The sequence below is a fragment of the Schistocerca gregaria genome, chromosome X (assembly GCF_023897955.1).
Source record: "Schistocerca gregaria isolate iqSchGreg1 chromosome X, iqSchGreg1.2, whole genome shotgun sequence".
NCBI lineage: Eukaryota > Metazoa > Arthropoda > Insecta > Orthoptera > Acrididae > Schistocerca > Schistocerca gregaria.
The window spans coordinates 427926864-428215221 of record NC_064931.1 but is presented as its reverse complement, the minus strand read 5'-3'; the positions used below and the strand labels follow the sequence as shown (position 1 = coordinate 428215221).

At 41.3% G+C, this 288358-nt stretch overlaps 1 protein-coding gene and 1 pseudogene across 3 annotated transcripts; one reads left to right on the top strand and one right to left on the bottom strand.

The window, feature by feature from the left end:
- Window positions 1–70179: 70179 nt before the first annotated feature.
- On the bottom strand, window positions 70180–226252 carry LOC126298705 (histone-lysine N-methyltransferase 2D-like). Of its 3 annotated transcripts, XM_049990130.1 has the most exons (15): window positions 226176–226252; window positions 216208–216234; window positions 202088–202216; window positions 189575–189733; window positions 166554–166652; window positions 138263–138370; window positions 134616–134678; window positions 129092–129208; window positions 115347–115517; window positions 113710–113841; window positions 108415–108552; window positions 108068–108214; window positions 90487–90648; window positions 85559–85711; window positions 70180–71018 (listed from the first exon to the last, which is right to left on the bottom strand). In XM_049990130.1, the coding sequence occupies exons 2-14, from the start codon at window positions 216214–216216 to the stop codon at window positions 85592–85594; spliced, it is 1554 nt and encodes a 517-aa protein (XP_049846087.1). In that variant the 5' UTR covers window positions 216217–216234; window positions 226176–226252; the 3' UTR covers window positions 70180–71018; window positions 85559–85591. The 3 variants fall into 3 exon arrangements, with proteins under 3 accessions (XP_049846087.1, XP_049846088.1, XP_049846089.1); XM_049990131.1 differs by lacking the exon at window positions 115347–115517; XM_049990132.1 differs by lacking the exons at window positions 115347–115517; window positions 138263–138370 and having other exon boundaries at window positions 70182–71018; window positions 226176–226250.
- On the top strand, window positions 223393–223509 carry LOC126300046 (5S ribosomal RNA; annotated as a pseudogene).
- Window positions 226253–288358: the final 62106 nt, after the last annotated feature.

Genomic DNA, 288358 nt, shown 5'->3' with positions numbered 1-288358 from the left:
AGTACTAACAAAGAATACGTCGACCATAACATAATCGCTACTTCGATACATTCTCTGAAGAGATAAAAAGTACAACTCAACGTACTGCATTTTGACGAGCGTTAGATCTTCTACTACTCGTAGCAGCTTTATGCACCCTTAGATCTCTTTTTACAAGGATATAGGATATGTCAAAGTATTTACAAATTTAGATCTATTTAAAATAAGCTAATTCGTATACACATATAGTTACAGTCTTCTAGTTAGAGACAATCATTAGATTTACTCCAGGTATACAATATTTTCTTACAAATAACTTATTAAATAATGTAATGCCACAGTGTTCACTCATATCACACTATCAGTCACTGCGTCCGCCCGGTTGGCCGTGCGGTCTAACGCATGGCTTTCCGGGCGGGAAGGAACGCCTGGTCCCCAGCACGAATCTGCCCGGCGGGTTTGTGTCGAGGTCCGGTGAACCGGCCAGTCTGTGGATGGTTTTTAGGCGGTTTTCCATCTGCCTCGGTGAATGCGGGCTGGTTCCCCTTATTCCGCCTCAGTTACACTATGTCGGCGATTGTTGCGCAAACAAGTTCTCCACGTACGCATAAACCACAAATACTCCACCATGCAAACATCGGGGTTACACTCGTCTGGTGTGAGACGTTCCCTGGGGGGTCCACCGGGGGCCGAACCGCACAATAACCCTGGGTTCGGTGTGGGGATGCGGAGCCGTGAAGTGGACTGTGGTAGTCGTCGTGGGGTTGTGGACCACTGCAGCTGCGGCGGGGACGGAGCCTCTCCGTCGTTTCTAGGTCCCTAGTTAACATTCAATACAATACAATACAATACAATCAGTCACTGCGCTCAACATACACACATTGTTTCATAACACTTCACTGACTACACACACACACACACACACACACACACACACACACACACACACTGGTGATCTCTGGGACATTTTCTGTACTGCAACTTCCCATTTGCTATCCTGAAAAAACTGAGGCAGCATCCCTCCACAATGAGTGAGATCTTGAGCTCAGAAACAGGAAGAGGTGTTATTATTTTACTATGCATAGCTTGGTGGTAAGTATTTCTAGAAAGGAAAAAAACAAGGAAAAAAATACAGTGAAGGCGTTATGTGGAATGTTGGATATTTTATTATTATTATTATTATTATTATTATTTATTTGTATAGCATATTTTACCAAACCACTACTCTGTTCTAGCTAAGTAATCGTTCAATGTATAAAATGTATTGCATAACAGGTACTCTTTAGCTGCCTTTTTAAATAAGTGTATTTTTGCAGTTTCTTTAATCTCTTTTGGTAATTTATTGTACAGTTTTATTCCTTGGTAGAAAATGCTGTTTTGAATTTTATGCTTATTTTTTCTTGGTAAATGTTGAGTCTATCTCTTGTTGCATGATCATGGGCAGAGCTGTTTGTGCAGCAATTACAAAGGTTATCCTTGATATGTACGATTGACTGGTAAATGTATTCACATGGGGCAGTTAGAATCTCCAGTGTTCTGAACCGATCTTTACTATGAACTCGACTAGTATGTTTGGTTATTATTCTCATGGCTCTTTTCTGGAGTTCGAAAATTGTATTTTTGCTTTTGTTCCCCAAAAAAAATGCCATAGCTAAGAATTGAGTGTACATATGAATAATATGTAACTAAACGACACTGCATGTTACACACTGATGATAGGATTCTAAGGGCATAACATGCTGATGACATTCTGTTTGCAAGTACCTTTGTGTGTTCACACCACTTCCATTGAGAATCAATATTCATTCCTAGAAATTTTGCATGTGATACAGTCTATAGAGGTGCCATCTACATTTAATTTAACTTTGTCATAGTTCCCCTTCAAACTGAAATTCATGGCATTAGTTTTCTTTATGTTCAATGTCACTTTATTACTTATTGACTAATAATAAATTTCCTTGAGAGTTTCATTTGCTTTCTCGGCAAGAAGTTCTCTTGTTTCCTCAGTGACTATAATATTGCTGTCATCAGCGAAGAGGATTTTTTCACCATGGGCAAGTCATTGATGTATATCAGGTACAGTATTGGTCCTAATATGCTACCTTGTGGAACCCCTATATTAATGTAGTTTTGTTCTGATAAGTGTTTTACTAAATGTTTAGATCTATTTGAAGTATGAGTTATCTCTACTCTTTGAACCCTATCTGATAGGTATGATCGAAACCAGTGATTAGCTACCCCTCTTATTCCTAATGCTTGTAATTTATTTGATAGAATCTTGTGGTCGACTACATCAAGCGCCTTAGAAATATCCAAAAATATGTCTGTGACATATTCATCTTTATCAAGAGCATCAAGTACAACTTTTGTGAATTCTACTATGGCTGACTCCGTATTTTTGCCACTTCGGAAACCAAACTGTGATTCGCTTGAAAGATTGTATTTATTCAGGTTTGTCTTTATTCATTAATCTGTCTTTCATAATTGATTCTATAATTTTTGAGAATGCTGACAGCAGGGAAACGGGCCGGTAATTTTCTCTGTCTTGTGCATTACCTTTCTTAAGCAAAGGCACAACTCTTGCCTGTTTTAACTGCTCTGGAAATACTAATTTAAGATGTTTGTTGATCTTCGACTGAAGCGCGGAGTGGCCTCGCGGTTTGAGGCGCCATGTCACGGATTACGTGGCCACTCACGCCGGGGGTTCGAGTCCTCCCTTGCGCATGATTGTGTGTGTTGTTCTTAGTATAAGTTAGTTTAAGTAGTGTGTAAGTCTAGGGACCGATGACCTTAGCAGTTTGGTCCCTTAGAAATTCACAAACATTTGAACGTTTTTTGTTCTTCGACGTGTAGGTTAGCAAGCAGGCACATACCATACATGAATATAATCAAATTCATAGAAAGTTTTCATTATTCGATTGATTGTATATTCACAACATTGTATACTTGCATCATTGTATACTTACAACATTGTCTCATGGTCTGGACTGAGCGTCATGTATCTGTTGCACGTTATGTGCTGTAATACCTGTACACTGCTGCCCTTGTACGTGCGAACAGTTAATTTATAACGTGGTGTACTGTTAATCTCAAAAGTACCCGAAATATCTAAATAGGTTCCACCTGATTTTTATGCTTCAGGTAGTCTTTCTTTTTTCCCTTTTTCTCATTTTCCCAGGGGGAAGGGGGAGGGCATTCCGGCAAAAACGCTCGCTACTCGCTGGACCGCCCTGACGTCACGGAGAGGCCGCGTACCGTAGCAGTGTGATTATACGGCAAATGCTCCGCACCACAGAGGCTGTGGCGTGTTACTTCAATATTTTGCTTACTGTTTTGTTCAGTACACAGGTGGACAAACAAAATCAATTGACATGGCAGATGTATTACACGTTAAGACCAAATAAATGGTGATTAAGATGAAAATCAACTCTCTAGTTTGATGAAGAAGCATATTTTGATGTAGCCTGATACAGATTTCTGTTGCTGTTTACGAGAAGAAGATGCAGTTCATAGCTGCTTCCTCCTTATGGCACATTTCTCCGTGGCTTCCAACTTTGCTTCTTCATTCAGGTACCTAATCATTATAAATGTTCTCGTTCTCACATAAAGATTAATATTTGTGTCATGAACCTCACGAAACATTTGTTTCAAAATAGAGCACAGAGATATTACATTTTTTGTTTGCACTATCCAATTCCATGAAAAGCAACAAATTCTTCTTCAAATACTTCAATTTATGCTGCTGGAAAACCTAAAAATTTATTGTTTTGGCACTTAAATGCAATATAGCTTGCAACGCATTTCTCCGCATCTCGAAGGACATCCGAGATTACGATTAACCAACAATACAGAGCTGACTGGCGATGAAAGTTTCTGGCGCAGAATCTGAGTCGACGTCACACTAAATGTTTTCCGAGTTTAATTCTTCAATAACAAGAGTCCTTCCAGAGAAAGAAATATCACTTTCGTTACCCGTCCTCACTTCAAATGGCGTAGGATTATTATAAAATGTAACTAATCCTCGTGTACTAAAAAATATTCCAAGCAATCTTGATTTGGTCTAAAAGTTAATATCTAACTGACTCTCATCCGTTTTAGGCTTTCGAGAAGACAAAAGAGCGATTACATTCACTTAATGAAACGTTTTAGGAATGTCAAAGCCCAGTCTATCACCAACTCGCACCGCCAAACGAATGTCTAGGGGTCTCTTTATTGTATTCTCCCGAATTGTGAGATTCATTCCAAATCCACATCAACATTCATCTTTTGGAACTCTAGAATTCAACACATCAAAGACGTCGTTAACGAGTTCAACAAAATTATTTTCAGTGTCTTTGTGAAGAACATATCTCAAGGCCTAAGCTGTCAATCGTGAAAATATGCGTGCGCTCGTCCAGTTACCTCTAAGTGCGCCTTAGAGAGCACGCGAAAAGTGCAGTTATAGGAGTTCGGTCGCAAGTTGTACTGTAGTCTTATACTGAACTAGTTAACACATCTTGAGAAAATGAAAAAACTATCGGCTATTTCCACTAGAAATGAAGCTGTATTACCCAGGAGCAAAATCTGATACGAGTAAACCTGAGAAACATAAGGTATTTATTTCCTAAACAATATAGCGAGTCATTCACTTTCGTTGAACAATCCAGCACTGAGTGAAAAAAGTATCAAATTTCTGTGAATTAATTTATTTTAAAGTAACATTTGTGTACTAATTATTCTGAGTGTTATCTATGTACTGATTTCTTATTTTTACACTTGCATCCCTGCTTCCGGTTTGCAATGTTTTTGCTGGGAAAACCATAAATAAATATCGTTTGTTGTATTTCGAGCGATGTTAATGAATTGTACCACGGCGTAATGACAGTGATCCTTGCTCATGGTTGACACGAAACGAGTTATTTTCCTTGGATGAGCACAACGACTTCCATGTTCTGCGAAATGCACAGCCACGGAATCGTCAAAGTGAAGCCAAGGCGCGCAAGGGTGGCTGGGAATTTTTTGCTCGCCGGGAGCCAGACTGGAGTACCTCCTTTTTCCATATACCTTGATCTAATCTCTCTTCGGTACAGTCTTTTGACTATAGAAATTGGCTATCACAAGTGACTACTAGAGAACACTGTCCTCTATGGCTATCAGTCCAAATGCCAATTAGTACGACGTAAATGTCGTGTGACTATGGCTCCCGTTTGGCAGACAGTTCGCCGGGTGCAAGTCTTTCGATTTGACGCCACTTCGGCGACTTGCGCGTCGATGGGGATGAACTGATGATGATTAGGACAACACAACACCCAGTCCCTGAGCGGAGAAAATCTCTGACCCAGCCGGGAATCGAACCCAGGCCCTTAGGATTGACATTCTGTCGCGCTGACCACACAGCTACCTGGGGCGGACACATTATTGCAAATATCATTAAACATGTTATTTGAAATGACCATCTTTAACACTTGTAAACTCACATTTATGACAGTAAATGACATTTCAAAAAGTGAATTACAAATTGAAATTACAAAACGAAAATTCTTGTACTGGCTCATATGGCTCTGAGCACTATGGGATTTAACATCTGATGTCATCAGTCCCCTAGAACTTAGAACTACTTAAACCTAACTAACCTAAGGACATCACACACATCCATGCCCCAAGCAGGATTAGAACCTGTGACCATAGCGGTCGCGGGGTTCCAGACTGAAGCGCCTAGAACCGCTCGGCCACATCGGCCGGCTGGGACTACTATTCAGCAACTGTTGCTCCTATCACCTGATTACGAAATATCTTAAATCCTGTTTCAATCAAAAGTAACGAACTGTACGCACGTTAAATTTGAAATGACGTGGCGTAATATTTGAGATGGGCGGGAACTGAAACCCATCGCTTTATCTAATCGTTAACTAAGCACATTAGAAAGTTAGAGATCGATTTTTTACCAGCAATGAGATGACTAAATTTGAAATGACAAGATTGAAAAAGTCTCCTTCTTTACCCACATTTGTACACTTGACGTCAACGCAAATGGCGGTCTGAAAAGGGAACTTTGGGATGCTCTCTGTCTCACGAGGGGATGGTCTAATCTAACACGTCGAAACCTACACTGAAATTTTTTCTCATAGGAAGAATACAATGAAAGAAACGCACTCACAGACTTTTAGCTGGTAAGATTCATTGTAAGTATCTACAAAAAATAAAGTACTCAGTTTTGCCTCACAAAGAACCACTGATAACAGAAGTTTGCACAGCCCTTCCTGCCTAGCGTTCTATCCGGGAAATAAGCAAATACAGCCGTGACAAGGGAACGTAGCGCGACATTCGAAGTGTATTCGAAGTACATAAACCATACCAAAAAGTCTCACACCATTAATTTTTTGAATAATTTTCTGTTTATGTCGACAGCTGAATTGTTGTTATACAAGTGACTGGCAAGGGAAACAAAACAAAGGCAGTGTATCATGTAATATTACAAGTAGTTTCCATCAAACGGAACTTTAATTAGCTAGCATGGAATATTTAATAAAAATTTCTGTCGCACATTTCTAATGATAATTTTTGAGTAATGTATATTTTACTAACAATGTAACGGTTCCTTGTTTGTTTATTGCGGTCGTAACAAAAATACGAAGTGTGTATTGGACGACATAAACGTTTTGTTGTGGTTCCTGGCTGGATGAGGAGAGGATGGTATGGCAGGTGGGTGGCCGGTTTCCTCTTATTACAACACAAAATGCACACGTGGTTAAAATGCACTTTATTACTGGAACCAATTGAGTACTTAACATCAACAATGTCCAATCTAAAGTTATGTAAATAACAGCATTCAAATAACATGTACTAATTCTTGAATCTTGGCTGAGTACATATCACAACTATATCCAATGACCAACGTTCCCTCACAGCTAGCTAGGGTGTGAGACGACGACTATCACTCTGGAAGACCAGAGCACAGTGCGACGTACTGAGGTGCTAAGCGACATACTGAGGTACTGGGAATGAGAGATTGAGACAGCACGGTCGGCGACGGCGGCGGTGTATATCCATGACGCGCTATCGGTTCGTAGCCTGCTGGCGTGTCTCGGTCTTCTCTTGTCATAGGCGCGCTTAGTTCAGTGCCTGCTATACAAAGTTGCCTAGTGCTGGCCAGTGTGCCTTACACAAGGCACATCTATAAAAGAAAAAAAATTACGTGTTTTATTTAAACAGAATTGGGATTGAATAAAAAATGATTGTGGCCGTTATTCTGCGTATTGTGCTGCATACCAGGCATACTCGATCAAACATGATGAGGCAAGCTCACGATTCACAAATGGCTGAAGTCTGAAAAAAAATGTTACGCTGATAGACTTGAAACGACAAAGAGCTATCGGAAATTTTCTGTCCCTCTATTTTGTGAAAAATTCTTTAGATTGTCGAAAAATTTCTTTGAGACTCTGAATCACACTCTTAGTTCCGGGAGGAAACCGAATTATGTGAACAGTCTTTTCGTCCTCCGCCTAAGGACAGAGGTATCGTTACGTCCAGAACAAAAGTCCAACAAATTCAATGAATTATTTTCTGCAACTGATAAGAAGGCGTTTAGGATGTAGTAGTGAAAATTAATCACTCTAATTCTTCCAGATTTTGTCACGTCGATTACAAGATTTTCGCAAGTAAGCAGTCCTTTTTTAAAATTTTGGCCCTAATTTGTCCAGAGGTTCCTGAAGACAGATATAAGGATTCGGGAACGGCAAGCCACTGATACTTATCACTGGCATTGTTGTGAACGAATGTGTCATAGCAGTCATCAACTGCACAAACGATTCTGTCTTCTTTTCACCTGAATTGATAAAGTGCAATTTACATGCAGTTCTTGCACGAAACCTGACCTATGGGCTTTATACATAGCATTTTAGGGGGTAACGAGAAGCTACGAATTTTTCTACAGTACTACCTGTTAATGATATCTCCATTACACGTTTACTTGAAGTAAACTTCGTAATTTAGTGACTTTCTGTTCCATATAATTTTCTGAATGTGTTTAACGAGGTCAAAGTCGACCGAAAATCAGTAATGTTTCATCTCACTTGCAATTCAGAGCGCCTTATCTCGTAGATTTCCCTCGGTAACGGTGCACTCACTCTCACGAAAGTTCTGAATATTTCGAATTGTTTTTCTTTCACAGTTTTGCGAGTTTCATTGTAGTGCAAATTCTGTAGTGTGTGTAAACCTTTTTTTCCATTTATACAGTTCACGTTCAGATATTATTAAACCAAAGCAACATTTCAGACAGCATAACTCTAAGCGTTTTCTCCCTCTTTCGTTTAAGCAAAAAAATTTCTTTTGTCTCTGAAAGCTATTACACTCCATGCCTTCTTTGGTATGGGAAGGTACTATATTTTTGGTCTGGATTTTAATTATCTCAACAAACATTGTTCGAACCAAACCCTATGGAATTGTCAGAGTTATTTGCTATTTCTTCTATTGTCTCCACAATTTCTAACGAAATGTCGACATCATTCGTTCTCCTTATTTTATCTTTGCGAGGTTGAAATCATTATTGAGAAACACTGGAACCTGCGGACAGAAGATTTTAGTAAAAAATATGAAAAAACATAAAGAAGTTCTACCTACGTTGTTAATAACTACCAATAGAAACTGTAATTCTCTTTGCCAATTACGATAGCGACGCGCCGTGTTATTTGGAAATTTGGGAAATTTGTGTTAAGGTCTTATGGGACCAAACTGCTCAGGTCATCGGTCCCTAAGCTTACGCACTACTTAAACTAAGTTACGCTAAGGAGAACACACACACCCATGCCCGAGGGAGGACTCGAACCTCCAACGGGGGGAGTCACGCGGAGCGTCACAAGGTGCCTCAGACCGCGGTGCTACCCCGCGCGGCGTGTTATTAGTTTACCGATCTGCTGTCAGTCGCGGATGTAGGTCTACCGAGCAGTATAGATGTACATTTCTCCAGGTTTGGAAATTTTCAACATTTAAAAAAATTCTTGACGTGTGTCTCAGCAGCTGAACTTTTGGTAATATGTTTCTTCCTGTACCAAACATTTCAGGGCAGGTTTCGACACATCGGACTGGACCATTCCCTTGTTAGGTTCGACCACACATACATGTTCTATGTCCCTAAATTTAAAAAAGAATATCTGCAGGACCGAAATTGTATAAAGCACTTTGGTCCAAATAATATACTGTAATTAATATACAAAAAAATCTGTAGGCTTAAAACATTTCTTTGAATCTGGTAATAGTAACAAACAGCAGTGGCATGGAGCAGTCTGAATATAACTACTTGAGAATGTGAAAGGTGTCAGCCTGAGGCTGGGCTGCCTCGTCTCATTTTTAATTCATTTCTCCATGTCGATGTGCTAAATTAGAGCGCTAAATTAGACACTAAATGAACCATGCTTATGATATTAAACTGATTCGCGAGGGCAGGTTTCGACACATCGGACTGGACCATTCCCTTGTTAGGTTCGACCACACATACATGTTCTATGTCCCTAAATTTAAAAAAGAATATCTGCAGGACCGAAATTGTATAAAGCACTTTGGTCCAAATAATATACTGTAATTAATACACAAAAAAACTGTAGGCTTAAAACATTTCTTTGAATCTGGTAATAGTAACAAACAGCAGTGGCATGGAGCAGTCTGAATATAACTACTTGAGAATGTGAAAGGTGTCAGCCTGAGGCTGGGCTGCATCGTCTCATTTTTAATTCATTTCTCCATGTCGATGTGCTAAATTAGAGCGCTAAATTAGACACTAAATGAACCATGTTTATGATATTAAACTGATTCGCGAGGATCTACGAGTGGTTACGTGATCTATCCGCAGTTTCACTTCGTCTCTTCCTTCTAATTTGTTTTAGATTAAGGCACGTATAGTGCGTGTTTCTTACCAAGGGTAACTGCATGTTAATTTTGTGGTTTTGTATGAGCTGTGGGAACAAATGAAAAGGAGCCGTTGGTCGCTATTTACCTGGCGGCATTCCTGCAAGAGATAGTCCTAGCCCAGCAGGGGTTTGCCTACCTAGAGTGAACTCCTGCGGCCAACCGCTGCATTGGCGGGCTGGGACGACACTGTCAGTCGGGGTGCCCCGAGGGACAAGAGAACAGTGCTTATGGATATGGGGCTCCCTCAAGAAACACGGAGGCGAACAATGTCTGCATTTCGAACGGCCTATTTAATATTTCTTAGATGACGCCCTCTGGCCACAGAAACCACGAAAACAGTTGTTCGCTGGGTCACCTTCCTGGAGTTTTGTTTGAAAATGTTTTCACCAAGATAGCGTGTTTCTATGTTGCATGAAGAACAGAAGCAGCTTTGAGCTATTGTGTGTTTTCTGTTGTGTGGTGACAGAGGGCGCCATTGTGTTGCTGAGGCTGTGAAAAGATTCGAGCACACGGTTCTGTGTATGTGGGAACAGAGCTCATTGGTTCATTCCGAAAATATACTTAGGTGGGAGATGTAACTTTGTTATTAAACTTTCAATTTGACACAAGGTTTGCTGGAGGAAGGTGCACGAAATTGTAATATGAAAGTCTGGAGTGGAGAAGCTGATGAACCTGGAGCGATTACGTGGTAAGCGCCTTGGAGTGAAATTGTTTCGGGCCTTGGCTACCATTGTCCACTTTTTGCACTTACTACGAAATTAGAAAATTTGTTGCTGATAAGCAGCGGAGCTGGAAGGACATCAGAAACGAGGAGCATCTGGCCATCCTACAATTGATGTTATGGTTCATCTGGTTGCGCTGACGCACGTCTTGCAGCTGCAGTTTCCAGCACACAATCAGGAAGATTGTAAATGTTTCTCTGGCTCGTCAGTGATTTACTGCACGAAGTGTGGTCTCTGTGATACTATGTCTAACACTGCAATCAGATTCGTGTAATCACTCACGCAACTAGTTACTAATTTCTATTGTAGTCTTTCAAGCACAGCATGTGATTATCCAGTCGCTCAACCAGTACCAGTATGGCACTGCCAACTCTGTATTGTGTTAATTAACTTTCTGTGTGTGGTATGATCTCATCATTCCATCAGATATCGTTATATCAAATTACTGTAGCTTGTTGATCTCATATGAATACATACAAAGAAAATAAATAATGTCATTCCACTGGACCTTCAATTTAATTTAAGTATTTAGAAACTGCGTCCTATGTCATGTTAGGTATTGAAATGCAGAGTTACCAACACCATAAACTAGTTGCTTGGGCCTATTTTTACATCATTTAAATAATTAATTTTCGTTACAATGACTAGAGTTTCACCGCGTAGGAATTTTAATAAGAAGTAGACTTCATGGTAGTTGTCTTTTTCATGTAGGAATCGGGTGGAGTGGACACTTTCTATTGAACTGAGACTCAGTATACTGCATTAAAATGGTTTTCCCAGACCAAGATTTATGTAAAATCCTGTGTTCCTCTGCTACGCACTCACAATTCATGTTAATTAATTGTGAAAATTTTTGATCACTAAAGAAAATTTTATGGCAGGTCATGTCTTGGATTGTTTTATCACATCAACATTGACACAATTGCAACAGGGCTTCTTTGTCGAATTAAAATTTAAAATAATAAGGCTAAGTGGATTAAACTTCATTTTCTGGTGCAATCAGTAATGTATGTTTTCTTTCAACTTTTATGTTGTGTTTTTGTGGTTTCTGGTCCTCACTGTCATTACTTTCAGTGTTTTATGGTCAGATTCAGATACCCGAATAAATTTTCAGCGAGTGTTGTAATATGAGAAGTCCATATTGACGTGTACCTTCGCTTACATGATTGAGAATAAATTTTTCTGAGGCAGAAGTTTAAGTGAATGAATATTAGGCGTCAGAGTGTGGCTGGAAGAGACGTTTAGTTTCATGAGGAACATCGAAGTAGGAGATAGTGTTGTGGAATTTCGTCAGGAGAAGAGCTTGTTTTAGTCCTTGTGGGGTTAATGGAATGAGTGAATATGATGGGGTATTTAATGTGGGAGATCGAACCGCAGAAGCAGATAACGAACCCGCTGAAAGCACACTGTCAGCGCAGGACGCAGCAGAGACTGTAGTTTGGGGGATCGTTGACTGCAGAGGTGGGTATGAGGACAGATTTTGTTTCTCCCGGTAATGCTCAACTGAGTGAGTATCCCCTCAGCTGAGTGAGTATCCCCTGCTCGAAAAGGGAGTGAACTCGATGTGCTTCTCGACATCATGTTTCAGGTGTGTTAGGACCCGAAAGAAAGATACCGTATATAAACAAAGATAGGGAACTGAAGGAAAGGCTTGAGAAGCCCAGTGAAGAATCTAAAGAGGACAGAGTTTCAAGAAGCACTGCAAGGAAACGAAAAAGGTATTTGAAGGGCAAGAGGTGTGATTAGCAAGAATTGGGTTACAATTAGAACTGTTTCTAATCATACACCAGCAGATTATCAAGGTGGAACGTGTTCAAGACTTGTAAGAGAGTATTATGATGAGTGCAGAAGAAAGAGTTGATGGTACCTGTCCTACACCAGTATCCAAAACGCCTGAGGTACAGGAATTATCTGCCTTCAAGCTGCAGCAGGAAAATTTTAACAAATGACAGTGCCAGTGAGATGCCGTGATGGCTGGAGATTATCGACATTTTAAGGTGCGAGTTACACAGCTACTGGGCCTGAGTGAAGGTAAAAATGAATTACAATATGGTGCACACTCCCCAAATAACTATGTGTTACGAGTAGGGAAAACTAGTCCATTTGTGCAGTCGGGTATGGTAGCGCACTCCAAGGTCTTGGAGACTCGAAAAAGATCTTCACCCAGTAGTTAGTGGCCAAACCAAGTCATCAGAGGATGAACAATTAGACTGTAAGCACTTTCTCTTTGTCATAAATCTCAATTTCCTTAGAGGGAACAGTAGCTCACAATATCTTATAGTATGAGTGAAGAAATTTTATTATACATTGGCGCCTATATGACCATTTAGAGTTCGCATGCTGATACCTCTAGGACGAACCCACAACAGTAATGCACTTGATAGCTTCTCATTGCAATACTTATAAGGAGTTTAGAGACGTAGTCCTGGAAAATCACAGGTCATCAGAGGCGTAAGTAAGGTTAAAAGATGATATCATGATGGAGTGGAACCTAAAAAGTTGAAGCTTCGGTAACCCAAAAAAGACTTTGGAGCTATATTGCAAAAAAGTCTGTTTCTCGACACTCCATTTAACTCAGTCAAATTAACCTGGCTTTGCTACATGAAGCTGCTATCAAACTACCAACAGACACTTTTGAAGAAGTGCAAAGAGAATACTGAGGTCTCCAAATCATTGTTGCAAACATTACAATATATACACGGCATCAACAATACGGGAAATCGACATAGGGGGCCAGAATGGATTTCAATCGTACCTGTACGATTTTATAATGAGCAGTGGAACGAGCACTTCTAATGTCATGGCCTTGGGCACTATCAGCTGTACGAACAAGACCAGTGTTAACTGGAATAATTGTCGCGGCAACAACGGGTACAGTTTTGATCCAGGAGCTAACTGTCCTGTAGGCTCCAGGTCACGAGCTGTGGTTGTGGAGACTCTGTCTCCTGACCAGAGAAGGGATCAAGAGTCAAGTAATCCACCACTTCAATGAGGGGAGACCAACAATGCTGTAACTGGGACAGACGAACCCATGGATTGCCTTGAGACAAACGAAATGAATTTATTATGGTTTGGTGTTACGCGATAAGTACTACTGGAAGAAAAGGAGAGTGAGGTCACCCAGAATATTCATCCGGGGATTATTCTGTAGGAATCAGCCTAGAGGCGTTCTTGGATAACATTAGCCAGTTTTCAGCTATAGCTGATGCCGCATTTCAGAAGTGTTCCAAGAAGAACAAATGGCAAATGCTGAGATGGCAAAGGACAAAAATGAAACATGTGGTAGCGAGGAAAAGTGTCGATGTTAGTAAGAAGGTCCAACTAGAATTTATGTGCCAAGAATATAAATTTGATTAGAATTTTCTGGTGGCACCAAAGTTATCTATTAACTTCATATTCAATATGGATATTATGTGTGAGCATCTAGCGTTTATGGATCTATGGTGCGGTGAGATATTTATGAGGAGGGATGTACCAGTGCGCTTATGGTATGAGGAGCATGTAATTTGTGCACAAATCCTGACTAGTCATCTAAAACAGTGTGTCGAAATTTATGAGACTGATGTCATTGTGGGGAGTATTTTAGTGATTCAGCAGGAGTGCAATACATGACACGAGTTACCAATAGAAGGAGAGGTACGACTGAAAATTGGAGAAAAATCTCCTGGAATTCAGCATATCAGTCTATGGGGAAAAAGTGGGCTGTTAGGGATTTTGCGGAAGTATGTGACCTTATATTTACTCTCACTGGAGGTCCACATAGAATTTCCAATACTAATTCAATATTAAAGAAAACGGAACATTTGTCGTACGTCCGTATACGATAGCGCTGGCGTACAAGTAGAAGCTTCTCAAAGAGATCTGGGAAATGATTGATCAAGGGGTGATCGAACTGGTAATTTCATCGTATAACCGTCTGCTTGTAGTAGTACAATTCATCTAGTCCTGCAATCACACCAAACGAATACAGAGATCAAACCAGAGATGGATCGATCAGAAAACTTGGAGGTGCTACTCCAAGAATTCCAGTTTTCTCTTTGATCGATCTATATTCTAGCTACTGTCAAGTGAAGTTGAGCCCTTGTCGCCGCCATTACAGCATTCATAGTATTTGGTAGATGTTACTAGTTTAGATGCCTTCCTTTCAGACTTAATATCTCATCAGCAGCGTTCGTATGTGGACCTGATAATGTTCTCGAAGAGTCATAACATCACCATGCAACGAATGCTGATAACACCAGGCAAGCACACAAAGTACTGTGTAAATTGCTCTACGTACTGTGACATCACGGAGTTGCAACAAGTTTAAAAAAATCTAAGTGGGCTCCTCACAGCTTAAATTCCCGGGACATTTAATTATTTGGCAAGGCATTTTGCCTCACTCATCTAAGATCAGAGGGATCGAACAGTATCCGCCTCGAAAACGAAAATCTGTTGTGTGGGTACTTAAGTGATTCATAAGTGAGGAGACATCGTCCTCCCCAAGGTTGTGTGAGCTGATGGGTAATAATACATTGTGGTTATGTGATGGGGATGCAGAATGAGCATTTTAGTTATCGAAGAAAGCCCTTACAGCTGTAACCATATTAGCTCATCCCTACCTGACACGAGAGTTTAGCATGATCACGGATAGCGCTAAGTTATTTTTGGGTGTTGTCCTGTTCCAAGAAATCGAAGAAAGAGGAACATCAGTCAGCAAAGCATTCGCATTTGGTAGCAGAGTGCTGATCAAATACAAGAAGACATATTCTGTGACAGAATTGTAGAATTGGGATGTCAAAAAATTTGTATCTGTTGTTCGGTCGAAAGACCAAGATCTTCACCAGTAACAAAGCGCTGCAGTTTCTGGTGATGGCACAGCTTACATACAGACAACTTAGGCGTCGGGTACTGTTTCTTATAGGGTGAGTATTTACTATTACGCACGTACCTATCGCAACGAAATTTCTTGCAGATCTTTGTCCCACTCATTGGTTGTACCAGTCGGTGGAGCTAAGGGGAAGTTGGAGCAGAATCACTTCAGTTTACGCTTTGAGGCTTGTATTGTAACCCTCTTTTCCGAACTAACAGCAGCTAAAGCCAAAAACGCAGTGTTTTTGACATATTAAAGCCAAGTACGTAGATAAAAACTGCACTCAGGTCAGACAGTATTATGTGTTAAGGAAAGGTATGTTAATTCGTCAGTTAAACTTGGATGAATCTCACTCATTACTGTACAGTCCAATGATCTATTGAACAAACTGGTGAGATATACTCACTTCCTTGAGCCAAAGAAATATTTTATGAAGTAGTGGACCACCTGCTACTTTCACCGTCTAGAGTGTGGGATATGCAAGTTCTCATCAGTTTTCTAGGACTGCCAGAAGGTGAAACCCTCATCTACATCAAACTGGCCACTACTATTCCCATCAGTATCGTCAAAGTTATGGCATTTATCTGTGACAGATATTGTTGGACCTTTCCGTAGAATGTGCAGCGGTTTCTGTTATAGTCCAATTACTATTGAACTTATTTCAAAATTCACGATCCTTACGCTATTGTAAAAGAAGTTGGGCACATGTAGGAAGAAATAGCAAACAGAACTGCTCTCAAAATTTCAGCTGAAAACACAAAATTCATGGCAAATATAAAAATGGCCCAAAATTCATAGAAACACAAACCGTTAAAACAGAGCGAGTAAATAAATTTAAATATGTTGGAGAAACTAGGCAACAGAATGGACTAGAAAAACCTGCAGTAGGTATAAAAATTAACAAAATGAAAAGAACATACGGTTTGACAAAACACCACACCACAGTGGTATGACCAGAATGTTTATATGGTTCTGAATGCCTAACGATCAACTATAACATGGACAAAGTAGAGGTACAGGAAAGAAGGATTATTAGAAAAATAATGGGTGCAATAAAAACTGCAGATGGTTGGAAAATAAGAACTAATGAGGAGATCTACAAAAATATAGAGAAAATATCTGAAGTTATGGCCAAACTAAGATTAACATTTTTCGGACACCTCTACCGAATGGATGGAAATAGACTAACAAAACAAATACTCCTATATTTCTGGAAGAAGAAATTGACAATGGCATGGATTACAGAAGTAAGGAAAGTTATAGAAACAAAAAAACATCAAAGAATCAGTAACAGCAGAAAGAAACCGTTTTAAAAATAAAATACTAAATTTGGAAGTCTTTCAAAACAGAAGAAATAAAAAATTGGAAACAACATGGACAGAAGAAAGGAAGAGACTTCATGGAGAGAAAATGCGAAAACACTGGAAAAACAGGAAACAACAACAAAGTAAGAAGAGGAACGAAAGTTGTTAACGTGGTCCTAGTTGGTCAATACTATTGTAAAAAAGAAAAATCAATAAATGTTACATTTTAACCCATACTGTTTCTGTCTGCTGATTCCATTGGTGCAGTCAGTTTTTGGTGATATTGTACCATTTAAAATTATGGTAGTCATGTAAACAATAAAACAGAAACAACGTGAAATCGTCTTAAAAATATCTTATTCTAAAACTATCTTAATTCTATCTCATAATTTTAACCGCTTCTGTACCATTGAATAAATAGTAGGTTGAAACCGTTTATAAGAGTTAAGTCCAGTTTCATGCCCTGGAGGCCATATTTGGATATGCATAGTGTAGGTGCTAAAGTCATAAGAAAGCACTCATCGGTGCCTTACATTTATATTGTCACATGTGCCTGTGGCACAATTTCAGAAACTATTTTTAATTTATGAAGATTTCCAGTGTTCAGACAATGCAGAATAGTCTTTAAAAATCTTCAATGCAGTATACAAGAGTTGGAAATTTAATAGTGGCAACTATTTATTTACAGCTCGTACAAAATAGATACATGTTTCAAAGTTTTAATGACCTTCAAAGTAGTCACCAGCATTGCCAGTGATGTGGAAGTCGTAGGATACCCTTAGCAGTGCCAGTTGTGTTGATAGTTCTAACGGCGCGGTCTATTGCCCAACGAATTTGTAACAGTCGTGAAGCTAATGCTGTGAAGTGTTTACCTCAGTTTGGAAATCGAGTTGAACTCACGAGGGCTTAAGTCAGGAGAGTGCAGTAGGTGGTATAGCACTTGCCAGCCCCATCAGTCCGTCGGGTAGGCCCTAGTCACACGACATTTACATTTTTGGTGCAAGCTGTTACTGATTTGTTTGGCTGATGGGGCTGAAAAGTGCTATACCACCTACTGCACTCCCTTGACTTAAGCCCTCGTGAGTTCAACTCGATTTCTAAAACTGAAGGAAACACTGGCACTCCTAGGAGTATCCTACGACTTCCACATCGCTCACAACGGGTCATACAAAATGCTGGTGACTACTTCGAAGGTCAGTAAAACTTTGAACCACGTATCTATTTTGTACCAGCTGTAAATAAATAGTTGCCACAATTAAAGTTCCAACCCTCGTATATGCTTTCCTAACCAGTCCTTTTCGTCTTGCAAATACGTAGCTCTCGATGTACATATTATTTTAATAGTCTCAGTTCCTGTGGCCTGAAACACAATTTCCACTACGACCAACCTGCTTGCTCATTGAACGCTGGGATTTTTGCCTGCCTGGCCTACGACAGATATCTTGCCTGTAGGACCTCAGATTTTCCTCTGACAGCATACCACATCACTTTATCCACTCTCTATGATCTTGTCCTTCTCACGGGTAACGTCACAGTTTCATTATTTGCATGTTCCATGGACATTTGTACGATTCTTCTATTGTAATCACGTGAAATGAGTCTCCTTGCAGGATATGTATGGGTGATTACTGTAGACGTTAATGAAATTCGCTTAGGGACGAGGTTTTTTTATTTCTTTACAGGATCCATGGTATAAAGTTGTACCGGAGAAGTCGTTTTAGGTTAGGTGTAAAACTTGCTTTGTCACCTGCCAGACATTTTATGTTATTGGGCAAATAGTCAGACATTTTTGCTGATGCATATTGAACTTCCTTCTGAGCCACTGACAGATAATAAAGGTCTCATTTTCCTCTACTGTTGTGGGTATGCACATAACTATTATTATCAAATTGTAGTGGATTACTTATGACGAATATCATTAGCGAATATAAGTACGAGGTACAATTAAAATGGCCAGCTCTTTCAAGAGGTACCTAAACAACGATCATCACTGAAGACCACATAGTATCCTTTCTATTCCCTTTTATTCAATCTGTACTTTGTTTATATGTGATGAGTTACCCAGGAAATTATTCCATATGGCATTATTGAGTAGAAATGTGCTAAATATCCCAGAAGATCGAGTGGTCTTTTTCCTGGAGTAGCAAATATACGAAGAGCAAAACTAGCTGAAGTTAATTATCTCAGCAGCTCAGCAGCACGATTCTTCCAGTAAAAGTGTTCATCAGTGTCTACACTCAAAAATTTGGCGCATTCTAACCTGCTCACTGTCTCCCGTTTAGTCAGTGAATGTATAAATAGCATTCTAAGTTGAGCAGCCCTTTTGGATTCTATATTGTGATTTGCTATGTAAACTGTTTGTACTTAATTATGAGAGTTCTCTTGAGAATGCAACTTTTTCTAATATTTTGTAAAAATATGTGAGTAAGGAAACTTGACTATAATTATTTAAATCTTTCCTGTTACCTTTCTTATACAGATGCCTAACAATAACATATTTTAATCTATTTTGAAAAATTCCTTGTGTCAGTGACACATTACATATGTCACTGAAGACCTTACTTATGACGTTAGAAAAACTTCTCAGAAGTTTGTTTGAAATTCCACCAACGCCATCTGGGCTTTCTCTTTCAATAATTTCATATTTAAGAATTTTGTACAATTTATAATAACTCTTAATATATATATATATATATATATATATATATATATGTATATATATATATATATATATATACACTCCTGGAAATTGAAATAAGAACACCGTGAATTCATTGTCCCAGGAAGAGGAAACTTTATTGACACATTCCTGGGGTCAGATACATCACATGATCACACTGACAGAACCACAGGCACATAGATACAGGGAACAGAGCATGCACAATGTCGGCACTAGTACAGTGTATATCCACCTTTCGCAGCAACGTAGGCTGCTATTCTCCCATGGAGACGATCGTAGAGATGCTGGATGTAGTCCTGTGGAACGGCTTGCCATGCCATTTCCACCTGGCGCCTCAGTTGGACCAGCGTTCGTGCTGGACGTGCAGACCGTGTGAGACGACGCTTCATCCAGTCCCAAACATGCTCAATGGGGGGCAGATCCGGAGATCTTGCTGGCCAGGGTAGTTGACTTACACCTCTAGAGCACGTTGGGTGGCACGGGATACATGCGGACGTGCATTATCCTGTTGGAACAGCAAGTTCCCTTGCCGGTCTAGGAATGGTAGAACGATGGGTTCGATGACGGTTTGGATGTACCGTGCACTATTCAGTGTCCCCTCGACGATCACCAGAGGTGTACGGCCAGTGTAGGAGATCGCTCCCCACACCATGATGCCGGGTGTTGGCCCTGTGTGCCTCGGTCGTATGCAGTCCTGATTGTGGCGCTCACCTGCACGGCGCCAAACACGCATACGACCATCATTGGCACGAAGGCAGAAGCGACTCTCATCGCTGAAGACGACACGTCTCCATTCGTCCCTCCATTCACCACTGGAGGCGGGCTGCACGATGTTGGGGCGTGAGCGGAAGACGGCCTAACGGTGTGCGGGACCGTAGCCCAGCTTCATGGAGACGGTTGAGAATGGTCCTCGTCGATACCCCAGGAGCAACAGTTCCCTAATTTGCTGGGAAGTGGCGGTGCGGTCCCCTACGGCACTGCGTAGGATTCTACGGTCTTGGCGTGCATCCGTGCGTCGCTGCGGTGCGGTCCCAGGTCGACGGGCACGTGCACCTTCCGTCGACCACTGGCGACAACATCGATGTACTGTGGAGACCTCACGCCCCACGTGTTGAGCAATTCGGCGGTACGTCCACCCGGTCTCCCGCATGCCCACTATACGCCCTCGCTCAAAGTCCGTCAACTTCAAATACGGTTCACGTCCACGCTGTCGCGGCATGCTACCAGTGTTAAAGACTGCGATGGAGCTCCGTATGCCACGGCAAACTGGCTGACACTGACGGCGGCGGTGCATAAATGCTGCGCAGCTAGCGCCATTCGACGGCCAACACCGCGGTTCCTGGTGTGTCCGCTGTGCCGTGCGTGTGATCATTGCTTGTACAGCCCTCTCGCAGTGTCCGGAGCAAGTATTGTGGGCCTGACACACCGGTGTCAATGTGTTCTTTTTTCCATTTCCAGGAGTATATATATATATATATATATATATATATATATATATATATATATATATATGTTAAGAGTTATTATAAATTGTACAAAATTCTTAAATATGAAATGAACATATATATATATATATATATATATATATATATATATATATATATATAATTTACAATTTTTATATCTTTTATAAAAGTTTTATAATAATATTTAATTATTACCTTGTTTGCATGTGATCCCCTTACACTTTCTACATGATTATTAGCTAATCTCTCCTTCCCCCTTGCACGGGCTCCCAGGTTCGCTTCACGCCGGGTTCAGGGATTTTCACCTGCATCGAGATGACTGGGTGTTTGTGTTGTCCGCATCATGTCATCATAATTCATGAAAGTGGCAAAACTGGACTGAGCAAAGGTAGGGAATTTGTAGAGCGCTAATAATAGCGCAGTTGAGCGCCCCACAAACCAAACATCTTCATCATCGTCCTTCATACTTTCATTTAGGGGGAGGCACAACAGCAGCAACAGATATAGCATAGATATGGGATTTTCTTCTGGGCAAAAGCAATCTTTTAGCTCTTTGTTTACATGACGGAAAGCTGTGCTAACCCAGGGCTAGTCATGGTGTTGCAACACCTGCAAGGAACCCAAGGAGTGAGTGCTGTTGCTGCTCCTATTTCCTTCTGGTCAGCGTTAATACTATACTCTAATTTTTAGTGCGATAGGGTCTGCAACCACGATGAATATTTTGAACGATTTTATGATGCCTTCAGCTGCCATTCTCTTTATTTCAAGTGTGATTGTAGAATAGGCCATTGTCTAGTATCTAAAACGAAAACATTATGCAGTGAATACATTAGTGACATTTGTGATTTTGATGTAGAAACAAGTCATATCTGTAGATATACTAGGTGCATTAGAACTTACTTTATGTATGATTTTTTAGTAGTAAATTATACCATGTATATCGTTGCTCCTATGACTCCATGTTGTGCTCATGAGAAATAGCCGAGATGTTTTACGCTATTTTAGTTTTTTTTAGATCTTGCAAATGAAATCTATCACAGTATCCTAGTGAAAAAGTACTGATAACTATGAGAGTTGAGTAAAAACTGCTTTATCGTTGCATGATATTTCGCATTACAGTCATATTTATTAATGAGAGTACCGATAATTTTACATTCTGTCGTTCTGTTGTGCAACAACTGCTCTAAAGCAACGTGCTCCTAAAACAGCGTAAAACAACTCGGATTTATTTTATGAACATAACATGCAGTCATAGGAGCAACGACACACATGGTATAATATAGTAATAAAATCATCTATAAAGTAAATTATAATGCACCTAGTAAATCTATAGCTATGACTTGTTCAGACATCAAAATTACAATAGGCCGCAACTGTACAATGGTACTTGAAATAAAGAGATTGGCAGCTGAAGGCACCATGAAATCGTTCAAAAAACTCTAGTCTTAACTTGCCAGCCACTCTGCTTCTTACTTCTCTTACTATATGACCTTCTTCGTAAAAATCTCTGTACAAAGCCACTGTGTTCTCTGTCACCTGGCTCAGCTTGGAATCAAGTTCCATGGTTCTTTTGACCTGATGTTCTACTCTGAACGTTTCCTGTAGCATTTGACCTACATCACTTCTGTGGCTGCTGTGACTTCTACCTAACAGTAGAACTTTTTCCTTTCTATTTGACTTTTCTACTGATCTAGCTATAAGTTGTTCCTAAGAGTCTGCTGCGCTCCGCTGTGCTCGAAAATTGGTTCAATTTCTTCTCCTATTTCAGGTAACAAGTGAAGCTGATGTCTGCATGGGTGTAGCGTCGATTTTTCATATATATGATGTCTGTATTTTGTAAAAAAGCAAGTCCAGCTGCTAAAATAAGTTGCGTATCAACATATGAAATATACACTGTCAAGGAAAGAAATAGTCGATTTCAGATATCAGTGTCCCAGGAAGCACACGAGAAAAAGTACTTTCGTTAAGTCACCGTCAGCTCCTTCGATACGGAGTGCATAACCCACCGCAAAGGGCAAGTATTTGACAACCCTCTAATGTCATTATCGAACGAGTATCAAGTCATCATCAAAAGCCAAATAGTAATGCGCATTTGAATTTTATTTGTTAGTAAGGATGCGTTATTCAGTGTGGCACTTTGACGATTTTATAGACATATGAAAGATGAACGTTGGAACATTTAAAAGCCCGATCAGTGTATCCTATTTGATGGAGCATTAATTTCAGTATTTCTTAGATAAATGGGTCGTCAAGAATCCGAAACAGGCCATCCAAAATGTATCCTCTATGTACAAAAGTCTCACTAAATTTCGTTACGAAAAATGAAGCAAAAAAGCGGTTGATGACCATAGGCATATGAGGCAAAGTGAGTTAACCTGACCTAAATTTTAAAAGAAAATGACGTTTAAGTTCTTGGACGGATAAAAAATATAGAGAAGGTATAAGCAAAATACAGCAGAAAGTAATTCAAAGTCTGTGCGCAGAAATACAGAAAATATAAAAATTACTGCACGAAAACGAAAATACAACAGAGTGAAGCGACGCACTAGTTAATACGCATGGATAGTGTTTACGAGGAACAGGGTTCAAATCCTCTAGTGGAAACCGTTATTTAGGTTATTTTCTGTGATTTTCCTGAATTAAGACCTTACATGCGACACTGCCACTTTCTTCTAGAATTTATTTTTAAAATGTTAAAGCTTCCTCTTTAACGAGCACAATGTCGATGAAACGTAAAAAGTCTCACGATTCATGCTCCTTTCTTGTGGAATAAAATAGGATAAGTTCGTAATTGTCCTGTTGTTCTTCGGTGAGTATTTTCATACAGAAACGCTTATGTGGAAAGTAAATAAGTCATCGTTTCCCAAGAAACAAGTGAGAAATTTACTTACAAAAAATGTCTTTCGTAGGGACGCGTCGATGTGGTCATAGTGTATACTGTTCTTGTATCAGGCTAGACAGGACTTGGCACATTAAACAATAATTCATTAATCGTGTGTAAAGGTCACGATTAAAGGAGTTACAGTAATACCAGTCATGCGACATGATTACCAACAATAATATAAGTCAGGCATTATATTGTGACAAGTACAATCATTTCTCAATTCTACTGTTCAAAACGTCGGTAATTGTATTATTGTTGAATGCAGCTAAGTATCGACCTGCAGCAGTTTAATATTACGAGAAAAAAACATGATTTTGAACAATCCCCATACGTGAAACAGATATGAGATGCGTGTTCAGCGAACTCAGCAAACCTTGTCATGCAAGGCTGCCTCGCACTCATTTGCTTTCCTCCGCGCGAGCGGTATTGCTTAACTAGGCTGCGGGAGCTAGCAACACAGGCTGAGAAATGATGTAAGTTGTCTTTTTGGGTTCGATACGGACCATGTGCCCGAAACGTGACGACCAGTGGGTTCCGGTTACTTTTCCGCGGCATCTTAGACGTTGCTTAATTGGTGAGGTCATTAGGTTGTCCCGAACCTTGAACGTCTGACTTCTGTCTGTTACGGACCTTGGACTCTAAACTCTGTATGCAGGTTGAGTTAACAGCAGCAGCACGGAAGAGCATCTAATTTGTTTAACCATTCTATCTATTCAAGTAATTACTGGTGGCGAGCACTTCACACATTTCTTTACTTTCTTTGCATGGCAGAGATGCGACTCGCATCGAAATGTTGTCTCCGGTAACTAATTAACAGAACTTTAGATGTTACGAAGTAGATGATACATTGACGATGAGGCTTCTTGTATGGCACAACAAAAGAGAAAAGAAAATCTGTAAGGCTGGCGCCAGAAATTAAAATAATGTTATATTTGATACATGTTTATATCACGTCGTTATGACTGGTTAAAAATAGAAAGTTTCTTAACAGAAGGCTGCACTACATTTAAGGATATAATTTGAGAGCACATACCGTATTTTTTTCTGCTATGACAACATCGAGCAAAGAGACCACAAGGGATCAATGGTTAATACATTGAAATTTTGTTCGGGAGGAGTGGGGTTCAAATCTCGGTATGGCTATTATCATTTAGTGTCTCTGCAATTTTCTTAAGTCACTTTAGGTGAATTAAACTGAGACAGTTCCCTCTTACCATGTGTGTGTAACGCGCAAATCGATAGGGTGAATGTTATTTTGTCCTTGATAATGATGAGTGAACTCTGTGGCTGTACGCTAAATTATAGAGGAAAAACATTTTATTCATGTTAAGACACGAATTTGTTTGTCACTCATCTTCAGTTGGATTGACACGGTTACATATTCGTAGGCAGAACTAGTATATTGACTGAATTTTCAAAGCTGCGAATAGCTTTTTAAACCACCAAATTCGTTAATTAATACTTTTTGCGAGTAGCATATTATCAAAAATATCCTGTTAAAATACGTTTAATTACGTTCTGTATGTAGTACCTCCTTGATTCAATATAATTTAAATAAGCTTGTATAAAGCTGTAAGATCATGAGTTTCAGATCCAATAACCCAACCAACTGACTTCACAAATGGATTGTGGACATTCACAAAAACTGTTATTTGACTTCCGATGCAAACAACCTCCAAAGTCGGTGACATGGCAAATATAGTGCTGCTATTGTATAAGAGCATTATAAAGGTGTAGACGATATCTGGGCTGTACTGAGAAAAGCAGGGTTCGTGACACAGGGTGCGCTTTGCTTGTAAATTCGACATTAATATGGTAATCGGAAAAAGGTACCTGAAGTTATTTCTGTGTGACACTGGACAGCTGGAGCATTCAAAATGTAATTGACCTACTCTTACTGATGGTAAATATGTAACTAGAGGATGGCAACTGAAGATTGAAAATCAAAACGTGTCTTGGTATAAAATTATGTTATCATTGCGTTTACTGTAGTTCTTAAAACGATTTGATTTGAGAGACAATGAATATAGCTTCATACAACTTACAGTTAGTATCAGTAATAATAATTTTACAATATTTCACAATCTGTGAGCCTAAAGCAAGGAAAACGTAAGTGATATTTACAGGCACATAAATATATTTCCGTGTTTAATCGGGAAAAGATAGTTGATCGGCTGAAGCCTTGCTGACTGAACCATCCCGGCATGATCGTAAAATAGTATATGAAAAGCACACTGAAAACGTAAATCAGGTGGGCCGGACAGATGTCCACAACAAATAGACATGTGCAGCGAGGATATCCAATTTTTTAAACACAGTGCCAGAATTGGAAAGTGTTACACTGTGAAGCATCAGCTTCATATTTAACAAACTTTGTAGAGGTATTAAATGATTACACTTTCATTACGTTCAAATTGATGTTCTCCGTCAGCATCAACATGATGTGACCCTCGTTGGTACACATTCTGTTTGTGCGAGAAATTTGGGTTCTTGGCAGGCTAGTCGAGAATCAGCAAGTTTCTCAAGATGTTATGGAATGAACTGCAGTGTGGGGTCCTGCGTTATCCTCATGGAATATGAAAATTGACACACTAGACGTGAAGAGGGTGTACCATTCTTGTCATACACTGGAGAGCGTTCAGTCCTTTTAACAATTACCAAGTCAGTCCAGCTACTGTATTTAACACACAGACGGAAAAAAATTGCAGCACCAAGAAGGAGTTGTGTGATATAACTGGCAGTTGATAGGCGTGTTTCAACATCTGAAAGATGATATCTATTCAAAATTCGAGCTAGTAGAGTAAGAGTGGAGCTAGTAGAGGACGCAAATCAGGTTTCCTTGAAATACTCGCTGTAACGGTCGTGGGCGTTAGTTACATTTCAGATTGGACGTGGTGAGCTGATGTTAGTCAAGAATGCCTTTAAGGCAACAGAGACGCCATTATCAGCGCCTCACTGAGTTTGAACCAGGTCGTGTAATAGGACTACGAGAAGCTGGACGTTCCTTCTGCGATATTGTAGAAGTATTTGGCAGGAATGTAGCCACTGTATATGATAGCTGTTGTGTTTCCTGATGAAAAATGGTTCAAATGGCTCTGAGCACTATGGGACTTAACATCTGTGGTAATCACTCCCCTAGAACTTAGAACTACTTAAACCTAACTAACCTAAGGAGATCACACACATCCATGTCCGAGGGAGGATTCGAACCTGCGACCGTAACGATCACGCGGTTCCAGACTGAAGCGACTAGAACTGCACGGCCACATCGGCCAGCTCCTAATAAAAGCTGGCTCTGCCTCGATACCGGTGATGGATGGTCGTGTGTCGGTTAAAAGGAGGCCGGCTGAGGGTCTGCATCCAACCTGTCTGTGGCCTAGTCACATTGGATCTACATGTGAAGTTATGCCCTGAGGTGCGTATGACAGCAGAAGCACTCTCATGGTTATCCGACGCACCATGACTGCAAATTTTCTCGTCAGTCTGGTGATCAGACATGTTGTGCTGCCATTCATGAACACTATTCCAGGAGGTGTTTTCCAACACGATAATGCTCGCCTACATACCGCTGTTGTAATCCTACATACTTTACAGAGTGTGCTGCTCGATCACCAAATCTGCCTCCAATGGAGCACATATGGGACATAATCGGACGAAAACTCCAGCGTCATCCACGAAAAGCATCAACCGTCTCTGTATTGACAGATAAAGTGCAACATGCATGGAACTCCATCACACGAACTTACACCCGGCACCTGTACAACACAATGCATGCATGTTTGCATGGTTACGTTCAACAGTCTGGCGGTTGCACTGATTATTAATGAACCAGCATTTCCCACCTGCAATGGCTTCTCTCCCGCTTGTATTAACCTGTGATCTTGCAACATTAATCTCTCCTATATGTTACCTAGACAAAAGAACTGCAGAAATTTCATTACCCTGCATCAATTATTGCTTGGTGTTGCGATTTTTTACATCAGTGTTTTTCCTTGAGTTGGAGAGATATGTATCTCGAGGAACTTCTATCCTGTGATCCCTCACCAGGTCGTCTCAGGACACCTTAGCTACTGACCACCATAGACAGAAACCATTGCTGAACCCACAGCATGTCATTCGAGACTCCACTTGACTCTGGCTCGTAACATGCTCATACCAATCTCTGTTTTCTGTGATACGGTGTCAGCGGTAAACGACGCGAGACAATACTAGATCCCAACCCAACTTCCCGTAACTGTTCCCAGCGGTTTATGGTGACACTCTACCTGTAACATCTGCTTGGATTTCAGTTGTTGTTACCCGTCTATTTGTCACCGCCCACAGTCCTACTATATTCGCGTGGTGTAGTCTTTCCGGAAGTGCCAGTGCCTATAATTCTGCCCACACTGTTGTTCTCCGTTTATACCGCCATCACTCATTCTGAAATCATTGCACTACAGCCACCTGTCTGAGCGATCTATCGATATGACCCTCCGATCTCCCTAATGCTAAAGATTCAACCTTTCCTAAAATCCGAAAGACGACACCAAGTTCCAGATACAACTATACCGTAAATATTTTTGTACTGAAATATACTCTAATAAACGATTCTTTTTTTGGTGCGGTCTAAGTGTTCATGGTGCAAAACTTCCAGTTTTACTTAGTGTATTTCTTTACAATGAGCCAAACTACCACTTTCAGTTGTTATTCTTTCGATGGTTTTCCTCTGTTTAAAAGTCACATGTACCTTTGGGGCATTTGATCCACAGAAAAGAATCCCATATCCAGAAAAACTGTTAATATTTGCTGCTATCCCTTCTCAGACGTTGTTTCAGTTATACTTTATTATATAGATAACAAAAGTGTTCTGTCCTTCCCGAACTGAATGTTTTATTTGTGTGTACCAAATATGTTACGCCTATTCATTCTAGGGATCATTAGTGGTCTCTAATATACAAGAAAGTTGTTCCATTATACATATACTCCTGGAAATGGAAAAAAGAACACATTGACACCGGTGTGTCAGACCCACCATACTTGCTCCGGACACTGCGAGAGGGCTGTACAAGGAATGATCACACGCACGGCACAGCGGACACACCAGGAACCGCGGTATTGGCCGTCGAATGGCGCTAGCTGCGCAGCATTTGTGCACCGCCGCCGTCAGTGTCAGCCAGTTTGCCGTGGCTTACGGAGCTCCATCGCAGTCTTTAACACTGGTAGCATGCCGCAACAGCGTGGACGTGAACCGTATGTGCAGTTGACGGACTTTAAGCGAGGGCGTATAGTGGGCATGCGGGAGGCCGGGTGGACGTACCGCCGAATTGCTCAACACGTGGGGCGTGAGGTCTCCACAGTACATCGATGTTGTCGCCAGTGGTCGGCGGAAGGTGCACGTGCCCGTCGACCTGGGACCGGACCGCAACGACGCACGGATGCACGCCAAGGCTGTAGGATCCTACGCAGTGCTGTAGGGGACTGCACCGCCACTTCCCAGCAAATTAGGGACACTGTACACAAAGTACAAAAGGGTAGTGCATTGGCGGAGCTGTCATTTGAACTCAGGTGATCCATGTGAAAAGGTTTCTGACATGATTATTGCCGCTAGACGGGATTTAACAGACTCTAAACGTGGAATGGTAGTTGGAGATAGACCCATAGAATATTCCATTTCGGAGAACGTTAGGAAACTCGATATTCCTAGATCTACAGTGACAAGAACGTGCCGAGAACAGGCATTAACTCTCATCACGAATAATGCAGTGACCGATGGCCTTTACTTAACGACTGAGAGCAACAGCGTTTGCATAGAGTTGTCAGTGCTGTTAGACAAGCAACACTGCGTCAAATAACCGCAGAAATAAATGTGGGACGTACGGCGAACGTATCTGTTACGACAGTGCGCCGAAATTCGACTGTGGCGGCACACGACCGACACGAGTGCCTTGCTAACAGCACGACATCGCCAGCATATCATCTTCTGGGCTCGTGACCGTATCGGTTGGGATCTATACCGTTGGAAAACTGTGACCTGGGCAGATGAGTCACAATTTCAGTTGGCAAGAGCTGATGGTAGGATTCGAGTGTGGCACAAATCCCATGAAGCCATGGACCCAAATTGTCAAGAAGGCTCTACGGAAGCTGGTGGTGACTCCATGGTGGTGCGAGCTGTGTTTACATGGAGTGGACTTGGTCCTCTGGTCCAATTGAACCGATCATTGACTGGAAATGGTTATGTTCGGCTCATTTGCAGCCATTCGTGTACTTCACGTTCCTAAACAACAATGAAGGCCTCAGGATGACATGGCAGCATGTCACTGGACCACAATTGTTCGTGATTTATTTGAAGAACGTTCTGGACAGTTCGAGCGAATGATTTGGCCATCCTCATCACTCGATATGAATCCCATGGAACATGTATGAGACATAATCGAGAGGTCAGTTCGTGCACAAAATCCTGCACCGGCAGCACTTTCGCACTTATGGACAGCTATATAGGCAGTGTGGCTCAGTATTTCTGCAGGTTACTTCCAACGACTTTTTGAGTCCATGCCACGTAGAGGCACTGCACTACGCCCGACAAAAGGAGTTGTTGTTGTTGTGGTCTTCAGTCCTGAGACTGGTTTGATGCAGCTCTCCATGCTACTCTATCTTGTGCAAGGTTCTCCCAGTACCTACTGCAACCTACATCCTTCTGAATCTGCTTAGTGTAGTCATCTCTTGCTCTCCCTCTACGATTTTTACCCTCCACACTGCCCTCCAATACTAAATTGGTGATCCCTTGATGCCTCAAAACATGTCCTACCATCCGATCCCTTCTTCTGGTCAAGTTGTGCCACAATCTTCTCTTCTCCCCAATCCTGTTCAATACTTCCTCATTAGTTATGTGATCTACCCATCTAATCTTTAGCATTCTTCTGTAGCACCACATTTCGAAAGCTTCTATTCTCTTCTTGTCCAAACTAGTTATCGTCCATGTTTCACTTCCATACATGGCTACACTCCATACAAATTCTTTCAGAAATGACTTCCTGACACTTAAATCTATACTCGATGTTAACAAATTTCTCGTCTTCAGAAACGCTTTCCTTGCCATCGCCAGTCTACATTTTATATCCTCTCTACTTCGACCATCCTCAGTTATTTTGCTCCCCAAATAGCAAAACTCCTTTACTACTTTAAGTGTCTCATTTCATAATCTAATTCCCTCAGCATCACCCTACTTAATTCGACTACATTCCATTATCCTGGTTTTGCTTTTGTTAATGTTCATCTTATATCCTCCTTTAAAGACACTATCCATTCCGTTCAATTGCTCTTCTAACCCCTTTGCTGTCTCTGACAGAATTACAATGTCATCGGCAAACCTCAAAGTTTTTATTTCTTCTCCATGGATTTTAATACCTACTCCGAATTTTTCTTTTGTTTCCTTCACTGCTTGCTCAATATACAGATTGAATAACATCGGGGAGAGGCTACAACCCTGTCTCATTCCCTTCCCAACCACTGCTTCCCTTTCATATCCCTCGACTCTTATAAATGCCATCTGGTTTCTGTACAAATTGCAAATAGCCTTTCGCTCCCTGTATTTTACCCCTGCTACCATCAGAATTTGAAAGAGAGTATTCCAATCAACATTGTCAAAAGCTTTCTCAAAGTCTACAAATGCTAGAAACGTAGGTTTGCCCTTCCTTAATCTAGCTTCTAAGATAAGTCGTAGGGTCAGTATTGCCTCACGTGTTCCAACATTTCTACGGAATCCAAACTGATCTTCCCCGAGGTCGGCTTCTACTAGTTTTTCCATTCGTCTGTAAAGAATTCGCGTTAGTATTTTGCAGCTGTGACTTATTAAACTGATAGTTCGGTAATTTTCACATCTGTCAACACCTGCTTTCTTTGGGATTGGAATTATTATATTCTTCTTGAAGTCTGAGGGTATTTCGCCTGTCTCATACATCTTGCTCGCCATATGGTAGAGTTTCGTCAGGACTGGCTCTCCCAAGGCCGTCAGTAGTTCCAATGGAATGTTGTCTACTCCCGGGGCCTTGTTTCGACTCAGGTCTTTCACTGCTCTGTCAAACTCTTCACGCAGAATCGTATCTTCCATTTCATCTTCATCTTCATCCTCTTCCATTTCCATAATATTGTCCTCAAGTACATCGGCCTTGTATAGACCCTCTATATACTCCTTCCATCTTTCTGCTTTCCCTTCTTTGCTTAGAACTGGGTTTCCATCTGAGCCCTTGATGTTCATACAAGTGGTTCTCTTATCTCCAAAGGTCTCTTTAATTTTCCTGTAGGCAGTATCTACGTCACCCCTAGTGAGATAAGCCTCTACATCCTTACATTTGTCCTCTAGCCATCCCTGCTTAGTCATTTTGCACTTCCTGTCGATCTCATTTTTTAGACGTCTATATTCCTTTTTGCCTGCTTCATTTACTGCATTTTTATATTTTCTCCTTTCATCAATTAAATTCAATATTTCTTCTGTTACCCAAGGATTTCTACTAGCTCTCATCTTTTTACCAACTTGATCCTCTGCTGCCTTCACTACTTCATCCCTCAAAGCTACCCATTCTTTTTCCACCGTATTTCTTTCCCCCATTCCTCTCAATTGCTGCGTTATGCTCTCCCTGAAACTCTGTACAACCTTTGGTTCTTTTAGTTTATCCAGGTCCCATCTCCTTAAATTCCTACTATTTTGCAGTTTCTTTAGTTTTAATCTACAGGTCATAACCAACAGATTGTGGTCAGAGTCCACATCTGCCCCTGGAAATGTCTTACAATTTAAAACCTGGTTCCTAAATCTCTGTCTTACCATTATATAATCTATCTGAAACCTGTCAGTATCTCCAGGCTTCTTCCATGTATACAGCCTTCTTTTATGATTCTTGAACCAAGTGTTAGCTATGATTAAGTTGTGCTCTGTGCAAAATTCTACCAGGCGGCTTCCTCGTTCATTTCTTTGCCCCAGTCCATATTCACCTACTACGTTTCCTTCTCTCCCTTTTCCTACTACCGAATTCCAGTCACCCATTACTATTAAATTTTCGTCTCCCTTCACTATCTGAATAATTTCTTTTATTTCATCGTACATTTCTTCAATTTCTTCGTCATCTGCAGAGCTAGTTGGCATATAAACATGTACTACTGTAGTGGGTGTGGGCTTCGTATCTATATTGGCCACAATCATGCATTCACTATGCTGTTTGTAGTAGCTTACCCGTATTCCTATTTTCCTATTCATTATTAAACCTACTCCTGCATTACCCCTATTTGATTTTGTGTTTATAAGCCTGTATTCACCTGACCAAAAGTCTTGTTCCTCCTGCCACCGAACTTCACTAATTCCCACTATATCTAACTTTAACCTATCCATTTCCCTTTTTAAATTTTCTAACCTACCTGCCCGATTAAGGGATCTGACATTCCACGCTCCGATCCGTAGAACGCCAGTTTACTTTCTCCTGATAACGACGTCCTCCTGAGTAGTTCCCTCCCGGAGATCCGAATGGGGGACTATTTTACCTCCGGAATATTTTACCCAAGAGGACGCCATCATCATTTAATCATACAGTAAAGCTGCATGCCCTCGGGAAAAATTACGGTGGTAGTTTCCCCTTGCTTTCAGCCGTTCGCAGTACCAGCACAGCAAGGCCGTTTTGGTTATTGTTACAAGGCCAGATCAGTCAATCATACAGACTGTTGCCCTTGCAACTACTGAAAAGGCTGCTGCCCCTCTCCAGGAACCACACTTTTGTCTGGCCTCTCAACAGATACCCCTCCGTTGTGGTTGCACCTACGGTAAGGCTATCTGTATCGCTGAGGCACGCAAGCCTCCCCACCAACGGCAAGGTCCATGGTTCATGGGGGGAAGGAGAAAAGGAGATCCCACACGATATTAGGAGGTATTCCATGACTTTTGTCACCTCAGTGTATGTGCTTTTCATGTATCCATTCGATTTTCTGTATGTACATATCGTAAAGGTCTCTTTCAATCAATATGTCACATACCATTGCAAATAAACTATACTGCAGCATACACCATACGTTCTAGCTCATATGATTTAAAGCTAATCGTGGAAGATGTAGAATGGCAAAAATATAGTGGAATGCTGAGGTAAGGATGGAGAGAGGTTTGGCAGTGGGGTACTGTATGCATGTACCTGTGTGTGTGTGTGTGTGTGTGTGTGTGTGTGTGTGTGTGTGTGTGTGTGTGTGTGTGAAATTTTGGATTTTGAATTTACTGTAAAATGTAAATTAGTTTGAATATTGATCTCCTTTTATTGCTATTTTGCCATTGAGCGTATTTTCATCTTTATTTACGACCTTCTCCATGAATATCCCCCTTTTTTGTCGTTATGGCATAAGATTGCCACGTGTGTTTCATCGTAGCTAGGAACTGAGTGAACATAGGAATATTATGTCGCCAAAAAGCACTGATGATGGGACCATAAAGGCATAACATGCTGACGTTTATTTCTTTTCTAGTATCTTTGTATGTTCATTCAATATCAATTGGCAACAAGTATTGATCCCTAAAAAACATTTGTTGTTGTGATCGTTCGTTCTAATAATTTTCATGTCTTGTTCCATGTTGAATGGTTCATGCCCATGTTTTATGTGGTGTTCAGCAAAAATAGAATGGCTATTTTCATATGTCCAGCTTTTTACATATTACACTCCTGGAAATGGAAAAAAGAACACATTGACACCGGTGTGTCAGACCCACCATACTTCCTCCGGACACTGCGAGAGTGCTGTACAAGCAATTATCACACGCACGGGACAGCGGACACACCAGGAACCGCGGTGTTGGCCGTCGAATGGCGCTAGCTGCGCAGCATTTGTGCACCGCCGCCGTCAGTGTCAGCCAGTTTGCCGTGGCATACGGAGCTCCATCGCAGTCTTTAACACTGGTAGCATGCCGCAACAGCGTGAACGTGAACCGTATGTGCAGTTGACGGACTTTGAGCGAGGGCGTATAGTGGGCATGCGGGAGGCCGGGTGGACGTACCGCCGAATTGCTCAACACGTGGGGCGTGAGGTCTCCACAGTACATCGATGTTGTCGCCAGTGGTCGGCGGAAGGTGCACGTGCCCGTCGACCTGGGACCGGACCGCAGGGACGCACGGATGCACGCCAAGACCGTAGGATCCTACGCAGTGCCGTAGGGGACCGCATCGCCACTTCCCAGCAAATTAGGGACACTGTTGCTCCTGGGGTATCGGCGAGGACCATTCGCAACTGTCTCCATGAAGCTGGGCTACGGTCCCGCACACCGTTAGGCCGTCTTCCGCTCACGCCCCAACATCGTGCAGCCCGCCTCGAGTGGTGTCGCGACAGGCGTGAATGGAGGGACGAATGGAGACGTGTCGTCTTCAGCGATGAGAGTCGCTTCTGCCTTGGTGCCAATGATGGTCGTATGCGTGTTTGTCGCCGTGCAGGTGAGCGCCACAATCAGGACTGCATACCACCGAGGCACACAGGGCCAACACCCGGCATCATGGTGTGGAGAGCGATCTCCTACACTGGCCGTACACCTCTGGTGATCGTCGAGGGGACACTGAATAGTGCACGGTACATCCAAACCGTCATCGAACCCATCGTTCTACCATTCCTAGACCGGCAAGGGAACTTGCTGTTCCAACAGGACAATGCACGTCCGCATGTATCCCGTGCCACCCAACGTGCTCTAGAAGGTGTAAGTCAACTACCCTGGCCAGCAAGATCTCCGGATCTGTCCCCCATTGAGCATGTTTGGGACTGGATGAAGCGTCGTCTCACGCGGTCTGCACGTCCAGCACGAACGCTGGTCCAACTGAGGCGCCAGGTGGAAATGGCATGGCAAGCCGTTCCACAGGACTACATCCAGCATCTCTACGATCGTCTCCATGGGAGAATAACAGCCTGCATTGCTGCGAAAGGTGGATATACACTGTACTAGTGCCGACATTGTGCATGCTCTGTTGCCTGTGGCTATGTGCCTGTGGTTCTGTCAGTGTGATCATGTGATGTATCTGACCCCAGGAATGTGTCAATAAAGTTTCCCCTTCCTGGGACAATGAATTCACGGTGTTCTTATTTCAATTTCCAAGAGTGTATTTATACCTAGTTTTGAAATTGCTGTCTCTCATCTCCAGATATATTGATTGACATTCTTGGCATTCGAACTGGTATGTACCTCTTCCTTAGTATTTATATAGTTTATCTGTTATTGTTTGTAAACGCGACTTGAGAGATTTTCTTGTTCTGTAAGCAATGTGAAATACCTGTTTCTTTAATACACTACAGGTCATTAAAATTGCTACACCAAGAAGAAAGATGATAAACGGTTATTCATTGGACAAATATATTATACTAGAACTGACATGTGATTACATTTTCACGCACTTTGGATGCATAGATCCTGAGAAAGCAGTACCCCGAAAACAAGCACCTCTGGCCATAATAACGGCCTTGATACGCCTGGGCATTGAGTCAAACAGACCTTATGTGGCGTGTACAGGTACAGCTGCCCATGCAGCTTCAACACAGTTCATCAAGAGTAGTGACTGGCGTATTGTGACGAGCCAGTTGCTCGGTCACCGTTGACCAGACGTTTTCAATTCGAGAGAGATCTGGAGAATGTGCTGGCCAGGGCAGCAGTCCAACATTTTCTGTATCCAGAAAGGCCCGTACAGGACCTGCAACATGGGGTCGTGCATTATCCTTCTGAAATGTAGGATTTCGCAGGGATCGAATGAAGGGTAGAGCCATGGGTCGTAACACTTCTGAAATGTAACGTCCACTGTTCAAAGTGCCGTCAATGCGAACAAGAGGTGACCGAGACGTGTAACCAATAGCATCCCATACCATCACGCCGGGTGATTCGCCAGCATGGCGATGACGAATACGCGCATCCAATGTGCGTTCACCGCGATGTCGCCAAACACGGATGCGACCATCATGATGCTGTAAACAGAACTTGGATTCATCCGAAAAAATGACGTTTTGCCATTCGTGCACCTAGGTTCGTCGTTGAGTATACCATCGCAGGCGCTCCTGTCTGTGATGCAGTGTCACGGGTGTCCATAGCCATGATCTCCGAGCTGATAGTCCATGCTGCTGCAAACGTCGTCGAACTGTTCGTGCAGATGGTTATTCTCTTGCAAACGTCCCCGTCTGTTGACTCAGGGATCGAGACGTGGCTGCACGATCCGTTACAGCCATGCAGATGAGATGCCTGTCATCTCGATTGCTAGTGATACGAGGCCGTTGGGATCCAGCACGGCGTTCCGTATTACCCTCCTGAACCCACCGATTCCAATTTCTGCTAACAGTCATTGGATCTCGACCAACGCGAGTAGCAGTGTCACGATACGATAAACCGCAATCGCGATGGGCTACAATTCGACCTTTATCAAAGTCGGAAACGTGATGGTACTCATTTCTCTTCCTTACACGAGGCATCGCAACAACGTTTCACCAGGCAACGTCGGTCAACTGCTGTTTGTGTATGAGAAATCGGTTGGAAACTTTCCTCATGTCAGCACGTCGTAGGTATCGCCACGGCGCCAACCTTGTGTGAATGCTCTGAAAAGCTAGTCATTTACATATCACCGTATCTTCTTCCTGTCGGTTAAATTTCGCGTCTGTAGCATGTCATCTTCGTGGTGTAGCAATTTTAAAGGCCAGTAGTGTATATTTGCTATCCTGTGCGTTGATTTGTGTTTGTGTATTAAACAGTACCATTTCTTTCTGTTAGTCATTTTATGATTGTTACTGTTTTGTGTCTATGGGGTTCTTCGGTGTTTGTGCTCTCTGCTTGTTTTCATTTTTCTTTATCTGTGTTTTGGTTTTTTGGTTGAGTCCTTGAACTAAATAGGTGTTATAACCATTATTTGTGACTATGATTTCTGTTGTTTGTAATTCTTTTTCGTAGCTTTCTTTGTTGAGTAGTATATTATTCAGTCTGTGTAATATACGTTGTAGAGTCACAACTTTTGATTTTTTGGGCGGTTGTATGAAATATTTATAATTGTATCTGTTGCTGTTGGCTTTCTGAAGTTGTCAGATGTATGCTTATTGCTGTCTCTCTCTATTGTTAAATCCAAGAAATAGTATTTACTTTTGTATTTTTTTCCATGGCAAATTGAATATTTTTATGTATACTTTTTATACCTGTATGAAGTTTGTTTTCTCTGTTGTCCTATCTACCATACAGATTACCTCACCCACATATCTGTACCACTAAACAATTTTGTATCCTTTCTTTGTAATGACTATATCGAAGGTTGTGTTTTCTACGTGGTTGATGAATATGTTGTTTAAGGGTCGAAGGTTGTGTTTTCATGTGGCTGATGAATATGTTTGCCAATGTTTCTGATATTTGGGATCTCATTGGATTTTGTAAGTCAAATTTCTCTTCAAATTGGAAGTTATTTTGTGATGTGGTTGCTTTAAGGATTTTACTTATCTCATTAAAATTGCCTGCAGATAGTCTGTTGCATGTCAGCAGGTTTTCTTCAGTTAATTTTATTGCCCCTGCAGTGATTATCGAGGTGTACATGTTCCTATGCCGAAAGTGATGAGTGATGCTGGTTGTCGAGTGTTAAGTCTTTTATTTGTGTTATGAGTTCATCTGTGTTTTCCACTATTGTGCTATTCTTCATTTCATAGTGTTACATTATGATTTTGTCCATGTGTTTTTGCATATAGAAAACACAATCTTCGATACATTCATCACAAACAAAGGATATACAATTGACATAATCTGTGCGGCAGATGAACCAACAGAGAAAATAGATGTACTTCAGACAGAAATAAAAAGTATACATAAAAATATTCAATTCACTACGGAAAAAGAAACACAAAAGCAAGTACCATTCCCTGAATATAACAATAAAGAGAGACAGCAATAGGCACACATTTGACGTCTCCAGAACGGCAACAGTAACATATGCAATTATACATGTTTCATCCAACCACCTGCAAAATCAAAAATTGCTGATCCTATGACACATGTTACACAGAATAAATAATATCCCACTCAAAAAGGAACTCCATGAAAAAGAATTATATACAATACAACTCACAGTCACTCATCCAAAAAATCAAAAGAACACAACTAAAGAAAAATGAAAACAAGCAGAGAACACAAGTACCAAATAAACCCACAAACACTCCAGCACAAACAAAAGCATGAAACAGTAACATTCATGAAATGAGTTACATAAAGAAGTAGTACACCTTAAGATACAAACACAAATCAACACACAGGGAGCAGATCAAATAAAGAAACAGATATTACACATTACTTACAGAACAAGAAAGACACCCTGTCACATTTACAGACGACAGACGACAATGCAGATAAATAAAAGGCTTCCAGTCTTGCATGCGAGATAAAGCAGAGCGCACCATTTGCAGCATAGACGACAGGACCTATTGCGGACCTCTGGTACGAAGCCGAGTGCTGGGTCTGAATCAGAGGCTCAGATGATTCTACGACTGTGTAGGCTGCAGATTCCTCCACCATAGGGTAGTGGCGTTTCGGGTTTCGCTAAATACTTCAGGAGTCCATTACACGCAGGAGGTGGCTACATGGGTAGCAGTGGCTGTGTGGAGTGTACTGGGCAGTTTTTTAGATTAGAGGGTTTCGGGGAAACACAAAAGGTGCTTCTGTCTCAAAGAGTGCAGGTCGAACACAGGAAGAACGTAGATTTAGGAACCATCGGTATAACAGTTGTAAATTGTTATGTTGGGAAAGTACCAGAGCTCCAAACGCTAATAGAACGCACTGATGCTCAAATAGTTATAGTCACTGAAAGCTGGGTAAAGCCGGAGATTAGGTCAGTTGAAATTTTTGCGAAAGATTGGCTAGAGACAGTTGGCGGTGGCATGTTTCTTGCTGTTAGATGTAGTTTATCTTGTAGCGAAATTGAAGTAGGTAGTTCCTGTAAGTTAGAATTGGTAGAGGCCATTCTTGGGAACTGGATTGAAATACTGATTGGCTTCTTTTACCGACCTCCCAACTCAAATGGTACAATTCCTGAAAGTTTCAGAGAATACTTGAGTCTAATTTCAAACACGTACTCGACTCATTCAATTGCAGTTGGTGGTGACCTCAATTTACCCTCGATATTTTGGCGAAAATACATGTTTAAATCGGGAGGCAAGCGTAAAATACCATCCGAAACTGTGCTAACGCTTTCTCCGAAATTTATGTCGAGCAGTTAATTCATGAGCCCACTAGAATAGTAAACGGTTGTGAAAACACGCTTGACCACTTAGCAACAAATAAGCCAGAGCTAATAACTTGCACCCAAACGCATACAACAATTAGTGAACACAGGGCTGTCTTAGGAAGACTTAGTACTGTAAGATCTCAAATCCTCCAAAAATAAACGAAAAATACATTATTCAAAAAAGCAGAGAGGCAATCTCCATTTCTTCCGAATTAGCAATGTGAGTGTAGGTGTGGCTTGAATTCATAGAAATAGTGTCGACAGCAGTTGAGAGATTTACACCAAATAAACTAACAAACGACGGAGATGATCCCCGTTGGTAGCTCCTACAAACCCATCAACAATAAAAAAAATTTAATAATAAATTTTTCTACCAGTCAATAATAAATATAATTAATTCGTAGACATTTTATCAGGATGCTCAGGATGCTCCACCGCCTTGGTGGAAAAGACTCAGTACTCAGTAAATAGCAAACTAATATATAAGAAGAAAATTAAAATAAAGATGTACACTGACACTTATGCGCGAGGATTACAATTTACGTTAATAGAAAGTTGACCTTATGTGATGGACGAGTTTGAAACAGAAGGAATCGTTAAAGCAGGGGCTGGTCTGCAAGATGTTTCAACATCAATCAAGAAAGACAGCACAGCACTCGCGGACGAAGACTTTGTAGTGGTAATGGCCGGAACGAACGATTGCAGCATAAACGAGAGAAAGACAGCTACATCGACACTGAAGAAGACTCTCGAAGTGTTAACCCACACCAATGTGGTCGTCGTCAATATGCCTCATCGACATGATGTGACTCAGTGGTGTGTGAATAAGGAAGTGGAGCAAACCAACAAGGAGTAGAAAGCTATCTGTAAGCACTTTAAGAATCAAGAAATGGTTCAAATGGCTCTGAGCACTATGGGACTTAACATCTGAAGTCATCAGTCATCTAGAACGTAGAACTACTTATACCTAACTAACCTAAGGACATCACACACATCCATGCCCGAGTCAGGATTGCAACCTGCGATCGTAGCGGTCGCGCGGTTCCAGACAGATGCGCCCAGAACCGCTCGGCCACACCAGCCGGCCACTTTAAGAATGTTTCGTTAGTCAACACCATTAGTTATAGCAGAGATTGGAATACAAAGCATGGCCAACATCTCAGTAAACTAGGTATACATGTTTTAAGTGATACAATTCTCGGAATAGTATTGTATATGCTTAGGAAGGAAGAAATCAGTTCTCTGTTTGGATTATGTTTCAACTGAGATGACAAAAATGTTATTGAATTAGGCTGGATTAGATGTTTCTCAAGGACAAAAAAAAATGGTTCAAATGGCTCTGAGCACTATGGGACTTAACATCTGAGGTCATCAGTCCCCTAGAACTTAGAACTACTTAAACCTAACTAACCTAAGGACATCACACACATCCATGCCCGAGACAGGATTCGAAGCTGAGACCATAGTTTGTTCACAAGGATACAACCTGGTCAACTTTTACATGTTAACATTAGCCTATATCAACAAAGTAAAGACGCAAAAAAAGTAACGCCAAAGTAGTGTTTAAAATAGGCGTGGTTGCTTGATGATCTCTTAACGTCCATCTGTGCTATACCAAAATGGGAAATATGTAATATTATCATCGGTGGGAATGACAGTTCAAGTTTTTATGTATTAAAAGACAAAAAAATTCTGACAGCTCAATAGTGTGCTTCGACAATTAAATCTTTACTGTGATAACTATAAACCTACGAGAGTTCCTACCGGTCTTGATAATATATTTACAAATATTAAGAAAACTTATATGTCCTCCGATGTAATTAGTTTCGCTTTCTGAGAACATGATGCAGCTTTTATTGGCCGAACCAAAATCGAAAACTGTGATGAACAGACCGATTAGCAAAGAGAAGATGGATAGTTTTAAACGTGTCCTCACTTCTTACATCTGGGATTCCCTTTTCAGTGGCCCTCAACTTTGTTCCTCTGATATTGTTTTCACTGAGTTTTTCTCTGAATACTTAAATATCTTTGAAAGCAACATCCCCCCTAGTCTGTACAAAGAAAATAATTCTGAATTGAGTATAGAATTGTATGGGAAAGCGAAGTATAAGTATAGGCAGGCAATCAATGAAGCAAAGAAACTACACGAAAAGTTCAAAAACAAATTTAAAACTGCCTGGAGTGCATTCAACTCTGTTGCACACTCTGAAGAAAGAGATGATATTGCCAGAAACTCTGAACACTTTAATAATTCAAGCTACTGAAGAGATTAGCAGTACTACAACTAAACCTCCAGAAAATCTACTTAGCATTATGGATAACTGCTTTGCAAAGCCTTCCTTGGGCATTTTTACTTTCACAGAATTATGTCAAAAAACCATCCTGAAAATGGTGAAAGCTACAAAAGCTCAGATAGTGTTGATTATTGTGATCTGTCATGTAATTTGTTGAAAGATGTTATTGAGTGTGTAATTTATCTTTTAACTTATTGTGTGAATGAATGTCTAGTTGATGGTTCCCCGATATATTAAAAATTTCTAGAGTTGTGCCTGTATATAAAAAAAGATGGAATGAACAGTCTTGGAAGTTACGGGCCCATAACCATAACCCCTGAACTGTCTCACATGTTTGAAACAATTATTTATGATCAATTTAGCTTTTCCTTGGATACGTACAATATAATTAGTGATAAACAATTTGAATTTAGAAAAGATAAGTCCACAACTGATGCCATGGATGCCCTAGTAAAGTTTGTCCTAGATGTGTTAGAAGTTAGTGGCTATGCTCAAGCTACATTCTGTGACCTGAGCAGAGCTTTTTACTGCGTAGAGCACAATCATTTGTTGAATAAGTTAGACTGTTACGGTTTTGAATATTTATATGTTTCCTGGAGAACCGAATTGGTAGCAAGAAGTCAAATTTGGTTTGTGTTAGGTCTGGAGTGCTACAAAGCTCAGTGCTCGAACCTTTTTTGTTTTTATTAATTGTTAATGATCAGCCTTTATCCATAAATTCTAACACAATACTGTAAGCCGACTGTTACGGCGTTAAATCAAGTTCCGGCACGCCAGTCGGGAATGAGTGAGCAGAGAGGGCTGTGAAGAAGATGTCAGAGAACATAATCGCCGCGCCCGACTGGCGACGGCAGTTCAAGGGCAGCGTGAAGACTAGCAACTAGGACAGAAGCGTCAACACTCGTTACTTTGCTTGTACATTCTATGTAGCTGAAACCTGGACATGTTATATTAAAGAACCTTGCTTATTTGGTCTGTCGCCTGTTGCTTACGACACATCTTTGTATTTCTCAAAGTTAAATGTTGTCAATCACTTTTTGCAATAAAACTCATTAATACGATTTGTTTCAATTCTTTGTCTAGTGATCCGAGAATGCAGGTTTCCTAGACTCCCCATATTTGACGACTAGGCAGGACTCAACATTTGGCGACGAGTATTAAGATGAACCCAGTGCCTGACTGCCACGGATTTTCTTTTGTGTTTTGTTGGCGTCTTAATTCTACTTTGTCTTTTTGTTGCTTTAACAGTATTTCTTATAGGGTATTTGCTAACCAGTGTTTTCAGGTGGGCGTTGCAGAAATTTTCTTTGCCTGGTCAGTTTATTGCATTTCTCTCTTCCACAATCAACAACCCACTCCTCCAACCCCCTGCTCAGTTGCCAAAGCTGCAAGCGATAGATGCAACTTTAATAATTTGACAATTCAGAGGCTTCCTTTACCAGGATACAGATTAGCTGGCTGTTTTTCAAGGAGTTCCTTGAGGGATGGGGAGTGGCTATGTATGTAGAAAAATAGTATTCCGTTTGAGTCCATAGACCTATCACAGAACTGCACTGAACAGATATTTGAATGTTGTGCAGGGGCATTTGAATTTAATGAAACTTAACTTCTAATTGTGGTTGTTTATAGGTCCCCTTAGTCTGAATTCAGAGCATTTCTCCTCAGGCTAGAGGGGCCTCTTGATTCACTTTGTAGGAAGTACCAGAAATTTGTTATATGTGGTGACTTCAATATAAATTTTCTGTGTGATGGTGCAAGAAAGAGTATGTTGGTAGATCTCCTAAATTCATATGATCTGCTGCAGACTGTGTTTTTTCCAACTATGGTGCAGGGGAACAGTAGCACAGCCATAGATTATATTTTTATTCATTCTTCATTACCAGATGGGCATTCTGTTAGTAAAAGCGAGAATGGTCTTTCAAAACTGATGCACAAATTTTAATACTAAAAGGTTTTTGACTCAAACAAATGTCACATGTAATTGCCAACTAGGTAGGGAGGTTCATCCAACAGCAACAGAGAGTTTTTTAAACCTTGTCAATGAACAAGAGTGGCAGGATGTTGATACTGCCAATAACATAGATGATAAATATAATGCTTTCCTTAATACATTTCTCATGCTCTTTGAGAGTTTCTTTCCATTAGAACGTTCTAAACGGGGTACTAGCTGTAATAGGCAGACTGGGTGGCTGACTATGGGGGTGAGGATATCATGTAGAACAAAGCAGGAATTATATCAAGATGTTAGAAGTAGTCACAATCAAACTGCAGTAGCCCATTACAAACAGTATTGTAAGGTGCTTAAAAATATTATTTGGGATGCAAAGCGTATGTGGCAAGCAAGTAGAATAGATAATTCACAGGATAAAATTAGAACAACATAGTCAGTTGTGAAGGAAGTGTCTCTTCAGAAGCACAAAGTCGACGATGTAAAGTCAGTTCGCAGTAAAAATATTTCTGTTACTGATAAAGCAGATGCATCTACTGCATTTAACAATCATTTTCTGAGCATTGCTGGTGAATTAAATAAAAATTTGGCTTCTACAGGGAATTGTATAACTTTCTTGGCAAACACCTTTCCGAGGTTGATGTCTGAAATACTCATTTGTGAAGACTAAAGACTTTCATGGTTATGATGGAGTGCCTAGCAGAATATTAAAGTAATGTGCTGCATATGTTAGCTCTGCATTTAGCCATATTTGTGATTTTTCCTTTAGGAATGGTCAGTTTCCTGAAAGATTTAAGTACTCAGTAGTAAAGCTGCTTTATAAAAAGGGCAAAAGGTATAGTGTAGACAATTTTAGACCAATTTCTATGAAATCAGTTTTTTTCCTAAAGTTATTGAAAAGGCTGTATATATAATGATAATTGATCATTTTATATCACACATTTAGCTATCAAATGTACAGTTCGGATTTAGAAGTCGCTTAACAACTGAAAGTACTATATTCTCCTTTCTCTTTAAGGTACTGGATGGGAAAAACAAAAGATTTCGAACAGTAGGCATATATTTTTATTTAACTAAAGCATTTGATTGTGTTGATCACAAAATATTGCACCAGAAGTTGGACCATTATGGGATATGGGGAGTAGCTCACAATTGGTTCACCTCTTACTTTAGCATCAGATAGCAAAAGATCATTATTCACAATATTGAGAATGACTATGATGTGGGTTCAAATGGCTCTGAGCACTATGGGACTTAACATCTATGGTCATCAGTCCCCTAGAACTTAGAACTACTTAAACCTAACTAACCTAAGGACATCACACAACACCCAGTCATCACTGTGATGTGGCGTCTGAGTGGGGTATGGTCAAGTGGGGGGGGGGGGGGGGCGTCTCAGGGATCAGTATTGGGGCCATTCCTGTTCCTTATTGAGACAGTATTGGCTAAATATGCCCTCTAGTATTATAGAAAACTCTGAAATATTTCTGTTTGCTGATGACACTAGCTTGGTAGTAAGGGATGTTGCTTGCAACATTGGCTCGGTTTCAAATGGTGCAGTTCATGACCTAAGTTTATGGCTTGTAGAAAATAAACTAACGCTAAATCATAGCAAGTCTAAGTTTTTACAGTTTCCAACACACAATTCAAACAAACCTGACCTTTCAATTTCACAGAATGAGGATATGATTAGTGAAACTGAACAGTTCAAATTTCTAGGTGTTCAGATAGATGGTAAACTGTCGTGGAAAGTCCGCATTCAGGATCTTGTTCAGAGACTTAATGCTGCCATTTTTACTATTCGAACGGTATCTGAAGTGAGTGATCGTTCTACACGAAAATTAGTCTATTTTGCTCATTTTCATTCGCTCATGCCGTATGTTATTGTATTCTAGGTAACTCTTCTCATTCTAAAAGGATACTTTTGACTCCGAAATGGGCGGTTCGAGCAATAAGTGGTGTAAGTCCACGAACCTCTAGTCATCCCCTGTTAACGAGTCTGAGTATTTTCACATTGGCCTCTCAGTACTGTCATTTCTTGTTAACAATATTAGCTTATTCCCAAGAATAAGCAGCTTTCACTCAGTTAATACTCAGCAGAAATCAAACCTGCATTTGGATCAGACTTCCTTAACTCTTGTGGAGAAAGGTGTGCAGTACTGCTGTATCTATTTTCAAAAATCTTAGCAGTGATTCTCGCGCTTTCAAATCTAAACTGATGAGTTTCCTAATGGGTCACTCCTTCTATTGTGTCGAGATGTCCTTGAAAAAGTAAGCTAATTCTTGTTCTGTTGTTCACTGCGTTCACTTAAATTTATGGATTGACTTTTTTCTGGTTCATAAACATTTTATTTTTATCTGTTATTACTTTTATGTTGTAATTTCATGTACTGACACGTTCCATGACCTTAGAGATTTGCACCTCAATTTGATCCTACGGAACTTGACGTGTAAATAAAATAAGTAAAGAAGCTCTAGAGATGGGAAATGGGTCCTCAGATAACTGCAGTTTCCTGAAGTTTTTGCGATAATCTCTTGGCCCTCCCTTTGATACCATATGTGCTTTCCTCCTTTGAAGACAGTTGACCCTATTCCCCTGGAAATCCCTAGAGGCCTAGAGTATAATTTTGGATGATTAATGCACCTCCCTATATGCGGACATAAGAATGGACCGACACGTCACCGCTTGGCCACCACGAGAAAATTCGCCGCCTTTCCTTCCAAATCTTGTCTTGCTATCGACTAAGTCTAGCCCGCCACCGTATTCAGGCATGAAGAGCTCGACGAATGGATGGATCATGTCTAGCAGGCGATACTAACCACCTGGATGTTAAGATGCATTCTGGAAGCCAAAACTGGAAAATTTCTGCAGGGTCACCCTGTATTCATGTGAATAAAGCGAAATTCCCGCTGGTCATTGTGGCAACGGCTGGATGTGGTCCCCCTGTGTGTAGAGTTTTTCAAAAACCGGAAAATATGTTAGACGAGAATAATCTCTGATTGTGATTTACGAGATTTGTTTTCACTGAGATCATCTTATACGTACGAAAAGCAGGTTAAGGAGAGCAGAAATAAGACAGACAGCACAGGAATAATTCACTGTGTCATATTTTATGTCGATCGCAGACACGAACAGTGTGTGAACAGGTGACTTTAGCTGTCTGCAACCTGGAATTTTTCCTGCATATGGTCAAGGCTCAAGCCCATGAACACGGGCAAGAAACTGAAAAATACATTGTGTTAAACATAGCTTGCAGTTTTCTATAATTCTTTTTGCCATTTTCCAGACTCTTAGTTTTCATGTTACGTTATTCTTCAAAATTCAAATGAGAAATTTTGAAATTAAAATATTAAAAATTATAACATTATTACTTCAGTGATTATTTTGGGAGAAGCGGAACTCCCCCAACAACACTCGCTCTCTTCACCACACCCCATTCCCACCCCACCAACAGCACTCGCCTCCTTCACCCTCTCCCCCCCCCCCCCCTCCCCACCCTGCCTCACCCAGCGCCTGAAGGTCGTAGTATATCCAGGCTGACACATCTGAAGGGATACAATTTCAATTGCCTGGTAATTGCCTCTTCCCTACACGATGGAGGTTCAGGTCTCCATAGTCCAGAGTGCCTGGCGCAGATCCAACATGGTTGCTGTTGCTTTTCACTTTGTGTTTCTCTCACATATAACACGGTAATTCGGCGTATATGTCCTTTTGAAAGCTTCATCGGAAAGTGATCCCCTTTCTATGAGATTACATTGGTGCTAACGAGTGATTTTTGTGTGGTTTTGTGATAAGTAGTGCCAAAAACTCAAGATTGTCAGTGCCGCTTTGTTAATAAGAGAATAAAATGAGCACAATTTAATTTGGCAATGTTGTGAACTTCCCTTTCTTACGAAATATCGGTTTTAGTGCTAAAGGGTTGTTTGAGGTGACAAAAGCACCTTGCGTGTGCTATCTTTCCCGTGTGTTGTGCAAAAGCAGGTTAGTTCGATTTGTGTACCACGGAAATAATTCGATCTGTGTACCACTAACAAAGTTTGGTTTAAGTACCACGGGGATAGTTCGTTTTGTGTACCACGTTCCGAGTACTACGACTGATCAAGTCTGTCGCTATCCTTAGACATTACGAGAAGAGTGGTGGCGACAAGGAGAACTGGAGCGAAATGTAGCAGCCAAGATTCCTGACCCCTTGCAGTAATGGGGACGACGCCAAAGGTAGCAGGTAAGAGCACTCCAGCGCGCTCGCAAATTTTGGAAATGGAAGACGAACCACCAATATCTGTAACTGAGAAATTAGCCCTAATAGACTCAATAATTACGAAAATATCGAATGAATTGAAAGGGAAACATGTTGGTCAAGGAATTATACGAATTATGAGAAACGAGTTATTTCCACTTGCCTTCAATCAAGCCAATCTTGAGGGAGGGACAAATAATCGTGCTCGAAAGGGAAAACACGAGACTACAACAGCAGGTAGATACGTTAAACGGGCTACAAGTTACCAGCAATGTCGAATCACTTGAGGCCTTGAGACAAGCGTGACTGGAAGGACAAATCGACATCTCGAAGGAAGAAAATGACAGACTAAGACAAGAATTAGCAGTTGGAAATGCGACAGACACAAAGCAGCGTATCGAAGACCTGCAAAGGGAAGACGATAAACTTAAAACTGAAAATGACAAATTAAGGAATGCAGAACAAAGGCCAATCCTTCCTTTCTATGCAGCAGTATTCGGAGCCAAAAAGTAAGTCCACAAATAGAGACTGATCAAGTCAAAGAAAAGCAGGAGAGTACTTTGTTTATTAGGTCAACAACCAAACAAGACATAAAGGATGTGAGGAACATATAACAAGTAATATTAATCCCCAGAACCACTATCAGAACCACTCCTAATGTGGTCATTGTGGAAACTGAATCAAAGGAAATTTGTAAAAAAATAATTGAAAAAAAACATCACAGATAAAATATATTAAATGTGAAGGCCCAGAAAAGAGGAGACCATTGCTTGCGGTATATGCAGTAGCAACTACCGTTCCTGATGCGGACTTCTTAGACGAGCTGTATGCTCTGAATCCAAGTGACAACTTAACAGAGCAGGAATATGCAAATAAAGTGAAAATTCGCTTTAAAACTGGACCCAAGGAAAGAGGTAGAGTCAATAATATAATGAAGTCAGCCCCAGAGTGCGTAACTTATTACTGCGACAGGAAAGAATCTATATCAGCTTCCACGCCCTCAAAACGAAACACTACAATAATGTCAAATGTTTTAAGTGCTGTGATTTAGTGCACCCCACTAAATTTTGTACAGAAAGCCAACCTGTATGTATCAATTTTGGTGTGAAGGGGCACAGAAAAGCTGATTGACCTGAAATAGAGAGACAAGTACGTTGCATCACATGCAAACTGAGAAATCGTGTATGTGATAAAGCAAGAGGTCCTGACTGTCCTACGTACAAGCAGATGTATATGTGCCAGATAGAAAGAACTGATTATGGCACAAACGATAATTACTAAATTGGCCTACAGCAGTATCAGCTAGAACATCTATTCAATGAACGAACTGGACAAAATACATAAAAATTTGACTGAGAGTACAACTCAGGAATGTAAAAAGAAATATAAATCACCTTCTACGAGGACGCGTTCTTGGCGAAGAGCCACCGCATGGCAACAACAAAAGGGGCATAAACCATCACATGAGGTCTACACTACTGCACTTACATCTTTAAGAGACGAAATTCAGTCAAAATTTTTTGAAGTTACAGATTGTATAGGTGATATGACCATGCTGGGCGCCATTAATAATATTGTTGCACGTAATTCAAAACACAAGTTTTTCGAGTGGACATTGTCAGAGTTCAGGATTATAAATAAAGTTGAAACTATAGAGGAGAATCTATCTACCTATGAATGCATGGCTACAAGCAATCTTAAAAATAATACACTCCTGGAAATGGAAAAAAAGAACACATTGACACCGCCGTCAGTGTCAGCCAGTTTGCCGTGGCATACGGAGGTCCATCGCAGTCTTTAACACTGGTAGCATGCCGCAACAGCGTGAACGTGAACCGTATGTGCAGTTGACGGACTTTGAGCGAGGGCGTATAGTGGGCATGCGGGAGGCCGGGTGGACGTACCGCCGAATTGCTCAACACGTGGGGCGTGAGGTCTCCACAGTACATCGATGTTGTCGCCAGTGGTCGGCGGAAGGTGCCCGTCGACCTGGGACCGGACCGCAGGGACGCACGGATGCACGCCAAGACCGTAGGATCCTACGCAGTGCCGTAGGGGACCGCATCGCCACTTCCCAGCAAATTAGGGACACTGTTGCTCCTGGGGTATCGGCGAGGACCATTCGCAACTGTCTCCATGAAGCTGGGCTACGGTCCCGCACACCGTTAGGCCGTCTTCCGCTCACGCCCCAACATCGTGCAGCCCGCCTCGAGTGGTGTCGCGACAGGCGTGAATGGAGGGACGAATGGAGACGTGTCGTCTTCAGCGATGAGAGTCGCTTCTGCCTTGGTGCCAATGATGGTCGTATGCGTGTTTGGCGCCGTGCAGGTGAGCGCCACAATCAGGACTGCATACCACCGAGGCACACAGGGCCAACACCCGGCATCATGGTGTGGAGAGCGATCTCCTACACTGGCCGTACACCTCTGGTGATCGTCGAGGGGACACTGAATAGTGCACGGTACATCCAAACCGTCATCGAACCCATCGTTTTACCATTCATAGACCGGCAAGGGAACTTGCTGTTCCAACAGGACAATGCACGTCCGCATGTATCCCGTGCCACCCAACGTGCTCTAGAAGGTGTAAGTCAACTACCCTGGCCAGCAAGATCTCCGGATCTGTCCCCCATTGAGCATGTTTGGGACTGGATGAAGCGTCGTCTCACGCGGTCTGCACGTCCAGCACGAACGCTGGTCCAACTGAGGCGCCAGGTGGAAATGGCATGGCAAGCCGTTCCACAGGACTACATCCAGCATCTCTACAATCGTCTCCATGGGAGAATAGCAGCCTGCATTGCTGCGAAAGGTGGATATACACTGTACTAGTGCCGACATTGTGCATGCTCTGTTGCCTGTGTCTATGTGCCTGTGGTTCTGTCAGTGTGATCATGTGATATATCTGACCCCAGGAATGTGTCAATAAAGTTTCCCCTTCCTGGGACAATGAATTCACGGTGTTCTTATTTCAATTTCCAGGAGTGTATTATGGACAATCATGTTCATGATCATGACATTGCAAGTTCAGAACAGACTAATCAATCACAATGCACACCCAATAATTTTAGTGAACATTTAACACATAACCATCTGCAAATAAAAATTTATTTGTGGCAGACCCATCTAAAAACGAATTTAAACACAAATATGATACAATGAGGTGCAAGGGAAGTGTTAAGCCTGTCGAATTTGAATCAGGAGGTTACTTACAGACAGGTTCGGAGGAGGTGAGAGTACAAGATACAACTACGTGTACAGTGACTTCAACTACACCTGAGTTAGATCAATCCCAGTCTAAATTAAATGTAAGTAAAAGTACACAGCTTGAAATGCCGCCTTCTTAATCTATGATAGAGGGCAATAAATTAGAGGAAAATCTACAATTACCTAGGATGGAAAACAAGGAGAACCCGCAGACAGAACAGCCACTGCCTATTAGGCTAACGCATCCAAAGGGTGATAAAATATGTTACCAAACAACAGAACAGACGGATAGAATACTTTTGCGATCAGAAAATATACCTACTGATGCGAAGGCATTAGAAGAATTGTTAAAAAAGGTGTGTTTGTGTAGTTCTGAGAACTTAAATTTAGAGAAAATTTAGAAAGATTTCGTTCGTGCTCATTGTAGAATTTACTTTGACCAAAACAAATCCTCGCCCAACGATTACATCTTTGCTAGATGTCTACTATGAGAGTAATGCAGTTCAACGCCAGTAGGAGTATGTTAGTGAGTGCTGAACTGATAAAAGTAGCAGCTGAACATGATGTGGACGTCATCTGGCTCCAGGAACCATACTCTAGGGCCGGGCAGCTCATACACCTTCCCCCTGGAACAATTACAGTGACCGCCGACTTCACTCCAATGGTAGCTATAAATTGTGTTAAATAGAAATGTAATTGTAACCAAAGTAAGCCAATTTAGTAATAAGCACTTAGTCACAGTGGAACTTACATGGGGGCATACAAAATGGGTTATATCCTCACTTTATGCCCAATATTCAGACAACATTAATCCATACACGCAACTGATTGCTGATGTGGCACAATATTCGATTCACAACAACTTGCTCATTTGTGCATGCATAAACTCCCTGTCAGTGCTATGGCACTCAAACGAAACAAATGAAAGATGTAGGCTAGTAAATGATACAATATATGGGAACGACCTACATATACTGAACAGGGAAGGGCAACCACCGACCTGTTCCACACATACTGGACATCACAGTAACATAGACATTTCTGTAGTAAATAATAACACACTGAGGTTTGCGATTGATTGGACAGTCCACGAAGGTTACACTCAAAGTGATCACAATGTCATAACGATTAACAACCAAATTAGGAATGTTGAAGATACAATAATGTACAAGAGATTTCTCTTGAACAAAGCAGACTGGGATAGTCTGCGACAGATGATCTCGAACTACCCACTATCAGACATTATGGGCAGTGTGGATTACAAAATACATAAACTGACAGAGTTAATACAAGATGCACGATTAAGATCAATACCACATATAAACATAACATCAAAACCACGCATGAAAATGCAATGGACTCGTGAACTCGCGGAACTAAGGAACAGAACACGACAAACACATAAACATTATCAGCGAGCAAACAATGCTATAGAAAAATTGGCTAGACTGCAGATATACAGAGAGACTAAAGAACGATATAGCACTACCATATTTGAGACCATAAAACGGCAATGGGACACTTACGTACAGAAACAGTTATAAGGCAATATGTGGGGAACCCCATACAGAAGCTTGGCAGAATGGGTCAAAAACCCATTGGTTTCGGCTACTCTGGAACAAGACGATGGATCACTGACACAAGATTGGAGGAGTACTGCAGAAATTCTGCTGCAGAAACTCTTTTCTGATGATGACATAAATACCGACTCAGAGATACGCACTGATTTTAGAACTGAAATTGAACCAGATTATGCAATTGAAAGGGTAATCGATCCATTTACTAACGAGGGGGTGGCTAGACCAATCGCAAGACTAAAGAAAGGTAAGGTCGCTTGCCCTACTGGATTACTGTAGAGACAGGGTTGCTGAGTGGCGTTCAAACTGTAAAGTAATCAAGAAACTTACGGAAAGATATCCACACGGATCAATTTGTGGTCCCATTTCCTGGGACCTGACAAATGCACCCTTGTTACATTTAGTGGAATATTATGTGTGTGCTGATGGAATTGTCGCCTACGCTGATGATATTTTAGTAGTTGTGTCAGTAAATTCAAGAGCACAATTGGAAATGAGAGCATGAGGCATAATGGGTGACATGGCAAACTAGTGTACAAAGAACAAATTGACAATTGCTCTGCATAAAATATTATACATAATGCTAAAGGGAAGTCTTAGGAGAGATCCCTCTATTAAATTAGGAACTAATAATGTATTTAGGAAAAAGATTACACGGTGTTTGGGTGTTATGATCGGTGAAAGGCTTTCTTTTAGAGAACACATACAGATGACCTCCGATAAGGCAGAAAAATTATTACAGAAACTGGCTAGAATCAATACAATAGAATTTCGAATACCATTAAGATGCATGAGAGTTTACCACTGTGCGATTTTTGAATCCATCATTTGTTTTGCAGCCAGCACATGGGCTCATAAACTGAGCCTTGCGGTAAACAAGACTATTGTTCGCCGAAGGCAGAGAGGAGTACTGCTTAGATTGTCAGGCGCCTTCAAAACTACATCACTGGATGCCCTGTCTGGGTGTTTTTCCAATCGACATAACAATTAAATAACGTGCCGCAGCATACTGGTTAAAGAAGGGCAGTAGAGATCGGGTAAGAGCTATAACAGGAGAAGACATTCAAGACAAATTACATTTAAAAAGCCGGCCGGCGTGGCCGAGCGGTTCTAGGCGCTACAGTCGCAGGTTCGAATCCTGCCTCAGGCATGGGTGTGTGTGATGTCCTTAGGTTAGTTACGTTTAAGTAGTTCTAAGTTCTAGGGGACTGATGACCAAAGATGTTAACTCCCATAGTGCTCAGAGCCATTTGAACCATTTTTTGAGTTGTCGCCTGAGCAGAACTTCCACCCGCCTCCCTGCATTACACAGGGTTACAAATCGCTGTTATAGGTCGAATGGCCATTGTTTTTTTTTATTGCCGTTCATGTTTAATATTGTTATCAGCCCTGGTAGGGCGTATAAGGGGCGTGAACGGTGTCAGCTGTTGAGTGTCCACTGTGAAACACATGAAAATGCCGTGTACTAGTGTGCGACATCGTTATCTGCAGCTAACAGTTTGAAAAGGGCCTCATTGTGAGTCTGGTTGGTCTAATCATTCTATATCCTTATTTGTGGGGCGTTAGGGTGGTACAGGAGCCTGATGTTGGACTGCATGGGAAGGTGAGGGCAGACATACTCGTCATCAAGCTTCCATGTGCAATCATCACAAGGTAGGGTCATCATACTATGCACGAAGCACACCATAACCCTTTCGTGTCTGTGCCTGCCATCCAGGAACCAGGAATGGACTCCCTGTAACATTCTGTGACAACCTGCACTGCTGACTGGGGACTTTCAGCAGCCGTACTTGGAACTACCACACCATGCATAGGCTGGCATAAACACCACAATACAAACAGCTACCATTGGAATGCTGCCACGACCGGGAAGCATGGGATGCTAATTAATGGTGTCATATTGTCTTCCGCAATTACTCAGAGTCCTGAATTACCCAAGATGACCATCAGCGGCGAGTACTGCAGCGATATGGTCAATTGTCCCCTTCTGCCAATAATTTAGCAAGACACAGCAGTGTTACACTTGGTGTTGTGATGTGGGGAGCTGCTGGATATGAAGGCTGCTAGTGATTGAGAGGAATCTGGTGGGTTAGTGGTATATCATGGATATCCAGCATTCTCATGTGTTACCTCTCAGGCGATAGCGTACTGGTGTCTTTCTTCAACAAGGAAAAGCTCGTTCACAAATGACATGTGTCTCTATGAACTGTCTGTTGAGATACTCCCACAGCCAGCAAGAACCCCAGACCTGTCCCCAATAGAAAAAGTGTGAGGCCATTTTGATTCAGCTCCATCCCAGTGACAGTTTCCAGGACATCAAGAACCAGCTAAAACAGTTATGGACGAGCTTGCCTCAGAAGAGGATACAACGGCTTTACGATGCCTTTCTCACCCGAATAAGTACATGTGTCCAGGCCAGATGGGAGTGCAACGTTATATTAATATGTGGGTTCATATTGTCGATTTCTTTCCAAATTTGACTCGGTTTTGTAATCAATGAAATAATATCACATATCTCCTCAGCTGGTGAAATTACGTTTCCATTTATATTTACTCAGTAAAAACTGTGAGCCTTCCAGAACCTGCTGCGTGGGGTATCCACGCAGTCTGAGGTGCATTGCCACAGTCCATGCGGCTCCCCGTCAGAGGTTTGCGTCCTCCTTCAGGCATGGCTGTGTGATTGTCCATAACATAAGTTAGTTAAAGTTAGATTAAGTAGTGTGTGGGCTTAGGGACTAATAACCTAAGAAGTTTGGTCCCATAAGACCTTACCACAAATTTCCATTTTCCCTCCAGAACCAAAACCAGGATCCATGTCAGGCTACAAGAGAGGCATTGTGCATCACAGTGTAGTTTACAGTTAAGATTCCAAGAACGTAGATCGGTGTTCCTAAAATAGTCAACCAAGATACTATTCCATCCAACATTTATCTCTCTAAAAGGCATTGAAAGTAAAACCAGAGAGATCAGAGTTGATTCTGAGGCTCTCAACAGGATTCATGTAATGTAAAATATTGTACGATGTATTTCCCATGTTTCTGTGGCCTAGGATATGACTTGTGACTCATAATAGGTACCTAGGTAATAGGTATAATTCTGTTTCATTCCCAAATGACGATACTACATGAGGCCTGCATGTAGGGGCAGGGAGTTACAGGTGCACTGGGACAATAGGTCACTGTTTTAATATTATTGCCCATTCATATGTTCCTCCCAGCAGTTATTCACTTGTAAATTGGCAGGGGGCTACTCCCTTGCACATCAGTGATAACTTGCTGTCCTATCATTATTACCCATCCTTCCCATATGGGACTACTGGCTAGACTGGATGGAGCACCTCTCTAGTGCTAGACTAATAGCAAAAATATCCTCTCCACATCCAGCAATTATTGAAACTGGATTGAGTTAATGTCTAGTGAACGATTAATGACAACTACTACAGTCCTACACAAAATGTTTAAATAAATAATATTCTATATATGACGGTAGTATCTGTTCCCGAAAGAACAGTTACCGTGGACGACCATGCAGCTTTGCTAGAAATGAAATGATAATTAAATGGACACCCTAGCTGCACTACGAATGTAGTGGTGCGGACATGTTTGGAATGTGGATCTCAGAGGGAGCGTGCAAGGGATAAGTCCCTGCAGACACACTATCCTCTGTGTCCTTGGTGGCCCAGATGGATAGAGTGTCTGCCATGTAAGCAGGAGATCCTGGGTTCGAGTCCCAGTCGGGGCACGCATTTTCAACATGTCCCCAATGAAGTACATCAACGCCTGTTTGCAGCTAGGGTGCCCATTTAATTATCATTTCATAAATAATATTCCACCTGCCTTGGCTTCTATAAATTGTTTAAATAAATAATGAAACCCAACCCCAGAAATTGTTTGAACAATATTCCATACAGTGCAACTGATTTGACCAGATATTCTGGTCCATTGAGAATATCATCCTATCTGGCAACTAGGCACATACAGAAACTTGCGCACAAGTGGTGGAGGAGCCAGGGGAGAAGGAAGTGGGGGACCAACAGCGCCCTCTAGTATTGGTGTTGTGAACTAGGTGAGTTGAAATTTGATTTCCCCACCATTTCCAGAGGGGAGGGAAGGGGGAGAGGGAAAGGATCCACATGCTGGCCAGGGAAAACCGATGCTGTCGTCAGTGGGTAGTGTAATTAATTGATCAATTCATTAATTTGGATAATTAACTTTATATCAATTTGATATCAAAAGTGTGCCAGAACTACGTTTCCCCTACTACTCATTTCCTTCCATTAGAGTGCTCTTTGTATACCTTCATGCTGCACAATGTATGTGTAAGCACCAAACATTCAGTCATTGTTTTCCCCTCTCCACAAGTGTCCGGCCACTCTTACGACCAAGATGCATCACATGTCTTGGAATTGTGCCACAGAGCAAACCCCGACAACCTCGTGTCTGGTGAGAAGCATTCCCTCTGATCACAGTCATGCAAACAGTCCTTCTGAGCCACAATCACAGGAAGCCAGCTTTAATTAGTTCCTCAGGCAGTTAACCCAACTTCTGAGCACTGCTGTGCCCATTGCAAATGCCCCGGTGCTGAGCTGTCACCGCTCGCATCTCGTGGTCATGCAGTAGCATTCTCGCTTCCCGCGCCCGGGTTCCCGGGTTCGATTCCCGGCAGCGTCAGGGATTTTCTCTGTCTCGTGATGGCTGGGTGTTGTGTGTTATCCTTAGGTTAGTTAGGTTTAAGTAGTTCTAAGTTCTAGGGGACTGATGACCATAGATGTTAAGCCCCATAGTGCTCAGAGCCATTTGAACCATTTTTTGAGCTGTCACCTGAGCAGAACTTCCACCACCGCCCTGCACTAGACACCCATGGTTTGCCTCTGCTGAGGCAATCTTCGCCAGGTCTGGCATTATGAGTGGCACAACCTAACTAATTTAAGGACATCACACACATCCATGCCCGGGGCAGGATTCGAACCTGCAGTCGTGCAGTTCCAGACTGTAGCACTTAGAACCACTCGGCCACTCCAGCCGGCAAAGTTTGCCCTTATCGTAGTTCAGCTCAGATGCACGGTCATGGCAGATGACATTACCACCAACCCCCCACTGCTTTGCAGTTATGATAAACTGAAAAGTGTTTCATCACATGTTTAGTGTCATCAGAAATGCAGTGCACCTGGGCCTTGTTTTCACCATATGAATGTTCTGACGTGAGATCCACCCAGCCCCTACAACACTTCTACGCCTTAGCCAAGACTCATGTTTTGCTGTACAAACTCCTCTTCGACAAATGGAGTTCTCACTTGCCTGCAGCTATCCATACCATGTTTCCTACTAAGGAACTTACATACATTGCTGCAACTACTATGATCGCAGATCAGGTTTACAAATCCCTCAACATCCCACTGGTCGTAGCTGCCACCTGTTCTCCTTACTCGCTTCCCCTCACTCTGACTGTCCCCCCACCACAGAAGCAACAAGTCTCCCAACTGCTCTGATTCACAGCTGGAGAGGATTCCACAGCCTGTGTCTCAGGGCACACAGTCTGATTTAGCACACATCACGGTGTGCTTGAGCAGTGAGATGCCCAACTTAACTGCTGTGCTTGCACATGCCCTTCTGCATCCCTTATCCCTACTCCTACTCCTTACAGTCTAAGGCCACTACCCACATGAGTTGCACAAACGCCAGCATGTACAGCTGCAGAGGCACAACAACCCCCACCCCTTCTCCCACCCATCCAGCGAGCAGAAGGAGCCATTTGTCACAGACCCTATGGGCTTGTACCATGAGTGCTTTGGCAGTGACACAGCAAACTGCCATCCGCAATGCTTGTGGCATCAAAACATGGTCAGTGACCGGTGGTAGGCGCACCCAGTTGCTCTACAGTTACACAGTGCCTGTTCGCATCAGACCACCATTACTTCACCCTGCCAATATCTTACCTCATTGACACCAGTTTGGACCTGTCCATCTTCCCATGCAGACTCCTATCGTTGTTCAGCTGCAACCTCCCTCACCTTTCCTGCTCACTGTTGCAAACAGCTCCATCATCACCACCTACAGCCCCCCACTCCCATCCTATTGACCTTGGCCTTGGTGAGGAATTTCTCTGGACTTTCACTGGGGCCAACCTCACCGACCTGATCCTTGGCTTGAATTTTCTTTCCCCTTCAGTCTCCTTCCTGACCTAGCACATCATCACATGATCTACAAACGTAACATTGATCAGCATTCTGAACCGCCAGCCCTGCCTCCCGCTTTAGTGTTAAGCCACTGTCCTTCTTTGGTTCTTTTGCCGATCTCCTCTCGACATTTCCACTCATCTCCTGCTCTCCCCAGAAACCCCTGTAAAGTGCACCATGACAAAGTGCGCTATGTTATGACCACGCCAGGCCCACCGGTACACTGCCATGCCCGCACTCTCCCACCAGCCAAAAGCAAGCTTGTGTGGGCAGAAATTGAAGCTTCCATTGACATTACTGCACCTTTCAAAAATACTGTGGTTCTCCATAATCCATGTTGCCCCCAAGAAGGATGGCACCTGGTATCCTTGAGGTGATTATTGGCGTATGAATAAATGACCAGTACCTGATCATTGTCCCATCCTCCTTTAGTGCAGTTGTAGAAAGGACATTTCGACCTCTACCGTAGTCAGTAAGGTAAACTGTCGAAAGCTTTCCACAGTTCCTGAGCGCACCAGAGGACATCGAGAAAATGGCCACTAGTACCGCTTTACACCTTTCAGCTTCCTTAACACTTCACAAACATGGAAGAATTTTCTAGATGATGTCCTCTGAGGGGAATGATGATATTTTTGCTATCTGGATGACATCCTTATAAGTAAAGTCGAACACCATCAACACCTCAGGGGCAAATGCATGTTCGGGATACCCGAGATTGAGTTCCCTGGACATATCATTTCCACATCTGCCTCATGCCCCCTATGGGAGAAAGTGCGCGCAGTTGTTGAGTTTCTATGCCACACAATGTACAAGGAACTACACAGATCTTTGGGGATGCCAAATGTTTTTGCTGTTTCCTAAAAGACGAGGCATTCATTCAGGAACCTCTTGCTGCTGCATTTTGACACGGCTGAATGAAAGGTAGTAGACCCATACCATCGACTCCAAGTACAACTATCAGTTTCGAGCACAACAAACGTGACCCTGCAGAGGCTGTCCATTTGCTGCACCCACACCCCTCTGCTCCCCTCACTATCGTCACTGACATGAGTCAGTCCATAACGAGCATGGTCCTGCACCATTGTGTTGGGGACACTTGGCAGCTGCTGGATTTCTCTTTGGCCAAGCTGCGGGAACCACAATGCAAATGGGAAGCGTACAATTGGGGGCTGCTTGCAATGTGCGAGGCAGTGAAGTATTTCCAGTCCCCTGTTGTGGGGCGCCGTTTCACCATTTATACAATCTGCTGGCCACTCAAATGCATTTTTTTCAGAAAGACGGTGACATATTTTGCATCAGAAGTTCAACTAGCAGAAGTATGTAGCACAATTTACCATTGATATATGTCATATATCCAGCATCAACAACATCATCATTGATTGCCACAGCCCTCCACTAGATTGAGAGGCCTTAGCAAAAGCCCAGACCACTGATCCTGCACTAGCCCGCTTATGTCAGGATCCAAATTCAGACCTCATCCTCCAACTCCAACCAGTCCCTGGCACTGACCTTCATGTTTGGTGGGATCTCCTGTCCAAACCTATGCACACCACAGGCTCCAAGGACCATGTTCACTCCTGAACTTTCCCTGGCCTTCCACAAACCAGTTTTAGACAGCTTGCTTGTGGTAGCATATACTGGCATCTACTTGTTCACTGCCCTCATTCAGGAACTTTTTCTGTGCCAGCACACAATGGGACTGTCGTATATGGGCTCACGCCTGTACCCCATACCAGTGAGTTAAAGTGGGCCTTATATTCTATGTTGAACTCCGATTCTCCGATGTCCACGTTGGAATCATCAGCCCTTACCGCTTTCCTCTCACAATGCTAGACTAGTTCACATGCTGGCCCAAAGCAGTCGCATTTATCAACATGTGGGTTTCATGTTCTGGCTCCCCACCACATAACGTCTGACTGTGGATGCCAATTCACCTCCTGTTCGTTCAAAACTGAGACATGCAGTACCCTTGTCCATACTATCAGTAGCTATTATCCTGCAGCAAATGGCATGGTGGAACATTCTCACCACACATTGAAATCCGCCCTAACCTACCCCAGCGGAAAATGGTCTGCTGCTTTGGCACTGGTCTTGTTAGGTTTGCAGACGGCCCCCAAGGCTAACTTAGAGGCGTCCCCTGCCATCTTGGTATATGGACAGCTGTGGTCCTGCCAGGTGACTTTACTGAGCCGCAGCCTTTCCCTGCTACATACGTATTCCAGTGTACATTCAGCAGTTGCAAGACTACATAGCCTGGCTGTGGGAAACGCCCCTGTAAAGCCACAGAGAGCACAAAACGTTCAGGTCCCATAACCTTGCATTGCGCACTCATGTGATGCTAGACATCAACGCCTGTCAGCCCCTGTTCTACCGACAGTACTGAGGTCCTCTCCTTGTTTTGCAGCAGAGTGACAAAACATTCACTGTGTGCTACCATGGCACCCCATTGGTGTTGTCCATTGACAGAATAAAGCCAACTTGCGAATTCACCACTGAAAATGCTGACACTGATGCCTGCCTCGGCAGAAATATCTCCTAGAACCCAGACATAGCCACATCACTGTCAATGGCTACCCCTCCCACCACCATTTCTGAGCATGCAGAGCCCAATGTTAATGGCACAATGTGCTGACGCTTCATCACCACTGCCTGACAGAGCCCCTGGCGCCACTCCTCTGACAGCTGAGTGGCCCTGATCGGAGCTCAGAACTCTGGCTCCAACACCCAAGAAGCAAGGTCTTCCCACGCCACTGTGCTAGTATCCCATGAGGACATTTTGTATACTGCAGAGACAGTAGCAGCCCTCACCAAATCCCATGCTCTCTAATGTGCATGCATGGTCACTGATGCCCTCTCTGCCCTAGTTCCTCACTACCTCCCCATGTCTAACAAGACTGCACCTCAGCACAATTACTCATGCTGCCTGGTGTGCCTCCTGCATCCATTGCCACATCACACAATACTTTTTTCCCTGGTGTGCAAGACCAGCCATTTGTCTCGTGCTCCAGGCCACTGCCCACTGCCACATACAGCATGCATCCCAGACTGACTGATGACAACCCCCACCTGCCACAGGCATATGCCGCCATCCCCACCACCCATCCATCTGCCCTAGAAGACAACTCTCTCTGTGCAGCTGCACCTGGACTTTCTGCAAAGATCTCACACACTACAGGCAACTGCCAAAAGGAATGTCTTTTCCTCCACCACCACATGTGAAAACACACACTTGTGCCAGATTTTCCATAGGTGTAGATGACACCATTCTCATATGTGTACATGCGTGAAGTGGCAGTAACAGTGACTATGTGAGTGTGTCATTTGATATTTCAGTGAATGTGCAGTGTTCTCTAATGAAGACCCAGGCACTGTACAAAGACACATAATTGCTACAACTCAAGTGGCTTCCCAACGGCAGTACAAGGACATATTTTGGTGAGTCAGCCTTACATCACGCTTCACAAGTAACTTGCAGGTGCCTTGTTTACCAATCAGTGCCAGTGATGTACCTGCCTGCATGTCTCGAATGTACAGCTACCTATTTTAAGTCACACAGCTTGATGTTGTAGGTCCCTCACTCTGATACCTGTAACAGTAAATTCTGTGTGTGGTGATACAATTTCGATCCGCAAATTATTAGGGGTGATTCTTGTTTGCACCTAGCAACCATGTGCACTATTTTACAAGTAATTTTCACTAGCCTGTTGTTTGTGGATAAATAAATAATTGTGTGGCTGAAATTCTAACCTTGTGTACTTTTCTAAAATATATACTCCATTCCACTGCATTCCCACCTACTTTCCTTTTTAAATTTTGTGGCAATGCACACCATATGGTGAGCACTGACTGCACAGAACAAATAGACACATGTTCAATAGATGTGTGTGGATTCTATGTTCCCCATATGTGTGTATTGCTCTGGTTGACCATTTTTGAGAGATAAAAAGTAGCTTTATCAGTGAAGATTAAATTGCTTATAAAGTAATCATTTTCTAGATCATTCTACAACAGAGGTTCAAAAAGTTATTGGAACAGAATAGAAAAAAAATACTTACATCACTGAAACTTTTACTTTTTAATGTAGTATCCTTGTAGATTAATGCACTTGCCCCAGCAATGTTCCAGTAACTTGATCACATCTCGAAAACGTGTTTCCTCCAGGCCTGTAAAATAGATGTCAACTCTGGCTATCATTTGTTCATTTGATGTGAATAGTCATCCACCAAGAAACATTTTCAGTTTTGGGAAGATATGGAAGTCTGATGGAGCCATATCAGATGAATAAAGTGGTGTGTGGCAGCAATTCATACCTTAGTTCATCTAATTTTGCCATGACGATGGCACATGTATGCGGATGCTCATTGTTTTGATGGAAAATGACTCTCTTCCTTGCTAAAGCTGGCCTTTTTTCACGTATCTTTTGTTGCAATTTGTCCAGGAGGTTAGTATAAAATTCTCCAGTAACTGTTTGTCCAGTTGGGAGATATTCTACAAACAGAATCCCCTCCTCATCCCAGAACACTGATGTCATGACCTTTCCCACTGAAGGGATTGTCTTTGCTTTTTTTGATGGTGGAGAATCAGCATGTTTCCACTGCTGACTGTTGTTTTTTCTTTGGAGTATTGTAATGAACCCAATTATCATCTGTGGTCCCAAACCAGTGCAAAAAATCTTGTTCGTTTCTGTTAAAACATTATTCTGATATTTCCATTCTCATGCCTTTTTGATCCAGCATCAAGAGTCACAGCACCCATCTTGCAGATAATTTTTTCATTTCTAATTCTTCAGTTACAGTGTGATATACCCTTTCCAATGACATATGGCAAGCGTGAGTGATTTCACACACTTTCAGTTGGCGATCCTCCATGACCGTTTTGTGCACTTTTTGCTATGATTCCTGAAGTGGTAAACACATCTTTGCCAACCATGTCCAGCTCATCAACAAAGCTCTCCTGGCCAAATTTAAATTCATTTATCCACTTGTCAACAGTTGAACATGAAGGAGCAGTGTCCTTCAGTGTATTCTGGAAATCGGCATGAGTGTCCTTTGCTTTCTTACCTTTCTCTATGAAGTACTTAATCACTGCTCATATCACCATTTTCCCCCCTTTGCAAATCACTTCGCAAGAACGACATCTGAGCCACATCACTGCGACAGCTCTCTTCCAAGAACAGTGATGTGGCATATGTTTACAGGCAACAGCCCAATGAATATCACTTGAACAACTTGTTGCTCTAGCGCTGACCTCTCGTTGTGATTCTGAGAACCACCCTCATACATATCGATACAGAACTGTAGATGGCATAATTTGTCATCATGGCTTTTGGCTTGCCAGAGCTGCAGTTTGTATGGTTTCACTCTTAATCACTTACGAATGATTTTCCACACTGTTGGCTGAGGGACATTCAGTTCTGCACTAGTGTGATAGGTAGATTTCACGGATCTTCACAGCATCTTGTCCCCCTTTATGGTCCACTGTCTGTTCTGACATGTCTAGTCGGACCAGATGTTTTGTACTGCACAAGCAACACTCTTCCTCAAATTTCTTGTACCACTTCACTATGCTATCATAAAATGGTGGTGACTTGTGAAACTTGCCATACTCACTATCAGTATTTCCAACAGTGAAATGACATTTCCCAGTAAAGTACTACCAGAAATTGCTAGATTTTTTCCATGTATTTGACAAAACATTAAGCTGTTATTTTTTAAAGCACTCTGTATGTTGGGCAACTAAAAATATGAGACAATTCAATTTATCCCTTGTGTTTAAAGCTAAAACTGTGTTATGAAATGTGTCACAGCAAACTTACCCAAAGGAAATAAACAGGTTGGGATCATAAGTGTCACCCTCGACAGAAATTTTAACTTCAGAGGCAGAGGTAGTAGCAGATGAAGTACATTGAGATGCTTACATGCTGTAACAGTTCACATCTGCATCAGCACTTCTGTTGGTAGTTCATAATTGCACCAACATTTTTTTTTCCTTTGCATTCCTGCTCAAATCGGCAAAAGGAATTCATCATTTTGGACTTCATCCTGTTTCTCAGTTTAGTTTTAAAATTTTCATCTGGCTAAAAAGTCTTCCACTTCCACTTCGACCACGGTAACATTAGTCATGACAATGCATACATTACCAATTCGTGAAACGGGTTGATGTCAATTGCATGTCTATATTTACACACTTCACACAAGAAATTAACACTGTCTGTAATTTCGGACCGTTTGACAAGGGTTAAATTTTGCCACTGAAAATCTATTTCAGTTATTGTGTCAGGGTCACCATTTCATGATTCATGAAGAGAAATCGATGGCTCTTTAATGACCTGACAAGCTTTGGACATTGAAATAGGTGAAATTCTCCTCAAAATTTCAGTGTTGCCTGGAAATCTTTGCAATAACAGAGTTATTAATTCACAGACAAATTGGATGCATCACTTATGTAGGAAGTGTTCTTGCTCTAGGTGCCACTGAGATCTTCACAATTCAATAGTCTCTTTTTTGATTTAATATCCTAGATATGGTTTCAGATGTAAGTGCTTTCTAAAGTCTAAATTTAATTTTCTTTTCACAAGATATGTGGGGAGAACAACTCTTTTCCTTTAATGATGCTATCAGCACAATGAAGTCATTTGAAAGCTCGCACAGATCCCCTGCATTGGAGTCAAAATGCTTATTAGCCATCTCCAAATCTCAAAGAATTGCCTTTAAAATAATTAAATATGGCAAACTGCAATCACCAGACAACATTGCATAAAGCATTTATGCAGTGTAACACTTTAATTCACATTACCTGAAGGTGCATCCTAAGCTTTAAACACTGGTCTATAATTCTTGTTAGGACAGGCTCTACAGATACCTGTCACATTGGTTATCACATGTGCATAGTATTTTTAAGTGTTCTGCTCCTTCATTTAATGCCTGATAAATTCACAACTGTTGGCATTTTTAAGACTACCAATTATATGTTTCCCTATCTAAGAAATCAAGATTTATTGGCAATATTACACTTTCAGCAGAAGTAGTAAATTGAGCTGATGGCATATACATTTTATAAGCATGAAAAGCACAATGCCTTTTTTCATAATTTGATAGACACCATTGTTAATACCTACTATTACTTTCACATTGCCAGTGCCTACCCCTCCAACTTGTTAGATCTAATTTAAATTCTTGACACATGTCTTTAATTGCTGTTACAACAGACTGTGCATTGCAATGCTTGAAATTGGCTAATTTCAAAAAAGTTGAAATGATCACATTGGTTGCAGCATTGTAATGTATTACTGTCATGCTTACAAAATTTTGTCATGCTAATGTCTGTTGATTCATAAATTAGAATGCTATACATGCTGTCACCAATATCTTGTGTAAATTTTCCACAAAACATGGCCACATCACAAGTTTTATAACTGCACTAAACTTTTTGCTATGTATTTAAAGTTTTCAGGTAACATCACGCTTTGTGAATTTACTCTTACACAAATTACTTAAATGATCACATAACAGGATCACATAGTGTTGGAAACATATAATCCAAGGAACTCGCAGCTTGATTCACTTCTACAGACTTTTTGCAGCTGTGAGTGGTATTTTTGTTTGTGTTATGCTAGATAGTGTTGATGTCATGTGTTTCTTTGTATCACTTTGGCTTAATATGTGGGCATAATGCAGTAAAAAAGTGCTGTAACAGAATTTCCAGTATGCTCTTATGTCATCACCTTGAATTTTTTCTAGCCAGTCTGAAATTTACTATCATTTAGCCATTCAGCACAAAATTTCTAGCTTTATTCTGCCTATACTTTGCCGATGTTTACTACTAAAACGATATCCACTGACATAAAAAACACCACATTAACACTGGCACTACAGGTATGCATTATGCATGCAGTTGCAGATTTATTAATAACTTACTAGAGCACATAACAATACGGGTGCATAACAATATGGAGGTGAAGACAGAATACCATCTATTACAAGTTTTTAGATGATATGGATTTAAGAGCTACTAGATGTTAGCCAATTCAGTAGTGGTCTTTGACATTTGTTGAATGGATCAAGTAATTTTAAAGATAATTTTAGCAGTAGATCACCCAAATATTTTTAAAATACCACTAGCCATTAAATGTAATATCTGCCCAACAGACATGTACCCAAAACCAACAGATTTAGTGAGAAAACCATAAATGTGGCAACACTGCTCACTACTGTTTGACAACAGACAAATTCTAGCACACAAAATGCTTTCTGTATCCAATTTGCTGGCATTTTCAGCAACTATGACCAGTAGCATCTTTGTTGGTGGTTTTCCAAACTAACATGCTGGAACAACATTAGGAAAACATTTGACGATAATACCGAGCAGTCTAGAGAGAACTTCAGTAATGTTGCACAGTACTCTTGATCACACAGGAGGTGCTTTAGTGTCTCAAGTATTCTACAATTTGTTCCATTACGTTTAGTCATGTACTTATACCCGTTTTTAAAGAGTTTCATGGAATTTATAATTACTCTATATAATTTCCACACGGGGCAATAACACAACAGATATCATAAATTACAGAATAGTTTAGATATGAATTACTTTCACAGTCTGTTATTTATGTGTCATGTTGGCAAAATGACTGTGGAGGAAGACCACACTTTAGCAAGTTCAACACTAGGAGTGGAAGCAGATGTTCTGGCTGATACATGCTGGGCCACTGCTCCAATGCTCAGAATAGAAACTTCCTGCCTCCACTTAATTCTTCACCTCTTGCATAAGAACTCAGCAGATGATCTTTCTGGATGCAGAACTGGATTCTGCAGATGCGTTGAGCCCAACATGTAAGAACTGGTCATCAGTTTCAAACATGATTGTAGATGTTGGAGAGGTGGTTCATATATATTACTAATTAATTGTCTGAGATAGAGGCAGGACGGTGGATGAGTTAAGTCTTTATGCCTTGCAAATTTTTCTCGGGCACAAATACAGGGTGTAATAAAACGAATCATCCAATTTTAAAAAAAAAATAACTATTATGTTATTTGAGATATGTGCATGAACAGCATACTGTTGGAAAGTGCAAACTCTTGAGTTTTACATGGGGAGTTTTACATGGTTCCCCCTAGGTAGCAGCAAGGTGTGCCAATTTCAGTTCTAGTAAGAATGGTGTCGGGACAACAGAAAGCATTTTGTGTTCTACATTTTGTGCAGTGCGAGTCAGTAGTAACTGTTCAGCACAACTTTCTTATTAGGTATGGCGTGGATCCTTCTAGAGAACAGAGCATCAAATGATGGCATGAACAATTCTGAGAAACATGTTGTTTGTGTAAAGGCAAATTGCAGGGCTGTCCCAGAGTGTCTGACACAGACATCAAACACATCCACCATAGTTTCACAAGGAGTTCACAGCAATCCATTCACTGTGCAGCTCGATAGCTCAATATGCCCCCAATTTCCATCTGGTGTGTGTTGTGTCAACATTCACATATGAAACCATACAAAATCCAGCTACTGAAGGCGACAAACAACAATGTGTGGAGTTATGTAATTATGTAATTTTGTTCTTTTCAAGATAGAAGATGACAGTTTTCTTCCATGCGAGGCAATATTCCATTTAAATGGAAAGGTGAATCATCATAATGTGAGAATATGGGGTACATAACCAAAACATGAAATTGTACAGTATGAGAAGGATTCTCCAAAATTTAACATGTTTTGTGTGATTTCACAGGAAAAGGTGTATGGTCCATTTTTCTTTGCTGCGAGCACTGTTACAGGAAGCACATATCTTGATATACTTGAGAACTTTCTTTCTACACAGCTGGAGACTGATTCGAATACCTTCATTTGCCAACAGGATGATGCACCACCACACTAGCACCAGAAAGTGCACGAATTCTTAAATCAAAGGATTACTGAATGATGGATCAGTTGCACTGGACTAAAAATGATTCAGCTTTACATTACTGGCCTCCAAGGCCACTAGACCTGACTGAATGTGGGGGTTTACGAAAGACTCTTTTTGTATGCGTCGATTACCAACAACAATGAATGAACTCAGACATTGCATAATAGCAGCTGTGGAAGGTGTAACTCTAGACATTCTCACTGCAGTGTGGGAACAATTTTAATATGGCATTGACATATACTGTGCATCTCAAGGGGGTCATATTGAACACCTATGAAGAGCTATAAAAAACGAAAAAAACCCAAAATAAACTTTTTGAGTTTCCTGTCCATCAAAAACCAAAATTCATTGTATATGTTTATTAGTATCAAAAATATAGATGTGCCAATCTGGAAGATTCTTTTTGATACACACTGTATTTCTATAGGGATTCATTGCTCTGTTGCACCACAGAATCAGCCTTGACTTACAAAATCATATTTTTGCAATCACATAAGAGTATGAGCTGCCATATCTGGGTGACAGTCCTCATTACTCTGACCACTGCCAGCAACAATAGTTTGGAAATGCACCATGAGTCCTATTATTATTGCAAGTAATTACCAAACATAATGTGGTCATTTTATTTGACCTTGTACATACAGTGATACAGTGATTCTTCACAGCAAAACTGAACTCATGGAGTCAATTATTCCAAAAAAAACCAAAATTGTTATCTGTGATATGTTAAAATTATTTGCTTATCTCAGTGATATCTAGGGAAAAAAAGACATAACAATACGCAATTAACACCTTGGAAGGTATGAAACACATTTGTTAAAATTTGATTAATGTCTTTAATTGTACCAGGCAAAGGAAAAGGAAACCAAATGTATAATTAACTAGTTTTTATTTTTCTAAAAATTCAAGAAGTCACATTACATCAGATTATTATTTGGCAACGACAAAACTTTATTATCACATACAAAAATTATATGTTTCTTATTTCTATAGATATAACATCATTAATAAAATAATGTTTTTGCCATTGTATACAACATGTTTCCCTTGCGTAGTCAGTTGCATAAATTCATTTCACTATAACACAAGTGTATTTTCACAAGAATATACATGGATTATAATCACAAATCCACCATTTTTCTGTTTTTATCGAGCTACTGAAAGTCAGTTATAACAGATTTTTCTGGCAACTGGGTTATTTTCTCTTACAACCTTCTTCACCAATATTTATACAGTCAGACAAAAAATTATAGAACTGGTTGAGTTCCTGCTTGTTCATTCTAAGCCAGACATATTCTTGCATATTTGTTGAAAAAGAATACATGGATGGGATGTTTAGTTTGCATACAATGAATGTTGTTTAAACAAGAACAATGTTTTTAATATTTAAGATCAGCAAATAATTATAAGTTTGTTTCTTCTCAACAATCTGAACTTCACTACAAAACTGTTCAGATAACAATGTATCTGTAGTCAAGCCTACATTTTAAGTAGTTGTGTCATGTTTTTCTGAAGCTGTCTTCTTAGCTCCACTGAATATGCAGTTCTCAAACACCTCACACAGCTTACTGAAATTCTGCCACTTCCACATTCATCATAAAACTTTACTGTCAATATTTCAGAGAAAAATGCAACAACTATAAAATAATAAGTCCATGCTTATCCTGCAGGTATCTTTTATCTTGGTTCTCCCTCAAGCACTGGCTGGCACCTAAACAGAAAAGAAATTCTTATCACACAATCATCACACAATGCTAATGAGATAAATAATTACCACATTCATTTATTTCAAAACTAGATACAATCATCAATATGTTAGGCACAACAGTCAGAGATAAATGCATTTAAAAATGATTTATCCATTAGAATTGACATTACATGCATATTATGATGTAGTTTGTATTATGTAGCTTGTATTTCATAAATGAATAAATAGATATGAGTCTATAAACTATTCTCTTTGTGAGTCAACTGAGTTAATAATAAGAATGAATGTTGATAATAATAACAATACAACTGAAATATGTTTTAAGAGGTACTCAAAGGTACACCATAGTTTTTTAAAACATAGGTATGAGCAACAAAACATTTACCAGAAAACAAATGTCCTGCTTCCTACAAAAATGTCACACTAAGGACTCCATTAAGAATTTGGCTATTGTTAATTAAAATATCCTGCTAGTGCTACAAAAAGTTACTTTCATGATAAGTGTGTCTGTTACACTTACAGTACTCACATGTACTTATTATCCAGTGAAATCTTTTGTATAAATATTTACTCCTCATGTACACTGAATTAAGAGTCCCAAGTTTCCCTTCAATGCTTAGGAAAGGAAATATTAAGAAACTATGTGGGTGATCATTCTTTGTCTCTGATTTTCAAATGTATATGTACATCTGACAGTTAAATATGCCAACTTCTCCATGAGTCAGGATTCAGACACATTTCACATTACTACATTTAACTCATACTTAGTGGACATGGGTTTCAAAATCTGATAATACACTATGATTTTCAGTGGATTCCATAAATTACTAAAAATGAATATCAACATCCATCATCCTCTAAATTCTTGTGCACCTATACTAATAACAGCTATGGTGAAACTGTCGAAGTTTTAAGTCTCCATATTGATGAGAATATAAACTGGAAAAACATGTTTTCAGACTCCTAACACGATGTAGTTTAGCCGAATTAGCCCTCTGAATCACTGCACACCTTATGGAGAGACAAATCAGTGAGCTGACATACTCTGAATATATCATGGCACATGGAACAATGTACTGGGGTAACTTAACTTTATGAAACAAAGTGGTCATAGCTCAAAAATGTGCTGTAAGAATAATATGTGGTGCATACCCATGATCACCTTGTAGACATCTGTTTAATGAGTTAGGTATTCTGACTACTGCTTCACGGAATATTTATGCCCTCTTGGAGTTTATTTGTAAAATAAACAATCCATTGCAGTTCAAAAGGAACAATGATGTACATAATTACAACACCAGAAAAAAAGATATTCATTATGCAACATTAAGGTTGTTTTCAGAACAAAAAGGAATGCACAAGGCTGCCACAAAAATTTTTAATAACTTACTCTGTTATGTAAAATGTCTGACTGACAGCAGAGTTAGATTTTAAGGCAAACTGAAAAAGTTATTATTACTTCATGACAGTACTAAGAAAAAAATAGAAAAAATAGACATCAGCATGTAGCCAAATTCTTATCAATATGTAATGTGGAGGTGAAATGACTCACTCCACATCATTACCACAAATAATCAAATGATCCATGGAACATGAAACTAACTAACTCCATCTCTAACATTCAAACTGCCAGTGATATGATAAATTCTAAGTACTTCTCCTCCTTTTCATTAGTCATGCCAGTGCAACAAAAACACTCATTGTTCATGTAACGGAAAACAAAACATATGTTTATAATAATAGCTGCCCAGCACATACAGGAATGATTTCATGCTCAATAAATTGCCAAATAAACATTCTCTTGTAGCTGCATCAAGGAGCCTTCACTATTTGTACAGAAAGAGAGCAACAGTTGCAGTATAGCTATCATTCATTCCACAGGATGGCTTTGAGATTGTCGCTTAATGACCAACCACTGAAACTTTTTGGCCATTGTTTGTGGTTTCTTCTTTACCTCCTCCAAATTTACCAGCAGCCAGAAGAGTTGTGTTTTCAGCATACACTGTGTTTGTCATCTTCAATCTGAAGACATGTTTGATCCACCTCTCCATGCTAATTTATCTGTGACTCTTCATCTCTGAATAACTGCTAAAGTCTACACACATTTAAACCTGCTTACCGTATTTCCATCTACATGTCTTTTACAATTTTTACCATCCACATTTCCCTCCATTTCCAAATTGACTTTACTTAGGTGCCTTAGGACCTATTTTACCAACTAATCCCTTCGTTTACTCAAGTTGTGCCATGAATCTTCAACATTCTTCTGCAGCACAACATTTCAAAAGCTTCTATTCTCATCTTCTCTGAATGGCTTGATCGATGTTTCTCTTCCATACAAAAATACCTTGAGACAAGACTTCCAAACATTTAAATTTATATTTAATGTTCACAGATTTTTCTTTTTACAGGAACACTTTTCTTGCTATTGCCATTGTGCATTTTATATCCTCTCTACTTTGGCCATCATCAGTTATTCTGTGGTCCAAATAGGAAAACTCATCTACTGTTTTTAGTGTCACATTTTTAATTGAATTCCCATAGCATTGCCTGATTTAATTCAGCTACATTTCAGTACTCTTGTTTTATTATTGTTAATGTTCAACTTATAATCTCTTTCTCAGACGTTATACACACCATTCAGTTGCTCTTCCAGGTCCTTTGCTGTCTATGACAGAATTGCAATGCCACTGACAAACAAAGTTTTTATTTATTTCACCCCAAACTTTGATTACCCTGGGTTTCTTAATGTACTGATTGAATAACATCTGGGATAGGTTGCAACCCTGCCACACATCTTTCTCAACTACTACTTATCTTCACTGATTTCTTCATGTCCTTCAACTATTATCACTGCATCTGGTTTCTGTGCCAATAGAAAATAAGCATTCGCTGTCTGTATTTTATCCCAGGTACCTTCCAAATTTCAAAGGGTGTAGTCCAGTCAATATTGTCAAAACCTTTTTATAAAACTTCAGATTCTGTAAATACAGAGTTGCCTTTCTTCACTCTATCTTCTAAGATAAGTTGTAGCAGTATTGCTTTGACTGTTCCTACATTTCTACAACACAAAATGGTCTTCCCCTAGTTAGACTACTACCAGTATTTTGCAACCATGGCTTGTTAAATGGATAGTTCAGTTCTGCTCATACCTGTCAGCAACTGCCCTTTTGGGAAATGTAATTATTACATTCTTCTTGAAGGCTTAAGATATTTAATTTGTCTTATGAAGCTGGTACACAAGATGAAACAGTTTTGTGATGATTGGCTATCTTACAGATCTCAGTAATACTTTGGGGATGTTATCTACTTCAGGGTCATTCAGTGCTCTGTCACATTCTTCTTGCAGTATCATACCCCCAACCTGTTCTTCCTTCACTCCCTCCCTCTTTCTATAATACTGCCTTAAAGATAATTTCCACTGTATAGTCCTTCTACATATTCCTTCCAACTTTCAACTGTCCCCTCTTTGCTTAATCCTGATTTTCCATCATAGCTCTTCATATTTATGAAGCTGCTTGTCTTTCCTCCAAAGGCATCTTTAATTTTAGTGTATATGACGTCTAACTGTCCCCTAGTTATTTAACAGTTTTATAAACTTACATTTGTCCTCTAGCCACTCCTGCTTATTCATTTTGCACTTCCTGTCAATCTCACTTTTTAAACATTTGTATTGCCTTTCATCTGCTTCATTTGCTGAATTTTTGTATTTTCTCAATTCATTAATTACATTCAATATCCAAGAATTTATACTGGGTCTTGTCTTTTTTACCAATTTAATTGTCTGCTGCCTTCACTATTTAATCTCTCGAAGCTACCCATTAGTCTTCTACTGTATTCCTCTTTCCTTTTCATCTACATCTACATCTACATGCATACTCTGCAAGCCACCTGACGTTGTGTGGTGGAGGGTACCCTGAGTACCTATATCAGTTCTCCCCTCTATTCCAGTCTCATATTGCTCGTGGAAAGGAGGACTGTCGGTATGCTTCTGTGTGGGCTCTAATCTCTCTGATTTTATCCTCATGGTCTCTTTGCGAGATATACGTAGGAGGGAGCAATATACTGTTGGACTCTTCGGTGAAAGTATGTTCTTGAAACTTTAACAAAAGCCCGTACCAAGCTACTGAGTGTCTCTCCTGCAGAGTCTTCCACTGGAGTTTATCTATCATCTCCGTAACGCTTTTGCGATTACTAAATGATCCTGTAACGAAGTGCGCTGCTCTCCGTTGGATCTTCTCTATCTCTTCTATCAACCCTATCTCGTACGGATCCCACACTGCTGAGCAGTATTCGAGCAGTGGGCGAACAAGTGTACTGTAACCTACTTCCTTTGTTTTCGGATTGCATTTCCTTAGGATTCTTCCAATGAATCTCAGTCTGGCATCTGCTTTACCGACGATCAACTTTATATGATCATTCCATTTTAAATCACTCCTAATGCATACTCCCAGATAATTTATGGAATAAACTGCTTCCAGTTGCTGATCTGCTATTTTGTAGCTAAATGATAAGGAATCTATCTTTCTATGTATTTGCAGCACATTACAGTTGTCTACATTGAGATTCAATTGCCATTCCCTGCACCATGCGTCAATTCGCTGCAGATCCTCCTGCATTTCAGTACAATTTTCCATTGTTACAACCTCTCGATACACTACAGCATCATCTGCAAAAACCTCAGTGAACTGCCGATGTCATCCACAAGGTCATTTATGTATATTGTGAATAGCAACGGTCCTATGACACTCCCCTGTTGCGCACCTTAAATCACTCTTAGTTCGGAAAACTTCTCTCCATTGAGAATGACATGCTGCGTTCTGTTATCTAGGAACTCCTCAATCCAATCACGCAATTGGTCTGATAGTCCATATGCTCTGACTTTGTTCATTAAATGACTGTGGGGAACTGTATCGAACGCCTTGCGGAAGTCAAGAAACACGGCATCTACCTGTGAACCCATGTCTATGGCCCCGTGAGTCTCGTGGACGAATAGCGTGAGCTGGGTTTCATACGACCGTCTTTTTTGAAACCCATGCTGATTCCTACAGAGTAGATTTCTAGTCTCCAGAAAAGTCATTATACTCAAACATAATATGTGTTCCAAAATTCTACAACTGATCGACGTTAGAGATATAGGTCTATCGTTCTGCACATCTGTTCTACGTCCCTTCTTGAAAACGGGGATAACCTGTGCCCTTTTCCAATCCTTTGGAATGCTTCACTCTTCTAGAGACCTACGGTACACCGCTGCAAGAAGGGGGGCAAGTTCCTTCGTGTACTCTGTGTAAAATCGAACTGGTATTCCATCAGGTCCAGCGGCCTTTCCTCTTTCGAGCGATTTTAATTTTTTTTTCTATCCCTCTGTTGTCTATTTCGATATCTACCATTTTGTCATCTGTGTGACAATCTAGAGAAGGAACTACAGTGCAGTCTTCCTCTGTGAAACAGCTTTGGAAGAAGACATTTAGTATTTCGGCCTTTAGTCTGTCATTCTCTGTTTCAGTAACATTTTGGTCACAGAGTGTCTGGACATTTTCTTTTGATCCACCAACCGCTTTCTAAGGTCAAGTCTGTGTGGCTGGTCCCAGCAGAGGTTCGAGTCCTCCCTCGGGCGTGGGTGTGTATGTTTGTCCTTAGGTTAACTTAGGTTAAGTAGTGTATAAGCTTAGGGACTGATGACCTTAGCAGTTAAGTCCCATAAGATTTCACACGCATTTCAACATTTTTCTAAGGTCAAGTATTCATAATCTGAATTACTACACAGGAACACCTAGAAGCAACCAATATAAAACACAAACAAGAGTTACAAAAGTAAAATAGTATGGCTTTTTCTGTTTGTACAGCTATTTCTCTTCTATCTAAAGGTCTATAATTTTCAGTAGGTAGCACTCTACAGCCTTGCATTTCTCCTCTAACCATTCCTGCTTAGCCATTTTGTGTTTTTTTGGCAATTGTATTTTTAGATATATATTTTCCCTTTTACCTGCTTCATTTGCTGCATTTTTATATTTTCCTTTTGTCATCACACCATGGTTCTTTTACTCCTGTTGGATAGGTAAGTCCTGATTAGAGGGACAGTAATACCTTTCATACCATATCTTTCAGGTCTGGCAAATAAGAATTCATGAGAGATGGCATCATGTGTTCTCTTACATCTGCGAGCAGAGCACAAGCAGAGGAGTAGCTTCAAAATGTACAAAATTTCTCAGTAACTACTATCACTTAGGCAACAGTGCTTCCAGACTCATTACAAGTCAAAATGTAGTAAGCTCTATCACAGACCTCAGCCATACTCTTTTTCTGATTTCAGATCTCAGTCATAGAACATTTGCCTTTTTTACCACTGGACAGTGTTTATTATTTGATATAGTTATTGCAGTGTCTGCATTTTTACAGTGTCTGTATAGTCTGATGCAAATATTCTTCACATATACATGCATGTAAGAAGAAAGAGACACTGCTAACTATCTACAGCAATGTTAAAAACATGAAACTTATTCACAAAATGTGAATAAGGTTATGCATCAGCTACACCACTTGCCAGGAGCACATGGAAATGTGTGCTGAACTGGGACTCAAACCCAGATTTCCCACTTATCAGGAGCAGTTGCTTTAACTACTCTGACCATCCAAGCACGCCTGCAGGAATAGTCTAGACCTCGATATGTCCTAGTCTCTCATCCCATACTGGTCCTATACAGGCTGGAGAAAAATGGTGTCACAAAAGTTTAACCCTGGATAGCTGATGCTAGTAGGAACCAAAATTACTAATGTTATGTAGGTCGACAATGCACCATTTTTAAACTAAGGAAACTTGATGCCACATGCTCTGATTGGCTGTGGGGTTGCCCTTTTGCCATTTGTCAGTTGACAGGCTGTGGCATGGTTGTCAGTTAATGGACTGCATTCAACATGCCACCAATCACAACAGGGTAATGCCAGGAATCTTTGAAAGAGTTCAGCAAAACACTGCCTGACATTACCAAGCTTGTGCTGCATCAGAGGATCACCAGTTCAAGCACCTGCGTCAAGTAAACAATTTCCTAGCTATAAAAAAGCCCTTTTCAGAGCAGACACAATTTGTGAAAGTCTATCTATATGCAAACTAACAGCTGTTGATGGGTTTATTCCAGGTACACCGTATCATGAAACTACAATGGATGTGTCAGGACCCTGGCGGATTTGCCACCAGCGTGGAAGGCTGGCACACTACCACTGAGAATGAGGACTGCCTTGGATACATCATGATCTCCTGCAGGCAAAGCATTTGCTGTCATGCATTGTCCACAGCATCTGGCAACAGAGCAATCCTGAAAACCAATCGAAGCATGTGGCGCTAAGTTTCTATAATTTATTACTAATTTTGGTTCTTACTGGTGTCAGCTATCCAGAGTTAAAAATTCATGACACAATTTTTCTCCACCCTATATAATGAAATTCCACACAGGGAGAGGCAATGTTTTATTCATCAGTTTGTCTTTGTTTTGGCATGAAATAAAGTTATTGTTAGAGGTGTGGTTGGCTACCCAGTTGTGAAGGCAACTGATTATGAACTGCGTTCAAGTCCCAGTCCAACAGAAATTTTCATGTGTTTCTTGGAAATGGTACATCTGATGTACAATTGTATTCGTGCTTTGTGAATATATTTCATATACTATTTGATATTTTCATTTTTACTTTTTTTATCTTCTACTTTTGGCAGTCTCTGCCACAACAGAAGTTCAAAATATTACTGTGATGTCTCTGAAATGCTTTTCAAATGATTAAATTGTGTCTTCATGAAACACTGGGATTACAAAGAATGTAAAACTTTCATGTAAAATATATAAATGGTTTAACTTTAGCTGCAGATATAATGTACTGACACTGTTTGCACCAAAATATATAGAAAATATTTAATAGGTGCAGAAATGTCAATGAATTAGACATACATGCACACAAAGTTTTAAGATAAATGATACATGATAACCTCTCTGATTGAAGAAAGTAAATTAAAATGAAAAGCATGCAGAAAATTACCAATTTTCTATATCATTATAGGTTTAAAGGTTGATAAGAGGATAAAATAGCTTTCCACAGTGCTTAAGCTGTCAAGAACTGATACTGAACTTGCAATTCAGTCTCATTAAAGTATGATGTATTTATTTCTCTAACAACAGGAAACTTAATGAGACAGCAGTTCATTTATGTTCAGTACTTCACACAAGGAAATGATATGCTTTAGCTCCATTCCTTGAGGTCTGCGGAGACTAGAATTTTTATATTTCCCCTCATATCAAGAAAGGTATACTGAAGACAGTGATACCAGGAGTTACTCAATTACTATGATGTAAATGGAAATAGAAGAATGAAGTTATTGATCTGGAATTCTTACTAGTATTCATCTGCATCTACATGATTACTCTGCAATTCACAATTAAGTGCCTGGCAGATGATTAATCAAACTACTTTCAACCTATTTGTCTACTGTTCCACTCTTGAACAGTATGTGGGAAAAATAAATGCTTAAGTCTTTCCAATTGAGCTCTTATTTCTCTTATTTTAATATCATGATCATTTCTCCCTGTGAAGGTATTTTCAAACTCAGAAGAGAAAGCTGATGATTGAAATTAAGTGAGAAGATCCTGCTGCAACAAAATATGCCTATGTTTTAATTATTATCACCCTGGCACTCTCTCCCCTATTTCACTCTAATACAAAATGAGTCATCCTTCTTTGAACTTTTTTGATGTCCTCTGTCAATCCTATCTAATGCGGAGCCCACACCACACTGCAATAACCCAGAAGAGGATGGGCAAACATAATGTAGACATCCTCTATATTCGACTTGTTGTGTTTTGTAAGTGTTCTGCCAATAAATCACAGTCTTTTGCTTGCTTTTCCCACAACATTACCTATGTGATTGCCTCTGGGTATCTAGCTGAATTTACAGCCTTTAGATTTGTGTGATTTATTGTGTACCCAAAATTTAGCATATTCCTTTTAATAATCATGTGGATGACTTTACACTTTTCATTATTTAGAGTCAATTGCCACTTTTGCCTACATATCTCTTGTCTAAATCATTTTACAATTGTTTTTGATCATCTGATGACTTTAGAAAATGGCAGATGACATCAGCTGCTAACAATCTAAGAGGGCTGCTCAGATCACCTCCTAAATCATTTATGTAGGTCAGAAATAGTGTAGGGCCTACAGCACTTCATTGGGGATCACCAGGTATCACTTTTGCTACACACAATGATTTTCTATCAATTACTATGTACTGCAACCTTTCTGATAGGAAATCATCAATCCAGCCACACAACTGAAATGATACTACATAGACAGACAATTTCATAAGAAGTGTCTTGTGAGAAATGATGTCAAATACTATTCGAAAATCTAGAAATATGGAATCAATTTTTGATCCCCTGTCAATAGCTGCAGCAGCAAGTCGTATAACCCTAGCTTACTTATTTGTTAGATAGTTTAATTAATTTCTTTGCGTGTTTTTGGGTACTTGCATTGTTTAATTCATATATTTCGGGCGTATTATAGTATTTGAGGGTTGTAGCATCGCGCCTTAGTACCTGAATAGTGCAAATTCGCGTAGTCGTCTGTCTTCTGTTTTTGTTTTGAACAGCCAGTGTCGGTTGGTCACAGTCATTGTGCTCCCTGCCGCCGTTGGATAAGCAGCTGCAGCAGCAAGTCGTATAACCCTAGCTTACTTATTTGTTAGATAGTTTAATTAATTTCTTTGCGTGTTTTTGGGTACTTGCATTGTTTAATTCATATATTTCGGGCGTATTATAGTATTTGACAGTTGTAGCATCGCGCTTTAGTGTTTACTTCGTAGATTCTTATTTAACTTGCGTGTGAGTTTCGTATAGGAGGTGCAATTTCGAGTTTTAGTTACTGTAATCGTAAATTCAGCAGATTGTAGCGCAGTCGTTAGGCATTTGTACAAGTTAGTTGATACATTCTTTGCATGTTCCGCTTGCGTTATCTAGGCACGGACTCGTGTTTCGGTAACTGTTGTTAAACATCGATTAGAATGGACAGGGACTGCGATTGCTGTGTTCGGATGAGGGCTGACTTGGCATCCCTTAGCTCACAGCTGCAATCGGCGCTGACTTCGGTCGCGCAGCTTGAGGCTGTTGCCAATGGGCACCACTGTGGGGAGCCGGACTCGGGTATCACGGGGATGTCAACCTCGTCCCGTCTGTCCCCAGATCGGTCTGCCGCTGTGGTTGCCCCGGTTGCTGCCCGCAGTGGGGCTGAGCCCTCGCCTGTGGTTGATTGGGAGGTCGTTCCAAGGCGTGGCAGCGAAAGGCGTCCCCGGAGGCTGATCAGAAAGCCTCCCCGGTGCGTCTGACAAACAGGTTTCAGGCACTGTCTCTGGCTGAGCCAGATGCAGCTGCCTGCCCTGTTTCAGAGGATCATTCTCAGCCTTCAAGGTCCGGGCAATCGCAGAGGGTGGGCTTACTGGTAGTTGGGAGCTCCAATGTTAGGCGCGTAATGGGGCCCCTTAGGGATACGGCGGCTAAGGAGGGGAAGAAATCCAGTGTGCACTGCGTGTGCATTCCGGGAGGAGTCATTCCTGATGTGGAAAGGGTCCTTCCGGATGCCATGAAGAGCACAGGGTGCAGCCAGCTGCAGGTGGTGGCACATGTCAGCACTAATGACGTTTGTCGCTTTGGATCTGAGGAAATTCTCTCTGGATTCCAGCGGCTATCTGATTTGGTGAAGGCTGCCGGTCTTGCTTACGAGATGAAGGCAGAGCTCACCATCTGCAGCATCGTTGACAGAACCGACTGCGGACCTTTGGTGCAGAGCCGGTTGGAGGGTCTGAATCAGAGGCTCAGACGGTTTTGCGACCGTATTGGCTGCAGATTCCTTGACTTGCGCCATAGGGTGGTGGGGTTTCGGGTTCCGCTGAATAGGTCAGGAGTTCACTACACTCAGCTGGCGGCTACACGGGTAGCGGAGGCTGTGTGGCGTGGACTGGGCGGTTTTTTAGCTTAGAAGGCCTCGGGAAAGTGCGGGATGGGCTGCAATGTCAAAGGGTGCTTGGCAATTACAGGACGTGCTTGGATCAAGGAACAGTCGGAATTATAGTTGTAAATTTTTGTAGTTGCGCTGGAAAAGTCCCTGAGCTTCAAGCGCTAATAGAAAGCACAGAAGCTGATATCGTTATAGGTACAGAAAGCTGGCTAAAGCCTGAAATAAGTTCTGCAGAAATTTTTGCGAAGTCTCAGACGGTGTTCGGGAAAGATAGATTAGGCAGAATTGGTGGTGGAGTGTTTGTGTCTGTCAGTAGTGGTTTATCTTGTAGTGAAGTCGAAGTAGATACTCCGTGCGAATTGGTGTGGGTGGAGGTTATACTTAACAGCCGAATTAAGTTAATAATTGGCTCCTTCTATCGACCCCCAGACTCCGATGATACAGTTGCGGAACAGTTCAGAGAAAGTTTGAGTCTCGTAACAAATAAATACCCCACTCATACGGTTATAGTTGGTGGGGACTTCAACCTACCCTTGGTATGTTGGCAAAAATACTTGTTCAAAACCGGTGGTAGGCAGAAAACGTCTTCCGAGATTGTCCTAAATGCATTCTCCAAAAATTATTTCGAGCAGTTAGTCCACGAACCCACGCGAATTGTAAATGGTTGCGAAAACACACTTGACCTCTTGGCCACAAACAATCCAGAGCTGATAGAGAGGATCATGACTGATACAGGGATTAGAGATCACAAGTTCATTGTAGCTAGGCTCAATACCATTTCTCCCAAACCCATCAGAAACAAACGCAAAATAATTTTATTTAAAAAAGCGGATAAAGTGCCACTAGAAGCCTTCCTAAAAGACAATTTCCATTCCTTCCGAACTGCACTATGCGAATGTAGACGAGATGTGGCTCAAATTCAAAGATATAGTAGCAACAGCAATTGAGAGATTCATACCTCATAAATTGGTAAGAGATGAAACGGATCCCCCGTGGTACACAAAAAAGGTCCGAACGCTGTTGCAGAGGCAACGGAAAAAGCATGCGAAGTTCAGAAGAACGAAATCCTGAAGATGGGCTACAATTTACAGACGCGCGAAATTTGGCACGTACTTCGATGCGAGATGCCTTTAATAGGTTCCACAATGAAACATTGTCTCGAAATTTGGTAGAAAATCCGAAGAAATTCTGGTTGTATGTAAAGTACACAAGCGGCAAGACGCAGTCAATACCTTCGCTGCGCAGTGCCGATGGTACTGTTATCGACGACTGTGCCGCTAAAGCGGAGTTATTGAACGCAGTTTTCCGAAATTCCTTCACCAGGGAAGACGAATGGAATATTCCAGAATTTGAAACACGAACATCTGCTAGCATGAGTTTCTTAGAAGTAGATACCTTAGGGGTTGCGAAGCAACTCAAATCGCTTGACATGGGCAAATCTTCAGGTCCAGATTGTATACCGATTAGGTTCCTTTCAGATTACGCTGATACTATAGCTCCCTACTTAGCACTCATATACAACCGCTCGCTCACCGATAGATCTGTACCTACAGATTGGAAAATTGCGGAGGTCGCACCAGTGTTCAAGAAGGGTAGTAGGAGTAATCCATTTAACTACAGACCTATATCATTGACGTCGGTTTGCAGTAGGGTTTTGGAGCATATACTGTATTCAAACATTATGAACCACCTCGAAGGGAACGATCTATTGACACGTAATCAGCATGGCTTCAGAAAACATCGCTCTTGTGCTACGCAGCTAGCTCTTTATTCGCACGAAGTAATGGCTGCTATCGACAGGGGATCTCAAGTTGATTCCGTATTTCTAGATTTCCGGAAAGCTTTTGACACCGTTCCTCACAAGCGACTTCTAATCAAGTTGCGGAGCTATGGGGTATCGTCTCAGTTGTGCGACTGGATTCGTGATTTCCTGTCAGGAAGGTCGCAGTTCGTAGTAATAGACGGCAAATCATCGAGTAAAACTGAAGTGATATCAGGTGTTCCCCAGGGAAGCGTCCTGGGACCTCTACTGTTCCTGATCTATATAAATGACCTGGGTGACAATCTGAGCAGTTCTCTTAGACTGTTCGCAGATGATGCTGTAATTTACCGTCTAGTAAGGTCATCCGAAGACCAGTATCAGCTGCAAAGCGATTTAGAAAAGATTGCTGTATGGTGTGGCAGGTGGCAGTTGACGCTAAATAACGAAAAGTGTGAGGTGATCCACATGAGCTCCAAAAGAAACCCGTTGGAATTCGATTACTCGATAAATAGTACAATTCTCAAGGCTGTCAATTCAACTGAGTACCTGGGTGTTAAAAATACGAACAACTTCAGTTGGAAGGACCACATAGATCATATTGTCGGGAAGGCGAGCCAAAGGTTGCGTTTCATTGGCAGGACACTTAGCAGATGCAACAAGTCCACTAAAGAGACAGCTTACACTACACTCGTTTGTCCTCTGTTAGAATATTGCTGCACGGTGTGGGATCGTTACCAGGTGGGATTGACGGAGGACATCGAAAGGGTACAAAAAAGGGCAGCTCGTTTTGTATTATCGCATTATAGGGGAGAGAGTGTGGCAGATATGATACACGAGTTGGGATGGAAGTCATTACAGCATAGACGTTTTTCGTCGCGGCGAGACCTTTTTATGAAATTTCAGTCACCAACTTTCTCTTCCGAATGCGAAAATATTTTGTTGAGCCCAACCTACATAGGTAGGAATGATCATCAAAATAAAATAAGAGAAATCAGAGCTCGAACAGAAAGGTTTAGGTGTTCGTTTTTCCCGCTCGCTGTTCGGGAGTGGAATAGTAGAGAGATAGTATGATTGTGGTTCGATGAACCCTCTGCCAAGCACTTAAATGTGAATTGCAGAGTAGTCACGTAGATGTAGATGTAGATGAATAGCACTCATTACTTCATTTGAATTAAGAGCTACCTGTGTTTCACAAGAATGATACTTTTTGAATCCTTGCTATGTATCAATAAACTTAGCTTGAGGCTAATTCATAATGTTCAAACTCAGTACATGTCCTAAAGTCCTACTGGAAATCAATATCAGTGACATGTGTCTGTAATTCTTTGGTTACTCATATCTGTTTTCTTGAATATTGGTAGAATCTGTACAAAATTTCCATCTCATGGTACAGATATTTTATGAGTGTGCGGTTGCATATGACTGTTAAGTATGGAGCTATTGTATCAGGATACTCTGGAAAGAACCTGACTGGTATACAATCTGGACCAGAGGCTTAACTGATTTAAGCTGCTTCACTACACCAAGAGTATCTACTTTTAAGTTATGCATGTTGGCTGCTGTTCTTTATTCACATTCTGGAATATTTACTCTGTCTTCATTGGTGAAAGAATTTTGCACCATTGTTATCGCACAGTGAAGATACTGCCTTCATCTTGTTGCTGGTGTACATTTCGTATGACCAGAATCTCTTTGAGTTTACTTCCATATCTTTATTAATCAGTACTGATTCCCCCCAACATGACACTGTATAACATAACAGAAGTATAATCTTTTAAAATATTACACTTACCTGAAAATCTGTTTTACCAGGATAGAACCAAGTTTAATTGGAAGCACAAGTGCCTTGTATGGGCTTGCAGCAGCACACATAACGCCATACATAGTTCCCCAGCAAGCGTAAATGGCGACCCACTGCATTTGTACCATGCAGGAAGGACTCCACCTGAAATTTAAAAAAGCAGTTTTGAGTATTATGCTGTAAAGCTGCCATCAATCATCTCAAGCAATGACATCACACACATTTCTGTTAAGGAGGCTGAAACATAGGAAGGCAGAATAGCTTGATTTGCACTCATGCCCCTCATAATGTAAATACTTTTTTTCTAAATTTCTTTTACTTGTGTGTGTGTGTGTGTGTGTGTGTGTGTGTGTGTGTTCCTTTGTTTGATTTTACAGTAACAGCTTCAGGATGTACCTAAAATGGTATTAGAAATTTTTTGCCTGGGCCAAGTCTCTCAGAACACATAGTCTCAAGACAAATTTTGATGATGTAGGGACTGAAATAGAAGAAGGTGGCACAAATACTGCAATCTTGATTTTGGTTTCCAAGTATTGCTCCACATCTGTGGCTTTTACTATTTACCATAATGCCCAGATACGAGGACCATTTTACCCACAAGCATTCCACCTCTTCCAAAGTGGTGTTCTGCCATAAACACAGGGAACACAACATCCTAGTCCATCCTAATGTCCAACCCTGGTTGAAGACCCAGGTGCCCGATCTGCCTGATTCACTCACCCAACACATCCTACTACACTCAGTCTCATCCTGTCCCAGGGGCAGCTAATTCTTAAGGGCCAGAGGGGCCCTGTCTCACCAGAAAATTTGTGATATATTTTATTCTGTGTATTTTTCGACATTATATCAAACAGTTTGGGTACAACATGATTTTGGTGTAGTGCAAGTGATAGACAACAGGGGTTATCAGGTTCAGTTTCCACTGCCCCATTGCTGAAACACATTGTTGCTCTGAGCTGCTTGTAGCTTGGCCAGGCCATGTGGCTACCCTTCTCTCACTCCTCCTCTCAGCTCATCCTTCCTCAGTGATGAAACTGTTTTCCTTTCCTCATTCAGTGCTGAGGGCCAGCGTCATCTGGCCCGTACTCCCTCCACACCCCCAGATCCAAAAACTGCAGTCAAAGTAATGTGACCAAGCTGTTTCCATTTGTCCACCTCATTCCTTGCTATAGAATAACTTGAGGCCATGTCAAGCAGGCCTGCTGTACGAACTAGATCACACTTACCTCCCTTTCCCTGCACCCCAGTAAACACAGCTGTCTCTCTCCTCTCTTTGTCAACCTCTCTACATGGTTACATGATGTGGGGGGCCAAATGGCTTGGGTACATAGCTGGGACCATACTGAGGTGATCCTGTGCACATGGCAGAAGTGCCAAAGTGGCACCCACCCTTTATAAAAAACTACCTTTCTGCAATTTTTTCTACACAGACATGGAAATTTTGCAATTTCTGAGGTAGCCAAACATTGTGGAAAAAGATTAGTTAAATGAGCTGTGTAGATTGCACACAACCAATTAAATGTGTCATTGTAGTAAATAAATTACAATTTGTAAAAACTTTCTAAAAGAACTGAAAGTGAAACAAAATCTATATCTTATATTTTGAGGCAGCTACTGTACATTGATTGTATCACGATTCATAATAAAGAAAGATTTCATTTGCTCCTATTAAATTATTAACAATGCATGAATCACTAAGGAAAGTAAGAGAAAAAAGAGCTATAATTAAGTGTTGAGTACACATTCCTTTTCAAGACTTGTGTTGTTATTATAATTTCACTTTCCATTTCCTTGCCTTGAGAACAAAAAAAGCACTGATAATGCCATTGAAATCAAATTTAGCAGCTTTGTTATATTCTGTAGACAACATAGCTGAATTTGACAGTCTGCTTCACTTATACTCAACCTTAAATAGTATTTTTACCATCTTTAATTTGCAGAAACTATGTTGAGATTGTCATAAATATCCTGAAAGCTATTTTGATGTTTGAATAAGCATTTTGTAACCCATACTTAACTCTTACGTGGGCAGATTTTTTGTGGCAATTCAGTGAACATAATTTTATTGCTATTCTATTAGAATCATGATCAATTGACTCTTTTTTGACAATTTTATTTTTGTGATTTAGGACCAAAGACTATGGCGGTAAATTACCACCACAGCACCTTTGTGAGGTATTAAAACTGTGGTGGTAAATGAATTTCCCACTTCCCTTCTGCGAGCTGTTATGTGTTGCCATTACATGTAAAAAAATAATGAACACTCTTTTCTGTTTTTATTTTATGTTTTCTTTTACTTTATTTAAAAAATATTTGTTACTAATATTAAAGTATACTTACCAAAATGTGAATACAATACTTGAAATTTTATCACACAATAAAGGTATGAGTTGAGACAGGTCACAATAATGTGTATTGCAGATGGAAAGCATTGTGTGTTAACAACAGTAGTGATCCCACAACATACATAAACTGATTGTTGTAGTAGTTTTCATACACCTGATGCAGTGTTCAATCACAATATGGCAGGTATAGGCAGAAGCAGTAAGAATTATTTCCAAAATTGATAACACTAAGTTGATGGCAAGTAGGCTTCCCCAGGACCACAAATGATGGATTCATTTTGTGGTAATTATACTTCTCAAGCCCCAAGCATAAACTACTTTAGTGGTGACCATACTTCCCAATAATCATTAAAAAAACATTGTTGTTTGGTGAGGGTATATACTTCATACAGCCCTGAAGACTTTGTTTCACAACAAACAGAAACTACAGCTGGAGCAACAGACTGCCACTAGATGCCAGGAGCTTATAGAAGTGCTAACACATATTCCTTTAAGCACTGTACAAAAATTCATTTAGTGGGAAGTATCTCCCCCATGGCCCAAAAAAGGGTTAAAAAAATAAAAATATCAAAATGGGAAAATTTTCTTTAACATTTCTTCCTACTGGAATTTGAAAGCAGCTTTTTAGTTAACTAGCTCTCCTGTATCAATATTTCTGTTATATCTGGCATCAAAAGCTGCTCCATATTTTCCAACATGATACAGAGCTTTCATTTGATGCTTTCCTGACAGGAAATTAAAGTGAAATAAAATTGTGTGTTTTATATATCTGTTTCCCATTTCACTTAATATTCTGTAAAATATTTTGAGGTAGTCTAGCTTAAGTACTTTCACTCCAGTCCTCAGCTGGCATAAATCAGTGAAAAATTGGAAGCCTTCAGTTAAACAGCATATTATTTGCTTCAAGACCTGGTGGCTAAGCTTTGAACATGAGCTAGCCATGTAGGCACCAGCTGTGTGAACCAAGCACACTGTTGACACTTAATCTAAGTGATGCATGTTCAGCAGGAGTCACTTACAAAATAACATGGTGCAATTGCTGAGGGAATGACAGAAGATAGAAATATGTGGGGCAGGAGAACTTACATGCCTCTCCCAGTTAATTGTTAAATCTTCTTTCTTTAGTATGGCCATTCCTGTAGTCTGAATTGTCACCCACATCACTTTATGCACCTACCTGTAGGTCACTATCATTTGCCTAACTGCCTCCCCCACCCCGGCTACTGCCATTTGTGACCAGGAAATATCTCAAACAGTAAACAGGGCCATCTCCCAGTAGTGTTTCGTGTTCTGGAACCATGTGATTGAAACTTGACTACCCTTTCAGTGGTTATAAAATGAACAAAGTATACTGTTTGCTCAAAACACTGTTTAATTTATTAAGTATGGGAGAGAAGCTAAAAATCAAGCAATTAGGTACATATCAACCAACTAAAATATTATGCAAAAAAGACTGAGTTGTCGTCTGTGTTTACATTATTATTATTACTAGCTCCAGTGTTTTGTGGATTAGGTCTTTTTTTGCAAATGAATATTTACCATATTTGCTATTTTTCAGGTGTTTTTTAAGCAGTAGGACATAAATGGAGGTTATATCACAAACAATTCATAATGAAACTTCCTGACGTATTAAAACTCTGTGCCAGACTGAGACTTGAATTCAGGACCTTTGCCTTTTCTGGGCAAGTGCTGTACCATCTGAGCTACCCAAGCATGGCTCACGACCAGCCCTCACAGCCTTACTTCCGCCAGTACCTCATCTCTTACCTTCCAAACTTCACAGAAGCTTTCCTGTGAACCTTGCAGAACTAGCACTCCTTGAAGAGAGCAGCAGCCTAGGGGATGTTTCCAGAATGAAATTTTCACTTAGCAGCATAGTGTGCACTTACATGAAACTTCTGCACTGTTCAAAATTGTGTGCTAGACTAATACTTGAACTCAGGAAGGTAGGAGACAAGGTAATGGTGGAATTAAGGCTGTGAGGATGGGTCATGATTCATGCTTCTGTAGCTCAGTTGATACAGCACTTGCCTGTGAAAGGTAAAGGTCTCTAGTCTGAGTCTTGGTCTGGCACAAAGTTTTAATCCACCACGATGTTTCATGTCAGTGCACTCATTCTGGAATATAGAACACTGACTTTTTATCTGGGCCCCACCAGTTAAAACGAGCACCAGCCACCACTGTCCTAGCCTACCAGAGGCAGGGCCACCTGCGAAAGCTGTACATCCTACAACAGCTCTGCCGTAATTTCTACATAGAATTTTATTTGTGCACGGCCACCAAATTTCTATCCACCTGAATGATTGGACGCCATCAAATTGTAGCCAACAGCAGACTTTGATCACTGAGTGGTACAACATGCTGTTGAGCAGAACATGCTTGATATGAGTGGCTGCGTTACAACTATGACATATGGATGCAACCCCTGATGAGCAGTGTTTTATATTCAGCATATAGAATATTGATCCAATGCAAACAAAAATATAAACTAATAATTTACAACATAATAAGCAGTAAATATCCATGCACTTTATGAACAGAACATATACTGTAAACACTCTGAAATACACTCACGAAGCTTCCACAGCTGGCATTGGCCTGCTGTTCAGTGGTGGAGTCCTGTTGAGGCCCATCCGATGGTAAAGGGAGAATGTTTTCCCAGCCTTCATCAGTAGGGCTTGGAGGTGGGCATCGTACATTTCTAATCCTTGGAACCACTGAAGCAAATGGCTCCACCTGCAGAATGATTCATCATAGTATTGATAGTTCAAATGTCAGTACTATTGGTAAAATTGACAATAAGAGTGTAAATGTAGCATATGTTGATGGACGCACATATAAAACAATGGTAATTTCTCACATCTTTAAATTATGATTTACTGAACCTGTCAGTGAACATACAATTTTTTTAATTACTTTCTTGAACTTATTTTGAAGATTATCATAATAAATACAGTTGAAGTGCATATTTTGAGAAAACTAGTAGTCTGTTAGTAAAAAGCAACTACAATAGATTCACAAATATGTAATTTGGAGCATTTATTGGTACTAATATCTTACCACTCAAAGTTATCCCTTGATTTTATCTGACCTCTTTCTTTCAGTGAATGGTCAGCACCACTGGTGATAGTCAAAAAACATATTAGTAAATTGTGCCTCAGTGGTGATTTTAAAAATAAATTAATGCACTGTCTATCACCGATACCTACTCCTTGCTGTGCACTGATCAGACATTGGCTAAATTATTGGGAAGCCATTATTTTTCAAAGGTTGAGTTGGTAGTGGCATATTTACAGCTTCTGCTTGACAAGGAATGTAAGTACCTTCTAGTTATCAATACCTCATTTGGGCTCTTGAGGAACATATGCAGAACCTTTGTGCTCTGTTTTCTGTTTTCTAGTCTGCACTGGTAAAGCACAATTTGGACAAGACAGTTTTTTCAACTATCCATTATTTATTTGGGTTCTAATGTCTTGTGTGCTGGCTTTAAACCATTACACCAGCATATTGATGCTATTGCTGCATCGCCACAACCCATGTCAATCAAAGAATTACAGGCATTTTTAGGGAAAATTGCATAGTACCACAGATTCACACCAGCAGTTGCTGCTGTGGCACATCCACTCCATGCATTGTTACATAAAGATGTTCCTTTCCACTGGTCCCCAAATTGTGATCGGTCATTCAAGTTGTGGAAATCTAAGAAGAAGTTGGTCCCTAGTTTGGTCATTTTCCAACCAGGCTGGCACCTTGTGTTAGTGATGGACACAGCTCAGTTTAGTCTTGGTGCCATCCTAAATCCTTAATTTCTGCAGAAAAGTATTATTCTCAGATAGAGAAATAGACTTTGAGAATGGAGTATACTCTAAAAAAATCATGTTTTTCTATAATGGTCTAAATTTCACATGAGAACAGGCCTCAAGCAAGAAGGAAGATATATTCTCCTGTTTCCATGCAAAGAAGGAACTGCTCAATTGCAGCAGAGGAGTCAAGCATCAACAGTGCCAAAATACAACTGACTGATAAGGACCTTACTAATATTGGGTGCCTGCTATGCAACAGACTACCAAGCAGTTGAAAAAATGTAAAATAAATACAAATCTTCAAAATAAAACTAAGAGAGTACTTGAAAACACCATGCTTGAACAGTGTTAAGGAATATTTTGAGACTAGTCCAAAAGAATTTGAAATAAATTGTGGTAGTAAGGCAATATTCTGGAAAATGTGCTACATATGGTGGGTCAGTGAAAGTTGCACGTACCACTGTTTTATGTTTGATCAGCACTCTTGTAGCAGAAAGTGAAATTGGGTGCCTATATCTCTCTCTCTGTTTGAATAGGCCTCAGAAGGCCCAGTGGTACCAACTGACCACCACGTCATTCTCGGCTAATAGGCATGAATGGATGTGGATATGGAGGGGTTTGTTGTCAATACAACACTGCTCTTTGGACTGTTGTCAGTTTTTGTGTCAGGAGCTGCTAGTTCTCAGTCAACTAGCTCATCGATTGGCCTCACAAGGGCAGAGTGCATTCCTCTTGGCAGACCAAGACGATCACCCATCAAAGTATTAGCAGAGTTCAAAAGTGCCTAACTTCCATGAGCTATGGAATCTGGTGTTACCACTATGACAAGGCCATTGGCAGTGGCTACATTTAGTAAATTAAATCAATAATGACATTCAGTTTTGTCTATGTTTTCATTTCTTATTTATGTATGTTATATGTATGTATATGTGTATCTGTTGTAAATTAATGTAAGTGCTCAAATTGTAATTTACCTGCTATCTGTAAAATCTAAATATGTAGTAACACATCCAATATCACTGGAAGAGTGTTCAGACACTGAATGCAGGAGCACGTAAATAAAAAGTGGTGCAAAAATGTATGTATGTGCTGTTTTCAATAACAGCAGAAGTATTATGCCCTCTAAAGGATTAAATTTCAGCAACCACAGGTCACTCATTTTGTTCTACTTGTTTGGAATGAAAGTTGTTATGACAGACTGATCTGCAGTAGACCTACAGACCATGGTCTAGGACATGTTGGAAGGTGACAGTCTGGTTGGGAGATGGTAAAGCCAATGAATGTGACAATATTAGTGAATAGTTAATGATGTCATGAGGAAAATCACGACTACTGTTCAAGTAGAAATTTTGATGTGTATCATTTGGCAAAAAATTAATTTTATAGGTATGACATGAATTGCAGACTTTTAACATTAGTGAGCCTGGTTTTCAAAGTACATTGTCAATTATATGTTTTTATTCCTGTTAGGACTTGGCATAACTATTTCAACTTATTGGTATTAAACCCGTTGCCTGTCTCCTACTCCTTCATTGGGTACTTACAACCAGCCACTAACATGCCCCATTTTTTCCCTCGCACCTGACAGTGGACGCAGCTAACACTGCTCCACCGAAATGTTTGAGTAAAAGCTTTGCATCTGTGCCAGACTTTTGCTGAACTGATAGCTAGATGTGTAAGGGTTGTGAGCACAGAATGCAAATTGGAATCCTATTATTTGACCATAGCATACTGGCATGTTTCTGTTTCGATACTGAGAACATAATATTTGCCATACCATTATTTTTTCCTTCCCTACTTAGTTTATTTGCCATCAGCTATTGCAAATCTTGTCTCAAATGCCTAAGTGTTGTCACTGATCATACTAGTAAGCCACCACACTTATCACCTTATACTCAAAATTGTTCTCTGTCTTTCTGAAGAAATGTATTGACAGACAAAATCTGGCCAGCTGTACTGATAGCAAACAGTACACCTGTATCTACATAGATTATCTGCAAATCACATTTAAGTGCCTGGCAGAGGGTTCATCAAACCACCTTCACAATTCTCTGTAATGGCAATCTTGTGTAGTGTGTGGAAAAAATGAACACTTATATCTTTCCATGTGAGCTCTGATCTCCCCTATTTTATTATGGTGATCATTTCTCCCTATGTAGGTTGGCTTCAACAAAATATTTTTGCATTTGTAGGAGAAAGTTGGTGATTGAAATTTCTTGAGAAGATTCCGCCATAACAAAAAATGTCTTTGTTTTAATGATGTCCATCCCAAATCCTGTATCATTTCACTGAAACTCTCTTCCCTATTTTGTGGTAATACAAAACATGCTATGCTTCTCTGAACTTTTTTGATGTACTCTGTCAATCCTATCTTGTAAGGATACCACACCATGCAGCAGCAGTATTCTAAAAGAGGATGGACAAGCATAGTGTAGGCAGTCTCTTTAGTAGACCTGTTACATTTTCAAAGTGTCCTGCTTATAAAGTGCAGTCTTTAGTTAGCCTTCACCACGACTTTTTCAATGTGTTCTTTCCAATTTAAGTTGTTCATAATTGTAATTCCTAGGCATTTAGTTGAATTTACAGCCTTTAGATTTGACTGATTTATTGTGTAAGCAAAGTTCAAAGGATCCCTTTTAACATTCATGTGAATTACCTCGCACTGTTCATTATTTAGGGTCAATTGCCAATTTTTGCACCTGAGAGGGCTGCTCAGATTGTCTCCCAAATCATTTATATACATAAGGAACAGCAAAGGCCCTATAATGCAACCTTGGGGAATGCCAGAAAATACTTCATTTTTACTTGGTGACTTCCTATCAATTACTACAAACTGTGACCTCTCTGGCATGAAATCATGAATCCAGTCACATAACTGACATGATATCCCATAAGAATACACTTTCACTGCAAGCCGCTTGTGTAGTAAAATTTGAAATCCCTTGTCAATAGCACTGCCGAAGTGGATACACCGGTTCCTGTGAGACCACCGAAGTTGAGCGCTGTCGGACATGGTCAGCACTTGGATGGGTGACCATCCAGGCCGCCATGTGCTGTTGCCATTTTTTGGGGTGCACTCAGCCTCATGATGCCAATTGAGGAGCTACTCGAACGAATAGTAGCGGCTTCGGTCAAGCATACCATCATAATGACCAGGAGAGCGGTGTGCTGACCCCACGCCCCTCCTATCCGCATCCTCCACTGAGGATGGCACGGTGGTCGGATGGTCCCAGTAGGCCACTCGTGGCCTGAAGACAGAGTGCTTTGTCAATAGCGCTCAACTTTGTATGTTCTTGTAATGTATACTCTGCAATATCAAGTATGGTAAGAGGTGTGCATTGTATAATATGAATAATTCGAATATTGTTTTCAGGTACTAGCACAGAATTTCACAGAGAAGAACTTCATCTCCATGTGCTCTTGGTCTCATTCTGCCTTAGCTTAAGAGGAGTTAGAATGGAAAAGTATTTTTTTCACATTTTCGGATTTTTATCTCATAATAAAATTTGCAATTTTCTGAATAAAATGATATGTATATATCACTTATATACTCACATGGGAAGTACTTTATTTAATTTTTTAAATATAATCTACACCGGTTGAAAATGTTAAAAATTTTACGTGCGTTACTTCAAGACCTAATAAAATCGGTAACTTTTTTAAAATATAGACGGCTGTAGATCGCTGTGTTATAAAGGTTAAATTATGTGGGAACAGTCTTTTGGGACAGCACTTATATGTAAAACAGTCTCAGTTTTCTTGCCACGTCAATTCAGGATAAAATCTCAAGCTTTTGACGATATCCTCCATCGTCATCATCAGGATAACTGACTGTCTTTACTGCTGCTGTGGTTGCCTTTTTTTTGTAGCTCGTGGACGGCTTCTGATTGGTTGGCTTATGACTGGTTGGTGATTACATACTGCTGTCACAGACGGTGTCAATGAGTGCGCCGATGGCGCCACTGCATCCGTTACGTAAATCTTGGAAGAAACATCTCTGCTGCTTCTCTGCATCAAGCACTCATTTCCGTGCACAGGTCAGATGGTATCCACTATGGTGGTTTAAGTTCTTTTGGCTCATTATTATTTCAACAGCCTCCTTAGCAACAGCTTGAGACTTTATCCCAAATTGATGCGGCAAGAGAACCGAGAATGTTTTACACGGTTAAATTACGTGTTTGTATTGGTAGCACTGTTAAAAACAGTATCATATCATTTCATAGTATAAACACATACTCTATGTCAAAGTGCTAAGGTTTTTTCCTAGGAAAGGTGATGAATAGATTGGTAAATCTCTGAAAAAGTAAAGTATGATGCCAAAATGAAGTGTTTTTAAGAAATGCGAGTTTCTTGGTAACAGAGGTTCGAGTAAAGGGACACACTGTGTTCAACATGTGGCATGTGAGGTTACAGACAATGAAATACAGACAAACTCATCAGTATCTAGAGAAACACCCATTAGTGCTTCAAAGATTAAAATGAAATGTTGTGATACACAAGTTTTCTTAAAACGAAAGTGATGTAAGTGGTACAATAGGTTATATTCTAATAGGTGTTAGGTGAATATGTGTGTTGTAAAATATGTGGAGGGCCAGTTAGTTTACATGAGGACAATGAGGTATCAAATGGACTGGCCAGGAAACTTATCATTAATTGTGCCTGTTGTGAATATACTCATTCATTTCGGAATTCTGATAAGTGTAGAGATAATTATTTTGAAATAAATGTTAGATGATTTTATGGATTGAGAGCTACTGGCGAAGGATACACTGCAGCAGAAACAATGTGTGTTGTGATGAATATGCCATGCCCACCTTATATAACTGACAAGTATGCAGGATTTTTTGGAGCTGCTGTGGAGTCTTTTGATGTGAGTCAATTATGGGTGCTGTAAACAAAGCTGTTGAAATAAATGATGGTATGACTGACATACCAGTGGCTTTTGATGACACTTGGCAGAAGCGTGGCTACAGTTCTAAGAATTCTGTTGCTGTGGAGACCAGTGTGGATACTGGAACGGTAATAGATTTCCAGATTTTAACCAAACACTGTTATAAGTGTAAATCAGGGAATGAATAAGGGCATATCTGTGACAGAAATTATGAAGGAACAAGTGGTGGTATAGAGGCCTCTGCAGCTATTGAAATTTTTACTCAATCTGTGAATGAACGGGGAGTGTGTTACACTAAGTTCGCAGGTGATGGAGACTCAAAAGCATATAACAGTGTAGTATCCACTCAGCCTTATAGTGAGAAGATTATCATAAAACTGCAATGTGTTGGTCATGTCCAGAAGAGGACAGACACCAGGCTGAAGAAGGTGAAACGACGATTGAGAGACAAGAAACTTTCTGATGTTAAAACCATAAGAGGCAGGCTGACAGGCAAAATGATTGACGAACTACAGCAGTATTATGGGATGGCCATTAGAAAGAATACTGAGGAGTTGTTGAAAATTAAGCAGGCAGTATGGGCTACCTTCTTCCACAGACTGTCAACTGATGAAAAACCAGTACACCACCTTTGCCCTCCTAGACCTGATTCACGGTGCAATTACCGCAATGCCCAGTACTCAAACAGTTCATACAGCCCTAAACATTTCATTCCAGCAGCAGTCATGGATATCATAGAACCTTTTTACAGAGACCTGGCAAATCCTGAATTACTGAAGAAGTGTCTGCATGGTCAGGCTCAAAATCTAAATGAGTCATTCAATAATCTTATATGGACTCAGTTATCAAAAAATGTTTATTAATCCTGGAACAAACTGCATCAGAGAACTTGGATGGATGGACAAGGTTCGCATTGATAAAGCAGAGTACGTAGGACAGTTGGCCACTAAGGAGTCCAGAAAGAAGAAAAGAAGAAAAAACTAGGAAAAAGATGAAGAGGATGATAGACAGATTTATGAGTTGCATGAATTAATAAAAATCTTTTTAATGAAGGACAGTTTGGTTTCCAAAGTGGGAAAAGTACAATATTGGCAATTACTGAGCTTGTAGAAGTGGTACTTGAAGCACTTGGCAGGAATTGCTGAGTTATGGAAATATTCTTAGACTTGTCCAATGCTGTTCATAATGACAGGCTAGAAGCACTATGGTGTGAGAGGAAAATCAAATGACTCTTCCAGCCTTATCTAGAAAACAGTCTCAATAGTAGAGATAGTTCACACAACTGCTAATGGTAGATTTTTAGTAAAAATATTGCCAGACAGGAAACATACAAACATAGATGTGCCTCAGAATAGTGTACTGGGCCCCATTCTGTTCTTAATATATATATCAATGACTTCCCAGACAGTTAATACATGGAGGAAAAGTTCTCTTTGCTGATGACAGCAACATCATTGTCATTGATGAAACGCCAGAACTCATATTAAAGGAAACAAAAGAAACCCTGAACAATGTTTACAATCTGGCAGCATGTAATGAATTAAAATTGAACATAAAGAAAAGAAGCAGTGTAAAGATGGAAAATAGCTCTTGCATATGAAGCTTGGATGATCAGTCTAAGATTTTGTAACAAACACAAAATTTTTAGGGCTGAATATTGATTATGAGTTAACATGAAATGAACACTCAAAGATACTGACAAAAAGAATGTCATTACCATGTTATGCTCTAAGGGTTCTGACATCAGTTTGCAACAGCGATTGTCTTGTGCTGACATACTGTTCCTATGTACACTTATTTCTTAGCTATGGTATTCTTTTCTGGGGATCAAAACCGCAAAACATGGACACAGTTTTCAAACTGGGGAGAAAGTTTGTGAGAATAATAAGTAAAAGATGTAAAAATGTATTTAAAAACTATGTATCCTATGTCACCAAGTGATAACATCTATCAGTCTATTCCTTTTTACTGATATAGTCTTCCATTTGTAAGTTATGTGACCATCCAGACTTGGCATGTAATAATTCCAGGGATATGTCTTGATCACTAAAAACCTTATCTATGTTGCATTTTCAGTAATCACTAGCAGATAACTGTAACCAGATGTACAAAAAAAAAAAAAAAAAAAAAAAAAAAAAAAAAAAAAAAAAAAAAAAAAAAAAAAAATAGAAAAGATAATATATAATTATTACAAGGCCAATACAACATCAGGAATGGAAGTATATATTGAGTATAAGTACTTACAGCATGCTTAGGAAGGCTTACACAAGTGAACAATACAAGAAAAATATGCAACCTGATGTGCAAACTGCTGTTACGTGTATTTGCAAAAGGTGTTATTTGGAGACACTGCATGCCAGACTGAAGACAGAGGATCCAGGATCATATTATTTTAATGTAACACCAGATGGTGTTGATGTCAAAGACTGAGACAAACCAAGACATAGCTTTTATAATACACAAAAGAATGTAAATATTGCTACCATATTACATTTTTTTAATAAGCATCATAACATCAATGAAAAAATTAATCATAGAATACACTATGAACCAAAACTTGTCATGGGACATATAAAAAGGTCATACAGCAGACTAGGCAACTAGGCACAATGTCCAAATATTTCATCAGGACAGAAAGTTATGCAAAGGCCACCATTATGAAGGAAGACATAATAATTTATGAAGTATAATTTTCCAAAGAAAGCAAGCAAGCTTTGAACTTTTAAGTCTTCCATGATGGATCAAATAGAAAACTTGTTCGGACTCATGAACAAGTTTAAGTAATATGGACTTCAAGTCTCTGTCTTCAGTCTGGCATGTGATTTCTCCAAATAACATGTTCTGCAAGTGCACGTAATGGCAATTGTACATGAGACTGTACATTTTTCTTGTATTGCTCACTTGTATGAGGCTTCCTCAGCATATTGTAAGTACTTGTACTTAGTATTTACTTCCATTCCTGATGTTGTATTGGCCTTATAATAATTAAATGAGGGTTGGAACTTAAATAGTGGCAACTATTTATTCACAACTGATACAAAAGAGTTACTTGTTTGCACCTGTTACTGTTCGGAGTAGTCACCAGCATTGTGTAGAAACCATTGCCAGTGATGTGGACGGTCTAGTATACTGTTAGCAGAGCCTTTTTTGTTGAGAATGTGAATGGAGTGGTCTAAAGTTATGGTGATTCCCATTTACGACTGTGATGGTGTTATCCTAATACATTACATTCCTTCACGGCAGACGATGAATGCGCAGTATTACTGTTTGTGTTTGGAGCATCACCTGTGACCAGCTTTGTGAAAGAATCAGCAACACTTTCTGTGCAACCCACCCATCATTTTGCATGACAATGGGAGAGCGCATACAGAGCAACCTTTGGCTACTCTGTTTGGTCGATGGGACTGGGAAGTACTGTACCATCCACCATACTCCCTGGACTTTGTGACTTTCATTTGATTTTGAAGATGAAGGAACCACTTCACAGAATTTGCTTCAGAACTGTTTTGGAGATCTGACAGGCAGTAGACCGCTCCATTCTCACCTTCAACAGGACGGGCTCTGCTAACAGTATTCTATGCCTTCCACACTGACAACACATTCTACATGATGCTGGTGACTACTTTGAAGGACAGGAACAAGTGCAAACATGTAACTCTTTTGTATTGGCTATGAATAAATAGTTGCCACTATTTAAGTCCCAATCCTAGCTTTTCTAATTGATCTTTTGTCCATTTGAATACATACACCACATACTCCCACAACCATGCCCACTTCACCTTCACCTGCCTAGACACCCTCATTCAAGCCTCTCCCTTCCTCCCTTCCCCTCTCCCCTCCCCTGGCGCGCTAACAGTATCGTCTCCTATATCCAAATGTTCACTTCACTTCCTTCCTGCCAACAGATACCTCTTCATGCATACCCTGTCCTAGCACCAGGTCAACCCATTCATCCCTAATCAAACCTTCCTCCAATCTCACCATGTTGTCCACACCTCTCCCTATCTCCTTCACCACACTGACAACCCCTTGGCCTCTCATGAGGTGGCGTCACTATTGGCCACCTCAAGCATCTCCCTGTCTGGCCACAAACCCTACTCAATGACCTGACCGAACAGCTTTCCCTCAGCATCTTTTCTCCCTCACTCACTGTCACCTGTGCCACTATCTATATCTGTCCCACAGCTCCTCTCCCCTATGACTTCATTTTCCATGTTGACCATACCTTCTCCACCTATGTGATTGCCACCAACCTCAACATCCACAGCTGTGACCCTGCCACCATTTGGTGACCCATTAGATCCTTTCCACCCTCCATGGTGACCTTGTTGCTCTCCCTATCATCCCATCTGCCTCACCTCTGTGTTCAGTAAGGTCTTCGAGTCCATCCTCTACCCAGTGCGGCTTCTGGCCCTCCTTCTCAGCTGATGACCAACTCCTTAACCTTACCAATCTCCTGTTCCTCCAACTTCCATTGCTCTTCTATCTTTATTTCCCTTGACTTCCAGAATGCCTATGACCATGTATGGCATCCCAGGCTCCTGTCTGAGCTACAGACCTATGCTAACCCCATCAATTTCATCTGTATCGTTGCTTCCTTCCTCTCCCATCCTCTCTCCTATGTCACAATCCACAATACCAACTCCTGTACTCTCTATCCCACTGCCAGCGTGTCCCAAGGCCCCATTCTTTTCCCTCTCCTCTATGTCCTGTATACTGCCGATATGCCCAAACCTCCCCTGCCTGTTCATCTCCTCCAATTTGCTGATGACACCCAGGCAATCATAATAGGTCGTAGCACCCGCTCCTTTGGGCTCCATGATTTTTATCTCACTATTTATGGTCATCCTATCCACCTCACACTTAACCTGAAATACCTTGGCCTCACCATTGATTGTCACCTCAACTGGACCCCCTTTCTTTAAAATCCAACAGAAAGCCCACAATGGACTCCGTCTTGTGAAACTCCTGTCCGGCTCGACCTGGGGACTGCATCCTTCCACTGTCCTTCACACCTACAAATCCTTGATCCAACCCATCCTTTGTTATGCCAGCATCACTTTGATTTTCACCCCTCCCAGTTTCTTTAAAGCCCTGCAAATCCTAGAATGCCATGCACTTCGCCTCACCTTCTGTATGCGCATCCCAGCCCCATGTGCATCCTCTACAACCTCATCCCCTTCCCCCACCTTCTTCTTTTCCTCAAACACATCCCCACACATCCCTACCCTGTACATTGTCCACCGACTCCCCCTCCCCTTCCCCCTCCACCCCACGCAACCCCTGGCGTCCTCCTTCCTCTCTACCCCCAGTCCATTGCCGCACCTTTACCATTGCGTCCCATCTTCCCTCCATCTCCACACCATCCACCTCCTTTCCCCACACTACTTCCAGCACCTATCTCTCCTGGATTTTTTATTTTATTTATTTACACATCAAGTTCCATAGGACAAAACTGAAGAGCAAATCCCCAAGGTCATGGAATGTGTCTGTACATGAAATTACAACATAAAATTAACAACAGATAAAAATAAAATGTTTATGGACCCAAAAAAAGTCAGTCCATAAGTTTAAATAAGTGCAATAAACAATACAAGTATCAGCTTAATTTTTCAATGAACTCCTCGATGGAATAGACGGAGTGACCCATGAGAAACTCTTCAGTTTCGATTTGTAAGTGTGTGGATTACTGCTACAATTTTTGAATTTGAGTGGTATCTCATTGAAAATGGATGTAGCACTATATTGCACACCTTTCTGCACAAGAGGTAAGGACATCCAGTCCAAATACATGTTTGATTTCTGCTGAGTATTAACTGAGTGAAAGCTGCTTATTCTTGGGAATAATCTAATATTATTAACAGGAAATGACAGTAAGGATTATATGTATTGAGAGGCCAATATCAAAATATCCAGACTCATGAACAGGGGTCAGCTAGAGGTTCAGGAACTTACACCAATTATTGCCTGAACTGCCTGTTTCTGAGCAAAAAATATCCTTTTAGAATGGGAAGAGTTACCCCAAAATATAATACCATATGGCATAAGTGAATTGAAATAAGCAAAGAAGACTAATTTTCATATTGAATTATCACACACTTCAGATACTGTTCAAATAGTAAAAATGGCAGAATCTAGTATTTGAACAAGATCCTGAATGTGAGGTTTCCATGACAGTTTACTATCTATTTGAACACCTAGAAATTTGAACTGCTGAGTTTCACTAATCATATACCCATTCTGTGAAATTAAAACATTAGGTTTTGTTGAATTTGTGTTAGAAATTGTAAAAACTGTGTCTTACTGTGGTTTAGCATTAGTTTATTTTCTACAAACCATGAACTTCGGTCATGAACTGCATGATTTGAAACTGAGCCAATGTTGCACACAACATCCCTTACTACCAAGTAAACAGAAATATTTCAGAGTTACACGTAATACTAGAGGGCATATCATTTATATAAATAAGGAACAGGAGTGGCCCTAACACTGATCCCTGGGGCACCCCCCACTTCACCGTACCCCACTCAGACCCCACATCACACCCATTCTCAACATTGAAAATTATGACATTTTGCAGTCTGTTGCTAAAGTAAGAGGTGAACCAATTGTGAGCTACTCCACATATTCCACAACGGTCCAACTTCTGGAGCAATGAAACACCTTAGTTGAATCAAAAAATATGCCTACCATTCAAAACCTTTTGTTTTACACATCCAGTACCTCACAGAGAAAAGAGAATTTTTACTTGTTAAATGACTTCTGAAACCAAACTGTACATTTGACGGCAAATCATGTGATATAAAATGATCAATTATCCTTACGTACAGAGCCATTTCAATAACTTTAGGAAAAACTGATGGCCTGAAAATAGGACTAAAATTATCTGCATTATTCTTTCTCCCTTTTTATAATGCAACTTTACGACTGACTACTTTAATCGTTCAGGAAACTGACCAATCCTAAAGCAAAAATTACAAATATGGCCAAATACAGGGCTAACATGTGCATCACAGTACTTTAATATTCTCCTAGGCACTCCATCAAAACCACGAGAGTCTTTAGTCTTCAGTGATTTAATTATTGACTCAATCTCCCCCTTGTCTGAATCACAGAGGAGTATTTCAAAAATCAATCTCAGGGAGGCATTTGCCAAGAAAGTTAAATGATTCCCTGTAGAAGCTAAATTTTTATTTAATTAACCAGCAAAACTCAGAAAATGATTGTTAAATACTATGCATATATCTGATTTATCAGTAACAGAAATATTTTTACTAGGAACTAACTTTATATCATTGACCTTGTGCTGCTGATCAGACATTTCCTTCACAAGTGACCATATGGTTTTATCCTGTGAATTAGCTATTCTACTTGCATACCACATACTGTTTGTCTTCTTAATAATAATTTCAAGCACCTTGCAATACTGTTTGTAATGGGCTACTGTATCTTGATTTTGACTACTTCTAACATTTTGATATAATTCCTGCTTTGTTCTACATGGTATCCTTATCCCATTAGTTAATCACCCAGGCTGCCTATTACTGCTAGTACCCTGATTAGAATGTTGTAATGGAAAGCAACTCTCAAAGAGCATGAGAAATGTGTTAAGGAAAGCATTATATTTGTCATCTATGTTATCGACACTATAAAAACCTTACCACTCTTGTTCCTTGACAAGATTTAAAAAAAAACTCTCTATTGCTGTTGGATTAACTTTCCTATATAGTTTGTAATTATATGTGACATTTGTTCGAGTATTAAAATTAGGGCATCATTGTCTGAAAATCCATTCTCCTTTTTACTAACAGAAGATGACAAGCTTCGCCTGACATCTACCCCTCCTCCTCCTCCTCCTCCTCAAGGCTCCCTCTCCCTTCCTCTTCCCTTTCCTTGAGTAGGTTTCCTCCCTCCTATGCACCCCTCCCTTTGCTGTGGCCCCCTTCTGTGTCTCTGCGCTCCTTCCTGCCTTTCCTTTCCTTGTCATATCCCACCCCACCTGTCTCCTGCCTCTTGGTGCACCACCGTCATCATTTATTTGTTTTTCTCACTCCCCCTTCAGCCCCCCTCTGACTGCACCTTCCTTTCCCTCTTTTTGCCTTCTCTCAGGCCTTCCATCCCTTGACAGGTACCTATCAGCAGATTTTATTTATTTGTGTGTGCTCTATAACTTTTAGTGGTTTTTTTAAAGTATATCTCAATCTGTGTGTTTTTATACTGTGGCCAACTTTTAACTAGTGTGTGTGACTTCAGTGTCTTTTAAGTGCCTCACAAATCACTGACTATGTTATTTTAACTTTGAATCGACTTTTTTAACTGTCCCCCAATGATCGTCCCCATGTTAGTGTATATTTTAACTTCCATTATCTCCATTTAGTGTATTTTATATCCACATTTTCCCTCCCTTTTTTATGTATGGGTTTGCTCCTTTATTATTTGTATGCCACTTGGCTGAAGATTGGCACAGTGTGCCACTGTCAGCTCTTACCTGCCTGTGTGGGGAAGAGGAACGAAATTCCAACAAAGAAAAACAATTACCACAACCAGGTCCACTTCACCTTCACCCACCTAAACACCCTCATTTAAGCCTGTCTCCTCCTCCCTTTCCATGTCACTCTCCCTGGCATGCCAACAGTATCGTCTCCTATTTCCAAACATTCATTCCCTTCCTGCCAACAAATACTTCTTCAAGCATACCCTTTCCCAGCACCAGGTCAACTCCTTCAACCTTAATGAAGCTTTCCTCCAACCTCACCATATTATCTGCACCTCTCCCTACGTCCTTCACCACACTGACAACCTCGTTCCCCTACCATGAGGTGGAGTCACTATTGGCCACCTCAAACATACCCCGGTCCGGCCACAGCCCCTTCTCACTGACTCGACCAAACACCTCATCCTCAGTGTCTTTTTTCCCTCCCTCACCATCACCTGTGGCACTATCTATGTCCATTCTGCAGTTCCTCTCCCTTTCAGGGGATGTCCTGGATGGAGGGGTCATAGGACCACCGTTGTTCTTTATGTATATAAATGGTCTGAAGGATAGGTTAAGCAGCAGTCTGTGATTGTTTGCAGATGATGCAGTGTACAGAAGAGTGGCATCATTGAATGACTGCAGGAGGACACAATATGAGTTGGACACTGTTTCTGCTTAGTGTGATGAATGGAGGGTTGCTCAAAATGTAAGGACAAATGTACGTTAACAGAAATGAGTAGAAAAATAGTAATTTAATGTTTGAATGCAGTATACTGATCAGCCAGAACATTATGATGAGTGACCTACAATCGATATAAGCCCATTCAGGTGATAGCAGTGTCACTTTCCAAGGTATGATTGCTACTCAGACACTTGCACAGTTCATAGATGTACCATACTGCCTGTGTGTAGAATGGGGAAGGCGCGTGATTTATCTGAGATTGACTGAGGGCTGATTGTGATGGCCCAGAGGCTCAGCACAAACATTTTGGAAACTGCTTCACTTTTTGAATGTTTGAGGAGTGCTGTGGTGAATGTCTTCAATGTGTGGTGAAACCAAGGTGAAACCACATCCAGAAATCATGGGATTGGGCAGCCACCCCTCATTACAGATGTTGGATGTCGTAGGTTGGGCACACTAGTAAAACAGGACAGGCAGTGAACTATGATGGACTTTAATGCTGGGCAGAGTACAAGTGTGTCTGAACACACAGTGCACCCAAACACTCCTAATGATGGGCCTCCGCAGCCACCGATCTATGCATGTACCTATGTTAAATACCATGACATCGGCAACTACAACAGAAATGGGCATGTGACCATTGGCACTAGATGTTAGTGAAGTGGTAGAGCATTACATTGTCTGATGAATCCTGCTACTTTCTTCATCACACTGTGCTGAAGTGATGTGCTGGCCCCCCAACTCACCAGATCTGAACCCATATGTGGTGTCAGAGCTTATTGTCCCCCATTCCAGAATTTACGGGAGTTAGGTGAGTTGTGTGCGAAGATGTGGTGCCAGCTCACTCCAGTGACCTGCCAAGGCCTCATTGCTTCCATGATATGATGCATTGCTGCTATTACTCTTGCCAAAGGTGGACATATGTTCTGGTTGATCAGTGTATTAGTGGCGTGCTGCTTGATACAGTCATGTTGACTAAATACCTAGGTGTAGGAATGAAAAGTGGTATGAAACAGAAAGAGCATGTAAGTTCAGTTGTAGGAAGGTGAATGGTCAACTTTAGTTTATTGGGAGAATTCTAGTAGAGTGTTCCTCATCTATAAAAGCTACCGCAAACAGAACACTTGTGTATCACACTATTGAGTACTGCTCAAGTGGTTTGTTTCTGCACAGCTTGGATTAAATGTGAGCATCACAGGCATACTGCCAGAGTTATCACTGCTGCTGCCACCAATATACATGTTACGTAAAAACAGCAAAGAGAAGATAATAGAAATAAGAGCTTGTATGGAAGTATACAGACAGCCATTTATTACTCATTCCATGTGCTACTAGAACAGGAAAAAGAATGACTATCAGTGGTACAATATATGGTGGCTTGTGGACTATGTATTTAGATATGAATGTGACAGACATTAAAACATAGGAAAGGAGATGATGAAATGAAAATTTTGAGGGTGAAGACATAAGAACAGCAGGAAATATAATCAAATAAGGTAATGAAAAGACTATGTACACTACCAGTACCACACTCATACTGCCAATCATTAATACAAACAGCTAATCAAGGAAATAACACAAGGTTAGCAACTAACATACTTCATCAATCCATCAATTGTACCTGAAAGTGTTTGTGGACTTTTATATTGTTGTGACCACTATTGAGAGCATCTTAGATCATTATCAGGTGGCACAAGTGGACAGCAGTGGATTAAAAATGATCAACCATGACATCATAAAAGTAAAGAACAGTTTTAATAATTGCAGTGCCTGTAATTTTGTAACAATTATGGGAGAAAAGAACTGTTAAGCTATTCACCTGTAACAGCAAAACTTGGTTTCAAATTAAACATTAGGGAATTAACTACTTGTCTCATCATCATGTCATTTACCTTTGTTTTCTTCTCTCTACCCATACTTTTCTTAATACAAGAAACTGGAACTGCCTACAGCCTCTCACAATTCATTGCGCCTCATAATTTATGTTAACCTCTTCATACTTCTCCTCTCTGCTCATACTTTTATATTCCATTAGCAATTTGTACAATCACTCACTCTGTGCTTTTTTATTGGCATCTGGATTCATTTCCAATTATCTGTGTAGCCCTCTTTTCTCCATATTCTTATCATTACTTTCCTGCTTTATTGATTTGCTCCTTACACTGATACTATGTGAGTTCTTTTTAATATGTTCTAATTCTTGATGAGCGGGTTACCACAGTTTATTAATTGTGCCTTGCAATCTCAGTCTTTATTGCCAACTCTGAGATTTTATTATAATAGAAAATAATTCCAATACATACCAAGCCAGATGGTGCATTTACACCACGTACATAAAGGCGAGCTGGTTTAGGTGGGCTAGTGCAGACTGTTCCAGGTACATTATTGGTTACTTCTTCCCCCTTGGATGGCACCATCACTGTATCATCACTTCCAGCATACTGTCCACTCTGTAACAGCCAGTAAAGAAATGAATTCAGGAAATTTGTTGGACACCAACTGCTAGTGTGTATAAAAAGAACAAATAAACATGTACTCTGATCATATAATGGGACAGTGTGTTTCTTATTGTGATTCACAAACATTTGATAATGACAATTTTTTTTCTTTTTTTAATTTCCAGATTGGAGAGTATAATTTCCAAACTTACCATGCTAATGGGAGTATTTGCACTGAGATGTGTTGGCTGAGGTGTGGCTGTATGGCACATTCCTGACTGATAATTGTTTAGCTGTTTCTCGTGGCCTGCATGTATCATGGTTTGCTGCCCTCCAATAGACCTAGCATTCTGTAACAGTCAAACAATTTTTTGTGTACATTTGTGCTACACTCACTCGGTAGTCAAGGAGGAAGAACACACAAAATATATGTGAAGATCTTTTGCTATGATGACTTTTGTACTCTGTGTTATCCTGTATGTTTTATAACCTGTCATTTTGGATGCCCTAGAATTCACAATATCAGAAGATAAACGAGTATACCAGTAAGACATAACATAATAGTGGTAAAGATACTGTCATTTTTTATTTGACACAAGTGATAATAGACATTTTAACATTAAATGTAGATATATAATATTTGAATCTTTCACTGAAGTTTATAAATTAACATACATGTTATTATAAAGTGACCATACCAAGCTGAATTTCCTTCCCAAATTTTCTTTAATGATATCTCTGTCCACTACACCCAGTTTACATAATAATCAACTACAGATTACACACTTTAACTTGACTCCTGAGTGGCAGCTGCAGGGAATAGACACTTATAATCGGCTTTTAGTGCATTGGCTGTTGGCAGAATCCCCACCTCCTTCTCCCAGACCAGCTGTATTAAGCTTATAAAAAACGAATGTGTAAAGGGTTAATAGGTTACAGAGGCTCCACAGAAGTAACCATTATTTTAATATTTGAGTAAACAAGTCACTAGGAGGACCAAGTACAATCTCTTTGCTCATTTTTGTAAATAATACAAACAATCACTGTATGCACTCATCAACACTCTATTCTCAGTGGCTACTAATTGCTAAGGTGAACAGTAGTTATGGAACTAACGTTGACAACAAACATAAATATTCAAGAATGGCACAAAGTCAGCTAACTTTCACCAGTCAGAGAGGGGCCAAGTTAAAGTGTATGATGTGTAAAATACACAGAATTCCTGCTGCAGTGTCAACATAAGGCATTATGGGATTACAGTGTATTACTTTACAGGACTAACAGGAAAAATACCCAATCTGATTATAACATATCTAAACTGTGATCATGCTGATGTTAATGCACTCTTCTAAGGGGACCTGGACACCATGAGGACCCAAAAATGTACTTGATAAAACACTGTTATTTTTCCCAATTCTAAAAGTATATACATGATTTATAGTACCTCTTCATTTTCATATTTAAATGCCGTTTTGAACCAGATGTTGATTGTGAATGCCTAGCTGTCACACTGTTGTCAAACACAAAACCTTGGATACAGTCTCTCATCATTTTATTATGGCACCACTATTTCCATAGCAACTGATCTGAAGAACTATGAGCGTGATTTTATTGCAATCGATATTTCTGTTGATATAAGTAGATTATGAGACTTCAGGTTTTTCACGTGAGCTTGTGTTGTATTGTTGTTGTGACTACATATTTCAACCATCTTACATTGTAAAATGCCAAAAATGAAGAAGTTTAATTGCAATCATAAATTGTATGGTTATTGCCACAAGCACGTCAGAAACTAGAAACGAAGAAATTTATATGCTGCAGCAAAATGAGGTTAGGCCTAAAAGTTCACCAGGTGCTACTTCAAAGTGCAAGATGAAAAATCTTTCCAAAATGAACAAAATGTTGCTGCTGTAAATAGTGAAAATAATTGTCACATTTGAATTAGTAAGTGCAAGCTTTTACAACTATTTTGGTCTGTTGCTAAATATAATCACTGTACTAGTGAAAGATACGTTATGTTTAGCAAGGACATGAGTAAGGGAAGAGGCCTATTCAGCAGAATTGTAGTGGAATGTCAAGCATCTAAAGTAATGAAGTATACACTGGCATCTCCTGTAACATACACAAAACATAGCACAGTGAATATTCACCTTGCTTATGTCATGAGGTGTATGCGGATGGGAAGGAAAGCAGCCCAGACATTTTGTGCAGTGTTGGATCTCCTACTGCAATCTGTCAAAATTGAGAGGTATTATAAATGTTTTGCACAGTGCCCTAATACTCCTGGAAATTGAAATAAGAACATCGTGAATTCATTGTCCCAGGAAGGGGAAACTTTATTGACACATTCCTGGGGTCAGATACATCACATGATCACACTGACAGAACCACAGGCACATAGACACAGGCAACAGAGCATGCACAATGTCAAGCGTACATTAGTACAGTGTATATCCATCTTTCGCAGCAATGCAGGCTGCTATTCTCCCATGGAGACGATCGTAGAGATGCTGGATGTAGTCCTGTGGAACGGCTTGCCATGCCATTTCCACCTGGCGCCTCAGTTGGACCAGCGGTCGTGCTGGACGTGCAGACCGCGTGACACGACGCTTCATCCAGTCCCAAACATGCTCAATGGGGGACAGATCCGGAGATCTTGCTGGCCAGGGTAGTTGACTTACACCTTCTAGAGCACGTTGGGTGGCACGGGATACATGCTGACGTGCATTGTTCTGTTGGAACAGCAAGTTCCCTTGCCGGTCTAGGAATGCTAGAACGATGGGTTCGATGATGGTTTGGATGTACTGTGCACTATTCAGTGTCCCCTCGACGATCACCAGAGGTGTACGGCCAGTGTAGGAGATCGCTCCCCACACCATGATGCCGGGTGTTGGCCCTGTGTGCCTCGATCGTATGCAGTCCTGATTGTGGCGCTCACCTGCACGGCACCAAACACTCATACGACCATCATTGGCACCAAGGCAGAAGCGACTCACATCGCTGAAGACGACACGTCTCCATTCGTCCCTCCATTCATGCCTGTCGCAACACCACTGGAGGCGGGCTGCACGATGTTGGGGCGTGAGCAGAAGACGGCCTAACGGTGTGCGGGACCGTAGCCCAGCTTGATGGAGATGGTTGCGAATAGTGCTCGCCGATACCCCAGGAGCAACAGTGTCCCTAATTTGCTGGGAAGTGTCGGTGCGGTCCCCTACGGCACTGCATAGGATCCTACGGTCTTGGGGTGCATCCGTGCGTTGCTGCGGTCCGGTCCCAGGTCGACGGGCACGTGCACCTTCCGCCGACCACTGGTGACAACATCGATGTACTGTGGAGACCTCACGCACCACGTGTTGAGCAATTCGGCGGTACGTCCACTCGGCCTCCCGCATGCCCACTATACGCCCTCGCTCAAAGTCCGTCAACTGCACATACGGTTCAAGTCCACGCTGTCGCGGCATGCTACCAGTGTTAAAGACTGCGATGGAGCTCCATATGCCACGGCGAACTGGCTGACACTGACGGCGGCGGTGCACAAATGCTGCGCAGCTAGCGCTATTTGACGGCCAACACCGCAGTTCTTGGTGTGTCCGCTGTGCCGTGCGTGTGATCATTGCTTGTACAGGCCTCTCGCAGTGTCTGGAGCAAGTATGGTGGGTCTGACACACCGGTGTCAATGTGTTCTTTTTTCCATTTCCAGGAGTGTAGACATCAGTGATGCATTGATACAAAGGGCAGTGGAAGAAACTATAGATATTTGTCAGTCTACTGATATTGTTGTTGCACTGCACAGTTCCTGGCAGAAGAGAAGCTATACATCACTGGATGGAGTTGTCACAGCTACCTCTGTTGATGCAGCAAAGCACTGAACTATGAATGTCTGATGAAACACTGCCAAGGTTGTGCCAATAAGGAAAATGAACACAATGTGACAAAAGCTTTGGAGGCTTCAGTGGTAATATGGAAATCGAGGAGGCAGTCTCAATTTTTAGTATCAGCTGCTAGACGTGTTGTACTATACACTCACTGCCTTGGTGTTGGTGACTCTAAAAACTTCAGTAGTGTCATGGCTGCTAAACAATATGGTGAAACTGAAATGAAACAAAATCTAATGTAAAGTACATGTGTAGAAGATAATGAGAGCAAAGCTTAAGAAACTGTGCAAGGACGTGCCAGGTAGAAAACTGTCTAATGAAAAGAGCAACTGGTGGAGAAGGAAGGCTCACCAAATCAGAAATAGAAAATCTGACAGAATATTATAGTCTATTCATCAGTAGGAACAGTGATAATGTCAGTGAGATGCGAAAAGCAATTTAGCAACCTTGTTTCACCAAAGATTCACTGATGAGCATCCATAGCAGGGTCTCTGCCCAAAAGGAAACATTTCATGGTGGAAATATAATAGATGTGAAGCAAATGGACAAAAACAGACACACAGAAACTGTTATTGTAGGGTTAAAGCCAATATAGGGAGATATTTAATATTCTAAGCATCTGGAAAAATGTTTGCATGGCAAAACATAGAATTGGAATGAAAGCTTCAGCAGTTGCATTTGGGAATGCTTGCCAAGAACAGTTTTTGTTGGCATGTCAGCTTTTCAGATTGGTGTGATAGTCACCAAAATATGTTTTAATGATGGAGTAACTAGCAGATTAAAAACCATGACCAGACTAGGCATCAAAACTATGACCAACACAAAAAGTGGCCTGCCATAAGCAGGTAGGCAACTTGTCACTGTCGTTGAAGCTGAAAGCATGACAAAAGAGACCAGAATAACAAAGAAAACTAAAGAAAATGAAAATGACACTCAGAATCAACAAGATTATGGAGGTGGAATGTTTTGACATGTGATCACTGACAAGAGAATGATATGTAAATCTTTAGTTTCAGTTTCCCATAATCAACATTTTTGCATAATTAGGTATCATTATTTCATCCAATATTAATGCTATGAAAACAAAATTTTGCATGAGCAATAATATACTGGCAGTGCTTGCCCACACAGTGTACCTTATTAGTCAACAATGTATTAAATATTTTAAGCTGGAGCATATAATATGTTCTTAAATTGTTACGATAAATAATCAACTACTAAAAAAAATTTTTTTTAAACACACAAAACAAGAAACTGATAAATATTCCCAGTTTACTGTTTCACCAAGTTAATAATTAAAAGAATAAAATTTTTTGACCTTTTATTTTGAATAGTGTGTAAGTGCATTGTACCTAAAATAAACATTACACACAATTCAGCATGTAAGATAAAAATAAATATTTACTCCACTATGTATTCCAAAATTTTAAATTTTTTTCAAATAGTGGTCACAATATACTAATTATTTGCTGAAAGTTTCATTTCAGTATCTACTATTAAATTTTTTGAGTTATTAAACTTAGAAACACTAGTAAAAACTGCACGTCATGATGTCCAGGTCCCCTTAAGATTACAGTACATAAGTATCATTAAATAACCTCCTAAGCATCATCATTAAAAATTACTTCTTACAGATTCTGTGAATACTTCTTCCAGTAAACGTTGTATTGCTAGCTGTGTTTCTAATTCATCTCGTTCCTCATCAGAAAGCATGTATTTAAGCTCCTGTAGCTTATTGTCTTCAAATTCTTCTTCTTGATTGATCTAAAACAAAATGATATACTCCTGATTATTCTTTTTTGAGCATGGAAAAAGATAATATCTCTACTTTGGGTTGACTTTACACTGTTAATGCAAATCAACAGGTCTTTAATAAAGTGATGGAAACTAATATTAAAACTCAGAATAAACATTTAAATTGTGGAAGTGCTTTTTTCTGTGTGATATGGCTATTGATTTAACTACCATAGTAAGAATTTGTTGATCTCCAAAGTGATATGACTGCATGCATGACAAATATATGTCACCTAGATGAGCCATAGAAGCAAATATCAAATAACCAAAGCCAAATAATCATCTGTGAAAAAAGAAGTTGTGTTTTTATGATTTTTTACACATATTTGGACTCATGCACATAGAAAAATTGAATAAACTGATTAAATGAATATGTTAACTTCATAAGAAATATGTGCTTTAAAATTCATTCATCCTCTGATATGATTGCAATGCAGTAAACTTTAATGGAAGTACTGCTGTAGTTCTGTGCAGATGGAAAGCACCTGCAGAATTGTATGTTTGCCAAACTTCATATAGCTGTTTCCAGCACCTTCAAGAACAGTGGAACACTGTCAACAGAATTGTGCCAGAGCATTGTAGCCCAAGAATTAGATTTTGTTTTTGCTGTTTATTTTGTGGGTTTGTTTCATAGAAATACACCTAACAGGTAATCTTCTGTCACATTTATTTACCATAAATAACTGTCTTATATTTGGTTTAGGTTATACACGAAATTTCTCATTTTATTTTTTCTTAGACCAATCCCATGAATTCTCCACAGAAAGACATTTACTTTCCTGTAATAAATAGTTGAAACAAAAAATACAAGGCAGTTCAAAATAAATACTAGCAACTACAAAGGGCTAGAACCACTTAACGCATAACAAGGCATCAGTTAGAAGTACAGAGAATGTAAGAGACAGTGCAAAACTTTTTATGTATGTTACTTTATTAATGTTTGAGTTCCCTTTGTTACACAGACATCCAAGCAATAATCAGTTTCATGCCACATGCAACATATATTACAAATGCTAATTTTGAGTTCTGGAATTGTTCTTGGCAAAGGAGGTATATATACGAGGTCTTTCACATAGCCCCTTGAAAAGAAATCCATGTGTCAGACCTGGATTGGTAGATGATTGAGAGCAGAACATAGTGTAATCATGTCTAGTACAACTGATACTACAGTTTTGAAAATGATTTAAAAATGTTTGGTAACTTCCAGTTCACTGCACTTCCACAACAATCAAAATTTTCCACTTTTGTTTACATTTGCTGTAACTCTTATTGACATCATTTACAATGCAGTTTCAATAGTTTGCATGAATATACCAACAGCTCCTCTTTCACTGTTCTATAAAATGATATGTAAACAGGAAATTTTAACCCCACATTCCACTCAGCAATATGTCTCCATCTTTTTTAATTACAGCTATACACAATAGTGTATCATGATATAACACTCATACGAAATGAAGCAGAAAAATACATACATTTTGTTTAGAGTTTTCCTCTACATACTTCATTGCAAAAGGGACCCAGCTTTGTGGGCGGGGTGTTGGTGGGCGATCACTTGAAGAATCTGAAGATGATGTAGGAGATACACTTCTATCAATTTTTGTTGAACCCCCATTTTTATTCCTAAGAGGCACAGTGTAGAGTGACTGTAATAGAGAACAGAAGAGTTCAAAACCCATCCATTAAAAAAATGCCACATTTTACTAACTGTCCATCTTTTGCTTGTCAGAGCTGATAAATTTAATATAAGTAACCAAGTTGAATGTATTTAGTGAAAATAGCTCTGTTAGTTTTTATAATTTGTAAATCAGTTGTAGACTGATTAAGCCTATATATGAAGACAAATTAGAGTCATGCTCTTTTAGTTGCTGCTTTCCTATTAACTTTATTGAAATAAAATTACACTTAGATATGTGTTTTTTCACTTGTAAGGATTTTGTACTTGAAATGGTAGATTCATTACTATGAAATGAAACTACAACAAAACAGTTAAATAGAGGTTTCATGTTGTTTCATGAAGTTTAAATATCACGTTGTGGTGCTTATTATTAATAATAATTTAAATATAACTCATTAAGGTGGTGCAGTACTAAGGCACTAATCTCATGCTTGGCAGTACGGGTTCAGATCATGATCTATACATCCAGATTTTGGGTTTCCTTCAAAGAGTATGGCTCATTTGCTTTCAATTTTTATCTGTAATTACTTCACTGTTGACAAGTCATTAAACGCTAAGCTCCATTCCTTTTATGTTACTGAGAACCAATAAACATGTACTTGCAGTGATTTATCTTTACCTGTAGATTACTACAAAAAGAGGGACTCATTTGGGATATCTGTTATAAGATCGCTGCAAACTGTGGGTAACCAAAAACAGCTAACAATCAGGTACTGATTAAGAACTGGCTACTGAAAAAACTAGAAAGTTTGATGGAAACAGTTTTGTAAGACAAACCTAAGATACAATGCTGATGTCCTAGTGAATCACAAAAAGATGCACAGAGATGGAAATATAGTCAATAATTTCTCAGGATGGAAAAATAGTTAATATTAGCTGATCTTAGATGAACTTAACAGTCTAATATTTACTGCATTTCAGGATGTTGTGGTTTAGCAGCAAGATATACTTGCAGTTGTACTTCTCTTCAATAACGTTGGCTAAATGTGCAAGAACGAAGTCACAGAAGACTTATAAAGTTATTGCAAATAAAGACAACTGCAAACTGAGTGGAAAAGTGGTATGAAAACAGGGTATATGCTTAAAAGAAATAGTTTACAGTCAAAATCCCAATTATCCAATGTCATGGAAACAAGATCGCATTTAGAAATGATTGTCATATACAGTGACATGTCTTTTGAGTACTGAAATGTGATATTTGCTGGAAGAACTATAAGTGAGATGTTGAGTGTGTATGCTTCCATATACAAGTAGCAATTTTAAGAAAACTTCACCAGAGTACTAACACATTCCATAAAAAGTAACAAATGTATTTGGATAAAAACTTGATTAAAATGTCATCTGAATGCAAAAAAAAAAATCTTTATTTGATTATAAACAGAAAAACTATTCACATTTACTTCACTGTTATTAATGTTGCAGGAAAGTTATACAGAACACTATTATTTGCTGATAACAAATTGGATAATGACAGAGCTATTGAAAGCACTGAAAGTAAGTGAAAACCAAACTAGAACAAAATAAACTGTTGAGAACTATAGAATGAATTCACTACTGTCACTCTTGGTAAATACATGTGACATTGCTATGAAAGAAAGTCCTAATAATTAGCCTGTATATTTCAGTAAATTTAATCCATAATTAATTTCCTGATATACCTCCAAAGTTACAGGGTAAAGGGAATGAAGTAACTTTCAGATAAAGAATTATAATCAGTAAAGCATCCATGCAAATATATCCAGTAACAGAATCAGATGTATCAGGGCCTATGCACAGTATAAAGTTGATCAAAAGCTTGACAAGTAGAGATGAAGTCCATATTTGTGTACTGAAAGGAAGTGTGCATAGTACGAAAGCTGTTCTAGTTCACTTAATCGGTGAATTATTAACAACCACAATTTTTCCAGAATATTAAAAACAAGAAATGAGATCCAGAAAATATTGAGAACTATAGACCAATTTTTACTACAATCATCTTGCTGAAATACAACTGAAACTATTATGAAAGAAAGGTCAACAGAATTCTTAAAGATGTACAATGTTCTCAGTACACTCATTACGTCTTGAAAATTTCTCAAGTATTCATCGATTCATCCAGGTGACATCATCCAACAGGGATACTTCAGCAGGCCAACTTCTTGCCATCTTCAGGCATTCCTGGAGTCAGACTCCAGAAATGCCTAAGATGGCAAGAAGTCAGCTTGCCGAAATATCACACCTGTTGAATGACACCATCTGGCTGAATACCCAACAAATTTTCAAGATTTCTGTACGCCAGGAAAACCTCAGATCACACAAACCTCAGTATGGATTCAGAGCAGGCAGAAGTTCAGGAGTTGCAATTGTAGATGTTGCAAAGTACGTCTTTAGAAGCACTGGATGGGGTAGAGTAAGCAAACAGAATGGTTTTAGGTTTAGGAAAGACATTTGATACAGTTGATCATGGCATCTAACTTAAGAAAATGGATGAACTAGGAGTGAAAGGAGTAGTCACCAAATACGGTACAAATCATACTCAACCAACGAAGCACAAGAAGCTCAAATTTCTGAATTTTCAGAAGATCCAACATAGGGATATTGAATATTTATCAACACATAAAATAAGTGCCCTACAATGAAGTATTTTAGTGCCAGGTCTGTTTTTAATATACATCAGTGGTTTCCCATATACTTTCTGGTGTGGAGACAATATACTGTTTGGAGATGACAGAAATATCACAATCACACCCAAAATATGAGAAGAGCTACATATAAAAGCTAGATTAGTACTGGTTGATGCTCACAGGTGAACTAATTCTAATAAATTATCACTGAATACTAAAAAAGACAAATGTGGTGGTTTCCCATATACTTTCTGGTGTGGAGACAATATACTGTTTGGAGATGACAGAAATATCACAATCACACCCAAAATATGAGAAGAGCTACATATAAAAGCTAGATTAGTACTGGTTGATGCTCACAGGTGAACTAATTCTAATAAATTATCACTGAATACTAAAAAAGACAAATGTCATGAACTATAAGTTACAATATCTAAAACCCAGAATGATACTGTTTTGGAGAAGGAAGAAATTTAAGGTGTAGGAAAAGTTAAATTTGTAAGTATAACTACTGATTACACTGTTCTAGTAATTTTGAAAGTTCTTAATGAAATGTATGTAAATTAATTTTGAAATTTTGTTGTTATAGTGAAGAGATTACAGTTTCTTTATGTTTTTGTATTGTATAACCCAAAACAGGAGCTTAAATTTTTTGATTGTCTCTCATTTTTAGATAATGTTATTTACTGTATGTATCTTACACGAGGAGATGAAAAACATAAACAGCATCAAATATGCCTATGGACTATGCTGTAGGAGTGTCAAGTTTCACCACCCAGCAATAATTACTTAACACAGCAATAGTACATATCCCTTTGTATTTTTGCTTCGCCAGGAAAATATTCTGCTGAAGTGCTTGTCATGTGCAGCACTCAGAGTGCCACAATTTCTGTGGAAGAAATACAGGTGCGATTATAAACAGTGTATATATAGTGACACGATACTTTGCAGCTAGTAACATGAGTTCATCAGATCATCTACAAGTTCATTAAAATTTGCTTTTAAGTTTCCTAATAAACCATTTACAACATTCATAAATGGTCACCATGCTGTGTTCTCTTCACCCCTTATCACTAATTCAAAGTGTGAACTTTTTTAAAAAAGAGATCTGATCTGTGAATCAATAAACACATCTGTTCTCATGTTTTAGAAATTGAAACTGGTGAACATTTGATGTAAAAAGGGTAGTCAGAAAGTCTGAACTATAACATAAAAAAAAATGGAGCTCCATGCATAAAATTGATGATGGTGTTAGTTCATCTGCTCATATTCACCCTGCATTAGAACACATTTTTTTCAATGATGGATGACTTGGCGAAGACACTGGTACTAAAAAGCTGTATTGCAGCTATTAAGAAGACATTCCACTTCAAAAATTGGCTCATTATCATTTGCAAAATGTCTGCCATGCAATTATTTCTCCATTCGGGGAAAGAGGAAGAAGTCACTAGGTGCCATGTAAGGAATGTATGGTGAGCACTAGGTGCCATGTAAGGAATGTATGGTGATGACCCAAAATTAGATAGCATAAAGAAGAAGTATGTATGACAGTGTCCTGTGCAGAGTGAGATGGGGCAATGTTGTGAGAAAAACAACCCCCTGAACATCTTCTCATGACAGTTCATCTTGACAACCTCCCATAACTTCATCAGGGGATTTTGGTAGACTTATAAATACAGCTGAAGGTGTCAATCCAACTACATAAAGAAAAAGAAAAGATGAAGATGTACATGTAAAGGTGTTATACAATTATTCATAATGTTCAGTTTTATATGTTGGGTCAGAATCAAAACTTTGTTCGAGTCTATCAATGCAATATGGAAAAGATTGTAGAATCCATAAGAAAATGAATATTTCTTTGACTTTTCTGTGAATAGTGTTTGTCACTAGCATGATTATATAAACTACACAAGAAGCAACAAGTCTTATTGTAGCCAGTCTGTAACCAAAATAATATGGCGATAACTTTAAATTTTCACAGACTTCATCGTGGTATCAGGTACAGTGACCAGGACGTTTTTAATATTTTATTACATTTTTTCATATACAGTTAACATGAAAGTACTTCAAAAAATATCAACATACAAGCACATTTTATAATGGTTCTTAACAGAAGTGACCACAATGCTACAAAAAGAAAGTGTATTATCTTGTCTACAGCTTTATGTGGAAATGTATGAGTAGTATCCAGATATACTCAAGAGAATGATAAGAAGCCTCCACAGTAATCAGATAGTATTAATTTAGGATTAATTTAGTGCATCATAACCAGTGTGAATACACATTTCATACAGCAGTAAATAATTATCTCAGTGCACTGAGACAGATATGAGTGCAGGGAAACCTGAGTCATCGACTGAAAACTGGACTAACAAATATGTGCCAGTAAAGACAACATCAAATAAAAAGAATGTAAAGGAGACTGAAATACCTAAAGGTACTATAAATTATAGAAATAAACATGTCTAAATAAATACAACATTAAATTTGCAGATTTTTGGATCTATTGTGATTATACAGTCTGATAGCCATACATGTGGCCTTGCTGAAATATTACATGATGATTATTGAGTAACTGCCCCTGCCATAGTAAAACCAAGGGTATTCATGCAGAAATCACAATAAATGTAAAGGCGCATAATTCTCCAGTTCAGTTCAATATTCAGTAAAAACTGGGGGTGCTAACGATGTGTACAAGAATGAATTATCCAAAGCCACTAACAATTTGAAAGAAATTTTGAGCTCTACTAGTAAAGGACCAGTAATTGTTATTGTGAGTCCCCACAGACATGACCTTATAAGCACTTCTGTTGTGAGTGAAGAAATCAGTAAGGTCTATAGATAGTTCGAAAAGATTTGCAAGGCATTCTGGAAATCACATTTCTTGTGTGTAATTTCCCTGGAGAGAGAAATTCTACACATCATGGTTTAAATTTAAATGACAAGGGGAAGATGCTATTAGGCCATAAAAGCCAAGACTACTTTAGGTCATTAGATGCAAGAAGACTCAGCCTCTTATTCTCCTGCCTCTTGCAGCCCAGTCAACAGCATCTTCTGCAGCAAACAATCATCATCTCCGGTAGAAGTAGAACAACCTACATCACTGGTACCATCAACAACAGCATCAACTAAACCAACAAAAGTAGTAAACACCACCCACTCCCTATGCAATAGAAGACTGTCACTGCCAGGCCATCTCAAGAATTTGTAATTGGAGACAGACAACAATCAACCGATGCAGTGAGCAATGTGACAGATCCTAAGGACAACAAATCATTAACTGCTTTATATCAAAATTAATTAAGACATTTTACAGAAAGCATTATCATGCTTGGAGATTTCAGTGTCAACTTTAAAATAAACTTTGAAATTAATGATAAAAGTCCAAATTATTTTCAAAAATAATTAAAATCATCTGTCTAAAAGTGTCAAAACTGACCAATTTGTTATGTTCACATAATTTAACACCAACTGTCTATGAATACACGCGACATGGAAAAAAAACTCTGAAACCATAAAATATTTATTGACTTGCAAAAACCAGATCATATTGTCGACGTGACTGATTCTGGATTCTTAGATGACAAAATAATAAAACTAAATTTAAATGATGTACTCAGTACCAATTCTAGCATTAGTGAGAAATGCAAGTACAGGAGATGTATTGATGAGAAAAGCATTAAGATTTTTAATTCCTTCTTAAAAAATTTAAACTAGTTTCTGGATAATCATGACAGTTTAGATAAGAAGTTTGAGTCATTTTTAACCTGCTGCAAACATAACTATTAAATCATATTCCCCCTAAAAAAATTAAAGTGAAAAGCAGAACTAACACATGGATAACACAGAGGAAAAGAAAATCTGTAGACCAACTTAGAAAGTCAAGTAAAGCAGCAAGGCAAAATCCAGCTATGAAACAGTATGTTAACTGTTACAGAAAACTGTACAAGAAAGTCATTAGATAATGATTCATGCATCAGTAAAAAGAAGGGTAACAAAAAATGAGGTCAGTTTGTAAAGTGATCAGTACAAACTTAGGCAGAAGCAAAGAATGAAATAATACTGTTATTAAAACTGAGGATAAAACTATAATGATACTTCACAAGTTGCTTATATTCAGGTAGGAACCAAAATTACTAATGTTGTGTAGGTCGACAATGCACCATGTTTCAACTATGGAACCTGGCAACATACTCTCTAATTGGCTGCAGGATTGCCCTGTTGCTGGATGCTCTGGACAACACATGACTGTGAAGCCTTGCCTGTCAGAGATCATAATGTATCAAAGGCAGCCCACATGCTCGGTGGTAGTGCAACAGCCTTCCACTCTGTGGGCAGCGGGGTGAATCCGCCAGGGTCCCGACCGACACATCCGTTGTACTTTCATGGTAAGACGTACTGGGGACAAACCCATCAACAGCTGTTAGTTTGCATACAGAAAGTCTTTTACAAATTGTGTTGACCCAGAAAAGTGCCTTTTATGTAGCTAGGGCATTGTTTACTTAAAGCGGGTGCTTGAACGGGCAACCCTATGATGTGACACAAGCTTGGTAATGTCGAATGGTGTTTTGCCGAACTCTGCCAGATTTATGGAATTCCCCTGATGTGACTGGCAGCATGTTGAATGCAATCCATTAATTCCTCTTCATTTCTAGGCAACTCGCATCTTGGTGGGTGAACTAGAACCTTGAAAGATCCCCACAGGAAAAAGTCCAGTGGCGTGAGTTCTGGTGATCACCAATTACCTACCGAGCGAGGTGGCGCAGTGACTAGCACACTGGACTCACATTCGGGAGGATGACGGATCAATCCCATGTCCAGCTACCCTGATTTAGGTTTTCCGTGATTTCCCTAAATCCCTCGAGGCAAATGCCGGGATGGTTCCTTTGAAAGAGCACGGCCAACTTCCTTCCCCGTCCTTACCTAATCCGATGAGACCGATGACCTTGCTGTCTGGTCTCCTTCCCCAAACAACCCCCAACCAATTACTTGGCTGTCAAAGAGTTCATTTAAATATCTGGGCATAGCAAGATGGTTATGTGCGGGTGCCATATCATGCTGCAACCACTTTTGTAGCCATATATCCAGGGAAACACCTTCCAGCAGGCCGAGTAGAGTTTCTTGCAAAAAGTGAAGGTTATTTGCCCTGGTAAGTTGAGGACGTAGACAGACCGGTCGAATCAGATGGTCACTCACAATGCCTGCCCAAATGTTGAGTAAGAATCATTCCTGGAGTCCTGGAGTCCATACATGGTGTGAGGATTTTCCCTTACCCAGTAATTAATGTTTAGAGTGTTGTAAAGGTCATCCCAATGGTAGGTGCACTCGTTGGTAAACAACACAATGGTCAAGAATTTGGGATCTCATGCAACACAGTGCAGAAACTGCCAGCAAAACCCTAGGCTGTGTTCATCATCCACCACAAGAGTTACATCTTGCACAGGGTGGAAACTAAATGGATGCTGGTCATCATCCCTCTAAGCCTCCCAGACTAACTGATGAATGACCCCTATGTCATGTCCAACCACTCGAGTACTCGTCATAGGTGCTTCCACAAAGCACTTGAGAACAGTCTCTTCAAATGCAGCATCCCGTCATGTTCGATGTCTTCCAGCATCACCATGATATCCCACTAATGAGCCTCTTTTGCCAAGTCACTGGTGAATTGCTGTAAACATTTGGGAGTGTGGGTGGCGTCTTGCTGGGTACCGTTCCTCATACATCCATCGAGCTTCATGTGCATCAACATCAGCTTGCCCATGAACAATAACCACATTTTGTTGTTCTTCAAACGAATACTGTGCCACCATGCTTACTGTATGACTAAATCACAGTTGATGTATGTGTGCTCCAAAGTGAAGCTTACATGTGAATGACTCTGACGTGAGGTGGAGACAAACAGCAAAACATATTCGACACATGTGCATATCACGTTGGGGCAGTGATGAGTGAGGGATGTTTGTATGTGTGAACCAAGAACCATAGCACTGCCTGTCAACTGATGAGTGGCAACAGAACAATCCCATGGCCAATCACAGCACATGGTGCCAAGTTTCTGTAGTTTAAAAATGGTGCATTGTTGACCTAGACAACATTAGTAATTTTGGTTCCTACTGGCATCAGCTATCCAGGGTTAAATTTTCATGACATAATTTTTCTCTAGCCTGTATATTCAGCTGCCATTATACAAGTGAAGTACAAAACCTTGTAAAAACTCAAAATCATTCCAAGATTAACCATAACATTTCTACAAATCCTAAAACTGTGTGTTTGTATTCTGTAATAGTACAGGAGGTATAAAACACAATCAGCAAACTAAAAAATAAATTTTCCTGTGTCACTGATGGCATTCCACATAAAATAATTAAAAATCAACAAATATATTGCTTCTCTAGTTGTACATATAATTAATGCTTTTTTTAAACACAACTACTTCCCTTAGAGAACTTAAACTGTAAATTATATAACCATTATACAAAAATAGTGATCCTTATGATGTAAAAAACAGCAGGCCTTTTTTAATGTTATCTTGTTTCTCAAAAATTATAGAAAGATTAATGTACAAAAGACTCTCTGCTTGCCTGAAGAAAAGTGGAATATTTGTCAATTGGAAAAAATGGCTTTAGAAAAATAGATGAACTGAAACATATATAATTTTCTAAAAGTGCTTTAAATTCCATAGATTATAAAGGGATGTTTTTAGGTTTATCCAAATCATTTGACATTACTGATCATAAACTACTGCTCGAAAAAATGTACTGCTATGGAGCCCGTGGTACTGCTCACATGTGGTTTAAATCATACTTACCCGATAAATACTGGATAGTAGAAATAGTTCACAAAGTAAACTCATACTTTTATGGATAGTAAAGTTACTTATGGAGTGCTCTGGCACAGGTGCTGGTACCTCTGTTGTTCCTGATATTCATAAATGACTTGCCATCCCATGTAACATAAGCTGATGCTGTTCATGTTTTCTGATGATACGAGTCTCTTTATTAGAGCTCAGAATGAGCCTGAATTGCACAAAAAAATAGAAATAGCAACAGAAGAAGCAGGTAAATGGTTTAGGGATAGCTTCACATTTGTAAATGAGAGAAAAATCCTTTATGGATGAATTTCCACAACATGTTGAATCACATAAAACCTAGTATAATTATGAAGTTAGGTAAACAGAAGAAACTTTAAACTTCAACTACAACATTTTTGGGAATTTGGTTAGATGAGCATCTAAAGTGGGGTAAGCATATAGAAGTGTTGAATAGAAAGTTAAATAAATGCTGCTATGTATTTAGAATGCTAGAAAACTGCTGCAGTGAGCAAACAGTAATGTGTACCTATTATGTATTGTGTTTTACTTTCAGGAAATTCAAGTCTGGAAAAATGCTCATTTACTATTAAAAAATGAGCAATGAGAATAATAAAAGCAGTTGTACCTAGGGAGCCATGTAGGTAAACTTTTGAGGGGTTTAAAATGATGACTTTTCTATCTATTTATATCTGTGAAAATATCTGCCTATTTTTTAAATCTCACCTCTAGTCTTCTTCTCTGAACAGCGAGTTCCATAACTATCCAACAAAAGACGGAAATGACTTTCGTTGAGAAGTGCACAAGAAGGCCCAGTATTACAAGAGTTCAATATATCAGCCCAGAATCCTTTATACTGCTCTTCCTTTAATAATTAAAAGGATACTAAAGTCTTGCAGTTTTAAAAATGAGATTAAAAATGTTAATAAGTGAAAGTTTTTACACTGTTAGTGAATATATTGATTTTCAGAATGTCAGTAGGCCTATGCCTACCTTATCATTTAAGTTACATATAGCCATGTGTCACTGTTATGTCAGTGCTATCCCCTCACAATTATAACCCAAATCTGTTGTGAAACCTGCCTCATAACCTGTACCACACACATTAACTTGGTCATAACCTATAGTATTCTTTTTTCTTAACAAATCTTCAAAATCTTTTATGGTATTGAAGCTTTTTTCTTTCTTCTTAACAAATCTTCAAAATATTGTATGGTAGGCCTATTCAAGCATCAGAAACAAGCAGTAAGGATCACAACAAGCGGCAAAAGAAACAGACATTGCACTACCCTGTTTAAAAGCTTAGGATTGTAAAGCACCCTGTATACTGTAAATGTGTTACAGCTTATGCTACAGACAAATCTGCTCATAAATTAATACTTGAATTATGAAAGACATTTACACTCCAAGAAAAAACAGATGTAAAAGCTTGAAGAAACTTTCTTACCAAAGTATAAATGTAAGGGTCAAAATTTTTGTGCCTAGTTTATGTATCAATATGTATATTCATTTTGAAAAGAATTAATATGGACTCTGTAAAACCAATAACTATTTATTTATAAGTATTTATGCACTGAAAACATGGCACATGCTGAAATTGATTTACTTGTGTTTAACACTGTATAAGCAACTTGCTTGCGTCATCAGATGTATCCATACAACATAAATTTCTCACAAGATGAACAAATAATAAATTTTATAATGTCTATGGCATGTAAAAACATGCCTTGTATTACATTTGTCATCCCCAAGAAAAAGGAAGTTGAATAAGCAACTAACACTGAAATTATTCCACATTCATCTGTATTAGTAAGAGATAAAGAAACTGAGTATCTAAAGAAATGTCTAGTGATAATAAAGAGATAAATACACTCCTAGAGAGAATAAGGTGCCATGACACATTTTACAGAAACATATATACCCATTATCAAATGACACATATGTCTGTCAGTAGTGGCATGCAGGCAAACGTCTGAGTGTGTTTCACAACAGGACAGATTTGATACTTGTAAAGAAAGGTAAAGTGTTTGAGTCAAATACAACAGATAAGGAAAAGCCCCTCACATTATGAGCACTTTCTCCTAAATTATACTATCTTTCCATCTCGCATGGAGGGCATGAATCATAATGTGACAAAAAGACGCTAGAATATAAAGCTGCACAAGATACAGATGACATGTAACAATTTTTTCCCCAAAATCATGTAGTGAAACTGGACTAAAATTTGCTGTGGCAGAAGCTGCTCATTCATTTCACACCATTAAACACCAACAGATCCTGAACGCCATGTCTTGTGCCAGTAAACCTGTCAAAAATACTTCAGTGACTCCAATACTGCAGCAAATTTTGCATGTGGATCTCCTCTATCTGAAGGTGGTATGCAGACTAAAAGTACTGATTTGCATTGAAACAAATGACACTCTTCCACAGTACAGAGATTTCTTCAGAAGTGTAGTTGCCTTTGGGGGAGACAATATTAATACAAATTTTGATGTGTCTGGTTGGGCTAGATCAAGTTGGAACAGAAGACCAAAAAATGAATTGGATGATCATATTTTAGGAAGTGTGTGTTCTCGTCATATTCTTCATAACTCTGAGCAAGCTGCCTGTGGCATTCTAAGTTAGATCTAGGAGCATTCATATCTAATGTATTTTCACATTTTTTCCAAATTACACTTTAGGAGCTCACAAGTTAATGGAATTCTGTGAGCTTGTAGGGATAGAACACAAGGCAATTTTGCCTTACTGTGAAATCAGATGTTGTCACTTGCACTTCCAATTCAGAGGTTGGTGCAGATATATGAAGCTCTAAAATGTTATTTCTCATGAGTATAACTGTCCTGTAACTATTAGGCTCTTTCTATAAAATCCACTGGTCGAAGGCTAATTACAGTTTGTATAAAGTGTAATGAGTTTTTTGCAAAAATAAATTCTGTGCACTGAAGTTGAGAACAAAACTGTGGTAGACATCTACTCTGTTTTACACAGCACTGTCTTTAGTTCGAATGAAAGAGGAAAAACCAATTTGTCCTGTTAAGAGTAATGGATTTATTGCTAAATGTGATGACAGAAATTTAGTTAAATTCTTTGAAAGTGAAATGTGCACTTGTTTATATTGCTATTTACAGTTATATAAATCAGTGGATAAACAAATTCTGTGGTATGTGTGTTTTTCGATGGCTAACTCTGGAAAAAGAGCCAGAGTGGCAAGCAGTGGAAAAATGGTGTTATTTTTAAGAGGTTTTAATATTGTAACTGACTCAGTATGCATTGATGAAATAAGTGCTTTAAAAACATAGTACACAATGAACTCTGAAACTCAGGTAAGGAGATCTTTTGCTGAAAAATGGTACCAGTACATTAGAAGTAGTGTTAATAGCAGTGAATTGGTACAGTACTACTTTGCCATTCCTGTGCATGAAACTGTAGAGAGAATATTTTCTCTGATAAATGTTCAGTGGATGGATATGCAGAATAAGCTTACTGTTGAAATTGTAAAGCTGTTGTTGATTGTCCTGCACAATATGAAAAATGTAATGTGTTCAGTACGATGAGAGAATTATCTGATTTCCTAAAAAAAAGATTAAAGGAAAATTAGAAATATGACATAAATCATATTATCTAATTTACCCCAGGTTTTGCACATAGGGCTTGTATGCAGTTTGACATCCTGTGGCCAGCCCTGGCTCATATATAGTAATGATGAATCATTTTTCAATCTTTCTTGATGACCATTTGTCCAGCAGTATGCCAAAGATCATCTCTGGAGTTTGGAAGGTACAGAGGGAAACAAGTGACTTGTTTAAACCTTGAGTAAGTTCATGGCAGATAACACACCCAGCAGGCTACTGACTGTAATTGGCAGCAGGTTTTGCTGCAATTTATGACCCATCAACCAAGTTTAACTTGCCACAAATGTTTACAGATACCACCATTGTCAGAATTGTTTGCATTTCATAATGTGTGAAGTTTTGAAATGTGCCTTGTGTGCTTCAGGTATTACACTACTAAAATTTGTCGTCACTGATGCTGAAATATTTACTACAAGAAACCTATAAATACTCATTACACAACACTCTAGTTTGCAGGTTTTATGATAATAGACTAGTTGCAATGATACAGAATAGAAACCTCAGCTGGAAACTGCCTTGTTGTAGGCCCAAGATCCGGATGTTTGGGTGGTAACTGCCCACCAGTAACAAACTGTGTTGCTGTGATTCCTCCATGATGTACATCTGCTTTAACAGTCTGAAACAATGTGACATTCTTACTACGTCGTCTGAAAATGGAGTGTTACAGATTTTTTGTAACCATATTCAAAATAACACTTGAAACTGTGTGTGTTGCTGTTTTCTAATTTTATGTTTGTTGTATAACCTTATTAATTGGTAAGTATATTGCGAGACTACCAGCTACAACTAATCAGTCATGTATCCATAGGAATGGAAAATTAGCTTATCATTAGCAGTGCTTCCATTAGGGACAGAGTACAAGATATGATTGGAGAAGAACAGGGGAGAAAATTAGCCATGTCCTTTTCAGAGGAGTCACTCCAGCATTTGCCTCAAGTAATTGTACGAAACCTAAATGTCGATAGAATATCAGTGATCAGACCCTCTGTCCTCCCAAATCACGTCACTTGGTGCAGTCACATGAAATTTCAATTTTTTTTTCAATTCAATTTTTTTTACAAAAAATCATTGTCTGTTGACACCGCATAAATACAGAATTTATATGTATTTAAACTGCATGTGTATTTTATATTTGTGCATTTTAAAAGTATTTATATTTTCAATACATACAACAGTTGCACATACATAAATAAAATTTATTAGACCATTAACAATTGCACAGAGCGTGTACTACAGATGCATAGTATAAGGAGTTCTATATATATATATATATATATACTCCTGGAAATGGAAAAAAGAACACATTGACACCGGTGTGTCAGACCCACCATACTTGCTCCGGACACTGCGAGAGGGCTGTACAAGCAATGATCACACGCACGGCACAGCGGACACACCAGGAACCGCGGTGTTGGCAGTCGAATGGCGCTAGCTGCGCAGCATTTGTGCACCGCCGCCGTCAGTGTCAGCCAGTTTGCCGTGGCATACGGAACTCCATCGCAGTCTTTAACACTGGTAGCATGCCGCGACAGCGTGGACGTGAACCGTATGTGCAGTTGCGGACTTTGAGCGAGGGCGTATAGTGGGCATGCGGGAGGCCGGGTGGACGTACTGCCGAATTGCTCAACACGTGGGGCGTGAGGTCTCCACAGTACATCGATGTTGTCGCCAGTGGTCGGCGGAAGGTGCACGTGCCCGTCGACCTGGGACTGGACCGCAGCGACGCACGGATGCACGCCAAGACCGTAGGATCCTACACAGTGCCGTAGGGGACCGCACCGCCACTTCCCAGCAAATTAGGGACACTGTTGCTCCTGGGGTATCGGAGAGGACCATTCGCAACCGTCTCCATCAAGCTGGGCTACGGCCCGCACACCGTTAGGCCGTCTTCCGATCACGCCCCAACATCGTGCAGCCCGCCTCCAGTGGTGTCTCGACAGGCGTGAATGGAGGGACGAATGGAGACGTGTCGTCTTCAGCGATGAGAGTCGCTTCTGCCTTGGTGCCAATGATGGTCGTATGCGTGTTTGGCACCGTGCAGGTGAGCGCCACAATCAGGACTGCATACGACCGAGGCACACAGGGCCAACATCCGGCATCATGGTGTGGGGAGCGATCTCCTACACTGGCCGTACACCTCTGGTGATCGTCGAGGGGACACTGAATAGTGCACGGTACATCCAAACCGTCATCGAACCCATCGTTCTACCATTCCTTGACCGGCAAGGGAACTTGCTGTTCCAACAGGATAATGCACGTCCGCATGTATCCCGTGCCACCCAACGTGCTCTAGAAGGTGTCAGTCAACTACCCTGGCCAGCAAGATCTCCGGATCTGTCCCCCATTGAGCATGTTTGGGACTGGATGAAGCGTCGTCTCACGCGGTCTGCACGTTCAGCACGAACGCTGGTCCAACTAAGGCGCCAGGTGGAAATGGCATGGCACAGGACTACATCCAGCATCTCTACAATCGTCTCCATGGGAGAATAGCAGCCTGCATTGCTGCGAAAGGTGGATATTCACTGTACTAGTGCCGACATTGTGCATGCTCTGTTGCCTGTGTCTATGTGTCTGTGGTTCTGTCAGTGTGATCATGTGATGTATCTGACCCCAGGAATGTGTCAATAAAGTTTCCCCTTCCCGGGACAATGAATTCACGGTGTTCTTATTTCAATTTCCAGGAGTATATATATATATATATATATATATATATATATATATATATATATATATATATATATAATTTTAACGTTAAAATTATGAATCAATATCTGAGTCTTTCTCATTATGGTAGTCAGAAAGAGTGAGCAAGTAAGTAGAATGTGACCTACTATTTATTAAGGGAGCTCCAGGTGTCACATACTGAAGTAAACGTGATGAGAGGTGTGCAAGAAAATAATGGTGGAATAAATAACAGAAAAATTCTGTTTAGTTCACAGTGAACAAAGTCTTTATGGAGCCTGCTGGAAATAAGAATAAAGAAAAAGTAGGAGAAAAGAAATGAGAAAAACTTCCTTCTAGCAAATCAATGCTGATGAAAGTAGATGAAGGTAGTAAGTATATCATAATAAATATGTCAGATAACAGCTACATATTGGCCTAATGTTAAGAAAAGGGCGAATTTTTGTCCTTTTCAATGGGTAGAAGAAGGTATATTCTAAGATTATTTGCAAAATAAGTAAAAACAAGTGTTACTGAAATAGGGAAAGTGATTATATCAGAACTTGGACAAATAAAAAAAGAAATAATGAAAACACAATATCCAGTAAGACAATTGCAGTGACTACCATAACACACTAAAGTCATTGTCTTCAGGTCACATCCTTGCCATTCTGTTCCGTAAACTGATACCCATCTAAGACGATGTATTCACGATTGAGTATAGAAGTATAACATGAACAGCAGTAGATATGATTGTTTGAAATTAATTTCATGGTCACAGAGATAAATATACTGAAAATAAGTACTTAATTGGAGGCATAGAAAAGATATCTTATAATATTCCTTGGGATAAATGATAAATGCTACAGGATGTTTGAAGCATTTAACACAAACTACAAGGAATATGTTAAGCAACAATAGGATGATAATGAGACTCATTTAGTGTCTGTAAAAGGCAAATTAGTCCCACTGGTTAAAAAATTACTAGATGTACTAAAGGTAAAGTTATGTGTCATCAGAGTTACAATAGTCCATGTGGCAACTTCTTTGCCATGGGTTGGAACTTTGTCTCATAACATAAAAATGTAAAAGTATCCAAGATTATGAACTATTGACTCTTGAATTTACTAATTATGGCATGGGATCTGTACTGGTTTGCTTCAGGGTACAATGGATCGTCACGGGCAACCCGCGTCCTGATGTGTTACCTCTCATGCGACAGTACCATTGCGTCATTTTTTAACAGGACAATGCTCATCCACACATGGCACGTGTGTCTATGGACTGCCTGCTTGATGCTGTGGTTGTCTCGTGACAAGCAAGAGCTCCGGGTCAGTTCCCAACAGAACATGTATGGGACCAGCTCGGACTACAACTTCTTCCCAGTCCCAGTGTCGAGGATATCAAGGACCAGTTACAACAGTAGTGAACCAGCTTGCCTCAGGAGTTGATACAACGGATTCATGACAGTCTTCCCAAACGAATCAGTGCATGCAGCCAGGCCAGAGAGGATAGTGGTAAGAGGGCTCATATTGCCAAGATCTTCGTAAATTTGACTTGATTTTGTAACCACTGAAATATTATCACATATCAGTTTAGCCCGTTAAGTTTCCTCCTCTACTTCTGGGTGATATGTATTTGATACAGGTGAATCGACGGTAGGCTTCAGAAACAACTTTGGAAGATTTAGCTGTACGATTTTTGTGGTACATTAGAGTACCACTGAGTAGAATATTATCAGTTCTAGATGAGATCTCTGAAAATACACCGATGAGATAGGTTAGACCAGAATTATCTCTAGTGTCGAAAGCCTAATGTTTGTGTAGATAGGGACGGGAATGTATTCCCGCTGCCATTTAAACAGAGGTGATGTCGAACTCAACTCCTCTGATGTCGGCTGTGGAGATAGGCCTACGTTGATGGCGAGGGTCAGGTGATGCCTTAGGTGTGGGGGTACTTATAGGAATGACGGAAGTGTCATACAACCTCGTTTAGGCACACCAGAACACAAGTTTTAAAAAAATCAAATAAAGAAGATATATGTGAGTGGACTAAAGAAATTCCGGCTTTCACCCACTTGTGAATATTTGTTCTAGAAACAGTCTGAAATAGCTGTACAATACCATTGGTCATTTTCCAAATAAAGTTGGAAGAACAGAAAATCGTCATTTGGAGTTGAGTTTTCCAAGTATTGAAGTAATGACCACACTTAGTGACGAGACCGAGAATGTCTTGTCTGGTCAAACGAGTGAAGCTTTTATTTTTACGAGAAATATCTGTGACGTCTGGTTCACTGCGGCAACGGCCTTGCCGCAGTGGATGTACCGGTTCCCTTGACATCACTGAAGTTAAGCGCTGTCGGGCGTGGTCGGCACTTGGATGGGTGACCATCCAGGTCGCCAAGCGCTGTTGCCATTTTTCGGGGTGCATTCAGCCTCGTGATGCTAACTGAGGAGCTACTCGACCGAATAGTAGCGGCTTCGGCCAAGAATACCATCATAACGACCGGGAGAGCGGTGTGCTTACCCCACGCCCCTCCTATCCGCATCCTCCTCTGAGGATGACACGGCGGTCGGATGGTCCCGGTAGGCCACTCGTGGCTTGAAGACGGAGTGCTGGTTCACTGCGCAGAAAGTGTCCCGGAAGTACTTTGTGTAACGTGAATAAGTCTCCGTGAAGTTCTGGGGTTGTTTTAACTATTTAAAAATGGGTCACATGGTAAAACGCGAGAAATAGCTTGTATTAGATCAGTTACATTAAGAGTCCGAGCAAACTTTTATCTGGAGAAAACATGACACTATTTTTACAAGTATACCGTAACACTATTCTAGCGTCTCAGACGTATTTATCGCACATTAATCACAAAGATTCGATGAAAAGCCTTAGGGCGTATGAGACTTCTGACCGGCTGTTACTTCTATCCATCACTAATTTCGCGAGCGATTACGAAGCGCTCTCCATCATATAATATGCTGTGGGATGCGGATATGTATGTGGACGTAGAAATCAAGAAAAATCTTACGTCCAACACTACACCCAATAAAGTGTGATGTAGCGCTGATAACATGCGTCAACACAAAAGGAAACTAAAGTGGCATCCAAAAGATGGATCGCTATGAAGGTGAGCTAGATAAATTTACCAAACACTTGTAAGCGCGAAGGACATTCCTTCCTATATAGATACAAAAAGGAAAGCAATTGACAGTACATTCATATTCCGCGGACTAAAGTTAGGTGTTCAACAGTCGTAGTCTGAAAGTTCAGGCTTAATTTTTTTCACTTACGTAGAGACTGCTTTTCAGGTTTTGTGTTTGGAAAGAACTGAAGACTTTTTTACACCTGTAAACTAAGGGCTAACTTACCATCTCTCCATGTGGTATGTCCTCATCCTTCTCAGGCATCTGAACGTATGGAGATGGGTTGCCCTAGTGAACAAAAGATAGATAATGACTTATCTATTACTGTTATAAAGTTAAGATTATTACTATTATTAAGCGATTCATCCCAATAACGTTTGAAAAAAATCTCACTGGATCCTAGAGAAATGAATATAACGGAGTTCATGAATCTGTAAGAATGACATTTGGTGTTGATTGTGTAACAACTGAGTATGGCCATTCTTTTGCTTTCAGTTATTTTGTACCCTGAGTAGGTATACCGAGGTGTTTCGGAATTCAGGTACCTCATCACTTAATAATGTTCCACACAAGCGACGTTCCTTGTCAGGGCCGGTTCGAGAATCGAGAACAGCTTAAAAGAGACTTAACATTTGGCGCCCTCCCCCCCCCCCCCCCCCTCCACTTTCCCACATTTCTCTCGTCGTATACTTTCACCCCTTTCACCCGTTTCAGGTTTCGCCCCCCCCCCCCCCCCCCACCACTTTCCCACATTTCGCTCGTCGTATACTTTCGTCCGTTTCAGTTTTCGCCACAACTAATTCTGATATGCACTGCACACAAATCTTGCACTTGGGCGCCCTTTTCAGCTTGGCGCTCCAATCAGTCGCCACTCATTTGGATATGTCCATTACAGAAATCTTACAGTTTTGGCTTCACTGGCGTACATCTCAGTTGGCGCCCCAGGCGGCGACCTGTGTCGCTTGGGCCTTAAACCGACTCTGTTTCGTGCAATCGTAAGTGAGTAAGCTACCACCTCTCTCTGTTTGAAACTATCGTGTCCTTCCTTATTTCCCTTTGTAACTTTTTCTTTATGTATGAATAACATACGCAGTTCCTTTTTGCTAAGTATCCCTTTTCCTAATTTGCAAAACTTATTATGAAAATACTGGAGAACACATGTTCAGGGTAAGGCTTATTTTTAAATATCTTCGTAGAATTAGGGATTTGCATGTTATACTCACACTTGTCGTCTTTTCGTAGAACCGTAACAAAAATCAAAATCCGTAATGGGGACTACAGATGCACCACTCTAATTCCACACTAATTCTTCCACACTAACTACTTACACAGTAATTTACTTTTACTTTTTTCAAGCTACAGCAGTTACTAAAAGCTACAGTCGTTACTGATCACATTCTAAGTAACCGAATTACATTATTGTGATTACTTTCTACACTAGAGGTGTAGTGCACCTTGTATGTGAGCTGGTACAGTGTGTGTAAAAGGACCCCAAGCACAAAAGATGTGATCTTTCTAAAACATAATTACTAGCTTTTATGCAACGCTGGGAATAATGCTCAAACAGTGCAATTTTTATGCTGGTCGTGTGGTGATGATAAACTGCGCGTTAAGGATAACAGACACAGAAAATATGGTATGCTATGTATCAGTGACGTGAGAGGTGAACGTCGGTTACTAAGGCACACATAGCCTGCGGACAAGCAAGGTACGTTTAAGGAGAACAAGGGGCTTACTGTAACTATGTTCGAAACGAAAGTTCAGCCAACCAAATTGCATATGTGACTCTGTAGCTAAAGTACGGACACTGGATGCATCGGAAGTTTGCGCATATGTCCGGGTAGATTGGCGAGTTGTTGCAAGAATCATGTATAGATCGCTGAGAATCGCCACGCTACAGTTATGAAGAGCCACCAATACAGATTTGAAGTAAATTGTGAGTTTCCGTAATGCATTATTGGTTATTTGGCCTGCATCTGCTTCTTTCAATGTACTGCACCAGTGTACAGTGTTTCTGAGAAACGTACTCTCCACATTGTTGGAGGATACTCCACTTGATCTTCATACACGTATGTGATTCCAGTATCATGTAGCTCCAGTTCATTTCGTACAATTAATCATGAACAGATATATCAGTCGTTCTTCGATAGATTCATAGAAAGAGGAGGTCATATTTGGTAGCCATTTCGTTCATCTGTTGTGAAATTTTCCGTTTTGTCCTTATAAATTTTAACTCTGTCGTTTTCTGTCTGGTGTTCCCTATACCAAATCGATAAATTTTGTTCTTCTCCACTAACCCTAAAAATATTTTTCATCGTGATATAAACACCCTGTATACCTGTACACGCGTATTTACTTTCCTTGTGCGGATTGCATAATACAGGTGGGCAGTTTGATGTGTCGTGGAACCGGAAAAGGTGCCATTAACTGGAAAGGGAGCAAGGAAAATTATGAAGTACATCCTTGGTCTCTTGTTTCGCTGGGTATGAACACACATGAGAATCTATGGAATCATATCGATTATCGTTCTAACTCACATACTATTCAACAGCTGTCGAATATATTGCTCACAGTAAAGCTCCGCATGCCTACGACAATAACAATACATTCTTAAGTTATTTCCAATACTCGTAACCGCACATGACAAGTGTCATACCTCTGATGTGGTCATTAGAAACTACGTTGTAACTATGTAACCTTCTTGCTTAACTACTCTTAAATAAATTTTTACTCGACTATTTCGTGAACTACAGGATAACAGTCACAAAGTTGAGTATGTAATACTTTAGTGTCAGTGGAAATCATTCGGCAAAGCATAATTTGCGCTTTGGAAATGTAATGCAATACCATTCGGAATGTACTATGATAAAAAAATCTAAAGGTATGAATGAATTCACATTACTCTTGACAATCCACTGACGGGAAATAATTGTATTTCAATACAGAAAGTTTTCCTCAGCAGTACTGCAGACAGTTATGGTAGAGGATGAAATGTTGAAAAGTTATTCTTATCTTCTTTCGTATTAAAATCAGTTGTGTGTATTTTATCTTAAGACATAATGTTGTTCTCTTACCACCAACTGCTTTGACATCAAAAGAAATTTCTTTACATTTTTTCTCACTGTCTGGTGCGCGTTGCACGACTGTACTGCTACTTTATAATCATCTTGGAGCAGGGTTTCGATTTCTTCTCCTTGTCTACATTGTCAAAACATGGTTTCTAACCACGAATATTTACCAGTTTTCTGTGTCATTGGGTGTATTTACTAGGCCAGTGTTATAGGTAGTACATTTCTGAGGTTCAATTGAAATCAGTTCCATTCCATGCAAGAAATCGTTGTCAGTGTCTCTGGCGGAACTACTGGACCAAAAAATTGTGGATCACGTCTGACACAAGAAATTCTTGATTTATTTAATTCCACTAATATTTTCACCAACATGAATCCCCCAGTGTCACAATTTTAAGCGTAAGAAGAGATAATCAGACAAATAAAACAGAAACACACTTTGTCACAAATGGCATAACAAACTTAATGACTCAATCAACTCCCAATTTCAGCTGAGGGTCCACTGCATAATGCATGACGACCGGTATGCCGTGCTAAACTTCCGTACTATCGCTGATGTACTGACTGTGAACTCAGTTCGATTTCAGCCTACATGAATATTACATTCTTCTTCAAAAGTTCACGTAATGTGGTGAGGTACTACTGGTTTCTGATGGCTTGAGTGTGAAGTGACGGTGAATACAAAAATCACTATAGCTACTAATACTACTAAGAGGTAACCTTGGTATCAGCGTCATCCATTTCGGCTGCGAAGTAAATGTCCAGATTTTTATCAGCATTAGATACAAATGTTGTGTCGCTTACCAGAGGTGTGAAGTTTTCCTCAAGTGATCGTTCAATGGCCAACATCAAGTCTAGTTCGAACTGCTCGTCCGGGCTTAGCGGGCGAGGGACCTCCACGTTCTCGGCATCCTAGAACGAAAGCTATCGCTGTAAAAGGCACTAGGACACTGCAGCCTCAGATACTTGCCCGTCGCAGGAAAGGAGAATCGTATCTACTTTGTTAAGAACATGAAAACAATCACTTTCTTCCAACATCTGGCGATAATAATATTGAAAGCGCGCTAATAGGGTAGACTGAGTACGATAATAAAGATTGCCGTATCTTGTAATGCAGCGGACCTTTCCAGGGAGCACCTGGACGAGTAAGATAATAAGAATGAGAAGAATAAATAGAGTAACGTTAATAGAAAAGCCATTCACTGTAGGAGATTAATGAGATACGAGTGTAAAGATACGCAGCTGAGTACAAAGAAAAACGAAACTTAGAGCAGTATAACTTCAACAAGCAAGGGAAGTTTGTAAATGTTATTCGTATAGGGAACGAGTTTCTAAAGTAGCTCTGATCAGTTCTTTCTGACAACTAAACGCAGTTTCCATGTTCTTTCGGCGGCTTCCTATTTATGACCTCTGCTGCCATTTAAATGTGATGTAATTTCTCACTAATTCTGTAAAAATTCTCGTTCATAACGCCGCGAAGTACCACGTTGCACAGAAAATATGTTGAATGTATTTCTTCCGTTAGTGCTGAGATTCGTCGTAGATGTGGTTCCACAACTGGACGCCAGAAAAATCCATCAGATCAGTAGTTATAAGCTGGCACCATGAAGGCGAACTCGATTTAATGTGCCAAAATGTTTAAGGAAGGGGTTCCTTATGGTGCGAAGGGGATTCATCCATTGATGACCTTGAAAATGGTAAAAAGAAAACCTTCTGGATCAATAAATGAAAAAATACGGATGATTAGACCTGAATTTTAAAAAAAGAGAATCGCTCCCCATGAGAACAACGCACAGGTTCACAAAGTCGCTTTAGCAGTGATGATATTGAGGAATTAGAAGTACGAATAGTTGAAACATCCACCAGATGTAGTATCATTTGCCTTGTACCTACTCCCGTATCTAAAGAAATTTAAGTCTATAAATCGTTTTAAGTTCAGTGACGAGTTATAGCTGTCGGAGAAGTACATTTTGTAGGGAAAAACGCACTTTTCCTACTTGGTTAACTAATTATTTATTTTTGTGGCTTAAGTTTCTGATTATTAGCCCACTGTCAAGCTTTTTTGGCAAAGATATTATTGTGTATCATGGCACGAATATAAACAAAGCAAAAATTTACAATAATTAAAGAAATTGATTTATACTACTAAATATCAAAATAATATATTCACAACCATTGTACGCTGAAATAAATTCTGCTCAATTCATTTATAGGGCGCACAGCTTAACAAAAGTGAGTTGGGCAGTATCAACAATTGGATAGTATCCTCAGTGTGTTTGTTCACTCAGTAGCTGTTCAGGACAATTCGTGTGATGACTCTTTACCACCACTATTTGAAACAGAGACGGATACGTCTATTGTGTCCAGATTTCAGTATTTCGACATGTACTGTGTAGTTGTTACTGGTTTCAAGGCAATGGTGGACAATGGTTGAGCCTGTTGTCTGCGGCTCGCAGCTTCTCTGCCGTTCACTAAGTTTGGTGCACACCGACCTACCCATTCTCCTTATGTGGTGTGATCCATTCTCTCTGCAACTGGTTTTATGAACTCCTATGTTGTTGACTGTGGAGTTCATGTGTTTTTTAGTTACACAGATATTTTGCTGTTGTTTTCGTGTGGTGTAGAAGGACACTGAATATTTCTTATTATTCAAAATATTGCTTACTTTGGTATAACATCGATAAAAAATGGTAACACATGGCTTTTTCTGGCCGTCATTTTGTCCACTGTTGGTAGGTACACTAACGGTTTGGCTTGATTTTGTTTTTGTTTTTTGTTAAGAATACTGTCAACATTAGTCGGCTAGTAACCATTGTTTACAGCTCTTCTTTTGATGATGTGTGGTTCTTGTTCAAAATTAGTGATGGAGACTGAACCGGCCATCACGAAGACAGACCGTCTTCTGTGAACGAAAGGTGAATCTATAAGGTCAGTTGCGACAGCATGATTCATACCATATAGGAAAATCGGGTAGGTCAGTGTGCACCAGACCTACTAGGAGAGGTCGCCTACTCGTCATCTGCCAATTCGTCCAATTGAACGTGGAAAGACAAGGAAGTGCCCCAAGTGGAAACTCCAGATGGCCAAGCGTTTAGGAAATAAAAGGAATTTTGATACGAATCTATTATCACCTGTACGTTATCAATAATCCCTGTGAAACTGGGTGTAGGAAGCAGTGTCTGGCACGGTGGTAATAGATCGGACTCAGATTAAAAGGGTCGCAGGTTCGGCTCCGCCCAGTGGCAAAAATTTTTTGTGCTTCTTGGCAACGCGTACACTACTGACATCACAATTAACCGCAACATCCTACAGGTTATTTTATTAATTTATATAAGCACAAAAAGCGTAGACATAGGATGAAATGGGGGACTGCAAACATTCAAAAAGGGATTGTAGTTAACGCGTACACGGGAACGTCGTCTTTGTAAATCGATACTTCCATTCTTTTGCAATTGATCACTTACATGTACCGGGGTGATATTCATCAAAGAAACAGGGGATGCAATAATTTTGGCCGCATCTTGCGCACGACATGAACGCCGCCTTTTCGCAGTGACATGTTTTTTTAATGTCTCCATAGAAAGACAAACTTGATTGACATTCTGAAAATAGCTTCTGTCATCGCACAGTACAGCAGCGAACCACGCGTTACGCAGCATGTCGCTGAAAACGTGCGAGGATAGCTGGTGATGAATAATGGAATGTAGTTTGATACAAGCTTCTCGGGAAGTGATTTCTTCTTCTCGATGAGGTATATGCAGTCTTGACATTTTTTATTACGCTTTTTACCTGACGATAAAAATATACATCGCAGGGTTGCACTAGTACCGTACATTTGGGGGGAATTACTTTGATAATGTACGTTGGCAATCCGTCTTCATCTTGGAACAGTTCGTCGCGTATTTGCCAAGGAGCACAAAGGTATTTGTCACTGGGCGTAGTCGAAGCCGCGACCCTTTCAAATACGAATCCGATGTTTTACCGCTGAGCCAAACACCGCATCTTAAACACAGTGTCACTGCGACAATTGATAAGGTGCACATGCTGATAGATCCGTATCAAAATTCCTTTTCTTTTCTAAGCGCTTGGCCATCTGATGTTGCCACTTGGGGCATTTTCATGTCTTCCCACGCCCTACATGTACCAAGAATTTGGACGAATTCGTCGTCGACGAGTAGGTGTCCTCTCCTTGTTAGTAAGTAGCACGTAAAATGGAAGCTGCAGAAAGAAGACCACACCTTTACACAGCATTATCGTAAAACCATTCGCAGTAATGTAGTAGATTTCGAAATATAGCACAGATGGACGCTCCAACGACCATCCTGAACAGTTACTATATGAACAAACAGGCTTTAGTTACTCACCATTCTTGATACCGCTTAGTCAACTTTTGTTAAGTTGTGCCCCGTATAAATGACTTGGATAGTAATGTATTTCAGTGTTACCGGGTCATGCATAATTAAGTTGTATATTTAATACTAGCAATTAATTTCTTCGTAAATTCTTTGGTTTGTTTACTACGATGCACAACAGAACCTTTGTCAGTAGTGTTTGAGAGTTTGCTAATAATCCGAAACGTAATTAACTAGACTAGTAAAAAAGATGAAAAAACGGTACGTTTTTATGTAACAATGTTTTTATAAGTATCCACAGCGCAGTCAATAGTAATTATGGCCATATTTGTCATGCTACTGGCAACGATCATCACTAAGAAGATTATTTTTAACTGTTGTTGTTGTCTTCAGTCTAAAGACTGGTTTGATGCAGCTCTCCATGCTGTGCTATCTTGTGCAACCCTCTTCATCTCCGAATAACTACTGTAAACTACATCCTTCTGAATCTGCTTACTGTATTCATCTCTTGGTCTCCGTGTACGATGTTTACCCCCCACACTTTTCTCCAATATTAAACTGGTGATCGCTTGAAGTCTCAGAATGTGTCTCATCAACTCAACCTATCCCTTCTTTCAGTCAATTTGTGCCATAAATTTCTTTTTTTAAGTACCTCCTCATTAGTTACGCGATCTATCCATCTGATCTTCAGCATTCTTCTGCAGTATTTTTAGCTATAAAGTTTATTTGAGTCAATGTTCACACAAATTGTTTAATGAAAATATCGGTTTCAACTGACTAGTCATTGTGGGCTGTTGATAATGACTAGTCATCTGAAATTGATATAGGCGATAAACAACTTATGTTAGCATTGACCTAAATAAACTTTATATTTAGAAATTTGTATTTTACAGAAATTTTGAAGTTGCAGTTTAGGAATTTCCGCGTTTCAATACAACGGGTAAAGATTTTGAAATACTGTTCTCAAGGTTTCTTCGATGTGACAAATAGCATGCTTTCAAATCCGAATGCCTGATGGAAGAACCACTAGATTTTCTAAACCACTTGACATTCTTTGTATGTAAAGCCGTCCTCAACCCGAAGGGTGGTTTTAAAACTGCACTGCGTGACTAGGCATGGTATTATCGACCTTCGAGCTGATTTATCAAGCTTATTATAAGGAGCTATATCGCCTAATGGAAACTCCGAAACAAGTGAAACTTGGAACTTTTCAAATATACAAATCACTGTCAGAGAGAAAAGAAGAGATAAGCGATAGGACCGACTGAGGTCTGAATCCTGCTCGATACAGAAATTCCCATTGTGTTCCTAGGCTACTACAGAAATCTACAAATAAAGAGTACGTAATGAAACATTAACGAAATATTTCATGGTCGAAAAGCCGGATGTCTGGATCATCAGTGTACCAGACGATGGCAACGTGATGCCTGAAGGACATTTACATCCGTCCTTGAACTATTTCGTCATGGTGTACGTTTGGAGAAGCTAAACAATCACAATGAAAGAATTTCTTTCATTATTTATTCGTCATCTGTAGATTTCTGGAACAGCATACGAACAAGATAGGAAATTCTTTATCACAAAGGGTTCAACGACAGTATCCAGCGAGAAAGTTTGAAATTTACTGAGTAGACAGGATTTCGTGCAGACGCTAGTAGATCCTGAGTGTATCTATTTTATCTGCTCTGAATTTTGATACTGAACAATGCTCAAGTAGTATTCCGCAAAATTGCTTTTCAGCTGATGGACGATATAGGGTCGACTATCGAGTAATAAATATTCGTAAAATTTAAGTAGGCTATGATACAAAGCGCATCGGTGCAGGTTTTAAGAGAGAGTGAGAAAGAAACAAAGATATTGTACAGATAAAACAGTATGTAACGATGGATATCACTATTCTTCAGATAATTTATTGATAATGATCAGCATGTTGAGATATAGAAAATCGATTCACATGTAACTGTTCAAATACTACCATAAACATGAGCAAATAAACCACTTTAGCTTAGGTTAAAAGAGGAAAGTACACACAGGGACACACATTAAAATTTAACCAAATGTATGAAGTATGATAAAATACTGAAGTAAGGATTTGGGATGGTATAGGAACTAACTCCATATTCTCATAGATGAGTAAAGAAAAACCAGTAGCATGTCGGTATCAAGTTGACTACAGGCCAGCATTCAGAATGTCACACAGAAATAGGAGGCAACACACTTACGTACACCCACCCAGCGTGTATCCAAGCGTATATTCCATATACGTAGTTTGCGTGCAGAAATACACCGGGTTATTTCCATAGAATTCATAACGACACAAAAAAATATTACTTCAGATATTGCCTGAGATGTAAGTATACAGACAGATGATACATTTCGTTGTGAAATATTCAGTGTACATTCAATTCATGTTGCCATAAACTGCAAGATGTAGACTACTTACGATATCATTGCGTAGGATTTGTTTAGCTAAACCATTACTTATTTGTTCTCAAACTGTTTCGAAATACAGATTCACTATGAGACCGAATGTAGCTTGGCAGCACGTGAGAGGGAGGACAGAAGGTTAAAAATTCAACGTTGCGTGAGCATCTAGGTAATCACAAGCAGACTATTAGCTCAATGACTAATGATTGTGGAAGAGAGGAGGGAAGAGCTCGGCTACGCTTGTAAAAGGAGCCATCGGCCATTCATCTGAAGCCAGTAAGGAAAGCCACTAAGGACCTAAACTAGGACGACTGCACGGAAATTAGTGCTTCTCTAGAGTAAGAGTGTGGTGTGTTATTCCAGAGGCATCTCCCCCGATGTTACAGCTAGGTTGCTGTACGCAAAGGACGACATATGCTTCATGTATCATATGATCAGAGCGTGCAGTCGCAACAAAACAGCTCAGGGAATTAGAAATGTACATTATGAAGAAGTCGTAGAGCTTCAGTGTCATAAGATGATTGGTCACTCATTGACAGGGGATGTCTGAGTCATCAACAACATACCAGAGAGTTGTTTCTGATTTTCTGTTTAAGAAGAAACACGATGGAATGTTGATAGCACAGAAGTACCCAAGTCCAAACCAGAACAAAACGAACTTCTGGAAGATCGATAAAAATTTTTCAACGCACGAGACAGTGGCCCAAGGGAAATATTATATTTATAAATCTTAGGCATTGCAACATATGTTGCATGGAATGACGTTACATGGTTCAAGAACAGTGGACAGGCACCTTTTGCAGTGATGCGTTGCGGTAAATGGACCGTATTAATACACTCCTGGAAATGGAAAAAAGAACACATTGACACCGGTGTGTCAGACCCACCATACTTGCTCCGGACACTGCGAGAGGGCTGTACAAGCAATTATCACACGCACGGCACGGCGGACACACCAGGAACCGCGGTGTTGGCCGTCGAATGGCGCTAGCTGCGCAGCATTTGTGCACCGCCGCCGTCAGTGTCAGCCAGTTTGCCGTGGCATACGGAGCTCCATCGCAGTCTTTAACACTGGTAGCATGCCGCGACAGCGTGGACGTGAACCGTATGTGCAGTTGACGGGCTTTGAGCGAGGGTGTATAGTGGGCATGCGGGAGGCCGGGTGGACGTACCGCCGAATTGCTCAACACGTGGGGCGTGAGGTCTCCACAGTACATCGATATTCTCGCCAGTGGTCGGCGGAAGGTGCACGTGCCCGTCGACCTGGGACCGGACCGCAGCGACGCACGGATGCACGCCAAGACCGTAGGATCCTACGCAGTGCCGTAGGGGACCGCACCGCCACTTCCCAGCAAATTAGGGACACTGTTGCTCCTGGGGTATCGGCGAGGACCATTCGCGACCGTCTCCATGAACCTGGGCTACGGTCCCGCACACCGTTAGGCCGTCTTCCGCTCACGCCCCAACATCGTGCAGCCCGCCTCCAGTGGTGTCGCGACAGGCGTGAATGGAGGGACGAATGGAGACGTGTCGTCTTCAGCGACGAGAGTCGCTTCTGCCTTGGTGCCAATGATGTTCGTATGCGTGTTTGGCGCCGTGCAGGTGAGCGCCACAATCAGGACTGCATACGACCGAGGCACACAGGGCCAACACCCGGCATCATGGTGTGGGGAGCGATCTCCTACACTGGCCGTACACCTCTGGTGATCGTCGAGGGGACACTGAATAGTGCACGGTACATCCAAACCGTCATCGAACCCATCGTTCTATCATTCCTAGACCGGCAAGGGAACCTGCTGTTTTAACAGGACAATGCACGTCCGCATGTATCCCGTGCCACCCAACGTGCTCTAGAAGTTGTAAGTCAACTACCCTGGCCAGCAAGATCTCCGGATCTGTCTCCCATTGAGCATGTTTGGGACTGGATGAAGTGTCGTCTCACGCGGTCTGCACGTCCAGCACGAACGCTGGTCCAACTGAGGCGCCAGGTGGAAATGGCATGGCAAGCCGTTCCACAGGACTACATCCAGCATCTCTACGATCGTCTCCATGGGAGAATAGCAGCCTGCATTGCTGCGAAAGGTGGATATACACTGTACTAGTGCCGACATTGTGCATGCTCTGTTGCCTGTGTCTATGTGTCTGTGGTTCTGTCAGTGTGATCATGTGATGTATCTGACCCCAGGAATGTGTCAATAAAGTTTCCCCTTCCTGGGACAATGAATTCACGGTGTTCTTATTTCAATTTCCAGGAGTGTAGATGTTCACATGGAAGTGTGTTGTTAGGTGGACATCAGCATCTGTCAGCCTGCACAGTGTCTACAGTGAAATTTGGAAACTTAATTTACAACGTTGTCCCAGTTTTTGAGAAAGAGTTGAGGCTCTATTTTTTTACGTGTTAGTGGATTCAGAGAGTTGCAAGGGTGTTTCGTCTATTTGCAGCTGCATCTATTGTCCTATAAATCCACCATAAGAAGGATAGTTAATAAGCTCCCATCCCCTCCCTACCACTAACCTATTGTGCCAGTACGGCTGAGCATTAGACATACCCCTGTGGATATTAGAATGATCAGCATCTGATGGACTAGCCGGTAGTCCAGTGGTTCCCAACCTTTCTCATTCTATTACCACTAAGTGCAATCAGATATTGACTACTACCAATCCTGCTTCTCCCACCATCAACAACATTAGCGCCTAACTAAGCTTTAGAATGGAAAAGAATTTTCTTTGAACGCTTGTATTTTTTAAATGATGAAAGGTAGTTCTCTTAGGTGTCTTATTAAACCCCGTAATATTGAGTCAATTAGACAACTGGTACCGCTTAATTCTAACAACATTTTATTTATATTGATAGAAAAATGAAGTAATTCTCAGTGCATCGTGAGTGCTACCTACAACTTCTCCCCAGAAAAGAAACCCAATTATTCACAGTGTTAGTAGATACTTATTACAGAACATGGTTCCTCTGCACTACTTCTCAGCCTAGTGACATTTGCTTCACTCATACCCTGCAAACCGATTTCAAAATCAACGAAGCCAATGGGTATACACATTATACCTACTGCTTGTGTACCACTAGCTTCCTGGACTCATTACCCCTGAAACGGTAGAAATTGAAAGACTTTATGCTGACAATGCTTAGCGTCTGACCACTGCCGCACATCAACCGTTACATAATTACAGCTGTATTGTGATCTCAATTAGAACGATACTTTTAGCGAAATGAGTAATGAAGTAATTTCTGGTCCATTGTGAGAACTACACACAACTCGGAGAGGCATTTTCGTGAGCCGTTTAAGGATATACACTATGTGGTCAAAAGTACCCGGGCACACCCAAAAACATACTTTTTCATATTAGGTGCATTGTGATGCCACCTACTGCCAGGTACTCCATATCGGCGACCTCAGTAGTCATTAGACATAGTGAGAGAGCAGAATGGGGCGCTCTGCGGAACTCACGGACTTTGAACGTGGTCAGGTGATTGCGTGTTACTTCTGTCATACGTCTGTACGCGAGATTTCCACACTCCTAAATATACCTAGGTCCACTGCTTCCGATGAAATAGTGAAGTGGAAACGTGAAGGGAAACACTCACAGCACAAAAGCGTGCAGGCCAACGTCGTCTTTTGGCTGACAGAGACTGCCGACATTTGAAGAGGGTCGTAATGTGTAATAGGCAGAGTTCTATCCAGGCCATCACACAGGAATTCCAAACTGCATCAGGATCCACTGCAAGTACTATGACAGTTAGGCGGGAGGTGAGAAAACTTGGATTTCATGGTCGAGCAGCTGCTCATAAACCACACATCACACTGGTAAATGTCAACGACGCCTCGCTTGGTGTAAGGAGCGCAAACATTGGACGATTGAACAGTAGAAAAACGTTGTGTGGAGTGATGAATCACGGTACACAATCTGCCGATCCGTTGACAGGGTGTGGGATGGCGAATCCCCGGTGAACATCTGCCAGCATGTGTAGTGCCAACAGTAACATTCGGAGGCGGTGGTGTTATGGTGTAGTCGTGCTTTTCATGAAGGGGGCTTGCACCCCTTGTTGTTTTGCGTGACACTATCACAGCAAAGGCCTACATGGATGTTTTAAGCACGTTCTTACTTCCCACTGTTGAAGATCAATTCGGGGATGGCGATTGCATCTTTCAACACGATCGAGTACCTGTTCATAATGCAAGGCCTGTGGCGGTGTAGTTACACGAAAATAACATCCCTATAATGTACTGGCCTGCACAGAGTCCTGACCTGAATCCTACAGAACACCTTTGGGATGTTTTGGAACGCCGACATCGTGCCAGGCCTCACTGATCGACATCGATACGAGCACCTGTTCATAATGCACTGCCTGTGGCGGTGTAGTTACACGAAAATAACGTCCCTATAATGGACTGGCCTGCACAGAGTCCTGACCTGAATCCTACAGAACACCTTTGGGATGTTTTGGAACGCCGACATCGTGCCAGGCCTCACTGATCGACATCGATACCTCTCCTCAGTGCAGCTCTCCGTGAAGAACGGGCTGCCATTCCCCAAGAAACCTTCCAGCACCTGATTGAACGTATGCCTGCGGGAGTGGAAGCTGTCATCAAGGCTAAGGGTGGGCCAACACCATATTGAATTCCAGCATTACCGATGTAGGGTGCCACGAACTTGTAAGTCATTTTCAGCCAGATGTCTGGACACTTCTGATCACATAGTTTATGTATCAATTTTACTGCCGCATATGGTTGATGCAAAGTATATGTGAAGTAGGTAGACTATGTGAGGAACAAGGAATATGATGTTCATGCGTTCGCATCACGAACTGTAACCTCCACCAGATTTTCTCACGCGTTAATGCTAGTATTTGAAATAAAAAAAAATGTAATGACTGGTAACTTATGTGACCAGTATAACAGCTTTACCAAATAGTGATGATAATAATAATGATCTTTTGAAAATAGTTCGGTTTCGAGACCCAAATACTACAGAATCATTTTTGAACGCCCTAGTAAATTTAATTTTACCCCTCGGGGGATAATTACCCCCAGGTTGGGGAACACTGCGATAATCAGATCGCTCTCCATGGGCTCAAATGCATGTAATGAAAAAGGTGTCACGCAAAGGATAACTAACAGAGCGGAGGTAGACCTAGCAAATATGAAACTTGTGTGCTGTACCTCACAAAAGATGACAAACAGTGTGTTTATTTAAATAAGAAATGAGACAGTGGTCCACAGTGATCCTCGTTTATTATAACGTTACTTTTTGACGTACATTAATAATAATTCATTACAATATCAGTTCGATCACAATAAATGCCAAGAATAAATAAAATGTCGATTGCTATCGTGGGTCAATACAAATTTAACACTTGAGTACCTTGGCAAAGATTGGATAATTCAGATGAATGGGACAAGATTATGATCTATACACGATTTATGGAGAGGTGAATCAGCGGTGATGGTGTGGTGATTGCCAGTGTCCACCAGCAGAGTGAAAGAACTACACATGTAATTAACGTTTCCACTTGGTTCTTAATGTGCCAGCAAATACCCGTGAAAGTATTTGATTCCGAAATATGGTTAGTTCTAACAACATGCCCATTAACTCACTTGTATTCTTGCCAACGCCAAGATGTCTCAACTTGTTCTTCCTATCTAAGCAGAGCTTATTCCTTCCTCTACCAGTCCACTCAATTCTCGGCAGCCAGTGGAAACGATTCTGCGAAGTGCTGGCCAATGACATATATGTTGGCAAGTCAAAGTTTAGCAACATTAACCAGTTGTCACACACCCTAGCTTGTAGCTCTTAAACAATTCTTTCTCCCCCAATCTTCACCCAGTTCGATATTTTAGCCAATGCGATCAATTTCACTTACGTACTTCCTGAAAATTGGCTTCTCGACTTCCCCTACTCCACTATTTGTTTAGTTTAGCCAATGAGAAGGCCTCTTACAACTTTTTTAGGCCAGAGGTAACGTGGCAACAGAGAGGTGGCCCAGTGCCCTAGAAAGAGAAAATAATTTATTTTCACAAAGCAGGCCAGCTACTTCTCAAGAAACTCTAAGATGTTTATCTGTTACTGACTGCTCATAGCATACTGTTCCCGGAAGACGAGTTCTCGAAGCAAAAGAATGATCGTTTCTAGTTTGTTTTGTCCGGATACCTCCGCTTGTAGAAATGCAGCTCTCTCCCGAGTGCAGGAGTTCGTCACACTACGTTAACTATTTCTGTGAAAGGAAGCTTGGACCCACACCGCAGTGGCCACAAAGCATTATGCGAAAACGACAGGAAGGTGTCTGGCCGTTGCCACAGAGTAAGATATCTCTTTGTCTGTGCCGTCGCCAGCCCTGAGAATAGTGGGGTCGGCACTCCGCATCTGCTTCTGTTGTTCCTAACATTGGGTCACTGCCTGGCCTGTCCAGCTTGGCTCGTCACGCACTCAGCTGAGCTACAGAGAAAATTATATGCAAAACCCCCACCAGTACAGAAGGAATTAATACAGAGGTAGACAGCTTCTTCTGGCAATCACTGAAATTCGTCACTGTAGTCGTTAACTATTGTATTAAGTGATGGGAATAAAGTTCAGATAATAATGATTTAAGCTCCAATTACGATTAGTACATAAGATGCTATGGTCCAGCAATAGACTGCCACCTATCACTATTGCGTATGCTGTTGTTCCACGGCACTATTTACTGATGGAATGTCTCTGGGATTAGCCCACATTCCTCTAATATTACTTTGACACTCATTACAACGAAGTGTATACTGCAGAAAGTGACACGTTTGTTGACTTATCATGGAATATACAGTCTGGGGATTATAATAGAAAGCCTCCAGATGGAGTGGGAAGCTCAACCTATAATGCTAAAGAATCAGCAATGATCAGTGGCATGAGGATGTAAGGGGAATGGAAATCACTGCATTAAAGGAACACAATGTGTATCCAAAGGAAAGAAGCCTTGTAACTGGAAACGTATAATGATGGTCTTTCCATTGACAAAAGTTTCTGCATTAGTCCCCCATTCTGATCACCAGGGGAGGACTGCCAATGGGGACGTGATTGTGAGACTAAGATTGAAAAACCAGTGAAACAGTAAGATTCTTCGAGTTGGAGGGTGGAATGTCAGAGGTCTGAACGAGGTGTGAAAAGTAAAAACTTGAAAAGAGATTGAGAAGGCTCAATCTAGATATAAAAGGAGTCAGTGACGAGAAATGGAAATAAGATAAGGATTTCTGGCCAGAAATGAGCACAGATTGTGGATTGAGAGTAAACCAAACAAAGACAAAAATAAGTAGGAGTAGCAAAACTGAGATTAGCGATAACTATAACATAATAATTGGGGACCGCACATTGGATGAAGTGATGGAATTCTGCAGTCTCAGAAGCAAAATAACGCATGACAGACAAGGAAACGGGGACACAAGAAGCACACCAGAACAGAAGAAAGAAGTCTACTATTTTCACATAGGTCTTAATTTGAACAAAAAATTCTGAGAATGTACGTCTTGAGCATAGCATTGTGTGTAAATGAGCCATAGACTGTTGGGAAACGGGATAAGAAACGAATAGGAGCACTTAACATGTGATGTTACAGAAGGATACTGAAAATGAAGCAGGTTGATGAGGTAATAAACGTGGAGGTTCTCTGCAGAACCGGAGAGGAAAGTAATATGTGGAGAACACTGAGTATAAGAAAGGAGAGGACGATAGGACATGTGTTAAGACATTATGGAATGGATTCAGTGTTACAAAAGGCACAACAGAAGGCAAAAAATGCCGGGGGAAGACGGATTGGAATTTACACAACGAATAATGGAGGATACTGGGTACAGGTGCTGCTCTGATACGAAGAGGTTGGCGTGGCAGAGAAAGTCACGGAGGGCCGCATCAAACCAGTCAGAATACTGATGAATGTCAAAAAAAGTATGTATTGAAAACAGTTCCTCTCCACTCATCAAAAACGTCAATACATGCGTGTTTACAGCTGTGCATCCGTGATTGGATTTAAATAGCTATGGATGCTATGTTCAAGGCCATTTATATTCATTCACGAGCAAATTAATTTGTAGCAGGTGCTATTCTTGTAAGAGAATGCTTCTATCGCCACTGCAAACGATGTGATTTGACGTGGAAGGTCATTTTACTGGTTGTTGGCGTGGCAGTCGTGCGCAGAAGGGGCTAACTGTGCTGCATCCATAGAGCCTAGAAGTAAATAAAACGTCCTTCTGGCTGCACGAGGTGCAACAGTCTTCCCCCTTCATCTGGGTACCCATAACCACTGAGATGCTGGACGCTCCACGCAAAACATATCGCACGGTACATGGGGAGTGAAATTTCATGTAATCCGATTTGCCTTTAAAAATTGTTTTAGATCGTTGAAGTAATGCTACATCCGTTTCGGTAGTTAGTTTCTCAGTCAAATTTCTAGTTTTCTCTTAAAAAAATAAAAACCACTATTCTGGGATTGACGCGGGTTCGCTGCTACGAGGTCTTTCTCATTCGATTTTGAGGAAACTATTCGGTAAAAAGATATTATTTTTCCACATCTTATAGCCACACGTTGCAAAACGGTTCAGATGGCTCTGAGCACTATGGGACTTAACTTCTGAGGTCATCAGTCCACTAAAACTTAGAACTACTTAAACCTAACTAACCTAAGGATATCACGCACATCCATGCCCGAGGCAGGATTCGAACCTGCGACTGTAGCGGTCGCGCGGTTCCAGACTGTAGCGCCTAGAACCGCTCGGCCACCCCGGCCGGCTCACACGTTGCAGCTTGGTAATGAACTTCTTTTCTTTTTGGTACGGCCTGTAGTTATCGTGACACTTCCAAGTAAAGTACAACACCACCTGTATTTTGAAAAGTTATAAATGAAAAATGTAGCCACTGGTCAGTTTGCGGTCGGTGGGTTTTAGGACATAGGTTGCTGTGTACGAAATGTAGATAACACATCGAATTTGTTTTTAACAATGGAAGGAGGGTCACGTCTTTTTCCATTCTCTAGAAAATGTGTGAGATATATTAGAGATTCTCTGCGTCGAGTTTGGCAGCTAAGCTCCAGACGCCGACTACTGCCGCCTCCTATGACCTGCTATGGGGAGTGCGAAACTGCCTCGTGTTTTCTTCTGTGTATGCCGCCGATAGAAACCGAAGCTGGAAATTAAAGAAAACGTTAATGACACGAAAAGACAGCGGGAGTCATCAGCTCATGACGCTGACTGTATTTTCTTAAATCTGTGCTGCCTGGTTTCAGGAAACAAAGCTACCTCTATTACTGAATTTATTCGCTCAGTTATTGTAACCTGTTCACTGCCGTTTAATCTGAGGGCGTTGCAAACTGTTGACATGTTCTGCTACTGGCTGTTCGAATGACGCACGAGCGATATAACTGCGCACAGACGAAATGTTAACATGGTTCCTGAACTGTACTGTGTACAAGTGCAACAAATAAAACACACGTACATTCTGTTAACTTACATCTACAGGAAACCAATCGAAATGAACAACAGGAAAATAAAACTTATTTTACAAGCGCACAATGCAACTGTGTAGGAGATAATGGTAATTTCGGTTTTAATATATTCAAGAGGAATGCACAGGAAAGAATAAAATAAAATGAAATTTTATGTTACCGTCTAATAACTGAAACGAATGTGTAATGTAATATTAATACATTCTTCTAGAGAAAAGTGTCCGAAATTATGAAGAAATTATTGTTTTACGATCGAATAATTGTACTTGGTGTTCAGATGGAAGTTACAGGTTTCTTTGCACCTTTCTTGTTTTCTCTCATTGTTATTAGAAAGTGTGCACGCCATATTACAATGTCCCACCTTTGAAACAGAGATGTCCTATTTTTACGTTTTTTAAAACGAAATAGAACTTTTTGTTTTTCTTCTATACAGAAATGAACCACATTATTTAACAGCACTTTTCCATATGAGCATACTTTGTGGTAATGTATATTTGCTCGATGACTATCCATTTCAGCAGACACTAAGAATACGCAAAAGTAATAACCCACTACGACTATAGCATGACTGTATTGCCGAGTACTGTTGGACACCTTTGGCCCTATCTGTACAAAAACAAGGTCTAGTTTCGCATTGTGCCATCGGAAGTAACTTTAAAACTAACAAATCTGAAGCAAACCCGATGGAAAGGCAAGATGAGGTAGGAAGTGAACAAGCAGACACAGGGAAAACAGCAGTGCGACTGATGTTGCGATAGGTGCGGTAGAGACCCAAGGGGTGGGGGGACCAGTACATGCCCACGAGTTCTTCGCCACGGAAAAGGTCAAGCTACTTAATTCTATGCGCTGTGGCTGTATCGGCACAACCGATATCGAGTAGATCGGTAGCATACGACATATGGGACCCTTCACCTCCGAGCTTTGAGCAGAATGGATTCTGACATCGAGGTACTTCGGTTCGTAGAAATCCACTGCACCCACAGAGAACTGTCATGTGCAACGACATGTTGAGGAGAGAGGTCGCCATTGACTGTCGCTAGTTGTAAAACAGGATAGATGGACAATACTGCAAATGTAATGCCGGAGAACAGCAACCAGTGTGCTGCCATTATATTAAAGGAATAGTCAAAGGTTTTAATTACCATCTCAGCAAAGAAATTTTCGAAATTATTATCTTTTGCAGGTAAATGATCGTAGTCTTGGTACACAATGAAGCAAGGAGCTAGTAAGCCCATAGTGGAGCCAAAAACAAAATGGCGCAGTGTAATGGTAGAGTATCATGCCATAATTCGTTTCATGCGGTTGAATGGAACAATGCTGCAACAGTCTATGCTGAAAGTGTGTTAGAAAAACTTTTTATTTGCCAAAATCGGTTACTAGTTTAGACTTATTAAACGACTATCTTCAGATCACATAACAGAAGACTTTGTCTACATCTACTGCTGAAGCAAAACGCTTTGTCATAATCATATCTACAACACCAAACTCAAAAACTGTAGCTCCAATATATATTAGATATGCTACTCACCATATCATTGTGAAGTATAATAGATACATCATTGTGATATTATGAGACAACTTAAGGAACAATGTTGTCTGTTGACAGTATAGGATGAAGCTATTCAACTGACAGAAACAGGCATATGTCTACATCACAATTACGTATTTTTTATGATGCGCAGAGTTCCGTAACAAGTTTCAGCTAGTAATAGCGAATACCCTGTTCAAGAATCACAAGAGGAGGAGGTATACTTGGAACAGGCCGGGAGATACGGGAAGATTTCAATTAGACTACATCATGGTCAGACAGAGATTCCGAAATCAGATACTGGATTGTAAGGCGTACCCAGGAGCAGATATAGACTCAGATCACAATATAGTAGTGATGAAGAGTAGGCTGAAGTTCAAGACATTAGTCAGGAAGAATCAATACGCTAAGAAGTGGGATACGGAAGTTCTAAGGAATGACGAGATACGTTTGAAGTTCTCTAACGCTATAGATACAGCAATAAGGAATAGCGCAGTAGGCAACACAGTTGAAGAGGAATGGACGTCTCTAAAAAGTGCCATCGCAGAAGTTGGGAAGGAAAACACAGGTACAAAGAAGGTAGCTGCGAAGAAACAATGGGTAACAGAAGAAATACTTCAGTTGATTGATGAAAGGAGGAAGTACAAACATGTTCCGGGAAAATCAGGAATACAGAAATACAAGTCGCTGAGGAATGAAATAAATAGGAAGTGCAGGGAAGCTAAGACGAAATGGCTGCAGGAAAAATGTGAAGACATCGAAAAAGATATGATTGTCGGAAGGACAGACTCAGCATACAGGAAAGTCAAAACAACCTTTGGTGACATTAAAAGCAACGGTGGTAATATTAAGAATGGAAAGGGAATTCCACTGTTAAATGCAGAGGACAGAGCAGATAGGTGGAAAGAATACATTGAAAACCACTATGAGGGTGAAGATTTGTCTGATGTGATAGAAGAAGAAACAGGAGTCGATTTAGAAGAGATAGGGGATCCAGTATTAGAATCGGAATTTAAAAGAGCTTTGGAGGACTTACGGTCAAATAAGGCAGAAGGGATAGATAACATTCCATCAGAATTTCTAAAATCATTAGGGGAAGTGGCAACAAAACGACTATTCACGTTGGTGTGTAGAATATATGAGTCTGGCGACATACCATCTGACTTTCGGAAAAGCATCATCCACACAATTCCGAAGACGGCAAGAGCTGACAAGTGCGAGAATTATCGCACAATCAGCTTAACAGCTCATGCATCGAAGCTGCTTACAACAATAATATACAGAAGAGTGGAAAAGAAAATTGAGAATGCGCTAGGTGACGATCAGTTTGGCTTTAGGAAAAGTAAAGGCACGAGAGAGGCAATTCTGACGTTACGGCTAATAATGGAAGCAAGGCTAAAGAAAAATCAAGACACGTTCATAGGATCTGTCGACCTAGAAAAAGCGTTCGACAATATAAAATGGTGCAAGCTGTTCAAGATTCTGAAAAAAGTAGGGGTAAGCTGTAGAGAGAGACGGGTCATATACAATATATACAACAACCAAGAGGGAATAATAAGAGTGGACGATGAAGAACGAAGTGCTCGTATTAAGAAGGGTGTAAGACAAAGCTATAGCCTTTCGCCCCTAGTATTCAATCTGTACATCGAGGAAGCAATGATGGAAATAAAAGAAAGGTTCAGGAGTGGAATTAAAATACAAGGTGAAAGGATATCAGTGATACGATTCGCTGATGACATTGCTATCCTGAGTGAAAGTGAAGAAGAATTAAATGATCTGCTGAACGGAATGAACAGTCTAATGAGTACACAGTATGGTTTGAGAGTAAATCGGAGAAAGAAGAAGGTAATGAGAAGTAGTAGAAATGAGAACAGCGAGAAACTTAACATCAGGATTGATGGTCACGAAGTCAATGAAGTTAAGGAATTCTGCTACCTAGGCAGTAAAATAACCAATGACGGACGGAGCAAGGAGGACATCAAAAGCAGACTCGCTATGGCAAAAAAAGGCATTTCTGGTCAAGAGAAGTCTACTAATATCAAATACCGGCCTTAATTTAAGGAAGAAATTTCTGAGGATGTACGTCTGGAGTGCAGCATTGTATGGTAGTGAAACATGGACTGTGGGAAAACCGGAACAGAAGAGAATCGAAGCATTTGAGATGTGGTGCTATAGACGAATGTTGAATATTAGGTGGACTGATAAGGTAAGGAATGAGGAGGTTCTACGCAGAATCGGAGAGGAAAGGAATATGTGGAAAACACTGATAAGGAGAAGGGACAGGATGATGGGACATCTGCTAAGACATGAGGGAATGACTTCCATGGTACTAGAGGGAGCTGTAGAGGGCAAAAACTGTAGAGGAAGACAGAGATTGGAATACGTCAAGCAAATAATTGAGGACGTAGGTTGCAAGTGCTACTCTGAGATGAAGAGGTTTGCACAGGAAAGGAATTCGTGTCGGGCCACATCAAACCAGTCAGTAGACTGACGAGAAAAAAAAAAAAAGAAAAGATGCGCATTTAAGTGGTGCATAGCGTATCTAATATGTATACGCATATTGTAGCTACAATTTTTGAGTGTAGTGTTGTAAACATGACTGTGACAAAGCGTCCTGCTTCAGTAGTCGATGTACACACTGCCTTCTATCATGTGATCTGAAGATGGTCATTTAACTGGTCGAAACTAGTAATCGATGTATTCTTCTTTGTGATCTTAACACATCAAAAGTTTTTTCTGGAGCAGACAACAAATTATATTTAAAGATCACCTCCTACAACACAGACAATGCCAGGTGATTATAGTCTATTCTGAGTTGGTGTAAGTGTATGGCAACAACGCATCATCACATGAAATAGTAGTTAGGTGGCAGAGGCGGTTCCAGTGTGGACAAATAAGACTAACTTGTGATGAATGAAATGACAGACCATGTCTCTGTAAAGAACTGGCAAACGCATGATAACGGAGGCCCTTGAACTCGAAGACAGGCGTATTATGAAAGTAGAAAAAGTGAAAATTGGCCATGGACAAGTTTTCGACATCTTGCACGATATTTAGAACATAATGTAGCGTCCCCTGCGGAAACTATCAACTCAGCTGCAGCAGCCGAAGTTGCCATAGTCAGCGAGCAGGTGCTAAGTTATGGCTGCAGCAACAGGCATTTTTATACGTTTCAAGGCTGACTACGCTAAGCGCCGTTGTCGTGCCTATGCAGCAGTAACACAGGCCTATTGCAGGTCGGACCAAGCAGTTTATGCTTTGCTGGGTCACGGATTTGCTGTCCCGAACGTGGCCGGAAGCAGCACGTCTGCACAACAAGTGGACTGCTAGCACGTATAAATAACCATCAGTTTTAGCAGAAGGATCAATCGTCTACCATGAAGAGAGGGGGGGGGGGGGGTTCATGGCACTGGAGCGATATGAGACAGCAAGCAGAGACTACGAGTTCAGGCCTCCACCACTGCACCATCTCCTTCCTGGACTTGGTGCCACTCCAGTGGGGGGATGCCTCCAGGCCTACTCCATTAGCAGCCAGATTCTTGCACTGGCGGGCAGAAGATTGAAACTGGGATGGTACAGCTGCTCACCCTTTTGTGCTGGTGCGAGCTCCCTGGCACCACTCGCAGAAACGAGATCCGACACTGGAGGCTGGAGTACCCTGCAAGTATTCCGGCAGTGTTCCACATCGGCGGTGCCGCGTCTAACTGAGTCGCCCGCTGCTGAGCGAGCTCCTGGTGCCAGCCTTATTTGGAAAAGACGTCACAGCCCACTGGTCGTCAGCTAGCGGCAGCACACCATGCGCCATCCTCACCATGAATTGAAGGGGCCGTGGCCATCGCACCGCGACACTACAATCGTATGAGCTGCACTCTTACCTCAACTCAGTCAAACACAGAAGAGCCCTTTACCCTAGGTCCACTTCAGCAACAAACGCTGCCACCTGCTGGATTCCACGACCTCTTGGAGCCATTCACACGCTCCATCGAATCGAGGCAGCAGCAGGAATGTGGAAATCGTTTCAGGCCAACATAGATAACTTAGCCACCTGGTCACAATGGACAAATGACTCCGAAATAAAGCAGCAAAATAAGCAGCGGAAATACGTGGTTTCACCCCTGCTGATAGACACATCATCAGAAAATGTGATGCCGAGTGTTTTATGGTTCTGCTATGGTGTAATGCTGACAGAGGGTGTTCATAAGGGCGAACTGTCACAGGACCATAGACCGAAATCTCCTGATGAGATTACAGGACGATGTCAAAGAGGGTGTGTTTCCTCCACTGCAAGGGAAAGGCCACCCATGCTGCTTCTTTATGTATCAAATTTTGTCTCAGTCCTACCCCTTCCCCCTCCCACCCCTCCCCCCTCCCTCGTCTTCGTAGTCTCCTATGGCAAGAATTTGCAAAATGTCAGCGGTGTGTTTTCGAGATGTAAAGTTTTCTTGATAGCTAGAATGCAGACTTCTACAACCAAAGTCTCCGTCAAGTTATCCAGCGTTGGGAAAAGTGTGTTCCATTGAAGGGTGGATATGAAGCGAAATTACTATACCTTGTGTCCTATACACACTTGTTCGGAACACGCAGTCCTGCACCAAACGAATATAGAGGAGATGGAGTCACGACCACATTTCGACGGCGGATTCAGGAAGCTGTTTGAATACTTCTGGTTATGTAACGCATAGATGCGTCCCGACTGCTGAGTGAGTGTACGTGTCGTGTCCTGCTCCAGCTAATGACTTGGACAGGTGCAAATGAGACTCACCTCCGAGTGCATGTCGGTGGCGTCGATGCACTCAAATGTGTTGCCAGAATCCCGGCGACTCGCCCTGAGGTAAGAACGTAGGCTACGCCCTTCCCAGGCGGGCTGCCTGCGTTTTAACGACGTCAGATGATTTCGTAATGCGTCCTGTCAAACAGGTGCTTACTCATTCCAGTTTCCGTTGTGATAGTTGTTATGAACAAGTAGGAGCCTTCATGATTTCTCACTGAGTTCTTTAGTTAGATGAAGAGTTCTAACATTTGGAAGAATACGAGGACTGTACCATGTGCTCGAATATAGTACGGGCTACGATGACGCAACAGTAATCCATTTTCATTTGCGAATGTTCTCGAACTAGAGCGATTTACCGAAGGGAAACTTACTATTATATCCGCAATCAAATGCGCGAATAAATAAATGTACATACAATATAATAGGAAGAGTTTAAATGAAACTACGTCACACTACATTTACATCTACATTTATACTCAGCAAGCCACTCAACGGTGTGTGGCGGAGGGCACTTTACGTGCCACTGTCATTACCTCCGTTTCCTGTTCCAGTCGCGTATGGTTCGCAGGAAGAACGACTGCCGGAAAGCCTCCGTGCGCGCTCGAATCTCTCTAATTTTACACTAGTGACCTCCTCGGGAGGTATAAGTAGGGGGAAGCAATATATTCGATACCTCATCCAGAAACGCACCCTTTCGAAACCTAGACAGCAAGCTACACCGCGATGCAGAGCACTTTTCTTGCAGAGTCTGCCACTTGAGTTTGCTAAACATCTCCGTAACGCTATCACGCTTACCAAATAACCCTGTGACGAAACGCGCTGCTCTTTGGATACTCTCTATCTCCTCCGTCAACCCGACCTGGTACGGATCCCACACTGATGAGCAATACTCAAGTATAGGTCGAACGAGTGTTTTGTAATCCACCTCCTTTGTTGATGGACTACTTTTTCTAAGGACTCTACCAATGAATCTCAACCTGGTATCCGCCTTACCAACAATTAATTTTATATGATCATTCCACTTCAAATCGTTCTGTACGCATACTCCCAGATATTTTACAGAAGTAACTGCTACCAGTGTTTGTTCCGCTATCATGTAATCATGCAATAAAGGATCCTTCTTTCTATGTATTCGCAATACATTACATTTGTCTATGTTAAAGGTCAGTTGCCACTCCCTGCACCAAGTGCCTATCCGCTGCAGATCTTCCTGCATTTCGCTGCAATTTTCTAATGCTGCAACTTCTCTGTATACTACAGCATCATCCGCGAAAAGCCGCATGGAACTTCCGACACTATCTTCTAGGTCATTTATATATATTGTGAAAAGCAATGGTCCCGTAACACTCCCCTGTGGCACTAAGTCTGGGCCGTATAGTGGCCATCGCCAGATAGGGCCCTACCAAAGGCACAGGCAGTAAGTGGGCACAAAAACTGATCGAAAATAAACGAGGTAGACGATTTCAAAGTATTAACTGGGAGAGGTCCGTGTGTTCTCCTGCCCTACGGTTGCTTGACTCCTGCCGCCGAGAGGAAGCCTTTCCTTCAGGCCGAGACTGTTCAGACACGCGGTTGTTACAGTGTCATTTCTTCCAAGTAGCATAATAAAGAAATTACTTCTGCGAACAGGCGTCACATGGGATGTGAGCCAATAGTGCGTGTGTTTCAGACAGCTGCAGCCTACACATCTAGCTCACGTGCAACAACGGAGTTTTTGTCACTATTTCACTATGATACTGCACGGCCTCAAAGCTGGTGAACTGGTGCTAAAGCAAATACGCTATTTGACGAAGGCTTTCGATTTTTACCGATTTCTGTCAACTGAGGACTGTAGTGAAATTGTTTAAGCTACAGTGCTTGAAAGTATTTGATAGAATAATGAGTAAAATGGACAAGAGATGTCACATGCAATACACTATTTCATCTCACGTTAACATTCTGTCAAGAATGTTTTAAATTGGAGCTATATGTCTTATTTTGGAAAATATGCAGCAACTTTTTGTGCAAAATGTAGCTGAAATAGCAATACGGCTGACCTTGTTAAGGAAACAGCGGCTTTCAAATTCCAGTAGAAGCAGTTGACGAAGATTACCGACACAGCTTCCAGTATGGATACATTAAAGATTTTTTCATCGAGTTACCACATGCTTATCCAAACATCAAAATATCTCTGAAGATATTTATGATAAGTCCAGAAACTTAAGCTTCTTGTCAACGCAGTTTCAGAAAATTAAAAATTGTAAAAGAGTTACTTAAGGCCGAGTATAGGCGAACCCAACTGTTAAATGCAGCTATCTTGTCGACAGAATACGACGCAGCTGCTAAATTTTTGAATAACATAATCAATGAGTTTGCTTTTCTCGAAGCAAGGAAATGCAAAGTATAATAATAATAATAATAATAATAATAATAATAATAATAATAATAATAATAGTAATAACACCGTTCTTGGAAAGGATTGGCTTTTCAACAATCAGTTGTAGACCTTTTCCTTTTATTTACAGTTAATAATTAACGCACTATTAATAGTTTATGAAGAGAAACTAAACTCTATTCTTTATTATTAAGTACACAAAAATCAATGTACAGCAGCTGGCATAAACAATAAGACATACATTTTAATTTATCTTCACTTAGTTCTGAAAGTTATGTAATTTGTTATTTAATTTGTTGCATGCAATATTTTTCATCTTTATATGTCATTTAAGTAATAATATTATTAAATGTATGCTAAAAATTAAAAAAATGTAAATACATGTAAATGCAAGAAGATGATTTTTTTCTGTGGTAGGGGTGGGGGGATGAAGCTTTCGCAGTTCTGGCAAGGGTGCTCTATTCAAAGGATAAGAGACGTAAAAATCTTTTCTCGCTGTAGAACGCCGTATTTCACCTGCGATAAATAGTATCAAATTTCATTTATACTTCTTCCACTGATTGACGTTTGTGGTATGCACGCGACTTCCCTCACGCACAAACGATACTTGAAAAGAGGAACCACTAAAGCGTAGATGACTATCATCATAAATTGCGTTAACGGCCTTTACTGCCTACAGCAGAAAACAGAAGGAAAAACCACACTAAAGAAGGAAAATAAATACGGCACACCATAAAAGTTATAAAGGAACACATTACTTTAATCACAATAAACAAGCGAAGTAAGTCAGTCACGACGGAGATGATATATGCTGCAGATGGTAGCCCATCGTTACCGGTCTAGCTTCGTCTCCCACCGTTGTCGGCTCCTTATGTTTACGGATTGATAGTACTCGAATCTCCAATTGCGTTCTTGGACGTCCCCTTTGGCGTTTCCCAGCAGGTTGAGAATAGAGGACTCAGTTAGGGAAGGATCCGTCACCTCGAAAGATGTGGCCATACCAATGTAGCCTCTTCTGCTCAAATAGGCGGGCAATGTGTGGGTTTCCAATCCGCTGGTACACGTTTTTTTCCGTACTTCGTTCTCATTTACATACTATTGTATTGTAGACAAGTCCACAAATCTTTCGCATTATCTTCCTCTCGAATGATTAATCCGTAGATACTGCGAAAATCTTCGTACAAACGTAATTGCATTTCTCTATATTAAAAAATAGTGAATTATGATTTTTTAAATTTGTTAAAAGTTCATGTACAGGGTGAGTCAACTATTACAGGTCACTAAAACCACACCAAGAACAAATAAATACATTGAGGTGCGATTTTCGTTAATCTGATACCGGATAACGTGTGAATTTTCTGACGTACGCATGTACGCAAGAAACGCGGTTAACGTTTATAGCTGCTGAATCATGACACTGTTTTTAAAAATGAAATGAATGCTTTTTTGTGACGCTGGAAGGAGCATTCGAAGAGGACTTAAAAAACGTAATATATAATAATAATAATAATAAGACCACAACAACAACAACAATGGAGCTCGGTCAAATAGTGACAAGATAACGGCGGCGCAAATTCTTTTCCCGTCATCAGGAGCAGAGTACCCACAAACGTCTGCACTGCTGCACCAAATGTAAGCAGACAGGCGACCAGGTACTAACGTAACGACCTCCAGAAGTTCTGCTAAGAAGGTCTGTAATTATCTGTGCAGAATGTGCGAGACATCCTTCGTAGTGTGGACGCCTTATGCCTAATGGGATGTCTTCCAGTTACTGCGGCAGCATACCAATTAGGAATTGTAGGTAATATGGATATTTAGACTCCCACCAATAAAACATTGACTGATGACGCGACTCTGTAAAATTCTTCACCACACGTTGACAGAAAAAGTTCGTTGTTTTGTATATCTCCTAGTCAGCAAGAAACTTGAGCTGACCAAAAGTGCATACTATGAAGATTGATTTGTCCGCGGTTTGGGAACAATGCTCTACCCGTAAATAAAATCTTAGATAGACGTACCGCATCGCTTTGAAGTTTTCGTAGACACTAGTCGCGGAGCTGTAAACTATTCTGAAAGTAATTGTCATTAAGCTGTTGATGGAGCGACATGTCTGTAAACAATGAATCTATTAAGTTCGAAATCAGCGTTCTCAAAGGAAGTACACAACGAAGATTTATAGGACAAGAGGTGTTTAAACATCGTTGGTTGTCCAAGAGCAATGCACGTGTCCTAAGCACCAAATTTGTCACCTAATGACAGAGCAAAACCTCTTAAACACGTCGTAAATAATAATAATAAAAAAACATAAGTGTAATTGCTATTTATGTTCAAAAATGGTTCAAATGGCTCCGAGCACTATGCGACTCAAATTCTGAGGTCATTAGTGCCCTAGAACTTAGAACTAGTTAAACCTAACTAACCTAAGGACATCACACACATCCATGCCCGAGGCAGGACTCGAACATGCGACCATAGCGGTGTCGCGGCTCCAGACTGCAACGCCTAGAACCACACGGCCACTTCTGCCGGCATTTATGTTCTGTTTTCATTTATATTTTAAACATATAGTCATGAAAACAGCCTACTAACCAAGAGCATGAGTAAAACTTTGTTCTTAGTCTTTCCTTTTCTTCCCATCGAGACTGTCATACAAGATTTTTCTGTATGCGGGCTGACATGTTGATCTGGAGTTTCTCGTTCAAAGTTCTCTGGCAGCAAATAGAGTGACTGTTAGATCTGTGTTTTAGTATTTTTCTCTTGAGTGCCTGTTTTCGCATGAGCCATCTAAGAAACTAAATTTATGGACATGTATGGAAGCTTATAGGGCTAGTTTCATCTTGAGAAATGGGAGCTTCTATTAAATTTGATATTTAACAGGAGCACTAAAAAGTAATTCTCTGACAAAGACGAAGTTCTATTCATAATATCAGATGCGGTAAGTACGTATTTCAACAACTGAAATACATTTAAACATAGGATACACGACAGCAGCGTAGTCGTGTAATGAGTCTGCTATTCTGTGACCGCTACCATCAATTTAAAAGGTAGACTTTACATTCACCAGGGGTTTTAGGTGGTGCTACAGCGTTAATTACCACCTTCATAGAAATGGGAATTCAAGGGTTAGACGGTACTTTTACAGCAGGGACATGCCTGCCTAATTAGTCCCGGTTTGATTGTTGTACAAATGAGAGAGGAGACTCTTGAAAGACTAAGACCTGACAGCGTATAAGTTTAAGCATTAAAGAGTCTACCATCGGTCTGCACTATGGCACTACTGGACGCTAGATATCTGACAAAAAATTTTTACAGACGTGATGGGGACATCCACACTACTTTCCGGGTGGCTACCAGCCTTGGTTTCAAAACCAGGAATGGTTGCTGAAGGAACATTGTCTTGGATGCAGAACTATTCTGGGTATGTTTTACGGTTGGAGTCTTACCAGAATTGCCACGTTAGATAAATGAAGGCTGTAATGGCTTACGTTGTTTTAGGATATCAAGTTTTCGCTCACAGTTCGTACACTGAATACACCATCGAATGTGCTTCATTATTTGTTCATGTCATGCTTCGCTTCAAATCTAATTCGCCTTTAACGTCGAGATAGAGAGCTGCCAACACAAATCATAGCCAGAGGAGCACTTGCTCTAATTTAGAGATTACTAATTGAGCCTTATTTCATTTGATCTAAACGTACCGCCTTTATTCACTTGACTAAATGTGTTGAGTATATATGTTATTATATTCAACGTTCTGCTGATGGTCTTTCGCAGGTAAGGAAGCTCTCTGCTGATTGACTGAGACGAGTCTATATTCATAAGAATACACACAGTTATGGAGCTTAGCAATAAATGGTATGATATCCTACGTTGTACCACAGTTCTCTCATTTCACCGTGTCAATGGTTTCACCACAAAACGACAATAATAGCTTAGAAACTGCCATACAGTTTGGCTAGTGTCCTACAGTATGATATTTACGCCTGTTTTAAGAATTAACAGATGGCCATTGCTGATTTTGAGTAGACCAGATAACCGGCCTGAAGTTTCCTGGAATAATCTTGCGGTAACAACATATCACTAAAATGTCTTCTTCTTTCTTGCTTGTAACTCGAGTAAAACAGAAGGAAAGATCAAGTATCTCTAAAAAGACGAGAACACGTACCTTGGCCTTAGGACTCGGGGTGCCTTCAAAATCACGCCTGCTTCTCTCTGGATCAGCGACGCGTGGCCCACTGTGGAAGCTCCCGCCTGACTGCGCCGTCTGGAACAGGGTGGCACATTTGTTGTAGCGGCCGACACGAAAATAGCCACCTCAGAGTCACCTCGCCGTCCTACAGCACTGCCAGCTAGTGATAATTTCACACGTTAGTAAAGTAACGTATTTTATCGTGAAAACATTGAAAGTATTCTGAGATAAAAAAAATAAAAGAGCATAATAGGTGTGAAACTGTTCCGCCGGTGTAAAGAAAAATGTCGTCGCTGATGAATTACCGTTATGTTGGACCTTGTAGAAACTTCCAGTGAGAACGTTGTTAAGAAACCTATGAAATTAAGTGGTAATATGTGAGATATCATTATTGTATCGTGTCACGTCAGAATGCATTTTATTTCCGAGGGCCTCCGTGCCCGACAGCGCCCGATTACTTGTACGCCGCCGCCAGGATTTTAGTTTCGGCGGCTTGCCTTAATACGACCGAGAATATTTCCTACCTCGAGAATTTTTTTTTTATTTGCATCTCTTACTGACCCTTCGTGACTGCATTTATCACCCAGATTGCCGATACACACTGTACTAAAGTAACTGCAGGTACGTTCAGGCGAATATTTCCGTTGAAGTCGGGCAAGACGTATTAAAGCTTGCGATTTTGTGCAGCCCATCGAAGTATACTATAAGACTATTGTCTCAGCACGCAGTTAAGTGCCGTTTACATAAAACATCGCTGTTGCTGCTGCCTTGCCACTACATTCCACTAAAAGTATGTGTCCATTACTATACTTTCTGAAACAGAAACAAGGTGACAGGAGAATTCAGGGAACGTAGGTTTCTGTGGTATAATAATTAATTATATTAATTAATTATTATAATTATGACAACCTCGTTTGTTTTCGAATTCCTTGTCGGCGTTTACGTACACTGACCGGTGTAGACCTTTGCTCCTGCATTACACTCTCTGCCAATCACACGTCAATGCAACGTTCCACGGAAGACTGAAACAAGCACGAGAGCACACGATATCGCAGGAAAACACCAAACATTCAGCTGGCGCCGACTCACTCGTTACAGTGTATGTGTGACAACAATGCTGTGATACATTAGATGTATTCGCAATTGCAAATATAGCCAACTATCAGCTGTAGAATGGAATGACGACAGTGAAAATTTGTGCCGGAACGGAACTCCGACTTGGATTTCCCACTCATCACGAGCGGTCTCCTTACCATCTAGCTATCCGTGCACGGCTCACGACCAGATTCAAACTTCCGTATGTCGTCAACCACGCGTCTACAACCTGTGCTCGTACATCATTTATGCATATTCCCGTACAGGTGAAACGTCGCTTGCCCGGTGTCGGCGGATAAATACGATATTGCAGTGCCTGTGTTATTCTAAAATACGATGCAAAGTTCCTTTGGATGACGAACGACCGGAGGCGTATGAAGTAGAACGTTTTATACGGGATGAAACGCGTCTGCCGCCACAATATATTCTCGGAATATATTTGTTGATCCACAGTACTACTGTGCACAAAAAGTTGGCGACTGACGATTTGTACGCCGACTTTGTGCTGCGCCACACTAAAGCTCTCAAGTTCCGATACTCTGACGGACATATAGGGACTGTCGTGGTTGATCACGCTGGTTTTGGTCTGCAAAGTTTACGGGTTTTCGAACTCCGGTCTGAGGTACTTTCGGAAGTCGTGGTGGCCGCCGTTAAACCTTACGGTAACGTTGTCAGTCACATTGCTGAAACGTGGAAGTCGTACGAAACAGTGTCCTCAGTGTTGTCCGACAGCTAAAAATTGAAATACAGAAACACGTGCCTTCCTACTTGGTTATTGCCGGCTGCAGGGCTGTCGTCATGTACAATGGCCAGCCGCGCACCTATTCAGGTTGTTCCCTGGAAAGCCATGTCCGTTCTGAATCTCTCCAACGTAGACTGGTTTAGACGCCAATCGGAGACATCGCTCTTTCTGCGGCGCCCACTATGTTACCCCTATCTTACGCGTCTGCGGTGGTGTTGCCAGCTGCGCGCCCTCTGAATCAGTCGGTACCGGTGTCGACTCCTTTCGACGACGTGATGGACGTTTCTCCTGTCTCTCCTACATTGCTGCCGGGAGCAATACAAATGAACGACGACCGTCAGCTGGAGCAAGCTGTCTGTCCCGACCCAAATGTTGCTGATCATGGAGCTGTACTGACGTCCGCTTTTCTGTCATCTGACCAAATGTCGGAAGACAGCCGCCCGCCATTCGACATGAACGGCATTTTAGGAAGCAACGGTCGCCGAGGAAGCGGAAGAGACAACGCCGTAAACCTTCTGATGACTACCTCCATCGGATGTGCACAGGATGACGACGCTGCTACTGATAGTGCACTGACCTCTATTGCCCTGACACCTGACGACGCGACGTCCTTCCCCGCCTTCGTCTCCAGTCAGCGTCCACCTCCGGACACTGACCTTGTCCCGCCTGTGTCTGATGCGGTTGCCTCCCTTCTAAGTCTGACACTGTCTGTGGGTGCACCTCTGACAGTGTTTCACTGAACCGGCCCCGTGAAACCTCTGTCTCCTGGCGGATAACGTCGATGCTGAGGCTGGACATTCTGGAGGTTTACAGAGCGATGGACTCCATTTGGCGGGGTCGGCTTTTCCCCATCACACTGATGTACTCTTCCATGGGGGCCTAACAGGAAATTCCTTGTGCTTCCCCGTGTTTGAATCGCCCGTCTTCCTGGCGACGGCAGCTTTCTAGACTTACTAAATATCCACAGTCAATGCCAATAACATTCGCGTACGCCACAAACTGGCTTTACTCCATGACACGCTGTATGCTGTGGGTGTTGACGTTGTCCTCCTTCAGGAGGTGCATGCTGCAATTTTCTGTGCTCCCCATGGCTTTAGAGCACATGTCTCTCATGCTTCCCCTACTGATAGAGGGTTGGTGTTCCTCTTATGTGACGGTATCCTCGCTGATGCAGTTGTCTGTCTCCCTGATGCCAGAGGTATGGCTCTCACGTTTAGTGGCATCAGAATTGTCAGTTTCTATGCGCTATCTGGCTCGTGTCGCCGCCGTGAGCGTTATACCTTCTTCCCGGAGACAGCCACGTCTCGTTTCCTGGGTCGTCAGGATGCATTGACCATGGTATGCGATTTCAACTGCACCCAGGCATCAAAAGACCAACTACCACGTCACTTCACGCGCGCGGGGTTAGTGACAGTTCTCCAGCACCTCAGCCATGCTGATTCTTGGGAATATGTTCATAGCGATTGTCCGGGATTTGTACACTTCACTAGCCATTATTCCAGCCGCCTCTATCGTGTTTACATCTCCCTCGATATTGTCAGTGGGATGCAGGCTGTTAAAGTCTGGCCCATAGCTTTCTCTGACCATGACACATATATCTGCGCCATCAGTCTCTGCTGCCAAAAGGTGTGGCGTGGCCGTGGACCATGGAAACTGAACACGATTCACCTTACTTCACCCAACCACTGGCAGCTCATCGAGACCACGTCGACAGCTTGCCGTGGATACAATGATACCTATTAGTCTGCCCTGTCTTGGTGGGTGCTCTGTGCAAAGCCTGCCCTCCGCAATGCCTTCATTGGTTATCGAAGGGAGGTTGCAGCCTACCGGCGAGGAAATCATGAATTTTATTTCACCATTCTCTGGGAATGTACTATGATGTCGCATTCGCCAGAGCACCAGGCGATGGTGAATCATGCCAAGGTATAGCTCCCATCCCTCTCTCGCCGCAACATTGAAGGACCTATGGTCAGAGCGCGTACACATAATGGTTTAGTGCAGGAGCGACCATCAATGTATCATGTCATAGCCACTGCCAAGGGGAGGAAGTAATGAGAAAAAGGTTGAATAACCAACGAAAGGGTGAAACTTTACGAGTTCGAACTTCGAATGTCAAATATTTGAACGTGGTTGGGAAGCTAGAACTTATGAAAAGGGAAACAGAAAGGCTCAGTCTAGATTTAACGGAGTCAGTGAAGTGTAACAGAAAGAAGATAGGGATTTCTGGTCAGACGAATACAGAATAATATTAACAGCAGCTGAAAATTTTATAACGATAGTAGGATTCGTCATGGATAGGAAGATAGAGCACAGAGTGAGTTACTGTGAACAGTTCAGTAATAGGGTTGTTCTCATCAGAATCGATAGCAAACTAACACTGACAACAATAGTTCAGGTATTCATGTCGACGTCTCATGTAGAAGATGAAGAGATGGAGAAGGTGTATGAGGATATTCAACAGCTGTTTCGGCATGTAAAGGAAATGGATAAACTGATAACCATAGAGGATTGGAATGCAGTACTCGCGGAAATAATTAAAGAAAGAGTTACGAGAGAAAATGAGCTTGGTAGTAAGAATGAGAAAGCAGGAATACTAATTGCGTTCTACAATAAATTTCAGCTACTAATAGTGAAAACACTGTTTAAAAATTGCATGAGCATATATATTTTGGAAACGTCTGGAGGCACGGGAAAACTGCAGCTGAAATATACCATTTTCAGGCAGATATTCCGAAATGAGATACTGGATTGTAAAGTGAACCCGGGAGCAGATACAGAATCAGATAACAAGTTACTAATGTTGAAGAACAGACTGAAGTGTAAGAGAGCAGTCCTAAGGAGTCACAGTGGAAAGATGTGGGATACTGAAGTACTGAGGAAGAATGAGATGAGTGTTAAGGTCTCCAAGACTGTGGATACTACAATAATAAATACTACAGTAGGCAATCAACGGGAGAGGAATGGACTTTTCTAAAAAGAGCAATCACTGCAGTTATACATAAAAATATAGGTACAAAGAAACTAGCTGCGAAGAAACCTTGGATAACAGAAGAAATAGTTCAACTGATTGACGGAAGAGGTCATGTACAAAAATGTCAGGGAAAGACGGAAATACAACAACGTAAGTCACTTAGGAATCAAATAAATAGGATGTGGTTCAAATGGCTCTGAGCACTATGCGACTTAACTTCTGAGGTCATCAGTCGCCTAGAACTTAGAACTAATTAAACATAACTAACCTAAGGACCGGACAGACATCCATGCCCGAGGCAGGATTCGATCCTGCGAGCGTAGCGGCCGCTCGGTTCCAGACTGTAGCGCCTAAATAAGATGTGCACGGAAGCTAAGTTGATAGGCGTGCTGGAAAAATGTGAAGAAATAGAAAAAGATATGTTAGGGACTGATTCAGCTTATAGAAAAGTCAAAACAGTCTTTGGTGAAATGAAAAGAAATTGTCTCAACATTAAGACTGCAATAAAGTTCCACTGTTAAACAGAGGAGCGAGCGGGCTGGTGGAATCAGTACATTTAAGGCCGGTACGTGAGGGAGGACTTACCCCACAACGTGATACAAGAAAAAATGGAAGTCAGTGTGGAATAAACAAGGGTTCCAGTATTTGAGCCAGAATTTAGCAGAACTTTGGAAGACTTACGATAAAATAAGGCAACAGATATAGATAACATTCCTTTAGAATTTCTAAAATCATTAGGGAAAACGGCAACCAAACGACTATTCAAGTTGATTAGAAGAGTCTATGAGACTGGAGACTTACCATCAGACTTTCGGAAGAATAACATCCACGCAATCCAGAAGATAACAAGGGCAGTTAAATGCGTGAATTGTCGTACAGTTAGCTTAACAGCTCAGCAGTCTAAGTTGCTGACAAAAAATGTATATATCTACTGGCCATTAAAATTGCTACACCAAGAAGATGTGCACATGATAAACGGGTATTCATTGGACAAATACATTATACTAGAACTGACATATTATTACATTTTCACGCAATTTAGGTGCATTGATCCTGAGAAATCAGTACCCAGAACAACCACCTCTGGCCGTAATAACGGCCTTGATACGGCTAGGCATTGAGTCAAACAGAGATTGGATGGCGTGTACAGGTACTGCTGCCCATGCAGTTTCAACACGATACCACAGTTCATCAAGAATAGTGACTGGCGCATAGTGACGAGCCAGTTGCTCGGCCACCATTGACCAGACGTTTTCAGTTGGTGAGAGATCTGGAGAATGTGCTGGCCAGGGCAACAGTAGAACATTTTCTGTATCCAGAAAGGCCCGTACAGAACCTGCAACATGCGGTCGTGCACTATTCTGCTGAAATGTAGGGTTTCACAGGGATCGAGTGAGGGGTAGAGCCACGGGTCGTAACACATCTGAAATGTAACGTCCACTGTTCAAAGTGCCGTCAATGAGAACAAGAGGTGACCGAGACGTGTAACCAATGGCACCCCATACCATCACGCCGGATGATACGCCAGTATGGGGATGACGAATACAAGCTTCCAATTTGCATTCACCACGATGTCGCCAAACACGGATGCGACCATCATGATGCTGTAAATAGAACTTGGATTCACCCGAAAAAATGACGTTTTGTTATTCGCGCATCCAGGTTCTTCGTTGAGTACACCATCGTAGGCGCTCCTGTCAGTGATGCAGCGTCAAGGGTAACCGCAGTCATGGTCTCCGAGCTGATAGTCCATGCTGCTGCAAACGTCGTCGAACTGTTCGTGCAGATAGTTGTTGTCTTGCAAACGTCCCCATCTCTTGACTCAGGGATCGAGGCGTGGCTGCACGATCCATTACAGCCATGCGGATAAGATGCCTGTCATCTCGACTGCTAGTGATACGAGGCCGTTGGGATCCAGCACGGCGATCCGTATTACCCTCCTGAACCCACCGATTCCATATTCTGCTAACAGTCATTGGATCTCGACCAACGCGAGCAGCAATGTCGCGATACGATAAACCGCATTGGCGATAGGCTACAATCCGACCTTTATCAAAGTCGGAAACGTGATGGTACGCCTTTCTCCTCCTTACACGAGGCATCACAACAACGTTTCACCAGGCAACCCGGTCAACTGCTGTTTGTGTATGAGAAATCGGTTGTAAACTTTCCTCATGTCAGCACGTTGTAGGTGTCGCCACCGGCGCCAACCTTGTGTGAATGCTCTGAAAAGCTAATCTTTTGCATATCGCAGCATCTTCTTGTTGTCGGTTAAATTTCGCGTCTGTAGCAAGTCATCTTCGTGGCGTAGCAATTTTAATTGCCAGTAATATATATGAAAGAATGAAAAAGAAACTTGAAGACCTGTTAGATGACCATCAGTTTGGTTTTCTGGAAGGTAAAGGCACCAGAGAGGTAGTTACGATGTTGCACTTGATAATGGAAGCAAGAATTAAGAAAAATCAAGAACGTTCATAGGATTTGCCGATCTGGAAAAAGCGTTCGACAGTGTAAAGTGGTGCAAGCTGTTTAATAGTCTTTGAAAAATGGCTGTAAGCCATAGGGAAATACGGATGATATACAAGACGTACCAGAACCAAGAGGTAATAACAAGAACGATGAACTATGAACAAAGTTCTAGGGTCAGAAAGGAGGTAAGACAAGGATGCAACCCTTCCCCCCTACTGTGCAATGTATACGTCGAAGAAGCATAAGAGGAACAACAGAAAGGATGAACAGTGAGATTAAAATTCAGGGTTAAAGGATGCTAATGATTCGACTCACTGACGACATTGCCATCCTCAGTGAAACTGCAGAAGAATTACAGGACATGTGGAATGTAGTGAATGGTCTATTACGTACTGAATATGGATTGGGAGTAAATCAAAAAGCGACGAAACTAAGAGGAGTAGCAGTAACGAGATTAGCGACAAACTTAAAAATGAAACTGATTACAGCGGAGTAGACGAACTTAAGGAATTCTGCTACTTTGGAAGCAAAACAACTCATGGATAACGAAGCAAAAATGACATTAAAAGCAGACTAGTCCAGGGAAAAGGAGCACTCTTGGCCAAAAGATTTTTGCTAGTGTTCGCCTTAACCTGAGGAAAAATTTGTGAGAATGTATCTTTGTAGCACAGCATTATATGGCAGTGGATCACGGATTATAACGATACGGGAAAAGTGTAAAATCGAAACTTTTGAGACTTAGTGCTACAGAAGGATTTTGAATATTAGGTGAACTGGTAAGATAATAGATGAGGAGACTGCAGAGACAACGATAAAAGGAATATATCGAAAATGCTGACAAGAAGAAGGGAAAGAATGATAAGATGTGTGTTAAGACGACAGCGGATAACTTCCACAGCACTAGAGAGAGGTTCATAGGATGAAAACTGTAGGGGAAGACAGAGATTGGAATGGCTCCAACAAACTGAGTACGTTGGGTGTAAGCGCTACTCTGAGGTGGAGAGGTTGGCGGGCCGCATCAAACCAGCCAGAAGACATAACTCAAAAACAAAGAAAAAAAAGTGTGCACGAGAACCTAAGCGGATTACGTGACTGTTGTTCTTGCTAACGGTGAGGACCTCCAGCTCACTTAGGACATTGTCCAGCAATTAGTGGGAGATAGTAGCTCCATCCATAATGAAAGATGTCGGTCTGCTTCTCATTTGATGGTCTGCAGAAAACACACGTTTCACCACATATATACCCAGAATGACACAATCCATGCCCGGAGACATGTTGCAAAATTACTCGTGAAAGAAAATGCAAACATTCTTGAATTTACGTGATCACCATCTCCGACAGCTTGGTAGACTAGCCGGCCGTAGTGGCCTAGCGGTTCTAGGGGCTACGGTCTGGAACCGCGCGACCGCTTCTGTCGCAGGTTCGAATCCTGCCTCGGGCATGGATGTGTTTGATGTCCTTAGGTTAGTTAGGTTTAATTGGTTCTAAGTTCTAGGGGACTGATGACCACAGCAGTTAAGTCCCATAGTGTTCAGAGCCATTTGTCCCATTTGGTACACTACCGCAAGCATACTTTATCAACACTTACACTTTATTCAAGGTACACCATGTTCGTTGATCTACCTAGTCCCAGAAAAGTCTACGAAGATAAACTCAGCGGCTGTTTCCTGGGCGAAGTGGTTCGGAAATGTTTGCAAATTGCCCCTTGTAAGAACGACCACTCTGACTATGCAGTCTATTGATACATTTTAACATCATTTACGTGAAAGACAACAACAAAGTTACAACAAAAACGCTATACATACAAGCTGCTAGATATACCGGTGAGGATTCTCTCCTTGGCACTGCTACCCATACTTATGAGTAGGTGTCCGTCGATCTCCCTCCCCAAATTCACTCATTCTACAACCACATACGTAATCATTCTGTCTGTCGATCAGCCGCTACTGGCTGGCACACGCTGAGATCCGGAAGGGAACGCCACAGGGCCTAAGAACAACTACCGGACTCGTGAAGTTTCAGTATATTAAAGCTTCACTACGTGAACAAAGCATGAAGCATTTTAAATGCCTTGAAAAAGTCTTTATAGCAAATAATTATGTTTTCACGCGACTGCAACTCATCACGGAGGCGGTCCAGCAAATCCTAGCTGCAGCATTCTGGCAGATTTGGAAGTCAAAAGATTTCAAGCAGCCCTTCCAAAGCACCGCCACTACCTGTGATCTGGGAGAACTCGGTCTGTAAAACGCTACGCTTTGGCATTACTTCTTAAAAGAATATATAAAATTTTCATTGATACCTCCTACAATCCAATTAAACACTTTTTTTGAATCCTGACAGCCTGCAAACACTCACCACCATTCTTTCACTTTGCTGTAAAATACGTTACAGGGGAACATCGCCACCTATTACTGAGACCTGGAACAACTACGCAACAGAGCGCACTGCCGAACTACTGTTTTTATCAGCAACTCACGGCTTCACCGTTGCACTGTGGATCCGCTAGTATTCAGATTTCTGCATAGTGAGTAGTCTAGACTTAGAAAAATGACTTTCACCGTGTTATATACAGCTTTTCTCGGGCGCCTTTGTACTACAAATGTCAAGAGGAGGAGGTTGTACCGTATCAATCTAGGACAATGGCCAATTTAAAATTATTACCGGGTTCCTGACAATATCTTTAACAATTTACATTATTCCGATATGGATGATGATGAAGTTTGGTTTGTGGGGCGCTCAACTGCGAGGTCATCAGCGCCTTTAAAAAGTCCTAATTTTTACACAATCCAATCTAGCCACTGTTACAAATGATGATGAGGATCATGAAATGATGAAGACAACACAAACACCCAGTCCCTGTGCAGAAAAAATCCAGAACCCGGACGGGAATCCAACCCAGAACCCCATGATACAAGGCAGCAACGCAAGCCAATAGACCACGTTACTTTATAGATGAAACTGGCTTTGATATCTCGGACGACATCTGATCCAGCAAAGATGCCCCACCTTTATTTCAAGATTGGAGCTGCTTGCTTCCCGTGAATCATCATAGTCATCAGATAACGCACCGCAACATTCATGAATTAGTCGTGTATCTCAAGGCGCAATTGTGGCTCCTAGTGAACCACCTGGCCTCCTTCTGCAATTACCTTAAATATTGTCTACACTTTAATGCACGAGTAATCTCTTCTCTTCGTGATCTCCAAACTTGTCGGTCGCCTTGCTTCCAGATTCCTCCGATGATTTGCTTCCCATGCTTCTCCGTTTTGTTTGATGAACAGAAGTTCGATTCAAAACTTGTTTCGGAAAGGACAGCACGACATCGTTATAAAACAACATGATATTTCTACTGACCTTTTCCATTATTTTTTTTTTTTTTTATAAAATGACAGAAGTGACTGTCAGTCCATAACAGCTCAATGTCACTATAAGGGGCATTCAAATGAAACTCCAAAACCCTCCACGAAAGTAATCACCACAGGCATTTAGACATTTATTCCAATGAAAGACGAGACAGTCAATACCTGTTTCAGAGACGGCGGTCGGCCGCTGACGGGATCCACAACCGCACTCACTCTTCCACCTCGTTGATCGACTGAAATCAACGACCACGCATGTCTTTCTTCAGGTCGCCAGAGATGTGGAAATCACGCGGTGAAAGATCCGGGCTCTATACAGTGTTTCCCAATCAAATTGCTGAAGCGTAGTCTTCGTCCGTTTGGTAGTGTGAGGGCGGGTGTTATCGTGCAACAGGATGGTTCCATCCGACAGCATACCTGGGAGTTATGACCCTACGGTGCGTCGCATTTTCTGCAAAGTGTTTTCATGGTACTGAGCACTGATTGAGGTTCCACGCTCGAGGAACTATATGAGCAGAGGGGCTCTGCAGTCAAAGAGGAAGGTCCTCAGGACCGTACTGGAACTTGGGTGAAGAGCACTGGATGTCTTTGGCGGAGGAGATGTGGGATGGCTCCACTGTTGGCTTTGCCATTTGCCATCGGGCTGTTGGAATGCTGTCGGAAGGAATCATCCTGTTGCTCGATAACACCCATTCCTTCATTGCCAATCGGACGAAGGCTGCGTTTCAGCGAGTTGGTTGGGAAACACTTCAGTGTCCTTCATAGAGGCCGGATCTTCCAACATGTGATTTTCACATGGTTGGCGACTTGAAGAAAGACGTACGTGGACGTCGGTTTCAGTCGGACGACAATTGTGAATCTGTCACCGGCCGTTCTTCGAAACAGGATTTGATCGGCTCGTCTCTCAGTGGGATAAATGTATTAACAAGTGTTACGATTACTTTTGAATGTGACAGTTCCATGGTTCCTTTTTGGCGGGTGTTAGATTTTAATTTGACTGTTCCTCGTAATTTGAAACTGTGAACCTGGAAATGTATTATCGAAAAGTTCTTTGTTGTAACGGCGACCGGAACAATCGCGGGTTTGAAATGACGAAAGCGCGGCGGAACCTGCGGAGAGGCCCGCAAACAACACAACGGAAGAGGACGGACACGACAAACGCAGGACGGAACGAATAACAACAATATCGAAACAACGGAGTCACAAGAAAAACCTAACAACCACGCCCACTCGTACAGAGAAGAAAAAAGTAAATGAGCTATCTAAGGCGAGGCGATGAGTCCAAACACAGACGTACGCAAGGTTAGACTGGCTGGCTGAGGGTTTTTTTTTTTTTTTGGCATTTTTCATTTCCTCCTCTGAAGGAGGAACGAGGGCTGTTTGAGGGCATGCTGGCGTCCCTTTTCAGCCGTAACCTGGATGAGCTTTTTTTTTTCCTTTATTGAATTTCGATCCCTTCCTCCCCAAAGGGGGACGGGCTGGCAGCAGCTTAGTATGCCGCTCTTCACCCTACAGATTTTGTTTTAAAAAAGTGAAGATAATACATAATTAAAAACAGGCGATAAAAGCAAAGACTTAAAGGGTAACATGGCGAAAAAAAATCGTAGAACCTAAAACAGAACAAAGGGATGATGATGTTGATAAAAATACATAGAAAGCAGACAGGTAAAATAATAGACAGACGATTAAAAAAAAAACACGGCGACAGTTTGGTTTCTGTTCGCAAAGGACATAAAAGTCACACCCAGCGACAGCATGGTTTCTGTTCGCAACACGGGAAAATATGAAACAACACTGGACATGCACTGGAACACTGCGCTAAGATATGACATACCACAGCTGAGAGCAGTTGGGGGGAAACTAGACAGATGAGGGGAAGATAAAAAAGGGGGGAAGCCCACGGGAAGAGGGGTGGAGGAAGAGGATGGGGGAAAAAGAAGGAGAAGTGAGGGAGGGAGCCAAAAGGAAAGGACACAGGAAGTGGGGGCGGGGAGGATCAAAGTTGATAGGAGGGGTAGATGGGGGGAAGGAGGACATCATCAGGGAGGGGGAGCTGGCGGAAGCCACCTTGGGAGAGGGTAAGGAGGGTGGAGAGATGGAGACTGGTTGGGACGTGGGAATACAGATGCGGCAGTGGGCTGGGGTGGGAGAGGATGGGCGAGACAAGAGGGTGAGGAGGGTCGAGTTTGCGGGCAGTCTACAGGATTCGTATCCTTTCAAGGAAAAGGAGGAGGTGGGGGAACTGAATGAGATCGTACAGGATCCGCGTGGGGGAGGGGAGACAGATGCGATAGGCGAGGCGGAGAGCATGTCGTCCAAGGATTTGAAGGGATTTATAAAAAGTAGGAGGGGCGGAGATCCAGGCCAGATGGGCGTAACAAAGGATAGGGCGGATGAGGGATTTATAGGTGTGGAGGATGGTGGATGGGTCCAGACCCCACGTACGGCCCGAAAGGAGCTTCAGGAAATGGAGTCAGGAGTGTGCCTTGACTTGGATTGTCCGAAGATGGGGGGTCCAGGAGAGGCGACGGTTGAGGGTGACGCCAAGGTACTTGAGAGTGGGGGTGAGGGCGATAGGACGGCCATAGACGGTGAGATAGAAATCAAGGAGGCGAAAGGAAGGGGTGGTGCTGGCTGAGCTTTTTTTTCTTTGTTGATTTTCAATTCCCCCCGAAGGGGGGCGGGCTGGCAGCAGCTTAGTACGCTGCTCTACAGCCTACAGACTTTTTTGTAAGAAAAGGAAGAAGAAAGAAACAAGGAAAAACAGGCGATAAAATGATGACTTCAAGTGTAAAACGGCGTAAAAATGTGGACAGTTAAAACAGAAAGCAAAAGGGGTTGGCAATATCGATAAAATACACAGGAACCGGACAAGTAACATAGTAGACACACAATTAAAAAACATGGCGACAGTCTGGTTTCTGTTCGCAAGAGATAAAAGAATCACACCCAGCGACAGTATGATGGCTGTTCGCTACACGTCCCTAAAGACACACCACGGAACACTCACTGGAAAACACACTGTAAAACACTGCACGAAAATGGTGGCACAAATATGACACTCCCGAGCCAAAGGCAGATGGGGGGCGGGACCTGGAGGAGGGGGAAAAAACAAGGAGGGAGGAGAGGAGAAAACGAAAGGGGAGGAACCAAGCAGGGAGAGGACTCATAAGGGGGGAGAGGGGCAGGGCAGACACGAGGGGGAATAAGAAGAGGCAGTGGAGGGAAATGCAAAAGGACTCGGGGGAGAGAAGGGGGCAGCGAGAGGGGAGGTGGGGAAAAAAGAGGAAGGAAGGGGGGGAGAGGGAGCCTAGGAAAAGCACAGAAGAAAGGAGGGGGAGTGAGGATCAGAGTTGATAGGAGGGATAAATGGAGGAAGAGAGGGCATACTCCGGGAGGGGGAGTTGATGAAAGCCACCTTGGGAAAGGAGATGTAGGGTGCAGAGATGGAGGGTAGGGGGGATACAACAGTGAAGACGTGGTAGGGGGTGGGGATGGGAGAGGAGAAGAGCAACCAAGGGGTAAGGGGGTTCAAGGCGGCGGGAGGTGTAGATATGTTCGAGGAATAGGAGCAGATGGGGGAAAGGGATGAGATCATAGAGGATCTGCGTGGGGGACGGGAGGCGTATATGGAAGGCGATGTGGAGTGCATGATGCTCAAGGATCTGGAGGGACTTATAGAATTTGGGGGGGAGCAGATATCCATGCAGGACTGGCATAGCAGAGGATGGGACTGATTAAGGATTTGTAGGTGTGGAGGATGGTAGATGGGTGCAACCCCCATGTCCGGCCAGAGAGGGGTTTGAGGAGTCGGAGGCGGTGGTGGACTTTGGATTGGATGGAGTGGAGATGAGGGATCCAGATGAGGTGACGGTCAATGGTGAGGCCAAGGTAGGTGAGGGTGGGGGTGAGGCGGACAGGATGGGCGCAGACAGAAGGGAGGAATCCAGGAGCCAGAAGGAGCGAGTGGTACGACCTACGATGATTGCCTGGGTCTTGGAAGGATTGATGGTCAGGAGCCACTGGTTACACCATGGAGCAAAAAGGTCAAGGTGATTCAGGAGAAGGCGCTGGAACCGTTGGAGGGTACGAGCGACGACGAGGAATGCGGTGTCATCAGCATATTGCAAGAGGTGTACTGGAGGGGGGGGGGGGGGGGTTGGGGCATATCTGCCATGTACAGAAGGTAGAGGAGAGGGGAGAGGACAGAGCCCTGGGGCACACCGGCAGAGGGGTAGAAGGTGTGGGAATTGGCATTATGGATGGTAACATAGGAGGGGCGGTGGGAGAGGAAGGAGGCTATCAGACCGATGTAATTAATAGGAAGGGCGTAGGTTTGGAGTTTAAACAGGAGACTGGGATGCCAGACACGGTCGTAGGCCTTTTCGAGGTCAAGGGAGACAAAAATGGCAGAGCGACGGGAGTTAAGCTGGAGCTGGCTGAGTGAGAGGCAGGCGCTTAAGTACTCTATCGGGGGCGCTGCTATTGGCCGCTGAAACCACTGTGGCGCCCTTAGACTAAATGTGGGCCAGGATGCGCGCGCCGCCACAGCTTACGGCACGATGGTGCAGAGACCTCTAGGGATCTTCGACGTCCATGACGTCTGGCAGGGATTCAAATTCCGTGGCGAATAGTACCATATTCTTTATTACTGTCTACTGAAGACTACCATTGCACTCTCAATATGCCTCTCAATTCGGTATAAACGTAATGGAAAACTGCAAAGTTTTGAAGCTAACATGAGGAATGCGAAGAGAATTTTGTAAAATTTTTCTGTACGTACGGAATTCAGAAAGTGAGTAGCACGTTCGTCCCACTCGATGACCATTGCGCACCAAAAGTTGCGTATTATCAGAAGAGAGTACATATTCTGGGTTACCTGCAGTCATAGTTTTGCTGCGGTGCGTGTAACAGGTGTATCAGTGTGCGCGTCTGAAATGGCGCGGCAACATGAAACCTACTGTAATGTTGAGTTCGTGGGACAGTACGATTCTTGTGGGCAAAACGTCTAAATTGCACACAGATTTACCATGAATTTCTGGCGACGTATGAACCAAATGTAATATAGAGTCTCGCCGTAGCGAAATGGTGTCAATTTGACCAAGGCCGTGGGTGTTGCTGATCGGGAATTCCAAATCTCGTACCATGCTATTACAAACCCTTTTCAGCGAACTTTAGGAGGAGGGGGGAGGGAGGTGATATTTTCTAATGATGAGGACGATAACGCAGCGATTCTGAAATGGCTCTGTGACAAAGGAGCGGCTTTGTACCGTCGAGGACCTGAACTTTTGGTAGAACGTACTGAAATTTTTTTTATAGAGACTTGGAGACTATGTTGAAAAATAGTGTCATGTACATGCGTTACTTTGAAGTGTAGTCCAGCATTCAGTAAAAGTTACTCGGACTGTCCTAGTGACGTGTATCTTGCTGTCTGAAGTCCTTCATAACTGGTATGTCCTCCTGTTTCTTCTTTTTCCTGGCCTTATCCGGTATCTTCACGTGGTCGTCATGCTAAGCTGGACTTAGCAAATGTTTGCGGTCGACTGTGGCCGCCCCCTCCCCCTTCCCTCTGTTCCCCATCTGAACGGAACCATAGCTGTTGGCATATAGTGTTATCCATGTGGAACTGTGAGAACTTTTTGGAAATGTTTGTGAATCGTGTATGTCAGGCGAGACGTGGGTACCATTCGGGTAATTACCTTGTCAGATGTGGGAAACCGCCTAAAAACACGTCCTGACTGGCCGACACACCGGTACTCGTCGTTAATCCACTGGGCGAATTCCATCCGGGACCAACGCAACTCCCCAAATCCGGCAACCAGCATTTTAACGCATGTATGTCAGGCGAGACGTGGGTACCATTCGGGTAATTACCTTGTCAGATGTGGGAAACCGCCTAAAAACACGTCCTGACTGGCCGACACACCGGTACTCGTCGTTAATCCACTGGGCGAATTCCATCCGGGACCAACGCAACTCCCCAAATCCGGCAACCAGCATTTTAACGCATGCGGCTATCCGGGTAAGTCCCTTCGTACACTGGTATCTGCTATTTAGTTTTCTTAACGATACGCTGTATAACACGGATGACTGAGCAGCATAAAAATATTAAACGCCGGAAAGGGACTACTATTGAAGCTCTGGTACAGAAGTAAGCGAACAACTAGCAGTGAGAGGTGACTGGGTTTCCAAGGTCATACAAGTGCCGACAGATCACTGACTGCATCAAACTGAATCTGCAGCCATTTACAAGTGGTGCAAACAACGTCTATCATGTCCTTGACACTGTTCACAGGACCGCGAACAGTAATTTGAATCTGGAGTGGTGAAATTCAATGGTTTTGGAACGATCAGACGAAAATAGATCGTATTTGCAGTGGTTCCTTGCACAGACAACGAAATTACCAGACGTAGAGGCATAGTGTTTAAGACACTATTCTATCGATCGGGATTTACTCATATTTGGAAATAGCCTCGTCAGTCTCATAGATTCAGGCCTTCCTCCATTATCCTGCAACGTTTCAGGCGAATTCCTAAATAGCTCCTTCAACAATTCAATGGCCAGTTCTCCTGTTCCACCTTCTTCCAATACAGCTAAGGCTTGATCTTTAAATACCGCAATTAAAGTGGTAGATTAAACGACTCATTCCTACTTTCGAGGGTTCGAGTTCAAATCGTTGTCGAGACAGTGTAATGCATATGTGCATTCCCTTCACGTGTTTAAGCCAAGTATTAGGCATATTTATGCACTCCGGACTGCTCAGTAGCAGGCAGGCTACATGTACATTTAACAATTAAGCGTCAGCAAGGAGTTAAATGTGTGTGAAATCTTATGGGACTTAACTGCTAAGGTCATCAGTCCCTAAGCTTACACACTACTTAACCTAAATTATCCTAAGGACAAACACACACACCCATGCCCGAGGGAGGACTCGAAACTCCGTCGGAACCAGCCGCACAGTCCGTGATGAACACTAACCTGTTGATGCTACGTACTGATGTGCTTGATGCTAGTACTGTAGAGCAATGAGTCGCATGTCAACACAAGCACCGAAGTCAACATTACCTTCCTTCAGTTGGGCCAACAGGCGGTGAATCGAGGAAGTTCAGTACATACTGACGAAACTAAAATGAGCTCTAACATGGAAAGTAAGAGTTTCCGGACACATGTTCACATAACATATTTTCTCTCTTTGTATGTGAGGAATGTTTCCTGAAAGTTTCGCTGTATCTTTTGGTTACGCCATATATATATATATATATATATATATATATATATATATATATATATATATATATATATAAAACGAGAGAAGTGTCCTTATTGGCTGAGGGAGAAAGGGGGGGTTTCTCTTATTCTTCGGGAAGATAGGGTAAGCTAGGCGCGAGGAGCCACTCAAAACGCACGGTCGAGTAACCTGGGCGGCTCTAAAAGAACGGTAGCGAGTGCATATCTCAACTGTTAAACAAGGTATAAAGAACGCCACGTGTCTATCATTATGCAAAGTCAGAAAACTGTGTTAATGTGGTAAAAGGTCGAATATAACGGCGTAGCTCCGAGCCGCCATATGGAAAATTCTGATTCTGTGACGTGTGTGAGAAAGCAATTTCTGAATTAAAACAAGTATAGTACAAACGTTGTTGACAATTAACAACTGGCATCCCTAAACACTCCACTTCAGCAGAATCACCACCTATATGGAACCTGGCGACTGAGCGCTACTGCTGTGCTGCGAAGGACTTACCGAAACAGCAAGACACCAGGTTATTGATACCGCCCAGAGAAGTGCTTCTTTCTCGCTACAATGACAATGAGGGTGTTGTAACATGTTTGTTTCGGAATTTCATAATTTCCCTAAATTACTACAGGCAAACATTTCACAAAAATCACGCCCAGTTTCTTACCCTTCCCATGTAACTACCGCTCGAAAATTTAGCCATCATCGATAGCTATGATTCTCACTAAGGGGATAACCAAAACTAGTAGCAGTAATATAATGTATTAGCACCCATTTTTATTGATATGAGGTCACGTCATGAATATAAGTATTCAGATCCAGAAACTCTAATTTGATTCAAGATGTATCTTTGTCACTGTATGGTAACAGGGAGCAGGCTATATTAAATCTGCCATGGAGGACGACAGGGAGAGGGAGGGAACTACCCCCACTCCGCTGACATTCTGCCATGGCATAAAGAGAGGAGTGGTGTAAGCAAGATAACACCATGGTTTTAAATACTCGGATCCAGAAACTCTAACATGATTCAAGGTATTTACTTAGCCCTGCCAGAGAGGAATGCAGAAAGTAGGTCATAGAAGGGCGTACTGAAAAGTAATGCTTCGGATTTCTTAATGTGAAAACTCTTTCAGCTCTTTCAAATACAAAAAAAGTTTTTAACATTCTACATCTTTATTCTACATGTATACATGTTTGCAAAGCTCTACCGTGCCACTAGAGGGCACCGTCTAGACTAGAGGGCATTTGTCCAATGAATACCCGTTTATCATCTGCATTTCTTCTTGGTGTAGCAATTTTAATGGTCAGTAGCGAATGTCGCCCATACGGTAATGTATCCGATGGTCAAATGTCGGTATATTAGTACGACTCTTCTGCGTGAACGATTTCTTGAACGTGAAAATTAAAACTTTGGCTTTTAGTTTGGTATCTTCAGCTGCCACACCAGACTCGTCAACACGGGTCTGAATGGAAGCCTTAGATGCGCTTTGCGATTTTACATGAGACTGGAATTTTCACGGGTTCTCTGCCAGATCTTTTGCTGAGGTGTGACGGTGATAGCAATATGCTTCGCTCACAGATCTTTTCACAGACGCACGAATCTCTACTAATCTTTGCTTGTAGTCATTTGTGCCATCTCTTTTCAGCGGACAGTGTAGCAACCCCTGCTTCCTAACACCTTCTCGAATTTCGTTATCAAACCATGGTGTGTCTTTTCCATTCTTTATCCACGTACTACGCACATAACTCTCCAGACCACTTTTTACAATCTGCTTTAACTTTGCCCATAATTCCTTTATATCAGTCTTACTGGAACAAAGTGATCCAATTTCGCTGCCTAAGTGAAATGCTAATAACTGCTTATTTGCTTTATCTGGTAGAACCACTGTCCTAGCGTTATTCACTAATTTATTAATTTTCGTCATCACAGTTGCTATACTCACATCATACTCGCGAATCCCCGTTTTTGTACTGACATTGTCGTTACGATTCGGTCTGCTTGTAGCTACGAGGTCTAAGATATTTCCATTGCGTAGGAGCTGCCGAGCTAGTTGCTCAAGACAGTTTTCAGAAAACGTGATCAAAAGTACTTCACATGACTGTCTGTCTGTAAAAACAACAATGAATCCACAGGCATCTCAATCTATACTCTGTAGGTTAAAGCCACTTCGAACTGGTATTGCATGATCTGGATATTTACGCGATATTGACCGTATAGTTTCTTTGAATGACGCTATAACTGCCACAGCAGAATCGGGTGGTAGGTAAAAACATTCAAAAATTTACTTATATTCAGCTACACCTATTATAAGATACCAGATAACTTCACTATCACACTCAACTTCGACCTCATTAGAGACAACATTTTTGTCAACTGCAGTGAATACTCCCCCTCCTATGCCTTATTTAATACACTTTAAAAGTTTTCACATAAAAAATTTGGAGACATTACTTTTCAGCACGCCCTCGTACTAGCTCTGCCACAGAGGTTAACAAAGAGAGGAGGGAACCAGTTCCACTCCACAGACGTTCTGTCTTAGCGAGAGGGAAGAGTGGATAAGTAAGGAATAACTTGCCTGTGCGTTACTGGTAGCCTGGCCTAAAAAATGGAAACTTGTTTTCCTGCTTTATTGGAGGTAATATGGATCTATAACTCATTAGTAGAGGTAACGAATACCATAATATTTCGTCTAAAATGAAACTTCGTAATACTCCTACTTAATATTACGAGGACGATAAAAATTCCACAATAATACCACTGAGGCTATTAGTGCACCATCGTTTTGTCTGCTGAGCACAAGTTGTCAAAAATCGAAGAAGACTTCTGAATCCTAGTAGTTCTGCATTGGGGAGCCCAGAGCTAACGATGCTATAAGCAAATAGAGACTTTAGTTGTTTCCTATCGTTTGTTGTCATTAAAGCGGTGCAATGTTTAAATGACTCAACAAGTTTACTTAAAAGTAATAAAGCGTGACATTAGTTAGTCTTTCTCACAGTTATCTCCTAGGAAAATGCAATGGCGGTGTTTGTTGTTATAATGTGTTACATGGATAACATGCAAGAAAGTTACAGAGATTCCACTGTACACTGCTTCACAACAACACTGTGATGGAGTAACGCGCGAAAAAATAAGATATTTGCATACACGACTAATGGTGCAAGAAATAAATGAATAAAGCTTCAGAATAAAATATTCACGTCATTGCCCATAACACGATTAATTGCGACAGAACTCAAGCTCATGTAAAAGTTTATTTATCTAGAAGAATCAAACTAGAGGGACGTTGACTGTAATTGTGAGTTACAGGTTCCACACTCCCGCCAACGGAATCCTCAATTCAGTGATACCGAATTCTATGCGGCACTTTCATGTTGATTCCGAGTTGCTATATCCTGCATTGTTTTAGCAATTGATGTGTTATGTCAACGGATAAGTCAAGAAATAGACAATAGATGCTATTTAAAGAAGAAAACTTACACATTCACCGGAGGAATAGGGTATTGTCGGGATGAAATATAGGCTCAAGATTTTTTTGAAATGTCGGCTTGTTTCTGCAACCCAGAATTCCCATCTGGTCTGTTGGAAGTACCCGCAGTCGGTAATTGTGCCTGAGACTGCCGGCGTTGCCTATCGTCTGATACGACGCTTCAAAGAATGAACAGGAATGTAACAGTAAATTAAAGTGAATGAGGTCGTAGCTGAAGTCAGAAAACAAGTGAGATTTGGTGGGAGTGAGATCTTTAACCGATTCGAACGTTATTGACTCTACTCACAGTCCAATTTTAGTCTGGGTATAAATGTTCTTGGACATATTTTGAATGTTTATGGTGGTACAAGATTATGCGTGATGCTAGAGGTTGATATGAATCACCATCGAAAACCACAGTAGCTACGATTGGTGAGAGCAATACCATCAATGGCAGCCATTCTCTCAGGTACATTGTAGTGCCCACATCCTCTTAAGGTTTACCTGCGGATATCAGGCACTTGTTGGCCTTAATGAGAATTTGTCAGACGGTGTGCGCCACTGAAATGTCCGCATCGGTCCATTAGAGGGAATATTAAGAAGGTCCAGCCGCTCTACATACCATGGTTGCTGATCAGAGCATCATTAATGTGGGTTAGACACTCGAAGATGATGATGTGACAGTCACCCTATCAGACCTAATAATTCATGCATCTTACAAGTGAATGGCAACGGCCTTTCCGCAGTGGATACACCGGTTCCCGTGAGATCACCGAAGTTGAGCGCTGTCGGGCGTGGTCGGCACTTGGATGGGTGACCATACAGGCCGCCATGCACTGTTGCCATTTTTCGGGGTGCACTCAGCCTCGTGATGCCAATTGAGGAGCTACTCGACCGAATAGTAGCGGCTTCTGTCAAGAATACCATCATAATGACCGGGAGAGCGGTGTGCTGACCCCACTCCCCTCCTATCCACATCCTCCACTGAGGATCACACAGCGGTCGGAGGTCCCGGTAGGCCACTCGTGGCCTGAAGACAAAGTGCTTTTTTAGAAGTAGGTGCGCTTACGGTGAGTTATCACTGTCAGTCTTATTAGTAGGGATCTAGAAAAGATGCCTCAAGTTATAGATTGTAAGTTCTGAGTATTTAGGGTCACGCTGTCGAGCCCTTCCATGGATACCTGAGTTTGTATGTTTGATTTGCCGGTTCTGTCTGCAATTGCTATGAGCACTGATATATTGAAGTGGTTGTATTCTATCACGACACTCCACCGATCTCAAACATCGTTAACGGCCCTTGAATTTTTTACAGTTCGCTAAGAGTTTTGTTATAGGTCGGTCTACGGTCCTGGCAGACCACATTTTCCTAGCGATTGAGGGCTGCTTCATCCTCTGATGTGTAATTATGAAAAAGACCGTGTACACAAACTAACAGTCAACTCAATATTCTTTCGCCATACCAACTCTTCCACTTAACCAACGTAACTTCTATCAATGACACCACTGCTTTGTCGCGCCACTGCTAAAGACATCGTTGTTAATACTCTCCTCGGGCATTTTCCAAGTAAGCACCCGTTAGATTCTTCATTATCGAGTTTGGAGCTTAATGTCGAGCAGCGTACTGTGGGAGGTAGTGAGAGAGACAGAGAGGAGCACCTGTGAGCGGAGTGAAGGCAGCTCCCTGGGCGGCACTGGCGTGCGCCGCTTGAGGCTGGTCGGCAGCGCCATTGCGGCGTCTTGCTGCTGCTGCTGCTGCTGTTGCTGCTGCTGCTGTTGCAGCGTCCCACGGTAGCGGTGCACCTCTACCAGCTCGCGCTGAAACACGAGCCGTCCACGTTGTACACATTTTTCCTGTCCCCGTTGGGACGAACACAGCACTAAACGTACTGAATCATGCATGTTAGTAGCTTTTCTACGAGGTTTCTGGCCCACACATTAGTAGCATATTTACGGGGCTTCTGGCCCATAGTATCTGTACTTGTGAAGTAACACGCCCTGGTTGTCTACATGCAGGGGTGGGTTGGGTGGCTCCTTCTTAAGCCACACACCGTTCTTGAAAACAGATCTAACGGTACAAAACGCATGTGGCTCACTACCACTAACGAGCTAACTTACATATTAAGATACACTCGGTGAGGACTGGCTACACATGTACCAGTTTACTGCCAGAGGAGGGCAGCTGTGCGCTAATGGACTGTCAAGAACAGTAACATGAAGGATAGTCTGTAATCTTTAAGAAGGAAATGTGTGGCGTATCTAAAAGGTATCTATAAGGTTATTTCTCCAAGTTTATCCTCTGGGATGGAGATCGAAAGCACTGTGCTTGGATCAAGGAACCGTCGGAATTGTAGTTGTAAATTGTTATAGTTGTGCTGGGAAAGTCCCTGAGCTTCAAGCGCTAATAGAAAGCACAGAAGCGGAAATCGTTATAGGTACAGAAAGCTGGCTAAAGCCTGAAATAAGTTCTGCAGAAATTTTTACGAAGTCTCAGACGGTGTTCAGGAAACATAGATTAGGCAGAATTGGTGGTGGAGTGTTTGTGTCTGTCAGTAGTGGTTTATCTCGTAGTGAAGTGGAAGTAGATACTCCGTGCGAAGGTTATACTTAACAGCCGAACTAAGTTAATAATTGGCTCCTTCTACAGACCCCCAGACACCGATGATATAGTAGCTGAACAGTTCAGAGAAAATTTGAGTCTCGTAACAAATAAATACCCCACTCATACGGTTATAGTTGGTGGGGACTTCAACCTTCCCTCGATATGTTGGCAAAAATACTTGTTCAAAACCAGTGGTGGGCAGAAAACATCTTCCGAGATTGTCCCAAATGCTTTCTCCGAAAATAATTTCGAGCAGTTAGTCCACGAACCCACGCGTATTGTAAATGATTGCGAAAACACACTGGACCTCTTAGCCACAAACAATCCAGAGCTGATAGAGAGCATCATGACTGATACAGGGATTAGTGACCACAAGGTCGTTGTAGCTAGGCTCAATACCGTTTCTTCCAAATCCACCAGAAACAAACGCAAAATAATTTTATTTAAAAAAGCGGATAAAGTATTACTAGAAGCCTTCCTAAGAGACAATCTCCATTCCTTCCGAACTGACTATGCAAATGTAGACGGGATGTGGCTCAAATTCAAAGATATAGTAGCAACAGCAATTGAGAGATTCACACCTCATAAATTGGTATGAGATGGAACTGGTCCCCCGTGGTACACAAAACAGGTCCGAACGCTGTTGCAACGGAAAAAGCATGCGAAGTTCAGAAGAACGCGAAAACCCGAAGATTGCCTAAAATTTACAGACGCGCGAAATTTGGCACGGACTTCAATGCGAGATGCCTTTAATAGGTTCCACAACGAAACATTGTCTCGAAATTTGGTAGAAAATCCGAAGAAATTCTGGTCGTATGTAAAGTACACAAGCGGCAAGACGCAGTCAATACCTTCGCTGCGCAGTTCCGATGGTACTGTTACCGACGACTGTGCCGCTAAAGCGGAGTTATTGAACGAAGTTTTCCGAAATTCCTTCACCAAGGAAGACGAATGGAATATTCCAGAATTTGAAACACGAACAGCTGCTAGCATGAGTTTCTTAGAAGTAGACACGTTAAGGGTTGCGAAGCAACTCAAATCACTTGATACGGGCAAGTCTTCAGGTCCAGATTGTATACCGATTAGGTGCCTTTCAGATTACACTGATACAATAGCCCCCTACTTAGCAATCATATACAACCGCTCGCTCACCGATAGATCTCTACCTACAGATTGGAAAATTGCGCAGGTCGCACCAGTCTTTAAGAAGGGTAGTAGGAGTAATCCATCTAACTACAGACCTATATCATTGACGTCGGTTTGCAGTAGGGGTTTGGAGCATATACTGTATTCAAACATTATGAATCACCTCGATGGGAACGATCTATTGATACGTAATCAGCATGGTTTCAGAAAACATCATTCTTGTGCAACGCAGCTAGCTCTTTATTCGCACGAAGTAATTGCCGCTATCGACAGGGGATCTCAAGTTGATTCCGTATTTCTAGATTTCCGGAAAGCTTTGGACACCGTTCCTCACAAGCGGCTTCTAATCAAGCTGCGGGCCTATGGGGTATCGTTTCAGTTGTGCGACTGGATTCGTGATATCCTGTCAGGAAGGTCGCAGTTCGTAGTAATAGGCGGCAAGTCATCGAGTAAAACTGAAGTGACATCAGGTGTTCCCCAGGGAAGCGTCCTGGGACCTCTGCTGTTCCTGATCTATATAAATGACCCGGGTGACAATCTGAGCAGTTCTGTTAGGTTGTTCGCAGACGATGCTGTAATTTACCGTCTAGTAAGGGCATCCGAGGACCAGTATCAGTTGCAAATCGATTTAGAAAAGATTGCTGTATGGTGTCGCAGGTGGCAGTTGACGCTAAATAACGAAAAGTGTGAGGTGATCCACATGAGCTCCAAAAGAAACCCGTTGGAATTCGATTACTCGATAAATAGTACAATTCTCAAGGCTGTCAATTCAACTGAGTACCTGGGTGTTAAAAATACGAACAACTTCAGTTGGAAAGACCACATAGATAATATTGTGGGGAAGGCGAGCCAAAGGTTGCGTTTCATTGGCAGGACACTTAGAAGATGCAATAAGTCCACTAAAGAGACAGGTTACACTACTCTCGTTAGAATATTGCTGCGCGGTGTGGGATCCTTACCAGGTGGGATTGACGGAGGACATTGAAAGAGTGCAAAAAAGGGCAGCTCGTTTTGTATTATCACGTAATAGGGGAGAGAGTGTGGCAGATATGATACGCGAATTGGGATAGAAGTCATTAAAGCAAAGACGTTTTCCGTTGCGGCGAGATCTATTTACGAAATTTCTGTCACTAACTTTCTCTTCCGAATGCGAAAATATTTTCTTGAGCCCAACCTACATAGGTAGGAATGATCATCAAAATACAATAAGAGAAAACAGGACTCGAACAGAAAGGTTTAGGTGTTCGTTTTTCCCGCGCTGTTCGGGAGTGGAATGGTAGAGAGATAGTATGATTGTGGTTCGATGAACTCTCTGCCAAGCACTTAAATGTGAATTGCAGAGTAGTCATGTAGATGTAGATGCTTCAGAGAAGCTTCCAGGCACATGGTGATTGTACTGTGCTACCCAAAATGATAACGAAAATGGCTAACCGAAATCGGTTTTAACCATTTCGGTCGCAGGTCGCGACCAGTTCGGCTACAGCACAAATAAATTTAGGTTTAACGGCAGATAATGGTGCATTACTTTTGTGTTGTTTCCGGCTATGAGTTTTATATGCCCTCACCCCCGCAGCCACTATTTTAGTTGAAAAAAATCGGATGACCTATATGATACTATACGGTATTTTAGTGTCTGTATTGTTCAGAAGTATGATGCAAAGTTTCTTTGGACATGTACTCATATCCGGAGAAACAGGTAGAGCAGAGACTACAGCTGGTATGAAATATGTGAAATGTATTCGCACTTTCAAGTGTGGACAACCATCAGTTGCACAATGACAATTTGTGCTCGACCGTGACTTGAGCCTGGATTTCCCACTTATCGCGAATGGTGATCTTAGCATTTTTTCTTGATTTTGCTCGTTATTGTTTGTTTCATTTGGTTGGGGCAGACCTCACATGACACCTGTTTAAGTTCGTTGTTGATTTTTGTTGTTGTTTATTACACTGGGCAGCCGTCCCTCTGACCAATTATGCTGAGCTACTATGCCGGCACTACCATTAGGTAGCCGAGCACGAATCGTGGCCAGATCCAAACTTCTGTATGTCATGAACCCAAATGGATTCTGGGCATGAGTTGTTTTCAGATAGCCTATGGTAATGCAACCTCTCGCGGTAAATGGGAAATCCGGGTGTGAATCCCAGTCCAGTACAAAATTTCATTGCTGTAATTCCGTTATACAGCTGATGATTGCCCATATTCGAAAATGAGTATACATTTCACACATACAATGCAATTTTGGCATCACACACACACACACACACACACACACACACACACACACACACGCAGAACAGATTTTTATGTCATTATAACCTTTCTCGTATTAATAATGACGAATAGATGCAGATAATATCTTGAAAATCACACTATGACCACGCCCAGGAATCCAAGTGTCCCTATCGCAATACTCAGTCTCTATAAAATATGATACTTAAAATAAGACAGACTTAAATTTTATGCAATTGGTTCTCTAAGCACTGGAAAACTTGGGAGATGGGAACTAGCTGAATACGTTAGGACACTGCGTTCATAGGCTACATGCTTCCTCCTAGCATTCACTGTGGAAGAAGGGGTGTGACTAGGCTAGGATAACCAGGCCAACGCCCGAGAGCCCCAAGGAGTCTCCTGCCACACGAAAAATGAAAATGGAAAACTGGAAAAATCTTAAATTCGGCATGTATCAATGTGGTATTATAGATATATATAACACTTTGGTGGTCAAAAGCTGTGTTCTGGAACTAGTCGTTTGAATGCATAGATATTGGCTGTTCGGATTTTCCCAATCGCTCACAGAAAGTCAGCAGTTATATGCTTCACTTCTGCCACTGCACCGTCCCATGATCTGTAAAACTCAAATTGTCAGCAAAATCTGTCGATACACGGACTAATCTTGGAGGTATTCCAATGTGCCTGCTTTAAGTTGATCAGTTTGATCCAACTTTTACTGTGTGTCGCCTGGCCCTTCATGCAAGTGGACCAGTTGTAATGTTGGGCCAGTCCCTAGAAGTTTCAACATTTCTATTGGTCTTGTGGATTCCGAAGCCTAATCTCGATATTCGGATACAGCCTTATTAAATAATTAAATAATTATGAGAGTTAATGCTCCTGTTTTTGCAAATCCAGACACGTTTCAGCACGTATGTATCATCTCGAATACTTTTAAATATTTGACAAATAACAATGACAACTGAAAATTGAATCTAACTGAATATAAATTTTCCGTTGCTACAACTTTTAGTTGTATTTTACTAGTTTATATGATTTGTAGCCCCCCCCCCCCCCCCTCCCCATGAACCATGGACCTTGCCGTCGGTGGGGAGGCTTGCGTGTCTCAACGATACAGATAGCCGTACCGTAGGTGCAACCACAACGGAGAGGTATCTGTTGAGAGGCCAGACAAACGTGTGGTTCCTGAAGAGGGTCAGCAGGCTTTTCTGTAGTTGCAGGGGCAACAGTCTGGATGATTGACTGATCTGGACCTGTAACACTCACCAAAACGGCCTTGCTGTTTTGGTACTGCGAACGGTTGAAAGCAAAGGGAAACTACAGCCGTAACTTTTCGCGAGGGCATGCAGATTTACTTTATTGTTAAATGATGACGGCGTCCTCTTGTGTAAAATATTCCGGAGGTAAAATAGTCCCCCATTCGGATCTCCGGGCGGGGACTACTCAAGAAGACGTCATTATCATGAGAAAGAAAACTGGCGTTCTACGGATCGGAGCGTGGAATGTCAGATCCCTTAATCGGGCAGCTAGGTTAGAAAATTGAAAAAGGGAAATTGATAGGTTAAAGTTAGATATAGTGGGAATTAGTGAAGTTCAGTGGCAGGAGGAACAAGACTTTTGTTCAGGCAAATACAGGATTATAAATACAAAATCAAATAGGGGTAATGCAGGAGTAGGTTTAATAATAAATAAAAAAAATAGGAGTGCGAGTAAGCTACTACAAACAGCATAGTGAACGCATTAATGTGGCCAAGATGGACACGATGCCCACGCCTATTACAGTAGTACACGTTTATATGCCAACTAGCTCTGCAAATGACGAAGAAATTGAAGAAATGTACGAAGAGATAAAAGAAATTATTCAAACAGTGAAGGCAGATGAAAATTTAATAGTCATGGGTGACTGGAATTCGAGAGTAGGAAAAGGAAGAGAAAGAAACGTAGTAGGTAAATATGGATTGGGGCTAAGAAATGAAAGAGGAAGCCGCCTGGTAGAATTTTGCACAGAGTACAACTTAATCATAGCTAACACTTGGTTCAAGAATCATAAAAGAAGGTTGTTTACATGGAAGAAGCCTGGAGAAATTAGAAGGTTTCAGATAGATAATGTAATGGTAACACAGAGATTTAGGAACCAGATTTTAAATTGTAAGACATTTCCAGGGGCAGATGTGGACTCTGACCATAATCTATTGGTTATGAACTGTAGATTAAACTGAAGAAACTGCAAAAAGGTGGGAATTTAAGGAGATGGGACCTGGATAAATTGACTAAACCAGAGGTTGTACAGAGTTTCATGGAAAGCATAAGGGAACAATTGACAGGAATGGGGGAAAGAAATACAGTAGAAGAAGTATGGGTAGCTTTGAGGAATGAAATAGTGAAGGCAGCAGAGGATCAAGTAGGTAAAAAGACGAGGGCTAGTAGAAATCCTTGGGTAACAGAAGAGATACTGAATTCAATTGATGAAAGGAGAAAATACAAAAATGCAGCAAGTCCTGACAAAACTCTACTATCTGGTGAGCAAGATGTATGAGACAGGTGAAATTCCCTCAGACTTCAGGAAGAATATAATAATTCCAATCCCAAAGAAAGCAGGTGTTGACAGATGTGAAAATGACCGTACTATCAGTTTAATAGGTCACAGCTGCGAAATACTAACGCGAATTCTTTACAGACGAATGGAAAAACTGGTAGAAGCCGACCTCGGGGAAGATCAGTTTGGTTTCCGTAGAAATGTTCGAACACGTGAGTCAATACTGACCCTCCGACGTATCTTAGAAGAAAGTTTTAGGAAAGTCAAACCTACGTTTCTAGCATTTGTAGACTTAGAGAAAGCTTTTGACAATATTGACTGGAATACTCCCTATCAAATTCAGAAGGTGGCAGGAGTAAAATACACGGAACGATAGGCTATTTACAATTTGTACAGAAAACAGATGTCAGTTATAAGAGTCGAGGGGCATGAAAGGGAAGCAGTCGTTGGGTAGGGAGTGAGACAGGGTTGTAGCCTCTCCCCGATTCTATTCAATCTGTATATTGATCAAGCATTAAAGGAAACAAAAGAAAAGTTCGGAGTCTGCATTAAATTCCATGGAGAAGAAATAAAAACTTTGAGGTTCGCCGATTACATTGTAATTCTGTCAGAGACCTCAAAGGGCTTGGAAGAGCAGTTGAACGGAATGGACATCGATGTAACTGCGTGAATCACTAATTGTTTTATATCCTTTAAGCGAACAAGATTCTACCCCTATCCCTGTTTTCCAGCCCAGTCGATAAAAGTGTAAAGGTTCAAAAGATGCTTGATCTGTATTCCACATCTGCACTCCTTTGTGAAATAAAAAACCGTGTCTTGCTAAATGTCGGAAAATCCCAGTGTGTATCGTACACTGAAGTAACAGGAGTTCGTGAAAGCACATTAAAGAGACATATATGCTCAAATCCGGTATTTAATTGTAGCAAAAAGTATCAAATTAAATTGAAGTTGTAATACAACGCAATAAGTAGACCATAAATGGCAACTACCGTTAGACTGCTGAGGCTGTCAGCAGTCGGATGCATAACGACAGTTAACACTATGTTTGCCCCACTTGCACCTACAGGCACCGATCACAACTAGGGCAGCGAAGCTCAGCTTGTGATCGAAAAGTTATATGTTAATGAAGTGGATCCCATATTACTGCAATTATAAACATCTTCACAAGAAATGACATTAGCTTCTTCTATAAAACTCTTGGGATGCTATTCAGAACAGTGATCGGAACTGTCATCACAACTCTAGTCCGATTTCGTATATTTTCGGTAGCGAAAATTGGTCCTTCATAACTGCATTTTTATCGTAAACTATTACCTGCAGGAAAAATATCATTAAGGTTTTCTGTATAATACTTGGGGTACTCTTCAGAATTGTGATCACAATTTTACTTTCGCAAGTCGGCAAATACATCTTTTCCAGCCCTAAAATTTTCCCTATTACTTGTGTTTTTTCTCAAAATTCTGCAGAACTATTTAAATTTAGGACAGAGGACTCTAGAACTATACCTACCTACTACTTTAAAAAGGATATTTTTCGAAAGTCGAGTGCCAGCTTCCCAACTAGTCTGCTATTCGGAAATGTGATTATAACCCTTTTTGTTTTGGCGAAATTTCTACAGAGAACTATTGAACCACAGCATACGTATCAAGAAGTCAGAAAAAAATGTATGTTTTTCGAAAGTCGGGTGTCAACTTCACATGATTGTCGAAGTGGGTCTCTTATTATCGCAGTTGTCTCATAAACCATTATCTGGACGAAAAATATCATTAGGGTTTTCTGTAGAACTCTTCTGAAACTATTCAAAGCTGTGATTGTTACTTTTTTCGCAAATCTGGCTATTAATTTTTTGTACAAGATTAAAATTTTCCCAACTATTACTGTTTTGTACTCGAAATTCTGTAGAACTACGGCATACCTATCACGAACTCTGAAAAAATATGAGGCATATTTGGAAAGTAAGGTCAGATTAGGAGCGAAATGGAAACCACTGAGAAATCCGATGTGTTGGGCAGTGTCTTTGGTGTGCCAGTCGATCGCTTCACGTCGCCCTTTTCAGTTCACAGCACAAACTCATCATGTAGAAATGGCTAAAACAACAGTGCCTCAAGCCAAGTAATTGGATCTGTTGAGAGATTTCGGCTGAAGCAATGCAGCCCACATAACATAAATGTCATCCGCTTTTCTTCAAGACAATTTTCAGCCGCATTCGGCAAGGGCAATGAAGACGCTCCTGCAGCGTTTCGATGTGAAGTGTTTAATAACTCACAACACAGCCCTTAATTGACTCCCTCCGTTGTTCATTTCTGTTCACATGAACCTTTTGCTACGAAGAAAACATTTTGGCACTAACAACGAAAGGCAGACTAGCGTAGAGAATTGGCAGAAAGCACAGGCGGCTCCTTTCTGTGACGAGGGTGCTGGAAAGTTTGTGCAACGCCACGACAAATATTTAATTACGAGCGGCGACTATTTAGAGAGGTAGCTGGGTGGTGTGGTTAACTGTTGCGAATAAAATTGTTTCGATTTTCGCTGTGTTAAATGTTATTAGTGCGTGTTTTGTGAGCTTGTAAGTGTTATTAGAATAGAATTGGAATAGAGGCAAACCCTACGGGCTTACGAAGACAGAAATACTGTCAAAAAACATAACAGCCGGAGGATTCCGAGTATAGTGTAGGCATTGGCAAGACTCGAAGTCTTTCGCATACAGCTATGGAAATCTGAAGGTGCGTGATAAAATTAAAATAGATCTCATTTTGTTTCCTGTTTCTAGTTAGTCGTGGCTTATAACAATTTTATTCCATTCATAATATTGTGGTTATTATGATGTGTTACATTGTTTCATGCAGAAAACATCACGGTTTTAATTTGAACAATTATGTACCAACATGTAAAACGCTCCTATCGTGGCATAAAAAAGGCGAAAATATCCTGAACACATTTAACAACGTAAAAGGAGAGAAATAGTTTTTCGACTTACCTGGAAGATTCAAAGATATTTAAATCAAAACTTCTTGACATATTCGTGACTTACTTACTTTTCACTATTAGTACACATGTCATGTAATATAACATATCATGTCAAGTAAAGTAACATGATACTTGATACCATGTCGTTTAACATAACACATGGCACCATGCCATCCAACAAAGCATTCGTCATGTCATGCAATATGACACAAAATGGCCATATTGTTGAGGATTCACGAGTCCCCACTCTGGGACACTTCCTGTTATAGATGCACCCCCACTCTCGGAAATTTCCTATTGTAGATCCATCCCACTCCCAATAAGCATATAAATTTGTGTCTCTTTGTTCTTACAGCCCTCACCACACATGTAACAATGGGTAGTTCTAAGACAGCTCACTGTGATCGAGAAGTACGGCTAACTCGTTAAAAAGGGCGAATATATGAAGGTGTTTTGATTAAAATGTCTTTGAAGTTGCCAGGTAAATCAAAAAGCTGCTTCTCACCTTTTACATCCCTAACTCTGCCAGAGACATATTCACCTTTTTTTTATATAAGACAGGAACATTTTTTATTCAGATGTTTAAATGGCTCTGAGCACTATGGGACTTAACATCTTTGGTCATCAGTCCCCTAGAACTTAGAACTACTTAAACCTAACTAACCTAAGGACATCACACAACACCCAGTCATCACGAGATAGAGAAAATCCCTGACCCCGCCGGGAATCGAACCCGGGAAGCTGGGCGCGGGAAGCGAGAACGCTACCGCACGACCACGAGCTGCGGACTTTTATTCAGATTCCCAACATTTACTCTACCACAATTTTGACATTAGGCCGCCATAGCCTATCAAACGACGTAGATTTTTGTTAACTCGGAGCTGACTAATCTGTTTTAGATCTCTTTATTGCTGTATAAGTGGCACACATAAATAAAAACCTGACAAAAATGTGTTTTTCCACTAAAATCCGAATGAAACTAGGTTTTTGAAAACAAGTTTTGTATCTGATCGTAAAAATGCTTTTTTTATTGATCTAATTCACTTCAAACCGTTTTCGGGCATTCAGTTCACGTAAGAACGAACGAATTTTACGTGCTACATTTAGCTTGACTTTAAACCAACATATCTCGACAGCGGGTGAAGATTATTGGATAAAAAGTTTCGTTTTGACTTTATCCCTCTATCTACCTTCGTTCAAAGTTCGAACCGATTTGTACAAGTTTAAAGTATAGAGGTGGCGCGATTCTAAAACCTCCCAGAAAAACGTGTTTTTGCACATAAAATCCAAATGGAGCAAAATATTTTCAAACAGCTAAAATTCGACCTTGACCAAGGTCCAACACACCGTTGGATCAAATCTGAACCATCAGTTTCGCTCCATTCAGGAGTTATTTAAGAGTGACCGTTTTTGCACGTAGAATCCGAACGGTGCCCATAAAACTGGTGCCATTAGCTAAGCATTAATTTCAGCCCAATTACAATCTTCTCCCAAAGGTAATAACCGATTCGCACAGTTTGCCTGTGGTCCAACTGTGGTTTATCGTTCAAACGTTGCTTAATATGTAAGAACATAGATGCAGTAAGACAAATGTTCAAAGGGCTGCACAAATGGCCACTTGCCCGGGCTAAACCAAAACTTTGGACCCCATGCTCCTAGCTCAAACAGGAACTGACAACATCCCCACCCCCCCGCCTCCCAAATCTCCTTCATCGCATGAAATTTTCAGAGATAGTTGTTACAGCGCTTCCGCACTGTGACGATTGTAATGTAGTGCCACTTTTATGCTACACGATCTACAATAGATGCCCAGGAGGGAAGGTCGTGATGAAATAGGAATAAATGAACAATGAATAATAGTCTAGCTGCCTTGACTCCGATGAGATCTTTATTGACCAGTCCTGTGTTATACTGGTGAGTATTTCTGTATGTTTCAGCTCTCAGTTATTGCCTTCCAATTTAAGCTATCTTCATGATAGCTTTAACAAGCGGCTCACTCATCTGTATACAATGTACAAAAATTACTATAATTGACTCCGTTCTTTGTCAAAGACGGCTTTCGTGTCTTCAAATCAGATGCCATGCAAATTTTGCAATATGAGAAATCTTGTAAGTTTTCTTTGCTGAACCGTAATAAGTGTTAAACACGAGATATCAGTTAATAGAATTAACGGTGGAACGAACTAAACTGAAGTTACTTTAAGAAATATTACTGATAAATTAGGATAAATAGCCATGACGAATGATATTAAAATTTTCGGGCCTCAGATGAGGGATGTACCACATGTTTTAAGTGTGTACTTTGGACAAAGAAGATGTTTGTGTGAAATCAGGTTTTGTAGGAATAGCGAGGACGACGGTTCAAACCCGGGTCCGGCCATTCAGATTTAGGTTTTCCTTGAGTTCCCTAAATCGCTCCCTTGAAAGGGCTCCGTCTCTAATGATCTCGATGTCGACAGGACATTAAATCAAATCTTTTTTCTTTTTGCAGGAATACGATTTTTTGGTTGAAACAGATGCAGGTACAAGTATGTGAACCGTTCAGTCTTCGACATTTTTTTCTATAGTAAGAAGTACTAGGTGTGAGTGAGTGTTGTTATAGGCTTTTATTCCCGCGTAAGATCACTAGAACATAACTCCTAAAAGTAAAACAAAATGATTTTAAATAGTTATATATTTATTTGCACTTACCATAAGCTGCGGAACGAGGGCTCGATTATCAAGTGGTTGGTTTTCTTTGTTGGACCTCTCAAAAGCTTTGCGCATTTCACGCTGGTAATCTGACTCTGGAGCTTTACGCCCACCACCATTTGATTGGCGCTGCAATAAGTAAAGGAAATCTGTCAGAAATTGTCACAGGATATTGTGCAACTGTATCAAGCTACGAGCTTTCATTTAAAACATTTCTTTATTTGATTGCTATTGCTGTGAAAGAGCTACTTTGAATTTGATTACGGCACATCAGTCCACATCTTCTGAAGACAAAATCTCGATATGTAGCACGCTAAATTTCAGTAATCGCATTATTACTCAAACAGAAATGATGGTAATCATATGTACAAGAAGAGAGAGAAAATCAGAGATAAACTTAGGAACTGTCCATGGCGAACATGAAAGAAAGGTTTGCTTAATTTGTGACGACTGAGTATGTTAAATATAGTAGTTAACAGCCTCATAGCAAGGCTATAACAATAGTACAATTCTTCACTTACACTTACAAGATGAGTAAAGGGAAGAACAATGCTTCAAGAAAATCAAAGGTAAACATACGAACTGTTCATGGCGAATAGGAAAGAAAAGCTTAGTTAATATACGACGGCTGAGTATGTTAAATATAGAAGTTAACAGCCTCATAGCCAGGCCATAAAAATATGGGGCAATTCAAAAACAAGGAATAGTTTTCAAACATTTATTGCTTCAAAACTAAAAAAGATAGAAACACAATTCCAACGTTCCTGGAAATATAAAAGTTTAAATTTTTATTTATTCAATGTGAGTACCGTGTGTTATACGACAAAGTTCAAAATGGTGGCTCATTTCCTGCCACACAGGAAGCAGCAGAACTCTCGTTATCGAATTCATAGCTTCACCGACGCGATTCGCAGACTTTTAAGAGTGTCAGGTATAGAGGGGATAAAAACGCGGTATTTTACGTAAACGCACAGTTAAAAGCCACAAGGTGTGAGGTCCACCGGCGATCAACTTCGTCTTCTGCTCCTCCTCTTCCAGTCCTCACACCTTGTGACTTGAAGCTGTGGATTTGGTAACGAAAGGCCAGTTGCTTCATGTGTGGCAGAAAGTGAGACACCGCTTTGATATTTGTCATGTAACACATGGTGCTCACACTGATTTCATAAAAATTTGAACCGTTCTCTTTCTAGGAAAGCTAGAATTGTGTTTCTATCTTTTGTAGTTCGGAAACAATAAATGCTTGAAATCTGTTCCTATTTTTTGAATAGTCCTGTATTATAATGCTCCAACTATCAAAGTTTTTCTTACACTTACAGGGTGAGTAAAGGAAAGAATAATGCTTCAACAGTTAAAGGTTTGAATTTAATTACTAGATGAGCAAGGGAGACCTGTCATCTGTTAATCGTATGCATGAAGAAAGTGTACAACAAGGGCTACCAAAACGTTCATGTGGCAGGAATTGTCTAGTAGGAATAACTGACTTAAAATGAATATGAAATAATACCTACCAAGAGGCAACTAAGATTTTTAAGCTTTTTCAGTCGATTTTCAAGTTTCTTTCGCTCTAGCGCTAAAATAAATTAGGCTCAAGATTATAGGTTCTTGACTTTGATAGTGGTATGACTAACTATGCCTGCAACCGCTGATGTTTCTATACATATGTTAATCTTTCAACCATCACGCCGTTTCAATGAATATCGAACAGAGACAAAAACAAAAATCTTTAATCAGCCACTTTTCGAAATGGCCTACATAAGGTCTTAGAAGACAAAATCAACGGGTCTAGGAGCCTAGTAAGAGGAAAAAAAAACCTTACATATGTATGTATATAATGAACAGGGCAGAAAGTTTTAAGTTCTTAGCTATGAATATTTGCGAAAACTTAAGTTAGAAAACCACTTATCGTCCGGCTACTAGTGTCATAAGAATAATTGCCTACTTTGGGGATATAGAACTAAGTAAGTTAACATAATTTGCATATCCATATAAGTATATAGTTCTGGCAACACCGGCCATGACCTTCCTCTTCTGTGCGGATGCACACATATTCCCCGAACTCTTACGGGACTTGGTAAGAATGTCTTCCACGAGTAATGAGTGTGTTGTGGTGGGACACTACGAATGTAGTGTGTGGACATACAAGGTAAGAATGTGCGTCTCATGGGAGGCGTGCGCGAGATAGTCCCTGCAGTCGCGCTATCCTATGTGCCCTCGGTGGCTCAGATGGCTAACTCAGCGTGTTCGGTCAGAGAGCTTGTTGGTCTCTGTAATTAAAAAAAAAAAAAACTGAGTGGAAGGATCAACAAACGAACTTGACCGGATGTCATGTGACGTCCGCAAAGAGCAAACAAACAGTCAACAACGAACAAAAAGAAAAAAAGAAAGATGGATAGAGCGTCTGCCATCTAAGCAGGACATCCCGGGTTCGAGACCCGGTCGGGGCACACATTTTCATCTGTCCGCGTTGATAGATGTCAACGCCTGTTAGCAGCTGAAGGTATTAATACAATTCTAATTTCGTTTAATTTGCATATTGTCCTTGAGTGATGTCTTATGGGGTAATATTTTGAGGTAACTCGTCACACAGACAAAATGTATGCATTATACGAAAGAAAATAATTACAATTATCTGTGGGGTTTATGCATAAAGATCTTAGAGGAATCATTTTAAGCAACTGGGAATATTAACCACAGTCCTTCATTACATTTATTCAGTTGTGAAATTTTTTATCAGACATTCGAGTCTGAGTGTAATGAGATATTCAAAGTACAACACTAGAACGAAAAATGATCTGCATTACCCTTTAACGAAACTAACTTCGGCACGGAAAGGGGTAAAATATACAGCTATAAAACTGACTGTCTACCCAAGCAAATAAAATGTTTGTCATAGAGCAAACGTGTTACCAAATCTATGTTATAATTGTTTGTCCTTAACAAATCCTTCTATAAAACAGAGCAGAGTGGGCCACAGCGTGCCAAACTGCATGTGAGGCCGATGCGCGGCCCCTATGTAGGCAGAGGCTTGGCCTGTCTGTGTATTGCTCGGTGCTTTTCCGAAGTACTCGGTGCAGTACAACATTTCATTTAGTATTGCGGCACGGCATTTTTCGGTCGTCACGACTCTCTTCAGTACGGCAGAATCGTGGTTAAAGCGTTGTTTACGCTGCGCTATTCTTTCATGGCATAAAAGAGTTAGCAGCAGGTGCAGTGACTGCACAAAAATAGGCAGTCTAGAGATCTATCTTCACAAGCCTTTAGAATAAATGGGAATGCCAGGAGCGAAGGATAAGATTTCGCAGTATCTGTTATGCAACATACAGTAGCATAATCGACGGGCATTGCCAATTTTCTAACAACAATACAGCGCCAATCATAAATAATTTAAAGATTTAGTTGACCACGAAAGAGGTAGAAATTACAACTATCGGCAGATGGGATTCATTGTTGTGCACATCAGGAAGTACTTTGTGCTAAATTTTCAGACATGGAGCCCGTAATGAAACTGGTGGTATGAATAGCACATTTTTTGGTCACAACCATTATTCCACTGTCACTTGCAACAGTATTCGATGGAATTGATCGACGATTACGGAAACTTTATATACTGCTGCAAAATACGTTGTTTAAGTCAGCCGACGTTCCTGGAAATACTTAATATTTAAAATCAGCTATTGTTGAACTTATGAGAGAAGAAAAAGAGCAGGAACGAAAACTAGTAAATCAGGAAAGGACTGCTAATCTCGCACTTTAGATAGACTTGGTTACACACTGTTCACAGTAGGACACTGAAAGGTGACAAATCACTTACTTCTTGTTTTATGAGGACGGATGTAAGAAGAAAACCGCATTATGAAACAGACAAATTCTGACAAAACCGCATTGTCGAACAGACAAATTCTAACAAAAGCATCGTCTACTTCCATAAGCTCATAGGCGTTAAAGATAATGCGAGGTTTGAAGAATTCACTTTGACCTTAACAGACTTTCAAGGATAGTTTTCTGAACATTTTCTGCCAGTCTTTCAGCTGTTTTATGGCTGTTTTAGAGATCGTTTGCCACTTCAGTTGAAAGCGCCTCTGTACATGTGCAGACGGAACTGATTGATCTCCAGTGTAGCTCCCATTTAAAAGATAAATTCTTTTACGTTATAACTGTGGAGGTAGTCTACGTTGTGTTCCTTAGGAACAATTTCCTCGTACCCATAATGAGGTCCCAAATGTGATAAAATATTTCGGCCAACATATGTGTGTGAAAGGCTTTTTTCGACCGTGGAAAATAGTAACGAGCGCTTGGCGTCATTGGCCAGGGGCCCCTGTACGGGGCAGGTCCGGGTGCCTTGGTGCAGGTCTTATTATATTCGACGCCACATTGGGCGACCTGCGCGCCGGATGGGGATGAAATGATGATGAAGACAACACAGCACCCAGTCCCTGAGAGGAGAAAATCCCAGACCTAGCAGGGAATCGAAGCCGGGCGCCTTAGGACTGCAGTCCGCCACGGTGATCATTCCGCTATGGGGGCGGACTTTCGACTCTGAAAGTATATAAGACACAATCACGTATAACACTGAGAGCGAAGATCTGCGAAATTGTCTGCGCATGTCAGTCGGACAGTTCGTACAATATACAAATTATTACATCAACAGTGCGTCAAAAATAACTAAATAATACACAAAATTTGTGTCTGATTTGTGTTGTTGAGAAAAGTAAAATACAAGACCAAGTCGAACCCCGTGCGACTACATTGCCATGTAAGTGCAGCGCTTTCGCATTCTCCCTCTTCCCACCCCTCATGCTCAGACAGGGTACCACTTTGGTGCGGGCGGTGTGCTGCCAGTATATACAGCTATGGAGCTTGTACAAGACTGTGGGTTGTGTGAAAAATTCATGACCGTCCCTGTCAGAGAAGAATTCTTAAATAGAAACAAGATTTACTGAAAAGCCTGTAATTGGCCTGCACGTGGCCATATAAATATTTTCCGTATGTAAGGTGTAAGAAATTATGTATACAAATTTTGAGAGTGTTTAGTAGAGATAAAAAGAAACATCTTTTTTATTTGACAAAAGGTCACACGCACACCATTTAGCCCCTATGAGTCCACGACAGTCTTGATACTATTGATGTTCAGAGACTGTTCAAAATGCATTGTGATGAATACTGATTGAGATATGTTGTGAAAAATGTCATCCATTAATATTAATACAACTGTCTGCTTTCAGCAGCCACAATAGTAATATCTGTGAGTCAGAAAACCCGATGGGACCTCAAGTATTCCACTCTTAACATAGAATTACTATAAATGTGTGAACTGGTATTGTTCATGACAATATCTTTTGCCTAACACGCTCCGTGGAAGGAACTACCGTATCTTTCTCAGTGATTCACTACTGCAAATATTGGAGAACCTCACGCTAGTTGTCTGGAAATGATTTTGGTTCGAGCATGGCCGCCATGTTCTTGCCCTTTATGCCAGAGAACATTTGCACAACGTTTTCCCCAAATGTTAGATTATGAGGGGAAGTCAGTACAACAGCCACCACGTTCTCCAAAGATGAAGCGTTTGTCGTCAGACACACGACTAGACACTCCAGAAGAGCTGGTTGTCCGCCTGGCGGGAACAGCATTATTCGTGAAACACCTGTTTGTTTTCTGCATACAAGGGAAGTCCAGCGTCAAACACTTCTAATACGCTAAGCACGGAAACAGTGCATCTGTAGTACTTATGTCACAAGTTCCCACGACGGGAACTAACAGACTTTGAACGGGGAATGGTAGTTGGAGCTACGTGCATGGAAAATTCCATTTTGAAAATCGTTAGGGAATTCAATATTCCGAGATTCACAGCGTAACGAGCGTGCCAAGACTATCTAATTTCGGGCATTACCTTTCACCACGGACAACGTAGTGGTCGACGGTCATCACTTAACGACCGAAAGCAGCGGAGTTTGGGTAGAGTTGTCAATGCTAACAGCGAAGCCACATTTCGTGAAATAACCGCATAAATCAATGTGGGAAGTACGACGAACGTTTACGTTAGGAAGCCATGGATTCAAGTTGACAATAAGGGACTGTGCAGGCTGGTGGTGGTTCCATAATGGTGTGAGATGCATTTTCATGGAACGGACAAGGTCCTCTGGTACAAATGAACCGCTCGTTGACTCAAAATGATTATGTTCGGCTACTTGTTCTCAAACTACGATGTAATTTTCATGTATGACTCTGCACCATGTCACTAGGCCACAGTTGTGCGCAGTTGATTTAAAGAAGATTCTGGACAACACGAGCGAATGATTTGGCTACCCAGATCGCCCGAAATGAACCCATCGGATGTTTATGAGACATAATCGAGAACTGCACAAAATCCTGCACCGACAACACTTCCGCAAGTATGGACAGCTACACCGGCAGCGTGGCTCAATATTTCTGCAGAGACTTATAACGACTTGTTGAGTCCGCGCCACGGCGAGCTGCTGCACTAGTCGGCAAGAGGAGGTCCGACACGATATTAGGAGGAATCCCACGACTTTTGGTCATCTCTGTTTGTAACCCTTAAGACCAAAGCTGGTTAGGGACAGCAAGCAGTCATTTTTAAGGCTTAAGTGACTGATTGCTATTCTTATTCACCAATCACTATCTTTTCCATGATCACGGGTATCCTCTTCAAATAAATAATGGGAAAAGTATTTTGTGCTCTTTGCTGAGAAGCAAAGGTATCTAAATTGAGCTTCTTCCCTGATAAGCGACCTATGTATAGTTACATTGGCCAACAAAAGAAGTTCAGCCCCAGAAAGAGAGAAGAAAACGAAATCAAACTTCACATCTTGAGCGGGTATGTGATGTTACATTAGCAGGCGGTGTGGCCGAGCGGTTCTAGACGCTGCAATCTGGAAGCGCGCGAACGCTACGGCCTCAGGTTCGAATCCTGCCTCGGGCATGGATGTGTGTGATGTCCTTAGGTTAGTTAAGTTTAAGTAGTTCTAAGTTCTAGGGGACTGATGACCTCAGCAGTTAAGTCCCATAGTGCTCAGAGCCATTTGAACAATTTTTTTATGTTACTTTAATGATTACAAAATCGAGTCAACTCTACAAATAACTTGGGAGTGTAGGCCCACTTATCAGTATGACGGCCGGCCGCGGTGGCCGAGCGGTTCTTGGCACTCAGTCCGGAACCGCGCGACTGCTACGGCCGCAGGTTCGAATCCTGCCTCGGGAATGGATGTGTGTAACGTCCTAAAGTTAGTTAGGTTTAAGTAGTTCTAAGTTCTAGGGGACTGATGACCTCAAAAGTTAAGTTCCATAGTGCTCAGAGCCATTTGAACCATCAGTATGACGTATTGCACCTCCTGTGTCCTCGATGCATGCACTGATTTGCTTGGAAGGGTGTCATAAAACCGTTGTATCCCCTTCAAAAGCAAGCTGGTCTACAACTGTTGTAACTGGTCCCTAATGTCATTGGTACTTGGCACTGTGGCGGAGATGACGCCTGACCTATTCCTACAAATTTTTTATTGGGAACAGATCGACCACGAGAGTGTCACAACATCACGTGAACAATTCACAGACACACGTGCCATGTGTAGACGAGCATCGTCCTGTTGAAAAATGGCACCACGACATTGTGTCGTGAGTGATAACACATGAGTTCTCAGGATGTCCGTCACTTACTCCTGCGCTGTCGGAGTCCCTTCAGTCATTCCTAGCTGTGAGCTGGAGTCATGCCAAACACCTCGACAATGGGAGTAATGTTACTGTGCCTGTCCAAAGCACTGGAAGATTGGCACCTTTCTTCAAACCATCGTCAGACTCACTGTGCAGAGGTACGGAGCCTTGGGGCGTAGCAGTGTCACAAAATATCTGGTTGGGATGTGAACTGAGCACACAGTTTCCATATTAGAATTTGCGCACTGGAGTTGGGATACTAAGAAGTAATTACGGTCCATTTATATGATGCTATTTTAAAAAATCGAAGTTGGACGATTATCATCTTATGAACTACGCGAATGGTATTACATCTTTATTCGTACATTGCAGAACGTAGAAAATCTCCATTTTATTGCCAACGTGAACTTGAGTAGCTCCAAAAAGAGAGCCTGACTAGGCACTACTAGTGTTACACTTTCTAATCTTGAACAACTTCAAAGATGTCTCAAAAAACTATTTTAGCAACTGGTTGCCACTCAGCCATTCTGAGTTAGCTTAAGTTCTTGTTCAATATGAGGCTCATTTTGGATAGGTGCACGACTGGATTTGCAATTCGATGCGTACTGGCTATGATGCACCTCATTAGATAAGTTCCTGACCAGGGGCCTTTGTATAGTTATACTGCCCGACAAAAGAAGTGATGTTAATTAACTTCTTCATCTGTTGTTATTGATTTAATGCTAAATTGGGTGAAATTTGTTTTGTGCTATTGGAAAAAGATGTAGGCCATCCCTGTTTACATAAGCGGTCATCGAAGAGGTAACCATCATTTTAAGCCTGTATCACTATCGTCAACCTGTACAAGAAATGGGCTCTTGACATGGTACTGTCCAAAGTTACCGGAGAATCTCGATTCGCGATAAAACGGAGCTGATAGAGTTAGCCCGCTAGGGACAACTAATGATAATCACAGAGGTCACTGTCAACTATGACGGACTGTAACATCGAATAGAAGAGCCATTCAGTTGATAATGACTCACTCGAGAACTCGTTGTTGGACATCAAAGACCGATGAGCAGTTATTCCAATGAGTTGTAATTTCCTCGCTATGGAGTGCAGAAGACACTGTCCCATACGCATACCTCTGCCCTCTGCCCACCGTGACTCATATAATACATATACCATCATGGGTGCACGAGCACCTTTGGAAGGTCAAAGGATGAAGAAGGGTCACCTAGGCTGAGGAATATCTTCGAATACACCTATGACAGAGTAGGAGTATATGAGGAACAAAATGAAGCGATAGACTCCTCCAGCTGACAGGCCACAGTTGTGGCAGGTAATAAACGTATTCTCGTGGGGAGGGGGGGGGGGGGGCGGCGATGTTTGTATGGGTTTAAATGGATCACTTTATACTTCTGTCACTGCATCTCACCAAAGAAAGATCCAGTACATTATGTACACTCGTTCGTCACTTGCAGAAATCTGATGGCGAATAATGCTTCGTGGAACTAAATGAACCGACATGAGAATCCTTTGACTCTCTCTCTTCTGTCATTGTTAGAACTGAGCGGTGGAAATTGAAGGAAAGGAAAGCAGAAAGGTGGGTCGTGTAATTCCGCGTGAGTGATGATAGTAGTTCTAACTTAGTGTATATCATTTACGTGAAATATAAAGAAGTCAAAAGAGAATGAATACTAATGTTGGAACAAATCAATTAATTAATTTCACGCCTCGAAGCAGGGAATGCAAGTAATATGATATTACTGCTAATTAAAGGTGGTGGAAATCTCAAATAGTCATTAGAAATGGCTCATGAGTACATTATTGGTTGAATTTAAAAGGATAATACAAGCACAAGATACAAGAAGACGAAAGCTCCAGAGAGATACATGTTTATATTTACAATAATCACAAACAAGAAGTAAATTGTTAAAGTTGTTCTATTTGAGAATTGGGCAATGTGTTGTGGAAAATACTTGTAGTGTTACATCCCATATTACATCTCATACTATTCCTATTGCCTAAATGTTCTACATCTGTTATTGGAGGGCACAAGAGAAGCAGAAGTTTCAGTGCAAAAAGTGTTATGAATGTTTGTACGTATTGGGACATTCTTCTCGTGAAAGGGATTTAATTTCATGTAGTAATGAAATACCATTACAGTTTGCAACAAATTGCCGTTTAAAGATAGGTATATCTTCATGAAAGTAACAGATGAATGAAATCCATTAAATCGAAGATTGCAGATGATTCAAAACAATTAACATCTCTCCATCACTAACTATGACATGATAAAACAATTATATGCCCAGTATATTAAAGACACCTCCGATTTTTAGTGAAGTGTCCCTCATGAACGCTCATATCAAACTCTCTACTTTAATGTCTAGCAGTGAATGTCCCACAGTAGGAAACCATTTCGATAGCATTCTCAAAAGGTTTCTATGGGCGTTTCTGTACAAGTGATTGGCCAGCTAAGATTGGTCTTCTAGCCAATAGAATTATTTAACAGTTTTTGAAGCTGAATGAGATTTTCACTCTGCAGTGGAGTGTGCGCTGCTATGAAACTTCCTGGCAGACTAAAACTGTGTGCCGGACTGAGACTCGGCCTCGGGACCTTTGCCTTTCGCGGCCAAGTGCTCTACCTCCTGAGCTACCCAAGCACGATTCACGCCCCGTCCTCGCAGCTTTACTTCCGCCAATACCTCGTCTCCTACCTTCCAAACTTTACAGAAGCTCTCTTGCGAACCATGCAGCACTAGTACTCCTGAAAGAAAGGATATTGCGGAGACATGGCTTAGCCACAGTCTAGGGGATGTTTCCTGAATGATATTTTCACTCTGCAGTGGTTCGCGGGAAGAACGACTGCCAGAAAGCCTCCGCTCGCACTCGAATCTCTCTAATCTTACATTCGTGATCTCGGGAGGTATAAGTAGGGGGAAGCAATATATTCGATACCTCATCCAGAAACGCACCCTCTCGTGCAAAGTCTGCCACTTGAGTTTGCTAAGCATCTCCGTAACGCTATCACGCTTACCAAATAACCCTGTGACGAAACGAGCCGCTCTTCTTTGGATCTTCTCTATCTCCTCTGTCAACCCGACCTGGTACGGATCCCACACTGATGAGCAATACTCAAGTATAGGTCGAACGAGTGTTTTATAAGTCACCTCCTTTGTTGATGGACTACATTTTCTAAGGACTCTCCCAATGAATCTCAACCTGGCACCCTTTACCAACAATTAACTTTATATGATCATTCCACTTCATATCGTTCCGTACGCTTACTCCCAGATATTTTACAGAAGTAACTGCTACCAGTGTTTGTTCCGCTATCATATAATCATACAAGAAAGGACCCTTCTTTCTATGTATTAGCAATACATTACAAACAGTTTGTCATTATCATATCTTGTGTACAAATAATAATGTGTTAAGTCGCACATCATTTTACCTGTGTTCGCGACATTCAGCTCGCAACTAAAGGGGGCATGAGAGCCGAAATCCGGTTCGTGAACAAATAAATACAATTTTGCAGAACATTTAGAAGTGTTTTTCTTTCAGTGTTACTCATGATCAGACATACAGAAAATCTTCATCTAACACAACCTTTTTTTTTTAACTGCATTCACAATGCTTCGAAAACTAGTATGTCTGTTTCTGACTAATTTTCATTTTAGTTATGTTTTGGCGATCAGAAAGACGCATACTAGTTTTCGAATTATTCTGGATGCATTAATTTCTGGGTCGAAATCCCCAATTACTTATTAACTGCTTCAGATACCGCGACAACGACCCTGAAATGATGGAGTTTGAACCGCCTTGTTAACCCGAAGGGGGAAAATTCAAGTGCTGTACCATCCCTGGCTAATGCCTCATCGGAAATATGAAAGAGGTCTCAGACACTTCAACAAACAGCAGCAGTACAGGAATTAGTCTTCATTTATAGCTGGGGCCTGTCCGAAACGGCGGTGCCGCAGGAAAGATAATGCAAAACTAAATTCCTAGTTACAATGTTCCAGAGCAGAATAAACGATTAACAAGTTCCTGGGTGTTCAAAGATTTTTAGAGTTGGGTTCTGTATAAGAATAACTAGACTTCTTAGTAGTGCTTCCTCGATAGTGGCTGCTAATGCTATTGACGAAAAAAGAGGTGGGGACCGCAGATCAAAACAAAAGCTCCAAAGAAACAGAGTGTCATTGAGCTCATGTAGAAATTGAAGGCCAGAGAATGTCGTTACAACAGACAAATAAGTAACAGACTGTAGCTTCCTTCGGAATTAAATATCAGCAAGCTCTTACCTAAGTGCAACGAGGGCGTTCCCAATTGTTTAAATGTAAATGGTTCTTGAATAAAAATTTTCCTACAGCTTTTAATTTGGGGTTTGGCAATCCTGCAGTATATGTCCGTAGCTATTGCTGTTCAATGGAATACGAAATGAAAGTCACTAAAGCGTCTCTTAAAAGACGAAGACTTCGAGCAGAGTTTTCTACTCATAAAATGAGAGTAAAACAATTTAATGAAATTATAAAACAGAAATTGCCTAACATTTTGTCTCGCTGGTTTGATCTACAAACTTGTTAGTGGTGAAACGCAGGGAAACTGCCGTATTATGTTCTCTAGATTACCGCCATTGAAAATAAGTCTCCAAATTTCTTCTGCTAGACTGCAGACCACGCTGATCGTGGATCAAATGAAATAGCTCCAGCCTTGATAGCTGCTCTAAGTAAGGAGAGATACGAAGAATATACTAAAAGTGTAAGACTATTTTCCGCTGGCTGCCCTGGGTGAACTGATATGCCCATATAACTAATTTTCTCTACTGGTGGGCTCTAAAGAATCTCGACTCAATGAAAGAAAGAGAGGTAGTATTTCCAGTGCGTGGTCATTCATGCAGCAAATCGCTTTTTCAGTACAATGTAGAAAAGTGTTTGGAAGCAGACTAAAATATTAACTCCTCAACAATGTAGTAATATTTATCAAAAATGGGGGATGTTCGAAGTCTAGGAATGGGCTACAGCATTTTTGGTCCCTCCTGTAAAATTTTTGTTTCTGGATTACGGTATTTTTAAAAGTTACTCCTCATTATGCAATATAATGACAACAATTACTCAAATTCCCACCTCCCAGTCTCATCATATACAGGTAGTTAGGTCATCATATTGAGATATTTTCATTAGAATTTGCTACGTTTCAATTTCAAAAATCAAAATAGAACGTATCGTTATTTCTGTGACAATCACCTGTGGTTCAAACAAACCCGTAGCCATTCGAGATAATCTTCTTTGTATAAGTTAAACAACCGTGATTTGTCCTATTTGGTCTGGGTTCCACAACCTTGATCAGTATTCTAGAATGGCTCGCACGATTGTTTTTTAAGCAATGTAATGTTTAGAGTTATGGCAGTTTCCTACCAATGAACCGAAGTTTACCATCTACTTTACAAACAATTGACCTCGTGTGATCTTTCCATTTCATATCCTTAAAAATAGTTACATGCAGATATTTATATGAGTTGACTGATACAAACTGTGGTTTACTGATATTGTAGTCATAGGTTACTACGACGTTTAAACATCCAGAATACCTTCACTACCTTCTGTACAGTACAATGTTTGCAATCGACCTTCACAGTCTCCCGTGTTTTCTGAAATGTTAGTTCCACATAGTTGGCATGTACCAACTTCTAGCGCTATTCATCAGTCCTGGCTATGTTTTTAAGTGCTTTGTGGTGAAGTGCTTGCCTCATAGAGAGGATTTGGTGTGGTATGGTATGACTGTTCACAGATTTTCTTACCGAACATTGATCAGCTGAATAATCTGCTGCACTTTGGACGATCTGTTAACTGTTGCAATTCGTGATTGTCTACTGCGTCTGCTGTCATCTACATATTGCTGCTCAAAACAATTGACTCTTTGATTCACCCTTGTCTTGGTATCATTAAAAATCCAAGTGCTTGCACGATGTTGAGGACACGTGTCTCATGCGTCAGGAACCATAGATATGGTCGCAATAAGATGTGTTAATAATGCACGGCTTGCCCATCCTGCATTCAACTTTCACACTGAGAGTCAGTGACGATATTACATTCGTGGAACATACCGATCTATTCCACTCGCCGTGGACAGGTCTTCACCAACAGAGCAACTACGTCTTATGTTTCTCATGGGCGTATACACTTATTCTTTCCGATGGATCACATGGAGAATAAATTTTATTCATTTCGTAGAATTTCTCTCTTTAATTTCCCTTTCCACAGACACTAGTGTACTCATATATTTAGAGATCTTCAAATATAATTTTGTTCAGAATTAGTAGTTATGTCAAAGCATTTCGTTACTGCATCTGAAACTGCCTTAATCATGGTAACGCAACTCCTACTGGGTTAAAATATTATTTTAGTGCAGGGGCAGTGAGACAAAATGCGCGCTTATTAATCGAAATTGAAAGTATAAAATGTCTTTCACTTTACCTTGGCCATCCTCGTTCAGACAGCAACCTGAAAAGAAATAAAAGAAAATTAACTTCCATTTCGTAGGGAGTTAAGATATGTGCTTATAATACTGTAGCAACTGGAACGAAATATAGTAGATACATTAAATATAGCGGTAATTACCAATTATTAGTTTTACTTTTATTTAAAAATTTCTCCTGTATTACTAGCTGTTCCTTAGGTGAAATCTGGCCTGGCTCCTGTACATAAAATCCAGGTATCGGAAAAATGTACATAAACAATCCACAGTGAAACTATTAATCAATCGCGATTTAGATGTGAGGGAAGACGTTGCCCGACAGTTGGAAATAGAGACGTTATAGTCTGTTGGAGTATGTGGCACATGAGGCGGAGGTAATTCAGTTTGATGATGATGATGTTTGGTTTGAGGGGCGCTCAACTGCGCGATCATCAACGCCCGTAAGAAGTCCCAACTTTTACATGATCCAATTTTTTTCACAGTCCAGTCTAGGCACTATCAAGACTGATGATGATGATGAAATGATGAGGACAACACAAACACGCAGTACCCGGGCAGAGAAAATCCCTAACCCGGCCGGGAATCGATCCCGGGACCGCGTGATCTAGAGGCAGCAACTCTAGCCGCTAGACCACGAGCTGCGGACAGATAATGCAGTGAAAATCATGATTGTGTGTTTAAAATTATTAGGTAATATCACGAACATAGGTACCATGAAAATGCTGTTTAAGGGTACTAGTAGTGGACGGAGATGCTTTTATGATTAATTTCTCCTATTATATGTTGTAGTGACACACATCCACCAATACATGACTGTTCTAGACTAATATGTTATGTAACCAGCTAAACCAGTCAATGGTTTAAACACAGTGCTGGTGAAAGATTTGCTGTAGATAAAAGTGTTAAAGTTTAACCGAATAAAGCTTGAGCGTTGTAGAACATAGATATCAATGACCTCCCATTCAGATTCGTGACTCACCCCGACTTTATTAAAGGCTGTCATTCATATTTCTGCAGTGCTTGTCACTTTTATTAAATTTACGCAATCCACACAACAAAATCATGATCGCACGTATTATCGCTAATGTACAATTTTCAGTGCTAATTGCGAAATGTTAAATAATCTCACAGTAGCTGGAATTATCGTATATCAGAAATCCGCTTGATTCTAAATATTTATGTACGTTACCGAGAGAAACACAGAAGATTAACTGAAAGTAATGAAATATCAGGGACGGAAATAGGCAGCAGCATAAGTACGCATAATGCTAGACGCGTCTGTAGAGCTATTCGAAACGAGGATGGCGGAAGTGAACTGTATCATAAGAGGTATATGAAATACCGCAGATGTTTTTTCCCTTCTACCGTTCTTTATGATGCTCTTGGCGACCCAGTGGGAATGTTGTGACTGCGTACCTATGAACGGACCGAATTTACGTTTGCTCCTGACTATAACAAACAGACAAACAGGCGTTGAACGCCCAACAGTGCCGCCCGACAGCCGTATCACCCTTAGACCTTAAGCGTCACCAGATGTAATACGAAGCTGCATGTGGTCAGCACACCACACTTCTAGCCGTTATCAGTTTTCGTGACTGGTGCTGCTGTTTCTCAATACAGTAGCTCCTCAATTGGCTCCACAAGGGTTGAGTGCACTCCAGTTGTCAACAGTACTTGGCAGGCGTGCACGATGACCCATCTAAGTGTTAGCCAAACCCGAAAGCGCCGAGCTTCGGTGACCTGACGGGAACCGGTGTTACCACTCTGCCAAGGCTGTTGGTTTCTGTCTATAACACGAATTACATTTTTCGTCGAAGAAGGTGATTGACGCTGCAGTGTTTTTTGTTTCGTGGATAACAACTCCTTACGTGAACAAAAACGCTACTAGCAACGCTTGATGTGTCAGTGTATAAATTTGCTTATAACTTATTAGCGGCTGAACTTAACTGATATAACTGCTATGTTTACAATAAATGTAACTATTTTTAAATGAAGTCATTTCCGCTTTTGGCTGTTAAAACATACAGTAAATAAATAATAACGAAGTATACAATAAATAATATTTTAACAAACAAAAGCGGACTGATTTCATTTAAAAATTTCCAGGAGCCTGTGGACCCAGTTATCATCAAACGTCTCAATGTAACTATTCTATGTGATTCATAGATGTGCACGTGTGTGCGATTGTATATGGCAAAATAAAAAAAAAGGTGGCGGGCAACTAAAATATTACCAGACTATTCTATAACTGTCCGAATTCTTCAGTGAAATGTAGAACCCTAGCAACCAAAATATTTAAGGGTAATGGCGGTTAGTCGTATCGCTAATTAAGTCCTCTAATCACGAATTTCAAATAAGGTGTCCTCTTATTGTTGACACGATCTAGTCGTTGATCTAACCCAAAATGACAAGAGGAGTAGTGTTTCGAATGCAGGACATCCACTCACGCGTTTAAGAAGTTAATTCAACGTTAGTTGTGGCCCAGAGTGTGCTTTTATCTGTGCTGCAACTGAAGTACAGAAAGCTTACATTAAAACGTGATATACTCCTACGTTTTTATGGAACGAAGAATACAGATAGGTCCTATTTTCGGTATTACATAGGTAATGTAAAAGGAACAATCACGTAATGTATCAAACGGCATCACATCAACAACAACCGAAACCTGGTAAATATTTTCTCAGTTTATCTGTCTGTGGAGAAACGTTACATGGTTTTCATCACGTGTAGGTGTACATTTCCTAGTTTCGGGAAACACAAATTAGACAGGTATGTCCTCTTTGGGAGGAGGAATTTCCTATTTCTTTGCACGAAGTTGCATTCCAACACATGGTCGGACGTCATTCTAACTTCGTACACGTAAACACAATCTCCACGAATATAAATGATTCGGCTTACAATTCTTTGCGACCGGTAGAACGACCATCTGTATGCATTATTGTTATTCGTGTTTAATGTTGTCACCATTCCTGGTCGGATAAACCCATCAGTCCAAGAAGTTTCGAGGCTGGATTAATATAAACAGATAAAAGTTAAGATGGTGGTTCTAATGCTTCGGATTTTCTTCTTAGTTTTCACTTCAGTGTAACGCACTGCATGCTGATAAAACCATATGAAACTGTTAGAAAAATCCCCCTACTTTGAGATGTTCAACTCGCGCGTCGAGTTGGCTAGAACGTCAGTTATGTGTAAAAGCGTAGACGCTTCTGCACTTTGTCATTTCGGGATAGGTTCACACGGATGAGACAAAGTCTCGTCATCTGTGACGATTTTTTCCCGGAAAAAAAAAATTGTGCGCATGCTGCAGTTCAACCAACTCGCAGCAGGCGTCCAAGCGTTGTTGTTTTTGTTCGGGAGTCAAGGTGTGCGAGACAAGCACTGCTCACACTTTACTCTTCTTTAAAACACTCTTAAGAATATTTGAACACCCCAAAACAGCAGGGATTCTCCACCTTGCTGCAATCGCTGGACAGTGTGTCTAAGGCGTTCAGCCTGACCGTGTTGCCTCCAAACACGTCTCCGACGATTGTCTGGTTGAAGGCATATGCGACTATCGTCGTTGAAGAGAAAGTGATGCCAATCCTGAGTGGTCCATTCGACATTGTGTTGGGCCCGCTTGTACCGCGCTGCATGGTGTTGTGGTTGCACAGACGGACCTCTCCATGGACGTCGTGAGTGAAGTTGCGCATCATGCAGCCTATTGCGCACATTTTGAGTCGTAACACGACGTCCTGTGGCTGCACGAAAAGTATTACTCATCATGGTGGCGTTTCTGTCAGGGTTCCTCCGAGGCATAATCCGTAGATAGGGGTCATCCACTGGGCGGCCTGAGCGAGGCATGTCATCGACAGTTACTGTTTCTTCTCCATGTCCGAATAATATCACTTCGGTTCACTCCGCGACGCGTGGACACTTCCCTTGTTGAGAGCCTTTCCTGGCACAAAGTAACAACGCGGACGCGACCGAACCGCGGTTTGACCGTATAGGCATGGCCGAACTACAGACAATGCGAGCCGTGTACCTCCTTCCTGGTGGAATGACTGTAACTGATCGGCTGTCGGATCCCCTCCGTCTACTAGGCGCTGCTCATGCATGGTTGGTTACATCTTTGGGCGGGTTTAGTGACATCGGTGGACAGTCAAAGGGATTGTGTCTGTGATACAATATCCACAGTCAATGTCCATCTTCAGGAGTTCTGCGAACCTGGTCATGCAAAACCGTTTTTGATGTGTGTATTATCCGAGCTCAACTGATTTACAAAAGTTCTCCAAACTCTGACACTTCTTAATGAAGATCTCTATAGCTGATTACTAGTACCTTAACATTATTTTCAACAGGGGGTATTTCTTGAAATATAATACCAATAATCTCTATTCCGTTGCAGCTATGTCCATTTTGTGGACTGAACCAACAACTTATTTTTAAAAAAATCGTTCAAGCATTACGCACAATTGTAAGCTACACTTGTGGCAGCGTCTGGCATGTAATACTTTCCTTATCCAACTAGGGTACTTAAGCTTCCAATCCTACTGCCCAGTCTCAAAGGTCACAATGTAGAATTGTAATGCAGATTTTTAACGTCTTCGAAACAGAGTTGATCATCTCAACCCCATCTGCCAGTTATCAGAAAGAACAAAGTGTGAACATGAAGCTCGTTGTTCGTTCCAAAGTGGTACGCCATATGAGACTGGACTCTTCTTTTGCTGTTGAGGCAGCCCCTTAAAATATTGAGTATATTTCCCAGGCACACACAAAGGCCGCACAAGGCTGTACTTGCATTGTCACGCTACGGTCGCTGGTTCGAATCCTGCCTCGGGCATGGATGTGTGTGACGTCCTTAAGTTAGTTAGGTTTAAGTAGTTCTAAGTTCTAGGGGACTGATGAGCTCAGAAGTTAAGTTCCATAGTGCTCAGAGCCATTTGAACCATTTTTTGCATTGTCACCACTGGATTCAGGAGCGCCATTATCTTTTGTACTGGGTGGGTAAAATTAAACTGACCCGAAAAATGTTTCATGCACCTTAAGGTTCCAATAGTTCAAATGGCTCTGAGCAGTATGGGACTTAATATCTGAGGTCATCAGTCCCACAGAACTTAGAACTACTTAAACCTAACTAAGCTAAGGATATCACACACATCCATGCCCGAGGCAGGATTCGAACCTGCGACCGTAGCGGTGCACCTTAAGGTAGGCAACCAAACTTACATCACATGAATCGGATGTAAGGTGGGTTGCCTACGTGAAGGTGCATGAAATATTTTTCAGGCCAGTTTTATTTTGCTCATCCTGCAGAGTTAAGCCGTTTTGCCCCGTGGATCGTCTTCAATCTGGTACTTGTTTCCAGTAGGAGAATGTCGCGTTATAAAGGGTAAACCTGTACTACACTGACAAATTTCGAGGTTTTTTTATACGACGTCTTGAGGAACAAATTAATGGTAATAGCCCATGTCCGGAAACGTCATCGAACGACGATACAGATCGTCTAAGTTACAAGGATAACGCCTGCCAGTAGCCTACCCGTTCGGAAGCAAACCTGAGTTGCAACGCTGTCGCCTCGTCAACAGTGAGTTTGTGGTCTCTGCGGTATTGCTGGACAGGCGTGGATGTATTACACGCCACCTGACGTCGTAAATGGTGTGAGGACCGTTGGAAGAAGCCTTGATTGTGATCTGTCAGATTTTAAATTCTTGTTTATTGCCAAGGAATTACTTAAATATTGACGCTCCCTAATGTCGTTGGGTGATGTTTCCACACGTGTGTTCTTATCCTCAATTTGTTCCTCTAAATCAGAATGAGATTTCCACTCTGCAGAGGAGTGTTCGCTGATATGAAACTTCCTGGCAGATTAAAACTGTGTGCCGGACCTAGACTCGAATTCGGGACCTTTGCTTTCGCGGGCAAGTGCTCTACCAACTGAGCTACCCAAGAACGACTCACGCCCAGTCCTCACAGCTTTACTTCCTCTAGATACTTTCTATTAGCTCTCGTCGGTGGCGTTCTAGTTCACCCTGTATGCGGTTAACTGTCAGCATGTCATACTTGTTCGTAATTGAGATTGCGGTTCTTTCCTGATCATCCCTTCCTAGTCCTCCAGTAGTGAGCATATCTACCTTCTACAGAAATATCATTCACTATAAAATGGCGGGGAGGGGGGGGGGGGGGTAGGGAGCTGTATTGAGATCAATATTTTATTATGATGAAGCAGTAGTCGTGCCACGATTACGTAAGAATGGCAGACAACACATTTCATTTGTGCAAACAGCATTGGCAGTTGCGTTGCATTCAAGACAAGGAACATTGTGTTAGAGAAATGAACTATCGATGAAACATGGAGAAATGAAAAAGTACAAAAGGGCAAAAAAAGACTTGCCACGAAGTATGCAATGTGTAATGGGAACCTGATGACAACGATACTGCTGTACAAAACATGCGGTTTAGGGACCTGTATCTCACAAATCTGACACAATTTAGGCACGATCAAGGAAAACGAAAATTTATACGTATTTCAATAAGGGGCAAACATTAACTGAGAAAGATACTTTAGGTAGAACGAGTAACATGTACTGATTGTAGCTGCTAATTTCGCATAAATTAGATTATCTCTGAAACTTGTGAGCTTATAAAAACATACAAAATACATGTCAAATTTCATAAAATATTGTTGTATGTAGCTGTACAAAGATAAGAAGGTAGCGAACCGAATAATGTGTTAGTTTTGAGCGTATGACTTGAAATAGTTCAGTCCCAAATATTTTGTTTTTTCGACTCACTTGGTCTCCTTGCACTGAAAGAAAAAATACGCGTTTTAATAAAACAGGGAAAAACAAAAACTTGCAAACATTTTCCACAATCAGCACAGTGAGGAACCCCATTTTGACTAACGCAAAATGCTTCATGCATGATGATCTGTATCACCAATAGGATGAACGGCACTCTTTCATGATGTTGTATTGTTCTAAGGAATCCATCTAACAATTCTGAGTTTACAATAATTATTTATCTTTAGCTATAAAACTAAATAATGGCACCTTAGTGGAAAATATCGAAGGAAGGTCAGCGTTAAATCTACCGTCGACATATTGATGCTATGGAGCAAAGATGAACTGAGACAGGTTGAAATTAACGTCCTGGAACTCTACTGATATGATGTAAGAAAACAAAAAGAAACTATGTCAGTATGTGCGGGCAACGGCCTTGTCGCAGTGGATACTCCGGTTCCCGTGCGATCACCGAAGTTAAGCGCTGTCGGGCGTGGCCGGCACTTGGATGGGTGACCATCCAGCCGCCATGTGCTGTTGCCATTTTTCGGGGTGCACTCAGCCTCGTGATGCCAATTGAGGAGCTACTCGACCGAATAGTAGCGGCTGCGGTCAAAGAAAACCATCATAACGACCGGGAGAACGGTGTGCTGACTACACGCCCCTCCTATCCGCATCCTCACCTGAGGATGACACGGCGGTCGGATGGTCCCGACGGGCCACTTGTGGCCTGAAGACGGAGTGCTTCAGGCTGTGCATTTGGGGATTTAAAATCTCTATGCCCGCCACCATCTGGCAAATTCCTCGATAGGCCTAGGCCAATTTGAATGTTACGACACTTAACGACAATTATAGAGACATAATACAATATCAAATTTTAATTTTTCGTTTTGAAGTTATTACTTTATGCTACCTTCAGATTCGATTATTGAAATACTTGGAGCCAAAATTTTCTAATTTTGCTTTTACAGCTAGTTGTTTAATCAGTTAAAAAAGTTCGGAAATCCGCATTATATACTTCAAACTGACTAGCAACTGGCAACTGCAACTACACGTTAGCATTCAAACATGTCTGAAATTTAGCTATTTAGCTGGAGTTCTAACTCAGAATGTAAGTAAATCGTGCAAGTATAAATACGAGTTTTTATTGTGATGGGAAACTAAGACCTATAATAGATAAGCCTAAAGTAGCAATGACAGATCAGCAATATTTGCCACACTAGTATAAGTGTGCTTTTATAAATGTATTAACACTTCAGAAACATGTACAGTGTCTTTGGGTGATAACTTAATAAAAAGTCATCAAAATTATTGTAGATAATATTTAAACTGGACTGAGAATTTCCCATAAGTAAACCTATAACTTGGTTTAATTCTCATTGCAACAAATCAGTTTCTGTAAACACAGCAGTCTACAGTAAAATATTTGTAAACAGTGCAGCTATTTGACAAAACAGAAAGTTTGCAAAGTATATCTGTTTGCATGACAGTTTTAAACTGAAATTTTTAAGATAAAATTGTTCTCAAACAGAATTAACTCCAGATATGGAGCTCTGAACACCCGTTTCCAGCACTGAAAAATTTATCTAATATACCACATAATTATAAATTCGTGCATATCAGAACCAATATCTCCAAAAAAATTGAACATAACTGTAGAACACCCAAAAAAATTTATCTACAGCTTTTAGGCAATAATGAACAAAAATGAACCACTGCTCTCAATTTATTGAAAACGTTTCATTGAGTTTGATATTATTTTAAATATCCCTTTGGCGAATATATATCGATTTTACTAATAGGTATTATTTAACGGTTCGATTATTGTTCCTCTTGGAAGCTAATATTCTTGTGTGCTTGTATGTTCATGTGTCGAAGTATGTAACAATTCTAAAATATGAGGGATATGCTTCAAACTTGTATGCTTCGTAAATGAAGTAGAAATTCACAAAAAGTAACAAGGTAAACAAGCCTAAATTTAAGTAAAATATTGCAATACGAGCAAACTATGCAACTGAACCAAACTGAAAAATATATAAAAGAGACTTCCTACATTCAAGAGAAGGGGAAATTCTGTTATTCCATTGGATTCCACTATACGTGAACTGATCACTTGGAAATCCATTATACACATAGAGTAGTAAACCTTCTGATACCATTATTAACCAACAAAAATGTTGCAAAGAAGTATAACAGAAGTGAAAGCACACATCAGATGTTTTGTTAACTTAAGTGCATAGTATTTTTCCTTTTAGTCTGAAAACAGTTACAGGAAATGAAAATAAAATTACTTGCTGAGCACCAGAACTAATTTAGAAACAGATAATTTCTTAGTTTTACTATATCTATAGTAGCTTTAGTATGGCCATTTGATATCTGTGAGGTTACATTATAACGTTGCACAACTAAGTCCTCACAGACATGTACTCGACATCCCTGAAGTATCTATTTCCTATCATGTGCTATATAAACATGTAAACTGTATAGTTTAAATGATTCTGAACCCTTATTCTTACTCAAAATAAAATAAAAGTATCAAGTAACCACACAAGGTAGTTCCAGTTGTTTAATCCAGGAATATTTCGAAGAAAAAGAGAAGTTAACGAGTTATGTGCTTGTTATTACTGGATGTTACGTTACAGTTCGGTAACTGAAGGTTATGATGTCAGAAGTTTCCTGAGAGACATGTACGAGTTTGCCCCTAAACATGTAGCAAAATTTTGAAACTTGCAGGTGTGCTTTAAACATAGTGTTATCTGAAAAAATTCTATTAGGAAAACAACAAAGTGTCGAGCTAGCGATACATGTAACATATAGTGATAAGCGTAAACTTCGGCACGTACTACTGCATTTAAAAACGTAAAAAAGAGGTGGAAAGCAGCTATTTCATGACGAAAAACCTTTTTATCTCTGTCACTGCAAACAAAAATCTTCCTCGCGAAATTATGCAAGTACAAGCGCTCTATGAATAGCGATTTGGCTTAGAGAAATTTTTGGACCCACACTATGCGGCAACGAGAAACATTATTTGATGACCGGGACTATATTAAAATCTGACGCGGAGCTACACACACGGTACTGAATATCAAACATCAGTTTCACTTTATATACGACATAAGCTAGTAAACAAACTGAATGAAGTTATCGAGAATGTATTATCAATCAAATTTTAAGTAAAAAGAAAAATACAGCTAGGTAAAGTTATTTACCTTGACGGGGAACAGTAGCGATGCGCAGAAGCAGCCCCAACTTCAGAAGTAAACCGCTTGACACTGCGACGGCAACTGAGGCGCACTGGGTAGCAGCTACTGGGCTCGGCCATCAGCGCAGTATGACCACTTCATCCACTCCAAGCTTCGCCATATCAGACACGACTGGAGCACATACTCGGGGCTTTGCTCGGGGTTTTTCTTCTACGACTGACCATTTTATGCTTTTTTACTGAAGATTGGTACAGATTCCAGTTTCTGTGTTTTGAGTGTTAGAAGCTACGTACTCCTCTGACAAAAGGTAAAAATGGCACCACTGCTTGTGACGTTATCCTACGTACTCTACAGCGCTAGCAGCGTTACAAAGGTTGGGTGCAGGGCGGATGGGTGTGGCCACCCTAGTTTGATAATTTGCCTATCATTTTCGATATTTGAGGTACCAAAAAACTATTTAACTAGACGGGTAGCAAACATAGCAACACACAGGGCCTCAACTATTCTTTTATTTTCATAGAAATATTTGGGCACCAGTTTCTCTGGTTCCTACAGATGTACAAATTAAATTTATTAAGTCAAACCCAGGCGAAGCCTGTACTCGAATTTGTGCCCAGTCTCGGATTGGATATGGTATTGTGATTGGCAGATGATTATTTTTAGACTGTTTTCCATGTGAATTCATTTGCCTAACGTCTAGATGAGGAAAAAATCACTGACTTTTAGGAAAAAGACGGTGGCATATAAAGTTTTTATAATGCACCGCTTTAGTGAATGGTGCCAGTTTCTTAAATATAGGAAAAAAGGTACTAAGAGACAGCTACAAGTTGTAGGAAGGCTTCGTAGGTGCTTATTAAGTTGAATGAATTTAAGAATGTATAATGAGCCACTCTGATTTAAGTTAAGCGGAACTGTACGGCCATCTTGTGATGAGCAGTAGTAGCTAAAAGCTCTCTATGGCCATATGTACGAGAAAGACTGTACCTTTATGTCTTTTTTCAGTCTCGTGCACTCTCTATTTACGCATTTTCTACCAGACGGTAATGTACACATAGAGACGATTGTATCTACACATCTAAAAATATGTTATTTCTGAGGATGAATAACATCCTAACGAAAAAGACAAAATTCGGAACCGAAAGCCGAGGACACTGCTCAGAAAAAAGGAAATGTAGATTCTCATATTACTTACAGGTTTTGCCGAGATCCAAGATGTAAATAATAATGATGTTTTTCTGTGTTGTAGGTTTGTAATCTTCAAAAGTTTTCTCATTTTGTGGACATTAAGTAAGATACCAGCTACGGAGTGTAGTGAGTACAACCGTATTGTACTTTGCACCACTCGCTTAAAGAGCCCGTGTTTCTTTGCATGTTGGTTTTATTGTTTCGTGTTTTCTTTCGTGCTTTCTGCCTCACCTCTGGACAGTCAGTGTCTATGTATTGTGATAATCCCAATTAGTCTCGTCGGAGGTATTAGAATGTGAAAGCTATTTTAAAGACCTCGACAGTAAACAAAGGTAAAAAATAGTCGATGGAAAGCAGTTATCGCATGTAAAACATGATACGTGGCGTGATTTACTCATATTAGTTGATAGCTCTACGATAAACCGAAAAGTGGCAGCTCTATTCGCAATTTCAGATTCTCGGCAACTTTGTCAGGAATTGTGTTCGTAAACAGTAGTAAGTACCTAAAACATGGTTGCCAATGGTAGTAACGTATCTGGTTTTCGTGAAATGAATATTCTTTTCAGGAACGATTTGTACAAATTTGCGAACCGAGGTTGACATCTTCCTACACGTCGATCAGGGGGTCTGAAGATAGCGTAATATATCGCCTAAACCGGTAGCCAAATAAAATAAAAGCATGGAAATTTTGACGGCTGAAGGGTGTTCGATTTGACATTCTGTTTTGATGTCTTACTGAGACCTCTATTAAAAATGAGACGTAAAACGTGGCAGTTGTCGATGTAATCAAAATTAGAAAGGGTATAAAACTTATAGACAAATCGTTGTGAATACTGGGCGCCAAAAGTAACACATGCAGATATAGACACTAGAAGTTAGAAAAACTAAAGAATGAGGAATGTGAGGAGAAACGACAACGTTAAAACTGAAAATGTCACATTAGTTTTTCGACATTATGAGATAAATCTACAAGCAGGGACTTTCAATCGAACGAATTCAGAAAGTAAATTTAATATGTAGCAAATGTGAGCAGTCAGGTCGACGATTTCCAGCACGTCTACGGGCACATTGAATTTCGTTGTAGCGGTATGTTGGCCGCGAGAGGTTACTTGACTTGCTACGCAGAAAACTCTGGACTGGCGACGCGTGCGAGGATCTGTGGGCTACGATGGAGGCCGTTATCAGTAAGATTCCCAGAAGAGACGGCGGTGCGCTGCACGGAAATCACACCCAGGTCCCATGCGGAGGTGAAACCGCCAACGTAGCACCAACAACACTCTTTGTCTCAAAGCAAACTCCAGGAAGCGACTACGCAGCTTTTAATTTTCACATGATTTTTCCAGTACTGCTGAAACTTCGGAGAACTTAGTAAGTTTCTGTATGTCACTTTCTCTCTCTCTGTCTCTGTCTCTGTCTCTCTCTCTCACTCACTCACTCTTTACTCCCCTTGTCGAACTTCACCATGTTTCGCTTCACGTAACGGTCTTACGAAACCGTTTATAAACGTAATAGTCTGAGTTCAAAAAAGATGAGACAGTATTTGCATATCAAACAGCATTCATTAAAATAAGATGTAGTGATGAAATAATGCAGTTGTGTAAAGAACAATGATTGTCGGAGCCCAATCACTACCCAAAATTTGCGCTATTGAGCAAAAAAGAAGAAAGAGAAGACTAAACATGGACGTTAATGACTGGGAGTGGGGATGATCTGGATATGTAGGTGCTATTCAGAACGGCACTTTGAGACGACAGTGGTCGACAAAAAACAATATCCAGCTAAAGGAGATACTACAACGCATCACTCAAGTGGAAAATTGTAGTTAAACACTCAGAAAATATGAATTAAAAAGAAACTCGTTTTCATGGCGGTATTATAGGGAGCAGAAAGACAATAATTTAAAGCGTCTTGCTGGGTACGGGATAATAACAACGAATTGAACATGAAAACGATAAGCTAATGACAACTTTGAATAACAGGTAGAAGGGTTGTTTGGCTGTTTTACCACCATAATGATTTAGCAAACGTCTTAGCTATGTCAGAACAGCCTGGACGCGTACTATCGGTCGGGTGAATTAAATTTCAGCGAGTTAGCATCGAGGGCCTGCGGGAGGGATGACCTTTCCGAAGGACTGCTCAGTCCGCAGCTCGTGGTCGTGCGGTAGCGTTCTCGCTTCCCGCACCCGGGTTCCCGGGTTCGATCCCCGGTGGGGTCAGGGATTTTCTCTGCCTCGTGATGACTGGGTGTTGTGTGCTGTCCTTAGGTTGGTTAGGTTTAAGTAGTTCCAAGTTCTAGGGTACTGATGACCATAGATGTTAAGTCCCATAGTGCTCAGAGCCAAAGGATTGCTCAACACGTTGCATGTGAGATGCGAGTTTTGTATGGTGGTGCTGGTGCCCCTAAAATGTGCTCATTAAATGTTATACACATCTCTTAGCGTCACGCAGCCTATTATCATTCAGCAGATCTGACGTCATAAACAATCAGAGGCATAAAAAACGGCTGCATCATGCATGACGTTTAATTTATACTTCTGTGCTATTAACTGTATTCGCAGTACCCCTAAATGTACGGACATAATTATATCAGGGTACCACACATAGTTTCTTTACTACTTATTCTGTTCACAACATATTTCACAGACAGTGTCCATTTATGCCGCTGAATATACATAGACAAATATATCATTGTACGACTCATAGTTCAAGAGATATGAGGTCATAGACAATGAGATACGTAAAAAAACTGCAGCATGAGTCATGGAGTTTTAATACATTGATTTTTTACTACTAAGATTCTCCTACAGTCGAGTCAGCTGAAGGTAATCCCTAACACCTCGCAGCACTTTTGATAGCTTTCAATTGCGAAGTGCAAACTGCTGTAGGTGTAAACAATAGCTGTCGATAGACCTATGAAGAGGAGTTGCCATAGAAACTTTTGCAGAATCGCGTTGTAGATAAGCGAAATAGCTGTATTGTAGATTTGTAAAAACTGCGTATTTCTTTGTAAGACTGTTTTGTAACTTCTATTTTTTTCACGAATACATGGAAATTTTTTTCGACATTACACTACAGGTTCATTTCTTATTTCAGTTTCTAATAGAAAATTGGCAAAATGAATACCCAAACAGTGCAGGATTTGCCAGCTAGTATAAATATAAGTTCTTTGTATGCTTTCATCGGATATATTTCCTGCCACCTGGCTTCATTATGTAGAAGAAGATCCACCCCGTAGTGGATCAGTTTCATGGCAGCCTGTGTCAGCTTGCTAAACCCTTGTAGTGTTCTCATGTCCCACAACTCAGTTATCGTTTGGTTCAATTTAGGACATATGTTCCTGCGTAAGACGTATGGTCAACGTAAAGAAGTTGCTTTTAAAGCTGAAACCAGAGTCATACCTATTTGCTATGTCACTTAAATACACTGCTTCACAAGAAAAGTAAAGCACGCAGAAAACTCGTTCGGATGTCAGTGTAACTTCATACACATAAACGCCTTCGGCAGGTATGTGAATGATTAGAGTTGTAATTTTCTGTGACAGTTGGAACGGTCACCAGAGTGCATTAGCGTATGGTATTGTACTAAACCGGAGACCTAAAAACGACGGAGAAGCTTCGATCCGCGGTAGCCCTCAGTGGTTCACAACCCCACAACAGGCCACAGCAGTCCACCCACCCCAACGCCGCCCCACACCGAACCCAAGGTTACCAGGGTTATTGTGCGGTTCAGCCCCCCGTGGAGCCCCCGGGAACCACTCACATCAGATGAGCGTAGCCCCAAACGTTTGCATGGTAGAGTAATTATAACGCACGCGCACGTGGAAACGGTGTTCGATCAGCAATCGCCGACACATTGTAACTGAGGCGGAATAAGGGGAACCAGCCCGCTTTCGCCGAGGTAGATGGAAAACCGCCTTAAAAACCATCCACAGGTTGGCCGGCACACCCGACCTCGACACTAATCCGCCGGGCGGATTCGTGCCGGGGACCGGCACGTCTTCCCGCTCGGGAAGCAACGCACTAGACCGCGAGGGTAGCCGGCCTGGCACATTAGTGTTGTTCGCGTTTAGTGCTGTTACTAGACCCGGTAGGTTATAAAAGAGGTGTGAACAAGTCAGATGTAGAGAGATCAGTGTAAAGGGCACGGGATAATGCGTACTCCTGTAAGACAGCGTTATCAGCACCTGACAGAGTTTGAAATCATTCCGTTTGTGTGTCTCCATTTGGATGGCTAGTCCAATCTTGCAGTATCCAGTTTTACGGGATGTATGGATGAATCAGTGGCCAGACATTGGTCTACATGAGAACGTGAAGGCAGACGCATTATTCATTAAGTTTACGGTCGACCACGTCTGGCTACCACGTTCGAGGATCGCCGCATTGTGAACCAGACTCATCGTTACCCCTTCAGATCTCACCTGATATTCGAGGACAAGTAATGACTCCTTGTAACATTATGTGTCTTCCGACACCATTGTCGGAAACTAGCAGCAGCTTGAGTAGGGAATTACTGTCGCATGCGTAGATTGACGTAACACCACAACAAAAACCGCTGCATTGGAAGTGGTGCTGTGACCGGGAAGCATGGTTGTGAATCACAGATCTGAATAGCCTTGGAATGACCAGAGTCAGCAAGTACGGCGGCGACCTAGAGAACCATTCAGTCTTTTGGAGAAGCACAGCGGGGTTCCTCCTAGCGTCATAGTGAGGGGAGACATTGGGTATGACGCCAGGTCACGGTTAGTACTGATCGAGAGCACTCTGACAGCACAATGGTGCGTCAATAACTTCCTGTTCCCTCGTGAGTTACCTCTCATGTGACAGTATCTTAATTATCTTTTTCAACAGGATGATGTTTGTCAACACTTGGCACGTGTGTCTATGAACTGTTTGCATGATGTTGAGGTATCCTGATTTCGTCTATGGTAGAACATGCGAGGGACCAACTCGGATATCAGCTCCGTTACAGAGTCAGTGTCTAGGATATCAAGGGCCAGTTACAACAGTTGTGGGCTAGCTTGTTTCAGGAGAGTTGCCAACAGGATTAGCATATTAATCGAAGCCATTGGGGGAGCAACGTCATATCGATAAGTGGGCTCATACTGCCAAGTTCTCTCTAAAGTGTAATTTCGATTCGTCCTCCCCTTCTGGGTGCTGCCCGTTTTTGTAAAATAGTGTGGATTTTAAGTAGTGGATATATGCCACACAGTACTGTTTCGAGGTTGCAGACAGAGATTTTCGTATATTCTATGGAATGTCGTAGAAAATGAATGAAGAGAGAAAAAAATGGTTCATATGGCTCTGAGCACTATGGGACTTAACATCTGAGGTCATCAGTCCCCTAGTACTTAGAACTACTTAAACCTAACTAATCTAAGGACATCACACACATCCATGCCCGAGGCAGGATTTGAACCTGCGACCGTAGCGGTCACGCGGTTCCAGACTGAAGCGCCTAGAACCGCTCGGCCACACCGGCCAGATGAAGAGAGAAGGGTACACTTATTTACATGGGAGAGGTTTTGGAAGACTCTAAAGGTTATCAATTAATTTTGAACACTTTTTAATGAAAATAAATTGGTGCGTGAGTGAAAGATATTCATTCCATCCGGTTGCGAGTTACGCAGGAAACAGCATCTAGTTATTGTTGCTTATAGTAACATATTATAAATGAATGGGAACAGAAGAGTTAAAGAACTGTCCATACATGCACTATCGAATCTGAAATGGAAAAGTTGTAGAAACAAGCAGGACTGTGTTCATAGGCTCAATTCAGTTTTCGATGAAGTGATGGAACAGAGATTTTAGGCGACGTGAAATAATGCCCAGTGACTTTTTGGAGGGTACTGATGAATGATTGTTCATATCAGTATGTTTGCAGTGTGTTTTACGAGTTTTTAAATTGAAAGACAGTGATCGCATATTATTCTGGAGTAAGCGTGTGACAGTTTCCCATCTAGATAAATTCTTGTCGTGAATTTATTTTCTACATTTGTGGCACGCACGCGCCAACTTATTTTTCTGAAAACGCATTCAGCATTAACTGAAAACCGAATATCTGCCACTACTGTTTCTGAATTGAGACTAAAATCTCTCCCTCATAAATGAGATCATCCAGCTTTCTTCCTTCATTTTCTATTACAGTTAATAATATTAATTCTTCTGCAGAGGCTGTAATTCATTCCTAGTAACTGATTTGTCAGAACAATTAGGGTCTTCTCTGTTTCTGTATTCATATTTAATTACTGTTACAGGCCCTATACCAAATGAGGAATTGGGATATGGAACAATTTTTGTTTTTTATTTGAGGTGATTCGAAATATTTTTGTGAGACGAAAATAACAACAAAATACGAAGACATGATGTTAAAAAAAATGGAACAGAATACATTGGCATCCCATATCTTCCCCTAATTACGAAACTTACACCCAGAAATGAGGTTCGTAGTGTTTCATAATTAGAGGACTAAGTTTTCGTGTAAAATTGAACACTTCACGTATACCAAAAAGAAGTTGTGTTATTTACACAGAAACAAGATATATGAACATCACTGATCTAAGCATCCCTCATGATATATTGATAGATTTACGATCTGATAGTCTTGTGTGAAAATTCCTAGTACATAATGCAACTGCTTTTTCTACAGAAAATATCTTCAGAATATTTAAACAAAGCCCCATTAGAATGACCTACGTACATTATTTCCAAATATTTTGATTAGAGAGCATCACAAGTAAAGTGAGCTCGATTAACAGGAAAAGATTCCATTTTAGAATGCAAGACACACAAAAGCGCTCAGAAAGCAAACCTATTCGCATTCCTTATGAGAAAAATGCTGCTGGTCATGTACTAGTACTGAGTAGTGACCCATTTTTGTTATGTTTTGTACTTGATGACACCGAGCGAGGTGGCGCAGTGGTTAGCACACTGGACTCGCAATCGGAAGGACGACGGTTCGATCCCTTCTCCGGCCATCCTTATTTAGGTTTTTGGTGATTTCCCTAAATCGCTTCAGGCAAATGCCGGGATGGTTCCTTTGAAAGGGAACGGCTGATTTCCTTTCCCATCCTTCCTTCACCCGAGCTTGCGCTCCGTCTCTAATGACCTCGTTGTCGACGGGACGTTAAACACTAATCTCCTCCTCCTCCTACTTGATGATATACACAAACAGTCCTATAGCTCAATGGATCCAAATATGCGGAGTAACCGATAGACCTAGACAACCAAATCACTCAATACAGAGATACTTTTTCGAAGTCATAAAAATATTTACTTCTTATCCTTAAGTGAATGAATTATAAGGTATTATTTATATTCTACTATAAAAATCTTAAGACAGAAAATATCACAGATTTATAGTAACTATATTTTTGTAAATTTTGGAAATACATTTAAAATTATTACTATTTTATGACATTATTATTTCTGAACAGTTTGTACCACAAATTATTAATCACTTATAAATATGTGTGAATGTAAAACACTCATCTTTCAAAAAAAATGTTTTGTACTATTAGCTTTGTGTCTTTGGTGTGCGTTTAATCTTTGTTCTATGTTTGGTTTGTAAGTAATTGTAGTAAAAGTTAGTTTGAAAAATAGAAAAAGTGCAATAAAGCATTAGAAATGTTGACTACGGCCTTTGTCGAATCTACAACGAGTAATACAAGAGTTTACGAGTGGTATTAACGTTTAAAAAAGGCTCGAGAAGACGTTGAGGACGACAACCGACCTGGAAGCCCTACATCAGTTACTGACGACAATGTGGAAAATGTAAAGAAAACCTTTCTGGAAAGTCGCCGAACCACCACAAAGAGGTTGCTGATCACGTCGACATATCCTTTGGCTCACGTCAAGCAATTTTTTGATGTTTTGGGCATGAAACCTGTAGCAGCAAAGTTTGTTCCGTAATTGTTGCAATTCGACCAAAAACGACATCGCTTAGACTTTGTTCAGGAATTACTGAATGGAATCGACAGAAATCCAAAACTTCTAAAGAAGGTTATAACAGGCGACGAAACGTGAGTATACGTGTATGACGTCGAAACAAAGGCCCAATTGTCCCAATGGAAAGTGCCTGAAGAGACAAAAAAGAAAGTTCGACCAGTTCGATCGCATGTAAAGAGCCTTCTCGCTGTTTTCTTCGATTGCAATGATATAGTGCAACATGAGTTACTCCCTTGTGGTCGTACGGTCAATAAGGAATACTGTCTGGAAGTCATGCGCTGCTCGTATGAAGCAATCCGAAGTAAACGACCAAAATTGTCGGAAAACCACTTGTGAAAATTGCATCACAGTAACGCTCCCGCTCACAGCTGAATGGTTGTTCGTAATTTTTTTAACAAAAAACAAAATCGTTATTTTTCCTCAGCCATCGTATTCACCGGACGTGGTCACCTGCGACTTTTTTCTATTCACGAGGCTGGAGGGAAACATGAAAGAACGTCGTTTTGTCACCAGTGATAAGATAAAAACAGAATCGCTTAAGCAGCTGAACACCATAACGAAAAGTGAGATGCGGAAGCGCTTTCAAGATTGGAAAAAGTACTGGGGCAAGTGTACAATATCCGAGGGGTATAACTTTGAAGGGGACGAAGTTGATGATGATGAATGAATAAGGATTCCACAAGACAAATAAAATTCCCTTTAGTTTTTGTTCACACCTTGTATAACCTACAGCAGCCATCAGTAATTAGTTATACTTGTAGACAGCAGAGCCTAAGTAATGAAGAAACTACAACGGTCCTCGACAAAAGAATTAAGTCAAACTAAATACGTTCGATAATTACCATACCATTGATCTATAAAAACTAATGTTTCCCCTTTATTCTTCAATGGTTTAGTATTGGAGAAAATCAACCCAAACCACATCGTTATACACACGAGATTCGAGGAGAAAGTTTTAAAATTTTATGAAATTCATATCTATAAAGGTGGAAAACATAAGAGGCAATAGAACGGAAGAGACTAATTTTCTTCAGAGGATGTATGATTACGACGGACTGCAGAAGATATTTCGCTACGGCCTGCACAAGTCTTCAAGCTCTGGCGCCGTGTTGCACAGTTCGCTGCAGTGTGCCCACCTAATAAAAATAATATGGCATCTCTGCCGTCGCTCTGTTGCCGCTGGGGCAAATCTGCCTCCAAGAAATTGGCTCATGGTAGGGAACGACTAAAACACAATAAACCTGTCGTGAACAGTTCGTGTTATTTGTCTAATACATGCCTTGTCACAAAGCCCACAAAAAATCTGGTACTCACCTATCTTGCGAAACTACATGTGTCACTTGCCAAAATCGAGGATTGCAGTCTTCACTAGATCCTGGTACATATCTCTACCGCAACGTTTCTATAGCATCTGCCCTATCTTCGAGGGAAGACCACTTTCGAACTCTTGGTGGACTGATTTCGTACATGACTCTTTGGTTTCCCATCAACCGCTTTCGAATTTGTCACTGAGAATATCCATTCGCTTCAGGAACACGCGTCCGTAATTTCAGTTACTCTTATGAAGCGTCATTGTCCGAAACACCATGTGCTCTATGGGCGAATGTGTTATATGCGCCAGTAGTTAAGAAGATCGGTGGCAGATACTGTCACGTGAAGTACAGGACAGTGTGTGTGGATTTAGTATAAATTGCATAACGTAACGAACCAATGACTTTGTGAAGAGCAAATTAGTTATCTTTTTCCACATTGAATTACATATTTACGTGAATGCCGTCCACGTGGCTCCAGGAGACTGTTGGTTTGAAACTTGTCTACTCCCGTGCCTCGTTCTTGATGTCTTCCGCAAACATGCTAGCCAACAGAGGCGACAGAGGTCTGCCCATGGTGACGTCATCAACCTGTTCTAAAATAGGCCATTAAATGAAGCGTACATTGAATTGAGCACATACTCAAATGAAGCAATAAATAATTGCTTTCAATATTCCACTCACCAGTGTTTGCTGATGATCTTCATATTTACCATATTTTTTCAGAGTTACATAGCCTTATCTTTAGACGTCCAGATGGTTGTCCCAATCAATCGACGATAGCGTGCTTCGAACGACTGAAACAGCGTACTCATGGAAGGTTATCTGTTCACTCCCATGCCAATCGGGTTAATCCTGCGTGCACCTTAGGCGTAAGTGGTATATTAGTCACACACAGTTGATGTTCCTGAGACACATTGAGTCAAGAAGACACTAAAAACGAACATACTGACGTCACGACACCTACGTCAGTCTTAAACGAAACGTTGACCTGTAAAAATTGAAAATATTTAATCAAACAATAAAGAAATTCCACAAGGCATGACAGTCCTAAACTACTTGAGATTTTCCAATAATTATAGACAAGTAAGGTTCAGAATAATAAAAAAAATTCAAAATTGGAACGGAAGAATCTCACCAGATCAGAAGAAGGATTTTTTTTTTGGTCGTCAGTCTACTGACTGGTTTGATGCGGCCCGCCACGAATTCCTTTCCTGTGCCAACCTCTTCATCTCAAAGTAGCACTTGCAACCTACGTCCTCAATTATTTGCTTGACGTATTCCAATCTCTGTCTTCATCTACAGTTTTTGCCCTCTACACTCCCTCTAGTACCATGGAAGTCATTCCCTCGTGTCTTAGCAGATGTCCTATCATCCTGTCCCTTCTCCTCATCAGTGTTTTCCACATATTCCTTTCCTCTCCGATTCTGCGTAGAACCTCCTCATTCCTTACCTGTTCCTACATGTTGAAAATTAGGTGGGCTGATAAGGTAAGAAGGAATGTAGATTATGAAAATTGATTTAACAATATAGAGGCACTGAGAATTGAATTAAGAAACAAGTTCATCATCTTAGAGACTGATGATTCTGCAGACAATAGAAGAAAGAGGAGTTAATATAATACACAGAAACAGAAAAATGTTACATGTATGAATGAGGCAAAAGAAAAGAAAGTCTCAAATGTGTGTAGGCAATTGCTGGGTGGTTGTGATTGCACTGTCAGTGTTCCGAGGGCTGCAGTGTGAGCTGTATACGTCGCAGGACTCTGAAATATGGCAGGTATGTTCATTAATCGCTGCTCTCGCGAAGTATGCTGAAAAAACTGTGATATGGGGGATTCAAAAGTGGAGGAACGATCAAACACGTGATAACGATTTATTAGGATATAGCCAGAAAGTACAGCATGAGTTCAATATAGTCTCCCAACTCAGTGACTTGGTGCATCTGTAACATGGCATGGTGTTTCGAAACAAGAGATGATGCACCCGTTACCGTGTGTTCTTCAGAGCAAATCGTTTACCTGAGAAGCGGCAAGTCGCGTCGCCCCATCTTGCATAAAATAGTGGTGTGCACACTAGAGATAAAAAATGGAGCGAGTACAGATCTAATGTTCTGCTTACATACTTCACAAATCAAGGTGCCACTGATACATCAGTGCTAACACGCATTCTTCGTTCCCACTTAGTACCAGGAGTACGACTACTTTGATAACTGTGGCAGCGCGGTCGCTTCATGCTCGTAGACTCGTTCCTTCTTACTGAAGCAATCATTAGTGTAAGGCTTATCGTGATTTATTGTTGGCATAGAAGTGCACGATCTTACTGCTGTAAAGTAGCACTGACAAGGCTAAATGACCGGTTGTTGGGATCAGATGGCCAGTAACAAAGCTGTAGTTTGTGAGATTGTGGAGGTTGTTAGACGAAAATTAGCTCACGCAAAGCACACAATTGTAAATTAGTTCCGTTATAGGTCTGAGTGACATCTGGAATAAGTTTCACGCCGTAGTCCACGCAATGGTTATTGAGAAGAAAGACCGTATGCTGCAGGTAAACTTGTTTTATCATAACGGCAGTAACAACCCCCCCCTCCCCCAAGACCCATGGACCTTGCAGTTGGTGGGGAGACTTGCGTGCCTCAGCGATACAGATAGCCGTAACATAGGTGCAACCACAACGGAGGGGTGTATGTTGAGAGGCCGGACAAACGTGTGGTTCCTGAAGAGGGGCAGCAGCCTTTTCAGTAGTTGCAGGGGCAACAGTGTGGATGATTGACTGATCTGGCCTTGTTACACTAACCAAAACGGCCTTGCTGTGATGGTACTGCGAACGGCTGAAAGCAAGGAGAAACTACAGCCGTAAAATTCCCGAGGGCATGTAGCTTTACTGTATGGTTAAATGATGATGGCGTCCTCTTGGGTAAAATATTCCGGCGGTAAAATAGTCCCCCATTCGGATCTCCGGGCGGAGACTAATCGGGAGGACGTCGTTATCAGAAGAAAGAAAACTGGCGTTCTACGGGTCGGAGCGTGGAATGTCAGATCCCTCAATCGGGCAGGTAGGTTAGAAAATCTGAAAAGGGAAATGGATAGGTTAAAGTTAGATATAGTGTGAGAAAAACATACAAATTTCGTCCAACGCAAACAATATAGTTGTGCTCTGGTTTATTCCACTTCGACCGCTGGAAAGCTGGGCACAGGGCTAAGTCACTGTTACATCCTTGAGACAATAAAGCGCGCTATATTTGTATTCATTTGGTCAGGACAACTTGCGTTTATGGGCTAACTGCGAGTTGCGTAGTTTATCATTCATTTCTGTAACTTATGTTCATAATTTATCGCCATTTAGAGATTGCACTTTATCCTCATGTCATGTTTTCTGGTACCGTCGCTACAGACTCGGTAGCGCCTCGAAACTGTGTAAATGTTAAAATAATTATTGGATGTTCTACGAATAGATACTAACTATTAAAATAAATTTACAGCAGTCTTCGAAATTATTTTGTCGGTATAAGTGTATGTATTTTAAACAGAACAATATTCACCGATTATCGATGAATCGTTATATTTGTACACAACTTGCTTCTGTCATTTAGGCAGGTCGGACATTTTGTGACATTTTGACTTGCACTTGAGAATGACTATAAAACTTAAATAATGATTGTGTGAAATAATGAACAGTAATTTCCAGTTTAATGGCGGAAATTTCTTTCAAAACTGCTACCTGATTAGCAGGAATGCATCGAGTCCGCAGTTATACTTTGCGCACTCGTTTACTCGTTCTCCTTTCTGAGCGAGTCGAGTCCACTTGTATCCAAAAACACTCAGCTGACGAATGAGTTTCGATGGGACTCACAAGTCGAGTCTACGGACACACGAAGACGGCAAATCGGAGGTGACATCAGAGGACTCGCTGACAAGTTTAAAGCGATTATACGGAGGTCATTTCTACTTTCTAATGGACACAGTTCCGTTCATACAAAGCATGAGTCACATGTTGCTCAAGAAGGTCATTATAACTTTTAGATGCCAATGTACACATTACAGACTCATGAGCTGTCATCTCCTCGAAGGAAAATGGGCCGAGAATGAAGCAGCTTGATAAACCACGCCACGCAGGCACAATAAGCTAGTTGCAGTGGATGTTCCTGCACAATATGTAGCGGAGTAGAGCCCCATATACGACAGTTCTGTACATTCACGGCATCATGCAAAATAAAATATGTCTCATCCGTTTAAAGAATATTCCCCGTCCATATATCATCCAGCTCCATGTCTGCCAAAAAACGATGTCCAAAGTCACAGCGTTGCAGCCTATCTTGCGGCTTGATTAGATGCACGTTCTGAATATTGTAGGGCTACGAGTTTGAAATGCACCGTTAAATCTTTTAGCCTGTTGGCCAGGTAAGAGACAATTCCTATGACGGAGCTCGAGCAATGGCTGCAGCATTTGAGGCATGTGCTGCACGGTCGGTTATTCACTGAAGAGCCAAAGAAACTGGTATACCTGCCTAATATCGTGTAGGGCCCCCGAAAGCACGCAGAAGTGCCGCGACACGATGTGACATGGACTCGACTAATGTATGAAGTAGTACTGGAGGGAATTGACACCTTGAATAGTGCAGGGCTGTCCATAAATACGTAAGAGTACGAGGGGGTGGAGATCTCTTCTGATCAGCAGGTTGCAAGCATCCCATATATGCTCAGTAATGTTAATGTCTGGGGAGTTTCGTGGAAGTGTTTAAACTCAGAAGAGTGTTCCTGCAGCCAGTCTGTAGCAATTCTGGACGTATGGGGTGTCGCTACACCATTACAGAACTTCCACCAGCTTCAGCAGTCCTCTGCTGATATGCAGGGTCCATGGATTCATGAGGTTGTCTCCATACCCGTACACGTCCATCCGCTCGACACAATTTGAAACGAGGCTCGTCCGATCAGACAACATGTTTCCATTCACCAACAGTCCAATTTCGGAGTTGACGGGCCCAAGTGAGGCGTAGAATTCTGTGTCATCAAGGGTAAACGAGTGGGTCTTCGGCTCCGAAAGCCCATATCGATGATGGTTTGTTGAACTGTTCGTACGCTGACACCTGTTGATGGCTCAACATTGAAATCTGCACCGAGTTGCGGTAGGGTTGCACCTCTGTCTCGCTGAACGATTCTCTTTTGTCGTCATTGGTCCCGTTCTTGCAGGATCTTTTACCAGCCGCAGCAATGTCGGAGATTTGATGTTTTACCGGATTACTGATATTCACGGTACACTCGTGAAATGGTCATACTGGAATATCCCCACTTCATATCTGCCTCGGAGATGCTGTGTCCCATCGCTCGTGAGCCGACCGCACCACAACGTTAACACCAACTTAAATCTTGATAATCTGCCATTGTAGCAGCAGTAACCGATCTAATAACAGCGTCAGACGCTTATTGTCTTATCCAGGAGTTGCCGACCGCACCTCTGTGCGTTTCAGTATAGCCACAGGAATTTCATCAACAACTTCCATGTGAAAGAGCCGCATCCCTCTCCCTGCTGCACTACCTAATTATCTTGTCTCTACAAATTTCTTGATCATATTCTTTAGATCATTTGTTAACATGGTGCTTCTTCGCAGCTTCCAGCAACGTTCCCGCAATACAGGGCTGTTGTTGTTGTTTTGGTCTTCAGTCCTGAGACTGGTTTGATGCAGCTTTCCATGCTACCCTATCCTGTGCAAGCTTCTTCATCTCCCAGTACCTACTGCAACCTACATCCTTCTCAATCTGTTTAGTTTATTCATCTCTTGGTCTCCCTCTACGATTTTTACGCTCCAAGCTTCTCTCCAGACTAAACTGGTGATCCCTTGATGCCTCAGAACATATCCTACCAACCGATCTCTTCTTCTAGTCAAGTTGTGCCACAAACTTCTCTTCTCCCCAATCCTATTCAATACCTCTTCATTAATTATATGATCAACTCATCTAATCTTCAGCATTCTCCTGTAGCATCACATTTCGAAAGCTTCTATTCTCTTCTTGTCTAAACTATTTATCGTCCATATTTCACTTCCATACATTGCTACACTCCAGACAAATACTTTCAGAAACGACTTCCTGACACTTAAGTCAATACTCGATATTAACAAATGTCTCTTCTTCAGAAATGCTTTCCTTGCCATTGCCAGTCTACATTTTATGTCCTCTCTACTTTGAGCATCATTAGTTATTTTGCTACCCAAATAGCAAAACTCCTTTACTACTTTAAGTGTCTCATTTCCTAATCTAATTCTCTCAGCATCACCCGAGTTAACTCGATTACACTCCATTATCGTCGTTTTGCTTTTATTGATGTTCATCTTATATCCTCCTTTCAAGACACTGTCCATTCCGTTCAACTGCTCTTCCAAGCCCTTTGCTGTCTCTGACAGAATTACAATGTCATCGGCGAACCTCAAAGTTTTTATTTCTTCTCTATGGATTTTAATACCTACTCCAAATTTTTCTTTTGTGTCCTTTATTGCTTGCTCAATATACAGATTGAATAACATCGGGGAGAGGCTACAACCCTGTCTCACTCCCTTCTTAACTGCTGCTTCCCTTTCATGCCCCTCAACTCTTATAACTGCCATCTGGTTTCTGTACAAATTGTAAATAGTCTTTCGCTCCCTCTATTTTATCCCTGCCACCTTCAGAATTTGAAAGGGAGTATTCCAGTCAACATTGTCAAAAGCTTCCTCTAAGTCTACAAATGCTAGAAACGTAGATTTGCCTTTCCTTAATCTAGCTTCTAAGATAAGTCGTAGGGTCAGTATTGCCTCACGTGTTCCAATATTTCTATGGAATCCAAACTGATCTTCCCCGAGGTCTGCTTCTACCAGCTTTTCCAATCGTTTGTAATGAATTTCCGTTAATATTTTGCATCCGTGACTCTTGAAACTGATAGTTCGGTAATTTCACATCTGTCAGCAACTGCTTTCTTTGGGATTGTAATTATTATATTCTTCTTGAAGTCTGAGGGTATTTAGCCTGTCTCATACATCTTGCTCATCCGGTGGTAGAGTTTTGTCAGGGCTGGCTCTCTCAAGGCTGTCAGTAGTTCTAATGGAATGTTGTCTACTCCCGGGGACTTGTTTCCACTCAGGTCTTTCAGTGCTCTGTCAAACTCTTCACGCAGTATCGTATCTCCCATTTCATATTCATCTACATCCTCTTCCATTTCCATAATATTGTCCTCAAGTACGTCGCCCTTGTATAGACCCCCTATATATTCCTTCCACCTTTCTGCTTTCCCTTCTTTGCTTAGAACTGGGTTTCCATCTGAGTTTAGGTTAGAAGGCCTCGGGAAAGTGCGGGATGGGCTGCAATGTCAAAGGGTGCTTGGCAATTACAGGACGTGCTTGGATCAAGGAACAGTCGGAATTATAGTTGTAAACTGTTGTAGTTGCGCTGGAAAAGTCCCTGAGCTTCAAGCGCTAATAGAAAGCACAGAAGCGGATATCGTTATAGGTACAGAAAGCTGGCTAAAGCCTGAAATAAGTTCTGCAGAAATTTGTACGAAGTCTCAGACGGTGTTCAGGAAAGATAGATTAGGCAGAATTGGTGGTGGAGTGTTGGTGTCTGTCAGTAGTGGTTTATCTTGTAGTGAAGTCGAAGTAGATACTCTGTGCGAATTGGTGTGGGTGGAGGTTATACTTAACAGCCGAATAAAGTTAATAATTGGCTCCTTCTACCGACCCCCAGACTCCGATGATACAGTTGCGGAACAGTTCAGAGAAAGTTTGAGTCTCGTAACAAATAAATACCCCACTCATACGGTTATAGTTGGTGGGGACTTCAACCTACCCTCGGTATGTTGGCAAAAATACTTGTTCAAAACCGGTGGTAGACACAAAACGTCTTCCGAGATTGTCCTAAATGCATTCTCCGAAAATTATTTAGAGCAGTTAGTCCACGAACCCACGCGAATTGTAAATGGTTGCGAAAACACACTTGACCTCTTGGCCACAAACAATCCAGAGCTGATAGAGAGCATCATGACTGATACAGGGATTAGTGATCACAAGGTCATTGTAGCTAGGCTCAATACCATTTCTTCCAAATCCATCAGAAACAAACGCAAAATAATTTTATTTAAAAAAGCGGATAAAGTACCACTAGAAGCCTTCCTAAAAGACAATTTCCATTCCTTCCGAACTGACTATGCGAATGTAGACGAGATGTGGCTCAAATTCAAAGATATAGTAGCAACAGCAATTGAGATATTCATACCTCATAAATTGGTAAGAGATGGAACGGATCCCCCGTGGTACACAAAAAAGGTCCGAACGCTGTTGCAGAGGCAACGGAAAAAGCATGCGAAGTTCAGAAGAACGCGAAATCCTGAAGATGGGCTAAAATTTACAGACGCGCGAAATTTGGCACGTACTTCGATGCGAGATGCCTTTAATAGGTTCCACAACGAAACATTGTCTCGAAATTTGGTAGAAAATCCGAAGAAATTCTGGTCGTATGTAAAGTACACAAGCGGCAAGACGCAGTCAATACCTTCGCTGCGCAGTGCCGATGGTACTGTTATCGACGACTGCGCCGCTAAAGCGGAGTTATTGAACGCAGTTTTCCGAAATTCCTTCACCAGGGAAGACGAATGGAATATTCCAGAATTTGAAACACGAACATCTGCTAGCATGAGTTTCTTAGAAGTAGATACCTTAGGGGTTGCGAAGCAACTCAAATCGCTTGATACGGGCAAGTCTTCAGGTCCAGATTGTATACCGATTAGGTTCCTTTCAGATTACGCTGATACTATAGCTCCCTACTTAGCACTCATATACAACCGCTCGCTCACCGATAGATCTGTACCTACAGATTGGAAAATTGCGCAGGTCGCACCAGTGTTCAAGAAGGGTAGTAGGAGTAATCCATTTAACTACAGACCTATATCATTGACGTCGGTTTGCAGTAGGGTTTTGGAGCATATACTGTATTCAAACATTATGAATCACCTCGAAGGGAACGATCTATTGACACGTAATCAGCATGGCTTCAGAAAACATCGCTCTTGTGCAACGCAGCTAGCTCTTTATTCGCACGAAGTAATGGCCGCTATCGACAGGGGATCTCAAGTTGATTCCGTATTTCTAGATTTCCGGAAAGCTTTTGACACCGTTCCTCACAAGCGACTTCTAATCAAGCTGCGGAGCTATGGGGTATCGTCTCAGTTGTGCGACTGGATTCGTGATTTCCTGTCAGGAAGGTCGCAGTTCGTAGTAATAGACGGCAAATCATCGAGTAAAACTGAAGTGATATCAGGTGTTCCCCAGGGAAGCGTCCTGGGACCTCTACTGTTCCTGATCTATATAAATGACCTGGGTGACAATCTGAGCAGTTCTCTTAGGTTGTTCGCAGATGATGCTGTAATTTACCGTCTAGTAAGGTCATCCGAAGACCAGTATCAGCTGCAAAGCGATTTAGAAAAGATTGCTGTATGGTGTGTCAGGTGGCAGTTGACGCTAAATAACGAAAAGTGTGAGATGATCCACATGAGTTCCAAAAGAAATCCGTTGGAATTCGATTACTCGATAAATAGTACAATTCTCAAGGCTGTCAATTCAACTAAGTACCTGGGTGTTAAAATTACAAACAACTTCAGTTGGAAGGACCACATAGATAATATTGTCGGGAAGGCGAGCCAAAGGTTGCGTTTCATTGGCAGGACACTTAGAAGATGCAACAAGTCCACTAAAGAGACAGCTTACACTACACTCGTTCGTCCTCTGTTAGAATATTGCTGCGCGGTGTGGGATCCTTACCAGGTGGGATTGACGGAGGACATCGAGAGGGTGCAAAGAAGGGCAGCTCGTTTTGTATTATCGCGTTATAGGGGAGAGAGTGTGGCAGATATGATACACGAGTTGGGATGGAAGTCATTACAGCATAGACGTTTTTCGTCGCGGCGAGACCTTTTTACGAAATTTCAGTCACCAACTTTCTCTTCCGAATGCGAAAATATTTTGTTGAGCCCAACCTACATAGGTAGGAATGATCATCAAAATAAAATAAGAGAAATCAGAGCTCGAACAGAAAGGTTTAGGTGTTCGTTTTTCCCGCTCGCTGTTCGGGAGTGGAATAGTAGAGAGATAGTATGATTGTGGTTCGATGAACCCTCTGCCAAGCACTTAAATGTGAATTGCAGAGTAGTCATGTAGATGTAGATGTAGATGTAGCTCTTGATATTTATACAAGTGGCTCTCTTTTCTCCAAAGGTCTCTTTAATTTTCCTGTAGGCTGTATCTGTCTTACCCCTAGTGAGATAAGCCTCTCCATCCTTACATTTGTCCTCTAGCCATCCCTGTCGATCCCATTTTTGAGACGTTTGTATTCCTTTTTGCTGCTTCATTTACAGCATTTTTGTATTTTCTCCTTTCATCAATTAAATTCATAATCTCTTCTGTTGCCCATGGATTTCTACTAGCCCTCGTCTTTTTACGTACTTGGTCCTCTGCTGCCTTCACTATTTCATCCCTCAAAGCTACCCATTTTTCTTCTACTGTTTTTCTTTCCCCCACTCCTGTCAATTGTTCCCTTATGCTCTTCCTGAAACTCTGTACAACCTCTGGTTTAGTCAATTTATCCAGGCCCCAGCTCCTTAAATTCCGACTTTTTTTGCAGTTTCTTCAGTTTTAATCTACAGTTCATAACCAATAGATTGTGGTCACAATCCACATCTGCCCCTGGATATGTCTTACAATTTAAAACCTGGTTCCTGAATCTCTGTCTTACCATTACATTATCTAGCTGAAACCTGTCAGTATCTCCAGGCTTCTTCCATGTATACAACCTTCTTTTATGATTCTTGAACCAAGTGTTAGTTATGATTAAGTTGTACTCTGTGCAAAATTCTACCAGGCTGCTTCCTCTTTCATTTCTTAGCCCCAATCCATATTCACCTACTACGTTTCCTTCTCTCCATTTTCCTACTACCTAAGTCCAGTCACCCATGACAATTAAATTTTCGTCACGATTCACTAATTGAATAATTTCTTTTATCTCCTCATACATTTCTTCAATTTCTTCGTCATCTGCAGAGCTAGTTGGCATATAAACTTGTACTACTGTAGTAGGCGTGGACTTCGTGTATCTTGGCCACAATAATGCATTCACTAGTCCGTCTGTAGTAGCTTACCTGCAGTCCTATTTTTTATTTATTGTAAAACCTACTCGTGCATAACCCCTTTTTGATTTTGTATTTATAACCCTGTATTCACCTAACCAAAAGTCTTGTTTCTCCTGCCACCGAACTTCACTAATTCCCATTATATCTAAGTTTAACCTATCCATTTTCCTTTTCAGATTTTCTAACCTACCTGCGCGATTAAGGGATCTGACATTCCACGCTCCGATCCGTAGAACGCCAGTTTTCTTTCTCCTGATAACGACGTCCTCTTGGGTAGTCCCCGCCCGGAGATCCGAATGGGGGACTATTTTACCTCCGGAATATTTTACCCAAGAGGACGCCATTATCATTTAACCATACAGTAAAGCTACATGCCCCGGGAAAAATTACGGCCGTAGTTTCTCCTTGCTTTCAGCCGTTCGCAGTACCAGCATAGCAAGGCCGTTTTGGTTAGTGTAACAAGGCCAGATCAGTCAATCATCCACACTGTTGCCCCTGCAACTACTGAAAAGGCTGCTGCTCCTCTTCAGGAACCACACGTTTGTCTGGTCTCCCAACATATACCCCTCCGTTGTGGTTGCACCTATGTTCCGGCTATCTATATCGCTGAGGCACGCAAGCCTCCCCACCAACGGCAAGGTCCATGGGTCTTAGGGGGTTGTTACTGCCGCTATGATAGAACAAGTTTATCTGCAGCACACGGTATTTGTTCTCAATAACCATTGCGTTTCGTAAGGAAAACTTCAACACCTTCTGGACCGTTTACAACAACAGATACATCACAAAAAAAAAAAAAAAATTCAACACTCGTCGCCAAGCGACAAAGCGACAAACAGCATATTCCGTCAAAACTTGAAACATTTTACATTCTGATTGATTACAGCGCCATACTTTCAGCTGATGGCAGAAAGTGAAACTATAATTTCCTTTCTCAATACTTCGCTCACTCATTAATGACCGTACCTATGATGGTTCAGCGTGCTGCTATATCTAGAGCCTGGACTGCAGCGCTCATAATACGATCAGTTTAATTATAAAAAAAGATGGAAGTAGTTTCAAGAAAACAACAAGGACCTGATTTAATAACCTGCATTAAACAAAATTGCAAGGAAATTACTTCGAGAGGATAAAGTTAAATTTGCATAAGGAAATTGTTTAAAATTATCACAGAATTAGGAAAGTCTTGTGTTTCATAGACATCGTATTTCATCGTTAAAGATGGCAGATTGTGCAGTAGATAAGAATTGCAGAAAATTGTGGGAGTACCTAAAGGTTTTTTTAAATGTCTGTGTCGTTCAAGAGAGGCTTTAAATTATGTATCCGTTTGGAAGTCAGATCTGTAAGCTGGAGGGATTGAATAAGAGTCTCTGACCGTTCTTCCCACCAAGTTGTCGTCTTCTTAAGTTGTATCTCCAGCGCAAAAGCCAGCTTGTCGGTCGTGGGATCTTCGGAGGAGGAGACTGCTACACTGTCAGTTCGAACTTTTGATTGTGCTTTTTGCGGGATTCCACATGCTCAAGTTACTCCCTGTATCTACAGAGGGCAAGATCTGTGGTACTGACGACACTTCTCCTTAATGTATCCCGTTTGGTTATTATTCAAATATTCACACATTTACAGCGTCTTTTACAACACTCCACATAGCTTTCTTAGTTGTATGGTAACTTTTCCATCCAACTTTCGAAATATGGTACACATGTTCGCAGGGGCGCCGACTTATAAAAAATATTGGGAGGCAGGGTGTGGGGGGCATACTGAGGGTCTTGCCCCGGGAAATTTTCTAAATTTTAGATGATAGATAGTGAGTTTTAAAGTTTTTTTGGCATTTTGGAGTCATACGACCAACATTAGAACCCCGAAAACTGCCTGACACATTTTTTGGCTTTGAAAAAAGAAACAAAACATAAACACGCGCGATATTTTCGTAAAAAGCTTATTTAATTTACAGTAATAATCGTGCTTTAGACTATTACAGAGCGGTGAATATATAACTCTGAAGAGACTGAAATTATATTTAAATAAATCCTAAAGTGCCATTAAAAAATAAAATATTACTGTTGCACAGTAATAGCACTTTGATTAACAAGTGAAGTAGCTAATTTAAGCTTACTTTGAATAAGGCTCAGGGTTCATTAAATAAAAACAATATCTCAAAGTTAATGCTTTAATGCAGTATGCCTAATACTTTCAGTCAAAAAGTATGTAAATAGCGGTATTAATTTTGTCTTGCACCCTAAAAATATTTAAGTATTTGAAAATAACTAGTACAGTACTATAGTATTATGGTAATACAGTACTAAATTAGTACTAATATTTCGAAACTGAAAATTTTACATTATGTATGTTTTTAATTCTCTATTTTATAAAAATTTTTAATGTTGCTCTAATTGCCATTATTAGGACTAGTGTGTCTTTAGAAAGGTGCAAATTTCGAGCGACTGACTGGATTACTAAATATGAAGGCGTTGATGGCTGGTCGGATATCCAATTCACCCAAAACATTTCGGGAATGAAGAACAACCAAGTTGTTCAATCGCTTCTGTCGCATTATTGATCGAGTATATGACTACAGACGTCTAAGGGCGCTAAATGACCGTTCTGCTGTTGCTGTCGTGATTGGAACTACCTGGAGAAGCTTAACGCACCTCCCTAATTCACCTAACCTTTCTCCAACTGCAGGCTCTTGTGTAATGTACTTTTTTATATCACGCATGTTGTTTGTTATTAGCGATATCGGCTGACATGTTCAAGTGCAAGTGCAGTCTCTCAATGTCTAGGCCTTTTTTCAAAACTCAGTCGATTTTTTCAAAATTTGTTTCACCTCTGTTTACTAAAAGCAAGCACTCTTGTTCAACTGCAATAATCTTTGTGAGTTCAGTTGAAGTAAACCGCTCAGTAATGCAAGATTATGCCGTTTCACAAACTTCAATGTAAATAGCTTTGTAATATCCCTTTGGAGTTTTGAAAGTATGCGGTGAGCTGGCTTCGTTGTTTTCGTACTTCTTTGATACACTTCGATTCCGAAGAAAGAAGGATCATCAACTTGTGAACGTTTTTCTTTTAAACACAATTCCCAAAAGTGTTCAAAACTATGACGCCCCCCATTCAATATACAAATCAAGCCCTCGTATATATTTTCCAGATCAGCAACAGTTAGACGTGGGCATTGAATTGGGTTTATTGCATGGCAATAAGGACGTAAAAAGAAATGTCTTGAATTGTAACATTGACTCAAGGTAGCCTGTACATTTGTAACCCGCATCTGCTTTGTCCTCTGCAGAAAATGTTTCAAAAAACTCTAGAGGTTCTTCAATATTCTCAAGATACTAGAAGCTCGCATAGTCCATCGAGTAGGGCAAAGGTGTCGTAGACCAGCTTGGTCGTTGGCACTCTCACAGCGTATGGTTCTGAAAAGTCCCATCCCTTTGTTGGATTCCCTTACGGTGTTTATTAAGTCCTTGGCTAAAGCTATAATATCCCTCATAGACGTAAGATGGCGGAGACTGTCTACAAGTTCCAAGTCTAAACTGTGAGCAGTGTAGTGCACATAACGTGCTTTTGGTTGTAGATCCAAAACTAACTGTTTTAGTTCTTTGAACTTACTCTCATATTCGAGGCACCATCTTACCACTGTGTTCTTAAGTTATCCATTGACAAATCAAGACGAGCAAAAACGTCTTTTAAAATCATAAACAGAGGTAGTGATGCAGTGTTGGGGGTCTCGTATAAGTCAACAAAGTCTTTATTGATGATTAAGGAATCATCGACAGTACGAATACAAAATGACACTTGTTCGCGAATCCAAGAATCACTTGTTTTGTCAACCATGATAGAAAAATGTTCAGTCTTCTTGACTGAAGCCAATACCTTTCTCAACACAGACTTTCCTAGTAGATCAATGATCTAGTTTTGAATATTGTCGGGCGTCCACTTGTGCCCTGAACGCTCTAACCAATATTTAAACGCAGATATGTCATTCTTTTGGAGTTCCAACAATTGAAAGAAATTTGAGTTTCCATCTTCGTGCCCTTTAATTGCTAGTCGTTGTCAGCACAGAAATAGCACGGCAATGAAAATCGTCTCAAGATATAAATGGCCTTTCTTCATATCACTGTCTAACTGTTCATTCAATTGGGAGGCAACACATCGTTTACTGATACAATTTAGCTTCAGAAAACCTTCTTTGTGAGTAAACGTATTTTCATGAAGACGGAATTTTTCCAAAGCCTTTTTCCAGTTCGAAAACCCTACAGAAGTAAAAGCATCTTCTTTTTCTGAAGAAAATTGTATTTTTAGCATCTGCCTCTGTGCAAGTTTTGCAAAAAACTTTTCCGGTGGATGCTTCATTTTCTAGCCATGTATATTTAATGAACTAAGACTTCTGAAATGACCTTCCCTTACCGGATTGACCAGGTTTCGGCTGTGAACAGTTCTAGCTTGAAAACGACGAAACAATTGACGACACAATAATTTTTAGAGGTTGACTTGCAGTATCAACAACTTCCAAGCCTTTTTGGTAACAACTTTATACATTGCAAACTTAATTCACAATACGCTACGAGACTAAAGTAAACAAATAAAATATTGTCACGTAGAAGAAGGTATAATTACATGAATGACGAACACTACCTTCACTTAACGAATGTTTATTCAGCACTTGAACATACAAGAGCGCGGGGCGAACTACCTCCGGCCAGAACACATGCAGTATGTATACAGCTACAGAACATTTCAGTACAATGAATCTTGACATTTGTGGGTACTTCTAGAATGTACTCGAACCGAAATAACATTGTACACTCTTCGTGAGTTTTGAACTCACGACCCTCCATACGTTTAATATCATATACACTACACCAAGGTGCTACTCAGCCTGTCCTGCGACATTGCTCCCTCCTTAAGGTAATAGCGCCTCGGTGTTACGTCCTAGTCCGGGAGCTAGTCATCGGTCCTGCATACTCCGGCTCCTGATGACTGATTCTCGCCCTGGCGGTGATCTTCTTAGGACTTCCTTTGCCGCTACACTCTTCGTCACCTTTCCGCTTGTTGCCTGTCGCTGAAGCTTAGAATTTACCCTGGGTTGCAGGATCTTTATAGGGCCTCATTCGAAGGACTTGCAACTTATCTCTTTTCTTTCGTCGTGTTGTGTTGGGGTCTAAATCTGCAACTCAATAACTAACATCAGGCAACTCTCTTACAACCTTATAAGGTCCTAAGTAGCGCCTGAGGAGTTTCTCAGAGAGACCAACCTTCCGAACAGGAGAGAAGATCCAGACGAGGTTACCAGGCTGGTAGACAACAGGGCGGTGGCTCGCGTCATACCTTAAGCGATCGTTTTCTTCAGCCTGCAGCGTGCGGAGTCGAGCTAACTGCCGGGCTTCCTCAGCTCTGGTTAACACCTGGCAGATGTAGTCGTCATCCACGTGATCAGGACGTAACGGAAACACAGTGTCCATCGTCGTAGTAACCTCACGCCCATGCACCAGGGAAAATGGTGTAAATCCTGTGGTGTCTTGTTTGGCGGTGTTGCAGGCAAACGTCACGTAAGGTAGCACCTCATCCCAGTTGCTCTGCTCACCACTGACGAACACTGATAGCATGTCGGCCAAGGTCTTATTAAGGCGTTCAGTAAGCACGTCAGTTTGCGGTTGGTAGGCAGTCGTCATGTGATGAGTAATGTTGCACCGACGGTTTATCTCTGTCACAAGATTCGATTGAAAAACTTTCCCTCGATCCGTAATTAACGACCCTGGTGCACCGTGTTTTAATACAATGTCTTCCACGATGAATTTGGCTACCTCGGATGCTTCGGCTTTTGTAATGGCATAGCGTGTGAGATAATCAGTTCAAACAATAATCCATCTATTGCCACTAGCAGACATTGGAAATCGTCCGAGGAAGTCAAACCTAACACGCTGGAAAGGCGTTTCGGCTGGTGGAATTGGTATGAGTCGGCCAGATGATTTTTGAGGAACTGTCTTTCTCCTCTGGCACTCTAGACACTGCGACACATAGTGACGGACACTCCTAAATAAACCTGGCCAGAAAAATCTCTTGTGGATGCTATCGTATGTCTTAATAAATCCTAAATGTCCGGCCTCAGGTGTGTCATGAAATTTCTGTAGAACATCTAAGCGCATGTGTTTAGGAATCACTGGTAGCCACCTCTTTCGGAACGAATCAAAGTTCTTCTTGGAAAATAATCCATTAACTGACTTAAATTGTCCTTTCACATCCTCTGACCGATTCAAGGCAAGCATAATTTGAGATATCTTCGCGCCCTTCTTCTGCTCAGCAGAGAGCTCCTGGAGTGCAGCGTGACAGTCACTATGTTAATCAAAGTCTTGATGGTCTTGCACAGGGTTTCTTGAGAGACGGTCGGTATCTTGCTGTTTTCTTCCACTTTTGTACACTATGATAATGCCATACTCTTGAAGACGTAATTACCACCTCGCGGGTCGACCTATTGAAACCAACAAAGTGAATGGTGGTCAACTGTGAATGGCCTTCCATAGAGATACTGTCGAAATTTGCACATGGCCCAGATCACAGCAAGACATTCTCTTTCTGTAGTTGAGTAGTTTCTCTCGGCTTTTGTGAGTATGCTAGAAGCATAGGCTATAACCTTCTGTTTCCCATCCGAAATTTGCACCAGATCAACACCGATCCCATACCCACTAGCATCTTTGTGTAGTTCTGTAGGTGCTCTCTCATCATACAGACCAAGTACAGGGTCAGTCGTCTGAGCTTTTCGCAGCACATCGGAGGAATCTTGTTGAGCACCATCCCAGATAAATTTAGCTTCAGCTTTTAACATCTCTTGTAGTAGCCTTGCTTTGATACAAAACGATGATAATAAGAACATAATCCGAGGAAGCTTCTCACTTCTCTAATACTTTTATGAATAGGAAATTCCGTTATAGATCTCACCTTTTCTGGGTCTGGCCGCACGCCTTCGTTTGACACAAGGTGTCCAAGTATTTTGATTTCTTTTGCCGCAAAGAGAGACACTTTCTTGGATTAACTTTCAGTCCGCCTTGTTGGAGACACTTAAGAACGGTCCTCAGTTTTCTTATATGTTCATCAAATGTCTCTGAGAACAGTATAATGTCATCTAAATAACAAAGACACATCGTCCACTTCAGGTGGCTTAGAAAATTATCCACCAACCGTTCAAAAGTTGCTGGTGCGTTACACAAACCAAACGGCATTTCCTTAAAATCATACAGGCCGTCAGGGGTGCTGAGTGCGATTTTCTAGCGATGAGCCTCATCTACTTCGATTTGCCAGTATCCCGAGTACATGTCCAGACAATCAGGTGTACAGTCAATCATGGAAGAGGGTAAACGTCCTTTTTAGTTATCTTATTAAAACACACTCCGTCTTCAGACCACAAGTGGCCCATCGGGACAATGTGACCCCCGTGTCATCCTCAGCTGAGGATGCGGATAGGATGGGCGTGTGTTGAGCACACTGCTCTCCAGGCCGTTATGATGGTTTTCTGTGACCGGAGCCGCTACTATTCGGCCGAGTAGCTCCTCAATTGTCATTAAGAGGCTGACTGCACTCTGAAAAATGGCAACAGCGCATGGCGGCCCAGATGATCACCCATCCGAGTGCCGGCCACTCCCGACAGCGCTTAAGTTCGGTGATCTGACGGGAACCGGTGTATCCACTGCGGCAAGGACGTTGCCCAGTTGTCTTATTAAGCGTCCTGTAATCAACACAAAAGCGCCAACTGCCATTCTACGTCCTGACGAGGACCACCGATGACGACCATGGGCTGTGTGAAGGCTGAATGATGTCGTTCTTCATCATTTTCTCTGCCTCGTCGCGAATTATTCGACGTTCCGTTGCTGACACACGGTATGCTCTCTGGCATATTGGTTGATGGTCTCCAGTGCTAATCCGGTGCTTCACCGTCGCTTTGTCTAATTTGCTCTTCACCTGCGGATTGAAGCATACAGAGAACTCTTGAAGAATGACAAGTAGCTTCTTCTGTTGTTCCTTAGTGAGATCAGGTGATAGTCTAGTGATAGAAGATCTTGTCTCATAGTGGTAGCGCTAATTTCGCCCACAGACTCGGCATGAGAGATATCTATGACGCACAGCTGTTCTTCAATCAACGGCTCAGCGGTTGCTATGCACATGCGACTTGGAAGGATCTGCGGTTCTCGAAAATAGTTAACGATTCACAATTCACCGAATCCGTTCTTAAACGAGACGACAGTGGCTGGGATGACCAAGTTATTCTTCAGTGGTATGTTTCTCTTACACTCCGCTAGAAGGTCCATGGGTTGATGCATGGTTTGGCACGTGAAAGTTACCTTTCTAGCTCTGACTGGAGGAATGATCACTTCATCCAGAGCACATAGTCTCCACACACTCGCATGCGCATTTTCCTGTCGACAGTAACTCATCTCGTCTAGCATAATCTTTGAGCGGCCACAATCTATAATTGCCTGAGAAGCTTTCAAAAAGTCCCATACGAGAATCACGTCATGACTACACTCTTGTAAGACGATGAATTCTAAGAGCTGTGCATGGCCACTTATACCCACACGTTGGTACATCTTCCTGTAGGTATTACGTATTTCCGTTTAGCCACCTTCAGCAGAGATGTTTTGCTGTCGAACAATACGGTTTTCTGCAACTGGCGACGCTACTTCTCCGAAATGACTGAATATGATGCTCCAGAGTTCACAAGAGCTTGGGTTGGTCGGCCATCCATGAGTATATCATTTTTGTAGTGACCAGCCGGCCGCTGTGACCGAGTGGTGCTAGGAGCTTCAATCTGGAACCGCGCTGCTACTACAGTTGAAGGTTCGAATCCTGCCTCGGGCATGGATGTGTGTGATGTCCTTAGGTTAGTTAGGTTTAAGTAGTTCTAAGTCTAGGGGACTGATGACCTCAGATGTGAAGTCCCATAGTGCTTAGAGCCATTTGAATCATTTTGTAATGATCAACGGTTGAAAATTTTTCTCTTCGGCGGCCTCACCTCCAAAGATGGTCGCGCCCTTTAGTTTTCCAGGTTGCGGGAGCTAGGTGATCGGCTGGAGCTTCTAAACGGCGATGGACACCTTGATCGGCGTGTTGGGGAGCGTCCTCTCCAGTGGCTAGCTTGCGGCCGTGGTGACCCACGTTGTCCTGCACCCACATCTTCTTGTTCATCTTCGTCGTCCCGAAGTTGGCATCAGCTAAGATCTGTCTTCTGGCGCGGGCGTCAGCTAATATTCGCCGACTTTCTCGACGATCGCGCACCACATGTCCCAGTCGTCCCCAGTGGAAACATACTGGTTGGTTATCCTCGCTTCTCCAGACGTCAGTCCTTCTTGGTGCCCAGACAGGTTCCTCATGCGGCGTTGTAGGAACGTAACTCAGTCTGGGTCTCGACTTTTTCACCGTTTTAAACGGAAATGAAGGACGAGAGATTGGGTTCAATGTCTGTTTCACTTCCCCCCTTATGACCTCTTGAAGCGTCTCGGTGTTTTGCTCGGACGTGAAATCGAGGTGCCTTCTGAACTTCCTCTCCCACTATCTGACGAAGAACATTTGTGAAACCAGTTGCTCCCTCCATTATAGACATCGATACCACGTTTGGAAGCCGTTCATACTTCTTGCGTGTAATTCTTTTTTGATGCATTGTTCTTGATATACTGGCATCATTTTATGAAGTCGTTTTATATTGAAACCTCCTTCAGGAGTAGGGCTTGATACATGTCCTCAGCAACACCCTTCATGAGATGTGCAAATTTATCTTCCGCCTTTATTGTAGGGTCCACTATTTTATACAGCTCCAAGACGTCTTGAATGAAGGATGTTGTTGTTTCTCCTGTACGCTGTGCCCTGGACTTTAATTGACCTTCCGTCTTGCACTTCTGTCGTTGTGTGTCATCGAAATACTTGCGCAGTTCCGCCTGGAATACTTCCCAGCTTGTGAACTTCTTCTCGTTGTTCTCATGCCATTGCTTGGTAGTGCCCTCCAAGTAAAAAAACACGTTGTCCAAATACACGGTGTAATCCCATTTTTTAAATTTGGCTATACACTAATATGCCTTCAGCCACTTGTTTGGATCTTGGCCATCGTCACCACAGAACCCGAGAGGATGTCTCATGTGGTGGCACACAGTTGCTGTTATCGTAACGTCCTCTTTTTCTTCTGTCTCCGGTAGTTTGCGATCTGCTGAATATGGCTCGAACTCGGGTCTCTCGACACGTAAACGGTGGATCTGCCGTGGCCTGATTGGAGCCACTATGTCGTCGGTAATGTGCGCTATCACAAGTTCCAATACCCAATGTGTCTACCAGAACAATTTCACGTAAAATAACGTGTAATTAGATGAATGACGAACACTAACTTCACTTAACGAAGGTTTATTCAGCAATTGCACATACAAGAACGCGGAGCGAACTGCCTCCGGCTAGAATACATAAGGAAATATACAGCTATAGAACAGTCCAGTAAATCTTGACATTTGTGGATACTTCTAGAATGTACTCGAACCGAATATAGAAATTAAATTTGTACAATGCAGTTGAGTTCTGAACTCACGACTCTCCATGCAAGAGTTTAATATCACGTCCAGTACACCGCAGTTCTACTCAGCTTCTGCTGCTACCATATAGTAAGATAAATTAGTCCACTAGACACTAAAGTCGGAACATTAAACACGTCTGCAGCATGCACTGAACGAAACTACCCACACTGAATGACTGCGACAGCAGGGTGGGCTTTATATAGCCGCGCCGTCGTAATGTCTCGATGCGTCAAGGGGACGTGCGGCGGAGGGTTCCAGGCGCTTCGCTCCAGTCGTTTTTATGTCGCCGTGGCCACAACGCTGGCCCGCCGGCGCCAGACTTTACCCGAAGGTTCGCTCACAGGGACAAATTCTAAGTGTGCCCGCAGCACCGTAACACTATCATGATTCGCATCACTTTTTTCAGTTAACCTGCTTAGTACTGTAATAATTATTTGTTTTAACTCATTACTGAATGTATTTTAAAAGGTAACTATCCTCAAACAAGGAAAATAAAAAATTTCAACATAATTTTGGGATTTTACAAACATAATATAACTAATAAATCCGCCCCCCCCCCCCCCAAACGAATTTTTGAGGGGGCTCTGGCTCATTCCCCATGGAGTCGGCGCCTGTGCATGTCCGGCACTCCGGTATGCACCAGACATGAGTGAGTATTACCTATTCACAACTAAGTTATGCCCGATATAGAGTAAAATATGTCCAGCTCTGAAGGACACCAGAAGCAGATTGGCTATTACATATTCACATTTAATTAACGCACGATACTGAGATACGTGTCCGACCCTCCAGAAAACCCGAGAAAGATATATGTGTTCGGCCCTCCAGAATGCCCAAATCAGAGTGACTAGCACAGTATTTCGTCTGCCAGGCACGCCAAAGTGACCAGGTCTCCGAAGCACTTAGGTTGCAATATCGTTACTCTTATGTTTCTCAAAACTAGTGAAATTTAATAAAGAAGAAGATAGACTCGTAGAGTAACCATGAGAGATTGTCATACTAAAAACTGCGTTAAATGGAATGAAAAATACATTAATAATTAATAAGAGAAGTTAGGCATTTTGATGCCCAGCACGCAAACGTGCCGACCAATCAGAAGCAAGTTCAGTACAGTTGGCGGACTATCCCACGGAACTGGTAGATACTGTACCGTCTGTCTCTTGAACCTCACTGCACTTTTGTATCATATGCTACTTCACATGTATCAAGCTGCATCAAGTCGAGCTTCTAGCAAAATAAAATACTGGCGGTCACAGGCAGGAACATCACACAACCCCCTCCTTCTTTGATTTCCCAAATTGGCCTGTTCTCGAAGACAACTAACAAGTCTGAAAATGAGAAAATTTTGACCCAAAATTTGGCAAAATATTTAGGTTTCCAATCTCTCAGTAGCTCCCATTCTCTCTCATTCATGGAAATTCTTTAAAAAAATTAGTAAATTGCTGTTCATAAAAAATCACCGCAATTAACCAAAACCATTGACGTACTGTTGCTAAACATATACTTTCTCATCGTAATTCTATCAAAAAACATAATTAAGCTTACATTACATCATGAACTTCTTCTTGCTGCAAAATTTCATTTATGATTTTCAGCTCATAGCTGTCCTTTAAATTTTCTATGGTCTTGTTATTCAACAATAAACATCGGCACCTGGACAATTAAATCTCCTCATAAACACTCGCTACACTCATTGATGTTTATATATAACAGAAACTAAACAATGTATGTCGTCGACGCAATGCCATCCATCTTTGCACATCAGACGTTTTTCATGTAATATCAGCGTAATGCCATCCACTTTTACCTAATAACACTCACGTTCTTTTATCTAATATCGGCGCAATGCCGTCTACTTTTACCTAATAACGCTTACTTTTTTTTAACTTATGCCAGCACTCGGCCATCCAAAAACGTTGTTTACTATCACATAGCTGAGAAATACTCTAAATTATGTCAGCATATAAGTGTCATCATCATCATCATCATCATCATTTAAGACTGATTATGCCTTTCAGCGTTCAGTCTGGAGCATAGCTCCCTTATAAAATTCCACCACGATCCTCTATTCAGTGCTAACATTGGTGCCTCTTCTGGTGTTAAACCTATTACTTCAAAATCATTCTTACCTTCTCCCTGGTCTGCCCCGACTCCTCCTACCCTCTACTGCTGAACCCATGAGTCTCTTGGGTAACCTTGCTTCTCCCATGCGTGCCGGCCGCGGTGGTCTAGCGGTTCTACGCGCTCAGTCTGGAACCGCGTGACTGCTACGGTCGCAGGTTCGAATCCTGCCTCGGGCATGGATGTGTGTGATGTCCTTAGGTTAGTTAGATTTAAGTAGTTCTAAGTTCTAGGGGACTGATGACCACAGATGTTAAGTCCCATAGTGGTCAGAGCCATTTGAACCATTCCCCCATGCGTGTAACATGACCCCACCATCTAAGCCTGTTAGCCCTGACTGCTACATCTATAGAGTTCATTCCCAGTTTTTCTTTGATTTCCTCATTGTGGACACCCTCCTGCCATTGTTCCCATCTACTAGTACCTGCAATCATCCTAGCTACTTTCATATCCGTAACCTGAACCTTGTTGATAAGGTAACCTGAATCCACTCAGCTTTCGCTTCCATACAACAAAGTAGGTCGAAAGATTAAACGGTGCACAGATAACTCAGTCTTGGTACTGACTTCCTTCTTGCAGAAGAGAGTAGATCTTAGCTGAGCGCTCACTGCATTATCTATGCTACACCTCGCTTCCAGTTCTTTCACTATGTTGCCATTCTGTGAGAATATGCATCCTAAGTACTTGAAACCGTCCACCTGTTCTAACTTTGTTCCTCCTATTTGGCACTCAATCTGTTTATATTTCTTTCCCACTGACATTACTTTCGTTTTGGAGATGTTAATCTTCATTCCATAGTACTTACATTTCTGATCTAGCTCTGAAATATTACTTTGCAAACTTTCAATCGAATCTGCCATCACAACTAAGTCATCCGCATATGCAAGACTGCTTATTTTGTGTTTACATATCTTAATCTCACCCAGCCAGTCTATTGTTTTCAACATATTATCCATAAATTATATGAAAAACAGTGGAGACAGGTTGCAGCCTTGTCTTACCCCTGAAACTACTCTGAACCGTGAATTCAATTTACCGTCAACTCTAACTGCTGCCTGACTATCCATGTAAAGACCTTTAATTGCTTGCAAAAGTTTGCCTCCTATTTCATAATCTCGTAGAACAGACAATAACTTCCTCCTAGGAACCCAGTCATATGCCTTTTCTAGATCTATAAAGCATAGATACAATTTCCTGTTCCACTCATAACACTTCTCCATTATTTGCCGTAAGCTAAAGGTCTGGTCCTGACAACCTCTAAGAGACCTAAACGCACACTGATTTTCATCCAATTGGTCCTCAACTAATACTCGCACTTTCCTTTCAACAATACCTGAGAAGATTTTACCCACAACGGTGATTAAAGAGATACCTCTGTAGTTGTTACAATATTTTCTGCTTCCATTTTTAACGATTGGTGTGATCACTGCTTTTGTCCAGTCTGATGGAACCTGTTCCGAATCCCAGGCCATTTCAATTATCTTGTGTAGCCATTTAAGACCTGACATTCCATTGTATTTGATGAGTTCTGACTTAATTTCAGCCACCCCAGCTGCTTTATTGCACTGCAATCTATTGACCATTTTCTCCACTTCCTCAGATGTGATCCTATTTCCATCATCATTCCTATCCCATTCTACCTCGAAATAAGAAACATTACTGATCGTATTTTCACCTACATTGAGCAACTCTTCAAAATATTCCCTCCATCTGCCCAAGGCATACGCAGGATTCACCAGCAGTTTTCCTCACCTGTACAAAATACTTGTCATTTCCTTCTTACCTCCCTTTCGAAGACTGCTAATGACACTCCAGAATGGTTTTCCAGCAGCTTGACCCATAGTCTACAACCTGTTTCCAAAGTCTGCCCAAGATTTCTTCTTGGATGCTGCAATTATCTGTTTGGCTTTGTTTCTTTCTTCAACATAACTTTCTCTGTCTACCTGAGTTCTAGTATGTAGCCATTTTTGATACGCCTTCTTTTTCCTTTTACAGGCTGCCTTGACTGTGTCATTCCACCAAGTTGTTTGCTTCATCCTACGTTTACACACTACTGTTCCAAGACATTCTTTAGCCACTTCTAGTACTGTGTCCCTGTACCTTGTCCATTCCTTTTCCAATGACTGTAATTGACTACATTCAACTAACTGGTACGTTTCTGAGATCGCTGTTATGTACTTGTGCCTGATCTCCTTATCCTGAAGTTTTTCCACTCTTATCCTCCTACATATGGACCTGACCTCCTGCACTTTCGGCCTCACAATCCTAATTTCAGTGCAGATTAAATAATGATCAGTGTCATCAAATAATCCCCTGAATACACGTGTGTCCCTCACAGCCTTCCTGAATTCCTGATCTGTTATTATATAGTCAATGACAGATATGGTTCTCCTGCCTTCCCAAGTATACCGACGAATGTTCTTATGTTTAAAAAAGGAGTTTGTGATTACTAAGCCCATACTGGCCCTGAAATCCAAGAGTTGCTTCCCGTTCCTGTTGGCCTCCATATCCTCTCCAAATTTACCCATAAAATTTTCATACCTTTCTGTTCGATTTCCAATCCTGGCGTTAAAATCACCCATGAGCAGAACACTGTCCTTGTCCTTTACTCTAACAATTACATCACTGAGTGCCTTATAAAAACTATTCATCTTATCTCGATCCGTCCCTTCACAATGCGAATATACTGACACAATCCTAATTTTCTTGCTAGACACTGTCAAATCTATCCACATCAGTCGTTCGTTTACATACTTTATTGCAACTATGCTGAGTTCCATTTCTTTCCTGATGTAAAACCCTACATCCCATTGTGCTGTTCCTGCTTTGACTCCTGACAGGTAGACCTTGTATTCTCCCACTTCCTCTTCTTTCTCACCCCTTACCCGAATGTCACTAACAGCTAAAAGGTCCAGCCCCATCTTACTAGTAGCCTCTGCCAGCTCTACCTTCTTCCCAGAGTAGCCCCCATTGATATTAATAGCTCCCCATCTCATTACCATTTGTTTGCCAAGTTGTATCTTAGGAGTCCCTGGTTTGTCAGTTAGAGGTGGGACTCCGTCACCTCCAAAGATCCGAGGCATTTTGCTCTGATTGTTGCCAGCATCATATTTAATGTACCAGGGAAGCAGGTTGCTAGCCTTACTTGCCCTGAGTCCCATTAGGTATTACCCATAACGGTTGAGGGACTAACCGGTGGATTTGGTAGTCTCTGCCGTATGAGCACAAAGGTGACCACGACTCAGAATATGTCCGAGATGCCCTGCCTTATTCCGAAGTAACTGGTATCCCGACTGTAGGGACCACTTACTTGGCCACTCATATGTTGCCCGTGGTTCATGAACTAGGACATGACTACAGGAACCCACACCATGAACCACGCATATAAGTGTCCTTACATAAAATTCATACTTAATGTTACACTGTTTTACAATATGCACAGTTTTGCATTGAATACAATAAACTGATATTTACAATATCTTTGTTACTGCTGTGGTGACTACAGGACTTTCATCATTTGAATTGTCTCCTCACGTGGATGATGTTTTGTTTTCAAACCTTGACTCATCGACCAGTGAACTTTCGATCCACCTGTTGGTATTTTACCGTTACACACGGCGTGACTCATCCCAGTTAGTGCTCACTTCCATTCAAGTTTATACTGGCGCTCGGCGCACCGCTGTCTACGTATTGAGAATCGAAATGATATGAGATTAGCTCTCATTTTATACTTCGGGTTTCATTTTCATTTCATTCGATAACTTAACTAGGCATTCAAACAAGATTCATAGGTCTTTTTTGAGAACTGAAGATACCCTAGATAATGATAATACAGAGAAATAGCGAAACTAATCCTGCTGCTGTAATTCGCTCGTAGCTTATTATGGACTTTGCTGCTCAAGCACGTAAGTACTATGAATATCATAAACATTTCTCAAGTGCCTTATTTATTTGTACCTCAGTACACTTTATTGTCTGTGTTCTACGTGAGATTCATGTCTTGAGTTCATTAGCTGTTTGGGTAACATTTCTGCGTCGTGACACAATTAATAACAATGTTTCGTCGGTAATATCTCGCCTACTAAGCCCTAAGTGTGCGGACTCTCATGTTGCCTATTACCTTCCTATTCCCTATCATCATATACGAATGGTCGTCTTCTGAGGTCGATCCAAAACTCTTTCATTGTCATTTATATACGAGTGGTCGACTTCTCTAGTCGATCCATAACTCTTTCATCATGATTTTAACTGTGACTGGACTCATCCTAGCCTAAGTGTATATGTATTGCAGCGGAAACCTCATTACTGCTTGTAGTCAAATATGGTTCAAATGGCTCTGAGCAACTTAGCTTCTGACGTCATCAGTCCCCTAGAACTTAGAACTACTTAAACCTAAGGTCATCAGACACATCCATGCCCGAGGCAGGATTCGAACATGCCACCGTAGCGGTCGCGCAGCTCCAGACTATAGCGCCTAGAACCGCTTGGCCACTCCGGCCGGCGCTTGTAGTCACTCGCAGACCATCTACCAATCGTTGTTAATAAAATTTAACCTAATCGTCTCAGGACCATTGCGTATTGTTTGTTCTAATTGTGTCCACTTACTTGGTTTGGAGTCGTCCTCTTCTCCTGCGTCAGCCATAAGCTATTTAAATAAAGAAATATGGAAGAATGTTTTCTCTGTATATACGCGTATGATTTTTTTGTTTTGTTTCATGACATACATAAAAATTTTCTGTCGTAGTTTATAGGGTGTTCTGCCTGTATGAATGATAATTTTAGGTCTTATAGCCTAGGTTCTGTACTTGTTTTGCAGATTTTATGCTGCATATTATCTTTTGTTATACGTAAGTATAGTCTATGATCGCTTGCTTAACTATTCAATTAATATGTCTTTTGTTTCAATTGATCCCTTTTTTGTCCCTTTTTTTCTTTTTATCCTGAATAGAGAAGAAGGATAGATGACAGATTTTAGTTCAGAGGGAAGAACTAACAGAACGAAAAGAAAGGAAGCAAACTGTTAGTTAACTCGGGTAGCTGGTAGGTGTCAGCTACCTAGCAATGCAAAGAGTGCTTTTCCCGTGAGGTTTCTCTGTTTCTGATGAATCTTTCTGATATTAACAGTGTTATACAATCCTTTGCTCTGTCCTCTCTTACGTCCACAGCACTAGGGTGAGCCACTCTAATTATCTTATACGGACCCTCATATGTTTCATGGAACTTCTTGGTTTCCGAACAGATTTTTGAGGACCTCGGTCTGGATTTAATTAGCACCAGTTCATCAACTTGATATGATGCCTGTCTGATTTGCTGATCATGTTTCCTTTTACGTTTAGTGGTCTTTTCCTTTATCCTCTTTAATGCCAGGTCTCTTTTCTTCTTTCATCTCTGGGTGGAAAGCTAATTATTTGCTCGATAATACTGAGCACCCTCTCCCCTGTGATCAGTTCCTGCGGAGGCAGTTCTGTGGTCGAATGAGGCAACTCATTGATTATTCTTTCAAACTCTTCCTCATATTCTACCCACGTATAAGGTTTCTTAGCACACTAGGTTCTAAATAATTTATTGAGCTCTCTCGTCACTCTCGCACTCGTGTTGGACTGAGCATGGTACTTTGAAATGTAAGTAGTTTTTATATATATGCCATTCAACATTCGGTTCCAGTGTACTGAAGTGAACTGCTTTACGTTATCGCTAATGATTCTCTCGTGTTTCCACATCTTGGTTACACAGTCATTTTTTATTTTGTCTGTTACCGATTTACCAGTGGCCTTTCTCAACAGATGCAATTCCACAACCTTGACAACATATCCAACACCACAAATAGATATTTATATCCTCCTTGTGATGTTGGAAGGGAGCCATATGAACCTACGCAGACCCTTTCCAATACTTTGGTCAGGATCGTGTTGTGCATTTCCATTCTATTGCTAGAATTAGACGCTTTGGTCTTCTGACATTTAATGCACGTTTTCAGTACTGCACTGACTTTCTTTTCAATATTGCTGAAATAGCAGCTTTTCTTTATCTTATCTGCGCATTTTTTCGCACCAAAGTGTCCATACGTGTAGTGTATTAACCACATTAGGTTACTGATACACGGGTTTCTGCCAATAGACCTTCCACTGCTTTTTCTCAGGATCTGCTCTCCTATATTAGATCTTTTTATATATATCATATAATATATCCTGATTTTAGTGTTAGTATGCCTACTCCATTCTGCTTTGCTAAGCTTAATATCCTCATACTTATTTTGTCCCCTTCCTAGGTTTTGTAGGATGTCTCGAATTTTGTCCTGATTCTTTATTTGTGTGAGGTACATTGATAGCTCCTTTTGCCCTGAATCATTGAAGTCCGCTTTGTCTATTCCAACATGTAACCTAGATTAGATGCCTGCCACTACGCTTTTTTCTCCAGGAAGGTACTCGATAGTAAAATTATACTCCTGGAGAGCAGTGGCCCTTCTGGTCAATCTGTTGTGGCTCGGCCTGCAATCCATAAGGAAAGATAATGCTTTACGATGCGTGTAAACCTTAATCTTTCTGCCCATGACATAATATCTAAATTTCTTGAATGCAAAGACTACTGCCAAATCGTCCTTTTCTGTGACAATATTTTTTCCCCGTTTACCTAATACTCTACTGGCAAAACATATTGCGTTCTTTTCTATTTTCCCATTATTTTCAATAAACTGGCAAAGATGAGCCCCTAAAACGTATTCTGAACTGTCTGCAAAAATGCAGAATGGCTCATTTAAATTCGGGTAGGCTAACACGATACTGTTATATAATTAGCGTTTCATCTTTTGAAACTCTTCCCCACACTCTTTAGTCCGCTCCCACGTCACATTCTTTTTAGTTAATCCCAGAAGTGCCTGAGCATTGATTACCTCATTGTACGCAAATTTGCGATAGAATCCGCTGAGCCCTAAAAATGCTATAATTTGTTTTTGGCCTTAGGCTGTGGGAAATTTCTAATGGTTTCAAGTTTGTCAGGGTCAGGCTTGATGCCTTCCGCTGAAATGACATGCCCTGAAAATTTAATTTCACCTATTCTGAATTCAGACATGTCTAGGTTGGCACTAACATTATTCTTCTCAAGAACCTGCTTCAATATTTCATTATGTTCCTCCCAACTTTTGGCAGTAATTAGAATGTCATCGATGTAGACTGTGATTTTGTCTAGTAGTTGTTCTCCTATCACTTTGTCCAACATGCATATGAAGGCTGATGTTGATATTTTCAGGCCAAATGGCAACACTCTCTAATGATAAGTTCTTCCTTCATATACAAATTTACATTCCTGAGCTAGAGGTGTTTGCCAGAAGCTAACCGTCATGTCTATGTTGTCAATATCTTGCCACTATTAATCTTCTGCATCAATTCCTCTAATACTTCAGGCAGATCCATTTGTGGCTGTATTATTTTGTTCAATGCTCTGGCATCGAGCCAGGGCTAAATATCACAATGCGTCATAACCATAGGTAGTGAATACTGAAAATAATGTGTTCGAGAAGTAATACTAGATGAGGTGTATAAAGCTACATTGGTGTGCAAAACTTACGGACGCAAGTAACTTTCGCACGATATGCCACTGCATAGTAACCTAACTTGATGACTGTTGAACGATATTCAGAGTATCCCAGGAAGGTTGGTCAATAGTTATGCATATGACAAGAATCATTCGAAGCAAAAACGCCTGGTTTCTAAAACTTGTAAACACGGGCTCTAAAGTGGCATACGTTAAGAGATATGAGCACCTGTTCAATGAAAGAGATGTGTTTCACACTAGCGAATATGAACAAGTGCTCATAGCTATTAAAGTATGCACTTTAGAGCCCACGTTTACTGGGTATTTTTTTCTTGTTTTGGTGCATACTACCATCTCTCAAAATTTCGAAAGTAAAGAGTTTGCAACAAAAGAGATTTTTTTTTTTTCAAAATTATTCACTGAATGCGAATTTTCTGATACCAGTTGAAGTAGGTATAGATTTACTACCCGACTGTAACATATGAAAATTTGTGCCGGATCAGTACTCGAACCTCGATTTTCATGCTTATTGCACGTGATCACTTTAACAACTTCGGCTATCCGCAAGCTTTCTTCCCGATCCAAACCCCCATGTCACTGTCTAGATGTTTATATCTCAGTCTTATGTATGCGAATCAGGCAGGGTAGTGCGCACGGATAGTCGAAATGGATAAGGCGACCGCTCTAAATAAGCGAGAAATCCGGGTTCGAGTCGCGGCGTGACACAAATTTTCATGTCACAATTTTGTAGTACATCTATACCCATTGCAACTAATGCCATGAAACTAGCATTCAGACAATAATTTGGAATAATATTTCATGCTCCTGCTGATCGTTAAATTATATGTAAGAAGAGATTTGTTTCACAGTATCGAAGATGAAGGAGGCCTCATAGGTCTTAAAATGCGCATTTTAGGGCCTATGAACACCCTGTATAGGAAGAACTGCTACGACATAGTAGAGAAGGTAACTGAAATAAATACGTAATGAGACGAAGAGAAGTAGTAACACTTTTATTCAAACACAATAATTACACTGAAGTATTCGCAATCTTTGATTGTCCCCTGGACATTACAAGAGGCGGGGCATAGTTCGTAATAGTGTGTATGATCATCATGGACAGTAATGCACGTTCTGTAACGTGTTCCCACGCTAGCCACAACGTTGGTAAAGAGTTTTTGTGGTACGGAGTTGCATTCCTCCAACCAATGCTGCTGTCAACTGCCGGATGGTCCTTGGTGCATGTCGATGTGCTGCAGTTCGTTTTCACAACGCATCCCACACGTGAGCGATGGGGTTTCAGTCGGAGGAACGGGCAGGCCGGTTCATTCGCCTAATATCTTCTCGTTCCAAGAGCTCCCCCAGCTGCGCTGTTCGATGCCGTCGCGCATTGTCATGCATAAAAATAAAGTCAGGTCCGAATGCATCCCAGAAAAGACACATGGTGGGAAGGAGTCAGTGTCACAATTACGTTGATCGGTGAACGTATTGTGTTCAAAGATATGGAGGCCTATGCAACGCTGTGCCTCCTCAACCCCTAACAAATGGACCATGAAAACGATCATATTCGACGTTGTGCCTGGGTACATAACGTGATCCCACCTCTCGCCATATGGGGGTCCGTCCAGAATCACTACCGAGGCTGAATCTGCTCTCATTCGAGAATTACATGTGATCCCACTCGTCGCTGGTCCAATCCCTATGCTCTTGGCACAATTTCTGACGGTGCTGCCGAAGTGCAGGCGCCAACAGAACACAACGTATTGGTCGTTGGGCAGAGAGATCACCCACGTGCACTCACGGTGCCTCTGTACAGTGTGAGATTGCGTGTCTTGCAAGCCTGTTAAATGTGGTTGCAATTGCACACGTTGTTTGACGTGGTTCCCTTTTCGCCTGGTCGATCATCTCCTATCGTTTGGGCAGCGCTGCTTGTCGGGACGCTCCCATGCACATCAACCAATGCTGTAAGCTATACTAAGCGCATGGACTACACTCGTCACACTCCGTCCTTTTTAAGGTTTCGCGATGATTCTTCTTTATGTGAAGCCATTCACATGTTGTTTTCGTGCGATGTTCTCATGTAGAACACCACCACTGTGCACCGTAACTACTCGCTGATTGTCACAAATGGTATTTTTCCGTTCTTTAAACTGCCTCTTGTTGCGGGAAATCACCATTTGGCATTATCGCTACGCAGACCTCAAGCCATATGGCGTCGAGCTTTCTCTACATTCCTGGGATCCTCTGGCAACATGAGCCCGCACTTTCATTCATTTCCACCAAGTTGTTAATACGATATGTCACTTTATAGTTCTCGCCCTTAAGCCCCTAAGCAGTGTATTTGAGATATGTTAAAGGGAAGGTATCGGGAGATGATGGTGTTTCAGTAGAAACTATTTAAACAGGGGAAACAGTAATCGGTATGCAAGCGACAGCATGCGTATCTAGTATGTGCCAAAACGTCGCGCATCAAAATCAGATTTTTCGGATGCTCACGCGTAAGGTTCTACTGCTGATAAAATGTAGGGTCAAGTGTTTTGGATATCCCATGGGCTAGGCACCATTTGTATACCCAACAGAAGGGTCGTCTTTGTGTCACTATCCTACAGGGCAGCTTCAAAGTACAAATATTTCACTCTTCCTCCTGCTTAAGAAAATGCAACAAATCGGTCGGTTTTGTCCATTTGATGTGGTCTCCGGTGAGCTTGATGGGACTTATTGAGGTACCATTAGTTCCAGCGCAGTACCTCGGGAAACCTCAGAAACAATATTTTACTATATTTTTGCCGCCATCAAAATGTTCAAATGTGTGTGAAATCTTATGAGACTTAACTTCTAAGGTCATTAGTCCCTAAGCTTACACACTATTTAACCTAAATTATCCCAAGGACAAACACACACACCCTTACCCGAGGGATGACTCGTACCTCCGCCGGGACCAGCCGCACAGTCCACTGCAGCGCCCTAGACCGCTCGGCTAATCCGGCGCGGCCGCCGCCATCAGCGGGCCAAAACCGAGCCGAGGGTTTCAAGACGGCTATGCACAGAAAATGGCAGAAATTCTTACGATATGTTCCTTAGATTCAGATCTCGAAAAACCTTGAAAATTATTTGATATCTTCATCCGTTTTCAAGATACAGAGGTTCAGATTTACCCTACATCTGCAAGTAAAATGCGATATGAGGCGATATCTAAATAATGCATAACTGCAGCACATTGCTGAAGTCTTAACAGTATATTCTATAGACATTTATCCAGAAGTGCCATCTCCCCGTTTTCAAAAATATTTATCCGCTTTCGACAAAATCGCCCAATCTTGTTTTTTGAATACCAAAACCCACCTGCGGTTTCGTAGATGGCTTTACACAGCATACGGCTGCAATTTTCAAGATATATTCCAAACATTCCAAATTCTAACAATCCTCAAAGTATTTTTTATATCCTTATCGATTTCCGAGATACAGAGCTTCAAATTTATTCTACTTGTACACGTAAAATACGCAGGTATAATCCTACGCGAGGCGTAAACGTAGTATATTAAGTGACGTATCACGGAGAAATATGCTGTAAAGTGTCCCTGTTATCATCTATGATTCCCACGTTCTAGTACTGAAGCACATGCAAAAAATGTTTTCGTGTAAAATCCTGTCTGAGGCGTGATATTAGTTTTGCGCAATTTATGTTTCACATAAATAAACTACCTAAATTTTACTGAGCGATAAATTTATTATAATGTGAGTTAAATGCTCTGCGGCAGCAGAGAAAAGATGGGAACTAGCGGAAAAATGCTCGTATAGGAGCACGAAAAATGCTAATATGTTCCTGTTTGTTTAAAGACTCTGACTGAAAAGTGGGGTACCTGCTGCCTCATTCTACCTTCCTCAGCTCATTTAAAAATTTTCCCAAAAATTTTGACACATGGTGCTTTATTACGCTGAGAGAGAAGAAGACAGTGGCAGCTGAAAAGAGACGGAGAAGTAATTAGACAGTGGTTGTGTTGTAGATAGAGCGAAGGAGATGATGACAATGTGAGAGAAAGAGAGGAGCGCAGTGTCAATGGGGCAATGGAACATAGCTGTCAGTGACAGTACAGTGCTAGGGAAAGAGTGAAGGAAACTGTGTCTCGGGGGGTGGGGAATAAAGAGAAACAGAAAGTGGAAGTGGGGGAGGGACAGAGTATATGACAATGATAACGAGGAAGAGAGAGGTAATGACAGTGACAAGAGACAGCAGCAATAGATAGGAAGGAATGAGATATTAACAGCAAGCGAGAGTAACAGGGAGATAGTTGCAGTGAGAAGAGACTGTAGTAGTATGACAGAACGAAGGGGAGAAGTGGCTGTGGCTTTGGCATGGGAGACAATGGCAGAGAGACACAAAGAGATAATGATAATGAGTAGGACTGAATGAGTGAGTGAGAAAGGGTGGCTACGAGTAGTTGGGTATGAGCGACTTACAATGATGAACTAGAGGGAGTGAGTGAGTTACAGTTGGGGGGGACATTGTGGGAGTTTCAGGTTTGTCAAAAAAAGCGCGAATATGTTTGCAGGCCAAAATTTTTAGGAACATTTTTGAAGGCACTGAGAAAGGTAGAATTGGGCGGTTGATACACCAGTTTTCAGTCACAGTCTTTTAAACAAACAGAAACGTAATCGCATTTCTTTCTGCTCCGATAGGGGTATTTTTCCACTGATAACATATTATCTTAAAAATTATTCGCTGTGTGCTTTGGAAAAAGATAACCTATTAAAACTGGAACAATGCCAAAGATATATTACTCGGCTAGAAATGTGATCTACAAAATGAAAAAAAAATTACTGGTCTATCATCCTCCTCTCTGTAATGTACAACATACAACGAGTTCACTAGGCTTTTTACGAGACCACACAGAAAAAAACACTGAATTTTTAACAAGTGAGGAATAAGCTGCTTTAGAATTGCATGTATCACAGAGGACCATTTTAGAGTCGCAAACAAGATTCTGAAATGGAGTAATGGTTATGAATTACTGCTTGTGCTACGATTCATAGATTTTGAGAAAGTTTCCGAATCAGTTTCAACAGAATATGTAGTAAGAGCCCTTGAGTAGCAAGACCTGAGTACCATTTATGCTACGATCTACTTCAGTGTATCAGCTTCTGTTAGCGTACATAAGGGTAGTGGGAAACTCAGAGACGAAACAGGAGTGACGAATTTTGTCGATGTCTGAAGTAAGAAAACCGGAAAACAAATGATATCGGAACGCGTCTGAACCATCTTCGTTTTGCTGGCGTTATCGCAATTTTTGCCACAAGTGTAAGTTAATGTCAGCAACTAATGGAAGACTATAATACAGCAAGTTTGAAAATAGTCCTGCAAATCAATTGCAATAATACCAAATAATGTTGGATGAATGTGGCATTTTTGTTCACTTTGGCTATTGTTTATTTATTTTCACTACCGGTTTCGTTTTCTGTAGCCAGTGTCTAGTGAGTATCTTCAGTTTCGGCGGATGTCTACATTGGCCGCTTCTTCACAATCTGTATTTCAATTCGTAGTGGCTTACAAGATGTTCCTTCAGTAAATATTTGGCTGTCGTATACTCCATGAAGAAGATGTACAAAATAATGTACAATCAACACATTGCTACGAAAATTTAAAAGAACTGTCGCAGAAATCATAACACGGGTTGATGAGTTTTCGTATTTTGGGCAGCTCAATAGCTAGACTGAATGGAAAGGGAGAAGATTAAACAGAAACCTATAGATATCTTGGGAGAATTTTGGTAAATTAAATACAGTTAGAAAATTAAATTTTTATGTTCCTGAAACGAGAAGTTTTCAATTAGTGTTTTCTATCAACTTTTACTTATGGGCAACAGACATGGAGTTGTGATGCGAAAACTATTCAAAAACCGAGTCTCGCTGAATAAGAAATGGAGGGATGCTAATTGGGAATGACTACGACAGAAGCCTACATAAACGAATGGATAAAGGGACATTCTAGAACAGAAGACGCAATTATGACAGTAATGAAAATGAAATGGCGGGGGATGTATTTAGGCAGGCAAATGAAAGGTAGACAGATGTTGTTCTCTGTATTTCTATAGATAAGTAAGGACCGAGACAAAGATCTAAAGGAAGGTGGTAAGATGGCTTTAGGAAAACCGCCGGAGCAGTATGAATGAGTAAATATAGCTGATGATTGTAATCCACGCAGAAGACTGCGTGAGTTATTAATGCAACCGTGGGTATCGAATGGACGATCATAATGAACTTGTGGCCCGCATCTCGTGGTCGTGCGGTAGCGTTCTCGCTTCCCACTCCCGGGTTCCCGTGTTCGATTCCCGGCGGGGTCAGGGATTTTCTCTGCCTCGTGATGGCTGGGTGTTGTGTGATGTCCCTAGGTTAGTTAGGTTTAAGTAGTTCTAAGTTCTAGGGGACTGATGACCATAGATGTTAAGTCCCATAGGGCTCAGAGCCATTTTTTTTAATGAACTTGTTGCTACGTTTTAAAAAGTACAAGCTGTAATTGAAACAGAAAAATTATGACAAAATAATGGCAATCCAGGGAAGACGTATATACCTGAAATAAATAGAAAAATTGAAGAAATTGATAGATAACCAGAGGGAGTCTTATGTAGACACACAGTTAAGCGTAAAAGGGAGGGCAGCTCAAGACACATGTGACAGTTTATGTGGATATGAAGAAATAAAGACTTAACAGATAACGCCGGATGCAATGCTGAAGTGCAGATAGTCGTCTAGAGTAGACGATAACGTCAGCTGGAAGAACGTGACCAAATGTCTTCGAAGCGTTGGAGCTGGGAGCTGTGGAATGGGGGAAGGAATGGGAATGCAGTGAGTCACTAATGAAAGGATTTCCTTTGTGCCTCACGGCACAGGGCGGTCAGCCTTTCGAGTATTGGTCAACTGTTATTTGAATAAAAATCAGTTTAACAACAGTTTCTAGGGTACTAGTAATTTTTCGGTGCAGGTTACGCTTAGTGATTCATAACTTGAAGAAATGTCAGTGCTTAGGCGATCACGCCATTGCATTTTTCAAGGTGGCATGTTGGGAAAGGCAAATGTTGCACTCATCGCTATCTACGAATTAAAAGGGCATATATATGACTGCTAATATTAGTTTCACTCGATGATGCTAAAAGTGTTTTGTACAAAAAAGGTTCCATTCTTGACCGAAGAGCACAAGCAGTGTTCGGAACGAAGGATGCTACTCAAGACCAGGCTCATCAACTAATACTGATTTAAATGCCCGCGAACTTTATTAATTTATTGTTGCTCAAAGCGTAATGAGAATGTAAAGATCAAAATGTGTATACTGATAGCTTCTTCATGACTGACCAAGACAAGTAATAGCCTCTTTTCATCCTTTGCTGGATAAAAGCTTCTTACAGAAACTTAGAACTACTGGGTGACAATTATTGTATTATATGAAAAAAACGTAAATTACTTACAAACTACGGAGTACACTCACTTTATTCAACATGTAAACGACACTACAGATATTCGGATTTAGGTTATGATATGTTCGATACGCCTCCCATCATTGGTGATAATGTGGCGCAGACGAATAGCAAAATTCTGCATGACCCAGAACATCAATGCTGTCGATGACCTCCTGAACGGCTGTTTTGAGTTAAACAATGGTTATGGATTTATTGCTGTACATCTTGCCTTTAATATAGCCACACAAAAAGTAGTTGCACCTGTTCACATCCGGAGAATATGGCGGCCATGCCAGTGGCCTCTGGGTAACCCAAAATGCTCCTCCAGGCCATCAAACACTCTCCTGGTTCGATAGGGTCGAGCATCGTCTTGCATGAACCACATCTTAGTCACCATGCCATCAAGGAATACCGCACCGATTACTCCGTGACTGGACAGTGACACCAAATGTATTATTCATACTAGGCAGTGCTGATCACATACAGCTTATGAAAGTGAATACAATTTGGAGAATAATGATGACAGTAAACCTTTAAAGGCTGGTAGAGGAGATGAGCGTTATATTATAAATTGTGATATCACACTTCCAAATAACAACCACTGTATTTCGTGGGCAGTTTGAAGTAAAAGGGGTGACCATAGAAAATTAGTCAGCTCAAAAGTGACACAGATGCGTGACGTATGATTCGTAAAATGTAGCACCTGGTACGTGGCTGAGTGAGGGTACTTAAACGAATCTGAGAATTAAGCAACTGGTAACTGTCAAGTAATACGAGGGGCGTTCAATACGCAATGCAACACATTTTTTCCTCGAACCATTTCAGTTGAAGAAATGAAGGACATGGTGTAATATGAACACTTTAGCCCTTATAGTTTCAGGAAGTTTCGGTTGGTGGCGGCGCCGTACGTAGCCTTCAAAATGGCATCAGTAACGGAAGTGCTTTAAGGGCAGGTAGCTTGCTGTTACTGAGTTTCTGTTGGCGGAAAACCAGAGCATCCCAGATATTCATAGGCCCTTGCACAATGTCTACGGAGACCAGGCAGTGAACAAAAGCACGACGAGTCGTTGAGTGAGGTGTCTGTCATCATTGCAAATGGTCGTGCAAACCTGTCCGATCCCCCGCGTGTAGGCTGGCCCCACACAGGTGTGAATCATGCAGTGTTGGAACATGTGGACACCTCAACTAGACGCTTCGCTGCTCAACTGGCCGTCTCTGCTGGTAGTACAGGCACACTTGTCCATCAGTTGGGGTACTGAACAGTGTGAGCCAGCTGGATTCCTCGCCTCCTAACAGAAGACCATAAAGAGAAACGAAGAACCATCGTGCGGAATCGCTTGCACATTACGAGGTTGATGGTGACAGTTTTTTGTCGAATTTCGTCACAGGCAACGAAACATGGGCTCATCACTTCGGACCGGAAACGAAAACGAGAATCCATGGAGTGACGCAGCACCGTCTCTCCTCCTTATAAAAAGTGCCAAGCCAAACCCTTATCAGATAAAATCATGACGACGGTCTTCTGGGACTCTGAAAGGGTTATTCTGTTTGATGTTTTCCCTCGTGGTGCAACGGACAATTCTGAAACTGGAGAAACGGCTTCACCGTTTTCGTCGCGACAGAAATGTAAGTGAACTTCTCCTTCTCCATGACAACGCAATGCCTAACACAAGTCTGTGAATTCGGGAGGAGCTCACAAAACTTCATTGGAGTGTTTTTTCTCATTCAGCTTATAACCTGTATCTCGTACTTTCAGACTTTCATGTGTGTGGCCCGATGAAAGATGCACTCCATGGGCAGCAGTACGTGGATGATGGGGAGGCTATTGTTCAGCAAGACGTTGGCTCCGACGTCGAGCAATAGAGTAGTACCTTGCGGGCACACATGCCCCCTCAGTAAGGTGGCGTAAGGTCGCCGGAATAAACGGAGGTTGCGTTGAAAAATAGCGTTTTATAATCAAAAGAGTGGGAAATATTATGGTGTATTGGAATCCTGAATAAAACCTACTTGCTTCTTTAAAAAAAAAAAAAAAAACGCGTTTAATTTCTTATTCAACGTCCCTCATATTAGCGGGTGCTAATGCGCAATCTGTGCTGTTGTACAGGTGTATCACAGACAAACATGGTCTGCTGATAAAAGACATGATAGCCAAAGTAGATCCACTTGACGTGAAAAGTGATATACCAGAATAGAACAGGTGCTGCCGCCAGTACTGAAATACGGTTTCGTGTAAATAGGCCACGGAAAGAATCCTTGATTGGACAGTAAACTAAAACTTCTATACAGGTGTTCATATTACACCACATTTGATCAGTGACTCGACTGGAATGGAAAAACTTCAGCGGCAGTTGCATTGTGGTCGTCTAGTTTGAGTAATAAAGGTATTTCAATTTCAGTGTTAATGAAGGCAGTGTTGAGTATAGAGCACATAGATTGTAGAGTACGTGTGATATGCAACAGTATCTAAGAATAGGTCTTATAAACTAAAAAAAAAAAAAAACGCACCATGAAGTACATCAGTAGATGTGATGTACATTTGCACATGTACAGACAAACAAATGATTACAATTTCTAATAAACTGGATAATTTACTCAGGAAGAGATTCACAAACTGAGCAAGTCAATAACGCGTTGGTCCATCTCTGGCCGTTATGTAGGCAGTTATACGGCGTGGCACTGATAAATGGGGTTGTTAGGTGTTCTCTTGTAGGATATCGTGTCAATATCGCCATGTTCAGGCGGGCATTATCCTGCTGAAATGTAAGCCTGGGACGGATTGCCATGAACGGTATCAAAACGAAGCGTAGAATATCGTAGACGTACCGCTGTGCTGTAAGGGTGTCGTGGATGACAAACAAAGAGGTCCTACTATGAACAGAAATGGGGCCCCAGACCATCACTCACGATTGTCGTGCCGTATGAAGAAATACAGTCAGGTTGGTATTCCACCGCTCTCCGGGCTGTCTCCAGGCACATCTCGGTCTGGAATCGTATTGACTGGAATAGAATTGTCGTCATTGATGAGTCCTACTTCAAACTGAGCCCCGATCAACAACGGGTACCACCCCACTGTCGCTGATGAGGAAACGCGCGAAGCCAGTTGGGGATTTTGCACGCACCAGTAGTACATGTTCCGCAGATTCACATTACCATGATTTGTAAACGAAGCTTCATCCGCAAACAACGTATTACATAGAAAATCAAGATGACCTTGTAACTGCTGAAGGGCAAAACGATAGAATTCTATACTGTGATTGAAAGTAATTTCCTTACAGTTCTTGGCGGAGTGAGACATGACACGAATGAAACGTATGTCTATGCAAAATTTTCCCCTCACCACTATGGATTATTCCAGAACCACATGCAATTTGACGTACACCCCCTCAGGACTGTGCGCTACAGCAACCAGAACAGCAGTTTCATGCTCATTGTTAGTTGCTGCGTTTGTACGTTGACGTTTGCTAGATGGCCAGCTGCCTGTTTCCATGAGACATGTGCAGATGTTGGAAATGGTACAACGTGAAGGACGCTGTCGACCTGTGTTGCATTCAGCGAACGCTGCTATAGTTGTGGTTGCATGTCTGTAACATTTGCCGTAAATTAACATCATATCTAGTTTTTCTTCATTTATCAAGACCGGTAGATCGACCAGACGGCCGCAAATGTCACAAGCCACACCAAAACCTAATTGAGAACGTTTGGAGGATTATGAGCAGGGCCCTCTTACTATCTCAGAATTTTGACGATCTAACGCGCCACTTGGACAGAATTTGGGACGATTCCCCTCAGGAGGACGTCCAATATCTCTGTCAGTCAGTGCCAAGCCGTACAACTGCTTACACAAGGGCCAGAGGTGGACCAACGCGTTATTGACTTGCTCAGGTTTTCCGAAATTGTGATCATTCGTTTGTCTGTACATGTACATCACACCTAAGGATTTCCTTCCCATTCGGAAAATTCCTTCGCGGTACGTCGTTCTTTTTCTCTTAGGGTGTAAGGGATCAACACAACTGTGAAACTCACGAAGGATGAAACGTAAAGTGCGGAAAGCTTACCAGTGATCACTGGAACAAGGAGAACGTCAGAAGAGTTTAAAGAAATAGAACTAGTTGTAGGAGTGCAAGGAAAGTATTAATAATCTCAAACAAAATGGTGAAATTAACTCAATACTCACTTACACACTACCTTACAAAAGAAAATAATGTGAAGTACCCAGTAGTGGAGGAGGACACGAAATGAAAAATTAAGATTTGAGAGAATATATGATGTTATTTCAATGACTACAAAACTGAGTCAAACTTACAGAGAACTTGGCAGTATCCGCTCTCCTACCGGCATGACGTTGCACCCCTTCTGGCGCCGATGCATGCTCTGATTCGGTTGGGAACAGTGTCATAAAGCCATTGTATTCATTCATGAGGCAAAGTGGCCTACAACTCTTACGTCCTTGAAACAGGTACTGAGACGCAGTTGACGTCCGAGCTGATCACACGCATATTCTCACAGGGACAGAGCTGTAGATCGTGATGGCTACAGGAGTACCTCAACATCACACAAACGGGCCACAGAGACACGTGTCATGTGTGGACGAACATTGTCCTGTTTGCACATGGGATCATGACACTATGACTCGCATGACTGGCAACAGACGAGGACACAGGATATCCATGACGTACCTTTATCCTGTCAGAGGTTCCTCAATAACTACCAGTCGTAGCCTGAAGTCATGCAGGATTGGTAAGTGGTCTACTGGAACCTCGACGATGCGTATCCCTGCCCTCACGCTTCAATACAGTCCAACATCAGGCCACTGTCGCAATCGAATTTCTAAAAAATATGGATATTTTCCATTCGAACAGCTGCTCACATGGTGACCCACGATAAGGTCCATTTCAAACTCAGTTAAGTGATGATAACGCTACATAGCACGACTATGTGGCATCTTATGTCCTTTACAAGGATCACTCATCATGTCACGCTGTTCATCCCCCGTATGTACCGTACCAGGCCTGGAAACAACACTAACCACAAACAACACTAATGCACTCTGATGGTGCCTATACTAGACACTGAGAACTGCAACTCTAATCAGTTACATACCTGCAGATGGGTGTACTTGTACGAAGTTAAGATTGCATCCGACCACATCTTCTGTGTGCTTCGTTTCTTTTTGCCAGAAGTATAGTTTAAATACTAGCTAGAGCCACGCAGTCTGCTGTCTGCAGAAGGCAAATCACATGTGCGTATACAAACCCCACGAAGAGACGAGAAGACTCGACTAGGGTTGAAGGTGGTCAGGGTATTCTCAAAAAATGTGTGTTAATTCCCAAGGTACCAAACCTCTGGGGTCATCGGTCCCTAGATTTACAAAATCAAAAAATGGCTCTGAGCACTATGGGACTTAACATCTGTGGTCATCAGTCCCCTAGAACTTAGAACTACGTACCTAGCTAACCTAAGGACATCACACAGATCCATGTCCGAGGCAGGATTCGAAAATGCGACCGTAGCGGTCACGCGGTTCCAGACTGAAGGGCCTAGAACCGCACGGCCACACCGGCTGGCCTAGATTTACACACTACTTAAACTAACTTATGCTAAGAACTACACACACACACTCGTGACCGAGGGAGGACTCGAACCTCCGGCGGGAGGGGCCACGCAATCCGTAACATGGCGCCCCTAACCGCGCGACCACTCCACGCGGCAACAATTCTCCAGACAGTTCTTCCAGGTGATGTGTGTGCTACATATAATGCCAATTAAACTTGCCTTGGAAATAAAATGCATATTAGATATCGGAAGTATGTTGTGCGCTTCCTTTTGCAAAGGAGCTGGTATCGGCCGTCTTTAAGGTAAAGGGCCGAAATGTCCTGGCCATTTTTATTCAGGAGTTTGCCGTATGCAGTCTCTCAATCAGTGCTCCTTCAGCATATATTCTTAACTGCTCACTCAGATTTTGGTACATTTCGGAGATCCGGAATAGAGGAAGATCCGAACCATTGTTATAGTGGTCGATAAAGACGCTTGAGATCCGATGAGCTATAGTTCCGTATGTGTTACGAATACTTTTGACAAAGTTCAGGTAAGGTTCATGTGTGTCCTCTTGTAGGCACTTAGATTCCTTCCTGCTTTACTCCAAAGCCACTTAGTCTTCAGAAAAGACAAATGTATTGATAATTCAATAATTGGGGCTACATGAATAGTTGATGACACACCTATCAAACTTCCATTTACTAAAATGGTGGACATCATAGGGGCCTTTGACCATATCTGGCGGCCAGCAGTGTTCGTCCAATTAAGAGGAATCAGAAGGCAAAATGCTTTTAAAAACTTTATGGACTACTGCAAAGGATGAACTGTGGAGTGACTAACTGGATCGCTAAAACCTATTAAATGAATAAGCAAAGCTCTATTTTCCTTCAATGATTTTCGAGATGTAAGCAAATAACTCATGATAACGTTGTTGTGTGGGGAGGGTAATGTAAATGAAGTCGACGTACAGTGTCGGAAGAACGTCGTAACACATAAAAATAACTGATGTGGAATAATGAAATTTGAGGAATACGTCTCTCCAGGTAACATTTTTAAGTGATTAATACTACATAATACATCGCAAACGTGAAATGCTGGTTCATTAATAACCGGTGTAACCACCAGGATGTTGAATGCAAGCATGCAAACGTGCATCCATTGCGTTGTACAGGGATCTGTTTGTGGATGATGACCCTGGAGTTGTCGTCCGACTATGTCCCATATGTGCTAGACTGAAGAATGATTTGATTATAGAGAAGGCCATGGGAATATGTTGACACTCTGTAGAGCATGTTGGATTACAACACCGGTACGTGGATGAGCGTTATCCTGTTGGAAAACACTCTCAGATATGGTGTTGGTGAATGGCAGGACAACAGGTCGAATCACTAGAATGAGGTACAAATTTGCAGCTAGGGTGCGTGGAATAACCACGAGAGTGCTCCCGCTGTCTTACGAAATTGCACCCTAGACCATTTCTCCAGGTGCAGGTCCAGTATGTCTAGCACGTAGACAAGTTTGTTGCAAGCCCTAGACTGCCCCTCTAATCAAAGCACGGCCATCACTGGCACCGAGGCAGAACCAGCTTTCATCAGAAAACACAACAGACTCCCGCCGTGCCCTCTAATGAGTCCTCACTTGACGCCACTGAAGTCATAAATGGCGGTGGTTTGGGGCCAGTGGAATGAACGCCACAGGGCGTCTGTGTCAGAGCTGTCTTTGACGTAACCAATTAGTAACAATTCTTTGTGTCAGTGTGGTGCCAACTGCTGCCCAAATTACCGTTGCTGATGCAGTGTGATGCGCCAGTACCTTACACCGAGCTTGGTGGCCTTCTCTCTCGGCAGTGTCATGTGACCGTCTCGAGACCGGTATTCTTGCACCCGTACGTTCTCATGACCACCGCTGCTAGCAACCATGTACACTGGCTACATTCCTGCCAATTCGTTCGAAAAAGTTCGATGGAAAAAGGGTGGTTTAGGAAGAACTTCCGCAAATAAGAGAAAACTTTGTAGATGTTTAGGTTTGTATTTAGAGGAGGAAGATTTTTTGACTAAAGTCGGTCGTTGAGAAAACTTGTCAAATAAAGCACGAACTAATTTGAGCTGTAACTGTGACTTATAAACTACCACTGTCAGCAGTGAGACTTACCAATAGTGTCGTCTTCATGGTTATTTTTATATTCTCAGCAAGCCTGTGCCACTAATTCTGGGAATGTATGCTGTAAGTATAACTGTTAGGTACAAATGCGCACGCTGCTCGCTGCGAAAGGAGAACAGTGAGGAAGTGAGGCAGATCTACAGTACTGAGCATTAAAATTAAAACACCACGAAGGCAACACGTAACAAACGTTAGATTAGTATGGAGTGCACCCCATGCTTTGATACGCAAATGATTAACACTCCAGAGCAACCATACACAAAATACAGTCAGTTCCACAAGAAATTGTACGCCATTATCTGAGTGAAATAAAAGACACTATTATAAATATATGTTTAGGTCAAAATATATATTATCACTAATTGTACAATTACCTAATAGTTAATTCAACCGCAGCCATTATTGATTATAGTTTGACACCTTAGCCCTCTCTCCGGTAAATCATCCACGTTTCTAACCTCTAATTATCGTTGACCCACTTTGCAACGAATGTCTTTCACTTTCTAAGAATTTTAGCAGCTGCTCCATATGAAAACTTTGGTCCCTTTGGATGATTTGCAAGGAACACAGCCTCGTGACGGTTCAGATATTTTGAACTCATTTTAAACTGCAACCGACACGACAAAATATCCAACTCTCGCACTGTTTATCTATACACTGTGCAAAAGCACATCGATTACAGATTCGAGACCACTACCAGGGATGTCGCTGCGGACTTTACATTTAAAATTACTATCTTATGGAATTGTCTGTAAGTAGGAGTTATGCCATATGCATTCTGCATATATATAAAGATTACACAGTATGTTTATCGCTCAGAAATCGAATGTGACTATTGGTTGTTTGTGAGAGGATTGCGTTACTGTTCGTGTAAGAAGGAAGGATGTATACCGGCTTGTGTCTGTGGTTGACAGAGGCACCATTATGGTCTGCCGGGACGGCACTTTATTGTTCCACGATTCTGTTGAACATATTGGCCAGCATGAATGTGAAATCGATGGGTTCAAAAGAACTAAACTTCACGCCATGCAGGATTTCAACGGCCCCAAGTGACTAGCACCCGTGAGGAAAAGCGTGTTACTAGCTCGGACATGCAGGATTGTACCAGGAGACACGTGCCTTGAGACAGGAAATGGCCTCGTTTCCAACATATCAAGTATACACTATGACAGTGTGACGGCATCTGCAGCACCCCACATTGTCAACACGGTGAGCATTGTTGCGTGTTGCCTTGATGTGGCAGCAGCTTGCAACCACTGGACACTGCGGTGGCTCCAAGTCGGTTTTTCACAGGAGTTCCACTTCTGCGTACAGTACCACGATGGACACATCCAAGGATGGAGACTCCGTAGAGAACAAACGTTGCCAGTTCGTCAGCGTCACATGGGCCCAGCACGGTGTGCCTTTGGGAACCCAACACAGTGACTTCTGAGTCCCATCGCCGGTAATTTGGACAACGGCCGTTACATATCTGATGCGCTGTACGCTATCTCCGGGATCTAAATGAATTTATCTTCCAACAGGTTAACGTAAGACCTTACGTCCCCCTTGTTGTCCAGAACTGCCTTGTCACAGAGTGATTAGACTGGTGCTCTGGCCAACGTTCTCTCCAGATTTCTCACCAACTGAAAACATTTGGTCAGTGGTTGCCGAGGGACTGGCACACTATCACTGAGCAGCCTCTACCATTGCTGAACTTTGGCACTGAACTGTAGCAGCACGAAATTACGTACCTATTCTGTCATCCAAGTACAGTCGACTCAATCGCAGGGTTGACTGGAACAACTCTTCCCTCCCCAGAGAGAGCCTCAATGTGAACTAAATTTCACATCCCCTATATCTGCAAATGACGTACAGATCGCTTTGTGTGATCTTCCTTCGACACTGCATACGCACAATAAGTAAAATTTCGTTACTTGGTATCCTTCTTGGTGTTGCAATTTTAATATCCATTAGTGTATTAAAGGTGTACTTTCGGGAGTTCAGATGAGTTTTTGATCCCATTTTGCTGCACTATATTCCACCGATTGACCAATTCATCTTCTTCAGGTGGTGCAATCTGTACTATTATGTCTCCGCGCTGCGTGGACTAAAACCAGATTAAGAAGCATTATTTGTTTCATGTCGGCATTTGTAACCGGTTTCCCGGTGGTCGCTACTCCTTTGATGCTCATATGTTTTTCAGACATCGCACTGATATTCCGTGAATTGCATAATCTCTCAGCGCTGTCCAGGTGCGATGGATGAGATGATCGCCGAGATCTTAATCTGTTTAATTCCAGATCAAGAGTCTTGATTACATTGAAATATCAATCTCATTTTATTAGGTTTCACATCATCTTTATTTCTATAGACTGTCTAATTATGCTGTCCCATGTCCCAGAGACTTAGCTTTTGCACGATACCTGTTTCGTCACATTCCATTTAATTATTATACTCGATGCGATATCGGCGATAGCTGACTTACTTGATTGGTTTGGTTGGGTTTGTCGACGATGATACATGCATAATTCTAGTATTTTAATAGTCTGCCACGTTCCTACAGAATGTGGTCCCCACTCCTCTTTCGGAGACCTTGATCGCATTTAACTATACAAAGAAGACTTACTAACATTCTACTTTTCTGCAGCCACAAAGGAGCATAGCCCTGTTTGTTTAAACACAATTAATTTCTTTTACGAGCCGCGTGAAACAACTCATCAAGACTAAAATAAATTATATATTTGTCATACCAAAATGTATCTGAGGTGGAACGGCTTAAGAATTCATTCTGAATGGGGATAGGAACAAAAATATGGTGCACTGTATGCCTTTCTGAGATCATTGAGGTACACTCGTAGAAATAAAATCTTTCGGCAAGTTTCAGTCATCGCTCATCATTATAAAAAAGACTGTGGGTTACAGGATTCTGCTGAAATTACAGCACAAGAAGCGATTTACTTGCAACAGACTTCTAACACATCTTTTTCTTGAGAGAAGCGTCATCCGTAGAAAGTTTCGAGTAGCATCCATATTCCTCTTGCTGCCGTGTTAAAATTTGCTTCTTTTACTAAAATGTAGCAGAGGTTGCACGCTGTCACCTCAGTAACATCCTAATTCGGTTTCTTCACTTACGTTGTTGCAAAGTCACACTATTTCCCATTTCACCAAGTGTAGATGACCCTAAAAAACTACATTATTCCCTTGAAAAAGTCTGTATCTACTCGTGTGTCGCAGTAGAGGAAAAAGTTCTGCAAGTTAACCATAGGGCAAAATACTCTATTCTTTGCGTGCTATCATTTGTCAAAACCTCGTTTTAATTTCTCGAACCATTTAGGAGATGAAATGGATGTTATGAACATTTCATTCTCGCTTTTGTATCGTTAGGGTAAATGAACACGCTACATACAAACCGTTTTGACAAGACGAAATAAGTATGCAGATCTCCTGCCTGGTTCAAAGAAAGTTAAATATGTTAGATATGTAATACGCAGCAATGTATGACCTAACATGCAACAAACGTAAAAACATAGCGGATACTATTTTTCATCTCTTCGAATTTCAAGCAGCATATTACGTAATTGTGAAATATCACAATGACTATGATTGTTAGCGAAATTATAGGCATTTCATCGTGAAGCTGACGAACAACGCTATAAGGAGTGGAAGAACAATTTTTTACCGATTTCTTACGGAGTTGCCGCCTTTAAAATCCTGCCAAAAGGACCGCACTGCAACCGGGGCTCGTGAAACGTTGATCTCATAGTGCTACTGCAGGCACTGCAAGCCTGTGTTCTCTATGTGCACCTGTTGGCGCTTATAACTGCGCTGGACACCATGGAGAGCCAGCACTCAGGCAGCCGTTTTCTTTGTGTTCTTATACTTAGAGCAGAGCAGCAATGCATAAATATAACGTCTGCTTAGAAAACTAGAAAACACAGCTTTGGAGTTACGAGAAATGCTGGAACAAATGTATGAAACAGGTATCAAGAGAAGAAACATGATTCAAGTTTGTTTCATGGAAGAAATGAAAGTGTTGAAGATGCATGATGTTCTGATTTTGTAACATTTTCGACTCTTGTAGCTATAAGATATATTTCCTTATATCACGTCTCAGATAATAACGACAGAAGCTGCTAACCGATCAGTCGCAACTGAGTATGACGTAAGTGACTCACCAGTACGCGTGCGATTCCCTACTCTATGGTACCACAGAGGAGACGTAAGGGCGCTCATTCGTACCGGAGTTGCAGGACGTAACATAGGCCTATTAGTGTTTTACAGCCTCAGAGCAAAACATAAAGATTATAGCAATCGTGGGAAGTTAGGCAAACTAAATCGATCTGGGTTCTGATTAGCTGCTGTAGTAAAAGGAGGAACATATATCTGACCTGAGCGCTAAAATCAATATTTAGATTTTTTAATTATTACTGAATTATTATTAAGATTTTGGTCATAATGATATGGGATAACTTGTTAACACTGCGCTACCATTAGATAATCGAAACATTATTTTGTGATTAACTTTTAGAAAACATCTGAGTTACTAGAAAGAGCCGACTCGCTTCGTATGCACCGGCTCGGCCCCGCATGTCCGACTAGCGAAGTGGTTCACGCCAAGCTGGTCATAGTTAGCTGAGGGGCTGAACAGTAGCACTGGATGTATTGCAGTCCCAGTCTAAGAGCTTGGCTCTGCGAGTGGTGCAGATTATAAATGTTCTGGAACAGTATAATTTAACTTGTGAAGTGTTAATAACATTTGCTACTCTTTTGGAAAGTGAAGAGGTATTATATTTTGAAAGATTAAAATGATTAGTAACATTGCGTACGCATTACCAAAGTACATAATTCCTCAGTTTGCTGTTTCATCTGAAGAAATGTGCATAATTAAAAAATCTGGCAGCCCTTCCAAATACGAATTTCGTTTTGTCAGTGTGAGAGTGTCTTTAACTTCTGTCTTGGTAGTTCAATTAGAGCCTTACAGCAAATGCCACAGACTCAAGGTCTTCGTGTTACCTTTGTATTGTAACGATGATATCACTTGAAGCCACCAGGTTGGTGGACATTTTAGAAATTCTGTGTTTTTCTCTGATTCGGCAAAACACGACTAGGCCTCTGTTACGTCCTCCTGCTCCAGTCTGAATGGAGGCAGTTACGTGCTCTCTGTGGTATCACACAGAAGGGAATCGCACGTGTACTGATGGGTGACGTACTTCATACTCAATGGCGACTGATCGATTTGAGGATCGCCGCAATCTACATCAATCAACAAGGGCAGGTGACGTCCACTATGTAC

What these genes read in the sequence shown, in the direction of transcription:
- LOC126298705 (XM_049990130.1), bottom strand. An exon ending in TGCCTTCACTCCGCTCACAG is followed by an intron (nt 166,653 to 189,574) that starts GTGCTCCTCTCT and finishes ACCCTGTTCCAG; the next exon opens with ACGGCGCAGTCAGGCGGGAG. An exon ending in AGGAAAACTTCACACCTCTG is followed by an intron (nt 134,679 to 138,262) that starts GTAAGCGACACA and finishes TTTGTTCACTAG; the next exon opens with GGCAACCCATCTCCATACGT.